Here is a 279,482-nt window from a genome sequence, read left to right as displayed (position 1 = left end):
ACAAGACATGTCACAAACTTTATGCCCCCCACTTTATAAAGGAGTATTGAGAGACACCAAGAAATTGGGCGAAAAAAAAACAAGATTCATCAATTGTTCAAGTAGCTGTGGGTTATTGGTGGCATAGAATCTTAGGATATTCAAGACTATTAATTAATATCATCATCACAATCTTAGTGGTCATAAGCATTATGATATGAAAAATATTGGGGGACCGTGTTTTTAGACTATATTTTGCAGACTACATGATATAACGGTTGATAGTTAGATAGCTTCTTTAATGATTTAACAAGGAATCTAACCAACAATTGATGCATCATGTTTTAAGTAAATAGTCACTTTAGCATCACCCGATATAGAAAATGTTGGTTTTAAGCAGTAAGCTTAATTATAAGATTGAAAGAGTAATGCTAAAGAGACTAAATTTGTAGACAAAGTTTTGAAAACTAAAAGACATGAAAGTTGATGATTGGTTTATTACTTACACGTTGATAAGCATGCTTATTCTTGTTGGTGATACATCATTTAATTTACAAATTTAGTCTTCAAATTTGATCTTTCTAACACTATCCAAGATTAAAAATATGCGTAGCACTCAACCAACTGGGTCTGTATAAAAGAAAAAGTAAGAGATTGCATCCCATGATAAGATTTAATTGTTTAGGGCATTAATTTTCTGAATAGTGGTCAATTCGCACCCAACAAATATTGTAGCAAGTACCTGTATAGAATACAGATGGCGGGCTTAGAGGATACGAAGCTTCTCATGGACCTACAAAAGTTGGTATACAACTATACATCTAAGACTCAAAAACCCTAATTTCAAAGGTTCACTATATATTGAAAGCAACTTATATTGCAGAATCGCAAAACTATTGTGGTGTTTTCTGTCATATACAATGTCACGTGTACATAATTTTTAACATAATATTGTATTACTGGAATAAAGTGGTGCTACTGTTTCCTTATCTAACTCAAAAAAGATAAAAATTATATATTATTTTATTTCAATCCGTACCCTTTGGGACTTGTCATATCTATATTATTATCTATTCTATTACGAAAACCCTTCTTGTCAACTTTTTGTCATTCTTTTTTTCAATTTTACCCTCACTTTTAATACACAATACTTACATAAGGAGGGTAAAATAGTAATTTTGTATCTTTTGAGAAAATGACAATCATATTCTCATTTTTTCCTATTTCATCCTCACTTTTGATACACAATATTTACATAAAAAGGGAAAAATGGTAATTATGTAATATTAAAAAAAATATGCCCTTATTAAGAGATCTCATCATCATTGTCTCATACTCTTTTTAAAAAATTTAAAAAGTAATCACACTCCTTAATCAAAAACAAAAAAGAAAATGAAATTATTCACACACAAAGTGCGTGCTCATCTTCTAGTTATTATTAAGAGAACCCTTTTTGTCAATTTTTGGTCCCTTTTTTCCGATTTTTCCCTCACTTTTGATACACAATACTTACATAATGAGGGTAAAATAGTAATTTTGTATCTTTTGAGAAAATGACAATCATCCCTATTTTTCCTATTTTACCCTCACTTTGATACACAATATTTACATAAGGAGGATAAAATAGTAATTATGTAATATTAAAATAAAATATGCACTTATGAAGAAAAATCATCTCACCATCATTTTTTCATATTCTTTTTAAAATTTTAAAAACTAATCACACTCCTTAATAAAAAAAACAAAAAACCAAAATGAAATTATTCACACACACAGAATGTGTGCTAATTGGCTGGTACCAAACTAAAGAAATTCTTACCCCCACCCCCTCCTCTATCTCTCTCCTCCTCTCTCTCCCTCTCTCCCCCCACGAATATATAGCTCTCCCTCTCTACCCCCACCAATATATAGCTAGCCAACAATTCCACACGTATCATCCCTCTCTACCCCCACCAATATATAGCTCTCCCTCCCTACCCCCACCAATATATAGCTAGCCAACAATTCCACACTTACCACTAAGAACACAAATATAAAGTTCAAGAACGTTTTGTTGTCAAGCAAACACCTAAAGAGAAAGAGGAAGAGAGGGCCATGCCAACTTAGATAGTTGATCAGCAGAAGAACTCGATCAACTTCATCTGTAGAATCATGTACTTCAAAGACTCATCATCTTCAGCTTCCATGAAAAGAAAGAAGGTTAGACTGAGAATTCTACCATGCTCCAGTATATCCTATATGCCTGAACTTTCAGCTGCAAAGGCGAAGCACTACTGCTCAAGCTCATCAGAGAGACATTGGCATAAAAGGCAACCAAAGTAAAGGGGATGAAGAGGGAAAAAGAAGGAAAAGATGTAACGTCCCGGCAAGTCTGGTCCTTGGCTCATAGTAATTACTTTTTATTTAATTAATTTCTTTGCTGTGCTCTTCCATATCTCCCCAACACATGGGGATCCAGACTCCAACTTTATATTCTCATCAGTTCATGTCTTTTTATCCTTTCTGAATTATGAATTAACCATTACTTTCCAGTCACTGTAATTTCTTTGTTCTTTTGAAAAGGATAACCTAATTATAATATTTGAATGTTTAGCTTCTATCAGAACCTAGATTAGTGCCATAATCATTTATTGTTATACAACAATATAGGGGTAGGGGCATAGGATGTATAAGCCATCAAATGAACTCGCAATAATTTAATTTAAACTCATTATTTATAAAAGTCGAACTTAATGTGTTTTTCACTTACAAGTGGAGATTAATCGGCCGTAATGCTAAACGGCGTTAGGCGCTAATCGGGCGGTGAGCAGAGGTCTAGCGCCTAGATGGTTTTTTTTAGTTTTTATTAAATTTATTATATATCAAATAAATAATTGTCTACTTATACTTAAAAATATACATAATTGTATTAGGATACATAAATTGCAAAATAGAAGGACACATAAATTATAAAGTACTATACCATATTGAAAACATTAGAAACAAGCTTATAATAAGTGTCGATGACCAACCACCTAACACGTAACCTAAGCTGCCCTAGACATAGCGATTTAGAAAATTGCTAACCATAGCCCTAATCATGTCACTTTTCTTGCTGAATATTAACATATTAATATATTAATACAATACTATATGCTGTCCAATATTTACTATTTGACGGTTTCCATATGCAGTTTCATTTTTATTAAATTTTAAAGTGTATATATTATATGTACTAGCGCACAAGGTCTTAGGACTTTGACTTCTTTCTTTTGGGACTCGGTTCCAAGGATTTAGAATGCTATTACTCGGTTCCAACAATTATATTTATGATGTTTAATACTTGTTTGCTCATCAAGCTAAATTAAGTGACATATATAACATATTTATGTTTCGTTATTCTCTATAAGCTTATGACTATGATTGATGTGTAATTCTTGTATGTTTTCCAATCCCAAATATAATTGGGGATTGCAAATGAGGAGATTCATACTTTAGCATCTCCTTATGGAGATTGATTTTGTTGTTTTCTTAACTCGACACTGTCCTAAGCAACTCAATTATCCCTAATGCTAAGCTTTATACATTTTAATATCACATGTGGCGTATGTATAAAATGACATTGAAATAATTAGGAGCTTGTATTTCCATGAATCAAGATACTAAGAAGAACCATGATTCATGGAAGTGGAATGGAGTTTATCCGGTGCATATGCATCGGTATTTAGTATGTACAATCTCATAATATTAAAATTGTCAACATTCAACCATATAAATTTAGTCATCCTTTAGGAGTTAGGGGACGCGGGGATCGTTCTATCTCGGACTTAGCCCTTTCGAATCGCTCTAAGCGAGAAAAAAGTAGCTTACTTTGTTGTTGATGGCTAATTCCAGGTCTTGGTTCTTTCTAATAGTCTTGAGTGGGTTTAGAACTAAACATAAGGTTAATATTGTAGTCCAACGATTAAACCTTATGTGCAGTTCGATTTGTCTAATCTATTATAATCTTTTTGGTAAAAAAAAATCTATCATCCAAAACACGAGTGCATCACATGTACTGGTGGATTGGAAAACTATAAAATTATAGCCTCCCGCTGTACTGATTGATCGAGTAGAGAAGTCGACAGATGACAAGTTTTGAGTTTCACTACGTTGGGCTCTGTCATCATGTTGTGACCCAGTATTGGGATAATCAGAGTAGAATTGGGCACACCACCACAGTAGAAGTCTGTTAGGTATGTTCACTTTGTTCCTGATTTTCCTTGGACCTTTTACTTCAAGCCCAAAAGTCCAGAAGCAACACCTGTCCAAACTTCTCAACCATGGTGTGAAATTGTACGTTAGCGCTTAAGTGCTAACTTGAGCACATTCCATAATTTAATTATAATATGAAATTCATAGTTAAGTATTTTTTTCAAAGATAATCTTAGCAGGTCATTTAGTACTATAATTTAGTAATATTTTTCTCCACTTGTGAGTAGGTTCGAGTCTCATAAACAATGTGTTCGCAACTAATTTATTCACCCGCCTCCTTAATGTAAATATAACTTTGTATAAAAAAATCATCTTAGCAGAAATTCACCCTAATCTCAAATAAAAAAATCATTTAGCTATTTAATTCTTGTCATGAACATTTCATTATTTCACACATCATGAAGCGATTTTAAATAAATAGTTCATACCCGTATAATTTTTTTTTTTTTAAAAAGACCAGCAAGTTGCGTTATTACGGCAGTCCATCTTTTCAAGAACCATGAAGACTTATAAAGGCATTTCAACCTTTCATGTCCACCATTGTGTGATTCACCAAAGCAAAAAATTAAACACAGAACATACCATGTCGAAGACGAACCTAAAATTCTTCATCAACCACTAAAATATCGTATCAACCTACTAACTGACGAAGAACTACTATAATTCCATATCTCGATCCATATAGTGTGATGCCCACAATTTCATTGATTCCCTCCTCCATCTTGATTTATTAATAAAATGGATGGATGAATGATTAGTGGTGGTGGCGGCGGCCGTGGCGGTGGCGCTTTAGCTTTAGTGGCTTTTGTTTTTTTGGCATATCAGCATGTGGGGGCACCTAACCTCGTAATCATGCACCCTCTCTCCCTAATCATTTTTGGACTCATATTTTCTGATTTCTGTGTCAATAATAATATGACAAATAATTTGATTGAATTAAATCCTTTTCTTTTCACATGGCCTCCAGCCTTTTCATGTTTTTATGCTTTTTCAATTATTATCTATCTTCTTCCATCCCACAATTGCAATTCAATTATTTATTTTTATTTTTTTAGATTTATGAATAAATAATTGCAATCAGCCAGATGAGTGCATGTGAAGTTATGGAAGTGACTGGAATTTGGAGGTCCCTCTCCCTCTCTCTCCTCTCTCTTTCTCTCTCTAGAGATGAAGAAAGTTCCAAGTTGTCTATCTTCTAATGTTTTTGCACCTTTTAACATGGAGAGATTCCCATATGCTCAAATTAATCATGTCCATGACCAATTAAACAACTCACTTCATTCTCTATTCCATTAATCATTTAACCCATAAATAATATTAATTCAATCCTTAATTTCATAGTCTAGTGATTTTCGCACTCCCGTTTTCCACTTCTATACTCATCTCTTTATTTTTATCAGCTGATTCTCTTTTTATTTCTTTATTTTTTCTTTTTATAAAGGGGACCAACTGGTGGCTTTGCTGCGGCAGTCCACTCTGTAGGAGGTCGGAAGACTGACTGAGGCATTTCAGTCTCCTTTTGGAACCATTGTGTGTTGCTCCAGCCTCAAAAATCGAACTTAAGATGTGTCGTGTGGAATACGAGCCTGTAATTCATCCCTAACTATTAGCTCACGTTGTGGTGATTAGTTTATTCTCTTTTCATTCATTCAATCCAAGTGTAAAAGAGCAGAAAATAAAAGAAGAAAATAAAAGTACGAAAGTTACTTCTTTTTCACATACAGATTCGCGAAACAAAATAGGAATTAAAATACTATAGAGCAAATGAATAATGTCATGATTTGCCAAGTAATCATGAAACAAAAACGAAAGATCAAAGTACAAATTTTCGAGAAAAATTATAGTTAATAATTAACAAATAATGCATGTCGAGTTGACTAAAGACGAATTATAAGAAGAATAATGGAAGCATTATCATCTGTAAAACACATCCTCTCCATGTTTTGCTGTCTGGGAGATTTCCAATACCTCCAAACCTCGACAGTCATTCACTCATTAGCTTCCAAGAACTCCATATAATTTAGCTGCTGCAGATCCCAAGAACCCACGCATTCACAATAAGCTAATCCCCCATCTGTCATTAGTTAATCAAATCCAGAACGAATTTCTTGACACTCTCTTACTCCCTCAGAAAATGCCACCGTTCTGATAAGAAGAGGAACGGAACATATAGAAGAGTAACAAAAATGTCAACCCTCTTGGTGTTCTTCTACTGCTTCGCTGCCACCACTCTTGTTTTTGCTCAAACTGCGCAGAATGTGGAGTGGTCGACCTTACTTTCGATCAAAGCTAGTCTCGTTGATCCAACCGGCGGCCTCAATGATTGGAAAATGCCGAGCAACGCAGTTGAGGGAGGTTCGCCACATTGCAACTGGACCGGAGTTTGGTGCAACTCAAAAGGGTTCGTAGAGAAACTGGACATCTCCAACATGAACCTCAGCGGCCATGTTTCCGATCACATTCAAGGCTTGCGCAGTCTTTCGATCCTCAACATATCTTGCAACGCATTTGAAACATCGTTGCCAAGGATGATAACCAATCTTACGTCGCTGAAGAGCATTGACGTGAGCCAAAACAACTTTGTTGGCGAGTTTCCAACGGGTTTCGGAAGGGCTTCAGGACTCACATCAGTCAATGCATCAAGCAACAACTTCTCAGGATTTCTTCCGGATGATCTTGGACACGCAACATCCCTCGAAATCCTAGATTTCAGAGGGAGCTTCTTTGAAGGTTTGATCCCTACATCTTACAAGAACCTGCAGAAGCTGAAGTTTCTTGGCCTATCTGGCAACAATCTCACCGGAAACCTTCCAAGAGAACTCGGGCAGCTTTCATCACTAGAGACTATGATTCTCGGATACAACACTTTTGAAGGCGAAATCCCAGCGGAGTTTGGCAACCTCACCAATCTTCAGTATCTTGACTTGGCAGTTGGCAGTCTCAGCGGCCAAATTCCACCTGAATTGAGTAGACTGCAAAAACTCACCACAGTTTATTTGTACAAAAACAATTTCACAGGAAAAATCCCACCAGATTTCGGTAACATTACATCGCTAGCGTTCTTGGATCTCTCCGATAATCAGATTTCCGGAGAGATTCCTGCAGAGCTTGCACAATTGACGAATCTGCAGCTTCTGAACTTAATGTGCAATAAGCTCACAGGTTCAGTTCCTGCCAACCTCGGTGAGTTAACCAAGTTAGAGATACTTGAGCTGTGGAAGAACTCGTTGACAGGTCCTCTTCCAACAAACCTCGGAAGGAATTCCCCGTTGCAATGGTTAGACGTGTCATCGAACTCATTGTCGGGCGATCTCCCACCAGGTTTGTGTGATTCCGGCAATCTCACTAAACTCATCCTGTTCAACAACTCCTTCTCCGGACCAATCCCAGTAGGGCTTTCGATATGTTTGTCATTGGTTCGTGTTCGTATGCAAAACAATCTTATTTCGGGATCCATTCCAGTTGGTCTGGGAAATCTTCCAATTCTTCAGAGGCTAGAATTGGCGAAAAACAATCTTACTGGCCAAATTCCTGTTGACATTACTCTGTCTGCTTCTCTTTCCTTCTTCGATGTCTCTTGGAACCGCCTCGAATCATCTCTGCCTTCGAGTATCCTTTCGCTTCCTAATCTTCAAACCTTCATGGCTTCCAACAACAACTTGCAAGGCAAGCTACCGGACCAGTTCCAAGACTGTCCGTCACTCTCAGTCCTCGACATTTCAAACAACCACATCTCCGGAAAAATTCCACAGAGCATAGCTTCTTGCGAGAAGTTGGTGAACCTGAACCTCAGAAACAACCAGTTCAACGGGGAAATCCCTCAATCAATAGCGACAATGCCTACATTGTCAGTTCTCGACCTGTCCAACAATTCTTTGGTAGGTCAAATCCCGGAAAGTTTTGGAAGCTCACCAGCCTTGGAGATGCTTAACTTGTCTTACAACAGGCTTGAAGGTCCGGTACCTGCAAATGGTATCCTAATGACCCTAAACCCTAATGATCTCGTAGGCAATGCCGGTCTTTGCGGAGGCATACTTCCACCATGCCCTCACAGTTTAGCCGCGACAGCAGCTCCTACTCGAAACATGCACATCAAACACATCCTTACTGGATTCATCGTTGGAATCTCAGTAATTTTGACTGTGGGAATCGCGTTTCTCGCAGGGAGATGGATGTATCGGAAATGGTACTTGTATAACAGCTTCGACAGTTGGTTTAACAAGACCAATCAAGAGTGGCCTTGGAGGTTGGTGGCATTTCAGAGAATTAACTTCACAAGTGCTGACATTCTGGCTTGCATACAAGAATCGAATATCATTGGCATGGGCGGGAGCGGAGTTGTTTACAAGGCCGAAATCCATCGACCCCATTCGGTTGTAGCAGTTAAGAAGCTATGGAGACCGGGGACGGACGTTGAAAGTGGTGATGATCTGTTTGGAGAAGTGAACCTCCTCGGCAGGCTCCGGCATAGAAATATTGTTCGGTTGCTAGGGTACCTTCATAACGAAAGCGACGTTGTGATGATATACGAGTTCATGCCGAACGGGAACCTCGGGACTGTATTGCATGGAAATCAAGCCGGAAAGTTGTTGGTCGACTGGGTTTCGAGGTATAACATAGCAGTGGGTGTTGCACAAGGTCTGAACTATCTCCACCACGACTGTCAGCCGCCAGTTATTCACCGAGATATCAAATCGAACAACATTTTGCTGGATGCAAACCTTGACGCCAGAGTGGCGGATTTCGGGCTAGCAAGGATGATGATCCACAAGAACGAGACAGTTTCAATGGTGGCGGGATCTTACGGTTACATTGCACCTGGTATGTTAATTACCAGAATAAGGTTTTACTGTCAAAAACTAGTTACCATGTTAATATGAACTTTATTCTCTCTTCCATTATTAACAGAATACGGATACGCATTGAAGGTAGATGAAAAGACTGACATCTACAGCTACGGCGTAGTTCTGTTAGAGCTTATAACCGGAAAGATGCCAGTAGACCCTGCGTTCGGGGAATCTGTGGATATCGTGGAGTGGGTTCGAAGGAAGATGAGGAGCAAGAGAGCCTTAGAAGAAACACTGGATCCTAGCATAGCCGGTGAATGCAAGCATGTTCAGGAAGAAATGCTTCTTGTCCTCCGAATTGCGCTTCTCTGTACGGCAAAACTCCCGAAAGACAGGCCGTCCATGAGAGACATAATAACAATGCTCGGAGAGGCGAAACCGAGGAGGAAAAGCATTTGTGAAAGTAGAAGCCAGAAAATTGGCAAGGAGAAGCCTATATTCAGCACCTCACCAGTCATGGGTCTTCTGTAGGAACTCATTCTGCAGGGATTTTCTTTCGTGTTTTATTTTCGTTCGTGTAAATGTATTTTTTCTGTTCTTTCGACTAATTTATACCGCGCATTCATAGCAGGATACAACGATGAACATTCAACGAAAAAGAATTACATTGTTTCAAATCGAAAATTCTTTGTACCTCCAGTAATTGCAACCAAGCGGTACCTTTATGCAGTTTGCGTTAATTCAAGGGTCGAAAGAGGGGGTATACATGAGTTACATATGTTCGTTGTCCAGACGGATAAACACAAAAACAACAAACCGAAGACATGCTTTCGAAATGTATCATTCTATTAACAATTCTAACCACATACTAATGAAAAATGGTGGTTGAGAAGGAAAAATGTATGCCTCTTCTCAAGCTATAACTATTTCCTCTATAACTGGTTTACATCTCCCATACCAAAAAAAGACAGAAAACGAAGGGCATGAAACGTGAGGACAACAAAGACCACATTGCACCGCAAACAAGCAGCGAATCTCATTGTAAATAGGACGGATATTACCTTCGAGCCAAAAATGGGAATTGGTTCTACAGCTATCTATTTCTCGGAAATCTATTCTGCTGCGCTTAAAAGAGCTGTTCCTGATACACTCCCACCTTCGAGAAAGCTGCCAGACAGTGGCTGGAAAGAACGAAGACAATTACAAAATGAAAGAGAGAGACTCGTTAGGTTTTATAAGATGTTAATGTTTTTAGATTTTCAGAAAACTCTTTATTTAGGTATTATAAATGAGCAGAACTTCTAACGACGAATTTGACAGATAAAAACTTCATACAATAAGCGAAAAGGAAATTCAAAACTTTGCACCATCAGAAGCACGTAACTACTAACAGATTAGATATACCTCCCTATCATGAGATCCAGAAAGGAAAAAGGGCTCTTTTTCCCGAACACCGCCATTTTCTTCAAAAATTCTTTGCAAATCCTGCCATTACCAAGAAGAGTCTATCTCAAATTGAAGCAATAAATAGATGTCACTCGTAGTTTGCAGATATCATACAACTAAGTCAACGAACATAGATATATGGAGATTAAATTTACTGGATAAAAGGAGATTTGGCTACTAGTCGAATTAAGAGATATGCCAATTGGAAAATCAATACAGATAGTTTACCTTTCCAGTCAAGATTTCAAACTCAAGCAACTCGTCAACTATCTTTTCAAGAACTCGACGATTTATGTGAAGCATTTCTTGCGCTTTATAATATGCTAAATCGTATATCTATAAGAAGAGTATAATTCTAGTACGTTAGACCAGCCAATATATCACTAATTGATTAGTAAGAAATAAGAGTCACAGTCGTTCATGCCTTTTCAACTTTAGCTGCCATCTCATACTCATGGTTGTTCCCCATGCTTAAAGCAGTAGACTAAGCAAATGAAAACATGTAACATATCAGTAAACAAAAAGCCTATCGGACCCTTAAAGCAGATAAAAACAATTAGGGCTCGAGATTTAATGGGATTTTTAGAAGTGCGAAGAAAATATCACCACTTGCTACCTCATTCTATATCACATGACCAACTTTTAAATTTAAAGAAAGAAGAATACCGCATTAGTGCGATAATATATTGCCGGACTATCATCAGGCCCCCAACCATACTGAATGACCATCCGTGTAGCTATCTGTTGCAAAAGGGGGGAAGACAAAAAACAGAAAAGTGAGTTATGGTTGCATATCCTAGAGATAGTTTTTGCTTCGTACAGATTGAGAAGCACAAAGCAGAGAAAAAATCAACCTCCTGTGACTGCGTCAACTCTGAAGAAGAAAGAAAGTTCTCTTCCCCAAAAGGCAGTAGCATTTGTGATGCAACATGTGAACCGAAACAAAACACAAGCTTCTTTTCAAGGTATGATCTTGATTCAGAATTCGCGCTCCCGGACCCTTCATTTTTCACCTTGGTTATTTTTGTGCATCCGATTCCCTGTTAAAAGAAGCTTAAATTTCTCCACAGTTTTCCCAGGTCTAATTCTGTAAATTGAACACCTTTTTTTCCCAAGTAACTACAACTATGGCATATAAATTCACCATATACGAGGAGGCGCATTTAATAAAACATACAAAATCAAGTAGCAACACCTTCACTCAGTCCAGGTAGGCTGTAACTAATACATCAATTAACTATAGATGCAAAACATTCATTGAGAGATCTAAAAACATGATATTTAAGAGGACAAACCTGCCAAGACAATGGCTCCAGCCATATATTATCGACAACATCAAAGTTTGGCAATAGAAGGGCAATGAGACCACGACCAGCAGCCCAAACAGCATGTGGGAACTTGGTATCCCTTGTCCACTGGAAAACCAATTAACTTATATTAATTCACTCTTTTATATAAATATAAGCTTCCATCAAAGATAAAAATGAACTTATATAATTAGGTACCTCAAGAGGAGGGTTTAGAAGTTCGATTCCATTGGTTATCTGACCATATGGCTCCATCAGATCAACCACACTCTGCAGATCCTCTTTAGTCAATGCTAGCCCTAGATGATTCACCAGCATTTTGCTTAGCTTTTTGCCAATTTTGGTTTTCCTCGCCCATTCAGGAATGAAAGTGCTGAAAGTCTGCAAGAACAAGCAATAACACCATTTCATTTAGGAAACTGCATATGAAAATGACATGAATTGCCATCCGCCCCCACCACTAAAACAACTAAAACTGAAACGCATAACCGAAGGTGGCCCAGCCCAGTAGATCCCTTCTCTTATAGAAACACGAGAAAAGATCCTGAGGGGTGATGGCCCCTTGCTTTTGTACCGTGAGTAATAAGCACTCTAGGCCTTGAGTTGATACAAACAACCACAAAGCCTTGAATGATATTAAGAAAAAAATAATACTAGAAAGCCACCCTACAGACAAAAATTGAGTAGTAGTTAAACAAAGATAAATAGACAAAACAGGACAATATAAAGCATGTGGCCAATACACAGTCAACCAAATGATACATGCGTGCTTTCTGTCAAAGACAATGAGAGAACGGTATCAATTGTTTCTTACCGCAAACCAACTACAGTAGCTCAGAAGTTCATCAGTATCAAGAAACTTGCTCCTAAAAGCGCTACCTTCCAAGGATGCAGGCACCAGCTTTAATTCGATAGGTCGCAAAAGACCTGTCTTTTCAGCAACCTGAAGGCAGAGAATGTTGAAATGTAAAGTGCAAATTACTAGAAAAGAATTTAAGAATAAATATGATGGCATATAATAAGGTAACAAGTTCCCAACCCACAAAGGAAACTTATCCACCTTAACAATGGCTTTAGTGTGAGAACAAATAAGATAAGAAACTGATTCAGCAATTACCTTTCTCCAGTCTACAAAATCAATTAGTTCACTATCCATTGTTTCTTTTGCAGCCATATGTAATATCTTCTCCCTTTCTGCTTGAGTTGGCCTTTGAAGATGAAATACTCTATCCATGCGACCAGGGCGCTGTAAGGCCTCATCAATTTGCTTGAGATTACCAGTAGTAGCCATCAATACAACCCCATCTTGTTTCTCAAACCTGCAGAAAGTGTAGAATAAATTGCAGATCGTTCCTAAAATCACTATGAACACAGTTCAAGTCATGCAAAAAGGACACTCAACTTTATACAAAATACCCATAAAGAATTATATATAACCCTACAAAAGCCCATAAAAGAATGCTAATCAAGGACTGTTAGTCCAATAACCAAAATAAGAGCTGAGAGTTACCCATCAAGTTCCACAAGCAGTTGATTAATAAAAGCCTCGTGATCCTGATTTTTAGTGTGGATAAATTTTCCACGTACACCAGCAAAGAGGTCAAAATCCTCCACAAATATGATTACAGGTGCCTGAAAATGACATAAAGTGCCTCAGAAAAAGATTTAAACATAGAAAGATACAGGAAATTTACTTCATAATCCACGCAAAGTGACTCAGCTAGATAGATGGACAGCTACCAGTTCTCTCGCTGTTTGAAACAGCTCCCTAACATTTGATGCACTTTGCCCAACCCACAGTCCAGCCTCCAACTCTTGAGCTTTAATGTTAACAACAGGCACCTTAGCTTGAGCAGCTATTGCCAGTGCTAGAGATGTCTTTCCTGTTCCCCTCTCCCCTACAATCAGAACCCCCTGCAAATATAAAGAATAAACAATCTCAGGAGCTGATCAACTACTTAACTATACCCAGTACCCACAGTGTCAACAAGCAGAACTGTAATGTATGTATCTGAGATGGATCCTCTATTGAAAAATTGAAGAAAAATAAAAAGAAGAAAGATCAACAGATGCTCGTAGCACCAAGGTAACATTCAAATATCATGTACTATGGCTATGCATTCAGCAAAACTAACATGCTGAAAAATTCTAAAACAAACATGACAAAGAAAAATTCTAAAACAAAGTTTGAAAAGCTAGTTACCTATAACATCCTTTTTAATGTAAATTATATAGAATACACTACAGAACATTCTCGAAATAACCATAAATTATATAACATACCCGAGGTGCACGGGCACCCATTTCTTGAAATGCACCAGGATTTTTCAGAAATGCCACAACTTCGTTAATTTCCTCTTTCATGGATTCAATACTGGCGAAGTCCTTCAACGGTATTGGTGGATTCTTCACCCTCTGCAACCAGCCATAGATCTCACCATTTAATTTATCAAAACTCATTTAGTTATAACACACAGAAGAACTTTAAGTTCCAAGTATGAACCTTCATTTGGTCGAAAGCCCTTGTTATAGGATCAACACCAGCCTTTTTGTTACCTTTAATTGTCCTCACGCGGTAATTAAGATAATATTTCTGCAAGAGATGAGCAAAAGAGGGGATCAACTAAAGGATGCACAACTATGAAGCTAAACATTATGGTTAAAGATCTTGAAATGAATACCACTTCCATGTCAAGAAATAAGAAACCAAAAATTGCTGCTTTTCAAAAAATATTGATTATCAATGGTCACCTAAGTTGTATCCCATTTTCTTTCACAATCCAAAAATGAAAACATAGGATTCAATGATTCATAGAGACTACTCAGACCCCCAAAAGAATCTGCTGCTTTAGTTCAACAATATATTCAAGACATTAAAATATTATACAATACTAAGGTTCACAAAGTATTTGCAACACAGCTTTGCACATTAAGATTATGAAAACGTAATTGGTGGTGCTATTAAGAAATATGTATAGACTAACCTCAAATAACGCAAAATAAAATAAGATTGTAAATGACAAGAAACAATAGTACAATGCTCCAACACACAAGCAACAGTTTGATTGTCATAAGGTTCAAACGTAAAGTTGTTAACAGAAAAAGGAAGCAGGCAATACCACTCTCTGCAATTTCCGCATGTTTGGATCTCTGCGTAATGGCCCGTAACCAAGAAGTCTGGGAATTTTTCTCTTCATAAAACGAAAGAGATGAAATAAAACATATCCGTATATGGCACTTCTAACGAGAAACCAAAAATACCATTGGATGTCATCCGTTCTTCTGGATTTATGATTCATTTCTGCCTCAGATTGCCATTTCAAGTACCATGTTGAGGCAACAGCTTGATCAATTTCCTCGGGCCATGCCATCCCCAACTGTATTCTTACCTGTTATAAGAAAAAAAGATAGAAACAAAGAATCATAATCATTTTAGTAAAAAAAACAACTAAACAGGTGAGAAATGAACATACAGAGTAGGGTAGTATAATCTCCACAAGAGGAAAAACTATTGTCATCATTATGTCGTCATTTATATTTTTGAACTTCTGAAGAACCCAATCTCTTGTATACGATACTGCTCTAGTCTTCCACAACGAATTAAACAATTGATGAGAAAGCCTTATAGGCAAGAGAAATTGTTGACGGATATCCAACTCAGAAAGAGGAATCCACATCAGGTGAACAGCAGTTGGAATACCACAGGCAAGCATTTTCATGTACAGCCCATCAAACCCTCCAAAATCTTCAAATAGCATTTCAAATTCCTAGTATGAGAATTTAAAGATTAGAAACATAATTAAAATAGCAAACAGCACGAAAAATTTAACAAAGCGTTGCATTACCTTAATGTCAACATAATATTCCTTGTCGTCGCCCTTGAGTGCAATATACATGGCACCCCAATCATGCCTAATTCGGGCATGCTCCACTAGTTTCTTTGACACAGAGAAAGGAACAGCTACTGGATCCATTTCCCATCTATTCTTTTCCTCATTGTACCACGTCTTTGACACCACCCTGTCACGGTCCAGAAGAATAAGTTCCTGAAATTGACATTTGATAAACAGCATATAACTTTAGTCTATAAAACTATACCATATAACTTCACATGAAAGTTAGTCAACCTTTACGTTAACTCAGAAAAATTTACGAAAAAAATGACAATAATGAAGAGGATGCAAAAGCTACCTGTCTCTGGGCCACATACTGTTTACCAAAATCAACATCTTCTAATAGATTTCTTTTAAGGTCTGCCTTAGCATCTTCACGCCACTTCTTCCACCCATGGAACAAATGGAGGCCAGCAGCTTTCGGAACCACAACCTCCTTATCTCCAAACATCCACTTCAATTCAACTTCCGGAAATCCCTTCACCACCTCATCCTCTGGTGTTTTTACAAGAAAACGCTTTTCGCTGCCGAACTTCTTCATATTTTTCCTTATTTGAGCCTCAGTCTTTTTTTGCAGCTCCCTTGAATCTTTAAGGCCTTGTTTTATACGTTTAGCAAAATCTGTCGAATTAAAGAGAGGTCCCGGATCATCAACCTCCACAACATTTGGCAGAATCATTTGCTCCAAATTGTTTCTTTGTGCATTTTCCAAGTCTTTCTGTATATCAGATTTAGAAAGCTTGGTAACCGAGTCTTTTGGCACACTGCAACCACATAACAATTGATACTCACACAACGAAATTGATTACTAATTTTTCTTTTTCCCAAAAGATATTGCTTTCAAAGTTGAATAAAAAGCATCCAATCAAGCAAAACATTGCGAAATGAGAAAACTATGAATTAGTGTGCAATTTTATCAAATCCACCGGCAAAGTATTATGCATACAGACAGTAAGCAGTACATCAATTAAGATATCAACTAAACTTCGATTAAGTTAATCACTTTCGACATCATAATTTCACCAAGAATTACTAATTTACAGGATAAAAAATTATACAACTTCCAGTCCAATTCAAATTCATGAACATAAATATGACTGTGCAATGAATACCTCTCAACATTCTTCCTCCTCATTTGGCGGGTAAAACTCTGAACCAACTGCTCACATTCCCTCTCAATAAAACAAAGTTCCCTCACTCCATAACTCAATGCCCCTGTCTCTCGCCTCAAAATCCGATCCTCAATCTCTCCAACCTTCTCCCAAATCCCATTATACTCCTCCTCCAGACTCCCCAGCCTCTCTTCCATCCTCTCCTCCATCTCCTCCGCCTTCTCCTCACCCGCATTGCCCACCAACTTCTCCAATTCCCTCTTCACCTTCACCACCTCGGCCACAACCTCGTCGGACCGCTTCACCAGCCCCTCCTTTTCCCTCCTCAACTCCCTAAGCTCCCCATGGAGCCTACCCAATATCTCGTCCTGCAACTCATCCTTCTTCCCCCTCACTGCCTTCCATGCCGCCTCGACGAGCTTCACATCCCCATTTCCTCCTCTAACCTCATCTACACTCTTCAGCAACACACCCACCGTCTCCAACAGTCTCCTCGTATACTCCGAGTACTCATAATTCACCTCCTCCTTATCCAAAACCGCCTCCGAAACCAGCGGCGCCGCGACCGCAACACCCCGACCCACCCGAAGCTGCGCAAACCCGAAAATAAAGCAGAACAGCCCCAACACTACCTGCCTGACAATGCGTTCGGCGGAAAGAGCCGGCCTTTCTTCTTCCCCGGAGCCGACACTTCTGGAAGCTTCTAGAAGGCTAAAAAGGCGGGTATTGTGCGGAATCGAGAGTGGAATTCGGGGGGTTTTCGGGAATTTCGAAGCGAAAGTTTGGATTTTGATGCGGCGGTTTGCGGCGAAACTTGAGAAGCGGGGATTTCGGGACGGCGCGAAGCAGCTGGGAAGGGGGCGGAGGGCAAGAACGGAGTCCATGGTGACGCGGCTATCGGAAAGGAGTGAAGTTGGGGCTGGAGGTGGAAGCCATTGTTTGTTGGTGTTGGTTTTTCCGGTGGGAAATGGATTGACTAGAAAATGCAGAGGAAGCTGGAGAAGGAGTGAGGAGCGAGAACTGAAAGGGGGTTTCAAGTTTGGGTCAACGGCCCAAAAGTATTTGGGTCATCAGCCCAAATTTTGTGCTGGACAAATAAGGCCCAATATAATCAATTTTGTCATTTTTTTTAGTACCACAATAGAAATAGTGAGTCAAATAGTTAGCTGTTACGAAGAGAAGAATGAGTGAGGATCGAATCTGCACCAAGATGTATAGGCATAATTGTTTTCTGCTATTGCAATAAAGCGTTATTCACCAAATTTATCATGTTAGATTTCATAAGAATATCATTATTTGTGATAAAAACGAGAAAACTTGAGATGTTCCTAAATCTCGTAACCTTCTTTTGATATGTCCGGTCGATCTCAAGTTTGATTTTGTGCAATCCTAATCTTATAAGATGTGTGATTTTATATTTAAAAGGACAAAATTTTCACATTATATGCTCTCTTTTTTTCTTCTTAAATAAACGAAAATAATCTCAATCGACAAATTTGATGATATATTATAAATTGACCATTTTCAAAAAATACGGAGTCTCGAAACCAAATTAAAGGTTGAAGAAACAAATCAAAAGAAAATACATGAAAGCATTGCTAAAATCCTCCATTATTTGTTGGTGGTGGAATCAATATCAAACTTTTGCCGACCATGACATATTGTGTAACGTTTTTCGGCAACTTATATTACTTTTCAATATTTGATGTCCGATGTGGCCGGTCTAGACTTTTAATCAATTAAATTATTTGGTGCCAATTCCACGCCAAAGGAAATATTTTTCTCATTAACTTCTAAACTCGTTTGAAAATGTTTTTAAATGACTGAAAATAATTTTTGTGAAGTTGATTTAGCGATTTTGGTAAAATTGATTTTAGGTCCAGAAAGTACTTTATGTGTTTTTTGGAAAAATCACTAGATATATGTTTCTTGCAAGAATTACTTCAAGTGATTTTCTATGATCCAGTTGAATTTTATTAAGGGTTGGTTTCAAAACATTTTCACCAAAAACGCTTTCATTTATTTGAAAAACACTTCCAAACGAGTGATGAGTACTACCACAACTTGGAGAAAATTTTCAAGTGTGCTCGAAATAGGGGATGGTACATCACATTGTAAGAGGAGAGAAGTTTTACTTTTCAAGTGTTTTTCCAATTTATAATAATACAATGATATGTGGTGTGTCAGCCCATTTGTCAAATTGAAAAATCTTTCCACCATCAGGATTCGGAGTCGTGAGCAAAAATGAACCCACTTTGAAAAATCCTAAGACACTTGACAAGTACATATTATGACACGTGGTTTGGAATTGAAGATAGGGATGTCTTTAGATATTTGGAAGACAAATAATAATAAGAAAAACTAACAAAAAATCTAAAAAAACTTCTATTTTAATGAAAAGTTTTTTTTAAAGGTATAGTAAATAATAATAGAAAAAAAATATAAATATGGGTTTTCGTTAAAAATGAATAGTACGAGAGTGTTTTGTTAAACCTTTTATAATAATAATGCTGGTAGGCAAGAAATAATAATGCTGAACTTAAAAATGGAGCCGATTTGATGGGATAGCATGAAAGTGAAAGGGCAACTCTCAAACAAAGCCAAAAGCACCCTTCTTTGTCGCCAAAAAAAACATCTCCACGTATAAGTTAGTGCTTATCTTATCTATGGCCTTAGTTGAAATAAATGGTTGATTAAAGCAGTGTGGTTTTTTTTTCTTTAAGAAACACAAAATACGTGTGTGTTTCTTACGAGAAACACTTAAAGTGTTTTCAATGATTCATTTGAATTTTTATTAAGAATTAAATTCAAATAAAATTTCATTAAAAGCGCTTACAAACCAACCAAACAATATTTAACGTGCACATAAGTGCTCTTTGAAAAGCTTAGTTTGGTTGGTAGCATTACAAAAACCTATATGTAAAATATAATAATTGAGAGACCAAAATTTTAAACTAAATTTACAAATCAAATGATATATCATCAATTAAAAGAAGTACGTTAATTAATATTTAAATAATAATTTAATTATCAATTACCACATTATCCATAAATAAATTAGGTGTCAATCATTAGATATTGAATGCCCTTGAGTTGTTTATGATTGTGGATGAGAAATAGAACAAAAGCTTGATTATAATTAGGAGCAGACCGTGTCATAATATAAACGGAAAAGCAAATACATTTTACTGTCTTTCCATGTATATTATGACACATTATATTATGATACATAATGTACTGATTGTATTCGAAATACATTAAAAATTTATCGATAAAGCGGTGAGTCGGCGACCATTCAAGTTATGACCCATCATTCTGTATCCTCACTCTCCATTCTGTCTGAGGTTTGGTCACCTCTTGACTTTATTTTATAAAATTTTGTAATTTTTTATGCTCTAAAAAAATCTGTAAAATGCACAAAAAAAACAAAGAATATTCTGCCACCTGGAGGATATTCCTAAAAAATTTATTTTTACAAGTCATCCGAGGGTATGGTTACAATAATTTGTGCACCGAGATATGAATTGTTATGTAAAAGTTAATTGGAGTTCTCTTGGTCTCTAAACATCATAAAATGGTTAGATCATTTCCAGTCACACTCTTTAATTTAAGTAACAAATTTCAGCTAAGATTATCGAAATATTAATTTATGATATTTTTAAAAAAGTTATACTCTAATCATATTCTCAACTTTTAAGAGCAACCATCCGTCAATAATTAGATAATAAAAATTAATTATTTAAATTAAAAGCTCCTTTCTCCTCCTTCATATTGAAGAGTTACTGGATGGATTCCTATTTTAGAAGATAAATAGTGAGCATGAGCGAAGAGAGTGAGGAGAAGGACTCGTGTTGTTAAAATAAAGATATGTTAAATTTTTATTCTTATCTTTTTGTTTGATCAACACGAGATAGTATGTGACAATATACTCGTATCATATAAATTATTTTCAAAACACAGGTATCCTTATTAATAAAAGGCTTCCGAAAAATTAACGAAGAAAAAGGTAGAAGCTTGAAACCAACGCCTTCCAAGTATAAGGCTCTTACGCAAAAGCAGACAACAAAGTAAACCAAGCCAACCTCCATCAGCTCCTGCTTTTTCCCCTCTCTCTAAAGCTTCCTCTGAATTCACTCAACCTCTTTTTCTTTTCTTTTCAACTCTCTCTCTCTCTCTCTCTCTCTCTCTCTTTCTCAAGTCCCAAGTGTAGAGAGAGAAATAAAGAAAGAAAGCTATTTCCTCTCTCTCTCTAAAATATTTCGGAAACATGGATGCAGAGAGAAACTTGAGAGGGTGAGTGAAAAGCAGAAATCTTGGAAGTGCTTTTGTGGGTTTTTGAATTTGAGAGAGTGAAGATGTTGGGGTGTGAGTGTTGGTGGTGGAGCAGCAGTGAGTACCAATTGTATGATTACTCAGAGCCACAGCCCTTCTCTCTGCCTTCACCTCTTCCACACTGGCCTCAAGGTAATATTTCCCACCAAGATCCTTTCTTTCCTAAACAAAAAGCACTTTTGCAGTTAATCACTTATCTCTCGCAACTGCTTTTTTGATGGGTTTCTTTCTTTTTCTCTGTTTCTTCAAGAATTGAAGGCTTTATGTCTTGTTTTAGCTCATTTTTTTCAGCAACTTGAAGTCATGAAATTGCTAATTTGTATTTGTTGAAGAATGTAAAAATAATAGGACGGATAATAAATGGTTTCACTACTAATTGCTCCGATATCCTTTTGGACTCATGATTTCTTTGATCCCATATGCATTTCTCTCAAATTTTTTTTTTCAATGTTTGGTGGTCCAACTTTGTTTTATTTAAATAAATTAATGTTTACCTGGGAAATATTTTTACTCTTCATCCTTAATTAGCAATGGTAATCATGGTCACCGCATTTATTGTCGTTAGATGAGTCTGAATTTTTAAAATTTGTGTAGTAAATAGATCAGATCACACTCATATAACGGCAATCAATCATGTGAGAGACTACTTAAAAATACACTCAAATTAATTAACTTGGTCAATATTTGAAAGACTCTGAAAAGCCATGGAAATTGAAGTTCTTGGAGTTTGAAAGCTTCAATGTTCTTTTTACCAAAAAAAAGGTCAATGCTAGGGTTTGCTGGAAAATGCTTTTTGAAATGATTGAAAGCGCTTTTGATGAGAGTGCTTTTGGATCTAAATCTTAGTAAAAATGCAAGTAAATTTTGGAAAAGCACTTGAAGCACAGGAATCACTTCGAGTGCTTTTGGAATTCAATGCTCACTTTTACCAAAAGCGCTTTTAGTTATTTTAAAAGCACTTACAAATGAGCCCATAAACTTTTGGTGATCTCCAATGTTTGTTTTTAAAGTGTCGAATTATTAAGGTATCTCTAAAGTTCTAAATTCTTCCTTGACTGAAGGTTAATGTAAAATGTTTGAAGCTTGCCTCCAAACTGCATCATAGGAGCTTGATTTCGAGTTTCATTGATATTTGTATAGGTTGATTTTTCTGTGTATACTCAGGTCCAAGAGGAAAGTAAAGATTATAACTAATAAACCTAGAACATGAATGTCATGCTAAGATTTTACTGTCATCGGATAAATGTTAATGTGTTATTATGAGCTCATTTTCTGAACAATGTGTACTGTCATTGCTTCAGGCGAAGGATTTGCTACTGGAAGAATATGCCTCGGAGAAATTGAAGTTACCCAAATAACCAAGTTTGAGAGCATCTGGAGCTGCAATCTGTTGCGTGGAAAATCAAAGGGTGTCACATTTTATAGACCTGCAGGGATCCCTGATGGCTTCTTTTGCCTTGGTTACTACTGCCAGCCCAATGACCAGCCATTGCAAGGGTATGTTCTTGTGGCTCGTGAAACAGTTGCCAGAAGGGCGGAAGATGGTTGTACCCAGGACTCAGCATTAGAGTTACCAGCTTTAGAAAAACCGGTTAACTACTCGTTAGTCTGCAATGCAGATTTAAGTGAAAATGGTTGTGGTTATATTTGGTTGCCAAACCCACCTGTTGGTTATAAGGCCATGGGTTTTGTGGTCACTGACATGCCTGAGGAACCCAGCCCCGAAGAAGTTAGATGCGTACGAGAAGATCTTACAGAGACTTGTGAAACATGTGATCGGATACTTGCAATGGATTCAAAATTTGAGGTGTGGAATACACGACCCTGCAAACGGGGTATGTTTTGCACTGGTGTTCCGGTGGGTACATTCTTTTGCAGTACCTACTTGGATTCTAATGAAGAGCTACAAGTTTCTTGCTTGAAGAATTTTGATTCGTCCTTGCACGCAATGCCAAATCTGAACCAGATTCATTCGCTAATTGAGCACTACGGTCCCACAGTGTTCTTCCATCCTAATGAGGTTTATATGCCATCTTCGGTACAATGGTTTTTCAAAAATGGGGCACTTTTGTACCGGGAAGACACTGGGAATGGTGAACCGATTGATCACAGAGGCTCCAATTTGCCTGGTGGAGGGGAAAATGACAGTGATTTTTGGATAGATTTTCCAAATGACGATGAAGTTAAAAATCTTATCAAGGCTGGAAACATAGACAGCGCGGAGCTATACGTTCATGTAAAACCAGCACTGGGAGGAACTTTTACAGATATTGCCATGTGGGTGTTCTGCCCCTTCAACGGACCATCCGCCATTAAAATTGGTTTGGTAAGTTTTGCATTGAACAAGATAGGCGAACATGTCGGTGACTGGGAGCACTTCACTCTCCGAGTGAACAACTTCACCGGAGAACTCTGGCAAGTGTACTTCTCAGAGCACAGCGGTGGCAGATGGGTGGATGCTTTTGACTTGGAGTTCATTGAAGGCAATAAGCCAATTGTGTATTCTTCAAAACACGGTCATAGCAGCTACGCTCATCCCGGGACTTACCTCCAGGGTTCATCGAAGTTTGACATAGGGGTAAGGAATGACGCTGCTCGGAGCAAGTTTTTCATTGATTCGAGCACCAAGTATCAAATTGTCGCGGCCGAGTACCTTGGCAAAGGCGTTATATCCGAACCATGTTGGTTGCAGTATATGCGAGACTGGGGTCCGACCATTGTGTATGATGGACGAGAGGAACTAGATAAGTTGATTGATCGTCTTCCGTTCTTTGTTCGATTCTCGGTCGAGAACTTAATCGAGTTGTTTCCTACGCAACTCTACGGGGAGGAAGGACCAACTGGCCCTAAGGAGAAGGACAATTGGTTAGGAGATGAAAGATGCTAGCTCTCCAAGCAAAATTGTCATCTTAACTACTTTTGTGTGAAACAACGTTGTAAACAAATTTCTTGTGTAACAAGCAATAGCGTGAGGCGGGAAGTAACGCCGCCCTACTACGAAAGGTTTGTTCCATTAGTCGAACCATGCCGGATGTATTTATTATCATCGGAAAAAAAAAGTCCGGTAGGGACCCCGAAAATCTCTTCCGGGAGGGGTGAAGGAACTCGATCGGCTATTTACAAAGGTCGTTGTACGGAATTCCAATTTCCATGTCAAACGAGTTAAAACAAATGGCATTGAACACTGCTTAAAGTTTACATGTTAATCCGAAATGGGACAGATTCGAAAGAAACCGATATTATTATGAAACACGGTGATCAAATTGGCTAAATTTGCCATAAATTTATACGAATTAGAAAATTCATGAAGTATTTCGTTTTTCTCTTTTCTTTTTGCATCCTCAAAATTCAATTTTCTCCTCCGTACTTTCTTTTTCTCGCCTTTGCATTGAATAAAACAAAAGAGCATGGACAAATAAAGAAATGTGTACAGAATAATTACACATTAATTAATTAATTAAGGAAAAATCACGAAAAATTCATGGACAGGAAAAACTTTCAAGATTTTGACTGCTCATTTCATTGTTGTAACTTTGATTTACACAAGCCTGTTTCTTTGGTGTCAAAGGGGCAATGAACTCACAGCAAACGCGATATACAATCGGAACTTTACATCGGAAAAAACTACGAGAACAAATCGGAAGGAAATATCGTTTACCTGAGCCTGCTATCTCGACTGTGCTCCTCCCAGCTCAGCTCGCGGCCACATTCCCCACACACGGTGCTGCAACCCTGTTTCGTGCCCTGACTTCTTAGTGTCAGCAAATGCGAAAGATTAGTGCACTTCCGCTGTACAAAAGCATTCTTAACCGTGGATTCAGCAAGGATGCTCTTCGTAGGTGCAGATGAGGCAGTATTTGATACAGCGGGTTTTTGGTCGACTGCAGATTCATTGAGAGGAACTCTCTGCACTTCCTCCCATCCAAATGATTTCCGGTATACTTCCCAAGCCATGTCTTGCTCCTCCTTTGTGAGCTTTTCTTCTTCGTTCTCTTGCAAAAGGGTCTCATGTTCGTGGAAATTTGCGATCCAACTGAAAACAAGGTAGTTCATACGTAAGCGGAGGGAGGGAGGGAGGTATGAGTTGTCAATTGAGGCAGAGTAACAGGCAATTACCGTTACCGACGGATGCTAAAGAAAATAAGAACATAGAACGGGAATGTACCTTGGAGAATGCTTGCCAAGTAAACTTTCCATCAGCTTGTCAGAAAAGCAACTTCCTTGAGAAAGAGGCACTACGTGTTTCGGCAAAATTTCCACTTTACCAGTCACATTGTCGTTCAAGAATACGCTATCTTGGTCAAGCACATGATTCTCATCATCACCAAATTCAAAAAGATGCAACATCTCTTCCTTAGATATTGTCCTATGTACCTGTTGTCGATCAACAACCCTTGCAGCCAGGCCCTCCTTCGTTACCTGACGCTTATAAATTTTTTCTTCCATAGTTCCATGTGCCATCAATCTGTAAGCGAACACTGGCTTTGTTTGGCCGTACCTGAAAATGGAAATAACATATCATTTACAATGTGCCATACCGGAGAATGGAAAGTTGGCTTGGTAAAGGAGGAATATCATCAGGCTTGCAGTCTGGCACATTTGAAGTTGTATGGAAATCCTAAAACAAACCCTCGCTAATGCTATATAGCCCCTAAACTACATTATCAAGGAACATTTACTAAACAAAAACTGAGTTAAGGACTGCAATAGAAAATTGAAACTCACCTCCAAGCACGATATATAGCCTGAAGATCGTATGTTGGATTCCAAGAACCATCAACTATTATTACACGATTAGCAGCATAGAGATTTATCCCTAACGATCCAGCTCTGGTGGAGATTATAACACATTTCACCCTCTTATTCAGGGGATCATTAAATCGTTCCACCAGTCTTTGCCTTTCTGAGCCCTCTGTTCTCCCATCTAGCCTGGAGCAATAAAGAATCTAGTAAAAACGACATAACCCAAATAAAAACTTTTATACAAAAGACACTGCAGCTACATATGCAGGAAATAGAGTAAGAAAAAGGATATATGGTTTGGGGCAACACGGAAGCTGAGAAGAAAAGCTAAGCTGTCTGTCAAACTGTAAATTGTTCTCAGTAATATGTACCAACCTGTACCAATCTTTTCCTTTCTTCCAAAACTTCCCTTTGTTCCCATGTCGAGGTAGCCTTGAAAGATAAAGTTCGATGAGGTCAAGGGTTGGTATGCTCTGGCTAAATACCAATGCCTTATCCCCCACATCAGAACTCATAGCTAGAATGTCAAGCAGGAGTACCATTTTACCACTGTAATCAAGCTCTTTATAGTCATTTTCATGGAGAAGATCATTCCACCAATCCTGAAAAGTGATAAATGGTCACTAGTCAGCATTACGCCCCACGAAAACAACAATAGTAACCCAAACTACAAAGTAAAGCCTTTATTCTTATTAGTTTTCCTACTAAAATACAAAAAAATGGAGCATTTCAAATTAAGCCAAATAGACCGTAAAAGAATTAGTAAAGAAGTGAAAAATGAATACAAGGTTACAAACCAACATTATAGTTTGTTCATATCCATACCTTTCGAAAAATGTCATCTTTTTTTCCTGGCAAAATTTCATTCACATTTTTCTCTGCAAAGCACGATATGTTACCCTTGTTAGATACTTATAAGAACTGCTGCCAAACACGTGAATATACATTCACCCAAATTGACATTGTATATAATACCTCCAAAACCCAAATTATAATCAATGTTTTCGTCACTAGAGCTGTCATCTGCAAGAAAATTCTCAATGGCATCTCCACGTCTCTCATAGTCTTTGTCATCTTTTCTTAGTTGCAAGATCCCAGGATGGTTCCATATCTACTACCAACAAAAAGCTCATATATTACAACTATCACGAAAGACAGAGATAGACACACAATAGACTAGAAGACGATCCTTGTCACTAAATATAATGTCAACAAAGGTTAATGAAACGCTTAGGAGTGGATCCTTTTGTGTAGGACTAGATGCTTTTGCGATCATGCATGCGTGTGTGCGTGAGTGAGTGCATGTTACTAAAAGCCTATAATGAATAATGGAAGTTGAGAACATAACAAGTGTGCTAAGATATACCTGAGCTAAGGCTTGGTAGCCAGCAAAAAAACTTCTCTTCCCTATCTTTTCATTATAATCCTTGTCCTTGGTGAATCCGTGGGCAACAAGAAATCTCTTGTATAATTTCCTCTGTAAGGTTGAAAGTTTCACAGCTATTACAAACACGGTTTTTGGTGGTAAGTCCTTCTTCACCACATTCATGTCCATTCTCTGAACAAATCCTTTCAACTCTTCATAAAGAATATGAGACCGTTGGTTCATGATTTTCACATCATCCACAGTTGAATTAGTATGTTGACCATACTCTATGGGATTTTGAAATCTGCATGCAACAGGAGGCAATTTTAAGATATATGAAAACAACAAAAAGAAATTAGACAGAAAACGGGGTTTAAATGATGAAGTTTTACCGATTCCGAAACTCATGGCTGCTTCCAAGAAAACCTTCCCTTACAAAATCAACCATCTGTAAAAGATTAAAATTTCAAATGAATCAAGGCAGTAGGTAGGTGCGTAAGAAACAGCAAAATGAATAGCTTTCGAGTAACTCACACAGTAATATTCCATGAGATTGTTCTGAAGTGGTGATCCAGTTAATGCTATCCTTCTCTGGCATTTCACTTGTTTTAAGGCATGGGTTACATCAGCCCTGGTATTCTTAATAACATGGGCCTCATCACAAACAAGTATATCCGTTCCATCCTGACAGTTGGAAATGTAACAATAGGAAAGAAGCTTTAAAAAAATTCAATTGGATCGTGCTAAAGTATCGATGTGTGCTAATGACAATATGACATTATTTGTTTAACAGCTTACGAAGTAAGTGATTTCATAACTTACACCAGAGCACCTATGTAACAACTAGACAAGAATAAGATTAATCCTAAACGTTTGGTTTAAGTCCAACAAATTGAAGAAGAAATAATTCACATTGTAATGCATAGTTGAAAAGTATGACATTAAAGACAAATATAGAGGTTAACAATTAACGTCAACCAACCTGCAAGGCATGACAAATTTCTGTAGCTATCTGCCTATCCTTCACATTCTTTCCAAAGGATAAGTTTCTAAAAGCCGAGTAGCCAATTAAAAAAACACCACCCTTCCTTCTCCACTTTGCAAGCAATTCTGCTCTTCTATCCCTGACAAACAAGGGAGAATCATGTCAGCATCTTGGTGTCTCCATCTCCCCAATCGGAGCTATAATGAGCTACAATTAGTCTATGTAATGAATGGAAGACAGCCGTCAAAAGAACAACTTCACTTCGTAATGCCATCATCTTAGGTCATTGGCATTTCTTCAACGATCTATTAGACCAAATGTTTTATAGTGATGAAATTGGAATAAGACAATATAGAAATATTTGACCAAACCTTGACACATCTTCTAGCATGAAGATGCGAAGGGGCTTCAGTTCTGAAGGCCTCCACTTCATGAACTCTTGACGCCAATTGTGCAGCACATTCACAGGGGTGACGATAAGTGCAGTATTTAATCCCAAATCAATACTTCTCATTGCAGTGTACAGAAAAGCTATGACCTGCAAAAGCAATTTGACAAGTTATGCAAAGTATATCAATCAACTACTTAAAAGACCTGCAAAACAATATGAGAAACAGCCTTGCATTTTGCACGATTGCTATTCGACTAGGCTGCAGGGTCATTCCACATGCACTGACACCTATTTCAAAATGAATCCAGCACATCTAAATAAACACTCAAAGTTCTTGGGAAGAGTTTTCAAGAGACAGAATACTACCTGGAAAGTTTTACCAAGGCCCATCATGTGAGCTAGAATGCAACCAAGACCTTTATCCCCAGCCTTCACTTTTCTGACTGACTGTATGATATTCTCCCATATAAATCTCACACCCGTGATCTGTAATAACGAATCAGACCTTTACTTCATGTTACAAGTTGTAACAATGACAAGATAACAGCACTAAATCATTAAAAGTTAATGACACATAAAGCAATAACAGAAGATACTTAGTGCCCTCAGCGAAGGAGGTCAAATTAGATAAACATGTGAAACAACAAAAGGTTTAACAGAACATGACAATGAACTTCAAGTGAAAAAGGTGAGCCGTGGAAATCTTATCAAATGTGTCCTGACATGACTCTGGGTAAACAATATACTGCCGGTTTTTCAATAGCTGAAAATAACAGATAAGAAACTGTCATAACATCAGCTTGACAGTTCCTAATCCAAACATAGCACAAGGGAATTCGTAGAAGAAAATCCAACGAACAAATAGTTAACAGATCAAGCGAACCTGATGAGCCTTCAATTTCGCTGAGATGCTTGGAGGAATTCTAACAGCTTCTTCACCTTTTTCCCTCACAACATTCACTATATAACCAGCTGATGCATCACCCAGCACTTCCGCGCTGGCGCCTTCGGGTAATCTCCCATTACAAGTTGCAAAGCTCTTCATCTTAGATTTGGCAGAAAATTGTACTTGCAAAGACATCAAGCGTTCTTGACGTTCCTACAGAAGAAAAATTTATGAAAAAACTTGTGGTACCAGAACGTCTTGTTTAGATTACAAAATCAGCACTAGATGGTACCTTTTCAATTGCAATTTTCCTTCTGGTTTCTTCTCCTAATTCAGTATCATCAATGATCCTTCGAATTTTCTTCTTTCTCCTCCTCTTAGAACTGACACAAAGACGAAATATGTTCAGAAACACAACAACCTGAGTAAACCGAAAGTATCTAATGCTAAAGAATAAAGTTCACCATTTCCTATTCAATCGCTACATGCCTCAGCAATGAGAGAGAGAGAGAGAGAGAGAGAGAGAGAGAGAGAGAGAGAGAGAGAGAGAGAGAGAGCAGTATACTAAATATACCTTATGGCAACATCTATCTCTGAATCTGAACTATCTGAATCACTATCAGAGCTAGATACTATCAAATCCTGAGAACTTATTGCTTGCTCTAATTGTGATGTCAATGTCTTTAGAAGACTTGGGCAACAGAAACAACATTGCCAGCCAGAGGTCTGGGCATCAGATAAGCATTCCTCTCCAATATTCCTCTTTATACAAGTCGCACAAACCAATGTCTTGCAAGATTTACAATTTACTAGGTCCTTGCTTTGTCCACACCACCCACAATAACACTCGGAGCAATCAGGATCCTGCACACCTTCTTAGGTCAATAAAAGATCTAGCATTTACTTGAAATAAATTAAGTATTAGCATTAAATGATGCAGAAAAAAAATCATGTAACACTATAATTCATTAATATGATAAATAGAGACACAGAATATTTCTAACTGAAAATATCTGTTCATGGCCAATTCATTAAATTACCTGCACTATCATGAAACGTTACACAAAATATTCGAATAAAGATTACAGAAACCATAAAAGTTACTCATCGCCATACCTTCACCTGCATCTTTTTTTCCAATAAGCTTCTGCAATCCGCACAAATAATCACCTTCAGAAGTGGATGTGAGCACACTTCAACAGCATGCTTACTACAAGCAGTGCAGTAGAGCTTATCATTCAGACTCTGTGAAGGGAGACCACCGGTGGCAGCTATGCAGATATTCTCTTCCACATATGACTGGTCCTCGGATTTTATCGCATTGCAGTCTGAATTATCTTTCAGTGGAGTGTCATCATCGCTATCTATAATCACAGTTCGACTCCTCTTATTATCAATGTTTAGCTCCTCATCCTTACTCAGACGCTTAGAGCCTCTTGCTTCACTGGAACTAGTCACCGGAGAAGCACCGTTACTCGTTATGCTTTCTTGGTCAATGTTATTAGCGGTTTCCAGATCTTCATCAATTTTCCCATTTGAGATACTGATAGAAGAGTCAAGCATAGACGAAGACAGGTCCATGTTGCTTCCTATCTCCTGATCAACTACACAAAAATCTTTACTGACAGCATCCTGATTTGATAAAAAATAAAACGATATCAATGAATGTTAAATTTATGGAGAAATGCACAACATATCCATGTCCTGATTCAACTAGACAAAGTTCTTCCTGACAACATCCTAATTAGATAACAGTAAAAACACATCGATATTAATGAATGTTAAATGTATGCCTAAATGTTGGACACATTCATGAATCAAGACTTCTACAGAAAAAGGCCCTGATGAACTTAGAGCTACAAAAAGGGGGGAAAGCAAGACATAACAAATACACTGACACTTAAAACCATCAAAGAGACTGTTGCTTTTTGTTCCTTTATTTGTATTAAAGTACGTCTACTATAATATGACTGCCGGTTCTCTCTTATTAGTTCAATTCCCAACAATTACAAATTGAAATAAAATAAAGCAGGGCTCCATAAATGCAAAGCCATAGGATGTCTTAAATAGAGTTAATTACAAGCACACAAATTGTACTGGTCATGTACTAATTGTCTCAAACTGCAATAGCACAGGGATAAACTCTAAAAAGTTGTATAAACTGCAACTTGAAATTTGAGGAGCGAAATAAAGGGCGATGCAATGATACCTGTTTACGTCTCTTTCGATGTCTCCTCCGTTTCAAACGAATTTGAAGCTTCCGATCAACATTTACATCATCTTCTTCTTTGACCTTTCAATGAAAAAGTACAGAAATACTATCAACTTAAGTAAAACTCAACTGGGTGTTAAAAAGAACATGTGTCTATGTTAAATCTAATAGCAACATAGGATTAATTATCAACTGGTGAAAAAAGTAAATAAACATATTGACATATTCCTATACTAAAAAGGTGAATCAATTTGTGAGCAACATTGTACCCAATAAAAGTTTGCAAGCAACAAGAAGATCGCCATCAGATGATTAGACAGAAAGACATCTAATCAAATACCAGTAACCACAATGTTAGGTCCAATAAGTAAGACCACATAATATTCATGCAAATATTGCATGTTTATACAGAGACTGAAAAACCAACGGAGGGTTTATTAGAGGATTTCTATATGAATGTCTACAACCCCAGACAGTAGTGAAAAAGCTTTAAATATCTCCTGACTAATATGACTTACACTGTTACAGTCCTTTCCACGTTAATTTGTAGTTTTATATAAAAAAACAAATTTTATTTCATCACAAAAGTTACATGCAAACTGAAAACAAAATAAGTAAATGTAGCCAAATTCTTTAGTGTGTAATTGTAACATGAAAATATATTTAAATATGACGTTGGGACAGCACAACCATACCTTCCTATAATTTTTCTTTTGTTCTTCAGTGAGATCCAGTTCTCTTTCGTTTGCAACAGCAGCTGCAACAAATGGATCACCAGAATTGCCATCAATGTCATCAATCTCCTCTACCTCATCGACCCCAGGGAACTTAAGTCCCATCTCAGCAGCTTGCTGTGGCGTACTGGCCAAATAAACAGAAGCCCAGTGCTTACTGCCAAACGAGGCACCACCCGCAGTTGCACCATCAGAAAATAATTTGTTGAAAGAACCCCAGTAATCAACATCAGCTGTCACAGCATCCTTGCTTCCATCTATGGCTAGTTTTTTCTGCAGAAATCCACTAGCACCATCCTCCAATAGTTTACCGTGTCGCCTAAGTCCACAAAAGCAGAATCATGTACCATCAACTTCATACCTTGCAGAATCAATAATGCTAAAAGGAAAGAACTGTACCTTCTCACGGGTCTGTGGGTTTGAAGATACTGCTCCGCATCAGCCCTTGACTCGGTAAATTCTCCAGTCTCTTGAGACCCTACCCAGTGTATCCGTCTTTTCCAAGCTTCAGTGCAGCAACCATTCTGAGCCTGACTTTCAATGCACTTATAAAGGCTCGGTAGCTCAATGCCAGCCCCATCAAGTTGTTCCTATTTACAGAAGCATATAATAAAAGAGGTCAGAAAGTAAAAATACATTTCACTTGTTTATATTATACTATCAAAAAGGCAAAAGAATCACATAAAGAAGGCGGCTACAATCCCTTGGGCAACCTGATTAATTCAAAAGGTGCAATATATTTTACTTGCAACCGTATTTTAATAAACAAAAATAAACAAAGAGATTGCATGGAATGCCCACAATAACAAATGAAAGGTGTGCTAAAATCCCAATCATCTAATCATTTGGAGTTTTCGTCAGTATAAATACAGCACTCAGAACCAAATGAGGGTTGATTAGCCAAATTCGTGTCCAACTTGTATAAGTCACAAGAAGAAGCAAATCCTTCTCTCTCCTGATTTATATTTTCGGTAGAAATTTATTATATCAGATTCAAAATACATGAGAGCCGTAAACAATGCATTAGGAACCAAAGATTTACTCAGGTTGAAGAAAGAAGCAGACCAACAAATGAGCACTCTCAGTCTCAAGTTCATCAAGCTCAGCTTGCCACTCTTCTATCAAAGTATCCATTTCTTCTGCAACAGCTGCTTCCAACTATAGACAAGAAAAAAAATGCATAAGTGATTGATAAAGACAATGTAATCCAGAAGGAAGAATTTGAAGGAAGAAACTAACATCGTCCCCATGAAGAGTTTGTGCCAACTCCTTTCTAACTTCACTCTCCACTTTGGCAAGAGACTCTTTCTCAAGTGCCTCTTGAGCCTCTGCAGCCTATATTGAGCGTCAAACAAAACTAACAAATTAAGCAGCGCGTGCATAAAACATATATAAATATGTGTATCTGTGTAAAGAAAAAATAGATACCTTACTCTCAACCTCCAAAAATTCAGCAATGAGCTCCTCTATTTCTTTATCCGATAATGGTTCCTGCATAACAAAGATCAAATTGTCATACTTTTGGAAATAAAAATAAAAGGCTTCAAGCTTTCCAAATATAGATAATAGCAGTAGAGTGCGACAGCAGTATCTAATTGGTTCGTAGCTTCCTTGAGAAAATAAATTACGGCGAATAAAAAACTATCATGAGTGAGGACTTGCCTCTATATGCGATTTTTCATCTTCTCCGGATATCGCTACTTCATCAACTTCTGAATCATCTATAAAAGAATCACTATCACTGCCACTAGAAGCACTCCCAATATTTTCCACTTGCTCATGGCTTTCCTCCACTTGCTCGCCGTTTTCCTCCATTGGCTCATGGCTTTCCTCCATTTTACTGCCCAACAAGACCAACGCACATAAAACTCAAAAGCAAGCCTCAAAACAAGTACATAGGAAAGCCAAAACAGCTCACTTAATAATTCGTAATGCTGAGTTACTCTCACCCAAAACCGGCCTACTCTCCGGTAAACGAAATTAAAAACAAACCCAAACGATAACATCACCACATAACCAATTTCATAAGTTGAGAACCGGTGCAATTCTAATCCAACTCTCAAATGAAAAACACATAAATCTCCAACAGTCCAGGCAAAAATGGCATATGAGTTCATACCAAAACTTCATCCCTTACTATTTCATTAAATTGATTACCTTTATGGGATAATTGGTTAAAAAGAATCAAAGTTTTCGAGACGATTTTCGATTCAACAAAGTAAAACCCACATTCCTACTTGCATAAAAACCAAAACTTTTCATTTGGGCATACCAAAACACCATATTTCTATCTTCCCCAAATAACCAAACGATCAAAGTTTTGCGCCGTTTCCAGAAACAAGAAGAAGAAGAGGATGATGATGAAGAAGAAGAAGCAAGGAACCTGAAGCAACTTACCGGAAAGGGAAGAAAGCCCACGTAGCTACGGTGACGAGAAAATGCAGAGCCTTCGTGGTCTCTCCTCTCTCTCTCTCTCTCTTCTGTGTGTACAGAGCAGAATATGCCCCGTGTACTATGTAGTACTGTGTCTGATTTTTGAATCTGTTTGAATCGAATTGAACGGAGATGAAAGAAATGGTTGATTTCCCCAAAAAAAAAAAAACGAAAAAAAAAAATTGGAAGAAGGCGGGTGGCTAGTTGTTTTTCTCTTTTGGTCCCCCAAATTTTGTGTAATTTCAAGATCTAGGGTTTTCGATTTTGTGTTTAATGTCTACTGTTGATTCGTGCAAAAGTTTAACAAAACCATTGGAGATGTTTTTAAAGTGAGGATTATTTAATTAATTTGTAATTGTATTGGTAACTTTGAAAAATTAAAAGTCACTACCCTTGAGATTTTTATATATTTTAACTAAAAAAAACACATTAACATCGCACTTACGATAAAATAAAAATTTATGAAACTTATAAAATATGATTAGCCACAATTTTTTTCTAAACACAAAATTAGGTTGAAATAAAATCGTATCTTGATGATCCACGTCAACCTTTACTTTATTAAGCAAGAATTTTATTGTTTTCATAGTTTAAGATTCTAAGTACTTATTGTTTGCTTTAATGATTAGAGCAGACGAATTTATTTTATAACGGAACATCGATTTTTAATAAAATGACGCTCAACTGCTCTAAGATATTGATGAGTGGTGTTAAGTCTTTCAATATCCAAAAAGATTCAATAACCGTAAATTCTTCATTGCTTTTATTCTCAAATTGCCGTCATATACCAACAAACTTCTAATCTACGAGTAATTCTCTTTTTGATAATAAATGAGGTTTTAAGTTTGAGTCTTAAAGTTTACTACTTTAAAGTTTCTTGGTTTTCAATATTTAGTATATAAAGTTTTTTTATCCCAGAGTGGTACATAAAGTTATAATTTTGGAACATTTTCATACATCCTTTAAGGTTGCTGTTAAATTTACCTTTAACTGATGACATGGCATCCACATGAACAATAATTAAGCAATATTAAAAAATAAAATAATAAAAAAAAATCAATAAAAACTAAAAAATTAAAATAAACTTTTCAGCGTCTTCGACACCACCCACTCCATTTCTCTCTCTTTCTCCCTCCCACATCATCCAAGCACGGATTGACGGTGAGTTACTGGACTGAAGGGGTCCCCTCTGAAAAAAGAACTGGCTTTGGCCGAACAACGACGGCTGCTGCTGCAAAGAACCAATACTACTCTGCTGTGTTGGTAGCAGCAAGTTGAATGCAAACCCGCCTGACGACGATGATCCACCGTCGTTACCACCGCTATCTCCACCTCCGCTGTTCCAAGCCATCATTCTTTGGAATCTGTTCATCTCTCACTGCTGCTGGTTGTGGTGATGCTCTGCCCACGCGGCGGAGGACCCATCAAACCCGATCGGGTTTTGGGATCTGGAGAAAAAGGATTGCTCGTTTTGATGGGTCTGAGCGTGGTGCTGGTGCAGGAGAATTGGGTCTTGTAAGGATTAAAGAGAGAGGCGCAGATCTTGGCTCTGGCTGCTGGTTCTGGAGAGTAAATCAGGTGGGTAGAACTGATGAAACTGTATCGTCGACGACGGAGCCTCAGCTGCAGCTGCGACTGCGGAAGCACCCGTTGGGAAAAAGGACTTTATGGTGTCTGCAATGGCGTCCGGGTCGAGCGACGGTGGGAGGAAAGTCGAGTTGCTATTTGGGTTCTGAACAATTTGCTATGTGGGTCTTGCTGGAAACACGGAAAGTTGAAAACTTGGTGGTGATTCTGCTGGGTTTGTTGTTCGATTTCTTCTTCTTCTTCTTGGACAAGATGGGTAAAATTGAGAATTGGGTTTTGGTGGAGATAATGGTGGTGGTGATGAGGATCCAGAGTCAGAGAGAGATGTGGGAGGGAGAGAGAGAGAGAAGTGGAGTGGGTCGAGGCGAAGATGGAGGGGGAAGGGTGGGTGCCACATCATCATCAGTTATTGTTCACGTGCCATCTAGTTATTGTTGACGTGGATGCCACATCATCCGTTAACAATAAATTTAACAATAACCTTAACAAATATATGAAAATGTTCGAATATTATAATTTTATGTACCACTTTAGAATAAAAAAAAATTTCGTGTATCAAATATTAAAAACCAAAAAACAGCAGTAAACTGAGATAAATCTTAAAAAAAAAAAAAAACAAACGTTATATTTATATATAAGTCATACATGCACTATTTTGTGCACCAACCAAAAGCGTTTGCAATATTTTTACAATGTGTCCATCATCCAAGTGAATGGCAATATATTTTCTGTTGAAAAAAACCAAAACAAAAGCTCAAAAAAGAAACTAAATATGGTAAATGTCTGAAATCGGGTCGAAAAGAAGATCCAATTGGACCAATTTAAGCAACCCCGCCCAAATCATAAATGTCTGAAATCGGGTCGAAAAAGAAGATCCAATTGGACCAATTTTAGTCACAGTCATCTTCTTTCTTTGACCAAGACCTGACGAACAAGAGAAAAATGAAGGCAAAAGCCAAAGCAGCTGCTCCTCCCACAAGAATTGCCACCTTTTTCCCACTTCCCCCATTTCCTCCACCTTTGTTTTCTGCAAATAAAAACAATTAATTGGGAACATTAAATTAACAATTAAGTTTATAATTATATATGTATCAAGAGTTTCGTTGTAACGTCATCTCAAGCTAATCGTGCATTTCATGTGAAAAAGGTAGAAATGCATGACAATTTACGTAATTATCTAAGGGGTAATGCTATCTACACACCTACTTCTTACACACCTTCTTAATTGTTAGATGTCGGTTTGAATGAATTAAATAAGATAAATGACAAAAAATTAATGAAAGTATGCGAAAGTTAAAAATGAGTGTATAAATAGCATTATTCTGTTTAAAAATAAAACATTTCCCATCACTTAACACTATGAATGAAGAAATTTAAGATTACTAAGAAATTTTAAAATGACGGAAATTGAAATGACAAGATTTTATTTTCTATAATTTGTGAATTTTCTTGTTTGGTTAACTTAGAAGAACAAAGGAATTGAATACGAAACTTGTTATTTTTAAAATCTTAATCATAGAAATTAGGAAACGACACATATTTACATGGAATTTAAACTTAGGAATTTGAGGTCTCAAATTCCAAGTTTTTTTTTTTCCACGCAAAAATTCTAAAATTTCTATATTTATTAATCCAAACAAGAGAATTGGTGCATATGAATTATAAATTTCCAAATTTATTTTCCTTAACCAAACATAGAGTAAAGAAAATTGTGATTTCCGCACCTTTTTTTTTTTTTTTTTGTCGTTACATTTTTTATTTAATTATTTTCTAGTTTTTGGACTGAATATCAATCATAAAAAAACATTAACAAAAGAAAAACTTTAGGAGAGTATGAAAAATACTACCCAATTAAAAACTTATTAAAATATGAAAAATAATTCTCAAATTCTATCACTTGGATCATGCAAGTGTAAAGGTATTTAACGCTTGCATGATAGCGTGAGTTCAAATTCCGTCGGTGACTACTCTAACATTTAATCTAACAAAATTTATTGTTTGACAACCAAAAAAAAAAAACAAAAAAGAAAAGAAAAGAAAAACTCACTTCGATCATCTGGGTGGTCATCTGCAGGTATCCCATCTGGATGATAACTATAGCTCAAGAAGCACTCCTCCAAATAAATCTGCCCAGAAACAGCACCACCACATTCTTCTTCAGCACTTTGTACCGCCCTACTCACACACTCTCCACACACGCAACCCCCCAAGCCCCCGACACACTGAGCCATAACTTGCACCGCCTCATAACTCGTTTGGCAAAACCCACCACCATCCGCAACCCCGCTCTCCAAGGCAGCAAACGCCGCAGCTCTCATTTTCTCAAACCCTGCCGCCACCCCATTTGCCAAATCCTTCCCACAAGTCTTCTGCATTAATCTATGGCTGGAGGGCTTTGAGTCGACTCCATCGAGCTCGTAGCGCACGTAGCACCCATGCAGCTGAACACGAGCTGAAACCGACTCTTTGCACAAGGTGTTCGATAAGTTACGAAGGGTGTTCACGCAGGTGTGACACTCCTCATTGCTGATGTCCTGCCGGCACTGGAAGAGGCCGGAAATACCCGCCTCGTTGTTGTCTCCGCTGGCTTCGGTGTGCTTATGGAACTTTGATTGGGAGGAGTGTGATGTCAGTTGTTGAAAAAAAGATGAAAGGGTTTGTTGTGGGACTTGCGATTTAGTTGGGAGAGCTGTAAATGTTTGATTTGCACATTTCTTGTATACCAAACTGTTGTAGTCGGAATTAGGGTTTGCAGATGATGCGAGAGAAAGTAGAAGTAGTAGCGATGCAAAACGGAGAAAGGTTGAATCCATTAGGGTTTTAAGATCATTAATTAGGGTTTGAAGACTGTGCAATGAGATTGCATTTTTCAATCTGTTGGTTTTCTTTTTGTGCTTTGGGATATGGGAAGTTGAGATTTAGCGTTTTTTTCCGGCCCACTTCTGTCTAACTTTGGTGAAGACTTGCGACTTTCTTCACCAGAAGGGTTACAAGTTATTCAAATCAGCAGCAAAGAAAAACATATATAGTTAGGTGTCTTGTTGTTGAATTAATCATGTAAAGTTTGCGTAAGTTACATGAACAAAGATAACTTGCTTTGATCAAAGTATACGAGAGTAATTACACATTAAAAGTTCAAATAAGGCATAATGACCCTTTAAAAGTGTCAATAATAATTCTCGTATAATATGAACATGTAAAACAAGAAGTATGAAGCTCTCATACAATATTAATGTTCTTTAGGCAAGAATCACCGGATAACGGTCATACCATCAATCGTATGGTATTACTAAGCTATGTACATGGGGGGATCCATCTTGGGCAAGGTGACATGGGTCAGCTGCCCCTATCAAGCTCAGAAATTCTCTGTGAAAGAGTTAGGTGCTGCCCTTTGGAAGTATAAGATGCTCTTAAAAGCTACCTTTCAACTGCTCGACAAATTGCATTTATGGACACTGACTAGGTAGCTGCTAGCCTCATGCATTTATATGCATTGTTATGGGCATATGTCAATAAGCTCACTGCATAGGTTAGCATGTGTTGGCGTGCTCATAGGTTAGCATATGTTAGCGTGCTCTCTCAAAAACTATTGACATCAGTCGACATAGTCTCTCTGAAGCTCTTGACATATGTTGATAGGTGTACAATATGACTTGGGCAAATGACATTATGCCTACCAAATCTCGATAAAATGCTAATTTGCCTGCTATTTCGTCAAAAAAAATTGCACACTTCGCGCTCTACTTTTACTAACCCCCAAATAATATTTCCATCAATCACTAACAACATACATGTTATAACAAGATGGGATTACAATAAAATAAATACACGTATTATAAATTAATGGCATTAGTGCGATGATCGAACTGTCGTTGGTCCATCATGGTTGAGAGTGGTTGATCAGTTTCCAAATAGTTATGTACTTTCAAGCACTTGTAACTATATGTTTATATATGTAAACTAAATTAACAAAGTTAATAGAATTATTCGGTGTGAGGTCTTAGGAAGCTTCTAATTTACCTTTTAATTTGAAGGTGGTCAACGAAGAGAAATAGTAAAAAGTAAATAACAGATAAATAGTAAATATAACTATGCACATTTTATTCTTAGCAAAAATAAATAAATAATTACTATGTTTATTTCACTATTTACCTTGTTTTTATCCCGTTTGATGTGTCCAAATTTTTACAATTTTAGATTTGTTCAGAAAAATTACGGTTGTAAAAACCATTCAAGTGTAACAAACTTTCCTGGCAAAAAGCCTTCAATAAAAACCCTCAAATCTCCACAAACCATTCCTCACGGCAGCACATCCTTCTCTTCCCTAGTAGATTGCACGTCTCCGGCGGCTGTAGCGACGGTCAATCGGTTAGTTAGTCGGGTTATCGTTACGGTCCGTACGAGTATGTATATGAATTAATCCAGGAGACAAATACATAAATCCAAACCCAATTCCATTCACAAATTTACCTTATTTTCTTTTTGTTAATTAGTTGCCTGCAGCAATTACTTTATTTAATTACTGTGATTGCTGCAGCAATTAATTAATTAAGAATTTAAGAAATTAAGTATTTAAGTTTTCCGAGTTAATTACAAATCATGCCACGGCCGTTCGGCTCCTCCTTCCAGCTGCTGGAGATCAACCTGATCTCGGCGCAGGACCTGACGCCGGCGTCGAAGGCGATGCGGACGTTCGCCGTCGCGTGGGTCAACCCCAAGCGGAAGCTGACGACGCGTTTCGACCAGACCGGCCACACCAACCCGACGTGGAACGAGAAGTTCGTCTTCCGAGTTGACGACGACTTCCTCCGCGACGACACGTCGAAGATCATGATCGAGATCTACGCCTCCGCATGGCTCCGAGACGTCCTGATCGGAACCGCCGCGGTCGTGGTGAACAATTTGCAGAACAAGTCCAAGATGCGGTTCATGGCGATCCAGCTCCGCCGCCCGTCCGGCCGCCCGCAGGGGATTCTGAACATCGGGCTCGGCCTCCTCGACAGCACAATGCGGAGCATGCCGCTCTACAGCGAGCTCAGCTCCTCCGCCGTCGGGTACTGGGATCTGATGGAGGGAAAAACCGGTAACCAGAAGAGCAGCGGCCTCAATTCCAAGGATCAAGACAAATTCGTCATCTTCCAACGATCTCAGAGCGATCGGACGGGTAGCGATTCCGGATTCTCGAAATCCAGGCCCGCGTCCTCCATCTGCGATGGCGTCACAAAAATCAGGCCGTCGAACTCCACCTGCAATGCCGCCGCCTACAAGCCCAAAACTCAAGCCTCCTTCTGCAATAGCTCGATTGTGAACGGATCTGAGCTCAGCACAGAGCAAAAGAAAGGTAACGTGAACGGGTCCCTCTGCTCTGACGTCGGTCCTTCGCCCTCCGTGGTTGCGGCCGCAATCGCCAAGGGAATCTACCCGTTGCCGTACACCGGAGCCCGCGCGCCGTCGCCCGATGATGCTGGGAGCTCGTTGCTGGACGAGTGGGCGGACCAGGACAGCGTGGAAGGGTTAAAGACCAAGATCGAACGGTGGCGGACGGAGCTGCCGCCGGTGTACGACTGCGCCAAGAACAACGCAAAGGGTTCCCATATTCAGAAGCCACTCCAATCGTCCCACCGCCGTCCCAGCAGTCAGAAGATGCGGCGGAGCCGCAGCAGCGGCAAAGGATTGTTCTCCTGCTTCGCGTTGGGTTGCGAGATTTCGATCTCTTGCGGCAGCAAACCGAAGATTAACAAGAAGAGCGGGAAAGTGCACCTCAGCCCGTCCGATTTGACTTTCGACGACGACTCGTACGTACGGTAGGTCAACGTTACAAAACGCCACCGTTTTACCTTTTCCAAATTTCTTTTTGGGGGGGGGGGGGGGGGGGTTGACGAGATAAAAACGACGCTGATTTAATTGGATGTCGTTTTTAAAATGAAATTAAGATTTGTAGTTATATTGGGGTTGATGAATTGGAAGAACAATGGGTCGTTTGGATGGAGACAAATATTGTTGGTGCGTTTTAGAATTAGAGAGGATTAGAGGGTGTGATGTGAAAAACAAACAAACAACCGTCCTCCTTTTTAATTTTTTTTTTTTTTTAACCTTTTACATTTGTGATTGGGGAGATTGAATAGGATTGTTTTCAATTTCAACTATTGAATTGTAAATGTTTATTTTTATGGGATTTCAACAATGTAACTATTTTTTTTCAATTTCAACGCACATGTATCTTCTAAAAAATTAAATAAAATATGCCAATATGTATAGTATTAATTTTTTTAACAAACAATATTATTTATACTAACATGGTGGGGGAGAGCTAAAGGATGTTATCTAGTATAATTATTAGAGCTCATTTGGTAGGTGAGTGAATCATAAGGTCTTATTTGGTAGGCTAGTTAGGATGGGTTGTAACCAATTAAAATGAACTCTAATCCAATTTGTTGTTTGTTGTGCTAAAATGTGAGGCGGACAAGACTTTTATACATAGGTTACAAATCCTACCTAACCAATCCCTGCCAATTCAATTTTATCCCTAAGGTTTAATCCAATCAAGCAAACCAAACGGGCCTTAATAGCATATTTAGTAGGCTGGTTGAGATAGGTTGTGACCAATTAAAATAAACTTGAGTCCAGTTCATTGTTTGTTATGTCAAAATGTAAGATGGACATGACTAAAACATGATGGGTTATAAATCTTGTTAACGCTAGGCCTATTAGGCCCATGCAACGACGTAAGCCCAAGGAAATACCAATAATCACAAGGCCCAAAGGGTTCTAAAAGGGTCGACCCGATTACTCAGTTCGACTAAGACAAAAAACTTCCCGATAAGTGAACATGTGAACAAGCTAACAGCTTTACGGCATAAATTTCTAAGCACACAACTACTCAGCTGTACGACAACATGCAGAATAATTGAGGTTTGAACGAGACGATCGGACCACCTGAACCTTAAAAGACGCGCCATTTGATTGCTATAACATCTTCATTGATGAAGGCTTGGGCGAATAAGTAGAAAGTTGTCAGTAAGCTAGTACAAGTGGCATTTTATGAGACCTTAAGAAGGAGAGGCCTGTATAAAGGGGTAGACACCTCCATTATGGTGGTCGGGCAAATAAGAGAATATAGTGAATGTGCGGATTATCTAACCTCTTCATATACACATATTGCAAGTCATGCCTAACTAATCTCTGTCAATTAAATCTTATTCTTAAGAATCAATCTCATACAGCCCACCAAATGAGTCCTAAAAATTGTTTGAACGAGACAAGATATAATTGAGATTGAGTTTATGCTGGTCCCATAGAGTCGCATCTTTTAGAAATTATGGATTAATGGAGCCCTGTCTTGTTACTAGAAATACATCAAACATGGGCTATGACACTTATCCTAGCTAATTGGCTTGACATTACCAATGTCATGCTTAAGCTTTGGGATTTAACTCCAATTAGGGATGACAATATAACTCGTCAAATATGATCTGCAAGTAGTTGATTTGAACGGTTTGGTGGCGGGAATTAAATTTCGAGTACTTCAGGGTTATAGGAAACATGGGGTAATTTTTTTGGTTTCACATTCGGTCACGATTATTGGGGTATTTACCCCGAACCCCTACCCAAGACCGAACCGTTTTCATTTTCAATAAAAAATTATAAACATTTATTATATGGAGAAACAAACTATCAATAATCATGTATTATTAAATATGGAAGTCCGTCCTAGTAATATTTGTATTATTTTATTAATAATATTAATTATGTGCTTATCAATTACCAATAATATATATATTTTTTAAATGTAAATGTTTAAATTATATGCATTTGTATGGGTTGTATTGAACGAGGATCCTCACATTGTGTCCGTTTATCGTACATTGTGATTTCATAAACTATTTTAAATTTTTATTATTTAAAATTAAACATAAACAATATCTGACGAAAACTAACCGCACGATATACGATGAACGGACATAATATGAGGATCCTCGGAATCCTCATAAAGAGGATCAGGAGAGGATCCTCAATCAGTTGTAATAATGCATTATTTGAATATTAATAATTTCGTTTTTAATATTATTTATTATATACATTGTATCATTTGTATTAATAATGTACTATTTATTATGTGAATTATATGCATTGTATCAGTAGTCTATTTAATTTCATTTTTATCTAAAATTCACTATTTAATTAATAATATAAATAAATATAAACATATTTAAATATAATAATGGGGAAAATCGTTACTTGAAAAATTCGTTATTCAACGGATTCAATCACAGAGAAAACCCATTAGAGGGATTCTATAGTTTTGGGTTCAAGTATAAGAATGACACATCCGAATCCGATCCACCTCGTTGCCATCCTAAACTCTAGGGTACTGAATTTTTTTTTTTTTAAAAAATAGAAGGTGAAATTGTATAAAAATTAGAAGAATCAATCGATGTAGTCCTCATGTCATTTTATTTTGTAACGAATAGGTTAAGTGACTTGATCACGCAGGTCTTACTTTATGGGTAATTATTGGCGGCCCTCTAAAAGTGCATTACAGTTAATTTAAATGCCAGATTATTTTCTCTAGGTTAACCAATCATTGTAGTTTTCGTGTCAATTTGATTGTAATGCACTGTTACACTACTTTGATCGTGAAGATCTCGCTTTTTGGGTAATTACAGATACTTATTGTTATTTTTTTTCTAATGCTATTCATACCATGTTTTTGTACCACATTTTTATATTATATTAGGTGACATTTTCATACCATCTTAGATAATATTTGATGTGGACAACCGCATCATTTGAATTAAACAGATTTTTAAATTTAGTTCATTATTTAATAAACTAATAATTATGAAAAACTAGTTAATTAAATGTTGATTGTGGTATACAAGGAGTATTTCTCCTTCATTTTCTTGGGTTTTGCAAATTTTTCAAATGATGCGGCTGTCCACATCAGATGCTACCTAATGTGGTATAAAAACATGGTATGAATAACATTACTCTTTTTTTTAAAGGGTCAACTGGTAGCAAGTCACAGTTATTCATTCCATCTATACGTTAGAAAGACTCACAGAGGCATTTCAGCCTCTCCCTGACCACAAGTTCGGCTTCAACACTAGCAGCGGGTTTCAAACTCGAGACCTCCAATTTTGTATTTGAAAGAAGCCTCGCAATCCGTCATTTACTACTAGGCCACCCGCTCATGGTTGTTATGGATACTTATTGGAAGACCTCTTAGGTCTAGTTTGGTACTGAGGTGATTCTGAAAAAAGTGGTTATCAAAAAAGCTGAGAGCTTTTTTATGTTTGGTAAACATTCAGCTTCAGTTTTTTTTTTTCACAATTTTGGGTAAAAAAAAGCCAAAAACACAAAGCTACAAAACCCAACTTTGAAAAACTAGTTTTTTTTTTTTTAACATCTGTTTTACATAAAAGTTTATCAAACACTATAATACTGTTTTTTTTTTTTTTTTTCAAAAGCATTTTTATAAAAAAGTTTACCAAATACTATGTTACTTTATTTCACAATTGCTTATCCTTACAACACAGCAGAAACATTTTTTTTTTCAATGCACAACAATACCAAACTAGCCCTTAAAGTGAACTACACTTATTCTACAGGCCAGATTTGATTTTCCGTAAAACTTGCTTAAAATCTTGGTTAAACAACCAACGTAATTTTCATGTTAGTTTGATTGCAATCCGCGCATTGTGCTCCTTGATTAAGTAAATCATCTTTCCAATAATTGCTAACGACTTTCGAAAAAAGCACTACTCTTGCTTAGGGCCACACAAATACTTTGTTAATTGAAAAATTTTTCATTGTGACGGAAACACGAATGATACATTATGTGTTTTTATATAAAAGGTGAGAAATTTTGTTTTTAAAGTTATTAAGTTTTGACTCATACATCCCACTATTTATATAGAATACACTATATACCATCTCATGTGTCAGTTACATTGAAAAATCTTTCCTTTAATCTTGCAAATTCCTTCTAAACCTAAATTCAGTATTTTCTATTTATTCAGCTCCTCGACATTCGTTACTTTGTTTTCTACCTGTAACTTACGAATATGATTTACTTCTATCTGCACACTTTTCTAGATTCAATTGACCAAATTTATCAAACAAATTTTAAAGTGCGTTTTTTGTTGTTGTTGTTATACAATAATATATTTCATAATGGATTTGGATGAAGATTATTAATTTAGTATTAAATTCGTTATTTATATAAATTGAATTAAAAATTTTTCAGTTTAAAAACTAGAATAATGTAATAGAGTATAGTGCTAAGTAACATCTGTGTCGTGGTGGGCCCTTAATCATGCAAAAAGCACACATCATGCCGGAGTGCATTTTTATTCATTAAGTTATTGTAATGCCCATAGATAAAAATATTGGATATTTAAAATTTGAAAATTTTAATGAAACGGTACTGTGATTTTTAATAAAAAATTATATTTTTACTATTTACTTACTATTCATTACATTTTTATTTGTTATTTTTTATTAAAATTAAAGTTTTTTTTTAACTTTTTGTTAATTTTCCTTTAGAATTTTGAGATTTGTCTATTCAATTTCACTACAGATCTCAAAATTTAATTCTATCTAACGGTGATAAATGAGATATTGAACATCGCCACAACTTGAGAATGGTGAGCAAAAATATTCTCTCAAGCCGTCTTCAACAGAAGGACCGGTCTAAATCATAGCCCTGAACGCCGGCTCAGGAGACACTCCGACGGGGCTAGACTGGAGTGGACTGGACGGAGATCCCCCGGACTCGATTTTTTTCTTCCGTCCTTCTTTGCTCTGCACAATGGCGGCAGGTGGAGCCCTTCTCTGAAATTTGTTTGCTGTCACACCCTAAAACTATGAATTTTCAGCTTTATTTTTTTTTATTTTTTATATCTGGAAATTTGATGGTTTATTCCGTACAATGCGTTATAGTAATCAGATTTTTTTTTCTGCTTCTACTTGTTGTTTGGATGGTGGGAAAGTTTGTGGCTGAGGAGGAAGAGGAAAAGCTTCGGTTTTTCTATTTACTCCTACATTTTCTCGGCATCCAAACAGATCCTTCTGATTTTGAACTGCCTGTGATCACTATTTGGTAAGTGGGAGAAAAAAAATGAGGAAGCTTTGGGAATTCTCGCATTTTCTCGGCAGCCAAACAGAACCACTGATGCCGAAAAGCAAAAAAGATATTGAAATCCGTGCAGTATTACATTATATTATATTAGAATTGATTGTTTTCGGTACGAGTGGTTTATGGATTAATGGGATTGTAGGTTAGTAGGGGACTAAACTATCCAGTATTTGTGGGTCATGTTACTTTTGTGGGGTATGTGGGGTTTCACTTGTAATTTGCAATTTTTTGGTCCACCACTTGTATTTTGCATGTGTTGAATCCGATATGGAGTTAGCGGGTTCACGTTGTATGTTCCTTGATGGAAGCGCGAATATAATGACTCGTTAGTACAGGTGTTCAACGTTGTTTAATACAAGCACGAATATGATATGATTCATTAATGAGCTAAAAAGTGGGTCAGGTTGATATTTTGGATGTGAACAACCTAATTTTGACATAATAAACTTGTTTAACTCGAATTATATTGTATAAAAAGTGATTAATTTCTCTTCTTTTTGAAGCCTTTTGTGTTATTTCTTAATCTTTAATTTATGAGTCGTTTTTGTTAGTGATTTGACGAAGATGATTTGCCAAATTAAACTGATTGCTTGGTATAAACTTCTGCATTGCAGGTGGAACTTTGGTTCTGTGGAACTAGCACCTAAACAGCAAGAGGCCTCTGATTTGTGAGATTGCTTGTTCATCAAACTTCTGCATTGGCCATGTCTGGTAACCCGAAAGTTGTAAACGCGTTTCGTGTGACGAGGGCCTTGGGGATTCCTGATGCAGAGATCAAACCGGTGCTGAAGGATTTGCTGCGAATGTATGATAAAAAGTGGGAGCTTATAGAAGAAGACAACTACAGGACTCTTATAGATGCATATTTCGATTCTAAGGAAAACAAGGTAGGACCTATTATTTGTTCTTGTAGTTATTGACACACACACACACACACACTTGTGACAGAGTTTAAATTGGGAACAAATGGACTCAAAACGCTTAGCCTATATATTTACATCTAGGGTTAAAAGTGGTGGTGGGTTTGGGTTTTAACACTTACCAAAGTGCATAAAAGGAAAAACATTGCAGTAGAAACTCAAATTTGAGTTTAAATAATTTTGGTATGTGGAATGGAGATGGTTGACGTTACAATTCAAATCTTATCCTTCTTGTTGAATAACATATTTTCTTGTTGGAGTGAGCTTCACAAACTTGAGAGTTACATTGAAACCGGAATATAACGTTTGATTTGACTCAATAGCTATATATCAGTTTTAACATTCCGGTGTTTTGGGGAGGATAAATGATACATTTGGAGCGAAATATAACATTTGAGTCGGAACTTTCCGGTGCATTGGAGGGGACTTTGTACTAGTTCTTGTCTTTTACTTTTTCTGTTTTGGAATAGGGAAAAGAAGAGAAAAGAGAAGCTATGGAGCTTGATGGGTCTGAAAGACCAGGAAAAAGGCTGCATTTGGTCAATGGCAGAGCTGCTGTGGCCAATGACAGAGGAAAGAAACCCATTGCACCTCATCTGGTCTCTGGAGATAGAAAAATTTCAATTGATAATCACAAGAAAGACTTGGTGATTCCAAAAACAGAGGAAGGCACAGACACCATTTCATCTTCTTTCGAACGTGCAGTACCGGTGAGACGTCCAGGTACTTCTTTTCTTCCCACTGTATGATATTATTGTTATCTGTTACAAGATGGTCATAATCCGTTCCTTTAGGCCCTCGTTTTGTGTCAAGGATTGTATTGGATAACTCACTAGATTCAATGTATGTTGAATGAAGAAATAAATGCTTACTTACAAAATTGTCAATGTTAATGATAGGAGTTGAATTAGGTATTATGGAAACTTATCATGATTCTCTTCCCAATCCCCCCAAAATAGTAGGATTGAGAGCGATAATTTCTTTCATGACTAATTCATCTTCGACCTTACAAATTTTGGAAGTTGGCATATATGTTTTCCTTCAACACACATTGAGGGTTATCCAAGATTTATCCAACTCATTCCAATCCTCCATAAATATGATTACTTTCTTATCCTGACTACCCATAATTATGTTGTCTAGCTCTTCCAGATTCGTCTCGAGGTTCAACTGGGGGTAACTCTGGATCATCCTCTACTGAAGTGGGTAGAACTGCTCGTGACTTCACTTGCGGGGATAACCATGTTTCAAGACCGAAGAATCGACAATGTGGAACAGAACGTTCACAGGCTGATTTAAATGGTGTGGATTCAAGCTGTCCCATCACTTGCGAGGACAGGAAGCCAGTCAATTTTTTCCGTGACATTACGAAATCTACGGAGAAGGTGAAAATATCATTGGTAGATGAAACTGGAAATGAGTGCCTGCCAAAGTTCAATTACATACCGCACAATATAATCTACCAAAATGCCAATGTGAATATCTCACTAGCTCGGATTTCAGATGAAGATTGCTGCACTGACTGCTCTGGAGATTGTCTTTCAGTGGCAATACCATGTGCATGTGCTCGTGAAACAGGTGGGGAGTATGTGTATACACCACAAGGCCTACTAAAAGAAGATTTTTTAGCAGCTTGTGTCAAGGAACCAGAGGTGCACAACTTTGTTTATTGTCAAGACTGTCCAAATGAGAGGTCTAAGAACGAGTACTACCCTGAAAAATGCAAAGGTCACCACATCAGGAAGTTTATAAAGGAATGCTGGAGAAAATGTGGATGTGACTTGTCGTGTGGAAATCGGGTAGTGCAAAGGGGTATTTCTTGTAAGTTACAGGTTAGTTTCACTTTCTTTCATTAGGAACTACCGTTTTGGACTTTGAACTGTCATACCAAAACTACTATGAGTTTCGTTACCTCCACATTGCATCTAACTATCTAAGTTCGAAGAAGTATAGTAAAGAGACGCTTTTTAACTGTTAGGTGTCAAAACTATTACTGTCTGTATGTTCTTAAGGAATTTACTGGTTGAAGTTACATAATACTTCAGGATAACTTTTATTTCTTTATTTTTGTGCTATTCTTAATCTTGTAGTTTCTTTTGAAGCATCCATGGAAAATGATCGTTAATTCTCAACTAATCAGTAAGCATTTCTTGTTCTGATATGCTTCAGGTATTCGTGACTCCTGAAGGGAAAGGCTGGGGTGTTAGGACATTAGAGGTCTTGCAGAAGGGGACATTTGTCTGTGAATATGTTGGGGAGATACTGACCAACACGGAATTATACGAGAGAAATAACCAAAGCAGTGGAGCTAAGAGACATACCTACCCCGTATTGCTAGATGGAGATTGGGGCTCAGAGCGAATTTTGAAGGATGATGATGCCCTTTGTCTTGATGCAACATCACATGGAAATGTTGCCAGATTTATCAATCATAGGTAATACTTCAATTCGTGTGCATCTTAGTTTATGTATATTTTGGTGACTGTTCATTGCTTTATCTTTGTCTTACACTAAGCAGGTCACCTTTGCCATTTGCACGTCTTTATAAATTGTATATGTACCTGCATTTTTAATCCTTAGTACGCTTGCCATTTCGGTGCTACGACTTAGAGTTGAGGAATCTTAGCATAAGTTGTCGGAAAGTTCACCATTAATTCCTACCAAGTTAAAAAAACAAGTCGAACTTCTTGCATCTTATAAACTATTAAGAACAATTGTCATATTCATTGAACTCAACAGAGATCATCTAAATCTGAAGTTTTTAATCAATAGCTATGCTTGCGAATCGTCTGCCTGTATTGAACTTGTGTTTGTTTGAATAATCTCGTGATTCCAGATGCTATGATGCAAACTTGATTGATATCCCAGTTCAAGTGGAGACTCCTGACCGTCACTACTATCACGTATGGGTTGGGTTGCTTTCCATGTCAATGCTCACACACACATACACACTGTAATTATACACCGTGCGAAAGAGCTTCTCTGATTACCTTCTTTGTGAGTCTGCAGCTTGCCTTTTTTACTACCAGGAAAGTGAATGCATTTGAAGAGCTGTCGTGGGTGAGTGAACGTTTGCCTACTGTTATATGTTTGCTATAATTTATCTTCTATGGTCGATGTTTCTGTTTCCATATATTAATAAGTTTGTGTTCACAAAATGATGAGGAAAATCCTTTTACAGGATTATGGTATTGACTTTGATGATCATGGACACCCTATAGAGGCATTTTCGTGTAATTGTGGTAGTGTAGCTTGCCGGGGAAAGAAACAGAATGGACGGAAAGAACGCAGAGGTAAACTAATACTACACATCTTAGAAAGGCATTCATAGCTTATTTTTATATGCGGTCCACACGCCACAAACATCAAATGCTCTACTGAAATAGATTTTGCGAAAATCCAGCTATGTATCCGATATAGTTTTAACTTTTAAGTAGGGTTTTTGGTTTGTAGATGTCATGTTCTACAACGAAGATAGGGATGAGCGATATGTCACTTGGTTTTACGGTTTTTACATGGCACTGCTTGCACATTACAATATTTTCGATAGTCTATGAAGTGAAACCAAGTTTGGGATGCCTAACAAGAAGTATAGAAGATGAATGAATTTGAATGTGAAACGAAAAGGGTCAATGTTGCAGATTATGCTCCGCCCTCCAGTTACGAAAACTTTTAAGTTTATCTACTTCAAACCCTCTTCGTTGCTGGTAATTATCGCTGTTTTAATGTGCAGGGAAAAGATTTGTGTTGGGATAGCTGATGATAACTATCACTGGTACCGAGAACCTGCGGCCGATCATTCGAGTATGGCAGTGCTTCCTTCAGAGCTCCGAAACTGGAGAATTTTGTGTTGGAGGAGGAAAATGTAAGCAGAATGTTGGAGATGAACTTTTGTAGAAGCTGTAGTAGAAGCTGTGTTTTATACACAGGATGATATTATTTAGGTTTCTTACTTTTTATGGGAACTTTAACGAAAAGCTGCAGGTTCATTTTAATGAAAAACCATATTTTTACACTAAAAAGTCAATTCGGATACTATTTACTTTATCATTTATTTTGTCCTTATCGTTAAAACTCAAAGTTTTCAAGTTATTATCATTAATTTTCCTTTTACTTTTTTGTTTCTCTTATTTCATCTTCCAAAATTTGTGCCCATTTAACATTGAGAAATGACCTCATGTTTTCAGTTTTGGTAAGAAAAAGTCTTTATACAAGGGTGTTGTTCTCCCCTGTCCTAAATGAAGGGAAATTGATGCCCTACAAGGATTTGTAGGTCAATGTAATTAGAGGAACTAATTATCATTCATAAGTTTAAATATCAACTATTTTTTTTAGGTCGAAAATATCAACTAATTGATTGAAAAATAATGAAAGGTCATAGGTTAGAATTTCATAAATGACGAGTGTCTAACTAATGTATCAATCACCCCTTAATATATATAGGGAAGTGATTTTCACATGTCATTTTTAGCTTCTTACATATCCCTCTTTATTTATGATCATCAAATTGAATAAGTCAAATAAAATCAACGGTCAGAATTAAACATGGGTGTATAAAAGAATAAAAAGAATGTGCGAAAATCACATCTATAAATAAATCCGAGTATAAAATTAGTTAAAATTAGTTATTTAAGAAGATAACGATTATGCATAAATATTTAAAAGAATGTTGGTATAATGTATAATACTGTAAAATGTTAACTTAGCGTGCCCTTACTTGTTCACTCTTTTTTTTTTTTTCGGTTGACAACGGGCATAGAACTAAAGAAAAGAAAAATTATAATAGAATATTACGAAATCATGAGACTTAAGTTATATTTCTAACTAGCAACCGATGTTTCTTTTTATAAATTGAACCAGTATAAATTAGTATGCAGAAACAACTTCGGTTTTGAATGTAAAGTGTACTCAAATATTTCTAATTATTTGATTTTACCCACTTCTTTTTAATACTTTCACATTAAAAAAAAAAAAAAAAAATCTCACTTGTACTATGTTATAATTTTATTGATTTATCAAAATACATTTTAATATTTTCAATAATTATACTATATTTTTCCTCTCAATTTTTGTGTAGACGAAAAACCCTAGAACCTCACTAATATTTAGCCTCCGTCGCCCAAAACCACTGTCACACTTCTCACTCTTGAGATCTGAAGCCTCTCTGGTGCAGCTATGTCGAAACGAGGTCTCTCTCTCTCTCGTTTTAGTATTTCTGGGTCTTTCAAAGATTCAAACTTTCCTGCTTTCTGATCCAAAATTTTCTCAGCAACCAATCAGAACTTGATGGGTTTTTCTGTTCGATGTTAAAAGTTAATTAATTTGTTTAATTTTCGATTCGTTTAAATTGCAGGGCGTGGAGGGTCCGCCGGAAACAAGTTCCGGATGTCGCTGGGTCTGCCGGTGGCCGCCACCGTGAACTGCGCCGACAACACCGGTGCCAAGAACCTTTACATCATCTCCGTGAAGGGAATCAAGGGTCGCCTCAATCGCCTTCCTTCTGCTTGTGTTGGTGACATGGTGATGGCTACTGTCAAGAAGGGCAAGCCTGACCTCCGAAAGAAGGTCTTGCCGGCCGTCATTGTCCGCCAGCGCAAGCCGTGGCGCCGAAAGGACGGGGTTTTCATGTACTTTGAAGGTAGTTAATTGTGTTTGTATTGGATAAATGATGTTCCTTTGTGTTGATATGAATATATTTAGAGGAAAAAAAACCGAAAGGACGGTGTTTTCGTGTAATTTGAAGGTTGTTAATTGTGTTTTTATTGGATGCATTATGTTCCTTTGTCATGGTATTAACATGTTTAGAGGAAGCAAAAGTGTTTGATTGGTTTTGAGTCAGATTGAAACGAATGCTTATAGCAAATGTGGAAGTTTTCGGGATGTCGGGATCACCTTGTTTTTGTTTTGGTAGTTGGACTTTGTAGTTCCATGTTCTCCTGCATCACCTTGTTTTTGTTAATATTGTTTGGGGAATAGTTGTGGGAAATTGGGGATTTTGGAGTTTGAATGGTTGTTTAGGATGGTTACTCTGATTGATTATTTACTTTTTGTTAACATCCGGTGCGTTTTATTTTCATATGAATTTGACATTAAGCTGACCATTTTTGGTTCGGACAATGTGGAGAATTTAGGAAGAAGGTTGTAAATATTATGCGTTGCAGTATTAGTTTAGCGCATTTTGAAAATTGAAGTATCTCGGTGTGCTTTTAGTTTAAGATCTGCTCTTATGATGATAACATGGTTCTGCTTCTCAAGGTTTCTGACCATGACTGTTCTTGTGATGCAGATAATGCTGGTGTCATTGTCAATCCGAAGGGAGAAATGAAAGGTGCGTAGCGATTCTATAACATCTCCGCCTATTAATAACTTCAATACGATAATAAACTATTGTGTGGTTTCGGAGCTTTACAGAGCATGCATTATTGATTAAACTCATTGATTATGTAGCCTTGAAGTCCCAAGTAATGTTGTCTTAGTTTCAGCTGATTGGAAAATAATTGCGTCATCTGACGTTACTGTTGTTAACTTTTAACATTGTAGGACCATCATCGTAATAATGTTCATCATTTCACTTGCACTTATTATACTGAATACTAACTCATATTTTCTTGGTATTGTTGTAGGGTCTGCAATCACCGGACCTATTGGAAAGGAATGCGCCGATCTGTGGCCAAGAATTGCAAGTGCTGCCAATGCCATCGTTTAAGTTCTTATCTTTTCTGTCTTTAGGATGTTTTTGCTGGTTTTCTGGATGTTAAATTCATTATCACGTAGACTCTGTTATGATTATGAAATGGATCCTCTTTCGTTTAAATGTTTGCTAGTTTTCGGGATATTAAATTTTCACTGTCGTGTCTCAGTCCATTTCTTTCTCCTTTTTCTTCCCGACCCTTATTGATCTGTCATAGATCTATTTCGGTTGCGCGATTTTTGCGTGATTGCATTGCCAAATCGAACTACTGCATTAAGGTGTGGTAGACTGGTTTGAGTTGATCTCAACCCTAAACCCTACACAAGTTCTTCTCAGAGCAATATGATGACGCCACAAAAAACTTCCACGTCCTTCATTTCATTGGTTCATTTCATTGGCACGGAATGCAACTTTGGCTATGAACTCATGAGACCAGTTTAGCTGCGACTAAAGAATTTTAACGCTAACAGTTTTAAACGTAGGAAAAATCAGAGGCTTTTACTGAGTTGGAAATTGGAACAATTGAGAAGTCTAGGAGTTGTTCATCCAACTCAACTCCTTTAAGTCACATTATTTAAGCCTCTTTCTATCATCACTTATCAGTCTATCGAAGCTCAGACCAAAAGAAAGCTCTCAAAAACTAATACGAAACACAATCTGCAGCTCATTAACGAACCGTTCGATCTTCTGCTTTGCTCCTCATCATCCCATCTTACCAACAGCGCCCTTCTGCAACTTCGAACAGTACTCGAACAAGCTTCCATCGAAACAGCGTCTCACGGCTTCCTTTGCCAAGTAACCGTTTTCATCTTTTGCAAGAACATACAGAACTCCCCATTCCAGTTTACTTGCAATCCTGCAAACAGTAACGAAAATTAATGAACTGCACTTCCGCATTATGTTTTTGCGTGTGCTCGAGAGAAAGAGAGAGAGAGACCGACCAGCCAAAGAAATCAAAAGCGTCACGGTTAGCCTGAGTCATGTGCCAAAGCTCCTTGAATGAAAGCTTATCAGGCACGGTGCGGGCATACTTGCTGAACATGTTCTCCAGATTTGCAGGAATGTACCTGCAGCATACAATGCAAGGCAAAGATATATAAAGTTTGCAGTAGTTATAGTAGAACCCCGACAGTAATGATCATCCGGTCTAGCGGTCTAGTGACACGTAGTTTCCCCATTTTACTGGAGGAGGTAATGACGTCAAATCTCATGAACAGATAATTCTTCAAATAATCTATAACACAAGTTTCGAATCGAACAATCACATCTGAGAGACCCTTCCTTAGGTTTATGGGCAGGTATTCTTACCTTCCCTCTGTGTCATACGTCCCTGAGTCACTTCCATGCTTTGCCATGTGTATGTTCTTTATGTGAATTGCAAAGAAAGGCGACGGTATCCATGTCTGCAGAAGAAGAAAATGAATACAAAAATTAAGCAGTTCTAGTGACAAATAAATCAGATAATGCAGATAGTTGGCTGTTAAAAGTTAAATATTGCCGCAAATGTGCGTAAGGATAGTGTGCTTGCGTGCACCCTTGCACCCAAGTTCGAATCCCGTCTCATAAATTAGACTAGATTAGAATATCTCGCCTTGTCTGTTCAAACTTTGGTAAACTTACAGGAAGAGTAGCATAACTCATGGCTGCATGGACAAGAACCATGAAAAGGAATGAAGCAACCGGATTAAACCCGAGGGCACGAAATCCTGCAAGAACAGATTCAAGTAAGACGATCCATTTTTGTACGTGACATGACAATCGCAAACCCTAAAACTTCAAAATTGATTTACCTCTGAATGTTTCAGAAGGGTAGATTATGCCATCGTTGTCTTGGTCGAAGAAAGCTGCATGCTGTTGAAGCACAGACATGTTGGAATGCTTATGGCCCGCTGTGCCATTGATGTTCTCCATATCAGGTGCAATCATAGCCCTAGGCATGTCTGAAATTAACAAGATTTAATTAAAAAAAATAAAAATTAAGCAGTTGATTCATGCATTATTATGCATGTGATCATGTGAAACTATCGCTAATTTTCTAGAACATAAAGGTAAAACTTAAACCAATAGTTCGGCCATGGAACGAACGTATATTTTTTATATTAAAGAACATATACTGTGAATATATCATCAATAATCTATCAATATCATTGTAAAAAGCAAAATGTACGACCATAATATACACATACATGGTTTGGGGAGCTTGGTCTCCAAATCATTGCGGACCTTCCTCTCCGCGGTGATCGGAGCCTTCTCAGCCACCGTTGCCATGGACTCACTGGATGCCTGCTGCTGGCCCTGATCTGCTGCCATCTCTCTCTCTCTCCCTCTCTCTCCCTCTCTCTCCCTCTCTCTCTTTCAGCACTTCAGCTAATAATTATGTTCACAAGGAACTTAATTTTCTCTGTGATTGTAATTAATTACTCTAAATATTAATTAATATAGAACAAATCATTTTGAAAATTAAGAAGATGAAAATTAAGCACAACAAACTCCAAGCGACTCGCAGTGGTTATCGCTTCTATTTTCTACTTTTCAACACTATCGTATGGTTTTACTAATTTATGTGCAATATTATATATAAATATAGTATGATATCAACTTACGTGTTATAATATAATATTAATAATTAATCATCATGCACTCGTGTAAAAAAGTATCATAGCTGGAGTGCATGATGAGAATCTATTTGCCATGTTGGTCGCCTTTACATTGAAGATAACAAGAATCATACATTGGAAATTTAACAGATTAAGTTAAAATGTATAACGAATGTTTTCACTTGTTGAACTTAAGAGCGCTTTACTATCACAGTAATTATTTTGTAACCCCGATTCATCTTGCATGTATAATGACATCATAATATTTGGTGATAAAACCGCATGTCTATTTTTTTTTTTTTTGCTAGAAAACCTCATGTCTCTTGTGCTAGTAGGTCGTAGAATGCAAGTTAAAACAATATTAATGTGATTAGTAATGAATCGTTGATCCGTGAATTTAAATCTTCTTGAAAATATGTTTGACTACCTGTCCAGAAGATCATGAATGAGTAAATTGGCTAAATCTTGATTGCCCTGATTGCAATGATGATTCAATGATTGTTCTCAAAGCTAAAGATATATAGATAATTTCAATTTAAACTCGCTAACATACTCCCTTAATTTTTTTTTTCTTTTCCACCATAACTCCTAAATTTTCACACATGTGTTCCGGCTTCGAAATTCTCATTTTTCTAAATTATTGTAGTAGTTTGTACTCTCCTCTCAATAAAATAATTGAAAAAAAAAGGTTTCAAAGCAAGTTACACGAACATTCTGCAAGTGACTTGTAACTCAGTTGGTTAAGAATTTTTGCCCTTACACCCTAGATTTCATTTTCAAATCCCCCTTTTTGTAGTTTAATCTTATCCTTTATCAACAGAAACATATTTATGAACCTCGATTAGTTAAAAAAAAAGTCACATGAACATGAAAAATGATCCATATTATGTGGAAGGAAAGCTCAATTCATGTGATAAAGGAGCAATGAGTAATTGACCAAATTTACATAAAACCCTATGGTTGTTGTAAGACTAACTTTCAGAGTGGGTGAGAGAGAGAGGGCCAAAGACAGAGCGAACGGCTCAAGTGCACGTGAATTGCGTTTCCAAACCTTGTAACTTTATTTATACCAATTATGGTGGTCTTTTTTGCTTTATAAATAATACAAAGTTTATGACAATTGATCTCTAAATCTTCTAGAAATTCTATTTTAGGTTTACAACGTTACATTCTTGAATAAACACACTAATTATAGCGGTGGTATCTTTTTACCTTTTTGCTATAAACCATAAATTTATTAAAAAAAAGGTCACATTTTAATTTTGCAAAATTACTTTTTATTTTGTTTACTAACAAAATTACTTTCTGCCCCTTAGTACTCGATCTAGTGATATTTCTTTTCACTTGTAAAATAAAGATTTTAGGTTCAATTCTCATCAAAGACGTATTTAAACCATTATTGCTAACTCATTTTAAGGTTTTGTCTTCCCCTCATTTTAGTATAAATAATATCGTTGATTTAAGAAAAAAAATAATTTCCAAAGAAAAGAAAATTACTTTCCAAAGAAAAAAAAAATCCTTTCCAAGGAAAATAAAAATTTTGCAAGTGGACCCAAGAATAAATGGGAAATAACGTCAAAAGACAAAGAGGGACCACTTTTAAATGGGTCCCACCTTCCTTGTGTGCATGGCAGGCGGCGGCCATGTAGATCTTACCAGCTTATCATATATGGTAATGTTCAATACAATATTCTTCTAGTTGAAAAGCTGAAGGTGTACTGTAATGTATTATTCAGTTTACATAATGATGAGTGTTATTTTATTTTATTTTTTATGTGAAGAACGGGGATTATAATCCAAAGAGAACTACAAAACACCAGTGAAACGAGTCTGAGAGACTCCAGCAGCATCATCAATGAGAGCTGATCTAATCTAAACGGGAGGTTCATCAAATACAAGAACACCAATATTCATATTATAACTTCAGTTAACCAACTGATCCGTCACAATATTCTTTTCTCTATAAATGTGATTGATGAGTGTTTTTGAGTCATGCTTGTTTAGTTTTGTGGAAGCAGGTTCGAGAATCGAACAACTGCAGGTTAATATGTTTCATGCTTTCTGTAAATTAACCGGTAAAATATATTTATTCATCTCTGCATTAAATTATGAAAAATAAAATAACAGAGTTACATAAAATTATGAAAAATAAAACGGATACCTCCTCAAATATCCTCAAAATTCACCATTTTACGAAAGAAGTTGAGCATATTAACCATTTCTTCTGCTTGTGGATGATAAAGATCACCAACAAAGAATTCTTCGCCCGTGCCATTTACCTCTATCACACTGGAACCAGGTTTCTTCTTCATTCCCGCTTCATAGATCATATTTCTGACTCTTTTCGCCTCCAATTCCCAGCCAGCTTCCTTGTACAAATTATACGAAAGAACATGAATGCCACAGTCGGTTACTCCCATGAACTCTTCCAAGTTCTGTTGCCAACTTCAACATTCCCATGAACTCTACATGCAGCCAGTAATGCTCCCCACACGTTGGCATCACCCCTTCCTAGCCCTCCCATCTTGTCCTCTATAAATTTCTCAGCTTCCTCCACCATGCCTGCTCTAGCCAATAGGTCAACCGTTTTTGCATGTGTGCAAGCCGAGAGAACGGCAACAAATGTGGTCTCTGTGGGTTGTATCCTATCTAAAACCATTTTATTCAAGAGTTCAAGTGATTTCAATGCATCCCCATTAATTGCAACTCCAGCGATCATAGCGTTCCACGCTTTAGCATTTGTTAAGAATGCCCTCAAAAACCCGTAATGCTGCTTCCACATATCCGCATTTCGAGTAGTGGCCAATCTCGTGTTCAATTCAAGATTGCACCTTTTAGCATAGGAGTGCACCCATAGTCCTTGTGTGACCGCACCGAGATGAGCAGAGGCAGTCAGAACACTAACAAGAACCGACTCATTAGGCTTTGTGCCTGCTTCTTGCATTTGCCTAAATAAAGAAAGCACCTCCCTGAAGTCGTTCACCCGAGAATACGCAGCCATCATCGCACTCCAAGATATGGTGTTTCTCTCTGGCATTTCGTCAAACAAGGCTCGAGCATTCTCAACATTCCCTGTCTTCCCTTACCCGTTAATCATTGCCGTCCACACTACCACATCCCTGTTAGGACTTTTATCAAACACCATCTTTGCAGTTTCCATATCATAGATTACGGCATAAAACTCAATCAGCGAGCTAATAACAAAAGGGTCGTCACCATACCCGAACTGAATCACATGGCCATGAACTAATCGACCACTGAGCTTCAAATTCAGTGCGAGAATCGTGCATGCTTTAATCAACGGCGGAAAAGTGTAGTTATTCGGAACAAACCCATAATTCAACATGTCTAAATAGTACGAAATGGCGGGAACCGGCGAGTGCGACTGAACACATCCTCTGATCATGGTGTTGTACATGAAGATGTTGCGGTGGTTATGGTGGTGCTTGAAAATTGAGCACGCGTAGGATAAAAAGGAAGCATCTTTGGAGGTTGCTGCCGCGGAGAGGAGCAGAGCAATGGCGTACAGGTTTTCGGGTAGACGGCATGTACGGATGGGGGCGTGGATTTGCTTGAGCTGGTTTAGGCTTTTGCATTTTTGTGGGAGGGAAACAAGGCCGTTGCTTTTAACGGTTTTCTGAATCATCTGAATTGGCGGGTTACCCTTTGGGCGGTCCCAAGAAAAGTATGGAGATATGGGGTGTTTACAATTACAACTTGGTTCAAATAATTATACTCTTGCACTTCGTACTACAAAACATAGGTGTCAGGGGTAAGGCATTTATAAGGGGTAGGATTTAGTTTTAATCTCATGTGTCAGCCATGGTTCGTCGTACAAAACATAGGTGCCAGGGATAAGGCATTTATAAAGGGTGCGTTTAGTATTAATTCCATGGATCGACCGTTGTTGCCTGCATGAAGCATTGGTGTCGGAATAGGGCATTTGTAGGCTGTTATCAATAAGGGGTATGATTTCGTTTTAATCTTAAGGGTCAACCATAGTTGGCCAGACAATGCATTGTTGCCTGGGGTAGGCATATTATAAGTCACTATCAACCATTATAGGATACGCACTAAAGTCATAAGTTGTAACATAGTAACCCCTATTTAAGGGAAAAAAAAAAACATTTCTCTGCTGTGTTGTGGCGATGGAAAAAAAATTTGAATACGCTGGGCAATGAGACATGCTGAACTCAGGGTGTTATTATTAACACGCCACTAAACACTTGAACTCATGGTGTTACTATTCACATGCCCCTAAACACTAAACCTCATAGGCCTCCACTGCTTCTACTGCGCCTTGAGCTTTCTAGTGGGCCGCATAAGTTTGGGCTTGAGCGTGAGTTTGAACTGCGTCTCCTTGCGTCTAAACCATTAATTTTATTTATTTTAAGTTTTATTTTTGTTAAATTTTCGTCTTGCCCATACCACAACACGAAACTATCATCTTTATATTCTACAAAATGTATTTTTGGTGAAAATTTTCTTATAATCCATGTCAAAAAATTCGAAAATAAGGATATAAATATAAAAGGTGTTTGAATCCAAATAAAGTTACGCAAGAAGAAAAAGAAATTCAATGGAAAAAGAAAAAGAAAAAAGGAAAGGTAAAAATGTTACGATCGGTACTTTTATTCCTATTGTCTTTGAAAAAAGTTGCTAGTTACCTAGCGATCCTATAGAAGTACAATCGCTAAATAACTAACAATTATACCTGAATACAGTCGCTAATTTCATACCGATCCCCCTTTTTCAAATTTTTTTCTTTTTTTTTGTTTCTCTTACAATAACTACAAACTAATCATATTTATGTTCTTCAAAATATATTTTCCCATGCTAAAACTATTATAATTAATATTTAAACAATTAAAATTAACTATTTAAAACCTAAATTTAAAGATATTCTCATATTTTCAACTTTAAAATTCAATAAAAAATAATTTCATGAAAAGAAATTCAATGGAAAAAGAAAAAGAAAAAGAAAAAAGGAGGGGTAAAAATGTTACGATCGGTACTTTTATGTCCTTGAAGAAAGTTGCTAGTTATCTAGCGATCATATGCAAGTACAATCGCTAAGTAATTAGCAATTATACTGAATAAAGTCGCTAATTTCCAACCGATCCCCTTCTTTTCAAATTTTTTTTTATTTTTTTATTTCTCTTACCATAACTAATAATTTCATGAAAAGATATTCAATGGAAAAAGAAAAAGAAAATGAAAAATGGAGGGGTAAAAATGTTACGATCGGTACTTTTATTCCTATTGTCCCTGAAGAAAATTGCTAGTTACCTAGCGATCATATGAAAGCACACTCGCTAGGTAACTAGCAATTGTACTGAAATATAGTCGCTAATTTCATACCGATCCCCCTCTTTTCAAATTTTTTTCTTTTTTTTTTGTTTCTCTTACAATAACTACAAACTAATCATATTTATGTTCTTCAAAATATATTTTCCCATGCTAAATCTATTATAATTAATATTTAAGCAATTGAAATTAACTATTTAAAACCTAAATTTAAAGATATTCTCATATTTTCAACTTTAAAATCAATAAAAAATAGTTTCATGAAAAGAAATTCAATGGAAAAAGAAAAAGAAAAAAGGAGGGGTAAAAATGTTATGATCGGTACTTTTATTCCTATCGTTCTTGAAGAGAGTTGCTAGTAAGCTAGCGATCATATAGAAGTATGATCGCTAACTAACTAGCAATTATGACCGGATAAAGTCGCTAATGTCTGACCGATCCTCCTCTTTTCAATTTTTTTTTATTTCTCTTACCATAACTACAAACTATCATATTCATGTTCCTCAAAATATATTTTCCCATGCTAAATCTATATAATTGATATTTAAACAGTTGAAATTAACGATTTAAAACCTAAATTTAAAGATATTCTCTTATTTTCAACTTTAAAAATCAATAAAAAATAATTTCATGAAAATATATTCAATGGAAAAAGAAAAAGAAAAAGAAAAAAGGAGGGGTAAAAATGTTACGATCGGTACTTTTATTCTTATTGTACATGAAGAAAATTGCTAGTTACCTAGCGATCATATGAGAGTACAATCGCTAGGTAACTAGCAATTATACTGAAATGCAGTCGCTAATTTCATACCGATCCCCCTCTTTTCAATTTTTTTTTTTTTTTTTTTCTCTTACAAAAACTACAAACTAATCATATTTATGTTCTTCAAAATATATTTTCCCATGCTAAATCTATTATAATTAATATTTAAACAATTGAAATTAACTATTTAAAACCTAAATTTAAAGATATTCTCATATTTTCAACTTTAAAAATCAATAAAAAATAGTTTCATGAAAAGAAATTCAATGGAAAAAGAAAAAGAAAAAAGGAGGGGTAAAAATGTTATGATCGGTACTTTTATTCCTATCGTTCTTGAAGAGAGTTGCTAGTAAGCTAGCGATCATATAGAAGTATGATCGCTAACTAACTAGCAATTATGATCTGATAAAGTCACTAATGTCTGACCGATCCTCCTCTTTTCAATTATTTTTTATTTCTCTTACCATAACTACAAACTATCATATTCATGTTCCTCAAAATATATTTTCCCATGCTAAATCTATATAATTGATATTTAAACAGTTGAAATTAACGATTTAAAACCTAAATTTAAAGATATTCTCTTATTTTCAACTTTAAAAATCAATAAAAAATAATTTCATGAAAAGATATTCAATGGAAAAAGAAAAAGAAAAAGAAAAAAAGGAGGGGTAAAAATGTTACGATCGGTACTTTTATTCATATTGTCTATTAAGAAAATTGCTAGTTGCCTAGCGATCATATGAAAGCACAATCGCTAGGTAACTAGCAATTGTACTAAAATACAGTCGCTAATTTCATACCGATCCCCCTCTTTTCAAATTTTTTTCTTTTTTTTTTGTTTCTCTTACAATAACTACAAACTAATCATATTTATGTTCTTCAAAATATATTTTCCCATGCTAAATCTAATATAATTAATATTTAAACAATTGAAATTAACTATTTAAAACCTAAATTTAAAGATATTCTCATATTTTCAACTTTAAAAATCAATAAAAAATAGTTTCATAAAAAGAAATTCAATGGAAAAAGAAAAAGAAAAAAGGAGGGGTAAAAATGTTATGATCGGTACTTTTATTCCTATCGTTCTTGAAGAGAGTTGCTAGTAAGCTAGCGATCATATGGAAGTATGATCGCTAACTAACTAGCAATTATGACCGGATAAAGTCGCTAATGTCTGACCGATCCTCCTCTTTTCAATTTTTTTTTATTTCTCTTACCATAACTACAAACTATCATATTCATGTTCCTCAAAATATATTTTCCCATGCTAAATCTATATAATTGATATTTAAACAGTTGAAATTAACGATTTAAAACCTAAATTTAAAGATATTATCTTATTTTCAACTTTAAAAATCAATAAAAAATAATTTCATGAAAAGATATTCAATGGAAAAAGAAAAAGAAAAAGAAAAAAAGGAGGGGTAAAAATGTTACGATCGGTACTTTTATTCATATTGTCCATTAAGAAAATTGCTAGTTGCCTAGCGATCATATGAAAGGACAATCGCTAGGTAACTAGCAATTGTACTGAAATACAGTCGCTAATTTCATACCGATCCCCCTCTTTTCAAATTTTTTTCTTTTTTTTTTGTTTCTCTTACAATAACTACAAACTAATCATATTTATGTTCTTCAAAATATATTTTCCCATGCTAAATCTAATATAATTAATATTTAAACAATTGAAATTAACTATTTAAAACCTAAATTTAAAGATATTCTCATATTTTCAACTTTAAAAATCAATAAAAAATAGTTTCATAAAAAGAAATTCAATGGAAAAAGAAAAAGAAAAAAGGAGGGGTAAAAATGTTATGATCGGTACTTTTATTCCTATCGTTCTTGAAGAGAGTTGCTAGTAAGCTAGCGATCATATGGAAGTATGATCGCTAACTAACTAGCAATTATGACCGGATAAAGTCGCTAATGTCTGACCGATCCTCCTCTTTTCAATTTTTTTTTATTTCTCTTACCATAACTACAAACTATCATATTCATGTTCCTCAAAATATATTTTCCCATGCTAAATCTATATAATTGATATTTAAACAGTTGAAATTAACGATTTAAAACCTAAATTTAAAGATATTATCTTATTTTCAACTTTAAAAATCAATAAAAAATAATTTCATGAAAAGATATTCAATGGAAAAAGAAAAAGAAAAAGAAAAAAGGAGGGGTAAAAATGTTACGATCGGTACTTTTATTCCTATTGTCCTTGAAGAAAGTTGCTAGTTATCTAGCGATCATATGGAAGTACAACCGCTAGGTAACTAGCAATTGTACTGAAATACAGTCGCTAATTTCATACCGATCCCCCTCTTTTCAAATTTTTTTCTTTTTTTTTGTTTCTCTTACAATAACTACAAACTAATCATATTTATGTTCTTCAAAATATATTTTCCCATGCTAAATCTATTATAATTAATATTTAAACAATTGAAATTAACTATTTAAAACCTAAATTTAAAGATATTCTCATATTTTCAACTTTAAAAATCAATAAAAAATAGTTTCATGAAAAGAAATTCAATGGAAAAAGAAAAAGAAAAAAGGAGGGGTAAAAATGTTATGATCGGTACTTTTATTCATATAGTTCTTGAAGAGAGTTGCTAGTAAGCTAGCGATCATATAGAAGTATGATCGCTAACTAACTAGCAATTATGACCGGATAAAGTCGCTAATGTCTGACCGATCCTCCTCTTTTCAATTTTTTTTTATTTCTCTTACCATAACTACAAACTATCATATTCATGTTCCTCAAAATATATTTTCCCATGCTAAATCTATATAATTGATATTTAAACAGTTGAAATTAACGATTTAAAACCTAAATTTAAAGATATTCTCTTATTTTCAACTTTAAAAATCAATAAAAAATAATTTCATGAAAAGATATTCAATGGAAAAAGAAAAAGAAAAAGAAAAAAGGAGGGGTAAAAATGTTACGATCGGTACTTTTATTTCTATTGTCCTTGAAGAAAGTTGCTAGTTATCTAGCGATCATATGGAAGTACAACCGCTAGGTAACTAGCAATTGTACTGAAATACAGTCGCTAATTTCATACCGATCCCCCTCTTTTCAAATTTTTTTCTTTTTTTTTGTTTCTCTTACAATAACTACAAACTAATCATATTTATGTTCTTCAAAATATATTTTCCCATGCTAAATCTATTATAATTAATATTTAAACAATTGAAATTAACTATTTAAAACCTAAATTTAAAGATATTGTCATATTTTCAACTTTAAAAATCAATAAAAAATAGTTTCATAAAAAGAAATTCAATGGAAAAAGAAAAAGAAAAAAGGAGGGGTAAAAATGTTATGATCGGTACTTTTATTCCTATCGTTCTTGAAGAGAGTTGCTAGTAAGCTAGCGATCATATGGAAGTATGATCGCTAACTAACTAGCAATTATGACCGGATAAAGTCGCTAATGTCTGACCGATCCTCCTCTTTTCAATTTTTTTTTATTTCTCTTACCATAACTACAAACTATCATATTCATGTTCCTCAAAATATATTTTCCCATGCTAAATCTATATAATTGATATTTAAACAGTTGAAATTAACGATTTAAAACCTAAATTTAAAGATATTATCTTATTTTCAACTTTAAAAATCAATAAAAAATAATTTCATGAAAAGATATTCAATGGAAAAAGAAAAAGAAAAAGAAAAAAGGAGGGGTAAAAATGTTACGATCGGTACTTTTATTCCTATTGTCCTTGAAGAAAGTTGCTAGTTATCTAGCGATCATATGGAAGTACAACCGCTAGGTAACTAGCAATTGTACTGAAATACAGTCGCTAATTTCATACCGATCCCCCTCTTTTCAAATTTTTTTCTTTTTTTTTGTTTCTCTTACAATAACTACAAACTAATCATATTTATGTTCTTCAAAATATATTTTCCCATGCTAAATCTATTATAATTAATATTTAAACAATTGAAATTAACTATTTAAAACCTAAATTTAAAGATATTCTCATATTTTCAACTTTAAAAATCAATAAAAAATAGTTTCATGAAAAGAAATTCAATGGAAAAAGAAAAAGAAAAAAGGAGGGGTAAAAATGTTATGATCGGTACTTTTATTCATATAGTTCTTGAAGAGAGTTGCTAGTAAGCTAGCGATCATATAGAAGTATGATCGCTAACTAACTAGCAATTATGACCGGATAAAGTCGCTAATGTCTGACCGATCCTCCTCTTTTCAATTTTTTTTTATTTCTCTTACCATAACTACAAACTATCATATTCATGTTCCTCAAAATATATTTTCCCATGCTAAATCTATATAATTGATATTTAAACAGTTGAAATTAACGATTTAAAACCTAAATTTAAAGATATTCTCTTATTTTCAACTTTAAAAATCAATAAAAAATAATTTCATGAAAAGATATTCAATGGAAAAAGAAAAAGAAAAAGAAAAAAGGAGGGGTAAAAATGTTACGATCGGTACTTTTATTCCTATTGTCCTTGAAGAAAGTTGCTAGTTATCTAGCGATCATATGGAAGTACAACCGCTAGGTAACTAGCAATTGTACTGAAATACAGTCGCTAATTTCATACCGATCCCCCTCTTTTCAAATTTTTTTCTTTTTTTTTGTTTCTCTTACAATAACTACAAACTAATCATATTTATGTTCTTCAAAATATATTTTCCCATGCTAAATCTATTATAATTAATATTTAAACAATTGAAATTAACTATTTAAAACCTAAATTTAAAGATATTGTCATATTTTCAACTTTAAAAATCAATAAAAAATAGTTTCATAAAAAGAAATTCAATGGAAAAAGAAAAAGAAAAAAGGAGGGGTAAAAATGTTATGATCGGTACTTTTATTCCTATCGTTCTTGAAGAGAGTTGCTAGTAAGCTAGCGATCATATGGAAGTATGATCGCTAACTAACTAGCAATTATGACCGGATAAAGTCGCTAATGTCTGACCGATCCTCCTCTTTTCAATTTTTTTTTATTTCTCTTACCATAACTACAAACTATCATATTCATGTTCCTCAAAATATATTTTCCCATGCTAAATCTATATAATTGATATTTAAACAGTTGAAATTAACGATTTAAAACCTAAATTTAAAGATATTATCTTATTTTCAACTTTAAAAATCAATAAAAAATAATTTCATGAAAAGATATTCAATGGAAAAAGAAAAAGAAAAAGAAAAAAGGAGGGGTAAAAACGTTACGATCGGTACTTTTATTCCTATTGTCCTTGAAGAAAGTTGCTAGTTATCTAGCGATCATATGGAAGTACAACCGCTAGGTAACTAGCAATTGTACTGAAATACAGTCGCTAATTTCATACCGATCCCCCTCTTTTCAAATTTTTTTCTTTTTTTTTGTTTCTCTTACAATAACTACAAACTAATCATATTTATGTTCTTCAAAATATATTTTCCCATGCTAAATCTATTATAATTAATATTTAAACAATTGAAATTAACTATTTAAAACCTAAATTTAAAGATATTCTCATATTTTCAACTTCAAAAATCAATAAAAAATAGTTTCATGAAAAGAAATTCAATGGAAAAAGAAAAAGAAAAAAGGAGGGGTAAAAATGTTATGATCGGTACTTTTATTCATATAGTTCTTGAAGAGAGTTGCTAGTAAGCTAGCGATCATATAGAAGTATGATCGCTAACTAACTAGCAATTATGACCGGATAAAGTCGCTAATGTCTGACCGATCCTCCTGTTTTCAATTTTTTTTTATTTCTCTTACCATAACTACAAACTATCATATTCATGTTCCTCAAAATATATTTTCCCATGCTAAATCTATATAATTGATATTTAAACAGTTGAAATTAACGATTTAAAACCTAAATTTAAAGATATTCTCTTATTTTCAACTTTAAAAATCAATAAAAAATAATTTCATGAAAAGATATTCAATGGAAAAAGAAAAAGAAAAAGAAAAAAGGAGGGGTAAAAATGTTACGATCGGTACTTTTATTCCTATTGTCTTGAAGAAAGTTGCTAGTTATCTAGCGATCATATGGAAGTACAACCGCTAGGTAACTAGCAATTGTACTGAAATACAGTCGCTAATTTCATACCGATCCCCCTCTTTTCAAATTTTTTTCTTTTTTTTTGTTTCTCTTACAATAACTACAAACTAATCATATTTATGTTCTTCAAAATATATTTTCCCATGCTAAATCTATTATAATTAATATTTAAACAATTGAAATTAACTATTTAAAACCTAAATTTAAAGATATTCTCATATTTTCAACTTTAAAAATCAATAAAAAATAGTTTCATAAAAAGAAATTCAATGGAAAAAGAAAAAGAAAAAAGGAGGGGTAAAAATGTTATGATCGGTACTTTTATTCCTATCGTTCTTGAAGAGAGTTGCTAGTAAGCTAGCGATAATATAGAAGTATGATCGCTAACTAACTAGCAATTATGACCGGATAAAGTCGCTAATGTCTGACCGATCCTCCTCTTTTCAATTTTTTTTTATTTCTCTTACCATAACTACAAACTATCATATTCATGTTCCTCAAAATATATTTTCCCATGCTAAATCTATATAATTGATATTTAAACAGTTGAAATTAACGTTTTAAAACCTAAATTTAAAGATATTCTCTTATTATCAACTTTAAAAATCAATAAAAAATAATTTCATAAAAAGATATTCAATGGAAAAAGAAAAAGAAAAAGAAAAAAGGAGGGGTAAAAATGTTACGATCGGTACTTTTATTCCTATTGTCCATGAAGAAAATTGCTAGTTACCTAGCGATCATATGAAAGCACAATCGCTAGGTAACTAGCAATTGTACTGAAATACAGTCGCTAATTTCATACCGATCTCCCTCTTTTCAAATTTTTTTCTTTTTTTTTTGTTTCTCTTACAATAACTACAAACTAATCATATTTATGTTCTTCAAAATATATTTTCCCATGCTAAATCTATTATAATTAATATTTAAACAATTGAAATTAACTATTTAAAACCTAAATTTAAAGATATTCTCATATTTTCAACTTTAAAAATCAATAAAAAATAGTTTCATGAAAAGAAATTCAATGGAAAAAGAAAAAGAAAAAAGGAGGGGTAAAAATGTTATGATCGGTACTTTTATTCCTATCGTTCTTGAAGAGAGTTGCTAGTAAGCTAGCGATCATATAGAAGTATGATCGCTAACTAACTAGCAATTATGATCTGATAAAGTCGCTAATGTCTGACCGATCCTCCTCTTTTCAATTTTTTTTTATTTCTCTTACCATAACTACAAACTATCATATTCATGTAACTCAAAATATATTTTCCCATGCTAAATCTATATAATTGATATTTAAACAGTTGAAATTAACGATTTAAAACCTAAATTTAAAGATATTCTCTTATTTTCAACTTTAAAAATCAATAAAAAATAATTTCATGAAAAGATATTCAATGGAAAAACAAAAAGAAAAAGAAAAAAGGAGGGGTAAAAACGTTACGATCGGTACTTTTATTCCTATTGTCCATGAAGAAAATTGCTAGTTACCTAGCGATCATATGAAAGCACAAGCGCTAGGTAACTAGCAATTGTACTGAAATACAGTCGCTAATTTCATACCGATCCCCCTCTTTTCAAATTTTTTTCTTTTTTTTTTGTTTCTCTTACAATAACTACAAACTAATCATATTTATGTTCTTCAAAATATATTTTCCCATGCTAAATCTATTATAATTAATATTTAAACAATTGAAATTAACTATTTAAAACCTAAATTTAAAGATATTCTCATATTTTCAACTTTAAAAATCAATAAAAAATAGTTTCATGAAAAGAAATTCAATGGAAAAAGAAAAAGAAAAAAGGAGGGGTAAAAATGTTATGATCGGTACTTTTATTCCTATCGTTCTTGAAGAGAGTTGCTAGTAAGCTAGCGATCATATAGAAGTATGATCGCTAACTAACTAGCAATTATGATCTGATAAAGTCGCTAATGTCTGACCGATCCTCCTCTTTTCAATTTTTTTTTATTTCTCTTACCATAACTACAAACTATCATATTCATGTTCCTCAAAATATATTTTCCCATGCTAAATCTATATAATTGATATTTAAACAGTTGAAATTAACGATTTAAAACCTAAATTTAAAGATATTCTCTTATTTTCAACTTTAAAAATCAATAAAAAATAATTTCATGAAAAGATATTCAATGGAAAAAGAAAAAGAAAAAGAAAAAAGGAGGGGTAAAAATGTTACGATCGGTACTTTTATTCCTATTGTCCTTGAAGAAAGTTGCTAGTTATCTAGCGATCATATGGAAGTACAACCGCTAGGTAACTAGCAATTGTACTGAAATACAGTCGCTAATTTCATACCGATCCCCCTCTTTTCAAATTTTTTTCTTTTTTTTTGTTTCTCTTACAATAACTACAAACTAATCATATTTATGTTCTTCAAAATATATTTTCCCATGCTAAATCTATTATAATTAATATTTAAACAATTGAAATTAACTATTTAAAACCTAAATTTAAAGATATTCTCATATTTTCAACTTTAAAAATCAATAAAAAATAGTTTCATGAAAAGAAATTCAATGGAAAAAGAAAAAGAAAAAAGGAGGGGTAAAAATGTTATGATCGGTACTTTTATTCATATAGTTCTTGAAGAGAGTTGCTAGTAAGCTAGCGATCATATAGAAGTATGATCGCTAACTAACTAGCAATTATGACCGGATAAAGTCGCTAATGTCTGACCGATCCTCCTCTTTTCAATTTTTTTTTATTTCTCTTACCATAACTACAAACTATCATATTCATGTTCCTCAAAATATATTTTCCCATGCTAAATCTATATAATTGATATTTAAACAGTTGAAATTAACGATTTAAAACCTAAATTTAAAGATATTCTCTTATTTTCAACTTTAAAAATCAATAAAAAATAATTTCATGAAAAGATATTCAATGGAAAAAGAAAAAGAAAAAGAAAAAAGGAGGGGTAAAAATGTTACGATCGGTACTTTTATTCCTATTGTCCTTGAAGAAAGTTGCTAGTTATCTAGCGATCATATGGAAGTACAACCGCTAGGTAACTAGCAATTGTACTGAAATACAGTCGCTAATTTCATACCGATCCCCCTCTTTTCAAATTTTTTTCTTTTTTTTTGTTTCTCTTACAATAACTACAAACTAATCATATTTATGTTCTTCAAAATATATTTTCCCATGCTAAATCTATTATAATTAATATTTAAACAATTGAAATTAACTATTTAAAACCTAAATTTAAAGATATTGTCATATTTTCAACTTTAAAAATCAATAAAAAATAGTTTCATAAAAAGAAATTCAATGGAAAAAGAAAAAGAAAAAAGGAGGGGTAAAAATGTTATGATCGGTACTTTTATTCCTATCGTTCTTGAAGAGAGTTGCTAGTAAGCTAGCGATCATATGGAAGTATGATCGCTAACTAACTAGCAATTATGACCGGATAAAGTCGCTAATGTCTGACCGATCCTCCTCTTTTCAATTTTTTTTTATTTCTCTTACCATAACTACAAACTATCATATTCATGTTCCTCAAAATATATTTTCCCATGCTAAATCTATATAATTGATATTTAAACAGTTGAAATTAACGATTTAAAACCTAAATTTAAAGATATTATCTTATTTTCAACTTTAAAAATCAATAAAAAATAATTTCATGAAAAGATATTCAATGGAAAAAGAAAAAGAAAAAGAAAAAAGGAGGGGTAAAAATGTTACGATCGGTACTTTTATTCCTATTGTCCTTGAAGAAAGTTGCTAGTTATCCAGCGATCATATGGAAGTACAACCGCTAGGTAACTAGCAATTGTACTGAAATACAGTCGCTAATTTCATACCGATCCCCCTCTTTTCAAATTTTTTTCTTTTTTTTTGTTTCTCTTACAATAACTACAAACTAATCATATTTATGTTCTTCAAAATATATTTTCCCATGCTAAATCTATTATAATTAATATTTAAACAATTGAAATTAACTATTTAAAACCTAAATTTAAAGATATTCTCATATTTTCAACTTTAAAAATCAATAAAAAATAGTTTCATGAAAAGAAATTCAATGGAAAAAGAAAAAGAAAAAAGGAGGGGTAAAAATGTTATGATCGGTACTTTTATTCCTATCGTTCTTGAAGAGAGTTGCTAGTAAGCTAGCGATCATATGGAAGTATGATCGCTAACTAACTAGCAATTATGACCGGATAAAGTCGCTAATGTCTGACCGACCCTCCTCTTTTCAATTTTTTTTTATTTCTCTTACCATAACTACAAACTATCATATTCATGTTCCTCAAAATATATTTTCCCATGCTAAATCTATATAATTGATATTTAAACAGTTGAAATTAACGATTTAAAACCTAAATTTAAAGATATTATCTTATTTTCAACTTTAAAAATCAATAAAAAATAATTTCATGAAAATATATTCAATGGAAAAAGAAAAAGAAAAAGAAAAAAGGAGGGGTAAAAATGTTACGATCGGTACTTTTATTCCTATTGTCCTTGAAGAAAGTTGCTAGTTATCTAGCGATCATATGGAAGTACAACCGCTAGGTAACTAGCAATTGTACTGAAATACAGTCGCTAATTTCATACCGATCCCCCTCTTTTCAAATTTTTTTCTTTTTTTTTGTTTCTCTTACAATAACTACAAACTAATCATATTTATGTTCTTCAAAATATATTTTCCCATGCTAAATCTATTATAATTAATATTTAAACAATTGAAATTAACTATTTAAAACCTAAATCTAAAGATATTCTCATATTTTCAACTTTAAAAATCAATAAAAAATAGTTTCATGAAAAGAAATTCAATGGAAAAAGAAAAAGAAAAAAGGAGGGGTAAAAATGTTATGATCGGTACTTTTATTCCTATCGTTCTTGAAGAGAGTTGCTAGTAAGCTAGCGATTATATGGAAGTATGATCGCTAACTAACTAGCAATTATGACCGGATAAAGTCGCTAATGTCTGACCGATCCTCCTCTTTTCAATTTTTTTTTATTTCTCTTACCATAACTACAAACTATCATATTCATGTTCCTCAAAATATATTTTCCCATGCTAAATCTATATAATTGATATTTAAACAGTTGAAATTAACGATTTAAAACCTAAATTTAAAGATATTCTCATATTTTCAACTTTAAAAATCAATAAAAAATAGTTTCATGAAAAGAAATTCAATGGAAAAAGAAAAAGAAAAAAGGAGGGGTAAAAATGTTGTGATCGGTACTTTTATTCCTATCGTTCTTGAAGAGAGTTGCTAGTAAGCTAGCGATCATATGGAAGTATGATCGCTAACTAACTAGCAATTATGACCGGATAAAGTCGCTAATGTCTGACCGATCCTCCTCTTTTCAATTTTTTTTTATTTCTCTTACCATAACTACAAACTATCATATTCATGTTCCTCAAAATATATTTTCCCATGCTAAATCTATATAATTGATATTTAAACAGTTGAAATTAACGATTTAAAACCTAAATTTAAAGATATTATCTTATTTTCAACTTTAAAAATCAATAAAAAATAATTTCATGAAAAGATATTCAATGGAAAAAGAAAAAGAAAAAGAAAAAAGGAGGGGTAAAAATGTTACGATCGGTACTTTTATTCCTATTGTCCTTGAAGAAAGTTGCTAGTTATCTAGCGATCATATGGAAGTACAACCGCTAGGTAACTAGCAATTGTACTGAAATACAGTCGCTAATTTCATACCGATCCCCCTCTTTTCAAATTTTTTTTCTTTTTTTTTGTTTCTCTTACAATAACTACAAACTAATCATATTTATGTTCTTCAAAATATATTTTCCCGTGCTAAATCTATTATAATTAATATTTAAACAATTGAAATTAACTATTTAAAACCTAAATTTAAAGATATTCTCATATTTTCAACTTTAAAAATCAATAAAAAATAGTTTCATGAAAAGAAATTCAATGGAAAAAGAAAAAGAAAAAAGGAGGGGTAAAAATGTTATGATCGGTACTTTTATTCCTATCGTTCTTGAAGAGAGTTGCTAGTAAGCTATCGATCATATGGAAGTATGATCGCTAACTAACTAGCAATTATGACCGGATAAAGTCGCTAATGTCTGACCGATCCTCCTCTTTTCAATTTTTTTTTGTTTCTCTTACCATAACTACAAACTATCATATTCATGTTCCTCAAAATATATTTTCCCATGCTAAATCTATATAATTGATATTTAAACAGTTGAAATTAACGATTTAAAACCTAAATTTAAAGATATTCTCTTATTTTCAACTTTAAAAATCAATAAAAAATAATTTCATGAAAAGATATTCAATGGAAAAAGAAAAAGAAAAAGAAAAAAGGAGGGGTAAAAATGTTACGATCGGTACTTTTATTCCTATTGTCCTTGAAGAAAGTTGCTAGTTATCTAGCGATCATATGGAAGTACAACCGCTAGGTAACTAGCAATTGTACTGAAATACAGTCGCTAATTTCATACCGATCCCCCTCTTTTCAAATTTTTTTCTTTTTTTTTGTTTCTCTTACAATAACTACAAACTAATCATATTTATGTTCTTCAAAATATATTTTCCCATGCTAAATCTATTATAATTAATATTTAAACAATTGAAATTAACTATTTAAAACCTAAATTTAAAGATATTCTCATATTTTCAACTTTAAAAATCAATAAAAAATAGTTTCATGAAAAGAAATTCAATGGAAAAAGAAAAAGAAAAAAGGAGGGGTAAAAATGTTATGATCGGTACTTTTATTCCTATCGTTCTTGAAGAGAGTTGCTAGTAAGCTAGCGATGATATGGAAGTATGATCGCTAACTAACTAGCAATTATGACCGGATAAAGTCGCTAATGTCTGACCGATCCTCCTCTTTTCAATTTTTTTTTATTTCTCTTACCATAACTACAAACTATCATATTCATGTTCCTCAAAATATATTTTCCCATGCTAAATCTATATAATTGATATTTAAACAGTTGAAATTAACGATTTAAAACCTAAATTTAAAGATATTCTCTTATTTTCAACTTTAAAAATCAATAAAAAATAATTTCATGAAAAGATATTCAATGGAAAAAGAAAAAGAAAAAGAAAAAAGGAGGGGTAAAAATGTTACGATCGGTACTTTTATTCCTATTGTCCTTGAAGAAAGTTGCTAGTTATCTAGCGATCATATGGAAGTACAACCGTTAGGTAACTAGCAATTGTACTGAAATACAGTCGCTAATTTCATACCGATCCCCCTCTTTTCAAATTTTTTTTTTTTTTTTTTTTCTCTTACAATAACTACAAACTAATCATATTTATGTTCTTCAAAATATATTTTCCCATGCTAAATCTATTATAATTAATATTTAAACAATTGAAATTAACTATTTAAAACCTAAATTTAAAGATATTCTCATATTTTCAACTTTAAAAATCAATAAAAAATAGTTTCTTGAAAAGAAATTCAATGGAAAAAGAAAAAGAAAAAAGGAGGGGTAAAAATGTTATGATCGGTACTTTTATTCCTATCGTTCTTGAAGAGAGTTGCTAGTAAGCTAGCGATCATATGGAAGTATGATCGCTAACTAACTAGCAATTATGACCGGATAAAGTCGCTAATGTCTGACCGATCCTCCTCTTTTCAATTTTTTTTTATTTCTCTTACCATAACTACAAACTATCATATTCATGTTCCTCAAAATATATTTTCCCATGCTAAATCTATATAATTGATATTTAAACAGTTGAAATTAACGATTTAAAACCTAAATTTAAAGATATTCTCTTATTTTCAACTTTAAAAATCAATAAAAAATAATTTCATGAAAAGATATTCAATGGAAAAAGAAAAAGAAAAAGAAAAAAGGAGGGGTAAAAGTGTTACGATCGGTACTTTTATTCCTATTGTCCTTGAAGAAAGTTGCTAGTTATCTAGCGATCATATGGAAGTACAACCGCTAGGTAACTAGCAATTGTACTGAAATACAGTCGCTAATTTCATACCGATCCCCCTCTTTTCAAATTTTTTTCTTTTTTTTTGTTTCTCTTACAATAACTACAAACTAATCATATTTATGTTCTTCAAAATATATTTTCCCATGCTAAATCTATTATAATTAATATTTAAACAATTGAAATTAACTATTTAAAACCTAAATTTAAAGATATTCTCATATTTTCAACTTTAAAAATCAATAAAAAATAGTTTCATGAAAAGAAATTCAATGGAAAAAGAAAAAGAAAAAAGGAGGGGTAAAAATGTTATGATCGGTACTTTTATTCCTATCGTCCTTGAAAGGAGTTGCTAGTGAGCTAGTGATCATATAGAAGTATGATCGCTAGCTACCTAGCAATTGTATTGAAATAAAGTCGCTAATTTCATACGGATCCTCCTCTTTTCAATTTTTTTTTATTTCTCTTACCATAACTACAAACTATCATATTCATGTTCCTCAAAATATATTTTCCCATGCTAAATCTATATAATTGTTATTTAAACAGTTGAAATTAACAATTTAAAACCTAAATTTAAAGATATTCTCTTATTTTCAACTTTAAAAATCAATAAAAAATAATTTCATGAAAAGATATTCAATGGAAAAAGAAAAAGAAAAAGAAAAAAGGAGGGGTAAAAATGTTACGATCGGTACTTTTATTCCTATTGTCCTTGAAGAAAGTTGCTAGTTATCTAGCGATCATATGGAAGTACAACCGCTAGGTAACTAGCAATTGTACTGAAATACAGTCGCTAATTTCATACCGATCCCCCTCTTTTCAAATTTTTTTCTTTTTTTTTGTTTCTCTTACAATAACTACAAACTAATCATATTTATGTTCTTCAAAATATATTTTCCCATGCTAAATCTATTATAATTAATATTTAAACAATTGAAATTAACTATTTAAAACCTAAATTTAAAGATATTCTCATATTTTCAACTTTAAAAATCAATAAAAAATAGTTTCATGAAAAGAAATTCAATTGAAAAAGAAAAAGAAAAAAGGAGGGGTAAAAATGTTATGATCGGTACTTTTATTCCTATCGTCCGTGAAAGGAGTTGCTAGTGAGCTAGGGATCATATAGAAGTATGATCGCTAGCTACCTAGCAATTGTATTGAAATAAAGTCGCTAATTTCATACGGATCCTCCTCTTTTCAATTTTTTTTTATTTCTCTTACCATAACTACAAACTATCATATTCATGTTCCTCAAAATATATTTTCCCATGCTAAATCTATATAATTGATATTTAAACAGTTGAAATTAACGATTTAAAACCTAAATTTAAAGATATTCTCTTATTTTCAACTTTAAAAATCAATAAAAAATAATTTCATGAAAAGATATTCAATGGAAAAAGAAAAAGAAAAAGAAAAAAGGAGGGGTAAAAATGTTACGATCGGTACTTTTATTCCTATTGTCCTTGAAGAAAGTTGCTAGTTATCTAGCGATCATATGGAAGTACAACCGCTAGGTAACTAGCAATTGTACTGAAATACAGTCGCTAATTTCATACCGATCCCCCTCTTTTCAAATTTTTTTCTTTTTTTTTGTTTCTCTTACAATAACTACAAACTAATCATATTTATGTTCTTCAAAATATATTTTCCCATGCTAAATCTATTATAATTAATATTTAAACAATTGAAATTAACTATTTAAAACCTAAATTTAAAGATATTCTCATATTTTCAACTTTAAAAATCAATAAAAAATAGTTTCATGAAAAGAAATTCAATGGAAAAAGAAAAAGAAAAAAGGAGGGGTAAAAATGTTATGATCGGTACTTTTATTCCTATCGTTCTTGAAGAGAGTTGCTAGTAAGCTAGCGATCATATGGAAGTATGATCGCTAACTAACTAGCAATTATGACCGGATAAAGTCGCTAATGTCTGACCGACCCTCCTCTTTTCAATTTTTTTTTATTTCTCTTACCATAACTACAAACTATCATATTCATGTTCCTCAAAATATATTTTCCCATGCTAAATCTATATAATTGATATTTAAACAGTTGAAATTAACGATTTAAAACCTAAATTTAAAGATATTATCTTATTTTCAACTTTAAAAATCAATAAAAAATAATTTCATGAAAATATATTCAATGGAAAAAGAAAAAGAAAAAGAAAAAAGGAGGGGTAAAAATGTTACGATCGGTACTTTTATTCCTATTGTCCTTGAAGAAAGTTGCTAGTTATCTAGCGATCATATGGAAGTACAACCGCTAGGTAACTAGCAATTGTACTGAAATACAGTCGCTAATTTCATACCGATCCCCCTCTTTTCAAATTTTTTTCTTTTTTTTTGTTTCTCTTACAATAACTACAAACTAATCATATTTATGTTCTTCAAAATATATTTTCCCATGCTAAATCTATTATAATTAATATTTAAACAATTGAAATTAACTATTTAAAACCTAAATTTAAAGATATTCTCATATTTTCAACTTTAAAAATCAATAAAAAATAGTTTCATGAAAAGAAATTCAATGGAAAAAGAAAAAGAAAAAAGGAGGGGTAAAAATGTTATGATCGGTACTTTTATTCCTATCGTCCTTGAAAGGAGTTGCTAGTGAGCTAGTGATCATATAGAAGTATGATCGCTAGCTACCTAGCAATTGTATTGAAATAAAGTCGCTAATTTCATACGGATCCTCCTCTTTTCAATTTTTTTTTATTTCTCTTACCATAACTACAAACTATCATATTCATGTTCCTCAAAATATATTTTCCCATGCTAAATCTATATAATTGTTATTTAAACAGTTGAAATTAACAATTTAAAACCTAAATTTAAAGATATTCTCTTATTTTCAACTTTAAAAATCAATAAAAAATAATTTCATGAAAAGATATTCAATGGAAAAAGAAAAAGAAAAAGAAAAAAGGAGGGGTAAAAATGTTACGATCGGTACTTTTATTCCTATTGTCCTTGAAGAAAGTTGCTAGTTATCTAGCGATCATATGGAAGTACAACCGCTAGGTAACTAGCAATTGTACTGAAATACAGTCGCTAATTTCATACCGATCCCCCTCTTTTCAAATTTTTTTCTTTTTTTTTGTTTCTCTTACAATAACTACAAACTAATCATATTTATGTTCTTCAAAATATATTTTCCCATGCTAAATCTATTATAATTAATATTTAAACAATTGAAATTAACTATTTAAAACCTAAATTTAAAGATATTCTCATATTTTCAACTTTAAAAATCAATAAAAAATAGTTTCATGAAAAGAAATTCAATTGAAAAAGAAAAAGAAAAAAGGAGGGGTAAAAATGTTATGATCGGTACTTTTATTCCTATCGTCCTTGAAAGGAGTTGCTAGTGAGCTAGGGATCATATAGAAGTATGATCGCTAGCTACCTAGCAATTGTATTGAAATAAAGTCGCTAATTTCATACGGATCCTCCTCTTTTCAATTTTTTTTTATTTCTCTTACCATAACTACAAACTATCATATTCATGTTCCTCAAAATATATTTTCCCATGCTAAATCTATATAATTGATATTTAAACAGTTGAAATTAACGATTTAAAACCTAAATTTAAAGATATTCTCTTATTTTCAACTTTAAAAATCAATAAAAAATAATTTCATGAAAAGATATTCAATGGAAAAAGAAAAAGAAAAAGAAAAAAGGAGGGGTAAAAATGTTACGATCGGTACTTTTATTCCTATTGTCCTTGAAGAAAGTTGCTAGTTATCTAGCGATCATATGGAAGTACAACCGCTAGGTAACTAGCAATTGTACTGAAATACAGTCGCTAATTTCATACCGATCCCCCTCTTTTCAAATTTTTTTCTTTTTTTTTGTTTCTCTTACAATAACTACAAACTAATCATATTTATGTTCTTCAAAATATATTTTCCCATGCTAAATCTATTATAATTAATATTTAAACAATTGAAATTAACTATTTAAAACCTAAATTTAAAGATATTGTCATATTTTCAACTTTAAAAATCAATAAAAAATAGTTTCATAAAAAGAAATTCAATGGAAAAAGAAAAAGAAAAAAGGAGGGGTAAAAATGTTATGATCGGTACTTTTATTCCTATCGTTCTTGAAGAGAGTTGCTAGTAAGCTAGCGATCATATGGAAGTATGATCGCTAACTAACTAGCAATTATGACCGGATAAAGTCGCTAATGTCTGACCGATCCTCCTCTTTTCAATTTTTTTTTATTTCTCTTACCATAACTACAAACTATCATATTCATGTTCCTCAAAATATATTTTCCCATGCTAAATCTATATAATTGATATTTAAACAGTTGAAATTAACGATTTAAAACCTAAATTTAAAGATATTATCTTATTTTCAACTTTAAAAATCAATAAAAAATAATTTCATGAAAAGATATTCAATGGAAAAAGAAAAAGAAAAAGAAAAAAGGAGGGGTAAAAATGTTACGATCGGTACTTTTATTCCTATTGTCCTTGAAGAAAGTTGCTAGTTATCTAGCGATCATATGGAAGTACAACCGCTAGGTAACTAGCAATTGTACTGAAATACAGTCGCTAATTTCATACCGATCCCCCTCTTTTCAAATTTTTTTCTTTTTTTTTGTTTCTCTTACAATAACTACAAACTAATCATATTTATGTTCTTCAAAATATATTTTCCCATGCTAAATCTATTATAATTAATATTTAAACAATTGAAATTAACTATTTAAAACCTAAATTTAAAGATATTCTCATATTTTCAACTTTAAAAATCAATAAAAAATAGTTTCATGAAAAGAAATTCAATGGAAAAAGAAAAAGAAAAAAGGAGGGGTAAAAATGTTATGATCGGTACTTTTATTCCTATCGTTCTTGAAGAGAGTTGCTAGTAAGCTAGCGATCATATGGAAGTATGATCGCTAACTAACTAGCAATTATGACCGGATAAAGTCGCTAATGTCTGACCGACCCTCCTCTTTTCAATTTTTTTTTATTTCTCTTACCATAACTACAAACTATCATATTCATGTTCCTCAAAATATATTTTCCCATGCTAAATCTATATAATTGATATTTAAACAGTTGAAATTAACGATTTAAAACCTAAATTTAAAGATATTATCTTATTTTCAACTTTAAAAATCAATAAAAAATAATTTCATGAAAAGATATTCAATGGAAAAAGAAAAAGAAAAAGAAAAAAGGAGGGGTAAAAATGTTACGATCGGTACTTTTATTCCTATTGTCCTTGAAGAAAGTTGCTAGTTATCTAGCGATCATATGGAAGTACAACCGCTAGGTAACTAGCAATTGTACTGAAATACAGTCGCTAATTTCATACCGATCCCCCTCTTTTCAAATTTTTTTCTTTTTTTTTGTTTCTCTTACAATAACTACAAACTAATCATATTTATGTTCTTCAAAATATATTTTCCCATGCTAAATCTATTATAATTAATATTTAAACAATTGAAATTAACTATTTAAAACCTAAATTTAAAGATATTCTCATATTTTCAACTTTAAAAATCAATAAAAAATAGTTTCATGAAAAGAAATTCAATGGAAAAAGAAAAAGAAAAAAGGAGGGGTAAAAATGTTATGATCGGTACTTTTATTCCTATCGTTCTTGAAGAGAGTTGCTAGTAAGCTAGCGATCATATGGAAGTATGATCGCTAACTAACTAGCAATTATGACCGGATAAAGTCGCTAATGTCTGACCGACCCTCCTCTTTTCAATTTTTTTTTATTTCTCTTACCATAACTACAAACTATCATATTCATGTTCCTCAAAATATATTTTCCCATGCTAAATCTATATAATTGATATTTAAACAGTTGAAATTAACGATTTAAAACCTAAATTTAAAGATATTATCTTATTTTCAACTTTAAAAATCAATAAAAAATAATTTCATGAAAATATATTCAATGGAAAAAGAAAAAGAAAAAGAAAAAAGGAGGGGTAAAAATGTTACGATCGGTACTTTTATTCCTATTGTCCTTGAAGAAAGTTGCTAGTTATCTAGCGATCATATGGAAGTACAACCGCTAGGTAACTAGCAATTGTACTGAAATACAGTCGCTAATTTCATACCGATCCCCCTCTTTTCAAATTTTTTTCTTTTTTTTTGTTTCTCTTACAATAACTACAAACTAATCATATTTATGTTCTTCAAAATATATTTTCCCATGCTAAATCTATTATAATTAATATTTAAACAATTGAAATTAACTATTTAAAACCTAAATCTAAAGATATTCTCATATTTTCAACTTTAAAAATCAATAAAAAATAGTTTCATGAAAAGAAATTCAATGGAAAAAGAAAAAGAAAAAAGGAGGGGTAAAAATGTTATGATCGGTACTTTTATTCCTATCGTTCTTGAAGAGAGTTGCTAGTAAGCTAGCGATTATATGGAAGTATGATCGCTAACTAACTAGCAATTATGACCGGATAAAGTCGCTAATGTCTGACCGATCCTCCTCTTTTCAATTTTTTTTTATTTCTCTTACCATAACTACAAACTATCATATTCATGTTCCTCAAAATATATTTTCCCATGCTAAATCTATATAATTGATATTTAAACAGTTGAAATTAACGATTTAAAACCTAAATTTAAAGATATTCTCATATTTTCAACTTTAAAAATCAATAAAAAATAGTTTCATGAAAAGAAATTCAATGGAAAAAGAAAAAGAAAAAAGGAGGGGTAAAAATGTTGTGATCGGTACTTTTATTCCTATCGTTCTTGAAGAGAGTTGCTAGTAAGCTAGCGATCATATGGAAGTATGATCGCTAACTAACTAGCAATTATGACCGGATAAAGTCGCTAATGTCTGACCGATCCTCCTCTTTTCAATTTTTTTTTATTTCTCTTACCATAACTACAAACTATCATATTCATGTTCCTCAAAATATATTTTCCCATGCTAAATCTATATAATTGATATTTAAACAGTTGAAATTAACGATTTAAAACCTAAATTTAAAGATATTATCTTATTTTCAACTTTAAAAATCAATAAAAAATAATTTCATGAAAAGATATTCAATGGAAAAAGAAAAAGAAAAAGAAAAAAGGAGGGGTAAAAATGTTACGATCGGTACTTTTATTCCTATTGTCCTTGAAGAAAGTTGCTAGTTATCTAGCGATCATATGGAAGTACAACCGCTAGGTAACTAGCAATTGTACTGAAATACAGTCGCTAATTTCATACCGATCCCCCTCTTTTCAAATTTTTTTCTTTTTTTTTGTTTCTCTTACAATAACTACAAACTAATCATATTTATGTTCTTCAAAATATATTTTCCCATGCTAAATCTATTATAATTAATATTTAAACAATTGAAATTAACTATTTAAAACCTAAATTTAAAGATATTCTCATATTTTCAACTTTAAAAATCAATAAAAAATAGTTTCATGAAAAGAAATTCAATGGAAAAAGAAAAAGAAAAAAGGAGGGGTAAAAATGTTATGATCAGTACTTTTATTCCTATCGTTCTTGAAGAGAGTTGCTAGTAAGCTAGCGATGATATGGAAGTATGATCGCTAACTAACTAGCAATTATGACCGGATAAAGTCGCTAATGTCTTACCGATCCTCCTCTTTTCAATTTTTTTTTATTTATCTTACCATAACTACAAACTATCATATTCATGTTCCTCAAAATATATTTTCCCATGCTAAATCTATATAATTGATATTTAAACAGTTGAAATTAACGATTTAAAACCTAAATTTAAAGATATTCTCTTATTTTCAACTTTAAAAATCAATAAAAAATAATTTCATGAAAAGATATTCAATGGAAAAAGAAAAAGAAAAAGAAAAAAGGAGGGGTAAAAATGTTACGATCGGTACTTTTATTCCTATTGTCCTTGAAGAAAGTTGCTAGTTATCTAGCGATCATATGGAAGTACAACCGCTAGGTAACTAGCAATTGTACTGAAATACAGTCGCTAATTTCATACCGATCCCCCTCTTTTCAAATTTTTTTTTTTTTTTTTGTTTCTCTTACAATAACTACAAACTAATCATATTTATGTTCTTCAAAATATATTTTCCCATGCTAAATCTATTATAATTAATATTTAAACAATTGAAATTAACTATTTAAAACCTAAATTTAAAGATATTCTCATATTTTCAACTTCAAAAATCAATAAAAAATAGTTTCATGAAAAGAAATTCAATGGAAAAAGAAAAAGAAAAAAGGAGGGGTAAAAATGTTATGATCGGTACTTTTATTCATATAGTTCTTGAAGAGAGTTGCTAGTAAGCTAGCGATCATATAGAAGTATGATCGCTAACTAACTAGCAATTATGACCGGATAAAGTCGCTAATGTCTGACCGATCCTCCTGTTTTCAATTTTTTTTTATTTCTCTTACCATAACTACAAACTATCATATTCATGTTCCTCAAAATATATTTTCCCATGCTAAATCTATATAATTGATATTTAAACAGTTGAAATTAACGATTTAAAACCTAAATTTAAAGATATTCTCTTATTTTCAACTTTAAAAATCAATAAAAAATAATTTCATGAAAAGATATTCAATGGAAAAAGAAAAAGAAAAAGAAAAAAGGAGGGGTAAAAATGTTACGATCGGTACTTTTATTCCTATTGTCCTTGAAGAAAGTTGCTAGTTATCTAGCGATCATATGGAAGTACAACCGCTAGGTAACTAGCAATTGTACTGAAATACAGTCGCTAATTTCATACCGATCCCCCTCTTTTCAAATTTTTTTCTTTTTTTTTGTTTCTCTTACAATAACTACAAACTAATCATATTTATGTTCTTCAAAATATATTTTCCCATGCTAAATCTATTATAATTAATATTTAAACAATTGAAATTAACTATTTAAAACCTAAATTTAAAGATATTCTCATATTTTCAACTTTAAAAATCAATAAAAAATAGTTTCATGAAAAGAAATTCAATGGAAAAAGAAAAAGAAAAAAGGAGGGGTAAAAATGTTATGATCGGTACTTTTATTCCTATCGTTCTTGAAGAGAGTTGCTAGTAAGCTAGCGATCATATAGAAGTATGATCGCTAACTAACTAGCAATTATGATCTGATAAAGTCGCTAATGTCTGACCGATCCTCCTCTTTTCAATTTTTTTTTATTTCTCTTACCATAACTACAAACTATCATATTCATGTTCCTCAAAATATATTTTCCCATGCTAAATCTATATAATTGATATTTAAACAGTTGAAATTAACGATTTAAAACCTAAATTTAAAGATATTCTCTTATTTTCAACTTTAAAAATCAATAAAAAATAATTTCATGAAAAGATATTCAATGGAAAAAGAAAAAGAAAAAGAAAAAAGGAGGGGTAAAAATGTTACGATCGGTACTTTTATTCCTATTGTCCTTGAAGAAAGTTGCTAGTTATCTAGCGATCATATGGAAGTACAACCGCTAGGTAACTAGCAATTGTACTGAAATACAGTCGCTAATTTCATACCGATCCCCCTCTTTTCAAATTTTTTTCTTTTTTTTTGTTTCTCTTACAATAACTACAAACTAATCATATTTATGTTCTTCAAAATATATTTTCCCATGCTAAATCTATTATAATTAATATTTAAACAATTGAAATTAACTATTTAAAACCTAAATTTAAAGATATTCTCATATTTTCAACTTTAAAAATCAATAAAAAATAGTTTCATGAAAAGAAATTCAATGGAAAAAGAAAAAGAAAAAAGGAGGGGTAAAAATGTTATGATCGGTACTTTTATTCCTATCGTCCTTGAAAGGAGTTGCTAGTGAGCTAGTGATCATATAGAAGTATGATCGCTAGCTACCTAGCAATTGTATTGAAATAAAGTCGCTAATTTCATACGGATCCTCCTCTTTTCAATTTTTTTTTATTTCTCTTACCATAACTACAAACTATCATATTCATGTTCCTCAAAATATATTTTCCCATGCTAAATCTATATAATTGTTATTTAAACAGTTGAAATTAACGATTTAAAACCTAAATTTAAAGATATTCTCTTATTTTCAACTTTAAAAATCAATAAAAAATAATTTCATGAAAAGATATTCAATGGAAAAAGAAAAAGAAAAAGAAAAAAGGAGGGGTAAAAATGTTACGATCGGTACTTTTATTCCTATTGTCCTTGAAGAAAGTTGCTAGTTATCTAGCGATCATATGGAAGTACAACCGCTAGGTAACTAGCAATTGTACTGAAATACAGTCGCTAATTTCATACCGATCCCCCTCTTTTCAAATTTTTTTCTTTTTTTTTGTTTCTCTTACAATAACTACAAACTAATCATATTTATGTTCTTCAAAATATATTTTCCCATGCTAAATCTATTATAATTAATATTTAAACAATTGAAATTAACTATTTAAAACCTAAATTTAAAGATATTCTCATATTTTCAACTTTAAAAATCAATAAAAAATAGTTTCATGAAAAGAAATTCAATTGAAAAAGAAAAAGAAAAAAGGAGGGGTAAAAATGTTATGATCGGTACTTTTATTCCTATCGTCCTTGAAAGGAGTTGCTAGTGAGCTAGGGATCATATAGAAGTATGATCGCTAGCTACCTAGCAATTGTATTGAAATAAAGTCGCTAATTTCATACGGATCCTCCTCTTTTCAATTTTTTTTTATTTCTCTTACCATAACTACAAACTATCATATTCATGTTCCTCAAAATATATTTTCCCATGCTAAATCTATATAATTGATATTTAAACAGTTGAAATTAACGATTTAAAACCTAAATTTAAAGATATTCTCTTATTTTCAACTTTAAAAATCAATAAAAAATAATTTCATGAAAAGAAATTCAATGGAAAAAGAAAAAGAAAAAAGGAGGGGTAAAAATGTTATGATCGGTACTTTTATTCCTATCGTCCTTGAAAGGAGTTGCTAGTGAGCTAGTGATCATATAGAAGTATGATCGCTAGCTACCTAGCAATTGTATTGAAATAAAGTCGCTAATTTCATACGGATCCTCCTCTTTTCAATTTTTTTTTATTTCTCTTACCATAACTACAAACTATCATATTCATGTTCCTCAAAATATATTTTCCCATGCTAAATCTATATAATTGATATTTAAACAGTTGAAATTAACGATTTAAAACCTAAATTTAAAGATATTCTCTTATTTTCAACTTTAAAAATCAATAAAAAATAATTTCATGAAAAGATATTCAATGGAAAAAGAAAAAGAAAAAGAAAAAAGGAGGGGTAAAAATGTTACGATCGGTACTTTTATTCCTATTGTCCTTGAAGAAAGTTGCTAGTTATCTAGCGATCATATGGAAGTACAACCGCTAGGTAACTAGCAATTGTACTGAAATACAGTCGCTAATTTCATACCGATCCCCCTCTTTTCAAATTTTTTTCTTTTTTTTTGTTTCTCTTACAATAACTACAAACTAATCATATTTATGTTCTTCAAAATATATTTTCCCATGCTAAATCTATTATAATTAATACTTAAACAATTGAAATTAACTATTTAAAACCTAAATTTAAAGATATTCTCATATTTTCAACTTTAAAAATCAATAAAAAATAGTTTCATGAAAAGAAATTCAATGGAAAAAGAAAAAGAAAAAAGGAGGGGTAAAAATGTTATGATCGGTACTTTTATTCCTATCGTTCTTGAAGAGAGTTGCTAGTAAGCTAGCGATCATATAGAAGTATGATCGCTAACTAACTAGCAATTATGACCGGATAAAGTCGCTAATGTCTGACCGATCCTCCTCTTTTCAATTTTTTTTTATTTCTCTTACCATAATTACAAACTATCATATTCATGTTCCTCAAAATATATTTTCCCATGCTAAATCTATATAATTGATATTTAAACAGTTGAAATTAACGATTTAAAACCTAAATTTAAAGATATTATCTTATTTTCAACTTTAAAAATCAATAAAAAATAATTTCATGAAAAGATATTCAATGGAAAAAGAAAAAGAAAAAGAAAAAAGGATGGGTAAAAATGTTACGATCGGTACTTTTATTCCTATTGTCCTTGAAGAAAGTTGCTAGTTATCTAGCGATCATATGGAAGTACAACCGCTAGGTAACTAGCAATTGTACTGAAATACAGTCGCTACTTTCATACCGATCCCCCTTTTTCAAATTTTTTTCTTTTTTTTTGTTTCTCTTACAATAACTACAAACTAATCATATTTATGTTCTTCAAAATATATTTTCCCATGCTAAATCTATTATAATTAATATTTAAACAATTGAAATTAACTATTTAAAACCTAAATTTAAAGATATTCTGATATTTTCAACTTTAAAAATCAATAAAAAATAGTTTCATGAAAAGAAATTCAATGGAAAAAGAAAAAGAAAAAAGGAGGGGTAAAAATGTTATGATCGGTACTTTTATTCCTATCGTCCTTGAAAGGAGTTGCTAGTGAGCTAGTGATCATATAGAAGTATGATCGCTAGCTACCTAGCAATTGTATTGAAATAAAGTCGCTAATTTCATACGGATCCTCCTCTTTTCAATTTTTTTTTATTTCTCTTACCATAACTACAAACTATCATATTCATGTTCCTCAAAATATATTTTCCCATGCTAAATCTATATAATTGTTATTTAAACAGTTGAAATTAACGATTTAAAACCTAAATTTAAAGATATTCTCTTATTTTCAACTTTAAAAATCAATAAAAAATAATTTCATGAAAAGATATTCAATGGAAAAAGAAAAAGAAAAAGAAAAAAGGAGGGGTAAAAATGTTACGATCGGTACTTTTATTCCTATTGTCCTTGAAGAAAGTTGCTAGTTATCTAGCGATCATATGGAAGTACAACCGTTAGGTAACTAGCAATTGTACTGAAATACAGTCGCTAAATTCATACCGATCCCCCTCTTTTCAAATTTTTTTCTTTTATTTTGTTTCTCTTACAATAACTACAAACTAATCATATTTATGTTCTTCAAAATATATTTTCCCATGCTAAATCTATTATAATTAATATTTAAACAATTGAAATTAACTATTTAAAACCTAAATTTAAAGATATTCTCATATTTTCAACTTTAAAAATCAATAAAAAATAGTTTCATGAAAAGAAATTCAATGGAAAAAGAAAAAGAAAAAAGGAGGGGTAAAAATGTTATGATCGGTACTTTTATTCCTATCGTCCTTGAAAGGAGTTGCTAGTGAGCTAGTGATCATATAGAAGTATGATCGCTAGCTACCTAGCAATTGTATTGAAATAAAGTCGCTAATTTCATACGGATCCTCCTCTTTTCAATTTTTTTTTATTTCTCTTACCATAACTACAAACTATCATATTCATGTTCCTCAAAATATATTTTCCCATGCTAAATCTATATAATTGTTATTTAAACAGTTGAAATTAACGATTTAAAACCTAAATTTAAAGATATTCTCTTATTTTCAACTTTAAAAATCAATAAAAAATAATTTCATGAAAAGATATTCAATGGAAAAAGAAAAAGAAAAAGAAAAAAGGAGGGGTAAAAATGTTACGATCGGTACTTTTATTCCTATTGTCCTTGAAGAAAGTTGCTAGTTATCTAGCGATCATATGGAAGTACAACCGCTAGGTAACTAGCAATTGTACTGAAATACAGTCGCTAAATTCATACCGATCCCCCTCTTTTCAAATTTTTTTCTTTTATTTTGTTTCTCTTACAATAACTACAAACTAATCATATTTATGTTCTTCAAAATATATTTTCCCATGCTAAATCTATTATAATTAATATTTAAACAATTGAAATTAACTATTTAAAACCTAAATTTAAAGATATTCTCATATTTTCAACTTTAAAAATCAATAAAAAATAGTTTCATGAAAAGAAATTCAATGGAAAAAGAAAAAGAAAAAAGGAGGGGTAAAAATGTTATGATCGGTACTTTTATTCCTATCGTCCTTGAAAGGAGTTGCTAGTGAGCTAGTGATCATATAGAAGTATGATCGCTAGCTACCTAGCAGTTGTATTGAAATAAAGTCGCTAATTTCATACGGATCCTCCTCTTTTCAATTTTTTTTTATTTCTCTTACCATAACTACAAACTATCATATTCATGTTCCTCAAAATATATTTTCCCATGCTAAATCTATATAATTGATATTTAAACAGTTGAAATTAACGATTTAAAACCTAAATTTAAAGATATTCTCTTATTTTCAACTTTAAAAATCAATAAAAAATAATTTCATGAAAAGATATTCAATGGAAAAAGAAAAAGAAAAAGAAAAAAGGAGGGGTAAAAATGTTACGATCGGTACTTTTATTCCTATTGTCCTTGAAGAAAGTTGCTAGTTATCTAGCGATCATATGGAAGTACAACCGCTAGGTAACTAGCAATTGTACTGAAATACCGTCGCTACTTTCATACCGATCCCCCTCTTTTCAAATTTTTTTCTTTTTTTTTGTTTCTCTTACAATAACTACAAACTAATCATATTTATGTTCTTCAAAATATATTTTCCCATGCTAAATCTATTATAATTAATATTTAAACAATTGAAATTAACTATTTAAAACCTAAATTTAAAGATATTCTCATATTTTCAACTTTAAAAATCAATAAAAAATAGTTTCATGAAAAGAAATTCAATGGAAAAAGAAAAAGAAAAAAGGAGGGGTAAAAATGTTATGATCGGTACTTTTATTCCTATCGTCCTTGAAAGGAGTTGCTAGTGAGCTAGTGATCATATAGAAGTATGATCGCTAGCTACCTAGCAATTGTATTGAAATAAAGTCGCTAATTTCATACGGATCCTCCTCTTTTCAATTTTTTTTTATTTCTCTTACCATAACTACAAACTATCATATTCATGTTCCTCAAAATATATTTTCCCATGCTAAATCTATATAATTGTTATTTAAACAGTTGAAATTAACGATTTAAAACCTAAATTTAAAGATATTCTCTTATTTTCAACTTTAAAAATCAATAAAAAATAATTTCATGAAAAGATATTCAATGGAAAAAGAAAAAGAAAAAGAAAAAAGGAGGGGTAAAAATGTTACGATCGGTACTTTTATTCCTATTGTCCTTGAAGAAAGTTGCTAGTTATCTAGCGATCATATGGAAGTACAACCGCTAGGTAACTAGCAATTTTACTGAAATACAGTCGCTAAATTCATACCGATCCCCCTCTTTTCAAATTTTTTTCTTTTATTTTGTTTCTCTTACAATAACTACAAACTAATCATATTTATGTTCTTCAAAATATATTTTCCCATGCTAAATCTATTATAATTAATATTTAAACAATTGAAATTAACTATTTAAAACCTAAATTTAAAGATATTCTCATATTTTCAACTTTAAAAATCAATAAAAAATAGTTTCATGAAAAGAAATTCAATGGAAAAAGAAAAAGAAAAAAGGAGGGGTAAAAATGTTATGATCGGTACTTTTATTCCTATCGTCCTTGAAAGGAGTTGCTAGTGAGCTAGTGATCATATAGAAGTATGATCGCTAGCTACCTAGCAGTTGTATTGAAATAAAGTCGCTAATTTCATACGGATCCTCCTCTTTTCAATTTTTTTTTATTTCTCTTACCATAACTACAAACTATCATATTCATGTTCCTCAAAATATATTTTCCCATGCTAAATCTATATAATTGATATTTAAACAGTTGAAATTAACGATTTAAAACCTAAATTTAAAGATATTCTCTTATTTTCAACTTTAAAAATCAATAAAAAATAATTTCATGAAAAGATATTCAATGGAAAAAGAAAAAGAAAAAGAAAAAAGGAGGGGTAAAAATGTTACGATCGGTACTTTTATTCCTATTGTCCTTGAAGAAAGTTGCTAGTTATCTAGCGATCATATGGAAGTACAACCGCTAGGTAACTAGCAATTGTACTGAAATACAGTCGCTAATTTCATACCGATCCCCCTCTTTTCAAATTTTTTTCTTTTTTTTTGTTTCTCTTACAATAACTACAAACTAATCATATTTATGTTCTTCAAAATATATTTTCCCATGCTAAATCTATTATAATTAATATTTAAACAATTGAAATTAACTATTTAAAACCTAAATTTAAAGATATTCTCATATTTTCAACTTTAAAAATCAATAAAAAATAGTTTCATGAAAAGAAATTCAATGGAAAAAGAAAAAGAAAAAAGGAGGGGTAAAAATGTTATGATCGGTACTTTTATTCCTATCGTCCTTGAAAGGAGTTGCTAGTGAGCTAGTGATCATATAGAAGTATGATCGCTAGCTACCTAGCAATTGTATTGAAATAAAGTCGCTAATTTCATACGGATCCTCCTCTTTTCAATTTTTTTTTATTTCTCTTACCATAACTACAAACTATCATATTCATGTTCCTCAAAATATATTTTCCCATGCTAAATCTATATAATTGATATTTAAACAGTTGAAATTAACGATTTAAAACCTAAATTTAAAGATATTCTCTTATTTTCAACTTTAAAAATCAATAAAAAATAATTTCATGAAAAGATATTCAATGGAAAAAGAAAAAGAAAAAGAAAAAAGGAGGGGTAAAAATGTTACGATCGGTACTTTTATTCCTATTGTCCTTGAAGAAAGTTGCTAGTTATCTAGCGATCATATGGAAGTACAACCGCTAGGTAACTAGCAATTGTACTGAAATACCGTCGCTACTTTCATACCGATCCCCCTCTTTTCAAATTTTTTTCTTTTTTTTTGTTTCTCTTACAATAACTACAAACTAATCATATTTATGTTCTTCAAAATATATTTTCCCATGCTAAATCTATTATAATTAATATTTAAACAATTGAAATTAACTATTTAAAACCTAAATTTAAAGATATTCTCATATTTTCAACTTTAAAAATCAATAAAAAATAGTTTCATGAAAAGAAATTCAATGGAAAAAGAAAAAGAAAAAAGGAGGGGTAAAAATGTTATGATCGGTACTTTTATTCCTATCGTCCTTGAAAGGAGTTGCTAGTGAGCTAGTGATCATATAGAAGTATGATCGCTAGCTACCTAGCAATTGTATTGAAATAAAGTCGCTAATTTCATACGGATCATAAAGTCGCAATTGTATTGAAATAAAGTCGCTTTTCAAATTTTTTTTCTTTTTATTTTTTATTTTTTTATTTCTCTTACCATAACTACAAACTATCATATTAATGTTCTTCAAAATATATTTTCCCATGCTAAATCTATTATAATTAATATTTAAACAATTGAAATTAACGATTTAAAACCTAAATTTAAAGATATTCTCATATTGTCAACTTTAAAAATCAATAAAAAATAGTTTCAGGACCTAATAAATGGTATCACGTCCAAAAGTCTTCCAATATTTTCCTTTAACTCTGATGCAAATATTTCCTAAAACTAAAAATTTCAAATTTTCACAAAAACTGTGATTTATAACCCGTAGTTCTCTAATTGATGTTGAGAACTTTTATTAACACACCCCGTCCTAAGGAGGGCGTGCTGGCCGTCACGTGAGAGTGACGTAATCATGTGCACAATGCGGAAGCTAAGAAGATAAATAGAATTATGAATAAATAAAAACCGAATCACTAGCAATACTAGCTAAGAAATGATGCTAGTGCGAGTCTAAGTGTATAAATACACATGCAAAGCAATACGAACGTCTAGTTGCAGTCAAGTAGGACAATTACTAAGATATAACACCCAAAGGTGAATCCTACTTTTGTGAATTCTGTAAGAACTTCGTTGGATTCCTCGTGGCCACCAAAGCTCTACTACCTAGAATCTGGAGGGGCGAAAAACAAAACGCGTGAGTGGGCAAAAACAAATCTTTTCAAAACCTTTTCTCTTTTCAAAGGTTCTAACCCCTCGTCGTAAAACCTATATAATTTCCCAGAAAAATAGCATATATACATATATACTCATCATAAATCATATCTTAAGTCATGCTATTAATATGCCACTGAGTGTATGCCATGCTTGTACTCTGAATATGAGAGAAAGGTAATAACAGGTGATGCATCTCAAATCAAATCACATAAGCCGGATCCACCTCAGTGGCCTGTACGGTTGATTATAGCTCATCATAAATAATAACATGTCAACCGTGTGATCAACACAACTGAAACTATAGCTCATAACTAATCTCACATCATATCAATTCATATCAAATCCTGCACATGAGTCGAAGCCACCTCTAGTGGTCTGTACGACAAGCCTGAGTGTAAAATAAATATGCTCTGGTGCTACAATCACGTGAAGACTGTGCAATTAAATGTGGGTCACCTACGAGTCGGAACCACCTGTGGTAGTCTGTACGACAAGCCTGTACACTTAACTTGAATCCAAGGTGAGCATATGGTGCGGGAGGTGAACAACACGTGAAAGACTATGGCCTAACTCTGGACGGGAGCACTAACAGCGGGGTGCAGGTTTATGAGCTATTGATACATCTCAACATATTCATCATCAAACTTCCACATCTCAAACTTAGCATCTAAACTTCCCTGATACTTACTTGGGCGTCCACAGCGCTGAATCACAATTATACATATTTACCAATTCATAATTTTATGCAACTACTCATGCATAAATAAAAAGCCTATACTTTGCAAGGCATTTTATAACATACTTTCACTTAAATTGATTTTCTAGGAAAAATCTCATTTATATAGGTATATACGGAAAACAAAAGCCTACTCACCTGGAGTTCACCCTACAACTCCCTAGCACAACACATCAAGGCGTCATGATGATCGGCGCCTAGAACAACTATCAAATCATGCCTCAGAAATCATATCGATAGAATATGACTTATATAAAACACGTCACTACGTACATCAATCCAAAAGATCTGCAACTCAGATTTTTTATCCATAACTTCCAGAGGTTCACAATATAACTCTAGAACAACATCCTAAGATGTCATTACCATCCAACGGTCGGATCTCCGTCAATTGCCAAAACCAAGTGATGGTTAACATTCTATTATATGAACTTACAACTTCAATTTCGGAAGATCCATAAGTTGGATTCCTGATCCGTAAGTTCTTATAATCCTCAAATATTACGTATTACAACATATCAAAGTTTGGTGACGATCCAACGGTCGGATCGTCAATTCACATTTTCACCAAGTAACGTAACGTAAAGAATTTAGATCCAAACAATCAATCTATGTTACACAATCACCAAAACTGAAATCAAGGCAATTCATTTAGCCTAAGAATAACATTGACAGCCCCCTGGCCACGTGCCGCCACGAGTTGCGGTCGGCCGCCCCGGCTCGTCTGAAAATCCAACTATTTCAAAAAATTACTAAAATTTACAGAAATGAAGATCTTAGTGAGTAGAGTAAACTTTATACCTGTGGCCAAGGCCAAATTGGCTTGGAAGCACCTCAATTTCACCAAAACCGTGCAGAACCCTAGGTTTTGGGTGTGTTCAATCCGACCCCAAAACAACTCCGTCATCCCAACCATTGATTTAGCTTTGTTCTAGGCCTTAAGAGGATGCTATGGGTGGTGGAAATTGAAAAAAATTGCTTCGGGATTGGGTGATTCGAAGCCAAAGCTGTCGCACCCCTCATTGCGAATTTCTCTATTTTCAAGGCCAAATCTCTCCAAATTTGAGATGGAATGGATAGATGGAAGGTTGTGGAAGAGTTCTTAAGAGGTTTCTGGAAGCAATTTGTTGGAAAAATGGGAGAAAATCGTCGAAAAGGGATGTGTTTGCCGATCAGGTTGAAAACGGGTTGCGAGTCAAAGGAACCCGACTTCCCCTCCTTCTCCTTCTCCCTCATTTCCCTCCTGTTCTCTCCTCTGGTTGGTTAGTCTCCTCTTCTCTCTTCTCTTGATTCGCTAGAACTTTCTCCTCTCATCTTTCCCGATTGGGCACCTCGCCCAATCTTTTTTTTTTCTTCTGTTTTTCCTCCCCGAGTCCTCTTCTTCTTCTTTTACCAAATTTCTAACAACTCTTAAAAAAATAATAAGGTTATAATATATATATAGTAAAAAGTATAAATAGTAATTAAACTAAAAATGCTTCTCAGTTTACTGTTTCGTAAAACGTTAACCAAAATTTCAAATCCTCTTCTGCTTGCTCCTACGAGCTCGTATCGTCGAATACTTCAGCAATACGCTAAAAGAATTCCGTACTTCTTACTATACATTGATCAATGAAAGCCAAAAACCCTTTACCTCTAGGGTGTTTTCGTAAAATCACGCTTTTAAAATTTGTAAAATCATAAAAATTTGGGACGAGCTGTGACATTTATATTATTTGTTATAAGCCAAAGTTATAGTCATTTTACTCTCACCACATGTTTCCTAAAATTAATTTAGCACATTTCCAAGATTTTGGACACCTACAAATCTCTTTGGGAGGCCCCACTATTAGTTTTCAATTTTTTTTTTTCTCTTTTTCAACTTTAAAAAAATTAATGAGAAATAGTTTTGGGGCTTAATAAAGGATAAAATCACATCCAATGAACATTTTCGTTAATTCCCACGTAAAATATTTTCTAAAGCTAAAAGTTATGGTTTAGTAATTATGCTTTACTAATTAATTTTATGTAATTAATAAGTGTCAGATTTCGTGATTTTTCGATATTTATCGGAATCTAAATATTTTTAGATTAAAACTCTATAAAATTAAGTTTAGATAGTGAACATAATTTTTTTTTTTTTATAAAAAGTTACCTTAAAAAAATTAGTCAAAATTAAAATTTTTAATAATTATGAACTAAAATTTAAATTATTTGGAGCAAAAAAATTATTTCTGGATTAAAACTTAAATTAAAGTTTTTATTCAAGAATTAGAGTAGAGTAGGGGTGGGTTCGGTTCCGTTCGGTTCAGTTTTTTGCGAAAACCGGAAATCGAACCGAAATTACTGTTCGGTTCGGTTCGGTTCGGTTCAGTTCGGTTTTCTATCGGTTTGGGTTCGGTTCGGTTTGTATTCGGTTCGGTTTTCTCGGTTCGGTTTCGGCCCGGTTCGGTTTTTTTTTTCTTTTTTTCTTTCTTTCTTTCTTTCTTTTTTTCTTTCTTTCTTTCTTTCTCCAAGTAGCTTAAAAAAAGTATATGAAAACATATAATACAGAAACTGAGAAACATATAATACAAAACTTATATGTATTCAAAACTTATAGTTTACATTTGGAATTTGGAATTTCATCATTTTGTAAAATCCAAAACTTATATGTATTCAAATACAGAAACTGAGAAACATATAATACAGAAACATGTAAAATCCAGTGGACTTTGTAAAAGCCAGTGGGCAGTGGACTCGCGTCGTCAGTCTCACTCACTCTCCACAGAAACATTAATCCACTTAGTTTGTTGAAATCAAGCATATATCAAATACAGAAACATATATTCTTCAAGTAATTCAACTAAAATTGCTGTCCCAAATTCATTCTGACTTAGTTTATCCCAAATTGTTGTCCATATTGACAACAAGCACAGTTTTACAACATTCATTCTGATGTTAAAGTCTTTATCAATTATCAAATCAAAATCAACATGTATAAATAACCAATTACATTTACAATTTCTGAAAGGTTCTCAAAAGTTTTCAAAACCAACAGGCAACTGGCAACAGGTTCTCAAAACCAACAGGCTACTGGAACTGGCAACAGGTTCTCAACATGTATAACCAAACCAATTACAATTTCTTAAAGGTTCTCAAAACCAACATATCGAAATCGAATATTACAAATTACAATTTCTGAAAGGTTCTCAAAACCAACAAGGAAATAACCAACAGGTTCTCAAAATCCCAGTATAACCAACAGGTTCTCAAAATCGAATATTACGAATTCAGAAATCGAATATTACAGTATAACCAAAACCAACAGGTTCTCAAAAGTCAAAATCCCAGAAAACCATCAAAATCTTCAATCACGAATTCACGATTCACAACAAAGAATAATTAATCAAATATTACAAATTTACAATTTCTGAATTCTGATTCTGCATGCAATTTTAATGACTGGTAATTTGGTAAGCAGAAGCAGAAGCAGAAGCAAAAGCCCAGAAGGCCAAAATCGGTAAGCAGAAGCAGTCAAGCAGAAGCAGAAGCCCAGATATGAGAGTCAGTATGATAATGAGACCAACCTTTTGCAGTCTCGAGACTCAAAGTCGACACGGCAAGAAGAAGCTCATGGCGAGATCAAAGACTGGCGCTGGCGGCGAGGGCAAGGTGTGACCGTGTGAGAGATTGAGACAATTTGAGAGTGAGAAAGGTCCGCCGGTCGTGAACTCGTGGTCGCCTGGGATTCAACTATTCAAGACTGAGAGAGACAGAGAGTTTGAGAGAGACAGAGAGTGATTGAAGTTGAAGTCTTGAAGACCGAGAGAGAGAGAGACGAGGCTAACCTTTTGCTGTCGACTGTCGAGACTTGAAAACGGCAAGAAAAATCTGACGGCGAGATGAGAGAGAGAGACTGACGACGCGAGTTGCCTGAGAGACAGAGCGAGAGAGAGAGAGGAGGCTCAGGGCCTCAGGCTGCGCGAGACTACGAACGAACTCTGAACTGAAGAAGAAGAACTGAAGGCAGGGAAGGGAGGGAACGAGAGTCTAGAGAGAAGAGGCCAGGCGGAATGAAAAATAAGGAGGATGAGGGTTAGGGTTGCAAGTTTACAACAACTTACACCGGCGGCGTCACAGTTAAGGGTTTTGTTACAAAGATTAAAAAATTAAAAATAATCTCACAAATCCTGGAGGCATAAGGGTTCGAACCCATGCCTCCAGCTTGTAAAGTTTCACTGAAACCAACTTGGCAACAGGTTCTGTTTTGTTATGATTGTTTGACTAAACTATTTATAAATATTCAAAAAAATTATATATATATATATATCGATTCGGTTCGGTTCGGTTTCCGAGGCTCAAAAACCGAAACCGAACTGGTCAGATTCGGTTTGACAATTTCGGTTCGATTTTTTTGCAGTTCGGTTTTTTTCGGCCTCGGTCCGGTTCAGTTGTCGGTTTTTTGAACCCACCTATAGAGTAGAGTCGATAAATGAGCAAAAATCGAACAAAAACACGAAAAAAAAGCACAAATTAATAATAAAACTCACGGTGTCAGTCACACAGTGTCACCTCCTCTAGGGCATCCAACGGCCATAATCTAAGATCAATATTTTCTGGTGGCAGCCTATCGTTTTTCCGAGTCATCACAAAAAGAAAGGAGAGACAAAACAAGGCAAACACTTCTCTCTTTCTTGTGAGGAGGGAGGGAGAGAGAGAGAGAGAGAGAGAGAGTTGTACTTGTGTTGTGACTTGTGAGAGACCAAGTCAAGGAGAGAACACAGCCATCTTTGTGTCCACCAGAATCTTTCACAGAAGTGCTTTTTCCTTGGTGCTTTTTTCTGGAGCGGAAACCTCAAAGCTTTGGGCTTTTGATTCGAAGTTCCAGCCTTTGGGGTTCAGTTCTCAGTTTTTCTCACTCTTGGGTAAGATTGGTAAATCCCCTTTGAAGTTTCCTTCTTTTTTAAAAAAAAACATGCAAATTAAATTTATAGATAGTATTTTCTGTATAGTTTGATATCTCCATTTCAGTGTTCATATTCTTTGAAATAATCTGAAATTATTGTGCTGCTAATCTTCGGTTTGTTGTATAATCTGCTGGGTTGTCAGTAATTTTGATCATATATTTGATAATTTAATTTGTGATTAGTGATGTGTTTACGATTCTAAGTGGGAGTTTATTGTTTGGAATTTGGATTGGATGGTTGAATATATCAAAAGCTTTCTGGAAAAGTTAATTTCAGCTTGCTTTTCAAACTCTCATACAAAATCTTAGCTTTGCTTTTAATGATTTGATATGTAATTAAAAAGGAAATATGGGTTACAGATGCTCAACCTTTGTGGCTTGACTTTTGTTTTTTTTTAGAAACTGCTTGACTTTTGTTTATACCACTTTTGGCTAAGCATCTATCTCCCATCAGTTTGCTACAAGAAAATACTCACATATGGTGTCTGCATAAGAACGTTTATATAGGCGGGTGGGCGGGCGAATTAACTTTGTGCTTCCTATAATTTTCAATGCGCTTCTTATGTAAAAAAATTGCAACGGTGTTCACATTGTTGAGTCCATTTATTTCCCTAGAATGTTCACCGTCATGCACAGAGAAACGAGTGCTATTAATGTGTGTTATTGTGCTGGAATTTGTGTTGTTAATGTGTCAACGCTCCATCTGTGGTGACATATGACACTCATTGTTATATCACTATGAGTTGATCCTCAGTGCCAACTCATCTGGTTGAAAGATGTACTAATATTCCTAGTATCCTGACACTAGTACTTCAATTACAGCCTTCTCCTTTCAAGAACTTTTGGTTTTTTTTGTTCGAAACATTATAATAAGCAACTTTTGTGATACTGCAAAGTTCATGAAGTTATTGAAATCTGTAGCTAGGTGGATTTTCTTTATTTGAGAAATTGTGTTAGGCTCATCAGATTAATTGCCAAAAAAAAAATTATAAGAGTCGTTAATACTTAATAGATAAGAAAGAAAGCCAAGGTAGAAGATTTCAGAATGGTTATTGACAATCTATATGTATTCTGGATGCTCCATGAGCGTACTCTTAATTCCTCGTTGATGGTTATCTTTTACTCTTTGTTGCAAGTTCCTAGTTTTTCTTTTCTTCGGTTGTAACCAATTTCCTACTTTTTCCTAATCTCAGTTGGGTTTTTTTTTTCATCTTGCTCTGGATTAAACCCTGAAATTCTGAGATGTGCATTATTTTTTCTTCCCTTCTAATGTTTTTATCTTTTGTATGAAACTTCCTTGAATAATAACCAGACCATTTTTCTAGCTTTATAAATAGAAATACGTTGATAAAAACTAGAAAGTTTAATGTTCTTGCAATGGCGAATACTTAAATAATAAGTTCATGTGTTTTACTTTTAGGCATGAAGTTTGTGCAAGATAGTTTTTTCAGATATGTTGTGTACTTTAACCAGAATCCTTCTTTTTGTTATTTTATTCTAACAGATACCAGCTGTCAGTTCATCGAACGATAGTGAATGTGAACATTAAGCTGAATGGGCTCGAAGTTCTTCTTATGTGCACATGATGTGCACATGATGTTCCTATAATGTTGGCAATGAAGAATAAAGACACTAGTTGTGAAGAAGACACTAGCGGGAGTGGCTAAGAAGACACTAGTTGGCACACTTAATATAACGAGCATGCACCCTGCTCTATTTATTTAAAAATCAGATGCGAACCAGATGAGTGAATTTGGGGCTTCCAAAGCTATGTCTTCATCATTTCCGCGTCTCCATACCCCCCTAGACGACAAATATTCCAATTTGCCGGATTCTTTTCAGGTTTCATCACAAGGGGAGAAGAGTATATACTCTATGCAACTGCAGGCTTCTTCCCCTGGGAACTTATTTCCATCAGCTTCTAGGCCCAATGAGATTCATATTTCTTCAGTTCCCCCTTGTGAACAGCGTTCCCAAAACTCTCCTTTCATTTGTAAATCACCAGTTGACGGAAAGTCATTGTCACTGCACCGTTCTTCCCATTCTCCCCATTTAGAAGTGCAACCGACAGCTTTGATTAATTACCCTGAAGAAAATAAAGATATTTCTTGGTGCCCAGATTCACTTCAGGATTTTCTTCACTTCTCTGAAAGTGTCCCTGACCAGAATGGCCTGGTGGATAGTAGTGCCGGTGTCATAACATCTGAGGAACATGCTGGAAAGACCAATTGGTCTGATTGGGATCCATTAATTTCATTTGATGACGCTCTGGACCCAAATTGGGAGCTTCCGGTTGATGTTGATAGAATGGATCCTAAACCGAAGGTGTGTCTTTAATACTTTTAAAGTTTCTGTTGGATAATTATAGTCAATATTCCCAATAGAGCCAAGTTTTATAATTTCACGGCTCTTCTATTCTTTGGCGAATAATATGTGGTATTTCTATTTTTCGAGACTGCATTGAGAACATTTTTTTGTCCAGTCAACAGTATTTGTGACCTTAATTGACATGTATTAACCATATTCTGATATCGAAGTGCAGCAGCCCCAGATTCAACAACATCCTCCCCAGATGCAACAATATCAGCTCCAGATTCAACAACATCAGCCCCAGATTCAACAGCATCAGTCGGTGCAAGCTGTAGACTTTCGTCCTAGTCCTGAACCATTGTCCAGTGCTCCTCCAACGAAATCCAGAATGCGTTGGACTCAAGAACTTCATGAGGCCTTTGTGGAAGCTGTCAACCACCTTGGTGGTAGTGAACGTGGGTAACACTTGCTTTCATATTTTGTTCTCTTGCCATACTGTTATAGCTCTTCGTTTCTATATGTTCAGAAATGACTTATTTTCTCATTGACTAATAACTAACAAACAGGAGCCACTCCTAAGGGTATTGTAAACCTCATGAAAGTTGAAGGATTGACAATCTATCATGTAAAAAGCCATTTACAGGTATATGAATTTATTTCTATCCTCGATTAGTTCCTTATAACAAAGTGTTATTCATTTCGATGGACTTTTTTTCTTTTTTTTATTCAAATTTCAGAAATATAGAACAGCAAGATACAAACCGGAGTCATCAGAAGGTAAACATTACCTTCTTTTTTATTATTTCTCTGATGATTGGCTTGAAAACATCTTTGATACCTATTGTTTACCAGATTTCATATATAAAAATGTTTTCGTTCCTGATTGATGAACAACCATGCTGCTACATGTTTAACTTTTATTCAAACTCTTAGCAATGTTAAACTGCTTTCAAATATATTTTTTTCTTCCCCTCATATCCTATGTCTTTGTGTTATGGTATGAAATATACGTCTTATTTCTTTATAATTATCTCTTTTCGGAAAAAGAAATGCACTGTGTGTGTTATGTATGTAGACATCCATTTCTAAAAGAATTTAGCATTTGAATTGTGAGTGAATTATTCTATTTTATTTTTATGCCAGTACCATGTGAGAAAGTTTCAACTCCAGTGGAAGAAACAAATCCTCTAGACGTGAAAGGGTATGTGCTTTTCGTTCACCCAAAATATTGAAGAATATGCACTCTCTTTTGTTTTCTTCCTCTTTCATCTTCTCTAGTTTTATATGCTTTGTTATCAGGTTTCATGTATTTTCTTCATCCCCAGAAAAGTTTCATACATTAAGCAATTGAACTTTGAATGTTAAATGGTTATGAGGCGATCTGTTTACTTGTGGGACCAAATTCAGTTTTAGTTACTTGTTAGTTGATACAGTTTGCCATTTTTAAATGGTCCTTAGAGTTGAAATCAGGCTGAAAGTTCTTATGTGTACCTCTTGCAGGAGCATGGGTATTACTGAAGCATTGCGGTTGCAGGTGGAACTCCAGAAGCGGCTTCATGAACAACTTGAGGTATGCAGTTGGAAGACTTGGATTGCCTTTTGTACTTTATGTTTAGAATTTATGACAAACTTTGCTTGTTGGTAACTGGGTACTTAATTGACTCTACTACTGTCGAGATGTGGATACAGAAACATAAGCACACAGGGCGGGAGAAGAAGAGAGTTGATATTGGGTTTTCACATGTTCTGATGTTATGGTTAAATTTTGCAGAACCAAAGAAAGCTGCAGTTGAAAATTGAACAACAAGGGAAGTACCTTGAGAAGATGTTTGAGCAACAGAGAAAAATAGAAGACAACAGGGTCAAGTCCGGATCATCCACCGTGGATGACCACCCTACTCCGCTATCAGACATTGCGTGTCCTTCCACTGGAGGGGATAAACAAGAAACCTCTACACATCAGCATGATAAAACAGTGATCAGCATCCCCTTAGAAGATGGTACACAAGATGCAAGTCGGGAGGCACAAGAACCTGAATGTCCCGAGGATCCAGATGGCGTCGAGTCTGGTGCTCCGCCCACAAAACGAGCCAGGAATGGATAAAAATAGTAGTATTCTTAGGATTTGTCTCGAAGTAAGCTTCGATAAGGACCATACGAGTATATACTGTAGGGCGAACCAAGCTGACCGGAATCAAGAAATGTTTGGAGTTTGAAGGTTCTAGTTTTGGTCGCTGAAACTTTGGTTCATGGGTGACCAAAAAAATAAAACTGTAGTCTATGAGTTTCTTGATTAGCATTCTTTGACTAGGGATGGGTTCTGAAATGAGAAATGTCGCCACCTAGAATGATGAGTTTACTTTTTATGCTTATGATTCTCAGATTTAATATTGTTCATAGTTAATCATGTTTTTCTTTTCTTAACTATGTTATTAGTATCATGTGTGTGCGTAGTAACTAGAGTCCCGATCTCTTAGACCCTAGAGTTTAAAGGAAATTGTGGTCACTCACTGTTCAGTTCAATCTCAATTCATAAAACGGCGGAGATAAAGTACAACGAAAAAGTCAAATGACCATCTATGATTGGATTAAGATCTTAATTCAACAGTTAAGCTCACCGCACATGTCCAACTAACATGACATGTCACATGTCACACAACCAATGTAGTTGAAGAGACTACATTGTTCATACCACATCTGTATGACTCACGAGTTTCTCAAGTTAATTGACAGAAATAGATAAAGTGAGACAATACAGAGTGTCAAAGAGATAAAGTGGGGTTTGGGAAAAGAGAATAGGTCACAACTAAATATAAACTTCTTATAAACATATTGAACATTTTATCAAGCAGTCAAACGCTTTTTGAGAAAGTACTCGAGGGCTAACAAGTCGAGACGTAACAATGTATCTACAACATATTAACAGTATAATAATGATGATACATTATCTTTTGTTTGGGCTTACCATTTTTGGTTTAATTTTTTTCTAGTTGGTGATATTTACATGCCTCTTTTATCTTTTACACATATCTTTTATTGTTTAATTGTCGAGTTGGATAAATTAAAAAAAAATATTAAAGGACATAAATTAGCCAAAAGTGTGTCGTAAGTAAAGTAACGTCATATAGCACAAATCGAGTGGCGTTGGCATGCTTCTGTAGTTGGACAAATTTGTCCCTTCCAAACTGTCAAATTTCCACAGCGAAAGCAAAGTGTTTTACTCTAGTTTCTCCTCCTCCTCCTCTGCAGCAACATCCCAGCAAATTAAAGCTCAGAAAACACCAAGGAGAGAGAAGGAAGAAGATGTTGTTTCAGGTGGGAGGCCAAGGGACTCGCCCCACGTTCTTCGAGATGGCGGCGGCTCAGCAGCTCCCCGCCAGTCTCCGCGCCGCCCTCACCTATTCCATCGGCGTAAGTTCATTTCTTCCTTTCTCTGAAATTCGATTGGTTTTCCTTCTGTAAATTAAATTAAAGTCGAATTAATTCAACAAAACCACAGGTATTAGCTTTACGAAGACCCTTCCTCCACAGGGTTCTCGACTACGAGGACGAGTTCTTCTCCTTGCTCATGCTGGTCCTCGAAACTCACAGCTTACGAACTACAGGCACGTTTTCGGAATTCCGATTCTTCATGAATAGATCAATGGCTGTTCTGTTCTGTTGTTACTTAATTTGTTTAATAATTTGGTTTTGTTTTCTGGGTCCTGTTTGTTTTCTGCTGCAGATGCTTCGTTTTCGGAATCGTTGTACGGGTTGAGAAGGAGGGCTGTGAAGATAAAAGCTATGAGGAATGATGATGCTCGATTGAACCCAGGTGATGAAATTCAGCATTCTGGCTTAGAGAAGCGCCAGAGACTTCTTTCGGTTGTGTTTTTGGTACCGTCTCTCCTCTGCTCCTTGTTCATTCTGTTTATCAATTTGATTGAAACGTTTCGTTTTTGGTCGCGCCATTGTTTGATGAAATAGTTTTAGGAACATTTTTATTCTTGCTGGAGTGATTGGTGATTGATGGGTGTAAAAAGTTATAACTTTTAGACATGTAGGTTGCTTATCGTTTGTAGCAATGACACTCTTTCTGAGTGGCAATAGATAAACCGCTCAAAAGGAAAGAAATGTTTTAGGATGGTGGAACATGTGAGATTATTTTAAAAGTTTCCGTTTCGAACTTCATCAATCCGAAATCATCCAATTTTTTTTCAACATAGTGCTATGTCGGTTTCTTCTCTTTCAGCTCTTGCTATATGAAGGAGTAATGATTTGTGAACCAATATGTATCAGGTTGTGTTGCCTTACTTTAAGTCAAAACTGCATTCAATCTACAATAGAGAAAGGGAAGCCAGACTTCAAGCGAGTTTATGGGGACATGTAGATGAAAGATTTGATGATGCTGACATAATTGATAGAGGAGAAGATGTTGTTGTTTCACGGGGAACTTCAGATATGGTCGTATCAGTTAGGACGCGTTTGACCAAAAAGATCCAGAAGTTTATAGGTGCTTGCTACCCATTGCTGCATGCTAGTAGTGAAGGTGTGTGCATCTTTCTAGCTTTGGCTATATTTGCAAAGAATGACCATTTTACTTTTCTGGATCTGATTTTTTCTTTTTTCGCGTATATTTGTGAGGATACACGTGCCATGCATAAAACAATAGTAGAAACTGAAGCAAGTAACTTAATTTGTGTAATTATATAAATAATTATTCAGAAGATTACTACTTGCATACTTTTTCTTATACAAAGGGTCGTGTTGACATGATCGTTAATCTTTAATGTAATGGAAGATATTTATCTACAGTCCCCATGATGTATAGTGTTCTGTGTAGTGTTTCCAATGTGTGATGTTACATCTTCTTGGTGAATTTATATGGTGATGTCTGTTGAGAAGTACCGTAACTCCTTTATCTGTGTTAACTGTCACCGTACCTCTGGTTAGATAATACATTTTAACCAAGAATTGATGATGCAGGATTTTCGTTCGCTTATCAGATGTTATACTTGTTGGATGCAACTGGATTCTATTCCTTAGGATTACATGCGCTTGGGATTCATGTCTGTCGAGCTACAGGGCAAGAACTGGTATAGTGTGGCAAAGTTTTCTTTTGGATCCCTTGTATTTATCTTTTTTATATTTTTGGTGCATTTAGTTGGGGGTTTTGTGTTTCTTTATACTTTTATCAGGTGAATGTTATATTTATGTGAGTGACAAAAGGACTTTTGATAGTAGACCTGGTCATGACTCATGGCATCTTTTTTCTGTACATATAATTCAGTAGTTGAAATACAGTTTTTTGGTGTCAAGGTAGATGGATACTTCTTCTAGAATTTCAAAAACAAGAACCCGTGAACGTGAGAGACTTCGTGGCCCTCCATGGTTGAAGGTATAACTTCATCTGTTTAGTTTGATTCTTAGTCATATTGATTTGAAACATAAGATAGTAATTTGCCTTGCATATGCACGTCTGCTATATAATTTGGTTTGATTAGTGATACTCCACGAGTAAAAAAGGAATCTATATAAAACTATTTAAAAATTATGAGGAAGGAGTTATATTTGTACTGACTTGAGCTGGTTCTCTTTGTCTGACAATTTACCTACAGGCATTACAAGGAGCATTGCTCAGCGGTACATACACCGTGCTTGATTATGCACAGACTGGGTTAATTGCAGCGGTTTTCTTTTTTAAAGTAAGTGTGGCTAACCTTACTAGCTTCCACAATGGTATTTATGTTTCTGGAGCAAGCATAAATAATCTTGAATTTGAGTATGACTTCTTTTCGTAATCTTTTATAATCACATATTTTTTAATGTTAGACAGCTAGTCTAACCATAGCTAAGAACTGTAAGAAAGTTGGAGGTTGAGCAGAAATGGGACATGTCCTGGAGGAGAAAAGGATAAAAAGAGAAAGGAGATTGAGGTGGACACTTTAAACATGAATGTAGATGAACAAAGTGACAACAGGATAAAGAATATATGAGTTTTGAAGATCCTGCTTTTAATGTCAACAAGTATCGATACCTCAAAACCATTTTTTCGCTTTTCATTTCGAGCTGAATCAGACGTCTGACCTTTCATTTTTATCGTTTTTGTCATTTTCTTTTTCTCCTAGCATGGATTGCCATCATAACTTAACTTGTATTGAATTATACTGATAGATGATGGAATGGTGGTACCAATCTGCTGAAGAGAGAATGTCAGCTCCAACCATATACCCTCCACCTCCTCCACCTCCACCTCCGCAGGTAAAGTTCAAAGAAATCAGATGTAATCATGTTCTTAGACTGTAATGGCACTTCCAATCGATCAAGGTCTTGGCATGTTGCTTAAATAATCAAGTCTAATCTATCATTATAAACAGGTTGCCAAGGAGGGGATTCCACTGCCACCCGATAGAGCTCTTTGTCCTCTCTGCTCACAGAGGCGTGCAAATCCATCTGTAATTACAGTTTCCGGGTTTGTCTTCTGCTATGCCTGCATCTTCAAGTATGTTTCTCAGGTGAGGCTCTCCAGGTGCTGTTAGCTTTATAAATAGATAAACACACATCTCATATCTGTTGGCAAGTCTATAATGTGCATATCCTCGGACTTCCCACTTTTAATTGATCACGGTTAATGGCAAAAAAGAAGAGATTAAATCTCCTTTGGAGCTAAGCGTATAGGTTGATCTCAGCATCTTGCATACTGTTGAGTACATCAACATTTCTGCATATATCCCAATCAGGGGAAGAAAAAACTGTCTTGTGAATATTTTGCATCTTATGTAACCGATTATCTTTTTATGTCTCGTTGTTGACACAGTATAAGAGATGTCCGATCACATTGATGCCTACTACTGTCGACCAGATAAGGAGACTCTTTCACGACGTGTAGAAAAACCAGCTGGATACGTCAAAGGAGAAAATAATTCATTTCCCATTTCGAAGCAGGGATGCTGGATAAGCTTGCACGGTGAGGACCGGCGAAACAAATAAATGTTGTATTGTCCTGTGGGGGTTTCGTAGTAATCAGGGAAAGGAAATGAAGAATGTTGTATTTGATTATTTGTTGTTGAATAATACTATACGTACGATAATAATACAACAGATTTATGTGACGATACAATTAGAAAAATAACATAACTACGTGAATCAAAACATACACTAACATTTGTTTTCAAATTTCAAAACTTCATGTCCAGAGTTCTTCCCAAGTTTGCCTCAAATGGAGTGGACTTCCATGACACTTTCTGATCCTGCACAACCAAACAGCATTTTGTCAAAAGTTCGATTCCCCTTCTCGTCAAAGTTCAGATCTCCTTCTCGTAGTTTAGAACAGATTAGAAATTTATCGCTTGAATAAACAGAAACATCAATTCAATCTCTTACCTGTCTGTTTCCCCATACTGGTTTGGCCATTCCTCTGCAAGAAGAGCCTGCCCAGTCCGATTCCAGTAGCTCCCAACAGTTCCTATGATCGGCATTTCCTCTGGACTCGGGCTTCGTGACCTTTTTCGGAGTAGAAGAAGCCGACAGCTGCTTAAGCTCCTCAGCTGTCCAAGCTCCCAGGATTGGCCTATCTTCACGGCTTCCGGGTGCATTAAACATGTTCCCCACGGAACTATTGCTACTAGGATTTGACATTGGTGTGGTCTCAGACTCAGCCAGCCAGCTCGAAAGGCTCGTGTCGATGCAAGAAGACGACTCTGTCCTCGGCCTTGTGCCGAGTTTCGACTGCTTCAAAGCAGGCTCCGGACTAAAGGGTAATTTCAAATCTTGCTCCTCCTCCACCTCCACCTCCACCTCCATGTTTATGTTCTCCTTCTCTTTGTGCTGCTGCTTTGGAGCTTCTGTTGGAGTTGACTTTTCTTTGATCTCCTCCTTCCATTGACCAAGATTTTCAACGGGGGTCAACACTCCCTGAAAACTCTGCCTCCCGTAATCTCTTCTTCCATTTTGCTGCTTTGGCATTGGACTGTTTACCTCCTTCTCTTCTGTTCCAGAATCTTCACAAACTTCATGTTTTCGAGAATCAATCGATAGCGAAAACAAGGACTCGGAAGACTCTTCTTCAACAAAGATTTGCTTACTACTCTCAAACTCATCAGCGTTAGCACAATCATCATCTTCATCCTCACTGTTTTCGCACTTTTCGTAACGATGATTCAACGGATGAGATGATGGTGATACCACACTTGATACAATCGAATTCGGTTCGATCCCCTTTCTCGTCTCCTCTTCATTCTCCTTCCCATCACAGATTTCCACCAATACATTGGAGAGTTCTTCCTTGGTGGGTGTTTCTTCATCATTTGCCGCGACATTCAAATCAAATGTGACTGTCTTTATATCACCATTCTTTGATTGTTCTTCACTCTTCTCTCTAATCACACACATCAATGAACAAACATAAATTATAAACAACACAAAACCCGTAAATCCAACGAAGCGGATTCTCCGAAAAACGAAACAAAATCAAGATCCAAGCTTTGACAATGGATTTCTTACTCTGATTCTTTGCTGTGTTTAATGGCTTTTATAAGCTCTTCTAGCTTTGTGGGTTCAGCTTCAGCAGGTTGGATTTGAAGAGCTTCTTCAGCAACTTCAATGCTCTGTGACAAGTTAATCTCCGACGGGTAAAAATCAAAAGTAACAAAATGGAAATGGCAGTAAAAATCACAGGAAAAAAAAAAAAAAAAAACCTTTGTGGGCTTACATGGTGCTTAAAGGGAGTTACAGTGACTGAACTTTTGAGCTTTCGGCGCTTACAAGTAGAGAAGCACTTTGGAAAGCACCCCATGAATGATTGTCGACTTTTACAGCTGACTTCTTTCGGATGCCTTTTACTCTGGAAGAGAGAGAGAGAGAGAGAGAGAGAGAGCGAGAGAGGACTGAAGACACAAGGGTCAATAGGGTTCGAAGACGAAGAATCTGAAAGCTTGAAAATATGACCGTTGAGATTTTGTCTTTGGGCTTCTTTTAGTGGAAGTTGGTTTGGGTGGGATGAGAATCCACTAAAATGATAGTGACCCAGCCCAAGATCGGATCCTCTTTCTCCTCTCCATCTAGAGAAATTTTGTATGTGTAGGGAAAACAATCATTTGTTAGTGTTGATATATATATTTTTTTGGTGATCAAAAGTTCAGGGGAGGGGAGGCTACACCATCATAGGGTCAGAGTATACCACAAGTTTGTTTGAGAACTTATCGGGGGTCTTAGCTCTTTTTTGGATTTTACTACAGATAACTAATTAAGAGAGATTACTGACAGCAAAACTCAAACTTAAACCTTAGTCTGACGAAGAGAACGATCCTTATAACCTTGCGGTGGTGGCTGACCTATATCTTTCACAAAAACCAAACATTTAAAACCCACCCATCTCTCTTCCTCTATATCTTTCACCCTAATTTATCTCACATAAAATCTCAAACCATTGGTTTACAATTCATAGTCATCCTCCTTTTTATCCTTCACAAGGTATGTTCATTTTGATGTGTTAGTAGTTTATTGTCCTATTAGGATGGAGACGTTGATTTTTGTGCCTATTTTACTCTTGAAATATGTTCTTAGTTCGAGAAATATTAAAGTAACTCTTTTAAAATGAGGCTCGAATTGGTGTTTTTCAATTGAGTGAAATTTTTTTACTAAATGATCAAAATGATTAACGTTGGATAATCTCATGGACAATTTTTATCGATCTTAAATCTCAAAAATTAAAATGAATAGTTATATGAATCTTATAGATTATTTTGATTAACAAAAAACTTACAGTACTGTTCACTTTAACGAAAAATCATATTTTTACACTAAAAAGTCAATTCCAGTACCATTTATTTATTTATTTTTTTTATCTTTATCGTTAAAACTTAAAGTTTTCAAATCATGCTGATTAGTTTTTCTTATTTTGAATGAAAAGCAATTTATTTGATTAGTGGAACTTGTATAGTGTATGATAAGTGCTGTCCTCTCAAACTTCCTTATTAAATCGAACAATTAATTTAGTGGACCACGTCCATAAGCCACCAAAATTGAACCTTACCAAGCATAAATAAATAATTATTTATCTAAAAATTTCCATCACTGTGACAACGACTAGACATAGCCCTTTCGTAACTCGTGACCAATATGTTGTTTTCAGAAAACGAAATATTCACAAAATGTTGTTGTCTTGAAGCATGTGGGTCGAATACCACAAAATGTGGGTCTTCGAATGCCACAGATAACATGGTCTCTCGGTTGGTGTTTTTATAGTACCAGTTTCATACAAGGTTTTCATTTCACTGCTCATGAAGAGGGATGCAATAATTTTCGATCTTATATTGACAGTTTCTTGATCACATACGGATTATTTAATTAAAAAATTTTAACGAAAAATTTTCAAAAAATTTAGTTTTTAATAAAAATAACAAAATAAAGGTATAAGTGAATAGTACCAGAAGTGACTTTTTTAGTAAAAAATATCCTTAACGTTAAAAATGAACCTTATCAAAAATATTTCGTTAAGATTTCTTATTTAATATTCAAAGTATTCAAATTTTTTTTTTTTGCCTACACAAAATGAACAAACAATATAAGAACATTATTTGTCCCTCTCCACGAATACCGAAACAGAATCTCTAAGAAGGCACTCGCGTGTATAGATGTATCAACTACTATGACATGCAATACAATTGTTATAACCAAGGTTTTAAAAGGCTCTAGTTGGGTAGCAAACAAAACTCTAACATTTAGGTGTCTAGGCAGAGGTTAGGCGGTTTTTTTATTTATTTATTTTATTTTTTATTTTATTTTTATAATCAAATTATTGTATAACATATAATTAATATCCATTTATACTTAAAAAAAAGATATAATTATATTGAAATACATAAATTGTAAAATTGAATGATTCATAGTTTATAAAGTATTAAATCATATTGGAAACATGGAGAACAAATATATAGTGAGCGTTCATCCAAGTATTCAACAAGTCTCTTGCAATTTATTAAAAAATAAAATGCAAAATGAAAGTTATATATTTTGAGTCTAAATGAAAGTTGCGACCTAGGTGATGGTGCTTAGGTAGGTCTAGGCGCATTTTCTTAATTTTCCAACGCTTAGGATTAATCCGGACAATGACTAGCCGTTTAACGCTGCCTAGATGCGAGGTGAAATTTTTTAGAACAATGGTTGTAACATGTCTCTTTTATGACAAATGATATTATGCGGCTTTAGGTGAAAATTTTTAGAACAATGATTATACTATCTCTTTTATGATAATTCCCACTTAAGGGAGTACATTAAATTTGATTTTTCTTTACAATATTTTCATGATATTGTCACTTCTAAGCTGTAACAAGCGCACTCAACTCTCTATCATTTTTTTTTTTTTGAGATGTCCACCATTAGCCCATGTTCATAACTTCTTATATATATATATATATAAGCCCTTTACGCAAGAGGATCCTCATTTTTTTCAAAAAATGGAAATTAAGTGTGGGGCTTATTCCATCGAACTTTAATGATCCAAATCGTTTATTTTGTAAGTTTTGATTCATAGATCATCCTTGCACAAATTCAATTAAATCTGAAACCATTTGCCAATTTAATTATCAAGATAAAATTTTATTGTTTCTTATATAACAAAGTATTCATCAATTTCTTTAAACCCAATTAGATGTCTTAAACATTTCCAATTTAGCTAATATTTTGCAAGGATGATCTATGAGGTGCAACTTGAAAAATAGACGGTTCGGATCGTTAAAGTTTAATCTAGTGTGGACTCCAGAACTAATCCCCATTTTTATAAAAAAATGGAGATCCATTTCCTTAAAGATTTCCTATATATATATGGGGCAAATGCATGACACCGTTTTTTTTACACAACTTTTGACACATGTTTTTTGTGGCTCACTCTTAGTGTATTTTAACAATTCGAACTATTTATCTTTTGAAACATCATTCATAGATCATAATTGCAAAAACTTAGACAAATCCAAAATCATTAAGACATTAATTTGTAGTGAAGAAAATAGACAAATACGATTCTATAAAGAAACCTTAAACCCTTAATACAACGGTCATACATTTTCAGATCTGAGTAATTTTTTTTAGAAGAAAAACTAAAAAATTAAACTGTTCAAATTATTAAAATACATTATAACATAAAACCCCTCAAAAGCTTACATAAAAAATAGTGCGACGGATCTGCCACTTGGTACATATTATTCATGAATCGGCTTACAAAAGATTATTTTTTTCAGCTATATATTATCAAGTAGGAGGTGATAATTATATGCATGGTGGTCCTTGTATTAGCTGTAAATGTCTGCGTGGATAAAAAGAAACTACCAAGTGGCGTCCTGTCAGATTGGCATCTCATCAACTTGGGTTAATTTTGGGAATTTCATTTTATATATAAACAAATTTGCACTTGCAAACCCTAGTTAGATGACTAATTACTTTGATTAATCTTCGCCAATTTGATTAAAATAAGTTTTTACCAATCTAAGATATGCACGATTGGGAAGTTGATAGCTAAGTTACCAATTTAACCCCATCACCACCAAACTCCACTTCAACCTACTAGCATTAAACTAAAATAGTGTCATTCACATACCTATTTTTAACTCTACATCTTTGTTAACTTTTTTATCTTTTTCAATTTATTTGATCTGACAGCTGAAAATTGAGATGTGTGCATAAAGTAAAAATGAATGCGTGGATAACACTATCCTAAAATTATACCGTGTGCATATATAAGTTGAACTTCATCACTAGCACTACGTACGATTGATTTACAGTGGTTCTATTCACACACGTATTTTTACTTCTCACGCACTTCTTTTAATTTTTGACATTCGAACCAAATGAATAGAAAAAGATCAATTGATAAAAATTTACAAGAGTGTGTGAAATGTAAAAATGAGTGCGAATATCATTGCTCTTAATTTAGTGATATGTTTCTCAAATTTGACTCTCATAAATATCAGTTCGATATCTAATTACATTTAATTTATTGTGTAGCTAGCTTAGCCCAAATCCTGTTTCTTAAATATTGTTGAGATCTGTGAACGACTCTCTTTTGCTCTATTGCTCATGTGATAATGTTTATGAGGGGTTCAAAGGGTGAACCACCTATTTAATAAAAAGAGAGTTTTAATGGAAAGCTCGCGGTACTGTTTATTTAAAAAAAAAAAAATCATATTTTTACATTAAAAAATCAAATCCAGTATTATTCACTTTACCCTTTATTTTGTTTAAAACTCAAAGTTTTCAAACTATTTTCATTAGTTTTTCTTAATAAAAATTTATAATATAGTAATTTAATGACAAAAAAAGTACCTATCTTTATTTTTGAGCCAAAGATCCAATTACGTTAGCCTCATAGGACCAAAATAGTTAAAAGTAGTGAAAAGCAAGTGTGAGTGTCAAGTCTCGAACATACTATACCAATAAGCTAAATAATGGATTAATTAATCATAATTTCCAACTTTGCACTCCAAAACTCTATTTATTCAACTGAGTTCATAATTATTGAGGTTGGTCAAATCCCCTAGTTTTATTAGGGGGAGGAAGTTTAGTTTTATTTGGGGGAGGAAGTTGGTGTTTGGTCAACAAACTAGAAGTTAAGTAATGTTAGTAGACAAAATTATAGTTTAAATTTGTAAATTAAATAATGTGTCTGATAAAAAATAAATACGGTAATCAATATTTAAATGATAATTCAATTATCAATTTTTATGCTATTTAATATATAAAATTTAAAGAAAACTAATGAAAATGGTTTGAAAATTTTGAGTTTTAATGATAAGAACAAAATAAATAGTATCATGATTAATTTTTTTAGTATAAATGCATGATTTTTCGTTAAAATTAACAGTATCAAATTTTTTTTTGTTAAAATTCTGAAAAATTTAACATTTATAGCCCGTGACATTATTCCAAAAAGCTTAGCCAAGAACTAGAAAAAAGCAGCATAAAAAGTGAAGGGGTTTGGTATTTTGATGAATTGGGTTCGTGCCATGTGTCCACTCTTCCGAGAACCACCACTCTCCACTATCTTATACAAAAGGACACTCTCTGCGCCATCATCTAACTGCACAAAAATCTTAACAAGATCGAGTGGATGTCTGCGGTTGTTCAGAGAGGATGATTTGTCTGTTTGCTTCTCAACCTGGTCAGCTCCTCCCTTGCCACATACACCTCCCTCCGTCCCTCCCTCCCTCTCCCTCTGCCTCTCCCTCTCTCTCTCTTTCTCTGAAAGTTCCTGTCCTCTCTTGGTTTTGCTGAGATACCCTTTGGATAATTTCTGGTGCTAATATTTATTTCTTAATTAAAGATAAAAAAAATACACCAAATTTGCTGTTTCTGGCATCAACTTTTAGCCACGCTTATCTGTGTTCTGTCAAGCTGTTTGCTTCTTCTTTTTGTGGAATCAGTGGCATGTTTCTCTTTGCATGCGCTCTCTTTTTTGGTTTTTGACATTTTGCTGCCCACCTTTTGCTTCTTTTTCTTTTTCAAATCCAGGTGAAATATTTTTCCACATTTTTTTTTCTCTTGAAGGTAATATTTTTACTTCAAAAATGGGATCATTGGATTATGGGGTCTCTTCACTAATCTTCTGTTAACCAGAGCAATTAAAGTTTGACTACCAAAATTATTATTATTTTTTTAAATTTTCATGTAAATTTTGCAATTTATCTGGTTGACAGTAAATCATTCTTCCATGACTGTCGCATGGTTCTTGCAACAGTTCTTCTGCACTCTCTGATGGAGAATTTCATTTTTTTTTTTTTGCAGCTGGAAGGAAGATGGAGGTGGACCCCACCGAAGTTTTTGAGGTGATGGAAATAGATGGCTGAGATTTGACAATTCTTCTGCTTTTCTACTTATGAAAATCCAATACACAATACTAGAAATTTTATTTAGTTTTTTAGAAAGTAGATAATTAAAAGTTAAATTGCTTCATGTGATTGCAGTAATCAGAGTTAGTTGGCATCCCATGAATTTCTGGTGAAAAGAAAAGGCTTCAGATTTTCTGTTGGTTTCATTGATCCTTGGAGGTGAAGAAAATAAATAAAAAATGGAGCCATCAAATCAGAAGTCTCTGGAGAGAGCTGTTTCACAGAAGGCTTTTCAAATGGGGAGTTCATTTCCTTGTCAAATTTGTGTGGTGGGTTTTCTGTGTGGAGTTTGCCTCACTTCTCTCTTTCTTGCTGCACTCACTTCCCTTGGTACTTTTGAGTATGGAGGCCTTTCGTTTTCGTCGATTTCTCAGGGTTCTTCAGCTGGGAATTCAAGCTCAGAGTTCATCAGTGAGTCGAATTTCCTCATATACTCTTCAATTTCTTGGTCATTTTTGCTTTTCTCTTTACATTTTGAGATGTATAATTTGGACCTTTGGTGTTTTTAATTCGAGCGATATTCTAATTCAATATAAACCGCGACGATTATAATTGAACTTGTGTACAGAAGTCATTCGAGCGATATTCTAATTTAATGTAAATTACAAGCGATTATAATTGAACTTGAGTACAGAAGTCATTCGAGCGATATTCTAATTTAATGTAAATTACGAGGAGGGTATTTGAACTTGGGTGCGGTGGAGGAGCACAATGTTCTAGCCAACTTGGCTACGTCTAGGCCCGTGCGAGTTCGGGGAGTTCATATACTTTTTAATGAGGTTTAATTAACTAAACTAGGGTGGAGAATCAGGGTGAGAAGGCAGGATGGGGAATAATTAAAAGGTGTATTCAAAGCTACTTAAAGTTAGAATAATAACTTCATGAACACATTTTCTTCACTTGAATACTTAACTTTGACTAGACTTGCTAGTTGAATCCTGAATATATGCTTTAATAATTCATCCATAAGCTTTTAGACAAATTCAGTCGCTTAATGCGAAATGGCAGCTCCGTGACTTCGAGGTTCAGTCGAGGCGGGTGTGCGTGTGTCTAGATAAAAATAACAGTTATTTTAATCAATGGCATTCGTCAAGTAGTTTACCGAAGAATTAGAAGGATTTGCAAGAGACTAACTTTATGGTTTTGAATTTGAAGATGTGGTTGCAGGCACAAACTGCAGTTCAAAACGGCAAATCAGAACAGAGAAAAAAGTTGATTCACTGAGAAGTGAAGAAATGATCAATGATGAGAGAGTCACATTACTGTATTCAGCTTGGAGTGCTGTACTAAATGAATCAGGTTCTGGAGAGAGTGACCTCTTGCAGAGACTTGGAGTAAGCAGATCCAGTATTCCAAATGCCCCACATTTGGAAAACTGCATGTTGAAAGCACAAGTAAACGAGCGCCTTGATAAGCATGCGGAAAACGAGAAGTATCCTCCTTGGACAAGTTGGAAGGGATTGTTGGACAGGTACCCTGCAGCTGCAACTAATGAGCAGTCGAGATACTTTAGGCATCAAGATATATCCGAAGGTGCCTACGCTCCCTGGGTATGTTTCTAGGTCTTGAAATCCCATAACTTTTTCTCCCTGTAGAACAAGAATTTGGAAAGATTAGCATGTATAAGTCAGTGCAATCTTGCATACATGTACATATGCATTTAATCGTTATTTATTTCGTATGATATTTTGAATTTTTATGTGGCTTAGTGAGGTAAGAAGATGATGTGTTTTGCAATCTTTTGCTAATAAGCAAAGCTTCTGCAGATTACAGGGTCCGATGAAGAAAATTTTCCCTTGACACGAAAAGTGCAACGAGACATATGGATGCATCAGCATCCTTTGAACTGCAGCGACCCTAGCGTAAAATTTCTTGTAGCTGACTGGGAAAGATTACCAGGATTTGGCATTGGAGCACAGATCGCCGGAATGTGTGGGCTTCTAGCTATTGCAATCAATGAAAACAGGGTCCTTGTCACCAACTACTACAATCGAGCTGACCATGATGGTTGTAAAGGTTAATATCACTACATCTCAGCTCAACTGTTTTGACGATTTTCATTCTTATATAACTGCATATAGGAGTTCGAAACATCAAAATAGACTTTTGTTCTTATAGTCGAGTGTGGATGATAAGATCCATGTGTTACAGGTTCGTCCCACTCCAGTTGGTCTTGCTACTTCTTTCCAGAAACATCCATACAATGTCGAAATCGTGCTTTTGAGCTTATGGGAAGTGAAGAAGCCCGGAAAAAAGGCACCATTACAGCAAAAGAAAGTTATAACTCAAAGAAAATATGGGTTGGACCTACACCCAAGTAATAATTTGCATCTCTAACCATTTGGTTTTCAGTTCACTTCTCCTAATAGTTAGCAGCTTATGTATTTCTGTTTATCTCATGTCGTTTGTCAAATATTTAATGCAGAATATGGGGCGATCCATGGAGTCATTTGCAACCTACGACAGAAATAAATGGGAGTTTGGTTGCTTATCATCGCAAAATGGACCGGAGGTGGTGGAGAGCACAGGTAGTCTATATAGATCTATAAATATATTTGCTTCCAAGTACGCTATATTCATGAAAGAAAAGCAAGCTCCATATTTGATTGGAAGTTGTTACATTATGTCAGGCGGTTCGATACTTGATGAGATTTCAAACGGAGTACACATGCGGCTTATTGAATGTTGCCCGCCATGCTGCATTCGGAAAGGAAGCTGCCCGTATGGTCATCAGAAGTTTTGACGGAAAATGGCCTAAGGTTTGTTACTTTTGTCCCTTCTGCCTTGTTTTTCTTGCAGGACAGAGGTAAACAAATAATTTCACTTGATTGTCTTCGTACAAAAATGGCTTCTGATTGTAAAGAGGTCTCGATTTGTATATATCGAGTTTGGAGCACACCGGATTAGTAGTACCATATACAGCGCGCGATATTGAGATTATGCAAATCGAATCTTCTCAAACGATTATACTTTGTAACGTCTTTCGTTGCAGGATGTTACAATCGACCCAAGGTCCGATATCGAAGAATTTGTTTGGTCTAGTCACAAGCCGTGGATGCCTCAGCCACTGCTTAGCATGCACGTGAGAATGGGAGACAAAGCGTGCGAAATGAAGGTGGTGGAATTCGAAGAATACATGGGTCTTGCTGACCGAATAAGAAGGCGCTTCCCGCAGCTTAAGAGTGTGTGGCTCTCTACTGAAATGCAGGTTTAGTTTTCTGGCATTAACATCATGTTTCTGAATAGATTTAGAAGTGATCGATCTTGCGCAAACCTAACATTAGCAATGTTCCAGGAAGTGATAGACAAATCCAAAAGTTACCGTCACTGGGACTTCTACTACACGAACGTGACCCGTCAAGTGGGGAACTCGACAATGGCCGCTTATGAAACGAGTCTCGGAAGGGAGACTAGCACGAACTATCCGATTGTTAATTTCTTGATGGCAAGTGAAGCTGACTTTTTCATTGGAGCACTGGGTTCAACTTGGTGCTTCCTTATCGATGGAATGAGAAACACCGGCGGGAAAGTTATGGCCGGATACTTAAGCGTTAACAAGGACCGGTTCTGGTAGAAAATCCGTCTAAACTACCGGCAACACGAATAGATGTGTAAATCATTAGGTCAACAATTTTGTTGTCTGTAAATCGGTATGTATCGACAGTAAAATCGTCATATCTTAAATCATGTAATCCCTGTACATGCTCAGATAAGCAAAGACGGACTGTTAACGTGCAACGTCTTTCATTTGTATTTGTGTTTGTGCCACTCGGCATCGAGAAAAAGTTCTCCGAGGGAACAACGTACCACTCCGACGATGTGAAACGCTGTGCACTTAGTAGAGGCACCGAAGAGTTTCACATCGTGCATTTTTAGTAGACACCAAAGAAACAACGCAGAACGACCACCTGAAAGATGTTTGAAGACTATTAAAGCATCACACATCTAAACTCCGTACGCTGCCAGCGGGTCTTTGTACCACTCGAACATTGAGAAAAAGGTTGTTCGAGGGAACAATGTACCACTCCTATTATGTGAAACACTGCATTTTGTGCGGACACATAAGAAAAAGGGAACTTTAACGAAAAACTTCTAGTACTGTTCATTTTAACGAAAAACTACATTTTTATACTAAAAAATCAATCTTAATACTATTCACCTTATCCTTTATTTTGTCTTTATCGTTAAAACTTAAAGTTTTCAAACTTTTTTCAGTAGTTTTCTTTAAGAAAAATCATAGAGCGACCACCTCAAAGATGTTTGAAGGCTACTAAAGCTTTCACTCATCTAAATTCCGTACCCTGCCGGCCACCAATAGCCCGCGGCGGCCCCTCCTCCGACTCACCTCTCTCTGTCTTATCTGCTGTTGTATTCATCAACTTTTGAAAGCAATTCCAAAGAGATGTATATATTTTCTATTGAATCTTGAGAAAGTTCAAGCATTTCCATACATATTTTAGCACAAAACATACAGAACCGAAACAGATGATGGTCTTGGCTACAATGACAAGCACAAGAAAATACCAACCACAAAAAAAATGAAACAACTTAGATACAAAGATTGATGTGAACTCGAAATTAGAACAAGAGAAGTCAGTTCCTCTCAGATTTCACGGCACATAACAATACAATAATTGAAGAAGATACATATATTCTTCTTCTAAATCAACAATTACGAGCCTAAAACGTATCAGGCAAGACTTTCGTGATAAAATCCAATGTGAAGAATGAAGGTCACGAACACACAAGAACTGGCTTTACCTCATTTTGTCTCCCACGAAATCCCTCTTAGAGGTAGAGCAGTAGTAAATTATGCCAAACTATTCTTCGACATCCTCGCTTGCCCGATGTCCTGCTTCGGCAGGCTTGGCTGTTGCATGTCTCCTGTGTTTCTTGCTCTTGGCTTTCTTGGCCTTCATGCGGCGTTTTTTCTCATTGGCATCAACCCAGGTATAGTCTGACGGTATGAGGAAAGGGTCAACTTCATCCTTATACCGGTGGCTTTCGCTGTCACTTGATTGCCCACCACGACTTCCTCTCACCCATGACATCCATGACGAGGATCCTTCTGAGTCCTTTGACTTTGCATCCTGAAAATGTGCAGGACTGGAGAGAGGGGTTGAAAACTCCTCCACCAGCTGAAGCTCCTCAAATTTGGTAAATGTTATAAGAACTCGTATTGTTGGGACAATAGGAATAGCAACCTGCGGTAGGGAAACGCAACTTTAGGTTGACATTCAAAAACAGAGGCTGAAGGGCTACAAAGGGTAAACCTATAAATTACATGATGCCATACTAATCGATAAAACTGAACAGTGAGAACCAAAAACACACGCATGTAAATTTTGTAAAAATAAGATTCTAAAAAGAACCCGTACAAATCACTCAGCAGACTTCACCCAGAATATTTCTAACCTTGTTACGCATCTACCAAATATTAAGAAATTATTTCGCAGCAATTCAAGGAATTGTGGCAAATAAGTTGAATTTTGTTTATGAAATATGTTTTAATCAGGTGATAGCAACTGGACAGCATGACCATACCAACCAACAAAATTGCATAAACAATCAAACTGTGGAAAAGTAGTCTATGAAGCTAGAACTTTCGTATTACCTTAACAGGAAAGGTGCCAGGGGGTAATTTAGTGGTCAAAAGCTCCCGGAGTCTCCTTATAGCCTTGACCTTGTTTGCTAAGATGTCTAGTAAAGGAAGAAGCTCATCTGTTTTCAACGGGAAATCTGGCGTCAACCACAAGACAGGCCTCAAACCCTTTTTGTACTCACTCTCATGCTTAGAATCAGTAGACCCTTTCTTCTTTTTCTTCTTACTGCTTTTATCTTTTCCCTTTTTCCCATCTGCAATGTCGTCTTTAGGGAATTCAGATGATGGTTTTTGATGATCAAGTGATTTCTGATTGCCACCTTCTGGGGCCAACTTTGAGAACTTCTTCAAAGGCTTTGGATCTTCAGAATCATCGTTTCCCCTTGAATTTTTCTTGTTCCAACCAAACCAACCCTTCTTCTCCTTAACAACACCGTTCGATTCACAGTTCTCATACGAGCCTCCTGAACCTTTTTCATGGCAGTCAGATACCCCATTGTCCTCGTCCTCACAAGCACCATCTGAGTTCCCCACACGAAGTGCAGAATCCAACTGCTTTTTTTCTTCAGCAGTCAATACATCATCGTATTCATCATTATCACCACCATTTGCCACCTTTTCTTCATCATCCCCTGCAAAGAGTTCCTCATCAGTCATAGCACCTGGAACCCGCCTTGACTTCACACTCACCATCACGTGAAGCATATCATAAACTTTGGCCTTCCAATTTCCAACCATCTCAGTCCTCTCCTGTCGCCTCCAATTTAAATGGGGGATAAGCTCGGCCTGAGTAACATCAACGCCCGGCCTAAACATATTCGTCTGGGACATCAAGGCCACTTCATGGGCAACTTCAGCTTCGGTTGGTTGGGCACCAGCTCCTTCCAAAGCATTTGAGATTTCTTTCTCCTTATGAGCAAGAACAATCAAAGAACCAGGTGCCAAATTCACATTACCGTCCTCTGAAGAGTAGCCCTCTCCAAGAAACAGAAATGTTTGATCAGACCTTTGAATGCGAAACCCATCAAAACCAGCAAGAGTCATGTCAGCTCGAAGATTAGAACCACGCTTCCAAATTCGGTAAGTATCTGATGGAGCAATTCGACCAATAAACGGGATGACTGAGCTCTCAAAATGAAAACTTATCTCCATATAAAAATCACGAATCCGGGCTGTAGAGGCAACAATACGGGGAAGTCTACGACACCATTTAGCCCAAGCAAGGGGCTGGTAGTGCCGTGCAATGATCATAGCAATTGCTTCCTCTCTAGTGCACACAGCTTCTTGGAGAGCACTCCAACCATTCTCATTTTGAAGACTCCAATCAGCACCGGCTGCCATCAAAATCTCCGCTGAGCTTGGGTCCCGGAGACGCACAGCTAGATGAAGAGGAGTCTCACGACCAGGAACGTCTCTGCGATCAATGACAGCAGATACAGCATCAGCTCGGAGCTCAGCCTCAAGAGATTCATCTTCGGTGCTTACTTCACTGGCCTTGGCAAGTCGAGGGAGGGTAGAGATAATGCGCTTGAGAGTGGCATAGTCACGGCGTGCAACTGCCAAATGAGCTGGACTGTGGGAATACTTGGAAAAATCTTCCACTGATTCTACGGATTTAACTGTTCTCTCAGTTCCTAAGCTATTGCTGCTTTCACTCTTCATTTTCGGAACTCAAATTCAAAACAATTGCCCTCAAAACTTCAAATTCACCATTCCAAGAACCACAAACCAGGCCTAGGGTTTAACACCAACAAAATCTACCAAGTTTAGATTTTTGTTTTACTGGTGTTTTAGGTCCATGAACTCCCAAGCCCGACAATTCAATACGAACCCAGTCTGAATAATTTCAAAATCAAATCAGACTATGTTATTCACTCACCATTGCTAAAGCTTTAAGCATTTTCGCAGCTTAATCTCCGAATCCAAACTACACCTGTTGATCTTGAGCTCCATCATAGCACCTAGAAGCTACCAGAAAGCCTCAAATCTGTAGAACAAACAAAAGATTTATCTTTTAGCTCAAACCATCACACAACAAGAAGCAAACCTTTGTACAAATGAAGCACAGATTTATGCACCAATACACGAAATTCGAAAACATAACTTTCGGATGGCTAACTTAATTATATCTACATTCTTACAAATACCCACCTAAAAAAGATCAAGAATTTCAATTCCATTTCTTATTTTCTTTCGCTACCCTCAACTTTCCCGGCAACCAAACGGAAAATATATTGCTTCCTCCTTTCTCTCAATAAAAGATGGAACAAGCGGCCTCAAATTTGAAACCCAAAATTCAAAATCACAACTTTCTGATTCCTAACTTAATTATCCACATTATTTCCGAAATACCCACCTAAAAAAGACCCAGAATTTCACTTCCATTCCTCCCATTTTCTTTCACTCCCCTCAACTTTCCCACCAACCAAACATAAAACAACTCTCTCTCTCTCTCTCTCTCTCTCTCAAAACAGAAACAACAAAAGAAGAAAGTACCTGAGAGAAAACACAAGAAATTGGGTTTTCAAGTCAAGCCAAGTCAAGAAATCGATTGAGCTGCAGAAGGAGAGAGAAAGATGGAAGAGAGAGAGGAAGATATGGAGGGGTTAATCGAACGGCTGGAGTGGAATTTTAGATGTGGAATCTAATACCCAGGATCTTCTTATCCCTTCTTCTTCTGGGTTCACACTGTATTATTAGCCTTGAAAGTTCAACTCGGTACAGAGAGGATGTGACCCGACTCGGTCCCTGACTCAGTCCCCCACCTCAGATCTCTGTCTCTCTCTCTCTCTCACTGTATTTCCAGGTTGAGTCTCTTCACTTTTGCTTTTTCTCTCTGTCACAGTTTTAGAGCGCCATTAAACAATTGCCTCCCTTTTTGCAGTAAATCACTTCCTTGCCATTCTTGGTGAATTTTCTTGTTTTGGGTAAATGATAAAGAGGTATTTGTCGATTTTCTTTTCCGAAGCTATTAATTTTTTCTTAAAATTTTAATTTTGGCTAATTATTCCCGAAACTTTATAATTGACCAATTTTCTCCTTAAATTTTAATTTTATCCGATTTCTCTTTAAGCTTTTATAATTGGCCAACTTTCCTCCTGACCTTAGGTTTTGGATTTCTTCATCCATCTTGATCACATTCACGACACGTGACAATTGTATGAGGAAAACTATAATTTTATACCTAATGTAGACAACATATTGTTTTTCTTCTCCGTCTCTTTTGCTAGTTCACTTTGTACATTTTTGTTTGAATTTTATTCATAATATTGACAACTATGAATCTTCTCCGTGATCTTACTTTTTCATACTAGAAACTGATCAATTATAAGCGTTCAGTGGGTAATTATAAGCATTCAGGTGGTAATCGGATAAAATTAAAAATCAAGTGGAAAATTGGTATCTCTTCACAAGATTTGGGAAGAAATCGACGATTACCTCAATATAGTAAATTAGGTATTATAATTTACCATATTATTATAAATAAATAAATATTATTGACACTCTAAAAATTTGATTGTGCTCTCTGTATAAAATTATATTTCTTTTTAAATATAAAAAATTTAGAATGTACAATTAAAATTTTAAAGTTTCAATAACAATTCCTTTATTATATTTTTAAGGTAGATTTTTAATCTAACATTAGGTTGATTGCTTTAGTGATGAAAATGATTAGCCCAAAGTAGGAGAAAAGTTCTTTCCCTTCTCTCCTATTCCTAAATAAAGAAGTAAAAAAAAGTCTAGATTTGTTTTTATACCATTTATATAACTAATTCCTTTTATTATAAAATGAGGTAAGGTACAATGTTATACTATGTTGTTTGTTTTGATACTAAAAAATCATAGATGGTTTAGAGTATAAACCAAGGATTCTCAAGATAAGAAAAAACAATTTAGACCTATCAATCATAACCAATTATCTTATATTTTAGATCAAATCATCCAATCAACACATTTTACAGTAGGTATCCCATCATACATTAATAACAGATTAATCTTTTTTCCCATGCAGTCCTGATATCACATATGGCAGCCCCAAGTCAAACGGTACGTCAAAGTAGAGTTGGTCTCAAATGGTGTGTCCTAACCCATCGGGGTTTGCAATCAACAAATTAAACAATTGTGATTATTTATTTTGCATGCAAAATTAATGAATTTTATTTATTTCAATTGATATTTTTATCAAAGAAATTAATAAGTTTTTGTTTTTATTTCTCACAAGCGATATTTTTATTTTAAACTAAATTAAAAAAGAAGAATCCAAGTTTGAAATGTAGTGTAATGTTGAAAAATCATTTCCACTAAAACAATTTACCACTTACTTAACGAGCCGTTTTGGCTGCTCATCCACCACTTGCTTAATGAGCCATTTTGGCTACAAAACTTTATACAAGAGGTTTGTAAATGAAATTCGGTCAAAATTCCAAATTAGTATACAAAAACAAATTAATAGGCCAAGAAATAAGGGACTTGTTCAAACAAAACTATTGTTTAATAGTAATTAATCTTTGTTGAGTTACATATACAATGCATCCACCACCACTTAACCCATATTTGTTGTATTATCTTCCACACACATGTAACTAAAATGTGCAAAGATATTTTTAAATTTTAAAATATTTACATAAATAATTCTTTAGTTTTTAAGTTTATGGGGTCTCAGAAGGACCACCACTTCTCGATCACCGACAGTTTGCCAAGTTATGGTTGCCATGAGAGATTGCCAACTTATTATTAATCAGGAAATTAATTAGTAGGATGATAAGGGCCTTCTAATCCAGTCCTCACGTGATATCTGATTGGCTGACTAGTTTAAAAATGGTATCCCAATGCTTTTCATTGACAACCGATAAGTAATTTTGATGGTTTTAATTACAAAATAATTTTAATTTTATTTCTCATTGGAAGAAGAATGCTTAATAAGAGAAAATAATCACATAGTACATGAGTTTATATTTTGTACTATTATAAAATAACTTAGTTAACATATGACCATTGTCACATCCCGACCCAGGCCCCCATTACATTCTGGGCTCGATTTCACCGTAGCACGATATTGTCCGCTTTAGGCCCTGACCACGCCCTCACAGTTTTGTTTCTGGGAACTCACACGAGAACTTCCCAGTAGGTCACCCATCCTGAAGCCAGTGAGCTCCCAAAAGGCCTCGTGTTAGGTAGATATGAGAATATACATGTAAGGTTTAATGGATCCACTCATCTGGGCGATGTGGGATCTTACAATCCACCCCCCTTAGGGGCCCGACGTCCTCGTCGGCACACATCGGGCCAGGGATTGGCTATGATACCAAATTGTCACATCCTGACCCTGGCCCCCACCACATCCCAGGCTCGACTCCACCGTAACACGATATTGTCCGCTTTGGGCCTCGACGACGCCCTCACGATTTTGTTTCTGAGAACTCATATGAGAACTTCCCAGTGTGTCACCTATCCTGGGATTACTCTCGCGAGCTACTTGCTTAACTTCAGAGTTCCAATGGAATCCGAAGTCAGTGAGCTCCCAAAAGGCCTCATGTTAGATAGAGATGTGAATATACATTTAAGGTTTACAAGATCCACTCCCCTGAGCGATGTGAGATCTTACAATCGTCATGTCAGAAATTTTAACGTAAATAAAGAAATATTACTACACAATTTGTATATGTAAGAATTTTCAAACACGAAAAACTTTAAATTTAATTCTACGATATTGACATGACATCCACCTTCACAACGACGACTTATAATTTGTAAGATTGAACATATGCTAAACGAATAAAGAGAATCAAACAACTTTCTTTTTTTGCTTAAGCTTCTTGGGTGTATAGACTTGATATTCTATTCATCTTTTATGTCTTCTTTTTATCACAAATGCTTTTCCTAGTCTAGTTTTGAAATTTTTTTTGGGTACTTTTTAGGGTTTTGGCCCTTGGGGACCATACATACATACATACATATATATATATATATATATATATATCCACCTGTGAGGCCAGGCCATATGATTTCATTGCTAGTGAATATATGCATGCATGTCCCTTCATGCTTCTAAACTACTTCTCTACAAACTATGTGGGTTTGTGGGGGTGTCATCCATGTTTTAAAAATCCCCGTCTAGCATTGTTTAAGTGGATTTGTATGTAAAAGCCAGGCCGTATGATTTCATTGCTAGTGAATACATGCATGCCCCTTCTTGCTTCTCAACTACTTCTCTACAAATTCTGTGAGTCTTGGAATGCGTTGCTACCCCTTCTTTTTCTTTGCACATGCATTGCCATCTCTAAACCAGCCATGCATGGTGGTGGTGTAATATATATACACGCCTTCTTTTTCTTTGCTCGTACATGCATTGCCATCTGTAAACCAGCCATGCATGGTGGTGGTGTAATATATGTGTGTGTGTGTGTATGTATATATGTGTGTATTATTTATATATATGGTCCCCGTCAGTGCATGTGGGTAACTAACTAAATCTACATCCTTTTCTTTTTTCTTTTTCAGAGTGAAAGCCCCCACACTTGGCCATGGAAACAAATTAAACTAAAGAAATTGGCACTTACCGATCTGATCTGAATAATTTGATGATCGAGGTCCCCGTCTACCTGCAACTGTAGCATATATATACTTCAATTAATATTCTCTATAACGGCACCGTCGCCATCAAATTAATCTCGATTAACCAAGAAGTGCGTGATGAAGGATAGTAGCACATACGTAAGGTGTGTATATACATCTGGTGACAAACAAAAAATTTATCCAACTCCAATGGTCATATAATATGAAGTTATACAAGCAACTGTCATTTTATTTATTTATTATTATTATTATTATTAGGGACAGAGATGAGAGTTCAAAACTATTACCATAATTTAAAGGCGAGGAGTTTTAAACTTGGAACGTATGAGTAGGAACCCAACACTCTAACTATACTGTGATTTGGATGCACCATATGCTTTGAAATAAAATAAATAATGAAATGCATTCTCATATAGGAACATGGTATGAATCCCTAATGAATGATGTTATGATGACTACCATCCTGCCTACGTTCCTTGTACGTAAGGTAACAAGTCATAATTGCTGTTCGTTAGATGGAAAAAAAAAACGATACATACATATATATATATATATATTATTGTATTGAATCAACCTTGTAATACAAGTAAAAAAAAAAATGATACAATAAATCTCCATTTCCAAATTTTGTAGTTAGAAATTTAGGGTGTCTTCAAATCTACGTAATTAACACTTAGTGTTGTAGATGCTTTAGCTGTTAGGTTTGATTTTTACAACTTTTAAGTTTCTTATTTTTAGTCTTAGCCATTCTTTTTCATATTACTCAGTGCTACGTACCATTAAAAAGAATCGTAAATGTTTTTAATTTTCTTGGTGTATGGTTGTTTTTTTATGACCAAAAGGTTGTGAATTCGAGTTGTGGAAACAATTTTTTTGCAAAATAAAGATAAGCATGCATGTGTACAATAGACACTCTCTCTCTCTCCCCTTGGACCCCCGCAAAACGAAGATTCTTAATGGTTTGAGGTCTCTCATAGTCTCATGTGTATGGTGTCTGCAGGATTGCAACCTACAAGACCATATCGTACTCTGATAATCACATATACCTAACTAATAGTGATGTGATTTTAATTGATTTCTATATATGACATTAGACGTGAAATTAAGAAGATTATTGTCATGCATTACATTGGTCAAGATTTATTAAGAACGACAAGACATTTAGCCATCACATTAGTCTGGTTTACCAAACTAAGCATGCAATTTAACACATCAATCTTCATTGTCATACATACGAGTTTGAAATAAAGCCAAAGTTGCCAACCCGAACCAAAACATTACACATCAACCCAAACCAAATAATTACACATCATCAATCAAGTATCTTAGGGTTTATGTCTAATAGACAAAGTACCAACCCCAATATTGTTTTCATGGTGATCATTATGTTATATACGATTGCTACAGTACCTTACAAGCTAAGTTACTCTTATAACAAACATAACTGCCTTCTTAATCTCATGACACTTGTTTAGTCAACAACCATTGGACCTTAACACTCCTAACGTCTCCCCCTCAAACTCAGGGGCAGAGAAACTAAGCATGAGATTGGCACAGTGAATTTGAAATAGTGGTGCAGGTAGTCCTTTGGCGAGTATATTATCAGCAAAATCCTCATTGGAAGATACAAAATGAACATGCAGTAGTTGTTTGGCCACTCTTTCTCTAACAAAATGCACATCTATCTCTATGTGTTTGGTTCTTTGATGTTGAATAGGATTGCAGGTGAGAGCTATTGTTGATAAATTTTCACAGAATAAGAGTGGTTTATCAAAAGATGGAACTTGAAGAAAGAACCAATAATTGTTTGATCCAATCAATTTCAGCTGTTGTAGTAGAAAGAGCTCTGTATTCAGCTTCAGTAGATGATCAAAAGATAGTGTTTTGCTTCTTTGATGACCAAGATATAAGATTAGAACCCATGAAAACAACCATTCCAGTGGTAGACCTCCTGTCATTAGGGCCACTACCCAATCTGCATCACTATATGCAGCTAAATCCAATGCTCCTTTGCCATAATGAATAGCACAACCTCAAGTAGCCCTTAAGTATCAAAGTGTTCTCTTTACTGCCATAAAAGTGGGACTTGATAGGACATTGCATAAACTGGCAAACCTAATGTACTGCAAGGGCAATGTCAGGTTTGGTAAATGTAAGATATTGAAGGGTGCCAACCAAGCTTTTGTATAATGCAGGATTATTATGGCAGACAAGAAATGGCACATGGTTTAGACAATAACATCTCAAACTTAGTAAGTAAATATGTGACATACTTGTCCAAAGATAAGAACAAACCATCCTTTTTTTTCTGCACAATTTGTATTTCCAAAAAGTAATGGAGTGGTCCTAGGTCTTTAATATCAAATTCCTTAGTAGGAGAATTGATAACATTAGTGATAGTTTGAGATGCACTTCGTGTGATGATAATGTCATCAACATAAAGCAGCAACATAACCACAAAATTAATCACCAACAGTTTTAACAAATAGTGAAGAGTTTGCATATGTGGAGTTGAAGCCCAAGGAAGGAAGAAAACTAGTAAACCTGTCCTTCCAAGTTCTTGGGGCTTGTTTCGATCCATATAAAGATTTGTGTAGCTTACATAAATAATCTCCATGCTTAGCATCAATAAAACTAGGTGGTTATGCCATGTATACTTCCTCTTGTAAGATGCCTTGTAAAAAGGCAATTTTCACATCTTGCTGCCCTAAAGACCAACCAACATGTGCAGCCATGTATACCTCCTCTTGGCGTACGGTGTCTGCAGGATTGCAACTTACAAATCGTTCTCTGATAATTACATTAGACATGAAACTAAGAAGATTATTGCCATGCATCACATTTGGTCAAGATTTTATTAAGAACGACAAGGCATTTAGCCAAAGTTGCCAACCGAAATCAAAACATTACACATCATCAATCAAATATCTTAGGGTTTATGTCTAATAGACAAAGTACCAACCCCACATTGTTTTCATGGTGAAGCATTATGTTATGGTCCAAACCTTAATCCTCATCAACTACATCATGGCTTTTCAAATTTTGCCGTTTAATTTTATTGAAATTAACTTCGACACACTTAGGTTGAATCTTAGGCATTGTTTCTTTTTTACGTGTTAAACTCAATAAAAAAGGATGTACACAAGAGAAAAATATGCATGGTATCATATGATTCATACCCCATTACTATTTGATCACTACAAGGAGTAAGGAGTTTAGGGTTTGCATGATTGGCAACGACGGGTCATTTTTCAACTGAGCTCACTGTTACTGTGTGGAGATGTCGGAGTGTAGAGAGAGAGAGAGAGAGAGAGAGAGAGAGAGAGAGAGAGAGAGAGTTGTGGAACAGTGCGAGTTTTTTTCAAACATGTGTGAACCACACGTGTAATGTAAAATAAGATGGTGGTGGTTGCCTCATTTGTGATTGAAATGTCCCAGTATCTAGTCCTGTAAATAACCTCTTTGCAAAGCATGCGTAAAGTTGCGTACCATAGCCATTCTCCCTTCTCCTGGAACCTTGCAACATACAAGACCATATCGTATAATTACATCTAATTAACTAATAATGATGTGATTTGAATTGATTTCTATATATAAAGACATTAGACATGGAACTAAGAAGATTATTGTCAGGCATCACAGTTGTCAAGATTTTATTAAGAACGACAAGACATTTTGCCATCACATTAGTCTGGTTTGGTCTGAGTGTTAGCAAACTAAGCATGCGCAATAATATAACACATCAATCTGCTTGACATATGTACGAGTTTGGAAATAAGCCAAAGTTGCCAACCCAAACCAAAACATTACACATCATCAATCAAATATCTTAGGGTTAGTACCAACCATAATGTTTTCAAGGTGAAGCATTATGTTTTATGCGTCCAAACCGGCAAACCCTAACCCTAGCTCATCAACTTTATCCACATAACTCTTCAAATTTATGTCTTTCAATTTTATTGAAACTAACTTCGACACGCTCCTGTTGAATCTTATCAGTGGTATTTTTTTGATGTATTAAACAACAAGGAGTGCATACCGGAGAAAAATATACGTTGTATCGTTTACTATTTTATCAGTAAGGAATTTAGGGTTTGCCTGCATGGAAACGACGGGTCATTTTCCAACTGAGCTCGCCGTTGCTGTGTGGAGATGTCGGGGGTAGACAGAGAGAGAGAGAGAGAGAGAGAGAGAGAGAGAGAGTTGTGGAGCAGTGTGACTTTTTCCAAATATACAAAATGTTGGATTAAAACCAGAGAATATTTCTTTGATACAAATGACATCGGAACAGAAATCGAACACAAAATCTCGGGTGGAGGGGGAATGCTCAGATCTACATGAGTCACCAGCCCCTTGCACCCGGTAATTTAAGCGAGCGGATAAAATTATCCGATTACAAACAGTTTAGGCATTTGCATCAAACACCATATCGGAAATCAAAGGATCTTTTCTCCTTTCACATGAAGCAATGAAACTCAGGATTTCTGAGCCAATAATTCACAGGTGATTATATCATTCATGGTTGCTGAAGAACTCCCAGCACCTAAGACCGGAAGGAGGTTGAAGACGGGTTCCTTGCCAGTCTTGATCCGACCCATTTCGGCGAGTTCATTGAATGCATTAGTCAACATCAGTGAGAGTGCATCCACAGATACTTGAAGGCTTGTTGGACAATACAACCTCAAATACTATGCAAGGAAAGACAGAGTTAGAATGATACGAACGAAAACACAGTAACAAAAGAAAGAAGAGTCATTAGACAAGAAACATACCATTGTGTCTTGCCAAGAAAAAGCGTTCTCCGTCATAATTTTATCCAGAAGATATATGCAAAATCTTGATACTCTATCCGTCTGCCTCTCTGCAAAAGAATTTTGATAATCCTCTTTATTCTTGTCTTCAAGACAGATCATCGAAGCAAGTTCACTACTCATGGACAAAACAACCGTACATAATTTTCCAGGAACAATGCAACTCTGAAAGCAAGAATCATGCCAATCCGCATGCTGAAAACCCCAGTAACCAGGGTTGCTTGAGCAGGATTGGTCTTTTGCATTCTCAGTTGGTTCTTCGATATCTTCTGCAACAAATAAAATGGGCTTAATTTCTACAAGGGCCCTGCATGCCAAAAAGAGGAGCAACTGATTATTTCAGGTAATCACGACGAAATAAAATCGAAACAAATGAGGAGCATAAATAAAAATTTTACCCCTTTGGTAGATCAGGGACGAGCACATATAGAAAAATGGGATCAAATGCTTCAGAATTGGTTCCTAGATCCAACTCGAAGCTCCTTGTTTGTTTAAGGAAAGCAAACTGCTTCTCCTGAATTTTAAATCTCTCTGACGATATATTTTTTGTTGAACAGTAAGTGATAAAAACAATAGCTGAGGCCGATATTGAATGGTTAAAGGATTTAGCCACTGCTTCACTATTTTCTAGTGCCTTTTCCAGCTCGTCAATGGGGCCTCCTTGGCATAATGTCATTGTGGGAGGATCGAGCCCCAACTGCCCAGCCATGTGAAGTATCTCCTTATGCAAAGTTGCCTGGAAGCAAACAAATTGATAGAAATTAGAAGATCACCAATTTTAAATTCATGGAACTTTCCACCTTATATGATGCAAACCTACTGTTCTCGTTAGGAAAATGAAGAAAAGTAAAAGGAAAGGTGCTGACTGGGAGCTGATGACGTATGTTTTACCTGGCTATAAGGTCCAATACAACTGGGTGCCCAGCAAGATATACTCTGTACATGTAGAACCTTTTTGGAATGGTCATTTGCCACCAAAACTTCCATGTATGCCTTACCTAAACCCGCTTGCGACAAAGGCAGTTCAATTGTACTGCGGGATGGAACACCAAAAGGGCACTTACCTTGAGTTATATACCTCACATATGTATCATTTGCTGCAGCAAACTCTTTCATGTCGGCAATATAAAGATGAATATAGAGAACATATTCCCAACCAAAACCATATTCTACAAGTAGTGATTCAATTTTCTTCAGGACAGCCTCCAGATCTCCTTGCAATCCTGTCAATTAGATCATTTAACAGTATTAAATTGTTATAATACTATCTGAAAAACGATACACTGGCGAGGAATAAAAATTACAACCGGAGAAGTATACTTCATCTACTGTTCACCTGTGGAAGTCGTACGAGAATCTTGTAACCAGCAACAAATAGAAAATGTATCACCCTTTTGTGTTTTTGAAATGTGAAGTTTATAATCAGCAAGTTCAACTGCATTCTCAACTTCGGCATCAGCTTTGCGTGCAGCATCATATCCTTGTGAATGGTCTCCTTGCACTTCAAATAGAAAACTCTTCTTCTCCTGACACTTCTGATTGGTATGATCACTGCTCCCCAAAGTACAGGACTCTGCCTTATTTTCCAAATGAAAAGCCAAGGGATGAAGCACCCCAACCGGAGCTATGGAATCTGAAGAGTGCAGTATTATTTGAAACTCATCCAGCACAATTCTAGCATTCTGTAAATTAAAAAAAATCATGTAGAACGTAAATGCAACAAGTGACATAAATGTTGACTTAAAAATGTGATAAGAAAAATGAATTGGGACAACTGCTCACTCCCGCTTATTCACAGCAGACCATGGCCAGAGGATGAGAAACGATATAAACTTACAACAAAGAGAGGGCAGTCCAGTGTCAAGGTTTCATATTCCCCTCCTTCGCCGCATACATTAATACCATACAAACTGACAACGAATGGTAGATTAACCAACAGATTTTATGGATTATGCTCGTATACAATCAAGAATGGTAATATCAATGTACTGCAGAAACTTTGGTTTAAGGGGGTTGAGCAGAAAAAAAAAAACATACTCTTTCAACTTATGCAGATAGGGTTGTAAGAATGCTATTCCTTTGCCCAAGTGCTTTGAGGGATCCAACCCCATAGCAGCAACCTACGATATTCAAACAATATTAGGCTTCCATCCACAAAACCATCCAAATACACATGCAAGTGATTTCAAGCAACCAAAATAGCAAGTTAAACAATGAATTTTACCTTAACTGTAATTGCTAGAATCTCATTAGTTATCTGGTTGGCAAAAAGGGTATGTGAGTTAAAATAATGCATTACTAATAAACTGCATTTATATTGTTAAAAATGAAATTACCATTTCTTGAAGGAGAAACGACTGATCTTGTTTCCACAAGTATGCTAGAGAAACAAGCCCCAACCTAGAACACACACTTTCCACCCGCAGCCTTTGATAATCTGATGCAATAGCACCAGAGGATACTGCTGTGACAGAAGGAATCTGTCTTTTCACTTCATTTAACAAAATAAACATATCTTCGACTTCATCGCCAGGTGTCATTCTATAGCTAAGCTTCTGATGCCTATATGATCCACAAAAGCGATTCGAGAATAAAAATATGCTTTACACGTGAGAATTTCTCAACAATAATAACAAAGATTGCAGCTTCTAAATCTAGGATAAAATGTTCTTATCAAAATTTCCTTCTTAAAATCTTGCCTTGTGGATCCTTGTATTCGCCTTCTGAACAATGGGACTCCCATGCATTCTGCATAGCTGACGACTATCTGGTGCCCAACCTAAGGAACGTAAATGGACTCAACAATCACATCACTGGATTTCCTTAACTTTAATTCGAATATGTAATTGTAGGGAGGAAGGAAAGAGAGACTTACAGTTTGATACATGTAGCTATCAAGCTCGTCCACAGAATCATCAGCTGGCATCAAATTTGCCACTGCAACAATCTGCGTAATAATAAGCACTTATCAATTATCAAACTTTGAATATGACATTTATAAAGAATCTTTAAACTCTTTGAACATGGCAACCAAAAGCGCTTCTGACTGCGTTTCAAGTGCTTCTGGGTGAATAGAACCGCTTTCTAGAGAATCACTTGCTAGATGCTTTTTCATAAACCACTTGGATTTCAATAAAAACTTAACGTGTTTCTAATGTAAGCACTATGAGCAGAACTGCTTTTACAGAAGCAGTCTCAAACGAGCCCAATTATTTATTTAACCAGCAATCACTCAAGAGCGAAAACTGAACCCAGGATATAAGCAATTTAGAAACCAGTTATAAAAAGGCATAAAAGGAACGAAATTTTCTTTTTTCTTTAACAATGTGGATTTTCTCAGCCACCAAACACTCAGTCATCAATCCCAATGCCATTAGCAATCTAAACCCAAAGTTAAGCTGAACTTTCAGTGAAAACCCAAATACACAACAGGTGAAAACAACATGAAAAATCAGGAAAAAATCAATCTTTGCTATGAATTTCCTGCATTTTCTAGGGAACCAAACAGAAAGTAACGAACCTGGTGGCCGTATTGGATGCACTTCATCATGGCATAGCAGCTGTCCTTGCCGCCGCTTACTAAAGCAACCACCTTCATCTCCGCCTGCTGCTCTAACAGTCTAACCGCACCCGCCGCTGCGCTAAAGTTTACCCAAAACCTGCTTTCAACTTCTCTGAGTTTCTGGGAAAGGCAGGGTTTTGGGATTGTGTAATTGGGAGAGGTGCTCTTCCTCGGCTTATGTGAGAGTTGTGGAGGATGGACACGAAGAAACTTTTTGTTTTTGAAAAATACTTTCAAAATAACTGAAAATATTTTTGATGAAATTAATTTCGGGTTCAAAATCATTTTAAATGCCTTTTGAGAAGCACTAGACATGTCGAATCACTTTAAGTAATTTTTTTAAGAAATTACTTGAATTTTAACTAAAGATTAGTTTAAAAAATATTTTCATTCAAATCGCTTTTAGTTATTTTAAGAAAACTTTCAAACAAACTTTCATATTATTTTAAACCGAAGATGATCTTCTCCGGATCCATTTTATGGGGATCTAGAGATCCTCACATTCTAATCGTTCATCGTACATCAAGCAGTCAGTTTTTGTCAAATAATATTTTTGTTTAATTTTAAATAAAAAAAAAGTAAAATGATTTTTAAACGCACGATACACGATGAATGACTAAGATGTGAGGATCCTTACAAAGTGAATCCGGATAGGATCTAATTCTGTTTTAAACTATGGGACGGGCCAGGATAAGGATTTGAACACGAGACACAGTAAATTAAATAAGAACGCTCTCAGCACTTACCTGTGTTATTTTTTTTTTTAAATTACTTTATTAAGAAAACCTTCTCTCTTAGGGTTACAGGTCGTTAGTGGCAGAAAATTGTTTCGTGCTTTGGGGAATTTATAGGCGTTACCGAAGTTATATCCCACATTATCATCTCTTGTATCGTATGTGATACAAGGAGGAAATTATGCGGCGTGACTGAATGTGTGTTCCTTGTAAGCATCTCTTCTCACGTGACAATAAAATAGAAATATACGACGAGTCACATTAATGTAGAAATATACGACGAGTCACATTAGAAGCCACAGTTGAGGCAAAAGTTGTCCAATTCCATACCATAAGCTCTTTCAGGCCAAGCATTCACAGGGTTGCTCGGGTTTTCGCTCGGTTTTGCAAGAAATGGTCTTGCAAATCCGAGCAAAATGCCGCTTCTCTTGATAGGGAAGAAATCGATTGGCATACACTCGAATGTCAGGTCATTATCTTACTCAGTTCGTGTACAATAAGATGAACAAACACGAAAAGATTATAAACCATGAATATCAATTGATAGGAACCAAAATTGCTTGACAAAGAAGTCCGGCACGACCTAAAGAACTTTACAAATGAAAGTGTTCAAACAACCAATCACTATGACATAAATTATAACCTTAAATAAGTGATATCTTACAACTTGAGGCAACAAATTGAACCAGAAGGAGAGAAAGACGTGTTACGGATGTTATTATCTTTCAACTGGCCGTCGTTAATCGTGAGCAGACAGCTATTCTGAATGCTATGATTTGAGGCTTTGGGGCTTCCATTCTGACCCGTCGTTTGTTCAATTCATGAACATGTAGACCAGTATTCTTTCAGTTTTGCTGCTGGAAAAAAAGGTACATTGACACCACCGAGTTCAGAATTTACCCTCAACAACAGTGCAGGTATCTGCACTACAACAGCTCGTTCGATATACTGATTCTACGAGTCGTCAGTTCTGTCTGATTGCCAGTTTAAAGAAGAAACTGAAATTACCTATCCTATTCCTGCAAAGACAAATGCAAAGGTGGAATTTCCATAGGCAATGGAGACAAGATAGAAATTATGCATAACAATTGATTCATCATTCACAAGTTCATGTCGTTGATATTTGTGATCATACAAAATTCATAATGTTTCCGATGAGAATCTACGGACATAAATAAACATCTTTACTGCATGTTGAGTGAAACATTCAGAGTTTTGTGATACTTGTGTTTACACAAAGTAGATCAAAAGTATTGACTAGATTTATTGTAATTTTCATCTGTTTCCACTACATGATATGCAGAGTCTAAGAAACCGAGGTTAATAACATGTTTTGGATACCCATTTGCCCATCATAGGAATGAAACAAAATAAAAAGGAAAGGGTAATATAATTAAAATAAAGCAGCGCCATATTTTATTGACTTCAAACTAAGGTAGATTACCTGAGTTGAACTCAAAAGGGAGCCTCTAGTGATTCGTCCCAAACTTCGGCACTTCCATTTGAGGCATCTTCAACATCTTCTTCCATTGAAAGTCTGATGTATTCTCTATGTGCAAATCGATCCCACTCTGTCAAGGTTGGATTCTCACGTTCCTGTAAACATCACAATATCAGCAACAGCAAGTCTGTTACCAACAATAGAAATGCAGTCCACTACATGTTTATCCGGAATCTTCCAACATCAAATGATGAAAAGAAAAATTGTTTTGAATACCTGACGAATGAGAAATGGATCACGAGTTTCAAAGGCCATGAACTTGTTAAGGTTGAAAAGGATATTGAAAACACTTCCTGAAAGCTTACAGCCTTTCAGATCATGGAGTGTGATATAGCTCTCATTCTGCAAGAACAAAGCTTCATGTCAACCACAATAAAACTATATCTAACAAGCTGCACAGTATTCCATTCTTTTAAACAATTTTCTTGAGGCAATAAAGCTCGGCGGATGCTTATTTCCAGGATGTTACATGCCAGCAACACAATGATCAATTAAGGAGGAGGGGTTACAATTATTCCGATAAGGACCACTTGCCCTCAACCTTGTACTTTAAGATTTTGTTTAAACAATGTTCAGTTAATTCCAAAAAAAGATAAGATAAGAGTAAAAAGGCACAGTCAGAAAAGGCAAACCTCTGGTCCAATCATGTCAATTATCTGGCACAAAATATCCTCAAAGAGAACAGGTTCTTGGGCCATGCACTCCATTCTATGCAATTGCTCCTCATAAAAGAAATTCAGTTCATTCCGTGTCAAAACTCCATTTCCATCCAAATCTATGCACTTGAACCTAACATGAACAATGTTGCGTCACGACTACTACAGAATTGATAGAATAATTAACTGTAAAGTTGAATCAAGTGGATCCCTCCATCCATCACTTGGCAAACTGAGACCGCACATTCAATTACACTTAATTGAAGGCTCAAATATCGGTCTCTGTCCCATCCCAAAGTCAAATCTGATCAAAACCTAACAAGAACAATGAATCTTCCGAACCGCCTCTGAAAGCAGGACATAGTAATGGTTTTACTTAAAATGTTTTCAGGGAAAAAGTTTCCAGTACTGCTACTTGAAGTATAGAGAATAAAGTTTCCACCTAATAATACTTCTATACGATTATTAGGCAACTGAATTCACCCATCCAATGATTGATTTAATCTTTATTCTTTTTAGAAATAAATCACAATTCGTTCCTGACTAGCCTAATTCTTTTTGGTGCATGGCTGACTTTAAATGAATGTTGAATCAACAAGGCTGATTAAGAAAATTAATACAACAATGGTGGAAACCCATTTTTACGTATTTTGTAATCTTTCCACTTTTTCCATCAAACTACCCAGCACATATGTTCCACTTGGACTTCCATCTTATATTGCTGCATTACCCATGATTACACTTGACTGCTAAGTCTTGTGAAGCAAGTTACTGACTAAAAGAGATAAGAGGTAAAGATATACCAGAACTCAAGGCTAGGCTCAGAAGTCTTATCCTCCTCCGAGAGAATGAAGTAGACAAAATCTTGATACCCCATCTTTCCTTCAACCTTGCTCGTAAACTTTCTTGCGACCTGAGAAACAAAAAAATAAACTCATTAATTACATAAATCAGACTGCATGCCTCAGAGAGAGAGAGAGAGAGAGAGAGAGGTAATAGATCAAGGTTTAAGCTTTTATTGATTGAGAACCTTTTCTTAAAGTTGGTAAACAAAAGCTTCATGACAAACCTGAGAAAATATTCTGTCAACAATCCGGTAGGTAAGTGCATGGTTACCATATCTGATCAGGTTCTCTTTGTCGATCAGGAAATCATGATCTGTATCCAGCTCCCAAAACTTGCAGTATATCACATAAAAGTGCTCATACGAGAAGTACCTGTTACAGATCATATAAGAAACAAGGAGTTTCGAAGACCAAAAATCACTGATATCACATAAAACACACCAACATACAGTGAGGAACACTCCCGCAAACTATTCCAGATTGTGTGAAAGAAAACAGGCATGATGGTTCCTAATTCTACCGGCCACACCCTATAGCCTATAGTAACACAGACTAAGTCTGTATCCAGAATCTTTACCTCAAAACCTTGTTGATGTCCTCTTCTTCATCTGCATGTTGCATTGCATCAATCAAGTTTCCACGCTTCAACTCCCTGAGTGTGAGCTGACGGTTCCCAGATCTATTTATGTAGTAAAATATTCTGTATATTACAGTTTCAGCTGGACCATTTGCAAGAATATCTCAAGTTAACGTGTGCATCATGCGAAAGGAATTGCATCAATCATAACCACAGTGAAAATGCAATACTAAAACAGCCTAAGTGGGAGGAAGGGAGAAAACAAAGGAGGAGGAGAGAGGGGAATGGAAAACTCGACAAACATATGGTATCAAGAAAAGGCTGATTGTAGGTGGAGAACAAACCATATCTTTCCTGAAACTCTTGTGTGCTCTGCAAGAACTCCAACCCTGGATGAGTTGCCAAAAGTTCTTGAAGGACAGGTTTAAAGTCATCCTGTTATCAAACAGGAACAGGATTTAGATGCTAGGTAGTGCACCAAACATAATAATTTTAATGATCAACACTGCATTTAATCGTATAATGATTAATTATACATATTTGTAGAGACATCAGGTTGAGCACAGATTTGCAATAAAACATAAACGAGGGAAACAAATAAAGCAAGACAAAAACCTGAGTGAGGTAATTGAGATCTGGTTGCTTTAAGATGGAATATATCTGAGTAGCTATATCCATTGTCAACATGTTTCCAGTGACCCAATAATCAATAAATGTGTCCCTACAAACAAATTAGTAGAAAAAAGTAAGAGTATGGTTTGCAAAGGAAACAGCCAAGCTTTAATAACAAGAGAATTAACGAAGTCCAGAGAGAAGAACTAAAGAAACATGACCAGATAGGGGTCACCCGGAACTTTTAGTCAGATGAGGTAACCATATTAGTTTATACCAGGAGATGGCTACAAGTCAGCTCAGAAAAAAAAAGCCTCCGGGAAAGCCACTTGAACCCCTTCTCCCCAATCAACCCTTATAAAGGGCATTGTTTATCCACTTCAGGCTGAAAGATTTATGCTCCTTAAAGTGGGGGTAAAAGGGTTGGTGAACAAGAACTAAGACATTTTAATAGTAGAGGATAATAGTTGTGGCACATAAGATAAACCACAGTAAAGGGGTGGGGATAGCAACTTCGAAACTACATCCTTTCATAAGCAATGACAAAAGTGAATATTACCTTGTTACAAATCCAGTGCTATTAGCGTCAATCTTTTTGAAGAGAGATGTAGAGAAGAATGAAGGCAGCTTGCAGATATCCTTAGCAACTGATTTAAATTCTGATACACCAAAGAGACTGGTTAAAATCTTATTCCAGTCGTACACCATAAACTCATATCTTAAGTATATCTTACCATGAATCTGCAGTCCGTCTGAGTTGCCAGAGAAAAACTGATTGATTCTAAACAAGCATTGATCTTTCAGTTCATTTGGAGGTGGGCGACCATGTAGAAAGTAAAACTACAAGTGGTACAAAATCCAAGTTAGAAATAATAATCTACCTTTCCCTCTAAAAGGAAAACCATTGCAGCTAGATAGTTCAAATGATGAATGACATGCATTGCAAAAGAAACAGAAAAACAGTGCCACGAGATTGCCGAAAAAGATTAGGATTGGTCAAACCTGAGGTATCACTTCTTTAACTGGCTCGCTAACTACCTTCAGCGGAGAACCTAAATGAGAAGGACCAATCCTCTGTTTCATAATGCGAGGGGATCCAGATGAACTTCTTGGTGACAGTGGTGGTGCACTGCCGGCTGGAAACATGGAAGGCAACGTACTGCCTCCAGTGGCATGTGGACTAGAAGAGTTTCCCTGCACATTCAGGGGACCACCTGCCTTTGCTTCAGTTAGCAGTTGTGTCACCTGCAATCATAAGTTCAGGAGAATGAAAAAACCGCCATGCATCAGAAAAGCAAGAAACAATACGTAAAAACGTGCAGCATATGTATCCCAATTGAAAAATAAAACTTGTTGTCAGTAGCATTTCCAACAACTAATTACAAATACTTCAAGAACTACTTTAAGGTACTCGGAATTGTAAACACCAGGTGCTTATAATTTACAAATTTCATCCCTTTTTTCATACTAACATGTGCCCTTTAATGCTTCTTTAATCACAATTTCATCGTGCCGAGCAGGAAAATTACTACATGCTAAAATCAATTCAGCATCATTATTTCTTAGCTCTCATGACATTTCACACGCCAGCACAAAGGACATATACACATTCATGCAAATTCAGAAACTCTGATATAAATAGCAAAAAACCAAGCTCACCAAAATTCAAAAACCAAAAAATGTACCCATAAATTCTTCGAAACCCAATTAGATGCAGAACCAAAACAATGCGAAACCACCAAAAATTTCAAATTTTGAAGGCAAAATTCGGGTTTTAAGTACCAGGCGATTAGTATCAGGAAGCGAAAGCCACTGCTCGAACAGCGATTCGACGTAGCTCGGATTCGATTTGAGGGCCAAAGGGGACACCTCATTGAGCTGCAACAAGTCGGCGTCAAACGACGCCGCATCCACCACGATTTCCATAGTCATTGAGACGCATATACAGATCACGGAACCCTTGATTCAGAAATCCCAATCCCCGCAAAGTGCTTTCCTTTCGATTATATTTTGTTCCAACTCACTGCCTTTTTGCGCGATTGGAAAAAAAAAAAAAAAGGTGAGATTTGAAGTGGAAGAAACGCCAGATCCTTAAGGAATTGGAGTGTTTGGGTTGCGAGAAAACGGGAGAGAAAGTGAGGGGAAATGAGAGAAAATCCTTCGGCGATAGATGCACTTTTAGCCCAAAGAGGAGAGAGAGAGATTTGTAGAGAGAGAGAGAACAGCAACAGCAGCTCCAAAATTTTCTACAGAAAAGAAAGGTCGAAGAAAGATGTATACGTGTCAGTGCGGTATAGGCTCAAGCTGGGATCCACTACGGCCACGATCATTACTTTTTCCTGCAATTTATTGCACCAACAAATAGGGATCTTTCACGTAGTTACGTTGAGTTAATTTACCATTTTGTATACAACGTATATGGTTTCATTTTCCCTTGTAATTTTCTCGGGAAACAAACAGGAAATATGAACGAAGAGGAGCTGCGTCGTTCGGAAGCAACCATGGCCGATCTTCTGAATCAATTCGAACGTATCTTGGAATCCGATCCCCAAATGTGAGTAATTCGTACTTGTATCCTATCAAAGAATCATTGATTGCAGGTTTTGCTTCTCTGTTTTCAGTAAAGATGCAGACTTTATGTTTGACGAAATGCCCCAAAGAGTTTTGTGTAAGTAGTTTTTATTCTTTGCTTGGATGGTGAACCTCGACAAACTGTAATTTCCGTCTCGAAAAGTTCGGATATTTGATCCCGAATGAGTTGTTTACATGTAAAAGTATCAGCTTGATTTTACTTGGATTTCAAATTTTTTGAAAAAGGTCAATTCTGTTTTAGTTCAATTCAAGATGTTGATTCAGTGCTAGTTCATTACTGTTAGTGAGACCAGGATTTCGATAGCGGTCCAAGTATGCCTTGTTCTTTTGCTGAAAGTTTTTGAATTGTTTGGGCGTGTGTGTGTACTTGTGGGTGCGTTAGAGGTTTTCTCTTTTTAGAGGGCTCTCATTAATGTCTTTGGAAAAACTAGTAATGCGACCGTCGTATGTATAATGTATTGTGTTCACTTGATGACCCAGAGATGAGGTGGGATTTCTTCACCCGTCCCAGTTTTCCGAGCTGAATAAAGAGGTAGGCCATTCACCCTCATTTGATGACAGTACTGTGCTGCGCTCGGCAGATGGAAACTCAGTTTTTTGGAATAGGGATCATAAGTTGGGGATTTCAACGCAAATTCTTCTTCCATTATGTAAGGCAGCTAAGCATGCGTTTATGGCAGCAAGTAGACAATATAAGGCACTTAACAGAAAATCTGATGTATCCGGGGATGAGAACTCTTTGTGTGCGTCATTATCTTTGGATAGCAGTTTTGAAAGTGATGTCATGAAGCATAGCAGGGCGCTTTTGTTGCTAAGTTGTGATTTCGGCACTGCATGGCATTCCAGGTTTTTCCCCCTTTTCATTTTTGGTTCAGTAGTGCTTGTTTTCTCTCTCTTATATATCAACAATTTTGGAGCTGCTTGATCTTGTCTGCTTTTCAATTTATGTCATGACACCTAATTGATCTTGTATATTTGACCCAGGAAACTTGTTGTGTCGCAGAAGCATAAGCTCTCGGATTTTTTGGATGAACTTCTCTTGTCGGCACTTGTTCTTTCATATTCACCTAAGTCTGAGTATGCTTGGAGCCATAGGTAACATCTTTAAAAAAATGGTTTTCGTTATATGTTTAACAACTGGCATGATTCTATAGTTTCTTATTTGTAAGTACTCAGCAGGGTGTGGTTTAATTGAGCCCCTCATTATCGTTTCCCTATTAATGGCTTTAAAAACACGAATTTTATGAACATATCGATCGTTACAGGCAGTGGGTCATCAAGTCAATTGCTGGAAAGTGTTCAACTCTGTCAGAGATTGTGACCAAAGACTCTGAGCTGGTGGAGAAAATAGCTGAGGTTTAAATTCAGTTCAGGAACTGCATGCTTTTAATTTTCAAGGTTTATTTAAACTTTAAATCAATTATCCTATGTGTTGTTTTTGGTCAGTCTCGTTGTTGCTTTCATAAAGAAAACAACATAACTCACGCCACTTTAAAGACTTGAGAAATGCCTTCCGTCGCTCCTACTGAGCTGACAAATTTTTCTGTACCAAACCAGAGCCAATAATAGTTGTATCTTTGCCAGACATAATGTACAGTGTCCATGGTTTGAGAATTTTCCTTTTCATTGTTCGCTTTTGTGTAATTAAAATCTTTTTTTACAGAGGTCAAAAATGAATTACCGTGCTTGGAATCATCGTTGCTGGTTGGTTACCTACATGACAAGAGAACAGGTTAGATATAATCCTGCCATTCCTTTTGCGGGAATAATTCAGGTTCCCTTCTAGAATTTTCATATTTTAGATGTTATAATGTTTTGCGAACAATTTTAAGCCAAATTGCACTCCTTTAAATTTGGACAGGGTAAGTGGAGGATTGTATTTAAGCCTTTCATTCTCAAAAGACGTCATTAAGATTTCCTCTGTTAAAAAGTTGTGACACATCTACAAGTTAACTGTTGCTTTCGTTCAGTTCTTAGTCCAACAACATACTTATATTACATATCTATTTTTCGTATGGTTAGCATTATTAATTATATGCACTCTAAATGTGTGCTTGCAGTTGTTATATGAATTAAAAAGATCCAGAAACTGGGCCTCCTTGCATGTTGCTGATCATAGTTGCTTCCATTATCGCAGTGTGAGACCTTGTCTTCTTTTTGTTGTGAATCTGAGATATGAAGTTTTTGACGTGCTGGACTTTAATTCCTTCACAATCAATGTTTCTATCATTTTTCAGCAGCTGATGCTTAAGATTTTAGAAGAGCAATGCTATAAACAAGAAATTTCATCTTCTGGTTACAACGTTGAAACATATCAATTGTGGAAGGTACAGTCTCTTTTCAGTAATTATGAAATCATCGGTTCCTACGGGCGAGCGCTTTGTACAGTTAATACTTGTGTCAAATTTTTGTCTTTTCGTTGTATGTGAAATTAAGTTTAAATTCACTGCTTAAAAATATGGGCATATCAGGAGGAGCTTGACTGGGATGAAATGCTGATAAAGCGCTACATAGGAAGAGAGGTACATGGGGTTGTTTTCGTATATTTGACTGATCATCTGAGAACCCCACAGGTTTTAATTTCTATGGTATTCGCTGTAAACAGGCTCTATGGCTTCATCGTCGCTTCCTTTCCTTATTTTGGATAAAGCATTTCATAACAGATCATAGTGGTGTGTCCAGCCACGGGAAGCAGAATAACAGCATGAATAACGACTTCAGAATATTTATGGATAACGAGTTACATCTCCTCGACTCCTGCTCAATCATTCCAGATAATAGCTTTGACGATTACCAAGCACAGGCTAAACATTCTGCCACTTATATATTATGGTTGATTAAGGTAAAAGTAGTTTCCCTCCGTTTTAATTTTGTTGCAACTCTACACAATCCTGTTCTATCAAGTTTTCTGGATGCTTATGTTGCTCTTACCTGCCTCAGCAAATCCCTGATTCCCGACGGATTGAATTTCAAGAGAAGCTGAAAACCGAAAACCTAAAAGCTCTGTTGAATAAGGCGTGCCCGGAGAGATCCTCAACTTGGGATTCTTTAGTGAGCTATGTAGAAGCATCTGGACATTAGTTGAGCGAGAGTTAGCCCCCGGAAAATATATGTGTAGCACATTTTGTGTTGTAAACTTGTAACTTCTTCCTCTTTTCGTTTGAATCGTTCAAATTATAATGTACCAATGTCTTACATCATGATTAATACATATCATGTTATTGAAGGATGTTTTCTTATCTGGATTTTTGGAGTATCAAAGCAGCCTTGTAAAAGGAACTGTGTTAACATGAACCTAGCTAAAATATCTTCGGAGTTAGGTCTGGCTAGTGGATTATATCACCCGTCTGGCCATGCACATAAAGAGTAACACACGCAAATACCACTCAACCTGATGCTCGACCCACCCCATTGTAAGGGGTATCGCTACGTTGTGCGGCGGGTGAGCTTTCGTAGGGTAAATGCCCCCACATTGGCACTACCTTGCTCACAAATCCGCCCTTGTGTTTGGAGTTCTTCACCGGATGCCCATGTTACATGGATGTTGGGCCAAAGACCCAACGGATGCACCACGAACGATGGGGCCAGAATACAAGAGAGGTGGCCCTGGGTGAGATGTTTTTGTGTCTTGGGTGGATGGTTGAGGTGGCACAACCACCCGCACCCAAAAATTTCTTCTGTAATTGGGTTCATGCCGCCCCGCTAGTGGCAGCTTCTTATTGGATGGTCGCACATGCCCGATCTCTTATCGGGTGAACTACGACGGACCCAAAAATTTCTCCAATTGCTGGACCCAACCCAACCCAAGACCAGATTCGTTATCCTATCCAAAACACCAAAAACATCTGCAAGTTACAACGCGCGACCAGATTCCTTATCCTATCCAAAACACGTCCTGAAATCCAACCGGAATCATTGTCTATGATATCCATCTCCCAACATGTTTCCAATTTTCTCCATGCAAATCTCCAAACTTTCTGCAAAAACAATTTCTCCATGAGAGCTGAAAAAACACCTCAACAAATCCTCCACCAATGACAACAGTTGCCGCCAAGCTGTTGCCTCAGAGCCTCCACGTCACCACCCACCCGAACCCCTCCTCCCACCAGACCAGTGCCGTGAGCTGCAGGGTTTGCATTTCGTCAAACGGCGGAAACCGCCGCAGAAACCCGCCAAAGGCGGCGGCTTTCGCCAAAGCAAGATCGACCCAGTTGCAGAACAATAATGTCAAGGAAACCCATTTGGTGGAACCCTCTTCCCGCCAAACCAGTGCCTTGAGATGCAGGGTTTGCATTTCGTCCAACGCCGGAAACCGCCGCAGAAATCCGTCAAAGGCGGCGGCTTCCGCCGAAGCAAGACCGACCCAGTTGCAGAACAATGATGTCAAAGAAACCCATTTGGTGAAAGTCCTCAACAGGTCCTGCAAAGCAGGGCAGTACAATGAAGCACTCTATTTTCTTGAGCTGATTGTGAACAAGGGCTACAAGCCTGATGTGATTCTCTGCACAAAGCTCGTCAAAGGGTTCTTCAATTCGAGAAATGTCGAGAAGGCCGTTCGGGTTATGCAGATTTTGGAGAAGTATGGTGAGCCTGATTTGTTTTCATACAATGCGTTGATCAGCGGTTTCTGTAAGGCAAATCGGATTGATGCAGCAAACAAAGTGCTTGATAGGATGAGGAGCCAGGGGTTCTCACCTGATGTTGTTACTTACAATATAATGATTGGGAGTCTTTGTGGGAGGGGGAAGCTAGGATTAGCTTTGAAGGTTTTGGATCAGTTGGTGAAGGATAATTGCAGGCCAACTGTGATTACTTACACGATTTTGATCGAAGCAACGATTCCTGAAGGCGGAATTGATGAAGCAATGAAGCTTTTGGATGAGATGTTGTCAAGAGGGCTTAAACCTGACATGCATACTTACAATGCAGTTGTTAGGGGAATGTGCAGAGAAGGGATGCTGGATAGGGCTTTCGAGTTTGTTAGGAGCTTAGATTTGAAGGGATGTTCGCCTAATGTCGTCTCGTACAACATTTTGTTACGAGCGCTATTGAATCGAGGTAAATGGGAAGAAGGGGAGAAGCTGGTGAGCAATATGTGCTCGAGAGGCTGTGAGCTGAACGTGGTGACTTACAGCATTTTGATTAGCACGCTGTGTCGCGATGGCAAAGTCGAGGATGCAGTGAATGTGTTAAAGATCATGAAGGACAAGGGGTTGACTCCGGATGCGTACAGTTATGATCCGTTGGTTTCTGCTTTCTGCAAAGAGGGGAGATTGGATTTGGCAATAGAGTTTTTGGATTACATGATATCGGATGGCTGCTTGCCGGATATTGTGAACTACAACACGATATTGGCTGCTTTGTGTAAGAGTGGAAAGGCTGATCAGGCTTTGCAAATCTTCGAGAACCTCGGTGAAGTGGGATGTCCTCCGAATGTGAGCTCATACAACACCATGTTCAGTGCACTGTGGAACTGTGGAGACAGAGTTCGAGCTTTGCAAATGGTATCAGAAATGGTAAGCAAAGGAATTGATCCCGATGGGATTACTTACAATTCGCTTATATCGTGTTTGTGCAGAGATGGGATGGTGAATGAGGCTATAGGGTTGTTGGTAGACATGGAAACTGGTGGCTTTCAGCCAACAGTTATCAGTTACAACATCGTTCTTCTCGGGTTGTGCAAAACGCGTAGGATTGTCGATGCCATTGAAGTGCTCGCGGCAATGGTTGAAAAGGGGTGCCGGCCAAATGAAACTACCTACACTTTGTTGATTGAAGGAATTGGTTTCGCAGGATGGCGAGCTGAAGCGATGCAACTTGCCCACTCAGTTTTTAGTTTAAGGGCGATTTCCGAAGATTCGTTCAGACGTTTGAATAGGACCTTTCCCATGCTTGATGTGTACAAAGAGCTTACTCTGTCTGAGATTAAGAACTAGCTTTTGGTTTGTAGCTACAAAGAGGATTAGTTGGATTAAAAGACTATTTTAGGCTCAGCAGAAGCCTATATTCACTTACTAATGAGAGAACTGCCTTGCAGGGCAGATTTGGCATTTTATATCACAGTGTTGATCTTTCTTTTGGAACACAGAAAAAGGAGATTTAGCAAAATTTATTGTGAACTTTTGCTCTACAGACATGTTTTCTCCTATTTTATCTCCGTTTTTCGTATCTATTTTCCGACAGATAATTCGCTTCAGCAGCGAAGAATGTCTGAAACTCTAAATATCTCCTATCTAGCAAAAACATGAACAGCATCAAGTCCACGTAAATGAGTTTACTTTGACAAACTTGTGTTCTTAGTTAACGTAGATAAGCAGATCTTTTACAACAGAACTTTCACCAAGAAAAAGAACAGATATTCAGTACTGAAAAAATAAAATCTACGAACGAAAAGGTAAGATATCAAGAAAAATGGCCATATTTAAAGATGAATTCAGTGTAGAATATCGTTCGTATCAAAGGGAAAAAAAAGATACAGAAATTATCAAGCAGAAAAGATTTCTGGCAAAACATTATCAGAGAAAAGCAGTTGAGAAATGGCAATCTAGATGCCCAGAAGAAGTAACAAAGTCAAAATTTTGCCTAAACCTGATCTAGTTTACCATGATCTCTTCACTTAAAACCTTCCACTCGATCAGCTTTTGATGCAACTCATTGGCCTCTTTTGTCATACCAGCAGCGGCTACACCTTCAATTATAGTTGAATAAATTGCCTCGTCTGGCATGCTTCGATTTGATATCATTATTTCTAGGACTTGTATTGCAATATCAACTCTCTTCTTTCTACATAATCCATGGATCACAAATTTGTAAGACATATTACGGACCGGATGGCCTCTCTTATGCATCTCCTTCAGTATCAGAACAGCTTCCTCAACTAGATTTGCCCGGCAAAACCCACCTACCAAAGAACGATGAGTAATTTCATCAGGAATGATTCCATTTTCTACCATTTGGCCATACAATCCCATTGCTTTCTCCATACAACCTGTCTTGGCCAATCCGTCAATCACAGTATTGTAAGTTATCAAACCAGGCGATCGACTGGTGCCACTTAGAAGATTAAGTAATTCGAGGGCCTGATCAATCATTCCCGCCCTACAAAGAGCGCCCAAGAGTGTGTTATATGTAATGATGTCGGGATAACAATTCTTAGAAACCATTTGAGTAAAGAAGTTGACGGCACGATCTAAAAGCCCAAATTTACACAAACCATTGATCAAAATATTGTAAGTAACAACTGTAGGGGGTTCGGAAGTTTCATTCATGATTGTGAGGATTTCATCGGCTTCCTCCCAACACCCACGGCTGCAAAGAGAATGGAGAATCGTGTTGTAAGTAATGGTGTTGGGCTTCAACCCCAGAGATAGAAGACTGTGTATAACCAAAGCAGTATCTTCAAGCTTATTCTGTCTGGAAGTGAAGTTAATCAGAGAATTGAAGGTAACAATATCAGGATAACATCCCTCTGCCACCATATCACCCAAAACTTCCACAGCCTGCATCGTTCCACAGTGTCTGCAGACTAGCTCAATGAGAATTGTGTAGGTGACTATATAAGGAGGGCATCCCTTTCTCAGTTGGTCCTTCCAAAACGCAATCGCCTGATCATAATTCCCAAAAGTAAACATGCAACGAATTATAGTATTGTAAGTAATCACATCAGGAGGGCAACCACTCACGCTCATGTCTTCCACGAGATCGATTGCAGAGCCTAACTGTCCACTCTTACATAGACCTCCAACCATCATGTTATATGTGATAATATCTGGAACCCCACCAGACATGATCATGATCTTTAGAACTTTTTCAGCTTTATCTAATCGATCTATTTTGATAAGGCCCCGTATTAAGTTTGTGCAAGAAGGGAAGTACGGAACTTGGTTTTGACGTGCCATGACCTCAACCAACCTCGATGCATGAATTAACTTCCCACGGGTGCAAAGGTTCCTAAGAATATCATTATTGGTCTCCTCAGCATTTCCCACAAAGCGCCCTTCGACATTCGATACAAAAGCATTATGTGATTTCTTGTTATTCGTTTCCTCTCCAGATTTTTTCTCAATGCCCATCTCATCACTATCAAAGCTCCATTCATCTAGGGGAACTTCATGGACTCTATCAATACAAACACTTCGCTGAAAACTCCTACGCTGTGAAACACCCGCATTTCTTTTGGAACTAACATCTCCTCTCCATTGTAAAGAATAATGAGCTTCACGATTATACTTCCTTAAAACTGTTGATATTGAGAGATGGCCAATGCCACAACCGGGGCTAACTTGCTTTGCACACCCATACAAACAACCAACATCAACTGCACTACTCTGTTGGGTAATCGTACACGCCATTTATCTCCTTCAGCTTGAACAAATGAAGTCAAACAAAGATAGGAAGACCAACAAGAAGCAAATCTTGTAATCCAGTTATCCCTCTTCACTATGATCCAAAGCAATGAACATCTTCCAGATTATAACAAATGCGAAATAAGCGAAAAAGTAATTCGGCTATCTATACTCTTATCCTTCAGATTGAGAGCCACAACTGTGAGAAGGTTCAATGAAAAAATATCAATACCAACAAATTTCATGAAACGAAAAGGAGGCAAAGGAATTAACCAAACACAATTACGAAAACAATACGAACAAAAAAAAAACTTTCAGCTCACCATATATATATGTATGTATTTCATTCCTAGATGAAGGATAACAAGTTCAAAGTCCCAACTGTGAAATGGGTTATCAATACAGTAGATAATTCAAAATAAAGTTCCATTCTTTACCAAAATTCAAACACCCCAATTTCTCTTTTCTTATTTTCAATAGTTATAAGTGCTTCTACGTCAAGCACGTGTCAGATGCTTCTCCAAACAGCACTTTTCCAAGCGCTTTGCCTTTTCAGGAAGCACTTTGGTTTTCAGTGAAAATTTCAACACTTCCAGCAGAAGTGCTTCAATAGCAATCAGAAACGAGCCCTTAGGCCAATCCACTAACCCACATCAGAATTCAGACCCATTTCAGCTTCAGCTTTTACAGTTTCATTACACTGCAACGCATCTAATATAAAACCAAATAAACGTATACAAATACGTATAAAAACATACATACATATATACATATATATATAGAGAGAGAGAGAGAGAGAAAGATGCGTACTTTGACGGTGGGTTTTAGGTCGGTGCTTCTGTGTAGCAGTGAGAGATGAAAGAAAGCTCTGTTTTTTTTTTTTAAGGGTAATGGAAGGAAAAGCTCGTTGATGCTGATAAAGTCGAGAAGGCGGACGTTACTAGGGACTAGGGTTTTGTCAAATTAGCAATCAGAGGTCAAATTATATGTTTAATGAATTGCACTAACCCCCACTGAACTTGATAAAATTAGACATTCCTCCACTCAAAATGGTAAATTTACCTTATTATGCCCAAACAAATAAACAATCTCAATCAAATAGAGAGATGAGCACAATTCGGTTCAGACCGCTTTTATTTCAAAAGCCGAAGATAGATTAATAAAATTGGTTTTTTTTTTTTTTTTTTTTGTTTGGGGAAGAGAGAGAGAGAGTGAGAGATAAGAGACGGATAATGAAAAAGATGAAAAACGAAAAATAAAAAGTCGTAACGAGAAAATCAAGAAGTGAAAAAATATAAACATTTTATCGATTTTACTATTAAGATAAACGTATTATTGACTATATGATTTCCATAACGCCACTCACTTATTCTTGCGTGAGATCTTCGGAAAAAACAGACATATAAACAACCATAAAGCCAAAACTGAACCAATGAACTCGGTTCGGTTCGGTTCGGTTCACAAGTTAATAGGTTCAAATGTCCACCCAAAACAGCCACCTTTAAAAGAAAAGCCCTGTGAAATATCACATTATTTACTCCCTCTCAGTCTCTCTCTCTCTCTCTCTCGCTTTCTCTCCTCTCACGTTTGCTCTCTGAAACAACTCCTCTTGCAGACAAATACTAATCCTCCATCTCTCTCTCTCTCTGGTGATCTAATCTTTTCCTCTTAGGTACTTATCACCAAGATTAATTCTTTATCTCATTTCATTAATCACCAAGTTCAATCCGTTCTTGCAATGTTCCTGTAGCCACTCAAGAACAATCAATAAGCATTGGATTGAATCCAAGGCATATCTGTATGAATATTCAGTGACTTGTGTACTTTTTTTATTTGTTTTGAACAGCGGGATTTTGGGTGAGGAAAAAGATGCATGGATTTCCAGAGGGAGTAGGAAAAGCGGCGGAATTGGGGCAGCTGCAGTCCACCATGCACACCATCGAGCTCGCCTGCACTTCCATTCAGGTTCAATTTTTTTCTCACTCTTTTTTTTTGGGTTTTTAATTCATGGTTTTTTATGAGAAAACGAACAAGAACTAGACTTGGTCGAAAACACGAAAAACCCACATTCCCAGTTGCTGGAAAGTTGGGCATGAAAGCAGAAATGGTGGAAAATTTATCCAAGAACGCAACCTTTGATGTCTCGTTTAGCTTTTTGTTAATGTGTTTAGTGAGTTTGAGGAATTTGGATTATACTAGAGACTGCAAAAGTTGAAATTTTGGATGCCAAATGACGTGATAATACTGAAAGAATTTTGTAATGTATGAGTACAATATGTGAATGGTTGTTAGTTTTGCAATCCTGTTTTCAGTTTTAGCGGCCTTTTGCTTGTGTATTTTACTGTGGAAAAGTGTGAACTTGAATAAATATTTTTGGTCATTTCTGGCAACATTGCATAATGGTTTGAATGTTAGCTTCATTTTGCACTTCCATTTTATATTTTTGTTCCTTTTTTGGCTGGTCGGGTGCTGTTTTGTCGTTTATATATACCTGTATACATGTATCTGTGCTTTTAAAGGCATGCACATTTGTGCACAAACACCCTCCCTCTTACATATGGTTTAACCTTGAGCAGATGCATATGAATTCGGCTGCAGCTGAGGCAACTATTTTGTCGCTGTCCCAGACCCCCCAACCATACCAGGCATGTAAATTCATTCTTGGTAAGTTAAAGTAGACACAAATTTTGGTTTTTTTTATTCCATAATTAGCTATGTATTTGCCTCATGACATGATCTGATAATAATGAAAGTAGGATTGCTGTATTTGATGGTTCAATACCAACAATACGGAGTTTGGAGAACTTATATTGTCATTTTGAAGATGTCCCATCTAGTTATTATGCTAACAGTGATTTTATAAATTCAGAGAACTCTCAAGTGGCAAATGCAAGGTTTGAGGCTGCAGCTGCAATTCGAAATGCAGCAATTAGAGAATGGAGTTCTCTTAGCTCTGATGACAAGAAAAGCATGATCAGGTTTCATAGCTTCTTTCTTCATTTCCAAGCAATATTGATAAACGATTCCTCAACTATTAAAGTTTAATTACTTCAGAAAAAAGAGAAGTAATAATATTAGTTCACAATTAGAGTTTTTCACGAAATAGCTTATTTGGTATAGTTCTTATCATATATAATGTCGTATCTTAGCCTATACATTTGTCCATCATTCCTTGAATATATTTATATATATTTTTCTTGCAGTTTTTGTCTTTGTTTTGTTATGCAACATGCTAATTCACCTGAGGGCTATGTCCAAGCAAAGGTATCTTCTGTGGCTGCTCAATTGTTGAAAAGGGGCTGGTAAGTGGTGCATGATTTTCAACGTAAACGCACATGTTATGTATTTGTATGTTATTACTTCTTCTGATTCGTATCTTGCAATTATGAACATGAGCCTATCTTGGACACAGTATTCAACCTGAATTACCACACATTGTAATTCTTCGCTTTCATATTTCATGTTTCTAAGGGAAGTAAAGCAGTCCAGTTCTTAAAAAACATAGACCTGAGTCGAGGAATATTCTATTTCCAGAGAGGCGAACGTAGAAATTAAGTGAATTCTGAAACAAGCTTGGGATGAGTAAGATGGTGTGTTGGAAATTTGGAATACAATGTGGTCATTTCCTTTGAAAAGCTGACAAGGTGAAAGCCAAACTGAGTTAAGAAATAGTTTCATAATTAGAGGATGACTTTCTTCACTTCTGCTTGAGTTGATGATTTTGAGGGAAATGCTTAGTGTTCTCTGTAACAGTTTCCCTCCGTTAATGTTCAGGAGCTGCTGTTGTTGCACTTCTGCATAAATTCTTGGTTTGGTTATGAAGAAAATGAAACTTTGGAAATATAATTATTTTGCCAACTATGATGTGCAGGCTTGAATTTTCAGCTAGTGATAAGGAGGCATTTTTCTATCAGGTACGAAATTTCTACACTGGACCTCTTTTTTCTTCCGAGGTATCCAGGGTTTTTAGAGCAGCCAATTATCACTACAGGTAAACCAGGCTGCTTATGGCATTCATGGTGTAGATGTGCAGTTTGCTGGAATTAATTTCATTGAATCTCTGGTATAAGCTTACTTCACCTTTTAGATCATTTAGTTTCTGATTGGTTTTGCTTCAGCATTTAAGACAAATTCAGGACTATGGATTTCTTTTGTTTTAGGTTTCTGAATTTTCCCCGTCTACTTCAAGTCCGATGGGTCTTCCTAGAGAGTTTCATGAGCATTGCCGGAAGTCATTAGAGCAAGACCATTTGAAGGTTCACTACTGCTGTTTGCATCATGTCATTTGATACATTCGGTTTCTTTTGTATGACTAGAAATTTTCCATTGAGATAATGAATGTAGGCATGTTTTTGTATTTCCTGATTTCATTTCTTTCTTCTTATACATTGCTGTTTTGGTTATTTCAATAATAGACATTCTATTGCTGGGCAAGAGATGCTGCTTTAAGTGTGACAAATAGAATAGTTGAGTCTGACTCTGCGGTACCTGAGGTTAAAGTCTGTACTGCTGCGCTGCGTCTCATGCTTCAAATTCTGAATTGGGAATTCAGTACAAGTACATTTGCCGCTGGAGTCAAGCAAGGCAGTGATTCACCTAAGAGGTCCGAGTGTAACTTGGTGCAGGTAATTGCTTCCTTAAAGTAGCATTAAGATTTGTGTTAAAAAGAAAGGTTGTCGGTATGCTACAAAGCACAAGTGTGTGGATGCGTCATCTTGATAGATATACCAACTCATTCCTGCTTACCACCTTTCTTTTGATTGTTCCTGGTTTCTGAAATAACATATTAGTTGACCAAATATCAGCTAATGTTATAAATGTTTTGTATGAAGAAAATAAGATAATATAATCATGATACTAATAATCTTATTCCTATTACTGCTGTTTTTGGCAGAAATGCATTTGCACTTTCTTAAAATCCTCTAACCGCGTAATGTTCAACCATACTGAAATATGGCATGGTCTTGGTGTGGTTTAGATTGACGAGTTTTCTGTCCATCTATCCTACTTGTAGCCTGGTCCAGCTTGGCGTGATGTTTTGGTTTCTAGTGGCCATATAGGGTGGCTCTTGAGCTTATATGGCGCTCTAAGGCAGAAGTTTCTGTGTGAAGGTTATTGGCTTGATTGCCCCATAGCTGTTACTGCCCGAAAGTTAATTGTACAGTTTTGCTCCCTGACAGGAACCATATTTCCATCTGGTACAGTTGTTTCCTGTTCTACCTGTTCTATAACTGTAGCATGTTTTTCGTTTTTTCCTATATGAATAATGATGAAATTAATATGATGGAGTGTGCCAGATGCTTGTCTATTTTAGTCAAAACTATGAATGCCTGTGTAGTACATTTTTCTAGGATTCTATTACTGTAAATGCCAATATGGGACGTAAGTTGATGGGCAATGATGTTTTTCCTTGTGAACCTATCATTCACCTTCAAGTTCTGAAAGGAATTCGGCTTTTATTCTTTTCAACGTTTGGCTGGAAAGAATGAATACATGTTGGGGGTAGTAGAAGTTCTGTAGACACTAGACATTGAGGGGGAGTTTTGAATAAGATAGTTTTAGTAACCTAAATGGAGTTTTTGGATTTGAATGTTTAGTTGATGACTATTGACGGTTAACAAGGCCTAGAAGTTAACTTCTCATGTGATATTAGTTATATAGTTTCCATATCTGTCTTTCATCTGGCAAGATAATAACTTGTTCAATGATCTAGACAATGTACAAATGCAAGAACACCACCTTCTCAAACTGCTTTGTGGAATAATACCATGGCTTGATCCTCCTGATGCTGTTTCTAAAGCGATTGAATGTGGGAAGAGCGAAAGGTTATATCCCTGAAAATTACTTTTCCCTCCTGCCAAATTATCATGCTTCTTTGCTATTACAATTTCTCATCTTCATTTTGGATTTCTTCAGCGAGATGCTTGACGGTTGTCGTGCTTTGTTGTCCATTGCAACTGTTACAACTCCCTCTGTGTTTGACCAACTGTTAAAATCAACAAGGTCAGTGGTTTGGTTTCTGATTATGAGTTTTCATCATTTATCATAAGGTACTTCTTCTATGCTGTCGCATGTTATTTAGTTTGAATTGGGTCAACCTTTTGCTTTGGAACTCAGGCCCTATGGCACTCTTACCTTCTTGTGCGTACTGATGTCTGATGTTATTAAGAACCTCATGACTAATAACTCTGAGGAAGAGACATGGAGCTGGGAGGCACGTGACATTTTGCTAGATACCTGGACTGCCCTTCTTGTGGTAAATGTTGTTTTTTATGCACAATTATGCATTATTTACTTTGGAGACAATTGTATTTTCTCCCCATCTTTGTGAGACAGTCTGAACTTATTGTTCTCTTAATCAGTTTTTGATACCAAATTTGAAATATTATATTTGTATTTTATTCTAGTTGTGTTTAATTGTCGTTCTGGGTTACTGGAACTATAGTTTTGAATGAAAATGTTAGTTATAGTTTCTTTGTAATGGAGTTTGATCAGTATGAGGAATGTGTAATTTGCTCAAATTATGTTAAAGTTGAAGGGAGTTGTTGAGGCTTTTTTTCTCTCTGTCTTCATTTTTCTTTTGGCATTTCTTCAGCCAGTTAATAGAAGTGGTGGGCATGCATTGCTTCCAGCCGAAGGGAAAAATGACACTGCTAATTTATTTGCCTTGATTGTACAGGCTGAACTAAAAGGTAATCTGACATATTACTTTGTTCTTCTTGTTGCACTGGTTCTACCACCATTTTTCCTGCTTTTCTTTTCAACTATCAGTACATAATGGTGAATGTTTTGTGATATAGCTGCTTCTGCATCAGCATTTAAAGATGATGACTCCGACTACCTTCAGGCTTCCATTGTAGGTATGGGAGAAAGCTCTGAGAATTGCATATAAGACTCCTCCTTTCGTTATAATACATTGGTTGACTTTTTAAAACATTTTCAAAACAAGAACACGGATAGTGGCATGGTTTTTAGTTTTAAGATAACAATCATCATCATCATCGTAGCTTAAATTTTATTCACGTTTCTACTGTATAAATGCAGCCCTGGATGAGAGGTTAAGCTCATATGCTCTTATTGCTAGAGCAGCAATTGATGTCACCATTCCTTTTCTCACAAGCCTTTTTACTGAGCTCTTTGAACGGCTTAATCAGGTGCTCTTTACCTCTCTATTTGTGAAAAATTATCTCTGTCGAACCAAATATTGGTGCTGAAGAACATTTGTTACATATATTGGCCTTCGATAAATTCTATTCTATTAAGCTTCTTGGCTTGAATCCTATAAAACTTTACTAAGAAAAGTGGCAAAAAATTTATTGTAGTTGCTACTAATTTTTTTTGTCAAATGCCAACTCATTTTCTTAAGCACGTTGAAAAGCTCGTGAGTTAATGAAAGCTACTGAATTTCTAATAAAACTTGGAACTTCAAATTTACCACATTAGTTTCCTTCTTTTCAATATGAACTCATTTCTCTACTATAAAAAAATGATCTGATTTTCTTCTTTTATATTTTCAATTCTCTTCTCCTTTTTATTTTATTTCAAGGCCTTGTCCGTTTGCATCCTGTTACTGAAAAAGCTATGTACTTGTTTACAGGGCAGGGGCATTATTGATCCAACTGAAACTTTGGAGGAGCTTTACTCGTTGTTACTCATCACTGGGCACGTGATCGCTGATGAAGGGGAGGGAGAAACACCACTGGTAATGATTCAATTAATTCTGCTTATTCGCTTACTTGATTTTAGTGATTGTTTCTTGTATGTTCGAGCGTGCTGAACTGTCTTCTAGTTTGTTGACACTCAACAGACACCAAAAGGTTGGTTATTGTATTGTGTAATTTCTTAGTTTCCAGAGGGTTCCCATTAATTTATATCTTTAATTAAACTCTTAAATATCACATCTACTGTCTGTACCTTCATTTTGAATAAATCCCATTGTTACTTTTTTGGACATGGTGCAGGCCGATCTATGACTTTGAATTCTGATTATTGGTTCCATTGTTTTCAGATTCCAAATGCTATACAAATTCATTTTCCAGACAATCTGGAAGCAAACAATCATCCTGTGGTCATCCTCTGTAGGTAGAGTCTTCACTTTCTCTCAACTACTATAGTAGGATATCAGTTTATCAAAAGATGAAATTAGATTTTTTTGAACTTTATTTTCCAAGATTATGATGAGATAAATGGAAATATTGAGCGTGTGGATGCTTCAAGTGAAGACTTAGGATCTATATCAATCCATAAAAGTACAAATTGATGATCTTGCTTTTATTATTTGTGCAGCTCAATTATAAGGTTTGCTGAGCAAAGTTTACAACCAGAAATGAGAGCATCAGTTTTCAGTCCTCGACTAATGGAGGTAGCACTAAATTCATTTGGGTTGTCCATATTACCCCTGCTATTTGCCTTTCTACCTTACTTTGCATTGGATTTCATTATTATGGATGTCAAATGCATATCTGGTGTAACTATAAATGAACCAAATGTCCTCAGAACCAACAGAATGTTAGGGTTTCTGGTGTATAAAGAACTTGGCTTTTTCACCAGCTGCCTTGAGATTCCTTTTCGCTGTTATCAATCCATCCTACCAGTTCAGTTATTTGAGCTGATGTTTCATGCAGGCTGTTATATGGTTCCTTGCAAGATGGTCTTGTACGTACCTAATGTCTCCCGAAGGAAATAGAGAAAGCAACTCTAAAAACGTCTTGCTTGGGTTTTTTGGACAACATAATCAGGGAAAATTTGTGCTTGACATTATTGTTCGCATATCCTTGACGACCTTGGCGTCATATCCTGGGGAAAAGGATCTGCAGGTGTGTGCTACAAAACCATTTTCATGGTGGCTGTTTTTGATGTTGTACGTTTTTCTTTCAGACATTACTTCCATTGTTTACATACATACTGAGAGAAGTTAACAGGGCAATCTGATTCAACACTTGTCCAGATTAAAACAGTGGTGGTTGACGCTTTTCAGTTTTTGTTTAACAGGCAATCACTTGTTTCCAGCTACTTCATTCCCTTGTGCAGCAAAAACATATTTGTGTTCACCTTGTTGCATTGGTGAGTTAGATAAGTGCATCTGCTTTTATTCTTCGAAATGGATAAAATACACTATTCTTCTTATTATTGTTATTGTTGTTGTTGCATTTGTGAGTTAGATAAGTATATCCCATTAATTACAAAAACTTTTGGTGCATTACCTCTCTTGCTAAGAATTACAAAAACTATCTATAATTAAGTTTGACGTGAAGTATTTGTTATCTCATTATATCGAAGACATAATACTTGATTTTCTAACTATGTTCTCAGGACTCATGGCGTGACCTAGCAAAAGCTTTTGCTAATGAAAAGACTTTGTTCTTGTTAAATACAGCTCACCAGGTGAGAATTTGATATGCTTTGACTTGGATTTATTTGTTATTTTGGATTGTGTTTAGCTAATATGTTCGTTCTTTTGCTCCAGCGTTCACTTGCTCAGACACTTGTTCGTTCAGCTTCTGGCATGAGCAACTCAGAGGCATCCAACCTGTAGGTCTTCCAATTTTAAGTTTCCTTTGTTGTGTATCCTTTATTTTGAAATTTATGACGTCTTACTGATTTTTTGTGTAACACTTTTATTAAGGTATGTGAGGGATCTCATGAGTCATATGGCAACGTATCTTGTAGAAATGACAAGCAAATCTGACTTTAAAAACATTGCTCAACAACCAGATATTATCCTGACGGTGAGTACAGAAATTCTAAGGAAAAAATCTATTAATTCTTTTACAAGAGCCATATAACATCACAGCTTCTTGTAGGTCAGTTGCTTTCTGGAGAGGCTACGGGGGGCCGCGAGTGCCTCAGAACCTCGTACACAAAAAGCGATTTATGAGCTCGGATTCTCTGTTATGAATCCTGTTCTAGTTCTTCTGGAGGTCTACAAACACGAGGTATTCTTCGTATTTGAGGCATTGATTTTGAAGCCCAAAAACTCTTAAATATTTATATTCCCTTACGATGTAACCTGTAACCTATTGCTCAGTCTGCAGTTGTGTATCTGATACTTAAGTTTGTAGTCGCCTGGGTGGATGGACAAATAAGCTATCTAGAGCCTCAGGAGACCGCTACTGTTGTTAACTTCTGCATGAGTTTGCTTCAGCTTTACTCATCAAACAATATTGGCAAGGTATTTACTTAAATCATGATCGTTGCAGCCATACCCCCGCTTAGGTTGTGATAAACAGTTAACTTCCTGTGACACTCTACTTCTTCGTGGTGCTTCCAGATATCAATAAGTCTGTCAAGCAGCTTACTTACTGAAGCAAAGACTGAGAAGTACAAGGATCTACGTGCTCTTCTCCAGCTCCTTTCAAGCCTTTGTTCCAAAGATCTGGTATGATTTTTAAACTCTATCTTTGCACTGCGGTTGTTTGTTTAGTCATTACTATTGATCTTTGGATGAACCTATTGATGAATACATTATTACAGGTTGATTTTTCATCAGATTCTACAGAGACACAGGGCACAAACATATCTCAGGTAACTTTGCATCTCATTCTTGTGACAAAATTAGAGACAGTATCTGATACGTTACTCTTGCAGGTCGTTTACTTTGGTCTTCATATAGTTACTCCTCTACTATCTTTGGACCTGCTTAAATACCCCAAGTTCTGCTATGATGTGAGATATTCTATCCTTCATGAAGGAAAAAGACCCCTGATTTTCATTTTCTGTTTTTTTAATACTTATCATGAAGCTAATATGTGGTGTTATTTTTGTGCAGTACTTCTCGTTGCTGTCACATTTATTGGAGGTCTATCCTGAAACCGTTGCACAATTGAACAGCGACGCGTTTTCTCATGTACTAGGAACTCTTGAGTTTGGCCTTCATCATCAGGTAGTTTATGTTTTAAATAATAGTTTCCAATGTTAACAGTGCACAACAATTGTTTCTTTATACAAGAAAATCGGTTGCCAAGCCACTGCCTCTAATGACGCGACCTGTATGTTTTATTGTTTGGTTAGGACATGGAAATAGTTGATATGTGTTTGAGAGCGTTGAGAGCTCTTGCTTCGTACCACTATAAGGAAACAAGTGCTGGCAAAGTAGGCTTGGGCTCACATGCTGCAGGTCTAAAGGATTCTGGTGGAAATTTTCAAGAAGGCATTTTGAGCCGGTTCCTTCGCTCGGTGCTGCAGTTGCTCCTTTTTGAGGATTATAGGTAAATGTAGAAGTTCCATTTACTGGTGAATAAGAGTTTTTGCTTGTGTCCTTGAAGCAACCAATGTTCACATGCATCGATATGAATCTGTATGATGCATGAGGCACGCCTTATGGTTATGAGAGTCGATCACGTTGCTTTTGTTGCTATCTTAATTAAACACTTTCGTGTTCATGATTTCAGTCCTGACCTGGTCAGCGGTGCAGCAGATGCTCTTCTTCCGCTAATACTTTGCGAACAAAGCCTATACCAGGTTCGTTCTCTTGAAGCTCTATCTATAATGTTAGACCGGTTCTTTCAAGTGGAAGTCAGTTCGTTAAATATACTTTTTCTCGTTGTTTTCCGTCTTAAAATGAACGTTTTACTGAAGAGCCGGTGTTGTGCAGAGATTAGGCAGTGAATTGATTGAGAGGCAGGCGAATGCAAGCTTGAAATCGCGGTTGACAAATGCATTGCAGCGTCTTACAAGCGCTAATCAGCTTTCATCTACCCTTGATCGTAAGAACCATCAAGTATTCAGGAAAAATCTCAACAGTTTCCTGATTGAAGTCCGAGGGTTCTTGCGGACAGTGTGATGTGTATCGCATGTTCTCCGTCGTGTAAATATGAGAGCGGGGAAAAGCCGGAAAGGGTGGTGGTGGTATTCATTTTTTCGAACAATTGCACACGAAAAAACAACACAATTTTGGTTGGAAAAGGAAGAAGATACATGAGTGTATTGTGAGCATTTTGATTATCTTGCGGACTTAAGGGTTTATTTTCTCCAAATTAATTTATGCGTCTATGCTTTGGAAATACGCGTGCAAGTCCATGCGTTTCCATTCGAATTTAATAAAATTCTTACCTTTGGAAAAGAAAAAAAAAAAAAAAAACATCCCTGCGGTGCAGCCGGGAAAAGATGTCAATGAGTAGCTCCGGTGGGATGTTTGACATTGACATGGTAGAAATCTGTTGCTCCGGTTGGATGTTTGACATTGACATGGTAGAACCTATCGTGCAAATTAACGAGAGATTTTTTAATATGTTCGAAATACAGAGTGGTACATTATGTGTTCTTATGCAAGTGGTGAGGTTATTGTGTTAAAAAAGTAATAACATAAAAAATAAAAAATTTCACCAGTTAGATTATAACACGTGGTGTATCACTTATGTTACGGGCACAAAGAAAAAAATTTCCAAATTAAGAGGATGATGTAGGAGCAAGAAAACTAAAGGATATATAGGGAATTCGAGGGTCGAGGAGAGTTTAGAAAGAACGGTTAATTAGGTCGAGAAAGAGAATTCAAGACGCGTTTATTTGCCTTTATTAGGTTTCACTAGATTGATTTGAACTAAGAGTTAATGTAATTCCATGTTTATTACCTTCGTGGACTAACTTTTAATGCGATTAAATTTCACTTGCCTCAACTAAAGGTCTCGTTAGACGGTCTTAGCAAAAGCTAGAGTACTATACTATTGAATTACAAATTAAGTGTATTTATTTACAAATAGTAATATAATTGCGAACTGTTTGTTTATTTTTTTTAACAATTTATGTTTCAAACAGCTGCTGTTGGAAGTCCTCCTTCTCCAACCCCGGACATCGCTCGCTATCAGCAGAATTACAGTCTCTCCGTTTCCAATGAGAAAAGCAGAGTACTTCAGCAAGGACTTCGAGTGGGAAGACCTCCGAGCTCAGGTGGAAAACGACCCGTCGTTCAGCTACCACTTGCTGCCTTTCGAACCCACCTCCTTCTCACTGAATTCTGTCGCAACAGATCAATCCCATTCCTCCGCCGCCGACGGCTCTCACGCGTGGAACAGATTTCACCACCGTCATTCCTCCGGCAAATTCTTCAAGGTCCCCATTGCTTTCCCTCTCTTAATTTACCTTTTTTTGTCAATTAATAAAATATGCCATTTTATTTATTTGGGTTATTGAGTTTGTTGATATTTTTTCGGAAATTATCCATATTTCTGTGTAATTATAGATTGTTAATCTTTAAAGCCTCCATCTTTCAATGTTATTCTAGATTTTCTGAATTGGGTTAGGAAGCTTTTTTGCTAGAAGTGCTTTTATTACAAAGAGTAAATTGTAGCAATGTTCCTCAACTAAAAATCCATTACCATTGGTCCCTTAACTTATCAAAATATGTAGCTATATTCCTTTTCATCAATTTCATCAAAATTTTGTCAAAATAAGTTACGTTGGAATAACCATTTATATAATAAGGGTCCCTTAACTCATCAAAGTGTGTAATTATGGTCATTTTTGTCAACTACGTCAAAAATTTTGTCAAAACAAGTTATGTTGGGAGGATCATTGCTACAATTGGGTTAAAGTTAAGGGACCATTTCTCCAGTTGAATTAAAGTTGAGGGACCAATGATAATGGATTTTTAGTTGAGGGACCATAGCTGCACGTTTTGATGAGTTGAGGGACCAATGCTAATTGATTTTTAGTTGAGACCATTGCTCCAATTGAGTTAAAGTTAAGGGACCATAGCTATAATTTACTCTATTATAAATATATCAAAAAAATTTATTAAATGTTCAAGTGTTTCATGGAAAAGTACTTGGAGTGCAGGTGCTTCTCCAGGATGGGCTTAGGACCCAGAGCTTTTGCGTTTCTCTACCAAATGTAATTAGAAGCACTTTTGGTTGTCAAAAAGCACTTTTAGCCCTTTCCAGAAGCAATCTTTACTCTGAATCACTTCTGTTTGATTTTTTTTTTCCCTTTATTTCAACTTTTTGTCTTTATGACACTTAACTTTCATTTCCCCATTCTCTGTTTTATTCCGTAAACGTGATTCAATGCAGGAAAGGAGATATTTGTTAGAAGAATTCCCTGAACTCGTTAATTGGAAAAAGAATTCTAAGGTTTTGGAGGTGGGGTGCGGTAATGGCAGCACCATTCTTCCAATATTACGGTATTACACTCTAAACCTGTCTCCTTTCAGAATTTACTGAATGCATGGATGTGATTGCTGGTGTTCTATTTGTTATCCTTACAAATCATTATTTCCCGTGCAGTGGCAATGAGAACATCATTGTTTATGCTTGTGATTGTAGCACTGAGGCCCTTGACAGGGTTAAGGAGACTATAGATGCCTCTAACATTGCAGCTGTTGAACATCGTTTCCATCCATTTTGTCATGATTTTTCTGTAACTGCGTTTCCAACATGGTTGGCCTGCAATCCTTGTCGAGAAAACTTCACACAAACATCGCAGCAGCACTTGACAGGTTAGTTGCTTCATCTGTGTATATTATTATGTATGAAGTACAAGCAGGCCCCCTGATATAAAACTCAAAGCTCTGTTTGTTTCTCCAGATGGTAGAGGCAAAAGTGAAACGGATCCAAATTATAAATATGCATCGAAAGAAAGTAAATGTTGTGTTGGTGGGGTTGATTTTGTTACCTTGGTGAGCATTCTTTCAACAAACCGGCCAATGAACCTTTGAAATATTACATTTTGCTTATACGACTGTTTGGTTCAGAAGTTTTTTGTCTGGACTCTTGCTAATTGTGAATGATAAAGCTTCAGGGTTAAAACTGGTCTCTGTTGTGTGAAACTTTTTTTCTGTCAATTGGCGCTCTTCGTTTTGATATCTTGTGATTTGAACTGTGATACTATAATACTTTCTATCCATTTTCTTCACTTGAAACAATAACTTGGTGATATGAGCTTATTTCTTTACTGTGAAATCTGTCAGATATTCACACTGTCAGCATTACCACTCAAAAGGATGCCAGCGTCCATCATGGAGTGTTTTTCTCTTTTAAAACCCGGAGGCCTGCTGTTCTTTAGGGATTATGGTAATGATTTAATCTAATTTTGGCTTGGACTTGGAGTTTTAAATCTCTTTTTGAGCTCTAGCTTTAAAGTTTTTGGAAATATTTCTAGTATTTTTCGTGCTGACAGAATTTTGATGAACATCAGGCCTCTATGACATGACCATGCTTCGATTTGAGGAGGACAAAAGAGTGCAATTCAGGGAGTATATGCGATCAGATGGAACCCGTTCTTATTTCTTCTGTCTAGATACTGTGAGGGATCTATTTGTGCGTGCCGGCTTCAAACAGGTACTAATTTTGCTCATAAACGAGTAAAAATAATTGTTTGGAGTTTTTCGCTATTTGAACTTATGCTAATTTTGCGTGTATGTGTGTTTTTCTAGTACTGTCTAATGCTCTATCACTCGGTTTTGTCAGCTTGAGCTCGAATACTGCTGTGTTAAGTCAGTGAATCGTCGGAAGGGTAAGAGCATGCGAAGGGTGTGGGTTCATGGAAAGTTCCAGAAGCCGGTATGAAATCATTTGACGCAGTCACTCTGGTTTTAATGTCGCACTTTGAAGGGATAGTTTTGCTTTCTCTGTAATGTAGCTTCTTGGGAAGAAGATACTAGTTATCTGTAAACGAGACCGAGAAGCCGAGTTGAGTTTTATTTTTTCTACAAGTAATAGTGAGGGTAAATTTTGTTACTTTTTTCTACAAGTAATGTAGCTTCTTGGGAAGAAGATACTAGTTATCTGTAAACGAGACCGAGAAGCTTTTTTCTGTCGTTAAGGTGGAGAACTGAGCGAAGGATTCTCTTTCTTTATCATCAATTGAATCACTCACTGGTCAAGACCCAGGAATCTATTTTATCATCAATCCAATCACCATTCATGTTTTTTCTTTTTCTTATCAATGAATGGATCTCTTTACCTTTATGACTTAGATGTTTCGTATTTCTCGAAAAAGCGGTTCGATTGATGGGATTTGGTACAATACTTATGAAATCGATGATATCAATGAGATTGATATTCAAATATTTCTTCTTATAACATATTGATTTGACCCTATAAGCGGAACCATCATCCCATAGCATGTTGCCACTAGAAGCCCGTATTTCTTCTAGTCGAGTTGAGTTTTACCTTTCTACAAGTAATAGTGAGGGTAAATTTTGTTACATATGCTTTATTGATGGATGGGTTAACTTATGTGAGGTAGCCAACTGCCTGATATCTATATCCCGAACGTGGTTTTAGATTCGAGTGATTTTTTGCAAATCCTTCGAAGACGATCTAAGGAGTGGTTCGGGTCATTGAAATACAAGGTGGCGTGGCCCTTACAAAGGTGTTCCTCAATTGAAACTCCATCCACACACACACACACATGAAGTAACACAAAAACAGTAGTAAAACCTTGCACATTTAACAACTAACTTTCAATATACTTGATATAACTTGTTTAATTAGTACATCAAAAGAAGTTTAAAGGTGCATTTAAAAGGATCCACCACTAATCCCTGTATTACACACAAAATAAATGCCCGTTGCATAGTATCATTCGTTCAATTACCATCATTAAGCTTCACCACATCCCTACATCGATTTGATTAACACCAGGAGCCGAGTTTGATTTGAGGAATAAAATGATCAATTACTTCGCTGCGCCAATTATCATATTCACCACGTTGTCTACAAGTCTCTGGCTCACTTGTGCAATATACTCTTCTTCGAAGGCTTTGGTTTCTTGTGAGTGTGGTTCTGCCACAAATGAAATAAAGCAGGAACACTTGGTAAGCATAGACTACCGTTCGGAAAGCCAGAAATTCGAAACTACGCTAAACAAGTGGAAACGGTACCTTTTGTCTTTCTAGTGCATCATAATCTATCCTCTCCCTCCAGTTACTTTTCCGTAGTTTGATTGGCCGATTGCCCACGTACTTACCTGGAATTATTGCAAATTATATAAGACAATTATCATATAAGTCAAAACGTATCAACAATCCCGACGATTCTAATCACCATACAAGTAAATATTTTTATCACCATTCATTTCCTTTAGTGCTCCGGCCAGGTCAGAAGGGTTGGCAAAGCTAACAAATCCAAAGCCCTTGGTTTTTCCAGTCCTCTTATCTCTGACAACCTAGAGATGGTGATAAAGCAGACGTACATAAGTTTTTACATTTCAATCAGAGTCAAAAATCACAAATTCTATGAGAAAAAAGTAGATGAATAAAAAACGTAGTGAGAAACAGAATAATCCACAGAAGATTATAAGCACTACAATCCAGGCACATTCAAAATAAGGAAAACAATTGGATTCTAAGACAATTACAGCTCACTTTTACCAACCATATATCACACACGTATGAGAACATCAAGCAAAGCATCTACATACTAAATGAAGAAACAAAACAAAGTACACTCTACAGTTTTTTACAGTGTTTTAGCTAGGATGCCCCCCATTGACCCAAATCCCACACTACCGTCACCCCCACACACGTTACACCACCACAGCAGTGTTTTAGCTAGGAAATTTACATCAAACAGTTTTCAACTCAAGTCATAAATTCCTTTTATGGTCATAGGTAGAAGGAAAATTTCAAATTTCTGACACAGAATTTCATTAACCAAACAAAAAAAAATTGTTACCATTTTCCCAAGCCCAAAAGCAGGGCTGCACACCCACCCCTAAGGTTCACTTATATTGAGAACCATGGAAGCTCAATCGGTTCACTAACCTGACTCCAAATTCGTTCAAATCGACCCAACAAGCAATAATTCAAGGTAGCCTGTGAGTCAGGTCAAATTCAACCAACTCAACCTCCAAATGTTGATTCCAAGCTGTCCAACCTATATTTAATGGTCAAAACTGATTTTAACTAAATTTGAGATCTCAAAATTAGTCAGCAAGTGCTTGAAAAATCACATAAGTTGTGATGTAGGTTGTCAATAGGTGTCTTACAATCAAATGTTGTTAGAAGTGCATGAATTTAAAAAAAAAAGAAAAACGCATCATAACAACTTTGACCATTCCAATTTGCAACTTGGGAGCTACTAGTACAATTACACATCCAACAAAAATGTAAACAGCAGATGAGACCTACCTTAGAATGAATAAAACAAAGTGCTCTGAATTCTTCATATAACAATCCGAACGTAAAATTTAAGAAGTTCACACCACGCAAACAATTTCTAATAATAAAAGAACTTTAACGGAAAAAAAAAAAAAAAAAAAAAGGAGATGAGGCAGAAACTTACTCTTGCCATGTTAAAGGAAGGAAATCGTGAAAATGCTTTAGAAAGAACATCATCATTCACCTCATTACCAAGATCACCACAAAAAAGTCGATAATCATCTGCAAAATCCAAAACACAACAGAATTATAAGGCATAAGTACGCATTTAACAGAAGAAAAGTAAGGTAAATTTAAAATGCTAATCGTGTGAGAACAACTTGCTCAGAAACCAAAAAACTAAAGTGAAAACTGAATCGTATTGCATGAACCAAGTAGCCTAAACTCTAAAGGGAAAAATTCAAAGAAGATAAACTGAAAGGGGACACAATCATGGAATTGGATCATAACAAAAATTAATTTGAAAGAGCATTTAATTATGAAATCACACATACTTTCTGGCCATTCTGCAAGAGTTGGGTCCTCCCAGGCCTGCCCGGCAGCTTTACGAGGGATAGCTTTCTTCTTAGCTTCCGCTTTGTGCTCAATTTCGCTGTTTGCAAGAGCAGCTTTCACACTCTCGAGAGCTTCAGGTGTAATCGTCTGCGCATCCCTTTGAAACAACTGCTGAGCCTGTTTATTTACACTACAAAAAATTATACACATGAAACTAAAACACCAAACAATTTCCCCTAAAACAGCAAAAACTGATAAGTAGCTCCTTTACTTATTTCAAAACTGAAAATCTCGAAAACTATAAGTAGCTTTCCTCATTATTTTCAAATTGAAATAGTTCCTCAAACAAGAATCCCAAAAATTATAGCTCTTTAAAGGCAAAAATAACATGAATTCGTTTCCACAAAGATCATACTTTTCACGAAAGCATACGAATTTCCGAAACAAAGAAAAGACCCATTCTCTTTATTCTCAACTATTCAAGAAATCAAAGGCATTAATTATCAAACCCTAAACATATGAATATGCATACAAGAGTAAATGTATACAAAAAAAGGCGTCCCGGGAAACATACCTGCTGATACTGCTGAGGGAGAGAGTAGACACCAGCGACCGGAGCCGGGGCCGGGTAGACGGATGGGGCGGGTGGCGCTGCGACGGCGTAAGGCGCGGGGTACTGGGGTTGCTGGAGGTGGAATGGCATGGGGAAGTAGGACGACGACGACGAGGCGTTGGCGTATGTGAATTGGGAAGAAGTCGACGGAGGAGCTGTGGAAGAAGACGGTTGGTTCGCCATGGCTGATATCGGAGTGAAGGTAAAGATAGGGTTTTGGGTGGTACGAATTGGGGGCAATCGGGATCGTAATTTCAGATATTTCTAGAGCTTTCCGGTTTGCTTTCGTTTGTTTAACGGTATTTCTCCTTCTCCCGTTTTTATGGACTTCAAAACTTGTGACTTTTTAACGATAAAAATAAAATAAAGGGTAAAATTAAGGGTAGGCAAACGGGTATAGGAATCATGGGTCGGGGTGAGTAATCAAGGTTCGGGGCGGGTACGAGCAAGTTCTTAATTTTAAAAAAGAGAAACGGGCGGGGCCTTTGTAATTTTCGATTCGGGGCAGTTCCTGAAGTATAGGTTTCCTTGTCTTAACCGTTAGTTTTAGGTTTCCTCGTCCTCGACCTCAACTCTGTCACTCGACTCGAGTCCTCGAATTCGATTTCGTCTTTCTCCAAAGTTAGTGCCTTGTCGTCAACCCAATCGATCGACGATTGCTGGTGCTGCGAGGACTAGAGCAACAACCCAATCTCATCAGTCACCTCTCTCAAGTCTCACCATCACCAACCATGTCGTCGTCGTCGAAGAAGATCACCCTCAAGAGCTCAAACGGCGAGTCGTTCGAGGTCGAGTCGCAGACCACAGCATGTCGACGCCGCCAAACATAACGAGAAGATCTCTGAGGACGATCTCAAGGCCTGGGATCAAAATTTGGTTTGATTCTAGGGGTTCATAATTTGGGATTTGGTTGGGTTAAGGTTTTTTTGATTTGGGATTGGGGTCAATTGTGTTGTTTTAGCGCCTAGGGTTATTGAATTAGGGGTTTGATCGATGGGTTAGGGTTTTTCATTTTTCTTTTGCAATTTTATATCTTTAGCAATTCAATTTTTTTTCAATTTGGGTATTCATTGGATTTTATCGATGTAAAGCTAATGTAAGGTGAATGATTATTGATTTGGAGAGTTGGCAATGGAGATGGGCAGTTGCAGGCCTCTTCGTGTTCAATTTCGAGCGGCACAGCCACGAGTGATGGTGGGAGCGCTCTTCTAGTTTAGGACACAGTTTGGACTCAGCATTAGGGACTAGTGCTGTAACATTCGTCGCCACTGCATGAAGCGGCTGCTCAAAACCACGACGAGGAAGCTCGGCAAGAAGATGACTGCGACGAGGATGTTTGGGAAGAAAGTGGTGGTCCGATTCCCAACGATCCAAAGAGTTAAAGAAGAAAAGAAGAAGAAAAAAACACCAATGACCTATGGACCTGGCCCGAACCGGCCCGTTTCAACTGGGCCAGGTAAGGTCCGGTGCTTATATTAGAAAATGTAATCCCCGACCTGGCCTGGCCTGTCTCCATTGAACCCGGGTCTGATTCGGTCCCTTCAAAATTGGGACCGGCCTAGCCCGTGCTCATCCCTAGGTAAAATAAATATTATCAGGATTGACTTTTTAGTGTAAAAATATGATTTTTTGTTAAAGTAAACAGTAACGGGAGCTTTTCGTTAAAGATAAGGTTTTGGGTGGTATGAATTGGGGGCAATTAGGATCGTAATTTCAGATATTTCTATAGCTTTCCGGTTTGCTTTCATTTGTTTAATGGTATTTCTCCTTCTCCCGTTTTTATGGACTTGAAAACTTTGACTTTTAACGATAAAGATAAAATAAAGGGTAAAAGAAATCGTATCAGGATTGACTTTTTAGTGTAAAAATGTGGTTTTTCGTTAAAGTAAACAATAACGGGAGCTTTTCGTTAAAGTTCCCAATTATGAATTATAAAACTACTTATAAAGACCAAAATGCCTAATAGGTAGCCCAGAAGGCCCACTAATACTTACGGGACCCGTAATCAAATAATATTCACAGTTTTTCTATATATTCAAAGGGTTATGCTATTCACACTTCATTTTTTTACTTCTCACGTGCTCTTGTTAATTTTTATCTATTGATATTCTTCAATTTATTCAATTCGACGGCAGAAAATTGAAAGATGTGTGTGAGAAGTAACAATGGGTGTGTAAATAGCACTACCCTATCCAAAAAGTACTCTAACTTTCATCCGCAAATCTTCTCATTTGGATGGTTATTCACTTATAATGAGTTTAACCGATAGTAATTATCATCCCTACGCACTAAGCGACTCCAACGTAGATGCGAGTGTGATACCTAATTGGCCTATTGAGTGACACAACGCGAATCTCCTCTTTCAAAAGTGTTTCCAAACATATTTTGGATCCCACAGTTCATTTAGTCCTCAAGCTTGGATAGCTTATAAATTTTAAAATTGTTAAATGTGTATGCCATTGATTTTGTGAATATTAGAAAGGTTATTAATTCATCATTTGGACTTCTTCCTTCAACGTACTTAAATTTGATAAATTATTCATTCTAATTTGAAAGAAATAATACCTATACACTCTGGTGCAGATCGAACCCCCACCGATTCTCTTTCTCCTAACATTTAACCATCTAACCCACTAATGTTATCGTTTATTAAAAAAAAAATTATGCACACTAAACCAGCCTCGAAGTCTTTGTACCATTACTATCTTTTATTTTAAATAAAAATAAATGTTCCTTTATTTTTATCATATCCTCCATCCAAAATAGCCTAGGTTGATGTCATGACTTGTGAATGTAAGGCCATCTCCAATCGAAGGGTCCAGAGGGTCAGAAGGTTGAAAATAGCTCGAAAATCATCTCTAACAGAGGGCCAGGCCAAGGGCTCGTGGGCCCCACTACACAAAAAAGGGCCAAAGTGCCAACCGGCTGGCCCAAACCAGCCAGCCCAGGCGGGGCCACATGCGAACGTCATAATGACATCATATTTATTTTATTTTATTTTTTTTTTTTAAAAAAAAATTTTGGGGCCGAAATTTTCTAAAAAATATTAAAGGTGATTTGGTCAAAGTTGGGGTGTTCATTTTATAAGCTTCCTTGCTCATTCATCTCCCACGGCCGATGTGGAACAATTATAATGGGTGTAGTTATAGTTGTAGTTCCTTTCATAAGCATTTTTCTTTCACAATTTATTTTAAATATTTAATTATATTACATTTAATTTGTTTGGCCCTATGACCCTTTGGCCCTCGGTTGGAGATGGTAAGAAATATGGCCCTGCACTGTTTATTAACATATTAATTTCTTGGAGGGCCAGATGGCTAAAATGAGCCATTTGGCCAACTTTCGGTTGGAGATGACCTAAGAGAAGACAGTTGGAAATCGCTTTGGGTTGCCGGTTTTCATGGTGGCTATGGCTGCAACAACACTCGTCCATTAGTAAGGGATTTTCACTTTTGTCTTTTTTGGCTTTAGGGTTTAGAAAATTTTATATGAACTCATGTGATGTCATTCTATGCCCAATTTAAAATTTAAATGTGAATTGTTTTTTTTTTCGCCTTATTGTATAATTACCTTAAAGCATAAGATGGAATTAAAGAATACCAAAATTTACCCATAAATCCACATTCAATAATCAAACATTTACCATTCATGCAATTTTTATACTACGTTCTATTATGGTTAAAATTCTAAAACGTTGTGATACAGAAAAACGTTTAAATAGATGGATATTGATTTTGAAGTTTTAATCCTCCAAATAAAGTATGAGAATCAATTTATACTTAAAAAAAAAATGATCTCAATTATTTTTGTTTAGGGTTTAGAGCAGTTGTATACTGCCTGCAAAAATTGTGGTAAGGAAAAGAACAATCACATGATCAACTCTTACCTACATTCAAGGGTGAGAAACACAGTAATCAAGGCAAATCATCTAAAAACTTACCACTCTAGATGAAGCACTCTTTATTATTTTTGAACCAATACATTTCGAGATAGAGAGACCGTTGTTTATAAGATTTTACAACAAAATTTCTCTTCGACGATGGTTTGCCCTACATAAAAGAGAACTTCTCATTTAAAATCCTCTAAACACTAATCATTGATTTGATAGACGGTAGTATTATCATGTATAGTTGTATTTTCATAATTAGCTAATCTTCTAGTTGATTTAAATCACCACTGTTCTCATTAATTATCTCACCATGTACAAAAACTTATATATATATATATATATATATATATATATATATATATATATATATATATGGATAGGTCTGAAAGACTTATGTATGTGTGTGTGTGTGTGTGTGTATCCTCCTTAATCAGCTTGAGCATCGTTTTGGCTCACCTTTGCCAAGGTCATCACGGAAACAAGATCATGGTAAACTTCAAATCTGTTTCAACATTTTATTTATCCTTTTTCTTATTTTCAATCATGTGATTCAAAGTTGTGTGCTATATATTGTGGATGTAAATTTCTTTCTCCTTATTATTGGATAAAATTACACCTACAAAACAATTAACACCTTAGGTCAAGGTCAATAGTCTCACGCGCCCACGACTACAAAACAAATAACACCTTAGGTCAAGGCCAATAGCCTCACGCGCCCATGATGAAGGGGGGCTTTGGCCGAAGAACCTCCGATGCTAAAGTTAGAATTTTGAGGGAAAAGTGTTTGGAGAATTTTAAGTATTTAGCAAGACTGTAGACCTAGGTTTTTAGAGAAAATGGAGTAGTATATATAGGGCATGTCGGGCCTCCTTGGGGAGAAGGTGGCCGGCCCTTTGTGGTGTTTTTGAGTGTATTTTGTAGTTAATTGGTAGTTTAATTAGCCATTAATAGATTAATTAGGTAACAAATCTATTAATTAGCTAATTAACATAATTTAAAAGGAATGTTTTGAGGGTTACCTTGTGGAGAAGATGGATGAAATAGGTTTTGAATAAATACCTATTTTGGGCACTTTTGACTTGATTATGGAATGATTGTCAATTGCTCGCGTAGGAATTCTAGTGCTCCTCAAGGATAATTTTGTCATTTTCACCTAAAAATTCATGTATCGTCTCTTGATTATTTTTAGCTCCACATATACGGTTTTTTTAGAATACTTTTCAACTTTTTATTTATGCTTTTCCTAAACCCAATTGTTTCTGACCGTAGCTAATTTTGAATTCTTGAAAAGGTTTAAGAAAACTGTTCTAAAATAAAACATATATAGCACACCACTTTGAATCACGGGATTGAAAATAAGAAAAAGCATAAATAAAAAGTTGAAAAAGATTTGAAGTTTACCATGATTTAGTTTCCATGATAACCATGACAATGGTGAGCCAATTAAGAAAGCGATGCTCAAGATGATTATATATATATAAAGTTTGTGTACATGGTGAGATAATCAAGAAACAATGATTTACATCTACTAGAAGACTAGATAATCATGAATACAACAATACATGATAATCTTAACATCTATCAAATTAATGTAGGATAAAGATTATGTGATAGTAGGATTTGATTATTGGGGGTTTATGAAGAGGTTACGAAAGTTCAAATAAAATTTTCATTAGGGTTTTGTATGGCATTTGGGTGTCTCTTTTTGATGTTGTTTTGTTGTGATAGTTTTGTTGTTGGGTTTTTTGAGTTGAGTTTTATCTAATGGAACTATACTTATGAAAAAAATGTACTTTAGAGTATCGAATATTTTGAAAATTTTAACTATTAGATTATGGTCAAAAGTACAAAAATCAAGATCTAATGATTAAAAGGTTTAGAGTAGCGTATAATCAGGAGCATCGTAGAACTTTTCTTATGAAAATTGTGTTAACAACAACCAAGGTTCTAAAAAATGTTAAGCGCTAATCGGGCAACGGCAGGGCCTAGCACTTAGGCGACTTTGGGTGCCAAGGTGGTCTAGGGCAATTTATGTAAATTTATTATATATGTTATAAATAAGTGCCTATTTACACGAAAAAAAAAAAAAACTATACTTTGTATGAACAATACAAGAATGATAAAGTGAAAAAATAGAAGTAGAAGAATACACAAAGTACATCCATCCAACAAGTTCAATATTTAAAAAACAGTAAACATATAATTATAATGAGGAGTATTCTTGGATGATAGACTAAATTTTTCTTGTTCATGATCCTTGCATTGGATTGGATATGGACTAAATTATTTAACGTTGTTGTATCTAGTTCATTTCTTCTTCTTTTTTTGGTATGTATCCCCTCAAAAGTTCTCCAAATTCATTTCACAATTGGATAAACTTGTAGTCAATCCATCCTTTGCAAATTAGGTACACCAATTCCATAATTATACCACCATAAAACTAAAAAATAAAAAAGCACACAATTAATTAAAAAGTAAAAATAAAATAAAATCCACCTATGACCGCCTAGGAGCTGCCTAGGTGCTGCCTAACCCGCCGCCTAGGACCACTTAACCCGCCTAGGAGGCTACCTAGCTCCAGAGTCCAGACCAATTTTTCGAAACGATTTACCCTAAATTGTAGTGAGTCTTCACCGCCTAGGTCGATTTTTAGAACACTAATAACAACCAAATGGGTCACATCTTCATAGTGGCTAAAATGAGCATTTCATGTTCCTAGTCGTATGTTATTCACATCATAACAAAAGCGAGCCATTCATTTTATACAACGAGTGCTTGAAAGTCATTCGACTCATTTTATGTGGTCAACCAATCACCGTCACACACTCTTATTAATTATTGTTTTTTGATCATCTTCAATTCATTTGATCTAACGACCGAAAATTGTGAGAAGTGTGTAAAAAGTAAAAAAGAGTGTGTAGATAGCATTACTCATGGATAAATAGTACCCAAAAGAAAATATGAAAATGAATTATTTGGTTCTTGGCTTTTGGTTATTGTCTTACTTGAAGGGGCACAAGGTCATAGGGTTGTTATTGGTCATTCCAAAGGCCTTTTCCTACCAAACCATTGAACTTATATATGTTTTAAATATATAGTCCCCTTGCACTCATGAGTCATGAGTCATGAGTTCTTTGTGTGTGGACCGTATCAAACGTTGAAGATGGCTAACTATTTATCTCGTTTTAATTAATTCGGCTAATTAAGGTGATTAATTAAAGGGATCAATCCTTAAGGCCAATCAAATTAAGCCATATTTTCTGTGAGAAAACAAATCGAAGAAGGACCACCAAGGCCACCACCTCAATTAGCTCAATAATTGAGTCAAATGAATTGACATGTTTTACGTTCAACTCTCATGTATTAGCATTATGTTGATGCTTAGTTGTTTTGATATCTTTTCTTAGGTAATTTTGAGTTTTTAGAGTCATTAGAAGCTTCATTTTAACAATATTAATTAACAGACGAGAAAGACTCGAAAGTTATAGAAGAAACTCTCTATATAATTTACAATGAAATTATGCTTTTAAGTTTATAGTCATTCTCTTACATAAAGAAAACAAGAATCGATCAAAAAGTATAAAATCACCATGAAAATTATTTGTTTGATTAATATTTTATGCATGCGTTAGAAGTTAAAAGCATATAAAAAATAAGTAAACGTGTAAAGAGGATGACTGATTAAAAAAGAAAACGAGAATCAATCAAAAATTATAAATCCACCGTACTACCTACTACCTATTAATATTAAATTTATTAAACGCTAAAGAGAATACACGATAACACAAATAATGTTGATCATATTAGACGAATAAAAATATATAAATATTTATTTACTAAACGCATAGTAATTAAACATACAAATAAGTCACGTGTTAAAGTCAATTGTCTCGACAAATAAGATTTTTTTTATAGAACGAGTAATTCATCATATACCCCAACAACCAAATATAACAAAATAAGATGCATAGGATATATTTATCCCAAACCCAATACTTATACGCTGTAATATTTAGGGTTTGTTTAAAATCGCTCTTAAAATGATTGGAGAAAATGTTTTTGTTCCAAATACAGGTAAAGTTCTTCCTACAATAACTACTAATTACGTGCTTTTTACACAAAGCACTAAAGTTTTTTTTTATAATATTCACTTGCACTTTTATTAAGTATTTTGAATCCAAAAATATTTTCGTAAAAGACACTTTAATCATTTTAAAGGTACTCCTGAATGAGTCATTCGATGAAACAAAGACCAACCGAAGCAATTAACTAGGGTTGGAATTTTTTTTCTTCTGAAAATCCCAAACCAAACAAAAAAAAATCCCGATCCCATACTGAAAAATTCCAAAACCGATAATACCAAATTTTTTGGGATCCATATAGAACCGATCCCGAACCTTTCGGTACGGGAATCGGGATTACATATTCAATAGTTCGGGAATCCCAAACCGAAAATATATATGTATATTTATTTTGGTTACATGCATGTTGAATTTAAGTAATTTGAGAGTAGACTATATTAGAAATAAAAGTATGAAATTAACTAGTTTCAAACTTTGAAATGTCAATTTGATTTGGTAAGAATGGTTTGGTTTTTTAATTGGTACGAAATTTCAAATTGGTAAAGATTAAAAGTCTAAATTTCAAATGATATGAAATTAGGCAACAAAATTTTAAGTCAAAGACCCAAATTTTGGCCCACAACTCAAAAATCTCAAATTTTTGCCCAAAAGTCAAATACTGAAAATGCAATCCCAATTCATCCCAAAATACCGAAAACATTTCGGAATTCTATTTTCGATTTGAGATTATATACCGAACACCCCTACAATTAACAAGGGCGCCCATGGAATTAACATATTTTTGTTCGATAAAATCTCGCTGGTTTACACGCGCAATCTCAAAGAAACCGACCAACCAACCAAAAGTCAGGTAAAAAAATTAAAATAAAAATATACACCCACTTTTTTAAATCACATATTTATCCAAAAAATTCATCACGAAAACAATAGGATCCCCAAACTCCCCATTTCCCCCAAAAAAATTAAAAACCCTAGATCTTAATTTCCAATTGATTTTTCGGAATCCAAAAGGGGAACATTATTATCCCAAGTCCCAACTGTTATTATATCATCTGTTATTTGTCAGCTTTAATAAAAATTAAATTGCACTGAATCAATCTCCAAGCTTATTAGGGTTAGGGTTTCCTCCAGCCTTGGTATTTTAGCCCCAAATTTTGGTTCCACAATTTTTGTCCATCTTTTTCCAGATTTACCCTTGCCCCATGGTTTCTGGATTTTGCTTGTATACGAGTCTCAGATGAAATTCAAGGCTGTTTGAGAGGCTGTCCTTGATTGTCATTTTCGGTTTTGTTGCTGGTGGGTACCCATCCCTGACCAATTCTTCTGTAGCAAAAGTGCTTTCCATTTTTCCCTGCTTTTTGTCTAACTGGTCCGTCTTGGTTAGGATTAGGGTTAGGGTTTTTAGATCTGTTCAATCAAATCCGTGTGCTTAATTTCTCACGGATTTGAAATTTTTGTTGAATTTAGTTTATTTTTTGAGTCAGTTTTTGGAATCAATTTTTTGTTGAATTGATCTGGTTTCTGCAAATTCTGGGTGTAGTGAATGGAAGTTTGAGCTGGATTAGCTCAGTGGGGATTGTAGAATCTTGGATCATCACGATGTAAGCCCTAATTTTATTGAAATTTAATTAATTTTCGTCTAATTTGACTTTTTGGGCAAATCTCATCTCTCTCTGTAGTTTTGTCTGAAGCTACAAAATTATCGTTAATTACAAAGGCCTGGTATTTTTAACCATTGATTTGATATATTTAGTAATATTTTAATTCAATTAAGAAAATTTCAAGTTAAATGTGATGAAATTATCATAATGTCTGTTCACTTGGTTAATTTATGTTTGTTTTCATGAATTTTTTGTGTATTGTGCATGAATGATTTGTGATGATGGTTGAGTCTGAGATCGTGTAGGTTCGGATCAAATAATATAATGGAGTTGATCTATATGATATTTAGAGTTACCTGCTCGTTTCTCTTCTTTGTTTTGTTTTGTCAGTCTCTTTTTTGTTTCGTTTTGACAGATTATTTAGTTGAACTTTTTCCTAAAATATCTTGAATATGTAAATGTTCTTGTTCAGAATTTGATGTAAATGTGAGTCGCAACATTTCTGAAAAACTAGAAAATATATTATTGTTACGAACATATGTGCTGAATTTGGTGTCCCCGAAGTCTGTTAATGCTAATGAAGCCAAATGAATTTGGTTTGCTGAAGCATGCTTTCAAAACCCTAAGATGTCTGTTTTTTTATTTTGCAGACAAAACCTTTGATTTTCTGCTAAGTTGCCTGAAGTGATTTAGTAGTCAGATAAAAACAGCGTATTTCATTATGTTGAAGTTCGTAAGCCAGAAGATAAGCGATCATCCTACTTCTGTTTTACATTAATTGATTCTTTCCACGTGACGAACAGTTTGGAGAATTCTAAATGGGGACAGAACTCATGAGAGTTTGCATACAAGAGGATAACGATGAGTTTCCTTCAGTTCCACCCGGATTTGAGTCATTTGCATCTTTCAGCTTAAAAAGGGCAAATGAAAGTGAGAAACAAGATAGTGAAAACACAATTAGTTCCTCAGCAACTGCTAGTCCCTCTATATCACAATCAGTTCAGATGGAGACTGACATTGACACTGGCGAGGTTGCAAGGAGGTCTGTTCGACACAGACAATGCATAAACCATGGGCGAAATAACAAGTCAGAGGATGAATCTGATTGGGAGCAACTTCAACAAGTAAATTTTTCAGTGCTCCTCTGATTTTATGTGTTTTAATCATTTATATGCATTTCCCTGCTTTAATTCTATACTTGCAAATGGTGTCTCATATACTACTTTTATTACAGAATTGTCCCCCAAGATCTGTTCTTCCCAAGGGGGTTATACGCGGGTGTCCACAATGTAGTAATTGCCAAAAGGTTACTCTTCAAACTTCGTGCCCTCTATTCTCACCCTTCTATTTGCTTGGTTCTTATGTAATCCTTTGTTCCTATGTTATCCTTTATCATAAGTATCTTGTTCCCACTTTACTCTTGTGAATCAGCAAACTGCCTGGGATTTTGGTATTTTGTCCTATGTCTTATAAGTTACAGAATTGATGATTAAGTCTTTGAACAGGTCTCTGCCAGATGGCATCCACTGGAGGGTCAAAGGCCCGACCTTCAGGACGCTCCTGTCTTCAGGCCTACTGAAGAGGTGCATTTTGTTACTTGTGGAATTTGAGTTATTACAGTTTTGAAGTTTGTTGGTGTATTCTTACTGGTGTTACTTGTTAATAAAAAGTTGGAGAATTCAGATTTCTGACTTGGTTTGCTACCTAATTTCAGGAGTTCAAAGACACATTGAATTATATAGCGAGCATACGCTCAAAAGCTGAACCATATGGTATTTGTCGCATTGTTCCTCCCTCTTCTTGGAAACCTCCCTGTCTACTCAAGGAAAAGCCTATTTGGGGGACCTCTAAATTTTTTACTCGAGTCCAGAGAGTCGATAAACTGCAAAATCGAGATTCAATGAGAAAGGTTCCTAAAAGCCATAGTCATATGAGGAAGAAAAGAAGAAGATGCACACGGATGGGGACTGATCATCAAAGTGGTGGCAGAGGATCTGGGGATGATGGGGGTTGTGAGGCTGAACGGTTTGGGTTTGAACCTGGTCCAGAGTTTACTCTAGAAACGTTTGAAAGATATGCTGACGACTTCAAGGCTCAATACTTCAGCAAGAACGAACATATTCCTAGTATAGGAGGTAACTTTGCTAAACTTAAAGAGTGCTGGGAGCCATCAGTAGGAAGTATTGAGGGCGAATATTGGCGGATGGTAGAGAGACCTACTGAAGAAATTGAGGTATAACCTGAGAAATTTAGGCAAATACCAGCTTCTCTCTCTCTCTCTCTCTCTCTCTCTCTCCCTCTCTCACTCTCTCTCTCTCTCTCTCTCTCTCACACACACACACATTACCCTAACCACAGTGCTTGTAATCTGCTCTAGGTTCTATATGGTGCTGATCTGGAAACTGGAGTTTTTGGCAGTGGTTTTCCCAAGATGTCCGGTAAAGAGGCCTTTCCTTCAGAAGAGCAGTACATAAATTCAGGCTGGAACTTGAACAACTTCCCAAGACTTCCTGGATCTGTTCTTTCTTATGAAAGCAGTGATATATCTGGTGTTCTGGTGCCATGGTTATACATAGGGATGTGCTTTTCTTCCTTTTGCTGGGTAAGACAATCTTTCTTCCTTACAACAGATTAATCATCCAAGGATAGCTGCACTGTCACCACCACTCATCGTATGGTCAACCCCATGCTTGCGTATTGCATGTGCTAGCACGAGCCTCTCATGGATCTTGTGATAGCAACAGCTTTTTTCTCTCTCTCTCTCTCTCTTGACAAACTTGTTACCTGAAAGCAATGCCGGCATTTATTTTTCATGCAGCCAACTTATTTCAAATTTTTGCTTGAGGCCATAGCTTATATATGTGAGACATATTATTGACGGCTGATTCTTTTTTTTTTTTTTCTATTTTTTTTTTTTTCCGAGAACAGCATGTTGAAGATCACCACTTGTACTCTTTAAATTATATGCATTGGGGTGCTCCAAAGTTGTGGTACGGTATCCCTGGTAGTGATGCCTGTAAATTTGAAGAAGTAATGAGAAAGCACCTCCCTGGCCTATTTGAAGAGCAACCTGACTTGCTTCATAAGCTGGTGAGTAACAGCTCCTGGCCTGTGCTAATGTGCTGTTTGAGATTTAGTGATTGTGGCTGGCTGCATTTACTCATTACCTCCAGTATGCGGCAAATATCTATGTTATATGCTCCTGGTCTGTGCTGATGTGCTGTATGGGATTTATTGAATGTAGTCTGTTTGTTTTTTCAACTTTTAACGTCACTCAAGGTTCCCTGGAAGTAATATCACCTAGCATTCTGTTGGAAAGACGGATTGAAGGGTCAATTATGACAGGACCTGTATGTAATCAGGATGTGGCCTTCGTTAGCTCTTTTTCATAGCTAAATAGATTCTTTAATATTGAAGACTTGGTGAATATTTTTTACTTAAGAGATGGATAACTTGAGTTATCTTACATCTGTTTTTTGCCATATTAGACGGACTTCTGTTATGTATCTTCTGTATCCTCTACATTTTTGCAGGGTTTCAAATATAACATCTGCATTTTCATTTAGTAGTTGTCATCTTTTACAAGTTTACAACTGCAGGGTTTCAACCATAATATCTGTTCTATGAAATTGTCTGTATCAAGATCGTTTTCTTTGATCATGCAGATCACACAGCTTTCACCCTCCATTCTGAAGTCTGAAGGGGTACCTGTGTATAGATGTTGTCAGAATGCTGGAGAGTTTGTTTTGACCTTTCCTCGAGCATACCATTCAGGGTTCAACTGTGGTTTTAATTGTGCCGAGGCTGTGAATGTTGCTCCTGTGGATTGGTTGCCCCATGGGCAGATTGCTATAGAGCTATACCAGGAGCAGGGACGAAAGACATCCATTTCCCATGATAAATTGTTGCTTGGGGCAGCAAGGGAAGCAGTGAAAGCACATTGGGAACTCAATTTACTCAAGAAGAATACTCCTGATAACTTACGATTGAAGGATGCATGCGGAAAGGATGGGATATTAGCAAAAACACTCAAGGTAAAACCTACTTTCTAGTTTACTACCCTGCTTACTTATTGGGAAAAGGATTTCTTTTGGTTGCCCTCTTTCAACTCTAATAAGGCCATGAGTATTGATTTCATTTTATGATACTTTGGGTAATCTGGTTGTTGCGCTGGCTATTTCACAAACAAATACTCACTAATTATATAACTGAAATGTCAACATGTTTTCCCCTGACATTCTATAATTTTTTTGCCTAGGCACGTGTTGAGATGGAGCGTGTGAGGAGAGAATTTCTCACTAGTTCTTCACAGGCATTGAAGATGGATAACAATTTCGATGCCATCAATGAGAGGGAATGCAGCATATGCTTTTTTGATCTTCATCTGTCAGCAGCTGGTTGTCATCATTGTTCCCCGGATAGATATGCATGCTTAAATCATGCAAAGAAATTCTGCTCGTGTGCTTGGAGCGCCAAGTTTTTCCTCTTTCGTTATGATATGGATGAACTAAACATCCTTCTTGAGGCATTGGAAGGAAAGTTGAGTGCAGTATACAGATGGGCTAGACTCGATCTTGGGCTGGCTTTGAGTTCTTATATTTCCAAAGACAATAAAGTTGCTAAGATATCTTATTCCTCTAGAAGTGATATACTTCAAGAGGTTAGCTCACAGCTGCAAAGCAAACACTTCAAAGATCCTCTAGGAACAGAAATCTCTAAAGAGAGTCCTATGAGTTCAGCCGGGATCATTGGTGAGACTTCCTCGCAGCAGAAGATGAAAACATTAGAAACTTTTCCTCAAGTTAAAAGAGAAGAATCAGCTGTCAACAGTTCCAAGTCAAGAATGCAGGTTTGCCAGTTGTCTCAAGAGGACATGTCATATGCTGTGGCCTCAGATGCAAAGGTATCTGGTACGAATATGGCTTCAGTTGAGGATGTTATACTTCTTAGTGATGATGAAGGAGACGATGACCCAAAGAAGCCACTTTCAGATAGTTCGAAAGAAATTTCTTCTGCTGGCCAGTTGGAACTTTCTAAGAGATTGATCAGTTTGGATGGAACTGTGAGTGCTCCTAATTCTGAGAAAGAACCAATCTTGAATATACCAGGGACTGATGCAGCAGTTATGGGTGAAAAAGGTTTCAGTCCATTACCTGGTGGAGAAAAAATGGATTCTTCGTCTCATCCTGTACACATGAAAGTTGAACAGGATCATGGTGAACAATTAGGATCTAATCCACCAAATCTCTATTTCAAATTAGTTTCTACTAAAGCAGAATGTGGCCCAAACGCTAGTGCCATCATTGAACACAAAGTTGCTAATTCAAGGAGTGACCCTCAGCCTCCACAGCCATGTGCCAGTATAAAACTTGAGAATGAGGAGAAACATGAAAAGATAAGAATTGCTGATACAACTTCAGCAGACAATGTACAAACGACAACTGGAACCTCATCGTCCAGCCAAAACAATTTGGACCGATATTACCGCCAGAAGGGTCCCCGAATAGCAAAGGTGGTGCGGAGAATCTCCTGCGTTGTTGAGCCTCTGGAAATTGGAGTTGTGATATCTGGAAAGTCATGGTGTAACAGCCAAGCCATTTTTCCAAAAGGTAAGCTGCATTTGCATTCCCTGTAAGTTGCGACTAATGCATTTGAGATACTGTCCCAACCGAGAAGATCCACATTCATGTAATTCATGTTTGTTCTGCTTGATGCAGGATTTAGAAGCCGGGTTAGGCACATGAGTGTTCTGGATCCAACTGTTAGGTGTCACTATGTCTCAGAAGTACTGGATGCTGGACAGGGTGGACCACTGTTCAAGGTACTGGGATTTTTCATTGTTTAGTGACATATTTGTATTCCTTTTCTGTTGATATCCAATCTCGAGTTGTCTGTAAAGGAATTTATATGCATATGGGAAAGCACCGTAGTTAGCATGAACAATTTCGATGAACTCCAAGAAAACCAGTATTTAAGTAGCGATGATCCAAGAAAAGTTGTCCATATTCCTACTGTGATTAAAAGTGCTAGTGATTTACCTGATCGATTATGTTATTTTTCTCTCCCTTTAGGTTTCTTTGGAGCACTGTCCAAGTGAGGTTTTCATACATAATTCAGCTGGAAGATGCTGGGAAATGGTGAGAGAGAGAGTCAATCAAGAAATCACTAGGCAACATAAATTGGGAAAAATGAACCTTCCTCCTTTGCAGCCACCGGGGAGTCTTGATGGCTTTGAAATGTTTGGGTTTACTTCACCAGCTATTGTACAGGTAAATTTGTTTGAGAACTCGTAGTTAATTCTCCTTTATGATGGGACTCGTGGAATCAGGACTTATAAGAGTTTCCGATTTATTGAACAGGCCATAGAGGCAATGGACCGAAATCATGTCTGTTCTGAGTATTGGGACTCTCGCCCCTATTCCCGACCTCAAGTACAGATTCCACAAAAACCTCAATCCAAAGAAAGTAGTGAGAACTACAATACAATGTCAAAGGAAAAAAGTGATCAAGAGGCCTCCGACAATAATCTCGTCCCTGCTGGAGTCGATACAACACTCCGAAGCCTATTCAAGAAGGCTAACTTAGACGAATTAAACTCACTGTACAGCATTTTAAGTGAGAATCGGCAACCTGCTGGTCGAGGCCTAGTGACACGACTTCTTAATGAAGAGATTCATAGTCGTCCCACATCATGATGCATTCGTTTGTCTCACAAGGATCAGAGACCAAACTTGCTCGGCCCGATTTTGACTGTAAATTCTACGTACCGATTCCAGGTTGTATTGTACATCTTTTACTCAACCTGCTCATTCTTTATGCTATAAAAATGAGGGGAAAGGGAAGAAAAGGCTTATTCTTATGTCGACATTGCAGAGTTTTGTTTTTGTCGGAACGCCTGTTTGTAGCTCGGAAGAAGTTAAAGATTGTTGGTCGATGACTCCAAATTTGACGATTTGGCATCTGCGAGCTTTATTTCTTGTAGGGTTGCCGGAAATTGTACCATCCCCGCCGGTGGTTTTGGTTGTTACTTAAAGATACTCGTGCAAAGAAAATGCTATGAGTTGATAGTGGAATGGAACATAGTGGTTCCATCAAGACTATCACAAAGAAAATGAAATTCCTTGTATCCCACTTTTGCTAGTTTAGAGTTTGAGTTGAGAGTAAGAAAAGTATAAAACGTGAGAGGGTAATTTATAGTTTTAGTTGTAGCATTTTTCATGGCAAATTCCTTAGCTATTGTATGGTTATTGGTTTAAACCTTGGCCTCCTCATTGTGTGGGAAATGCAAATTGCACCTCAAATCTCAAAGACATTCATTCCACATTAGTATATATTACATATTACATACCTCCACATGTCCTATAAGTAAATTGCAATTTAACTATTAAAATGCATGACTGTTAAGGAGAATGTCTAAATGGGGAGAAAGAAGTGGGATCAGTCGGACCACGTCATTTGGACTATATCTCTTGCAAAAGCATAAGAATCATTACGTTTTGGTGTTTCTCAAGCCATATTCATCTCATCTAGCGTGAAAGTCATCATAGTGAAATAATGCTACGATCGCTACTATTCTTGTCCAATAAAATGAGGGAGGATTCTCGCCGAATCCTCTTTGTGAGGATCTCAGGGATCCTCAAATCACATCCATTCATTATACATTGTGCGATAAAAAATTAATGTAAATTTTTTTAATTTAAAATTGAATATAAACCGCACGATATACGATAAATGAATGTGATTGGAGGATGTCTGGGATCCTCACAAATAGGATCCGACGAGGATCCTCTCTTCGTTAAAATAGACAAGAGACCAAAGAAGGAAGCCAATGGTCCCCACAAACGCAAGCGACACAGGTGAATCAAATTTGCAAACCCCAAAAGACATGAATAGTCATAAATAGTAAACCAATTGGACAACCAAAGAAGGAAATATATCACCTCACCCACCTCGTACGGACGCACAGTAATCTAATCCAACCGTCCTAAATCCTCCACGTGGCCCTCTCTCCTTCCCTCCCGAAACGAACAGAGGACAGAGGATTTAGGAAGGACGACGATAAGCGCGCTCTTGCGGACACGCAGCACGAGTGTCCACGTGGAGGAATCCCCTTGGTTGGCTTGGGACCCCGCGTCTAGGGCGGACGTGTCGCCCACCTGAGTCCGTAGATTGCGGGATCCTTTTTTTTATTCTTTCATTTTCCCTCCCATCCGATGGTACGCTTGCTTCGATTATTGTGGCAGCTGGCGTACCATGAGAGGCCCCACCCGTCACCGCCTTCTGTGTGCGCGTGACAAGCACGCTAGATGCAACGGTTCTTTCCTTCCTGTATCCTGACATTGTCTAATCACGCCTATTATTTGCTAATTAATCTAACTCAACGTACATATTTAGTTGCGTTTAGCACTATTCGTTTTCGCTTTGTTGGAGTAGGTCCGGTTTACTTTGCAGTGAATTCGTACTAATTTGTAATACATTTTGGTTAGTTAACAACTCGTTCGACTCAGACCTATACGACATGATTATGCGAAACTTCATTATATATTACCGGTTCGAATAACGGAATTTTGGTCTATATCAATATCATAAACATGCCTGTGCAAATATCTTATCGTATTTGTGATTAGAGAGTGTATTATAAAGAAACTCAGATTATATATGGTCCAATTTCAAGTGTTCTTTGGAAAGCTTATTATCCTTGTGATGCTCATGCATGTTGAAATGTTGATATTGGTATTATTAATTGTTCCTTAGGCTAATTAAGGATTACGGCTTAATCTTGGGTCTAGCCTGAAATTTTTTAAGCATTAATATTGCATGCATTGTGTTGTGGGGGTACTTTTGACTGTTTGGTATGATAGGCGTTAATGTATAGTAGAAAAACTTGTCTTGGAGAGCTATAAATTCGATTACATTGTAGAATCTTTTTAAGTTTAGGCACGACCGATAAAATAAATTTCTTGTTAACAATGAGATGCATGATATGTAAATGTAATAGATCTTTATACGCCGGCAAAAATGTATCTTTTTTTTATTATTGATCCATCAGGAGAAATGGATAATTTTTTAGGAGATGCTTCAGAACTGGACGATTTTGATATGTTTATCAAAATTCAAGCATCAAAATAATTGGGAAAGATAAGGGATAATACACCACAAAGCGCAGGTATAGACATGTTAACTACTTTTCGAACAAAATTCATGACCGCACCAACTAATTAGATTTATCATAATCCATTTGGTTGGAACAAAATACAGATAAACCTTCAATACAATTAAATATAGATATATAAATCGTTACAAGGTTACAACTTACAAGAGATGGAAAACAAGGATTTGAACTTTGTAGTTCAATTGGTTAAGAATATTAATTATTGCATTCAAAGTTTTGAATTCAACTCTCCCTCTCCTATTCTTGCGTGTATATAAAATAAAAATAAACTATATAAATGATATGTGAGAGAATTGTAACTCAAGTAATTAATAGCATTTGCCCTGCACTTAAAGTCTTAGGTTATATCCCCCCCCTCCCCACGATTGCTTGTGAAAAAAATGGTCATTTAGATTGAGGTGCTTCATTACCCCATTTATTAGACTAAACATCTCTATTGTTTCGTATTTTGGTGCAACATAGATTTTAACTAAGAAAAATGCTACCGAGATCATATTTTTGTGTGATACTGGTGTACCATCTGATGTGATAAGTGATGTGTATACATCACGTCAATTAATGAACCTATTTAATTGAATGTTATATAATTGTATGCATCACTTGCCACATAAAATGATACACTAATCTAGTTTAAAAATATTATCTCCCTAGCATTACTCTTTAACTAAAACAACAATTGTCATTGGGTTTAAGGGAATCTTTATGAAACACTCTCAGTACTGTTCACTTTCAAAGAAAATAACATTTTTACCTTGAGAGGTCACTCATGATACTATTCACTTATACCTTTATTTTATCATTTTATTTAAAACTAAATTTTTTTTAAAACTTTTCGTTAATTTTCTTTATGTTGATTTAACGCACAGAATAATAATTTTGGGAGAAAGAAATTTCCTACCATGTAGCATTTTGAAATCCCCAAATTCAATTACACGAAAATAAATTAATTGCGTTTTGGAGGGGTTTTGGCTCCTTGACGTGGCAAAAGAGAATAGGTGGAAGTACTCTAAACACCAACAGGATCCTTTTCAGATTTTTGGTGAAGATCATGGAAATCTGTGAATCTTATTCGTTTATCATCCATCGTACGATCAATTTTTGTTAGATATTGTTTGTGTTTAATTTTAAATAAAAATATTTAAAATAACTTATGACTGCACGATGTATAATGAACGGACACAATTCACGAATTCCCAAAATTCTCACAAAAAAGGATCCGGATTCCTCTAAACAAAGCACCAATATGAAAACATAAGGTCATTTCCAACCGAGGGCTGGCCAGATGGCTCGTTTTAGCCCTTTGGCCCTCTAAGATTCTCCAAGATATTAATATTTTAACGAACAGTACAAGGCCATATTTGCCTCTGTCTCCAACCGAGGGCCAGAGAGCTCGTTTTAGCCCTGCCACAAAAAACCATCTTCAACCAAGGGCCAAAGGGCCAAACATAATTTATTATTTAAATTTAAAAACTACAACTTATATTTAAAATTATTTTTAAAAATTCCTGTCGGTTATAACCGACATGAATACATTTGTATTAAATAATATAAACAAAATCATGTCGGTTATAACCGAAAACTATATTTTCGACCCTCTGGCCCTCTGAACCCTTCGGTTGGAGATGGCCTAACTAAATCTCTTGCTAACTCATAACTTTTTAAACACACCATAGCCATAAATAGTCATACCTATCAATGATATGATCATAATCTTTATATATTGTGGCCAATAATTGTGTGGCAATGCATATGGATTGTTCAAGTTCAGCAGTACAGCTCTAAAACTAAATTATAGATGACAATCTAGGGCATCGTTTTTTTTGGGGGGGGGGGGTGGGGGGTGGGTGTTGGTGTTTCACATGTTCTCGCCAAACAAATTTCATTTTTTAATCTGATTAAACTACACTGTATTCATATCTTAAACCAAAGAGTTCAATTAGGTCTTTTAATCAATGCATGCTAGGCTTGTTTGTTGCCCCATAAAAATCAATTAATCAAGAAACAAAAGAAAGATTCTCAGTGCATAAGTAGGTTTTGCACACGCACACGATACCCAGACGCCCACAGAAAGAGAGACATAAAGATGTCGATTTCTGGTTTCTAGAGCTTGCGTCTTTAGAGATTGAAAATATAATATTAATCTAATAAAACCCTTGAAAGGTGACATTTTAAGCAGATCAGATACTCGTAAAACCAAAGGGGGTTTGCCCAACATCGGCCTTACCATACCAGATATGCAAAGAAATTGATTAATTTAAAGACTTGTTTGTCCAGGTGGATTAGAAATACATAAGAGTACAGAGTTCCAAATCTCCAAATTTCTCATTATTATTGCCTAGAGATTTGTCTTTCGGCTGGCATCACCAACAGCAAATAATCTAGGCTGTCTTTATGCCTAATTATAGATCTAATAAGATTATCTTTAAACTAATACCTAATCAGATTTGACTGCATTTAGGCTCGTGAACTTTCCACTTCTATAATTACCAGTCATTCATGAATCATCCAGAATAATTTCTTTTCATAAATATATATATATATAGAGAGAGAGAGAGCCTAACAGCAATACTGTCAATACATAAACCAAAATGGAATTGAAATCACATTTGATATGTGGTGGTTAATATTAATTATATGAATATAGTCACCCACTAGAGAGGCAAATTGGGGTTTAATTTGATTGATAATGGGAGGGAGTAGGATTATTTTCCCACATCTTTCCATCTCTCCTCTTACATTTTCTATTTCGTTTTTCTTTTTCTATAAAAAAAATTAATACAAAATGTTAACGTGGTTTACCGTGACCGTTCAAATAGGAGGGAAAAACAGAGAATCCTACTCCTAATGGGAGAAATCCACTTAAAATTTTGCATTAAAGCTTTAGATATTATATTATAAAAGAAAAGAGAGATAAATGATTCAGAAAAATTAACTAAAATCATTAATTAAATCTATCAAAATCAATATTGATAAGTATCGACGACACTTTAAAAACCAATCTTTCAAAATTTAAATTTGAAAAATGATTATTTTAATAAGCAGAAACAAATAACTGATATGGAAATCTACTATTAATTCATCGACGATCTGATATTGTGCTTCAAGTACAATAATGCATCATATATATCTACCACTAGCCTCCTACCTACTTAGCTTGTAATTACATTGGCACCCACTACTGATCATTTCTGATCCCATTTTACCCTAGAGACTTGACACCTAGAAAATTCTGATCACTAAAAAGGCCGAGCCCCAAACCCCAAAAGTATGCATTTCCCTTTCTTTTTCGGACACAGAAAAAAGCACTTACAATATTTCAAGAACATATTACAAAAGAGTTCATTAGACCATTTCCTTTTTTGTGCACAAAAAGGGAACAATCTAACTAGCTAGAATATTATATTTATCGATATAGATATATAGAATAATATAAGACAAAGAGGAATATTATACCCCAAATGACTGCTACTGCATTTTTGATTAATTTTACTTTAATTTCTTCCCTCTGGACTAACTTGTAGTTGTAGAAGCAGCAGAACTTGTGATCATGGCCGTACTCATGCTTGACTTTGGATTGTTATTGTTGGGCCTCTTCCTCTTCTTCTCATAACTAACCCCTCTTGCCTTTGCCTGGAAATCACGAACTTCACGCAAGTAGAGCCTCACAACTCTGGCTCCAAAGGGATTGCCCTCAGGCTTCCCCCCGTGCTCATCATAGGCAGCTCGAAGGCGGCCAATGAGGGCATCCAGGCTGCCCCACGCCTGCCTCAGCGGACAGGGGCAGGGAGCAGGTGGGTTTGGGAGGCCAAAGAACGGGCAGTTGTGGATGTGGATCTTGGTTTTGCCAAACTGGTCGAGGTACCGGAGGAACTCCAGTACGTGGGCTCCGCTGCACATCGGGAGCGACAGAGGCGGCCTGTGGTTCCGGAGGTACTGGCAGAAGGTGTTCCAGTCCCGCCGCTTTTGGTTTTCATAGCGACTGGGAGTGGTGGGAGGAGTGGTGGGGGTTGTGGATATTGCTGAGGACGGTGGTGGAGAGATCATGGCCCTGGTATTGGTGATTATAGGGCTTTCAAAGGTGATGCTGGGGCTGTTGGAAATAGGGTTTGAAACTAAATCCATTGGTGAATGAAAGGTGAGATTTGTAGGGTTTCTCTCTGGATCTTGATCTTTCTCACTCTAGGGTTTCTCTCTCTCTACCTCTCTCTCTCTCTCTCTCTCTCTCTCTCTCTCTCTCTCTCTCTTTCTCTCTCTCTTTAGTATTGTCTAGCTAGATCCTTGTGAATGAGGTTATGAGTGAGAGTATGAGTAGGTAGTGCTTCTAGAGAGAGAAAGAGGTTTTGCTTCTTTGGATGAGTAGAGAGAGAGTGACTTCAGCTGAGGTATGAAATTAGTGCAAATGAGGAAGATATATACCCCAAAAAAAATGCTAGATTTTGCTTGGATTCCTTAAATATAATTTGTCAGACTGAGAGAGATGGGAAATAATCTTGGAAGAAAAGATGGTTGGGGGAGATGTTTGGAACTTAATTAAACTTAGATTTTGGGGATCAATAGAGAAGAATCTACTTCATCATGACTACTATCTTTTTGGGGAAAACTTAGTTTGAATAACAGTCAGAGTACTGCTGCAAGAAGATGAATGATTTCAACAAGGAACAACTTCAGAGATCGTCACCTCCCTTAATTTCCATAAAATATTTTGCGAGAAAGCGAAAAACCAGCTGAGAGTACTCACCCATTAATGGAGTTAGAGAGAGAGAGAGAGAGAGATTTGAAGTACTAACCAAGATTTCAAGATCTCAAGACTTGAAGAGTGATGAATGATGAAGTGAACTAAGGGAAGAGAGGAGAGGGGTTGCAGAGTCTGTGTTCTTGAGGAATAAGAGTTGAAATAAAGTTAGCAGGAACAAGTAAAGTTAACAGGAAGTGTCTTCCCTTAATAGGACAAGTTAGGCAGTGGGCAGTAACTTGATGGTGACCATTGGCTTACGGACATTTATACGAACACCAACACCCCCTCCCTTAAGCGCGTACATGCAATCACACAGCCATCCCACTAATTTTTTTTATTTAAATCAACATGGTCAGGAGAATTCTTTTCAGATTTTTTTTGTGAAGATTTTGAAAATTCCTAAATAATATTTGTTTATCAAATATTATGTGATTAAAATTTATTTTAAATATTTTTAGTTAAAATTAAATATAAATAATACTTGATGAAAATTAATTGTACGATATACGATGAACCAACATGATTTGAAAATCTCCAGAATTTTCACAAAATTAATCTTGAGAGGATCCTCATTCGGACTAATGAAGGTTGCTTTTCTGTTTGTACGGATTGAATGAGGAAATGCTTGATAGCAAAGTTACATAGCTACAGATTGATCAGTCACGGACCATATATAATACATGCAGGAAACTTCTAAGCAATTACATTTTTACAATCTCAAGTTAATTAAAACAGTGTCTTTTTCTTTTGCACAAGTTTGAAATTGAATAACCCTTTTCATAGTGTAATTATGTTATTTTTTATCGCTAGAATTGAAGGGAAGAAAAAACCTCCCCGAAGTATGGTGCATTACAATTACTATTATTAGGTTTAGTAAGTTCTAAAATAGAGATTCTTGTTATTTTAATCCAGTGTTTTATCTTCTCACTCATTTTTTAATAAAATTTTAATTAAAAGTTTACTCATCTGTAAAACAACCAATAAAAACTTTAAAAGATATATAATATAATAATAACAAGTTGGACGCGAAAATGTAATAGGTCTCCTAGACTTGCAATGGTTGTGAGAGGAATTGACAATATGTAAGCTGAATTTGCCAAAAAAAAAAAAAAAAAGGATAAGGATAGAAGGATATTTGAAACGAAAAAATACAAATGCCGTGTCAAATTAAAGGGTAAGAAGCTAGCAACTGATGATGATTGAATATTGATGGTAGTTATTAGAGTACATAATCACACAGCAACAGAGCATTTGGAGGGTCATTCATTTGCTGATTGATGTTATATGAGACTTCGTTGTTAAGAAAATAGCATTTCAACTTTTTTGGAATACAGATATTAGAAGTTATTTTAGGAACAATAGTGGATGAGAAAATAATCATTTCAATTTTTTAATTTTTATAGTGGATGAATTTATAATGTGAGTAAAAAAATAGAACATTGGAGATGGATCTAGCAGCTTTCTTATAGATCAAATGTGCAAAGTTCAACTGAATTTATTTTTCCTTGCCATCTAACTTTTTCAATGATTTATCCACATTGAAGACACAAAAAAAAAAAAAAAATATTACTTAGCCTAAATCTTTTCCATCCAAAGGTAATCATAATTAATCTTACGCAAAAGGGCAAAGTGGCAAAAAGTCGTCAAGAAAATTGTGGCACTGGAAAAGATGGAGAGCAAGTGCTGCATACAAATTCCCACTGTAATCAAACGATCAAGAAAGCAACAAATCAACGAGGAACCTTCATAGCAAATTCCTCGTATAGCCTCATCCAAAATCTCATGGTTCATGTCCCTTTAGAATTGACTCTTTAGCTGTCGCATGCATGCAAATTAGCAGAAAGCAACGAATGCTTATGCTTTTAGCAAGCAAACAAACAAAATTGTTTTGTTAATCCTTTTCTAGCGCATAATGTGTGTCAAGATTAGTATGCTTTAAGACTTGTTTGGAATTGGTTTTAAAATGATTGGTGCTTCTTGCATGAAGTAATAAAGTGTTTTTCTAAAATTCATTTGTCATTTTACTAAAGTTTGGTTTCAAGAATATTTTCATTAAAAACACTTTCAACTATTTTAAAAATACTTTCAAACAAACTCACTGACATGTCCAAAGCAACAATATAGCTAGTTCATTACTTTCTTTTCTTTAGGGTAATAATTATTCCATGGCATTTATGGCTTGAAGCTTGCTTCTTGACAGTAGACTTGTTTTTCTTTACTACGGTACTTAATTAGTGATGTTATATACTGATTACAAATTTACAATAACAGTTTTCTACCAAGTAATTGCATCATATACAAGTTGGTGGTAACGCGAAAAACCAGAAGAGATAGATAGACGAGCAAGACAGTGGGCTACACCGTTGGTTTGGCGGCGAACGTAGGTGCATGTATTCTTCAGAAAAGATTTGACAAGTAGGTTCCCACGGACTGGAATTGAAAGAGACGCAACTTGAAGAACATGGCAAAGAGCTTGAGTTGAAACAAAAGCAATCTGGTTTAAGGGTTGAATAACACAAAAAAAACATTTGGATTCACAAGAGAAGTTACAAGACTGTTTCCATGGACTTCAAATGAAAGGATGGCAACTTGAAGAACAGGCCAAAGAGCTCGAGTTGAAACAAAAATAATTTTGATTCAATGGTTCAAGAAAGCCAGAAGCATTTGATTTCGCAACAGACGTCGTTACATGAATGCTTCCATGGACTTGAAGTGAAACAGAGGCAACTTAAAGAACAGGTCAAAGAGTTTGAGTCAAATCAAAATGTTTTTGTTTCGATAATGCAACTACACCAACGACATTTGGATTCCAAAATGAAAATGGTTGCAAGAACATTCCCATGGACTCCAAATCAAAGGGAGGCAATTTGAAGAACAATGCAATTAGTTTTGTTTATGTTATATATGCTTCTCTATCACTGTCAGTGAGGACTGTGGAGTCTATTGTTTTTATGATTTGAGTGTCTGTTGTGTGATATTTCAAGGAGGTTCGAGGACCAATGAGATTTGGATAGACACATGAAGGTGCACAAAGGAAAAGGGAAAAAAATTCAAAGGAGAAAAAGTTTGCAAAAGCAGACAATTAGGGTATGTAATTGTCATATAATCTGATCGTTTTTATTGTCTTTTTAATGTATAATTTCTATTTTAATTGAGGACCAATATGATAGTGGTATCAATTTTTTCTTAACGTACATGCCTTCTTGTTTCTTCTTCCTTACCTTAAATATTAGTACAACATAAAAGCAATTTATCCTAAAATCATAAATGAAAGCACTTCAATTTATTATCGCTCCTTCACTCCTTGTTGCCCCAAACTTCGGTGTTCAAATCCACTTCCAACGTGAACCACGAGCTAGTAGTTCAGTGGTAAATAGCGAATTACAAGATTTTCTTAAAACTAAAAATTGGAGGTCTTGAGTTCGAAACCCACTGCTGGTATGGAAGCCAGACTTGTGGCCACGGAAGGCTAAAATGCTTATGTAAGTCTTACCGGCCCCTGGAAATGGTGAATAACTGTGACTTGTCATCATTTGTCTTCCCTTAAAAATTAAAAAATAAAAATAAATAAATAAATCCACTTCCAACATGTAGAAACATGCAGCCCTTGGATAAGATCCACTTATGAAATGTGTTGCACTTCTTGTGCACCTTAGAGCAATTTCGCCCATAAAAAAATGCGTCAGCACCCAGTCTATTTAATCCACTTAGTGAACAGTGATAGACCCTAATAAACAGTAATAGCCAAAAACATTTCCACCTCTAACAAAAAATAGCCTAGTCCATTTTATTAAAATATTATTATTATTTATTATAACAAAAAATAATTTTACTTTTAATTTATGACTTTATAAAAAATAAAATATTATTATTATTATTAAAATATTTTTATTTTCTCATTCCCACCGCCCCTGCACTTCCCTTCTCGTCCACCTGCACTTCCCTTCCATTCCCACGCCAAATCCACACCCCTTTCGTTCTCATCTTCCACACCTCTTCCTCATCCCCACCACCGTCCACCCCTGCACTTCCCTTCCACTTCTTTCTCAACTTCACCGCCTCTCTCCCTCATTGACACGCCACTTCCTTCTTTTGCCATGCATGCACTCTCAACTACCACCGCTTCCTCCTTCTTCCTCTAACTCTAAAAGAGCAATGAAACCCCAAACTCACCGCCTATCCACATGTCACCATCACCCTACCAAACCCATCACCGGATTCTACGCCCCTGCCTAAGCGAACACCTCGCCGACCTCGACTCCGCCATCATCGCCAATCACCATGAACCCCCGACCCAAAACCCCTATTCCAGATAAGCAAGTCATGTTCTGGAATGAGACAGGAATTCGTCAAGCAACGCCCTTGACCGGACCTGGCACGGAAAAAAAAAAAAAAAAGATGGCTGATGTCACGCTGGGGTCAGATGGGCTGGTCCCAATGTCTGTCAATTCTAGGCTGGCCTGGAGACCAGCTTGGGCTGGGTGCCTGCTAATCTGCTGGGCTGGAGAGGCTTCCCTAGGTGATGGGCCATTTTTTTGGCTGGGTGCCGGCCTATCCTACCCCCGGTGGAACTGCTCTTAGTGACTTAAATGCCGGAGATAAAATAAAGAAAATTGTGGTCGACGACGAGTTGATAGATGAATGGGTGGTTGGGAGTGACGCCTGAGAGGAGAAAGGAAATGGAGATGGTCGAGAAGGAGTGAGTCAAAGATGCGTGCCTCCAAGTCATGATGACGCTAGAGAGGTTCAAGAGGGAGGAGTGTGGCGGTGAATGGTGATGTCGGAGAGAGCTTCGAAGGTCCAGAGTCTAAGGTACTAAAGTCATCTCCAACCGATCCGACCAAAGGGCCGAAACTAGCCCGAAATGACACGAAAATCGTCTTTAACCAAAGGCTAGACCAAAGGGGCCCTACCAGGCCAAAAATACCAAATCAGGCCAACTGGTTGGCCCAATCCAACCAACCAGCCCCGGGCGGGCCCAATGTTTGAACTACAACAACTAGCTAACGTCAATGTGACGCCAGCTAGCTAACGTCAGCGTGACGCCAGGTAGTAGTTGGATTTGATTTTATTATTATTATTTTTTTTTTGACGAATTTTTTTAAAATAAAAAATAAAAAATTCTATTTTTTTTCTTATAACTACCTAAGCCATTAAATAACCTCAAACTTAAACAACATTAAACAATATTAAACAACATGAGACTTAAACAACATTTAACAACATTAAAAAAAATATTTAACAATATAAAACTTAAACGCCTACTCCATGCTTCTTTTGGCCCAAAGATGTGCAACAAGATCCTGTTGTAGGTACTTGTTTGTGGCCTACGAATGTATCATCCTATGATGTCTCATGTACTCATTTAAAGAGATATTACCGGTTCTTGGATTTAAAGGTAAATTAGGCTCATCATATATTTTTGCACGAGCCCTCCTTGACCTATTTAGATCTTCTTGGTCGTCATCAGATTGTCCATCAATATAGCCATCTTGCTCATCCTCCACAATCATGTTGTGTAATATGATGCACGACATCATGATGGAGTTCAATTTTTCTTGACTAAAATTCCCACAACCAAATACAACTCGACACGTGGTACTCGAAATCCTATCCGAAAAATTATTGAGATTTCTTATCGACATGAAATCTGCAAATTTACTCACATATCGACACGTGACACTCAAAATCGGAGATGTAAAATTATTGAGATTCTATATTGACAAGAAATCTACAAAGTTATTCACATATCTACACATGGCACTCGAAATTCGAGATGTAAAATTATTGAGATTCCATCTCGAAAAATTATTAGGTAGTTTAATTTAAGTAACCATATTAATTCAATTAAAATAATAAATTATGTTTGGCTTATGGCCCTTTGGCCCTCTCGGTTGGAGATGATTTTTTGTCACAGGGCTATGTCTGGCCTATGGCCCTTTGGCCTCTCGGTTGGAGATGGTAAGAAATATGGACTGACACTATTTATTAAAATATTAATTTCTTGGAGGGCTATAGGGCTAAAAGGAGCTCTCTAGCCCTCCTTTGGTTGGAGATAGCCTAAGGTATCCATGAGGAAGTGAGGTGAGAGAGAGAACCGAGTTTTAAACGAATGGTTGAGATTTGAATCTCAACTAAATTCAATGGCTATTATTAATTCAACTATATATAAAATTTAATCAAAATATTTATCAGTTTGGTATGGGATTACCGGGATATGGTACTGATTCCCATACCAAATTTTTAGTGTTTTTCGGTTTACCAAACTTCAGTATAGTTTGGTTTCGAAATTTATCAGTTCAGGTTCGGGTTTTTGGGTTTTTTTTCCAGCCCTAAATCTGATTAGGAATAATTTTTCAGGCGAGAAAATATTTTTTGGGTGTTAACTTCTAATGCTTTGCAAAGAGCAAGATCATTTTTTTTTTTTTAATGACAACTGATGGCAAGCCACAATTATTCACTTCTTTCGAGGGTCAGGAAGACTCGTAGAGGCATTTCTCCTTTTGGTGACAAGTCTGGCTCCCACACTAACAGTATGTTTCGAATATGAGACCTCTAGTTTTTAATTTTAAGAAAATTTCGTAATCCGTCTTTTATCACTAAACCACTAGCTCGTGGTTGCAAAGAGTAGGATTTTGAAAGGCCACTTTTTGCAAGGTTGGGGATCTGATGAAACTTGGGGTTTGGGAGGGTGTGGCACGAAGGCAGCCATGTGGCAAGACGACCTCACGTAGGGCATGATTTTTACTTACTCTATTCCCCAGAACTGCTCATTCCAAAGTGTATGATCATCCACTTTTGTGGTTGTCGTAATCGTCTTCGGAAAAGGATCCTCCTCGTATACTTTTCTTAGGAATTTTAGGAATTTCGTGATCGTGATCTTTTATTGTATATTATGCAGTTAAAAATTATTTTAAAATTTAAAATTTAAAATTTAAATATAAATAATACTTAACAAAAACTGACCGTAAGATGTATAATAAACGATCACGATCACATAATCTTTAAGATCATTAAAAACAAAGATCTGACGAACATCTTTTCCATCGTCTTCCTCGTCGATGTCCGTTTGAGTGGTGGAGGCCATACTGGCATAGTGTATCGCAAAAAATAAAGAATCAATTGACAAATTGTGGGATAAGGCTAGCTAGTTGCATAGTGGGAGACTAATTATCATCAAACAGAAACAAATTGACCAATATTGCTTTGCTTGAAATCCAAACAAGCCCTAAAGTTAGTATCTAGTGTATAACTAAAAAGCAACACACATACGACATCACACCTTCCCTTGAACACTGATCGTATGAGAGGGGAAGAGGGAAAGGGGATAAGCTAGGGTTTCACATTTGGTGGTGAGAATCTGAGGGAGAGTGTTTCAAATCGGGTAGTGAGGGAGAGCGATGTGAAATAAATAGAGATCTCGTTTTTATGGTGAAAAGATAAAAAAGCAATTTTATGAACGAGATTGGGATAAGAAAATCAATTCCAATAGTTGCAAAGAGTTGCAATCTTATCTCGATCAGAAATAATCGATCAGGACATAAACTAATAATGAAGTTATTCTATTGGAGGCAATATTCCTTTTGAAACATTAATATTCCCTTAAACTTCTAAATGAGTGCTCAAAAGCGATGGTGGAAAACCCCGAAAATAGGGTCTCCCATGCTTTTAGGTCTACCAAATTTGCTTGTTTAATGAGATAATTACTACAAGACTGAGATTATCCACCACTTGATCGACGAATTTAACCGAAATTGAGACTTGAGACTTTAGATTGAGAGCAAGTGGATCATCAGAGTCCAAGAGACCATAGATACTTCAAAACGAAGAGATTCCAAGTTCTTCAGTCTCTCTTTTTTCAGTCAACAAGTATATAGTTCCTCAATCTGATAAACAATTACATCGTAATAAGACCAGAAAACGATCTTAATTGTTCTTTCAGGTGAATCATATGGTCCAGAGTTCTGAAATCGAAAACGACATCCCGAATTCATGAACCACGATGCAGTTTCCGACAGACTAGCACATCTGTAATCTGCTCGCACCTGGTAATCCGATCCAACATTTTGATTCGCTAAAGCTCATCACCCAAGCCAGGCTGAGTCCGCCACGGAACGAGTTTAGATTTGTGCTGCTGCAGTTTCAGCTGAATTTACCTCTCCTTCAACAGAAACAGTGGTGGCAGTCTCTTTAGCAAAACCATCGTCCACCGCTGCCTGGACAGTGCCTTCAATTTCTGTCACGTTCTGCGGCATCTCAACTTTTTGATCCTTAGATACTTCAGGATCATTTACCTTCAGGTTTTCAGATGCATCCACATTGTCGGAAACATTATCTCCCTCAACAGTAGAAAGCATGTTATCAGGTAAGTTTATATCCTCCGCTAGCTTCGCATGAACCTTTTCGGCATCAATGTCCATATCACCTTCTGGGGCTCTTGAAGCCTTTTCTTGCACACCATCCATTTGCTGATTTGTTGCTTCACCATCAGATGCACCACCGAGAAAAGCATTTCCAAGCTCATCTGAGGCAGTTACAGGATCAGGATTTGCAGTTGTCTGCAGAACAGTCACATCTGCTGCAGCCTCAGGCAACTCCAGATCAGAATTCCTCACTGCAATTTCTTGTTTTTCTGCTTCTGCTCTGAGTTCATCCATGCGGTGCTGTACCCTTTCCACCTCGACTACAAGATCCCCATACTGCTTCTGTAGTTGCCGCTCAAGCTCCTTTTGGTTCTGAACTTCCTCCCAGATATTATTTATCCTGTGTGTTGCCGCTAATCTTTCTTGCTTCTGTAAAGCTTTAAAGCACTCAAGTTCTTTTGCAGCAGTGTCAATCTGCTTAAACGTTTCCTCAATTTTTGGCCAGAGACCCTCTTTAGCCCGCATCTGGAAAATAAAAAAAAAGTGCAATTAATTAACAATCTATAAATTTGGCCTAAAAAAAAAAATGAAATGCAGCCATAGATTATTTTTGCCTCTTCTTTTTTGGGAAGTGACTGCAATTTTTCTCTTCTTGCACTCACCTTATATTTCTGGCCTTTGAATTGAATGAATCAGAGGAGAACCGATGGACAGAAATAAAGGGTGTGTGCACATGGAGAAAAAAGGTGTGCGGATATCATTTCCCTTTTCTTTTTAGGAATTCTAGATGGCGATGAATCTTATTCAATGCCAAAGGTTAAATATATGGAGTCCAATGTCCAGCATTATTTCTTTGAATAATTGTTTAAAGTACGAGTCTTTCGTAGATTAGGAGAGGTTATAATTTTATAATACAAGACTAATGCCTATGAACTTGCACAGTGCTGCAAAAATTTCTGTTAATTTATGGTTCTAAAATTTAGTAATATAAAGTCCCACTTTCACTCTCAAGGGGAACTAATGATGTTAGCTCAAGCTGGAATAAAAACCCAAGAAATCAGCATAACATGTTTGAAAAAAAGATGCGTCCAAAGCCCTTGCTCTAACATCACAAAATAAACGTTTCTATAACCACAAAATTCAGTAAGCATACCTCATAACCATATGTGCGGACTTTAACCTTGTTCTCAATGCTGGCTGCCTTCTGGATGTCATCATCCATCTTCCTCTTCACATTCTCAAACTCATTCTGTAAAGCTGCAAGCTTCTCCATATTTCCAGCAACACTTGATAGACCATAAGCGCCACGAGTAGGGAAGTACATGAGATCGTTCAGGCAAGTTTTGTGTGCTTCAACAAATTCATCAAGGGATTCGTTTTCATGCCCCATTGCAACACGAAGAATTTCTGCATCTTCCTTTATCAATGAATCAGCCTGCATATAACATGGCAATCATAAAAAACATGGAGCTATATAATCATTAGTCATGCTCAAAGGTAGCCAATAAATCAAAATACATCAGTTCATACTGTATAGACAAACAGTGGGCAAATGAATTGAATTGGGAAGAAAAATCAGACATTAGTCATGCTCTCTCCCTCTCTCATAACACATCAGATATTTCTGCATAGAACAGGGAAGAAAAATCTTTTATCATAAATATGAATTCATGTATTTTAACATATCAAAATATATCATCCTACCCATTGAAAACGTATTGCTTAAAAATGATGAGATGTTTGCCAACACAGATACACGAAAATGAAAAAACCATTCTCTATACTATATCATAAAAAATAAATTGAAGAAACAAAGGCAGTGCCACCGCACCAAGCATCTGTGTCCAGAATATAAAGGTGGATGCATATGAAAACAAGAAGACAAAAATGACCTAACGAAATCAGCAATTATAGAAAAGGAATAACACATAAGAGGAACTAAAAACATACATCTTTCAGTTCATCTTCTTCAAAATCTTCTATCGCAGGGACAGTACTAGGTCCATTGGCACTGCGCTTGGAACCTTTCTTTTTCCGTTTGTCTACTTTCTCAGTAAGCGGATACTTGGCATTATCATGCTCTAGTAGGCTAAGAAGTTCTGCTTTAACCATTTCATCAGCCTGCTCAATAGGAGTAGGAGGAACAAATGAACTCCTATCTCCATCTGCTTTTATCAAGGAATTTCTGATGAGTTCCAAAGAGGCAGCAGGCGGTCTAGGGAGCTCCCTCTGCAATACTTTTGATCTCTTCCTAAGTAATGCTTGCTGGCGCGCTTCTTCCTCAGCCCTTTCTCTAGCTAGCCTGTCAGACATGTCCTCTTCAATCTTCTCCTCAGGTTCTTCATTATCCTCTGGAGCTGGTTGTACGACAATTTGGTACTCATTCTTAGGCTGTGGTAAGCTTCCAAAACCAAACTGCAAGTTTCTTCGCTGCTCCAGTTTTGCACTATTAGGTGTATCTATTTCTTCATTGATACGAAGCTCATCCCTAATGGGAGTCCCCTTTGGGGTCATGCCAAAAGAATCCCTTGATGGCGTCATGCCAATTCTAGGTGTAAGACCCGTTCTTGGAGTAAGGCCAGCACCTCCAGGAGTTGCAGAAGGAGTAAGCATCATATTTGGCGTTTGAATTTCCTTTTTTCTAGGTGTCACCCCAGAAAAATCTGATGGGTGCAACTCTGGATTATCTCCTCCTAATAATGGTGTCTGAGACTCTCTCAACCTGGCCAAATTTTCTGCTTCCATCATTATAGCATCACCCTTACCAGTAGGTGTTCTTTGAGGCGTTCGTGAAGGTGTCATTCCCAGCCTTGGTGTCTGGGAATAATTTGCAAGAAGAGCTCGAGTTGCACCACTACCTTCAGTGAATTCTTCAGCTGCAAGATCATTAGCATAACCCATCTTTGCAATTTCCTCCAATTCATTGTCCGAAATTTGGGGTGCAGGAAGCATCAGTTTTGATCTCTTCCTTACTGTTTCCGGATCATTCATCTTGTTGGCTTGTAGTATAGCTGATGGAGCATCCTGTCTTTGAGCAATTTTGTTCTTAGCAATATCTTGCTTTCTCAACTGCGCTTCCACATCAATCCTTCTCTTCCCCTCGAGTTCCTCAATAGTCGTAGGGAAGTTAGGCTGCTCCACTGGTCTATCTTCATCAACAACATCATAAAAGCCTGGAGGAGGCTTTTTCTCAAAGGGAATTTCCGCATTGTAGTCTATTCCCTTCCTTTTCCTCTTTCGCTGCCTAGTATCAATGCCAGCCGCCTTTAATTCTCTCCTTTTCTGTAGCGAAGCAAGCCTTCTGGCCTCTTCAAGCTGTTTCTCCCTGGCTTTCCTTTTAGCCTTCTTTCCCCTAGTGTTTGCTAACCGAGCTCGCGCCTCTGAAAGCATCTCCTTCTCATCCTCGTCCATATCAACAGGATCAGGACGAGCGGGCTTCGACTCGGGATTTGGGTCAATCTCTCCAGGCCGCAACTTCCGTGGATCATCACCCGGTTCATAATTCTCATCCTTAACACAGGCTGCATCAAGCAGTTTCTCATACCGCTCGAGGCACTGCGACGGAGTACGACCAACAATCGGGGCAATGGTTCTCCATTGTGTAGGCATGAGCTTAGCAAGATGTAGAAGCTTCTCATCCTCTTCTCTAGTCCACTCAGTCTGCAAGAATTGGGATTATTGAATCAGCATTACAAATTCACCTAACTAAAATCCCAGCTAAAAACTTCCTAGAACATCAAAATTTCATAACTTTCTCCCACCTCAGTGCAAATCAAATATTTGAACCACCGAGACGAATGCGAGTATAACCAAACATTATAAACCCTAATCCAAATCGGTTTCCACAATCAACACACAAAACCTAAAACCTCAAGTTGCAATCTTTCACCATCTAACATCCAAAACAGAACATAAATCACAATAATGCATAAAAATTATCAGAAAATAAAGCAAAAGATTACCTTTTTGATGGAGGGGTCGAGCCACTCGTACCATCTCGCCTTACACTGCTTAGCCGATTTGCGAACCAAGAGCGACGAGATTCGAGCCCACTGGTTCTTCCCATACTTCATGACCGCCGCCTTGAGGATCTCATCCTCCGTGTTCTTCCACACGCCTCCTTTGATCATAATCCTCATCTTGCCCTACTTTTCTTCGATTCAAACCCTAATAATTGACGATTGGTACCAAAACCCTAGGGTTTTTCGACTGGGACGCAACGGAGAAGATAATCGGAGAATCCCCCGGGGGTTTAAGAATCGATGACTTCTCGATTTGATAAAACCCTATCGCGCCGGCACATCTCTCTCTCTCTCTCTCTCCCCCTCCCTCCTCCCTCTCAGTGTGATATTTCAGCTCTCTATAATTTGAGGAGAGTGGATAAAAACGGGAGATCTGCAAAAAAATAAAAAATAAAAAAATAGCAATCGTTTTGGAGGAGGAAGGGGAATTACAATTAAGAAATAGCAAGTGGAGGAAATAGGAATTTAAGGGCTTGATATATGGACCAGCCCAAACTATTTGATCTTGGATGGTAGTACATTTTGAGAAGAAAAAAACTTACAAGCAAGAGTTTCCGTTCTCATTCAATAACAACTTGACAAATGTCTAAGTTGTTAGTTTAAGTTTTGATTTTTCAATTATTTTTGCACACTTGTCAAGTTGTTGTTGGATGAGAGCAGAAACTCATACTTGTTTTTAAGCAGCCAAACTTTGTTCTTTTGAGAATGTTATTAATTAAACGGTTAAAAGATTTATGATTTGATAGATTTCTTAAGAATGAACATGAAAGTAAAAATTTTTAATCATCGCGTAACATTGTAGTATGAGAAGATTAGTTGAAAATGTAATCGAAAAAACCCAACTAAGAAAGCTGATAGCATCTCTCGACCGTATAAAAGAGACATGATGATTATTTTAGGATGATGTTATATACACACTTTTTTTTATCTTCCATACACTCCTCTCAATTTGTAGTTTTCAAATCGAATGAATTGAAGATGATCAAATGACATAAATTAACACAGAACATGTGAAAAGTAAAGTAAGATATCTGGATAGCACCACCCATCATTTTATACCTTCTTTGCCCATTCCAAGAAGGTTTTTCTTTAGTTATAGATGTAAACATGGAGAAATTTTTAGGGGTACGGGCACTTGTACTAGGTGGTGTTCCTACCACTGAGAATTTGATACTTAGATATTCTTTTTTTTTTTTTTAATTAATTAAATTTAGGTGTTAAATTATTACAAGTGGGGAACACCACCTCACACAAGTGTCAGGAACACTTAAAATTTTCTCATAAACATGGAAGCTAGAGAATAGACAATGAACAGCATAACAAGGCTCAAACTGAAAATCCTAAACAATATGAGATATAAAACGAATTAATCCAAGTAGATAGGCAATCACATTATCACGACAACATAAATTATTAACACCACCACGTAGCAGTGATAGTAAAGGACCTCTCTGTCCATTGCACTGAAGGAGAGGTTATCTTCTTGGTCCCTGTGATCTTTATTGTATATTGAATTCTCGTTCACATATTTGTCACAATGCTAACCATTTAACTCAAACCTTTCAATCTCCATCATGCAGTACTAAATTTTCAAGGCTCTCCTGCTTTCATAAAGAGGTCGTACCAGAAATCCGTGTCTTCAATATTGGTCTTGCAACCATCATCTTACGGGATCGGGTATGCGGGGTTGGAAGAAAAAGGAGGCTGCATTAACCCTGAAAAGTACTTTTTGGCAACAAGTGCTTCTGTTGATCATGATTATCATCAAGTCTAAAAAAGGTTCTTGATTCTTATTGCGGTGGGAAAATTGCAGCATATTGGCTGGGACATTGACGTTCGAATCTCTTCTTTTCAACCGAGAGTTCCAGTAATTCTTTATAACATAATCTGTCCGGCCTGGAAATCTTGACGCGATGGCAGACCAGACAGTAATTAACAACATTAGTTAATTAATTTATTAATTGATTTATTGACACTTAATCATAAAGCATTCTCAGCAAATATATATATATATATATACACATATATACATACATATATACATACATATATATATATATATATGAGCTCATCCATCTCAAAGTATGTAGCAAGCAAATTAAGTATACGTAATATTAAATGAATTCTGGTATGGTGATCAGTTAACTAGTCCATGCATGCACAAAGTGATTTGTGCGAGTGTAAGAGAGAGTAAAGAATTTGAAGCTTTAGAAAGGCCAATTAAAATGAAATGTGTGAGGCAGTTCTGTCCTAATTAGGTAGAGCTTGAATTCATGAGCAGTGGCCTGAGACTGGGTTAACTTTTGTCTCTTGATTATTATCGTGGCATCCTAAATTACAAATACGAGGTCATGTATAAGCAAAGATGAAGCGCTTTGAGGGTAGGCTTGGTCTGTAGCCCAAGTGAGATTTAGAAAATGAAATAATTAGTAGTAGTTGTAATGATTTAACCCAACTCAGCCCACCCGAGTAAGTGCTGAGAAGCTTCATTGCTTTGCGTGATTCACCTTTGGGATATGTGATTCAGGATTCTACTAGGTTGTTTATGTTGAAGTTCTCGTGATTCACTTAACATGTAAAGACTTCTCCGCCTAAAGGAAAGATTTTCTTGATCTCTTCTTTATTGTATATTAAAGTTTCTGTTCATGAGAAATTTTTCACTGAAACACGAGTGGTATACCATGTATTTTTATATAAGTGGTGATAAATTTTATTTTTTAAGTTATTAACTTTTTAATACACATATCCCACCATTTGTATAATGACACGTGATGTACTATCCCGTGTTCCGATTACACTGAAAAATCTCTCATGTTCATATATGTTACAATGTTAACCAATTAACGCAACCTCTCAAAATTGAAAACAAGAATTCAAACTCTTCTGTATGCCCTACTCTAATTGTGCTACATCTCCATCATGCAGTACTACTCTGGAGCCTCTCCTGCTTTCATAAAAAGGTTGTACCAAAAATCTATGTCCTCAATACTGGTCTTGGAACCATCATTGTTCGGGATTGGTACGGCATGGTTGGAAGAGGAAGGAGGCTCATGAATTAACCCTGGAACTGGAAAAGTACTTTTTGACGAGAAGTGCTTCTGCTGATCATAATCATCAAGTCTAAAATACGTTCTTGATCTCTTCTTCAAGTGTGAGTGCCAGAAGTTCTTTATTTCGTTGTCTGTCCGGCCTGGCAAGCTCGACGCAATGGCAGACCATCTGGAGACAGTAATATAACAACATCAATCGATTAATTTTTTGGTCATATTTAAGCATATAAATCAATCATTTTCGTTCAGCAAAGTATATATTTACATTTATAGGAGACTTAGGAGTTCTTCCATCTCAGTACATATAGCCAGCAAATTAATCATACGTCCTATTTTGTGAATCCTAGTACGATGATCAGTTAACTAGTCCATGCATACACAAAGAAATTTGTGTGTGTGTGAGAGAGAGAGAGAGAGAGAGAGAGAGAATGATGAGGATGAGGAGCTGAGAGCTAAAGTAGCCTTGATTTTTAAGTTAACTTCCCAACTTAGCCTAATACACTGAATTTGGAGAAGACTTATATGGAACGAGTTCACTATCATCATGGCATCCCGGCCCACACTATTTATAAGTATTCTAAAATAAGGCAAGGTAGTGATGAACCCGTTCCATAGAAGTCTCTCTCCTAAACTGAAGTAGGTAGGCTAGCTACAGGAAAATAAATTGGACAAAATATAATATATAGGGCTTTGATGAATAGGTTGTGATGAGTAATTAGTTGACTTGAAGTAGGAAACAGAAAATAGTAAACCAGAGAAGATCAGTTCCTATTTCCAAGAAGTTTATGCAGGTTGAGTATAGTTTCTTCTTCTTCCCTGCTAAAGTTCCCCCGTTTAATGCCCGGCCGCAAGTAGTTAAACCACCGAAGCCTGCAACTCTTTCCACACCTCAATAGACCTATAAAGCAAATAATTAATTAGATACTACAATATATGCATAACAAAGTTCATAGTCTATATGTACGATCCCCAATTCTTAGCAGGGATATGATCTCGTTTCGCTGTATTTGACTCACCAGCTTGTTTTGGAAGCGCTCTCCAATTCGCATGTCCATATTGTTGGATGTAAGAAATCAATATCTCATCTTCTTCATGCGTCCACGGTCCCTTCTTCATTCCCATCTTCTCACAACAAGGTGAAGGAGCTGGAGCCCTCACCATTTTTCTCCCCAAGTTAACTAGGTAACTAACTCGGACATGCACTACCCTCCCTCTCTCTCTCTCTATTTATCTCTCTCTCTCTCTTTCTCTCTCTCTCTCTCTCTCTCTAGATGCGCATGGACAATGGATCGTTGATCACTAAGGGATGCACTATTGGGGAGTACTTCAAACCCTAACTTTTATGGTTGAACAAAAGCAGATAAAGAATCCATTTCAGACGTGCTTTTGTTCGGCTCAGAAGAACACTTTTGGTGCCGAATGGTCAAATATAACATGCGCCACTAGAGAAATAGAGAGCTACCAAATTGATATCAAATACATATTATTCCAAGCCGCCCTGCTATAAAAAACTATGTCTAATTGTCTGTTGGAGAGAAAAACATGCATGTTTTTTATGCAATATGCATTGTACATTTCATACATAATTATAGTAAAACCTAAGTACTCTAATTAGATTCATTACTCTATTATCTAGTGAGTATTAATACATAAGAACTATTGCCAATGTCTTTATATTAACCGCATGCATTTTGTATATATGCCACTAAAGTTCAAGGAAATTTTTTATAGGATGGCAATAAGGCCTGTGATGTTTTATGACACGAAATGTTGGGAGGTCAAGCATCAATATGTGCAAAAAATGAGTATAAAGAAGATGAGAATACTTTGTTGGATGTCTGGGCACACAAGAAATGACATAATTAAGACGAGGATATCCGAGTTAAAGTAGGAGTAGTCACAATTGAAAGATAAGATAAAAGAAAATCAGTTAAGGTGGTTTAGACATACGAACGAAAAACTTATAGATGCTACGGTTAGAAGATATAATTATGAGACAGACTTAGAAAGAGACTTTAAGAAAAGACATAGAGTTCTTAGAGCTAATGGAAGACTTGGTGTAAAACCAAATGAAATAGCATTCTAGAATTCATATAACCAATCCCACTTTGTGAAATAAGACTTTCTTGTTATTGTATGCATTTTGTATATACTTATATTGTTCATCTGTGAATTTAGATTTAACACTTTAAATTCTAATCAATAATCCAAGTTTAGGATTGGTTCGTAACCATTTTGTGCTGATGGAATCATGCACTGTCCTCACTTTTTGCGGAGAATTGAAGTCAACAATCGCGCACGCACCATTGAGTTGAACATAATCAATTAATCTCTAAAAGAAGCTTAAATTAATTCTTCAAAGTTAATCCATCAGTCTTCAGTCTTCAGATGAAGTGCGCATTTTTATCACACCTGCTTAAGTCAAGTAATCATAACACAGATCTTGACTATATTTGGTGCAAGATCTCTCTAATTGCACTTTGTTAAGAAAGTCTAGCTACCTAAGTGAGACTGACTTTTCATACATACATGTCAGATTAGCAATTCTATTTCCATGTCCAATCCCGCATGCGTGATCGACTTTGGAAAAAAAAAATAAATAAATAAACCATCCAAATTTCATAAATCAGAAAAACAAGTCTTCAATGTTCGAGGGAAACTTATATAAAGATGTCACTATAGGTGTATCCGAGTGAGTTATAAACTGCTATGCATTTGAATTTTTCTCACAACATGTATAATTGATTTAAGATAATCATGTGAATGTCTTAAAACGTAAGTCATTTGTTTACTGTGAAAGTTTGAATAACATAAACTAGACCAGTTTTGAACAATAGGGTAGCTCATGTGCTACAGTAATTGCCAAATTGGACATCGACAGACCCACATAAGTAAAAGGCCCAAAGGAAGCCGACGAATCCCATTTTTCACATAAAGAAAACTTTCTAATATTATGAAGTCCACAAGTAAAATTTGGTTTAGCAGCACCATTTAGTGCTATTTAAAGGCAGATCCATTAGAAAAGCAGTTGGGTCCCGAACCCCTATAGAATAGAAGAGAAGAAAATGGCTTGGAAGGTTCTATGGGGGACCTTGTGGCAGTCTAGTTCGAGACCCGATAGTGACCACAAAGTATTCGATGTAATGTTTGTTCGGAAGATGTCGGTAGGGCTCGATATGTGATCCTCGACAACATGGCTCGGCAGGTGCTGACAAGTATCGGCAACGTGGTTCATCATATGTCGAAAGGGCCACCGACTGCTCAACAAAACCCTTCATTGACATAATTCGGCATAAATCAACTGAACTTGACAAAAATTGTGCATACAAAAAATATAAACTTTTACTCAAGAACCCCAGGAGGTATGATTCTTGAGTTAGCAACGGCTGAAAATTTTCATTTTCGATTCACATGAATAGCATGTTGGGTTACCAACTCAACTGTTATGTTCAACTCTCGTTCAATATCATCATGTGACCACCTTTTAAAGCTTATTTGTGTCAAACCGATATTGACATATATTTCACGAAATAACCAAAATGATTAATAATGAACAAACTAAGAGACCATTTCGATCGATTTTACGGACTAAAATGAGGAATAATACCAATCTCAAAGAAAGAAAGAAAAAAAAAACCTTTTCTAAAAGCATATTATTTCACATATGCTAGTGATGATAATTGATGTCAACTTCGTATGGATTCCACATACATATCACCTAACAATTTCAATTACTAAAGGAACAATAATTAATCGACTAATTCATTATTTTAAGATGTCATTTATCAATGCAGTTTTCCCCAAAAGGAATAACAAACCCTAAACTTATTTAGTTTATGAGCCAAATTGCATGCCTGTATCTTGTTTGTGCTTATAACCCAACTCACCAAGCAGAGTTTTTTAGTGTGCATGGAACACGGGCAGACGCCATATGTCATTATACAAGTAAACGAATATGTAAAAAAACTTTCTTCCACTTATATAATAACATATGACGTACCATCCTATGTTACGAACACATTAAAAAATCTCTCCTCACCAACTTCATCCAACTGTCAGGATAGACAGTTGATGAAAGTATAAATCCATCATTAACAATAAACCTAATTGCTTATAATAATAAGAAGTTGAACCAAATCATGTAAAAGAAGCATGCTGTGCTTACACCAGAATCTAAATAATTGATCTAGCTAAATTAATCAGTAGGTAACGTGAAGCATTTTTCAAAGATTAAAATAATGATAACCTCGGATTAGTGATTAACATAAAATAATGACATGTTTAACGTGATGCATGACGACAAGATATTCAATTTTGCATGCTATGCTTATTTATAGGTATCCCAAGAAATGAAGGAACAATGGCCAGGAAAAACAATAACGGCATCATCCAAATTGAAATGATAATAAGTAGATGTGAACAGTGTGTACGTCTCTTTACACTCAATGAAATTCTACAAAATTTATAACATTTTGAATACAGTTAGATTTGCATGCGCTTGCTTCACGTTCATTAAAATTCTAATGGACTACACGTGGATTTACATGGTCTCTTAGAATGTCTTATAAAACCCTAATTGCTATAACATAATTTTAAAATATTTTAAAATCTTAATTTGACCACGCTCATAAGTAGAGGTGGCAAATTAACTCACTGGATTGTTAATGGATACCTATTAAGACTCATTTAGTTTAATTTCATCCCACACCATCATCATCACCACTACCAATCTCACCTCTATGTTATGATGATATCAAATTAAACATGTATTAAAATGTACTCATTTTAATAAGTTAATTTGTCACATCTATCTGTAAGTAGCTCTAAGAATCATATATCAAAAGTTTTGTTCTTTATATTTTCCCTTAAACATATCTCCAGTATGCTGCTCAACATCTTTAATGATACACTTTTTTTGTTGTAAAAAGTAAAAATAAAACATCAATAACTTTGGGTGATAAATATTGGGAGCAATATTAAGAGAAAATAGAACAAAAGAAGATTAGGGTTTTGGAAAAGTTGACATAGTGGAGGCTTCTCCAATAATTATAAAGTGCATATTCCTCCCACTTGACACCTTTGCTAGCATATCCATTAACCTCACTTCACTCAACTCAATTCACTCGTTGTCACAAGAAGAATTAAAGAGGTAAAATTTCACAAATTTATGTATTAAGTATGATAAGGAGGATTGTCACATCCCGGCTTTGGGCAGATCGCTTCCCAGGCCCGCTCCACCACCGTAGCACGATATTGTCCTCTTTGGGCTTACCATTCCCTCACGGTTTTGTTTTTGGGAACTCACGAGCAACTTCCCAGTGGGTCACCCATCATGGGATTGCTCTAGCCCCCTTCTCGTTTAACTTCGGAGTTCCTACGGAACCCGAAGCCAGTGAGCTCCCAAAAGGCCTCGTGCTAAGTAGGGATGAGAATATACATATAAGGATCACTCCCCTGGGCGATGTGGGATGTCACAATCCACCCCCCTTAAGGGCCCGACGTCCTCGTCGGCACACCACGACCAAGGTTAGGCTCTGATACCAATTGTTACATCTTGGCACGTGCGGGATCATTTCTCGGGCCCGACTCCACTATCGTAGTACGATATTGTCCGCTTTGGGCTTACCATTCCTTCACGGTTTAGTTTTTGGGAACTCACGAGCAACTTCCTAGTGGGTCACCCATCATGGAATTGCTCTAGCCCCCTTCTCGCTTAACTTCGGAGTTCCCATGAAACCCGAAGCCAGTGAGCTCCCAAAAGGCCTCGTGCTAGGTAGGGATGAGAATATACATATAAGGATCGCTCCCCTGGGCAATGTGGAATGTCACAAGGATCCTCGCCAATTTCTCTTTATGAGGATCTTGGAGATTTTCTAATCATATCTGTTAATTATACATTATGCGTCAGAAATCATTGAAAATTTATTCATTTAAAATTGAATATAAACAGTATCTGACAAAAACTAGCCGCACGATGTACAATGAACGGATGTGATTAGAGGATCCCCGGGATCGTCTCTCTTAAGTATGAAGTGTATTTTGATGTTTTGAAACAAAGTGATGTTCTATTATCATTACGAAGTGACTCAGTGGTTAGGGATAAATTTCAGGCCTATATTTCGCATCGCACATTCTAGGTTCGATTTCTGGCGCTCATGAATAACAAGATAGTGGCCAGGGGAAGTTCAAACGCTTCTGTAAATCTTTCCAACCCCCAAAAGAGTGTAGTGAAGTGGTGAAGTCACCAACTGATCCCTTTTAAAATAAAAAAAAATTAAAAATTAAAAAAAAAAAAAAAAAAAACCAAGTGATTCTATATTAAAGGGCCGAAAAAAAAACCTTCTCGCATTGTCATAATTAAAAGGGTAAAATGTCACAGATTTATGCATTAAGTAGTGAACCGTATTTTGGTGATTTTATACAAGTAATGCTTTATATTAAGTCCACCTAAGTTATAAGAAGAAAAATTCGAACTTAACTCTAGAAAAGAAAACACATTGCTATAGCTAACTCGATTAGGCCTAGATTTGCGAGCGCATTTTGGCGTTATATAAACAGAATACAACAATGATCATGCCTAAATGGTTTGTTTAATTATGAGATATAAAAATATAGGAATGGACATTATCCTTATCTTTTAGACACCTATGGGAAATGGTACGACAACGGCAGCCTGCACCTTCATGGAGAAAGTGACATCCGATCAACTTCCATTTTCATGCATTGAGAGTAAAATGCATGCAATGCTGGACCAATTGCTATTGTTTGTTTCTTCATACGATCGACAGGAGAAATCGATGATGATGATTAGTGGCGGATTCAAGATTTGAATTTTGGGAACCCAGTATTAAATATAAGTTTTTTAGATAGGAATAGATTGCAACGGGAGCAAAAAAAAAAAAAAAAAAAAAAAAAAAAATCAGTTTATTCATTGAGACATTTCGTCGAATACTTGGCAGGCTTGTTGACATCAATCAAACCATGTTGCGCTTCCCACTAGGTGTCAGTATATGTCGAAACAATCTGATGAGTGAAATAACAAGAGTTGTTGATTGATGTCATGCAATATGTCGATACATGTTTAGCTTGCATTACATCAAACATTTAGTAGACCCAAAAGAAACCTGTACCAAACACACAGAGGATCTTTGAAAGACCTTCACATGTAGATTTTCGGAATATAAGTGATGCTAGGACCACCTTGATCCTTATTTCCATCCGCCCTGTGGATGAGATTGCAAAGTGTACGGAATATCTTCCTCCCCTTTTTTCTTTTTATTTTTGTTTTGTTTTGTTTTGTTTTGAGCAACTTTTTTTCCAGTTTCAGTTTCGTCAAAGGTGGAGAGGATGGGGAAGTGAAAGGAGACTAATAGAGCTCTTGTTCTTGTTTTGTTTATACAAATTTGGCAGAAAAGTGCAACAGCTACTGAATGCTACCGTGGAGCCTAAAGTCTCCTTGGAGAAGGCATTTGGTGGGTAGGTATCATCGATTGAAAGCTTGTGCATGACTAGACTTTTGAGAGCGATTTTTTGGGTGTATCTGTAAAATCATCATGTCTTATTACTGTTTTACTTAAATTATAACACATTTTTTATTTTTTAATTAAGAATTAGATGTCCTAATGATTCTACAAAATTCAAGTGCTTAACTAATGCATTGAAAAAAATGATGGGTCTATAACTGTGATATGAAAGGTTTATATAAGGCCATCTGTTTGGTTAGTTTGACAATCCAAATTTATATCATCGGTTGAAAGCTTGTGCATGACTGGACTTTTGAGAGCGATTTTTTGGGTGTATCTGTAAAATCATCATGTCTTATTACAAGAATCCAAATTTAGTTTGACAATCCAAATTTAGTTTTTCATCATTTATCCTCTTTTTACAAGAATTTTCTACACCAATTTGAATCACAATAGTCGACTATGACATTCAGTATCATACTTATGTTCTAATATCTATATTATAATATGGGTAATGCTAGGGAGATCAAAACTTTTAAACTAAGAAGGGTGTATTCAAAGAAAACGTTGAAGACCTAATTAATTTTTTTGACTTCAATCTTTGGCACGTATGATTAAATGATATCTATAGTTAACAAAAAAAAAAAAACAAATAGACCTTAAAGGAGGAAATAAGAAAAATAAAAAACCTAAAATATAAACTTAAATCTTTTTTGTTCAGGAATAAACTGATCAATATTATAAAATCCTCTAACAGTGGAAAGTTTGACAAATATGCTAACGAGAGTTGATTGAGTTGGTAAAGATCGTTCTCTTTGCTAGATCAAGTCCTATGTTCAAGTTTCGCTGCTGGCAATTGGTTTTAAAAGACGCTAAGCGCTAGTTGGGCGGCGGGCTTGGGCCTAACGCCTAGGCGGATTAGGCAGATTTAAGTAAATCTATCATATTTTGTGTAAATAAGTGTTTGCTTATACTTAAAATATATATAATTTCATCATAAACTACAAAATAGCATGACATATATATATATATATATTATGAAGTATTGGAATATAATGAAAACATGGGGAACAATGATATAATGTGTGTTCATTTAAGTATGCAACAAGTCTTTTACAATTTATTAAAAAAATCAAATGCAAAATGAAAGTTATTTATTTTCTGTCTAAGTGAGTCGTAACCTAGGTGGGTGTCTAGGCGAGTCTGGGCAGGCTAGACGGGTGCCTAGGCAATTTAGGCGGGCGCCTCAATAGTTCTAGAGGCCTTTTTTTCAAACGCCTAGACATTAATCGGGGCATTAGCCAACCGCTAGGCATGGATTTTTAGAATAGTCAACAAGGGTTGATTTAGTTGGTTTTCTAAGAATTTTTTACTAAGATTAATTTAAAAAATATTTTTTCTAAAAACGCTTTCAGTTATTTAAAAACATTTTCCAAACCAGCCCTTAATCTAGTATGCACAAAAAGAACCACACTTCAATAAAATCCAAACCCAACGAAAAAACTTTTCTTCGACCAAAAAATTAAAAAAAAAAACTTTTCTTAAGAAAAAGAAATCCCCGTACATGAAAGCAATTTAATGGATTATAATTTGTATTTTTCTAAAAGAGAAAATTGACAACCAAATGAGTCATATTCCAACTCCAAAAGAAAACAATAGGTTTCAAATAAAAACAAACTCAACCAACTTGTATATTTCACAAAGATGTAAATAATATTGTTTTTATACCAAACAAGCAGTAATTATTAACTATATCGTATTTTCCGTCTTAATAAACCATTTATAGTCGCTCACATGCTCCAATTTAATACTTAAAAAAATAGTAAAAGAAGTAGAAAATCAATGAGCAGTACACACACTATGTGTGTGATTTAAAATTTTAAAAAGAATTAAATTGTTACTAAAATTTAATTTGTGCAGTACAAACTTACAGTACGTGTTTTTTGAGTACAAACTTACAGTAAGTGTCACATCCCGGTCCGGGACGGATCACTTCCTGGGCCCGTTCCACCACTGTAGCACTATATTGTCCGTTTTGGACCCCGACCACGCCCTCACGGTTTTGTTTCTGAGAACTTCCCGATGGGTCACCCATCCTGGGAATGCTCTCACACGCTACTCGCTTAACTTCGGAGTTCCCATTGAACCCGAAGCCAGTGAGCTCCCAAAAGGCCTCGTGCTAGGTAGAGATTGGAATATACATTTAAGGATCACTCCCCTGGGCAATGTGGGATGTCACAATTCACCCCCCCTTAGGGGCCCGAAGTCCTCGTCGGCATACCACGACCAGGGTTAGGCTCTGATACCAAATTGTCACATCCCGGCCCGGGACGGATCACTTCCCGGGCCCACTCCACCATCGTAGCACGATATTGTCCGTTTTGGGCCCCGACCACGCCCACACGGTTTTGTTTCTGAGAACTCACACGAGAACTTCCCCATGGTCACCCATCCTAGGATTGCTCAAGCCCTATTCTCGCTTAACTTCGGAGTTCCTACGGAACCCAAAGCCAGTGAGCTCCCAAAAGGCCTCGTGCTAGGTAGGGATTGGAATATACATTTAAGGATCACTCCCCTGGGCAATGTGGGATGTCACAGTAAGTGTTAATTGTTACTAAAATAATAAAATTTATTTTGTGTTAATGGAATATTATTTTTTTTATTTATAACTATATGGAGTACACACGTTATGTATGCGATTTAAGATTTTAAAAAGAATTAAATTTAATTAATGTCAAATTATATAAAAGAACTAGTGGATCGGGGAAGTTTGAAAAGTGGAAGAAACGTGCAAATGTGAGAGAGAGAGAAAGACTGAGAGTGAGTTTCCCGTATTGATAGGGTGATATGGAATTTAAAAAATAAACTTGTTTGTGCGAATTATTTTAATGTTCACATTTTCCAAAAAAAAAAGTTTCCAATTATGTATAAAAGGATAAAAATGTTTATGTTGCAGGGTGATACATCCTGACCAAAATCAAGGCGTGTTGGCCGTCATGTGAGGGTGACATAACCATGTGCACAATGCGGAAATGATATTGATAAAAAGAAATGTGAGTAACTAAGAACCAAGCTAACTAATTTACACTAAGCAAATATAAGTGCAAATCCTGATATTTAAGTGTGATACACCATAATCAGAGTACAAGTAGCCCAAGTGCAGTCTAGTAGGACAGTACTAATTATACAATACCAAAGATGGTCCTACATTAGTGATAATCTATCAGAACCGCGGTCAATTCCTCCTAAGCCACCAACAAGCATTCCTACCTAAAACCTGGAGGGGCGCAAAATAGAAAATGTGAGTAGGCAAAAACAAAGCTTTTTAAAACCATTTCAATTATCAAAGGTAGTAACCCCTCGCCGTAAAACCTGTATAATTTCCCAGAAATTAAAATACATATCTATATCACAATCATGCTCAGAATAGCAAAATCCACAGGTATACCATGCCAAAAATCTCGGTATAACGAATTTGGTAAACTAGTTGAAGTAAGTCAATGACAAGTAACAAATCAGCCGGAATCACCTAACATGACTTGTATGGCTGAGTCTATAGCTCATCCATCCAGCTGGAGTCATCTAATGCTACCTGTATGGCTCAACCAATAGCTCAACAAGTATGCATGCATACGAGTTGGAAACACCTAAAATGGTTTGTACGACAGGACTGGGTGTAAATAAATACGCTCAAGTGCTATGATTACATGAAAACTGTGCAAATGATTGCGGGTCACCTACGAGTCGAAACCACCTATAGTGGTCTGTACGACAAGACTATGCACCTAACTTGGATCCAAGGTAAGCGTATGGTGCAGGAAGTGAACATCACGTGAAAGATTGTGCCCTGACCACGGGCGGGAGCACTAACACTGGGGTGTAGGTTATGAGCTATAGGTACATCTCAGCATAATCATGCAACTCACATCCACAATTTATAAGCTCACCTGGAACTTACCTGAGCGACTGCAGCGTCAAACATAAATATGTGCAACTACTAAATGCATATTCTAAATATAAAACATTTGGCATGGCATGTTAAAACACAAGTCCATTTAAACACGTTTTTTGGGAAAATATATATATATACCAAATGGGGGCGGAAGCTTACTATCTATTGACGATGATAGAAATTATGGGGACAGCACTCAAGACTACAATCATTAACATGAGGAGGAGTACATTTATCATGCCAAAGGCTATAGATGCAAAGGAAGAACAAAACAAATGATTGATCGGTATTTACCTTGAATTTGATAAACTCAATGAATTGTCTAGGAGTATAAGAATCAAAATTAGTAATTATGAAAATATTCTTCATAATGAAATTAATGAATTTAAATTAATGATGCAGAGATATAATTTGAAAAAAATATTTTATTTTAGATTTGGAAACCAACTTACAAAATCGTGTACTGACGATTGATGAGAAAACAGATGGTGCTCGCATGCATCCTTTATGGTAAATTAAATACAAGTGTTTGATATTTGATATTGGGATGGAGCTAAACCACTTCTGTTCTTTGCGAACTCGCAGAAGCTCTAGCTCTTGTTCGACTAAAGTCCGTTCTTTTGCTCTGAAAATGAGCTCTTCTTTTATTCCCCTCATATGAATGATTGAGACTGAGATGATGGAGCCAGGATTCCCGCTTGCATATGCCAAAGCTGGCTAATGATGATGCTTTCACTGTGTATTCACGTGTTCCGACTTCGAATTTATGGATGAATAGTAAAAAGTGATTTTACTATTCATGGAATAGTGTCTTGTCTATTGCTTCTGCTGATGAATAGTTCTTTGTCGGAATGATTGTTGCTATTGCTGATCACATGGCTGGAACTGTGCAATTTACACAGGTAAAACCCTTGAAATGATTACAATCTATTACATTTTGAAAAATTCAAATTTCAAATAGATCTTGAGAATCTTGGTAGTAATTAGCTTGATTTGCCCACTTGGTAGGAATTTGTGATGAAGCATCGGATGAGTCTAAATCAGGTTCTTCTTCTTCTTTTCGTAGCAAGGCTGTTTCTACCATAAGCTTATATGCTAAATAAGTTGAGAGGATTTTTCTATTCTCTTCGAACTTGTAGACTTGGATGATTTGGATGACTTTGTTTTTCCCTTGAAGGGGGATGAATGACTAATGTCCGATAAAGACTGAATGTCTTCTGGAACTTCTGGCAATGCCTTCTGAACTGGTGGAGACACCATTGGAATAGGAACTAAAAAGAACTCAGATGAGACCAGACTGATAATTTTCTGGCAATCAAATTTGCCCCACTATTTGACCCACTGGGACTTGTAGATTTGGCCTGTTTCGACTTCGTAGTTCCATCTGGAGATCCAGGGGACCTTGTATTTAGCCATGAACAATGATAGAAGGGTGATTATGCCATCGAACCAGCTTCTGTCGAATCTTTGCTGGAAACCAGATGATAAAACCTGCATGAGTTCTTCGGGTAGTAAGCTGGCTGTTGGGCCGTGAACTGACCACCAATTGGGAAACCATGCTGGAAAACTTAGCCTAAAATTTCTGTCAAAGGTTACAAACCATGAGTGGTTAAAATCAACCGTTTGATGAAGAAATATATTAGTCCAAGCTTGAATGTAATCAAAGTAATTATAATGGTTGTTCGGAAGGAGAACATGTTGGGTGTAAAGTTGCTTGGTTTGATAAGGGGGATTCCCCATTCTTGTTTTGTAAGAAATCTACCAATATGAAGGGAATGGTGGAGTATTTTGCGTTCATGGGTGGTACTGAAAATGGGCTTAATAGCAATGTTTTATGTTTCAGAGAGGATGGCTTGATAGTATTTGAGGGTTTTATAAGATACTTCTGGTAAATGATGGGAATTTGGAGGAAAAATAGTTTTGGCTATTTATCCTGGTGGTTTTTTTTGTCAATATGATGGGGGATGTAAAATAGGTATTCCATTGGGTTTTTCTTGACATATGGGGATGTTTTAGCAAAGCTAAGTGTTTTTGGTTTGGATGATGATAGGGTTGGCATGGATGAATATGGATCGTATGAATTGGTTAATGTCGTTTGGTAGTTGGGTCGGATATTTCCTATTGTGGATCCTAAGGGAGTGAACCTGTTGGTAATGGCTAGGGCTGGAAAAAAATCCCAAAAATCCCAAACCAAACCGAAAAAATCCCGATCCCAAACCAAAAAAATCCCAAACCAAAATTCCCGAAATTTTCGGTACTTCATCCCGAACCAAATCGAAATTTTCGGTATGGGATTCGGTATTGCATCTCCATTTTTTCGGTATTCCCATACCGAATCGAAATAAATATTATATATATATATTATTTTTTAATTATAAGAGAATTATTTCAACCGTTCATTGTTTTAGATTTAATCTGTGCCGTTCATTTGTTTTTAGGTTAGATCCCCTTCCCTCATTTCAGTTTTCACTTCCGTTTCCATACTTCCATCAAGAGCGCAGCCGCTGTGCCACTGCCAGTGCTGTGCCACCAGCCTTCCTTCACCAGAATCACCACCCAGCTTGCCTTCCTTCGAATCGTCTCTGACTCTCCAGCGGCTCAGCCTTCCTTCACAAATCAACACCCATCCACCGCCACGCCAAAGCATCAAGGACAGAACTCTCCAGCCTTCCTTCACGATTCCTCCGACACTTGCGAGTTGCGATCTCTCTCTCTCGGGCAATTTTCCCTCACAGACAGAACTCTCAATCTAGCACTGAGTCCGAGTCTCACTCTTCATCCAAGATCTCTCACAAAATATTACATGTTGCCTTAGTTGTCCATATCTGGTTTAAATCATTTGATTTGTGAACTGTGAATGGGATTTTCAATCTTAATGTCTCATTTTTGGACATTTTCAATTAATTGGATAATTCCGTTCATCAAAGAAAATTGATAAGCAGAAGGTAGAATGACATAATGCACTCTGTTGCTGTCCTGCAGGTGAAAGTCCTTTTCCTCATCCTTATGGATCTTTGCCGGCGAACAGCAAGCCTGGCACATTCATTGCCAGTTTCTCAGGTGGGAAGCAGCAACATTCAGGTTCGGCTGCATTATATCGATGGCAATTATACTGTACTTCCGGAGGTTGTTGAAGCATCCCTTGGCCCTCATATGCAGGTATAGTTGTATTTCCTAAAATACCACTCATGATGATGGGAGTTGCACGGATTCTGCTCTTGTTAATAATGCTGCTAAACTCAATGCCTGCAACTTTATTCTGTCAGAGGATTAACTTTCTTGTTTACTGGTTGTTTAAAATTCTGTACAGTAATTTTAGCTAATTTTTTTAGTGTCAATTACAATCTAAAATCTCACAGTTACAATCTTTTTAACTGATTGGCTATACAGAATATGCCCCGGCCTAGAGGTGCAGATGCTGCTGGTCTATTACTCCGAGAGTTAGAACTCCACCCTCCAGCCGAAGAGTGGCATAGGCGCAATATGTATGGTGGGCCTTGGTCTGATTCAGATGATATGGATCCTCAAGATGATACCCCCAAGCTATGTAATTCTTCAGACCCACCTGATTCCGGATCTTTGGAAAGTTGTGATGTTTATTATGGAGCCCATGGCCTGTGGCCAAGGAAGCGCAGGATGTCTGAAAGAGATGCAGCTTTTGGCCTAAACACTTCAGTGGGTCTGGGGGCATATCTTGGTATAATGGGATCACGGAGAGATGTTGTTACTGCCGTATGGAAGACTGGTCTAGAAGGGGTTTGGTACAAGGTTTGATATGAAAAGTCCATGCTTTTTGTTTCCCCATCTTAATAGTGTGATTCTTTGAATCTTATTTTCTACTCGTGTGCATGCAGTGCATAAGATGTTTGCGGCAGACTTCAGCTTTTGCTTCCTCAGGTGCTACTACTCCAGCGAATCAAACTGGGCGGGAGACTTGGTGGATCAGCCGCTGGGCTTATTGCTGTCCTATGTGTGGCGGAACATGGGTTCGAGTTGTATAGATGACTGAACTGACTGTACTATTTATTAGGTGAGTTCCTAATCCTTTTACACATGCATAAACCGTTGCTGATCATTGACACAGTGGTATTGCTGATAGTTGACGACTGAGTCATATGCTGTGCATATTGGTTAAACTTTTTGTCTTGTTTTCAAAAATGCTTCGGAAAGCTCTCCATATCTCTGCATCTGCTGCCGAGTTTTCATTCTTATAGGGTTTCTATTTTGCAGGTTGTAAATTCTTGCCCTGATCACCTTGATGGATCCATTTGACCTGTAGTGAGAACATAACTTATGACACGCATGTACACTGCCGCTGGGGAACGTTGTTGAGACGGTAGCCTCGGCAAAATCCTATCGTGAATTTTCGTTCCTACGGGACTGAAAGGCTCGTTTGATTTATTAGGTTGCTAGTTTTGTAGTTTTAACAGTAGAGTACTAATAACATGAACTTTGCCGTTCTTCCGGGCGTGGGGGGTGTCAAGTCAGGTGGGTTGGTAGGGTTTCTGTATTGTCTGTTGTAAATTTTTTGAAGCAGATCAACATATTACTCTCTCTTTTCCTAGTCATAATTAATAAAGCATCATATTTCAAGTCATTACAAAATCTAACCATATGAATAATTTGATGCAATTTTAGTTAGTTAAAATGACAAATGCCTTTCCACTCCTAATAGCATCGAGACATTTGATACGATTTTGTGTAATTCTTATTAGTTGGTGTTAGGGTGTGTAGAAAGGTTTTTGTTACGTGGAAAATTAAGTGACATAAATAAGTAGGGCTGGAAAAAAATATTACATGTTGCCTTTATTTATTACTTTATAATATGTCAAATTTTAGCCCAAAAACATAATATGTCAAATTTTAGTCCAAAAGCCCAAAAGCATTTCGGGATTCCCGATTTGTCCCGAAATCCCGAAATTATTTTGGGATTCCCGAAAATTGGGATTCCCGAAAATTTGGTTTGGGATTGGGATTGAATTTGGGATTCCCAAAAATTTCGGTTTGGGAATCGGGACAATGGTTTCGGTATGGGATCCCATACCGAACCACCCCTAGTAATGGCTAAGGCCGATGAGGAATCGGGAATAGATTCCTGTTTTACTGGTGGTAGAGGTGGAAGAGTGGCTGGAAGCCTTCTCTGGCTACTGATGTTTCTTGTCATTCTTCCTCTGCATAAATTCTCTTGTTAAAAAATCTGGAATGCAATTGTGGCTGCCTTTAATGTATTCAATATCAAAATAAAAAATGCTTAATATGGCTTGCCACCGTGCAAAAATCTGTTTGGATGCAATGTTTTGAACATCTTTTTGTAAAACATATTTTGCAGATTTGTAATCAACACGGATTAAAATTTTTTGATTTAATAAATCGTCTTGAAATTTGTTAATGCATAATTCAATAGATAATATCTTTTTCTTAATAGTACTATAATTACATTGTGCAAAGTTCTATACTCCTGAATGGAAACGAACAATTTGTTTAGGAGATCCGGAAGAAGTTTGTTGCTTGAGGATACCTCCATAACCAATGCCAGATGCATCGGTTTCAACTATCTTAAAAGAGCTGGGAGTTGGAATGCCAAGACAAGGCAAAGTCTTAACATGAGTTTTTATCTGTTTGACAATGGAAGTATGAATGGTAGACCATGCTGGAGGATTCTCTTTGAGACGATCAAACAATGGTTTACACTGCTGACGAAGATGAGGATAAAATTCAGATACATAGTTCAAAGAACCTAAAAAACGTTGTAATTGAGTTTTATCAGTAATTTGATCTGCAAATTTATTAGCAAATTGAATGACTCTATCAATAGGCTGGATGGTAGACTTATGGATGTTATATCCTAAAAATCTAATGTTGGTCTGAAACAGTTTAATCTTTGATGCAGAGACAACTAATCCATTGGACTTAATTATTCTAGCAAACAAATGCAAATGTTTCCAATGTTCGTCTATAGACTTTGAATAAATAAGCACATCATCAATATAAACAATGGAAAATGGCTATATTAGTTGAAAATTTCATTCATAATATTTTGAAATTCATTGGGTGCATTCTTTAAACCGAAAGGCATTACATTCCATTCATAATGTCCGAAAGAAGTTACAAAAGCTGTTTTATATTTATCATATTCACGATTTTGAATTTGCAAAAACCCTGATTTCATATCAAATTTTGAAAAAATAACTACTTGTGAAAGCCTTTTTATCAAATCTCTTTTGTTGGGGATTTGATACCTAATCCATTTCAAAACTTCATTAAAAGGTTTATAGTTAATAACTAATCAGGGAGTACCTCTTTCTAATTCGGCGTTCTTCTAAACATAAAATGCAGGGCATGACCAAGGTGACTTACTTTTACGGATAATTCCTTTATTAAGAAGTTCTTGTATTTCTGTTTACATATATATATATATATATATATATATATATATATATATATATTGAAAACCAAAAGCCCACTCACTTATATGTGGAAGGGTCGTAGCCCTCGAGTCTTGCTTGACTGTGCTCGTCCTCTGGAAAAGTCTCACCTATATGCGAAACAACTATTTTAACATTATTTTTAAGCACATATACAAAACTAGGTAATAACTTCTCATACGTTGCTTAATTGGGGCATTTGAATATACCATCGTGGCCTACTCAACCCCATGAACATCTCCATATTTTTAGAAAAAATTTCTAAGTTCCCACGCACCCTAACGCGCCGGCCAAGGCATGGCCACACGCGCAGGCACGTGCCTTGCATATTGGACGGAATCCCTAACGGCGTTAGGGAATATTCCATTAAATAACATCATATTCCGTCTAAAAATTAACGGTGTTACCTTACGCTGTTAGCATATTCCGTCAAAGTTGACGGAATATTCTCATTCGTCTCTAATGGTTCGCCGGATTCTGGCACCTGCCGCCGCTGCACTCACCGGTTTCTGGAAAAACTTCAAACTTCAATAACTTACTCAATTCTCAACCAAAATTCATAAAATTGGTACCAATGTGAAGCTCGGGACAAAAAGAACATATCCTTACCACTTTTAGGTCCTAAAACCAACGGAATTTGGCTGGAAAAATCTCGATAGTCTGGCCACCCCTGCAACTCGACGAACTCGAGTGTCCCGACGTCTAAAACCTTCCAAAATTATTCTATGAGCTTTGCAAAGAACTATAAAGACTCCCTAGGACCCTAAAACTCAACGAAACATCCGCGATCACGACGGAGTAACAGCGCACCTCGTCGGAGCTCTTTGGTTCTCGAGTTTTCGAAGTCCTCACGTCCAACCAAAGCTATAGTTTGACTCTTAAGCTTGAAAGGAGCACGAAGATAAGATCCACAACCTTGATATATGAGTGATGAAGTGGTTTGAGAGAGTGACCGTACGATTGTACAAAAAATGGAAGAAAATCCGAGAGGGAGAGGGAAAAAGGTCAACGGGTGTGTGTGTGGGGTCCAGGTTGGCCAACCAAACAAAATAAACAACAAACAAAAAAAATCTTAAGTTTTAATTGGGTCCAACTACTTAGGAAGAAAAATGAATTGGTCCAAATCCTAAGCTCATTCACACAACACACTCAACGTTCAAGGGCATAAAAGTCATTTCTACGCTATCGAGGACAAAATATATTATAATTCGGGACAGGTTGTCACACAGTGACAATAAATAGTTGTAAAATAAAGTTGTTAAATGTTTGATAATTTTTTTTTTTGTAAAAGTGCTTTTAACAAAAAATAATAATAATTGTGTCTGAGTGTTTGGTAAATTTTTATATAAAATTACTACGAATATGTTAAATGACTAAAAATACATATGGTATTTTATGTGATATAATTATTGCAAGAGAATAATGTAAAGACAAATATTGTAATTTTGTAAAATATTTGGGCACTGTTCACAAAAATGTGAGCATTGTTCATTATGCTTTGAAAAAAGTTAGGAAGACTAAATTCGTAGATAAAATTTTAGAAACTAAAGGACATAAAAGTTGATGATTGGTTTATTATTTAAGCGTTGATAAACATACTCATTTCTATTAGTGACACATCAAATTTAGTATTTCTAGCATTATTGTTTTAGAAATATGGTCTACCATGCTTTTATTTTTCTACTATCAACAATTTTTTAAAAAGAAAACTAAAGAAAAGAGTTTGAAAATTTTGAGTTTTAATGATAAGGACAAAATAAAGGGAAAGTGAATAGTATCATGATTGACTTTTTAATGTAAAAATGTGATTTTTCGTTAAAGTAAACAGTATTAGAATCTTTTCGTTAAAATTTTCTTTTTTAAAAGCATTTTTTATTTTACTAAAACATATTTGAAGTTCTAAATTTTTTACTAATAGCCTTTTTTAAAAAGCACTATAAACCCAAACCAACTTTTAATATACAGTTTAGATTCGTACTGTTTCTTGAAGGTCCTTCTAGAACCGAAACCAAAACCAATTTTCCCAATTTAGGTTTTGCCTCCTCAGCACACTCACAAAACCGAGCACTCCACTCAACCACTAACAACCAGGGCAGTTCCGTCATTTCAAACAAACCACTCCGTACATCTCAGCCATCCACTTTCAAGCGTAAATTCAACAAATTTACGCTTTTACCCACCAAAGCGAATATCCTTCGGAGTATTCCACTTCGTCTTCCTTCTATAAATTCCAAAACACAATTCTTCAGAACCCCAAAGAACCTGCAACAAAAAAAAAAAAAAAAACCCAAAAATCCCAACAACAAACAACCAAACACGGCCTTAACCGAAAAAACCCCCCAAATGTATGACACATTGAAGAACTCCTACCAACTCTTCGAAGAAATCGGCCGCGGCCGGTTCGGCACCATCGTCCGAGCCTTCTCGCCCGACTCGGCCGAGTTCGTCGCCTGCAAGATCATCGACAAATCGGCCCTTACCGACGAAACCGACCGCGCCTGCCTCGAGAACGAGCCCAAGATAATGACCCTTTTGTCCCCGCACCCCAACATTCTCAAGCTCTTCAACGTCTTCGAGACCGAGGACTCGCTCGCCATGGTGCTCGAGCTCTGCGAGCCCGCCACGCTCTACGACCGCATCGTGCAGCGCACGCTCTCGGAGCCCGAGGCCGCAGCGATCATGAAGCAGCTGCTCGAGGCCGTCTCGCATTGCCACCGCCTCGGGGTGGTTCATAGGGATTTGAAGCCGGAGAATGTTTTGTTCGACTCGAGAAACAATTTGAAGCTTGCGGATTTCGGGTCGGCGGAGTGGACCGGCGACGGAGGCGCCATGGAGGGCGTTGTCGGGACGCCGTACTACGTCGCGCCGGAGGTGCTGATGGGCAGGGAGTATAATGAAAAGATCGACGTCTGGAGCGCCGGCGTGATGATGTACATAATGCTCGGCGGGATTCCTCCGTTTTACGGAGAGTCGGCGACGGAGATCTTCGAGGCGGTTTTGAGAGGGAATTTGAGATTTCCGCCGAAGGCTTTCCGATCTGTGTCGCCTGCGGCGAAGGATCTGTTGAGGAAGATGATCTGCAGAGACGCTTCCAGAAGACTCTCTGCTGACCAGGCACTTAGTAAGATTACTAACAAAAGTTGATTTTTGGTTTATCAAGTTAATTGTTTTAGTGTTTGATTTCTACTACTACAACAATCAAGTCTTACCGCACTAAGATGGGTCGGTTTTTTTAATTCTAGAATGTCACTGAGCTCGGTTTAGCGTCAAGTTTTCCGTCAGTTCCAATTAGTGTTCGATTACTAACAAAGTCGATTTCTTTTGTGAAAATTTTCAGGGCACCCATGGATCTTAAGTGGTGGAGAAGCAAATCCAATTGACCAAATCTGACTTTTGGGTCAGCTGACTCAGATCAATCAACCAAATCCAAGTACATAAATCGCCAAACCCCAGTCATCCAATCTATGTGAATAAGAAGCAGTCCCACTTTCCTCTCTAAAAAAACAGAAATCCTGCCCTCAATGGATCCCAAAAACCCCTAATCCTCTCAAGAGATATTAGCTAGGAAGCAGAAGCGGAAGCAGAAACACTTGCATGGAACGGGTTCACCGTTAAGCAGAAGATGAGATGATCAATTAGTCTACGTAACGAGTTTTACCGAAGTAAGAAAAAGCCTGCACATGATGCTCTGCAGGCAGTTTTTTTTTTTTTTTTTTTCATTTTTTAGGGAAAAAAAAGGAAGAACAAAAAAAAGTGGAAAGAGAATCTTGAGAATGTAGATAGAAGTGGGGTTTATGGGGATCCTTTGTCTTTCCCCGCCTTCTCTTGTTTGTTTTAGGAGAGAGAGATTCGGAAGTGAGAAAGCAAACTAGTCCCATATCCTTTGTGTACGAATCTGCGATATCTGAGTGTTCAACTCGGAAGCTGAGTACTTTTTCCCGATGGTGGAATAAGTTCGTGTGTGTTGTGTTTGACTTTGTAAGTGTGTTGCCGTATACAGCCGGCCGGATGTAAGAATTTTCTCTTATAGTATATGCCCTTAAATATTTATGTGCATTTTTTTGTTATGTGGTGCCTTGGGATCAAAATGTTCTATATTTTCTGCAGGCATATTACAGCATATGCTTGCGTTGAATCAAATATATACTCAAACGCTCCCATTAATTCAAATGAAAAGTTGAAAAGTGAGCTCCTCCACCACGTTTACAACTTACTTGCCAAGAAATCCAACGGGATACTCTTCGGATCATTTTTGTGAGGATCTTGGAAATTTATGAATCGTATATGTTCATTGTACATTATACGATCAGTTTTTATCAAATACTGTTTATATTTATTTTTAAATAAAAATATTTAAACTGATTTTTTATTGTACAATGTACAATAAACAAATACGATTTACAAAATTTTAAGATTTTCACAAAAAAATAATCTGACGAGATTCGGATCCATAAGAAATGGATACACAGTTGGAAGTTCATATGCAAATTATGCCACAAAAAAATAAAATATACCCACCAGGGACCACAATCAACTGATATTTTAACTTTTTAATTATATTTCAGACGCATGCCAGGCAATTGATTTGGCCAGAATACTGTGCCGACTCTTTTGTACTTGTTCTTTACGCCTATATTTTCTTAGTCGTGTTAGCTTACGATTATTTGCACTTAAGTTTGATTTCTGTTTGTTGACAAAAATATACGCAAACTCCTCCCTTATCAAACATGAAGATCGAGAGAAAAACTTACATGACTGGTCATACATCTTTACGCGACTACTCCCGTATCAAAGCTGGAGATCAAAAAATAAACTTTCATGAAACGAATACGCTACACCTTTATCAAAATTACAAATTCGAAAAAGAAACTTTTACGACACGATTACACTGATGTTTCGTCAACGTTCTTGCAGGTCAAGGCTGAAAATTTTCATAAATGCCATTAAGGAATCTAGTATAAAGTGATGAATAGGATGTAGGGGTCCAAGTGTCTTTACGAGAAGGAACCAGCACAAGTGAGCTGTCCAACATATATTGAACAAAATATATCTGAAGCAGGACCAAAATATAATTTAAGATTTATTTAATGGTCAGAACCATAATTTTTTATAAACAAAATATAATTTACAGTAGCGAGTCTGGCGCCGGACACGCTAGTCACGTGAATTTGCTCTTATTCGATTAAATTGCTACTAGCCATCCGATGAGCACACATTCTGTATGTGTGAATAATTTCATTTTATTTTATTTTTTTTGTTAAGAAGTGTGATTATTTTAAAATTTTAAAAAGAGTAAAAAAATGATGATGAAACAATTTCTCTTAATAAGTGTATATTTTATCTTAATATTATATAATTACTATTTTTTGTCCTCCTTATGTAAATATTGTGTATCAAAAGTGAGGGTAAAATAGGAAAAATAAGGATGTGATTGTCATTTTTTTTTTTTAAAAAAAAGGTAAAATAGGAAAAATAAGGATATGATTGTCATTTTGTCAAAATATACAAAATTACTAGAGTGCTACTAGACCCACCCAAATGTTCTATTTTCCCACCCACTATAGACAATTAAAAAAGTAAAATGTTATTTCCCCACCCACCATTATTCCCAAAATAACCATAATAATTTTTTTTTTAAATAACTCTGATATATCCTTAAATAATATTATAAATAAATAAATATAGAAAAAATGAAAGAAAATGCAAGACCTAAGACCTAGACATTCAACATCTCCTTCACACCTAACGCCGCCTCGTAGAGACCCCGGATCCTCAAACCACTATTCTTCCTCCTTTCTTTTGTCAAAACCGCAAATCTCACACCCAATTCTCTTTTTTCTCCTTTGAAGTTTCTCGCCATCATCTAGCACACGTCCATTTCTTCCTCCAACCTTTCGGTCGATTCTAACCCAAATCTTTCACAACCTCTTTCCACCAAAGATATCACACCCCACCCACCATTATTTATTTATTATTTTAGTACTGAATTAAATAGAGGTTTAAGAGTCTTTTTTTAAAAGGATAAATATGTTATTAACATTTTCATTAAATGGTGGGTGAGGAAATAAGACACCGGGGTGGGAATATCACCACTCAATTACTATTGTCAAAATGTACAAAATTACTATTTTACCCTTTTCATATCAATTTTGTGTATTCAAAAGTAAGGGCAAAATTGAAAAAAAAAAGAAAAAAAAAGTTGACAATGACTCTTCTCTTAATATAATAGATAGTAGAAAGAAACGTGGCTAACATGTTTAGTTTGCCTAGCCACGGGTACAATAGCGAGTTTCGGTGCAATCTCGTATTTTTGATTTTATATTTTATATTATTGATACGAAAACGATGTTAAAAATACAAAACAGCACAGAATTAATACAAAATTATATTTTTAAGAAAGTATCTTTAACATTCTCTTTCAATAAATATTAGAGGGCAAAGATTAAATGGTTAATTAATCCAAATCCTGACAACGGTGTCACTGTAGACGAACCTTGGATGGGGTGGCAAAACCACAAGTGTTAAAACTAGGGCCACAAAATTATTTAATTACTTAATTAATTGCTTAATTATTAATTAGTTAAATAATTAATCCAACAAGTTGGAATCACGAGGAAGACAATCCCGGTCATCTCGGTTAGTGCGTAGTCAACGGCAGCGCTCCCCATGCGGTTGGACTTTGGAGGCACACCATAAACTACGGTGTGTGATATGATAAGTTGACTAGGATATCTCCTTTTTTCTTTAGTGCGCTTCCGTAATTGCCACGTACCAACTTTTTTTTTTTTTTTCTTCTTTTTTTGGCCTTTTCGATCTTTATTTCAAGCCTAGTAAGCACAAAAACAAAAATTATACTACAAATTAGTGTATAAAACGCTTTTGGAAAATGCTTTAAAAATCAATAGTTAGTAAAAATAAAAATGAATCATAAAAAAGTACGTTTTCTATTAGAAGTACATAACTGATACTTCTTGCAAGTTTGAAATCCAAAAATATTTTTATCAAAAACTTTTTCAATTATTTTAAAAGCATTTCCAAACAAATCTTAGGGTCGTGGTGGATTGAATATGTGGTTAACAAATTAACGATCAATAAGCCATTGGTTGTAACTTGTATATACTATATTCTAGTGCATACTAAAAAAGGTTAAGTAAAATCGTGATTTGTAAAACCGTGAATGGATTGAGGAGTCATGCTAAGTGCTACAAAAACAGAAATCTGCTGTGACCTTAGGTGGAAAATGGGATTCATGGAAAATGGAATTAAGTGCCTATCTCTTTTCTTCCATTTTCCTTCTCTCTAGTTCCCTCCTATTGACGCTTCTGATTAAATCATGCTACATCTTGCGCCAACTTCTTTATAGAGGTCACTTATTACGGTCTAATAGTATTCTTATTCACTTATAATTAATATGTCTTAGGTTTAATTCTCGCCAAAGGCAAATTTGAACCACATTATTGCTATGAGGGAAAGATAAGGGATTTAGAGAAGAGAGTGTTTGTTCACTCTTCCACCCCTTTGTGTAGATAAGATCGTTTGTTCACAAACAAAAAAAAAAAAAAAAAAAAAACCTTCTTTATAGAGAGAGACAAAAAAGAAGGTAAAAAAGGGAATTTCCCCTTTGTGTAGATAAGATCGTTTGTTCACAAACAAAAAAAAAAAAAAAACCTTCTTTATAGAGAGAGACAAAAAAGAAGGTAAAAAAGGGAATTTAGAGAAAAGAGAATTCTACTCTGCTACAAAATTGGGCATCCTACTCATTGACACTAGATTCGGGTAGATCTCAAATACAACGGTTTCAATTTCATATGAGTATATAGTGGCATAGAACAATTTTATTAACGCTTATTACATGACTGTAACATTTTGTGCATAAACATAACTATACCACTCATCACTTACAATTATAAACCAACACACCTATGGAGCGACACAGTAGCTTTTCTCCTAAGTTAGTAAAGAAGTAGGATTCTCTCTCATTCAATTCCTCTTCCCTTCCCTCTCCTATCACATTTTCGACTTTGTGTTTCTTTCATTATAAAAACATTAATATAAAATATTGATGTGATTTAATTGTGACCGTACAAATATGAAATAAAGAAAGAGAAGGGACAAAAATATGAGAGATACTCCAACTCCGTTAGGAAAACAAGAAACGTTGGCCATCCAGTTCCATTTGTTCGTGGAAAGAAAACACAAACTGGGTCATCCCTTACGTATGTATTGGTTCTTGTTGCGTGGGGCCACCAACAATGTTTGTCACGACTGTGTAACGTGTCATTTTTGTTTTTATAATTTCTCTAAATCAAAACTTTTTATTTTGTTTTTAAGAGAAATTGTCAAGAATTTTTCATGAACTCTCCGTCACCTTATAATTTAATATCAAATTTTATACTAATATTATAAATAAGTTAAATTAAGGACAAACCAATGAACGTTAATTTATCTTGATTTTTGATCTTGAATTTATAGTCAAAGTACTGGAATTTGGCTCAGAACCTTTGCCAAATTTGCTTAAAAAGTACTCTTACTTAACTTTCACGTAGAGAACAAGTATTGTCTCCATCATTAGCGCAATCAATTTTGTTCGAATGAGGCTTCCGAGATAATCTCTTATTAGTATCGGAAACACAAAGTGCATAATATATCATTTCACGTATTATAGAGGGATCACATGTTATGATCCGTACCTAGTTATGTTGTCTTTTATTTTCTCGAGGTTGTGAAATTATGAAAATTCTCTTAGAAAAGCTAAGTGGAAATCCTATGTGGACATTTAAGCTCTTTTCATATTTTATCTCATGTATTGCCATATTTAAGTAGTATCGTTGTTACAAACACTTGAGAGCAAGCAAACATAATTTGGAATTACAAGGAAGATTTTACGAACTCATAAGCGCAAGCAGAAGATATTCTTATGTTTAAGTTTATGTGGAATAGTAAAGTGGTATTGGCTTGTTCCAAGACACCATATATCAATTATTCAAGAAAAATCGGTTAACATATTCTGCATGTGCGCCGATAAATGAATGCGTTTTGGAAAAAAAAGAAGAAGAAAGAAACGAGATGTGGATAGATAATTAAGGTGCATACATGTTAACAAGAACTGCTTTTATAATTTGAATATTAGTCTATGTGAATATGAAGCAATCAGAGTATGATTATCTTCCCTCTTAATCTTTCTCCTCTTTCTATTTAAACGCTTACGATTAAGCTATGTTCTTCTTTTAATTTTTTTTTTTAAAGATATAAAGACAAAATGAAAGTGTGAGAGGAGGGGAGGGAAGGGTAGGAGAGAGAAAGATGAGGGAAGAGAATCCTATTCAATTCCGCTTTTCTCTCTAAAAAACAGAAAATCTTGCCATCAGTGGATCTTGAAAACCCCTCTTCCTCTCAAGAGCTATTAGCTAAGAAGCAGAACTAGAAAGATAAAAACTTGCATGAAATGAGTTCATTAGATAAAAGATGAGATGATCAATACATATTTCATGGAAGAGTTCATCGTCAGAAAAATCTATGTAGCTTTACAAGCGTTTTTCTTTTCCTTTTCTGTGGAGAGAGAATCTTGAGAATGTAGATAGAAATGGCGTTTATGAGGATCCTTTGTCTTTCCCGCCTTCTCTTGTTTGTTTTAGGAGAGAGAGAGAGAGAGAGATTCGAAAGTGAGAAAGCAGACTACTCCCATAGCAAATGTGTTATTTTTTATCTAAAATTCCACGTATATTGTACTAAAAACGTTAGACGAATCTGCGATATGTGAGTGTCCAACTCAGAATCTAAATCTTTTTTCGATGGGGGAATAAGTTCGTGTATTGTGTTTTTTGTGTTGCCGTACACGGCCGCTGGATGTAAGAATTTTCTCTTATAGTATATATGCCCTTAAATATCCATGTGCATTTTTGGTTACGTGTTGCTTTGGGATCAAAATGTTCTATATTTTATGCAGGCATATTACAGCATATGCTTGCGTTGAATCGAATATCTACTAAACGCTCCCATTAAATCACATGAAAAGTTGAAAGTGAGCCCCTCCACCATGTTTACAACTGTCTTTCGAAGAAATGGGTACACGGTCGGAAGTTCATATGCAAATTATGCCACAAAAAAAAAAAAAAAAAAAAAAAAAAAATATATATATATATACACACCCACTAGGGACCACAATTAACTGATATTTTAACTTTTTAATTGACGCATGACAAGTAGTTGATTCTTGCCAGATCAGTGTGCTCATTCTTTTGGGATTTGAATTCTCTCCTGAGCTAATGAAGAGGATCCTCATGACCAATCATCGTAGACCATTGAATTTTTATCTAACGGTTACAAATAAAGGATCCCTTTAAAGTTATAATAATTGTAGCCGTTAGATAAAAATCTAACGGTTCATTATAATTGATCAGGAGGATCCTCTCCATTAGCTCAGGAGAGGATCCAAATCCATTCTTTTGTACTCATCTGCGTGCAAAGTCATAAGCTTTCTTAGTTGTGTTAGCATACGTTTATTTGCAGCTAAGTTTGATTGTTATAAAAAACGATGTGATTAGACATTTTTACAGGGTTATTCCGTTTTCAAAGATGTCGTTGAAATGACGTGATCAAACACATGTATGCGACAACTCTCTTATCAAAAGATGCAGACCAAGAAAACTTTCATGATATGAACACACTAACGTTTCATCAATGTTCTCGCGGGCCATGGCGGCAAATTTTCATAAGTGCCATTAAGGAATCTAGTAAAAGTGATGAATAGGATGCAGGGGACCCAAGTGTCCTCACTAGAAGGAACCAGCACAAGTGAGCTGTCCAACATATCCTGAATCCACCTACTGTTTAGGCATCCTCCGGTCTCCATCTGGAGGGAGGACCAAAATATAATTTAAAATTTATTCAGGGTCTGAAACAAAATTTTTGATAAACAAATATTAGAAGGCAAAGATAAATTATTCATTATTCATATCTCGGCACTTAGTATTACGATCTAATAATATTTTTTTTACTGATAAGTAAAAGATCTTACGTTTGATTCACGCCAAAAGTGAATTTGAACCATCTTATTACTAGTTTATTATGAGACATAACACACTTTCTCACCCCTTAATGTAGATAATGTCATTTGTTGATTTTTTTTATCCATATCCCAACAACAGTGTCACTGTAGACGAACCTTGGATGGGGTGGCGCAACCTCAATAGTCTTAAAACTAGGGCCACATAATTATTTAATTACTTAATTAATTGTCTGGTTAACTAATTAATTAATCAAAGTATCAATTAGTATTACGATCAAGTCGTATTCCTCTTCAGTTGTCATTGAGAGATCTTAGGTTCATTTTTCACTAAAATCGAATTTAAACCACATTATTATTCGCTCATTATAAAACTAAGTTCATTCCTTCCTCTAAATGTAAATATTGTTAGTTAAAATAAAAAAGTAAAAAAAAGTGTGTCCATAGGTTTCAGGTAAATTGAATCGCGAGGAGGACACTGGACAAGTATGATCTGATCAGTAGAGCTCCATATCAAATTAATCCGGTCATCTGGATTATGGTCCAGTCAACCGTGGTGCTCCCCATGTGGTTGGACTTTGGTGGCACACCTTAAACTACGGTGCATCTGTGTGATATGATACGATGGCTTGGATATCTCCTTTTTCTGTAGTGCGAATCGCTTCGTGCCATATTTTTTTTTTTTACTTTTCTTTTTCTTTTTCGTCCTTTGCTAAGTAAAATCCTTGTAGAATTTTAAAAAGAAAAATATTAAGAACACTTTTTCAAAAGTAGGATTCTCTATAAATTTTTTGTTACCTTATACATTTAGCATAATATTTTATAAGGTCGGTGCAAAAATTGGTAAAGAGATTCTCTCAAAGTGTGACTCTCTATGAACTCTTCGTCACCTAATGTTTTTGGCCCATTGTTTCATAAGATTGGCACGAAATATACCAAAAAATGAGGTTGCAGAGAATCCATAAAGAATCGTACTTTTGAATCTCCTTAGCTTTTCTCATTCTAAAATATCACTGCGCTCGGTTATTAAAACAAAGTTAAGAATACTTAATTTTGTTAACATGTGCCGCCAACTAATAAAAAAACACAAAAAAACCGCACACTAAATAAGTGCAAAAATTTTAAACTAACAATATTCTGCTCTTGTTTATAAATATTTTATACATAACTACAACACTTATCATGTGACAGCCTTAAACAAAGGGGTGTGCTATTCACACATCCTATTTTACTTTTTATACACCCCTTGATAATTTCTATCCGTTGATCTTCTTCAATTCATCTGATCCGATGACCGAAGATTAAAAACGTGTGTAAGAAGTAAAATGGGATGTGTAGATATCACATCCCTAAACAAATATACTTGGTAAATCACTTAGTGGCTTCTCCCGTAAGTTAGTAAAACAATATTGTCTCTTGATCCCTTAATTTTTGTGGAGCTGAAAGAAACGTTGGTCATCCAATTCAATTTGTTTTGGAAAGAAAACACAAATTTGGTCATCCCTTACGTACGAATTCGTTCTTGTTGCGTGGGCCACCAACAATGTTCGTCACTGCTGACCTGTGCATGCACGTTCGACAATTTTTTTTTAATGATTTCTCTAAATCAAAACTTTTATTTTGTTTTATGTCAAACCTTCTTGCGCTCTTGGTGAAAACCAGCCTGTTATTCTTAAACTAATCTTTATCCGTATAGCGACGGTCTTTTCATTCGACACCACTAGATGCTAAGTCAACTTTCGCCTGCTCTTGACGGGTAAATCTTGCAGTCAAGCTCACTTACATTTTGTTTTAAAAGAAAATAAAATAGTCGTTTTCGTATAGGTCACGTATAAATCCGAAGTTTAATTCTGTAGTACCACCCCAAAACCCTCCCAAATAAAAGAAATGACATCATACATCTGAAGAAAAATAAAAGTCAAGTTACGGACGAACTAATGAACGTTAGTTTATTACGCGTTTTTTTTTTTTTTTTTTTTAAACAATTGAATTTTGCTCGGGAATTTATAGTCAAATCACTAGAATTTGGCACAAAACCTTAGCCAAAAGATTTGCTTAAAATTTAAGCGTGCTTAACTTTGACGTAGAGAATAAGTATTGTCTCCATCATTAGCGCGACCAATTTTGGTCGAATGAGGCTTTCAGAAGAGAAATTTTTATTATTATCAAAAACACAAATTACGTAATGTATCATTTTACATATTGTCACATTCCGACCTTGGGTCCATCCTGGGATTGCTCTTGCGCGCTACTCGCTTAACTTCAGAGTTCCGATGAACTCCAAAGCTAGTGAGCTCTCAAAAGGCCTCGTGCTAGGTAGAGATGAGAATATACATATAAGGCTTACAGGATCCACTCATCTGGACGATGTGGGATCTTACATATATTATAGAGAGAGATCATTTGTCATATTATATCTTATTTCTTGTCATATTTGAGTAGTATTATCGTTACGTACCTGTGAGCAGAAGCAAAACATAATTTAGACTTAAAACGTAGATTTTATGAACTCGTAAGCGCAAATAGAACATATTCTTTATGTGTGAAAACCAAGGCACCATAAATTATTCAAGAAAATAGGTACATATTTAGTATGTGCGCGCGCATAAATAAGTTGCACATGTTAATTAGTACTGCTTATATAATTTGAATATTAGTTGACAAGCGGGCTATAGGTCAATGTTCGGGCTTGTTCTTGGTAATGCTAGTGTCAATTCAACATAAAATGGTTCAAAAGGGCCTTTATCGAGAATAAATCTCACATTAATGAGACGGAAGATCTTGCATGGGCTTATAAGTAAGTTGGGCTACTCCTCATATTGCCATTTGGTTTTATGGTAAAACCTTAAATTTTTTCATGGTATTAGAGCAAGTTATCCCATGTGTAAAGCCAAACGGCCACACGCACTCCATGTCACACCGTTTATGTTGTCCACATGTTAGACTTGAAAATTCGTCACACGTGAGGGGGCGTGTTGAGAATGAATTCTACATTGATGAGGCAAGAGACCTTGCATGGGTTTATAAGTAAGTTAGGCTACTCTCTATATTGTCAATTTTATGGTAAAACCTCAACTTTCTTCAGCAATGCACTAGCATATGTTGAATGTAAGTTCGTGCGGCGATCATGAAGAAGGTCGTTCCTCGTTTGAAATGTCTTGACGTGACTTAAGAGCTCTATTTTAGAGTCCATTTTTGACATTCAGTCATCGTCTAAAAGTTCACGAACAATAACAATGGGGAGTTTATTGAAGTTTTCTCAGCATATAATTGGTTTCGAATATATATAAGCATCTTTTTATAGGGCCGCTCACGTAATATCATGGTCCATGACTTATAAGTTATACCCAATAATTTGATTAATTCAAGCAGTATAATATAGCAATTTGATATTATCAATACTATTATATCGCTCAAATCATGTGAAGTTCAATGTTGGTTTTGAAACTATTAAAAGGCAATGCATATTAGGAGTAGTAGATCCATGATTTGAACTTTGGGAATCTTAGTGTTAATGCAAGTTTTTAGATGGAAATAGAGCATGAATAGCGCAAAAAAATTTAGTTTGTTCACAAAGGTATTTTCTTGAACACTTAGTTGACTTGTTGTCGTTAGCCAAACTATGTTGCGCACATATCAACAGATATCAACATATTTTGAATCAATCTGATGAGTGACACAAAGAGAAGTTCTGAATCGATGAAATATGTTGTGATATACCTAACATGCATTATATCAAACACTTGGTAAATATAAAATAATCTTGTAGTAAACATTCAAAGGATACTTGAAAGTTCTTCACATGTATATTTCTTAAACTCACATGTATATTTCTTAAACTCCGAGCGATTCTGAGATCGCGTTGGTCACATTGTCCATCTACCCCTGCATATTTGGACCATTTAGTTATAATAAATAGACTTCAACAAAAGAAAGTGATTATAAAAAGATCCAGAATATTCTTTTAAAGTAGCATGCATGTGCTTTGGTTCATGCTTTCTCTGACTACTGACTTGGCTTGTTTCTTTCTGCAAGTATTGCTTTAATATATAAATAAAATGCGCATGCACCATGCAGCTTAATTACTTTGCAAATCTCAATTTGTATTCATAAACCATATAAAACAAGAATTATTGATTAAAAAAAAAAAAAAAAACAGAAAGAACCAACAAAACAAAACTCCCCAAAAACCAGAAGAACAGCATGGATCGAAGAAGAAGAACAAAAAACGATAGCACGAATTAGGGTTAGGGTTACACGTGGTAGCACGTGATAGTGAATTGGGTGAGCCGACCATAATGATCTGTCGACGGGCAGATCAATACGTACGTCGGTGGTGCAGACTCTTTGTTAGGTCCGTGATTAACGTTGATAAGTACTTGCACTTGCCTTATCATGAGGCAATGTCAGAAGCACTCATAATTCAGGACCCTTGTAGTTATTTTTTGCTATAAAAAATTAGTGTCTGGTCCATTTGGACTTTAAATCGTTGCAGTAAGTACTCGCAGTTGCTTGCAAGCACGCATGCCTGTGAGGTTGGTGGCTTCCAACGACCAGCCTGACATGTCTTTTGATGAATGAATCGAAAAATCTAACAAAAATATGCATCGGTACATACTAGAAAGTTCTCAAATATTATCGCATTTTAGGTCCTTCTATTTGATTTTGCGGGTCTCATCTTTGATTTATATATAAGTATACTACACTTGAGTTTTTGGCTATTAAATCTTTAGACGAGAATACAATAACAAAGATATAACGTTCAATAATTCTAGAGTATAGAATACTCCAGAGATAATAATTTTTGCTGGCCTAGTTCTAGACTAGTATAATAATTGCTTGCATTAATTTTGTGAATGTCGCGTTCATATATTTGTGGTAAGAACAATATATGAGTGGTGGAATGTACATTAGGACTAAAGTGGTCCAAAGACCTCCTGAAGTCAGGAAAATATATATATGATGGCTTTTCGAGGACCTTTCGGGATTTTGTTATGGGTTTGTTTGGTGTTCAATAAGTGTTTGGTGTAATGCTTTATATACATATCTCGGGAGCACTCGTCAGGTTGCGTCGAGAGTGTTCGACAAATTTTCTCGATAACCCTTATCAGGTTGCTTTTGCATATGTTGATATGTGTTAACATGTGCGAACATGGTTCGACTAACAACAACAAGCCCACCAAATGTTCAACAAAATATCTCGGTGAATACACTAAAAGTTTTTTGCGCACTTCGTGCTCTGTTTCTATCTAAAAAATTTAAACCTTTAACACTAGAACTCCCAAAATTGGAATCCTGGATCGGTCACTGGGTAAAGTTAACGCATTATAATGACCTAATTTTATTGTGTGAGCAGGTTGTAACATATCTTCCTACTTGGCTTTCTACAGTCCTATCTGGCTTAACTTCTACTCCATGTGAGTGCTACCTGTGCAATGCCAATTAGGTATGAAATTCAAATTTCAATTTCCCAACTTTCCCTAACTAATCCTTCTTCTACTTGTTTTTAAAAGGAACTAATCTAACTGCTAGTATAATTATTAATGAATAAGCATATAGATATACAGATCAGATATCTCTTTTTTTTTTTTTTTTTTTTTTTTTTTCTGTCAGGATAATGTACGACTCCTGCTTGTTTAGGTGCAAATATATACTTGAAGAATAAAAAAAAATATCAAACGTTGGGCGCCAATGGTTTTGGTTTGGCCCCATGCCAAGTACAAACGGAAGCCACAGTATAATTAAGTAGCAATTTTGATCTTATTATATATATGATGATATGATATATAAATTCTAATGACAGAATTATTAGGGTTCCTTTAGAAATGGTTTTTTTAAAAATTCATTTTTTTTGACAAACGATAAATTTTGTTAGAATAGATGTTAAATTAGTCAACGACAGAATTTGAACTCACACCGTCATGCAATGACTTAATACATTTCCACCGCACTTCTAGTACTTCTTTAAAGAAACATATAGTAGGTACGTCTTTCAGGGCTTTTCATAACTCAAAAATACTTTTAATTTTCGGGCAAACATATAAGTGTTTTTGATAACTTGAAAACCATTTAATTAGATACCGTTTGATAATCATTTTGTTTTAAAAACTGAAAATTACTTCCTTAAGTTTTCAATAGTTAACAAACAAGATTTCAATTTTTATAAAAGTAAAAAAAAAAGAAAAAGGAAATAGGTATCAAACGGCACTTGAATTATTTAAAAATACTTAACTATTATTCTCATCTCAAAGTATGATTTAAGAAACTTTTGCAGATATAATATACAGAAACTTCATTTAGTATACTAAACATTGTTGGATGTGTGTCCTACTTCTACATACACTGTCCACGTGTTCCACTGTGTTCTAGTCATGCGACACCAATTATTTTTCCCTTCGTATTATTTAAGATCACCATTTGCATATCAGACAAGAGCTTCATTGTTGCACACAAATTCCTTTTATTTCTGTTGGAATGCACATCCAAGTTAGAATCCACCTTTGATTTAAATATACTCACTTTGATGTAATATCATATTTCTTCAGACTTATTCTTGCTAATCTGTTTGTTCCATATAATGCTTGAAGGGCAGGTAATGACCTAACTAAAAAAAAAAAAAAAAAAAAAAAAATCGATCATGGGAATCGGAAGAGGATCCTCTCCTGAGCATAGGATGAGGATTCTCTTGACTACGAAATCCGGGCCGTTCAATTTTAATCCAACGGTTCTAAAACAGTGGGTCCTCTAAAAGTTATAATAATTGCAACCGTTGGATTAAAATTGAACGGCCTTAATTTCGTAGTCAAAAGGATCCCCATCCTATGCTCAGGAGAGGATCCTCTTCCATGGGAATCAAACAATTAGGCACATGAAGTTATATTTTGTTATTTTTTTATGGCACCAAGAAACGAATCGAGCACCTTTGATCTTTTTAAATTTACTCTATCCTCAAACATATAACTATACTAAAAATCTCCGCCTGTAGTCTGGGCCTCGCCTAAGCGCTAGACGGATGACCGCCATCCGGATTAATGTCTAGGTTATGATGAAATTATATATATTTTAAGTATAAATATACACTTATTTACACGAAATACAATAGATTTATTTAAATTTGCCTAGTGCACCTAGGTGCTAGACCTTAGCCCGTTGTCCGACTAGCGCCTAACATCTTTTAAAACCTTGAACATATCGAATTACATATTTCACATTGTAAACAAAATCTTTGCACTGGTGAGTTAAATAATCGTGATCTTTTCTATCTGTTGTCAATTGATTTCGAAAATATACGACGATTTGAGTTCATAGTTCCTTCTATAAATTCTGAACCCTAATCTGCATGCAGCGTCGTTATTACGTATTCATCGTGGACCTCCATAACAACTTGGTCTTCGTTTTGTAGCGCTATGTGGTTGCATTTGTGTCGCATTAGTACTCCTTTTAGTGTGACTTGCAAGTATGATGATGTAAAATCAATTGACATGAAAATATCTTTTTACCTACCATTTTAGAAAGTTATCTTCAGATGACTCAAACATTTAAAGGTGTGTGTAATTTGTCCAATTTTACTGTTTTCTACTTGACATCCGCTCACGTGATTGAAGCCAGTGTTGTCTTTTAGAAAAAAAAAAAAAAAAATTCCTGCATCCGTTGCATGAAACAAGTCGCTCACAACATGTGAGTAGAAAATGACCTGAACCACACAATGTGGATCCCTGTCTCACTTTAAATTAAGAGCACCCACCAAAACCAACAGATTTGTGTACCAGTTAAGCTGTATATCATGTACATTTCAATATTCGTGGTGCTTAATCGTCAATATTTGTGGTGCTTAATCGTCAAGTTTGTGGTGCGCTTAATCATCAAGTAATGTACTAATAGATGAGGTCTGTCTGAAGAGAGAGGACTTTTGAAAATGGTTTCGACACACAATTTTTTTCCTTGTGCAAACTCATGTATATACCTCTTGATTTTCTTTTAGTTTAATCAATTTAAATACCATTGATAAACAGAAGCGCATAGACAGAAAATGGGTTAGCAAGTTGAGGTTAGCTTTTGGAGAATTTTGCAGTGTGCTGGAAGCTTGGAACACAGTCAGTACACCAAGGGTAACAATACAATTGATTGAAAACGTAAAAAGAAAAATTTCCAACCAATTGTATTATATGACACTTGATGTACAAGACCAGGTTCTCAACAAAATGATTTTTTTTTTCCAACTTTTGCTGGCCTTGCTTACACAATACCTAGCATTTGTAGGAACAATTTGGAAAATGAATTCTGCATATTCTCTTTTGGAACACCTATTTTATTTATGTCCTTTGATTTATTCTCCAAAACAAAACACAAACAAAGGTGTTAACGGAGAGAAAATGAGCGTTCGGAAATATCTTCGGTGTTTGTAATCACTAGAGCTACAAGTCACAATGTCCAAGAAAAATTAAAGGATGAAAAATGGTTACGAGTACATGCAAGAGAGAGATTTTGTTAACAAGAAGACTTGGAAAATTTTCCCCGATATTTTCATTACAGGCATCTGGCTGTTCTGAGATTTTCCATGGTCTCAGAGAGACTAATAATTCATAGCAGCCATTAGTGTACAAGGACGAAGAGAAGAAGGTACACAGCCTTCTACCTTCAAACCCAACTTTATATCATTCTCCATTAGTTTCTAGTGACTTTTCCTTTCAAATTTTACAATTTAAACAGATTACAGCGAAGTTAAATTGGCTCTCGTGCTTCCAGATGGAAACCTTGGCTCGATCATGATACAAATTGGGCTTCGGCTCCTTCCCTCTCCGCCAGATCAAACATCTTACCTGTGCATCAAAGACTGCAAGGAAAACAAAAATGTACATTTTTATCAAATACGTAAATGCATCGTTGACATACAGATTCGAAATGTATTTGATTGAATGAAATGCATCAAGAATTAACCACTGGGAAATAGATGTTTTGTGGGTATACGATTCTGAAAAAGAAAACATTTGCTTGCCAGAAACGTTTTGTTATAATGGAAGAAGTAATTCACTCTCCAGATTCAAGGACAACCAGAATGATGGTCCTAAAGCTGAAGCAGGGGAAACCAATCAGAACTCTTGGAAACGAATTACAACAGCATATAATTCGTAGGAGCAAGATGAGAATGAAGGTGAACGCATCCAAAAGAACAAATATATTGTAGAAGGTGAACGCATTTGCTTACATGTTATCTGCGAAATCCGAAAAGAGAAATGCAGTTCTTATACACATCATCTTTCTTATACACATCATCTTTTCTTTGTTACAATGCTAAAGTATTCACAGTAAATCATCTTGAAATATTGGAATAAAAGAAGCAAGCACAGTAATGGCTTTTTTGCAAGCCAAAACCAGACACCGACATGATGTGACGCAAACAAACTAGTGGAAAATTCAAGTTCTCTAACATGCTATCTAAAGCTTCCTGCATAAAACATAGTTTTGTTTCTCTTGAATAAAAGGTTGCAATTACCTTGATTCCTGTAACAGTGTTCCCAGGCTTAGCTGCTGCTATGCTCGCAAAAGCGCCAACTCCAGATGAAGTATTTCCAGGTTTAGCTGCAGTCATGCTCCCAAAGTTAAATTTCGGCTTTTTCTCTGCAGGTTTTAATATTTGAAAAGAGCACATTAATGTCTCATCCACACTCATCATGGCACCAGCATTATCAAATTCCCCACAATAATTAGGTGCTGAAAATATCGTCACAAGTTGTCGGTTGGCAAATAACTCGTAGCCATCCTCCACAACCTGCCAATGATAAAAAGAAAAACATAACTAATTGTCCTGGTGCACGGAAATAAATTAAAATTTCATATCCTCAATAGTCAGTGCACGTCTGTATAGAAGAAAGCAACATTTGCCAATGCCACTATACCAGCAGGGGAGGTCTGGGAATGCCAAAGGCTTCATTCTTATACCAAAGAAATGAGAATTTATCTGGATTAAAAAATACGTAAAAAAGAAATTATAACCACACAAAACCCCCGACCATAGAATCCCAGATAGGAAGTAATGTTTGGCTCCCACAGGTATATTCCCTACAGTCCTACAAGTGTAAAGAGGATATGAACTGAACCAAAAAAACGCCAATCAATAAAACCTGGTGAGCACGACAAATGAGATCCAAATCATGCTTCTGAAGAAACTCCGTCACCGTGTCAGGACCAAATGTAAACGAAACTCCCCGCTCGTTCCCTCCCCAACCTTGAACATCTTTACTGGGATCAGACCAGAGAAGGTCACAAAGTAAACCTGTGTCTGGTACATCTGTTGGCCTCTGTAAATTTCTGATTTGATCTAAATTATGCAGGTCGGGAGAAAGACCGCCATGCATGCAGAGAATCTTTTCATCAATCAGAGCTGCCACTGGAAGGCAGTTAAAACACTCTGTGAATGTCTTCCATAACCTCACATTGAATCTTCTCTTACACTCATCATAAAATCCGTATATACGGTTTATAGATGCGCATTCATGGTTTCCCCTCAAGAGGAAAAAATTCTCAGGATATTTTATTTTATATGCAAGGAGAAGACATATTGTTTCTAAACTTTGCTTTCCCCGATCCACATAATCCCCCAAGAACAAGTAATTGGCATTAGGAGGTAGTCCACCGTACTCGAAAAGCCTTAAAAGATCCGAGTACTGACCATGTATATCACCTGCAAACGATAAGCAGTTCACTTTTAAGAATTCATGAGATTAAATCGTTGAAAACTAAAGTCATATGAAAAAGTAGGCAAGAAAAGAATATCAGCAAAAGCATCTGAACTAAGCAATCATGCTGAAATTTTCTACACTAGTTGATCTGTTCAAATTTCCAAGACACAAAATGGTGAAATGAGCACAAAACGTGAGCTTTCACAAAGAAGTGATGTACCTCATTGCTAGAATATAATCACCCATAACATTCCCCTAAGCAATTATTTAGATTCGGTTTTCCAGTTACAATATTAATTTTTTATTATTATTCAGAGTACCCATAAACCTTAGCTTCCCATCATCCCCCAACAAATTAATTTGCAATGCCACGATGCCCGCATGTCACATCCCTCAAAATAATTCAGAAAAGATCACATATCTCCATAATTTACGTAGTCTACAAAACTAGAATTACCAACTAACATTTTACAAAATAAGTTCCTTTATCATCAGTTGATTAACAATCAATTACTTCGTTCTTTCTTTTGGTCAATACCAAACTTTGAACGAGCGATGAAAGAAGAATAAGAAAATAAGAGTAACTGACTATACATATGAAACTCAAAACTTCTGTAAGAAGGATTGATTTACAACCCTCCATGTTTCATGTTATCGACCTTGTGTGCAGGTATCATAATTATATGCAACACCCCTCCAATATCATAAAGAAAGAAGGTCACCTTTCATCTAAAAACAAATCCAAACTTTAGCATACTTACAGGCAAAAAACTACATGGGTTTAGAAAATAAAGCCCACTTAGCTCTCGTGCACAAAACATATAAACACGGCCACACACAATGATTACAAATCTAATCTTCTTTGCATTTGCACAAGAACATAAGTGTTACATTACCTGTCATGAGTATAAAGCAGACACTGCAGTAAAGCTCACTGCTTGAACGTCTATGATACGATATTTTGTACAAATACAATTCTAGGATTCATACAGGCGAGCGCAGTGGCGTTCTATGATTCATTCAGCCGACCTCACTTGGTGGGATAAGGTTTTGTTGTGGATGTTGCAATTCTACAAACAATTAACACGCCCGGACATTCCCAATTCTTGAAATGTTAAAAGGTTTAGCAAATTGTAAACGCGCCATTACCGGATCATCTGAAATTGTTCCAATCAAGCTATTCATGCCCGAATTCAGTAACCAAACTATACTCACTATACAATGCCAAACTACACGACAACCTTCGCGGTTATCAAAGAACAAAATGTTCGACTGACCCAATCCTAAACGAAACACTTCCATAATTTGTGTAGTCAATGAATGTTTTGCCATACAACATACCGATTTTCACGGATTATTCCACAAAAACAAACATTGGTCAGAAACAAAAACAACTAAAATTTCCCCAAATAATGAGTACACACAACCTAATCAAATCAAAGAACAGAACTTTCCAATAAATTCCAACTAATTCAAAGCCACAGGACAAAACCCATCACGAAAATTCAAAACTAAACGGAAAAATTAAGGTTGTTTTGCAAAGAAAAGTACCACAAATCTTGATGGGTGCTTCGAGCTCTAACAAATTAGGCTGCTGCAAGAAGATTTCTTTAGAGACCAAACAAAGCTGCCGGATCTCCGACTCCGACAGCTGGACCTGCTTCCCGGGTCGGCCTCGGACTTCGAGGAGTCGGTTGATTATGTCATCCAGAACCGATTGGTCCATTTCCCAGGAGTTGGTTGCCGTCTAGAAAGTCAACGGTCCGATTGAAAACTGGAAGACTGAAACTTGAAGAGAGGAAGAAGAAGAAGAAGAGAGGGAGGGCAAGAAAAGAGTGGGACTTTTGGGTGGGGGGGATTCGATGGGTTGGGTTCTTCTGGCTGTCGTTTTCTGTGAAAGGGATGTCGTCTCAGTGTTGGACAGAGTGGTGTTTGTGACTTTCTTGTGTGATTTCAGAGAGAGAGAGAGAGAGAGAGAGAGAATACTTTAAATTCGAAATTCTTGCACAAAATAATATTTATTCTTTTGTCAACTGCTTGAAGGGTGAACAATTTAAGGTTCTTGTTCTTGTTTTTGGGTTTTGATTTCTGCTACAAGATGAAAGTGTTGTTTTCAGTGTTTGGTGGGAGTTTGATGGTACACAAATTTGATGGAAATGAAATGCTCTCCATTTTTTTGGTAAAAAATATAATTCTTTAGAACTTAAGTTTAATCGCTTTTAGGTACGTAAGACTTTTTAAACAAACTTCACAATTTAGTTTTCTTAAAGTTATTTTTACTGCTCATTTTTCAAACTACTCAGTAGTATTAGATTATTGAAGAATTATTAAAAAATCAAGATAACCATTCATTTTAGTGTATATAGTTATGTTTTTAAGTGAGAGGGGGATGATTGAAATTGTTTAAGGGTTCTCCTCCCCCCAAAACACTAAAGTTCAAATCACTTTTAGTAGAAAATAGAAATAATAATTATGGGACTTCAAAAAGTGTATCTTTGATATTTATTCATGAACATAAACTTTATAAGGTGATTTCTTGAATGTTGAGAACACAACCTAAGACATAATCTTGACTTTGAATACAAATGTCATTTTTTTTTTTTTTTTTTGTTTGTGTTTGGTCCGTTGCATGTGTTTGTGTTTTTAAGGCTTATCCGGCAACCCAACATCAATACAAAATTGAGTTTCTCATCTGGTGAATCTAAAAGTTAAATCCGACTAATTAACCGTAATTTGAAGGTAAAACAAAGAAAATGAAAAATAAAAACTTCTACCCTGACTATAGTTCGAACTGTAAGCAAGATTTGACCAAAATTTTTAATCATTTAAATCACATATTTCTTATTTTCCTATGTAACAGTTAGCAATCTTTGTCTCTACTCTCGAGTACAAAAAAGTTTAATCGCTTTTAGGTACGTAAGGTTTTGTCTTCTTTAGTTCAATTTACTAAGTAGTCTGACTTTTTAAACAATCTTCACAGTTTAGTTTTCTTAAAGTTACTTTTACTGCTCATTTTTCAAACTACTCAGTAGTATCAGATTATTGAAGAATTATTAAAAAATCAAGATAACCATTCATTTTAGTGTATATAGTTATGTTTTTAAGTGAGAGGGGGATGATTGAAATTGTTTAAGGGTTCTCCTCCCTCCAAAACACTAAAGTTCAAATCACTTTCAGTAGAAAATAGAAATAATAATTATGCGACTTCAAAAAAGTGTATCTTTGATATTTATTCATGAACGGAAACTTTATAAGGTGATTTCTTGAATGTTGAGGACACAACCTAAGACATAATCTTGACTTTGAATACAAATGTCATTTTCTTTTTTTCTTTTTTTATTTTTTTTTTTGTTTGTGTTTGGTCCGTTTCGTGTGTTTGTGTTTTTAAGGCTTATCTGGCAACCCAACATCAATACAAAATTGAGTTTCTCATCTGGTGAATCTAAAAGTTAAATTCGACTAATTAACCGTAATTTGAAGGTAAAACAAAGAAAATGAAAAATAAAAACTTCTACTATGACTATAGTTCGAACTGTAAGCATGATTTGACCAAGATTTTTAATCATTTAAATCACAGATTTCTTATTTTCCTATGTAACAGTTAGCAATCTTTGTCTCTACTCTCGAGTACAAAAAAGTTTAATCGCTTTTAGGTACGTAAGGGTTTGTCTTCTTTAGTTCAACTTACTAAGTAGTCTGACTTTTTAAATAATCTTCACAATTTAGTTTTCTTAAAGTTACTTTTATTGCTCATTTTTCAAACCACTCAGTAGTATCAGATTATTGAAGAATTATTAAAAAAATCAAGATAACCATTCATTTTAGTGTATATAGTTATGTTTTTAAGTGAGAGGGGGATGATTGAAATTGTTTAAGGGTTCTCCTCCCTCCAAAACACTAAAGTTCAAATCACTTTCAGTAGAAAATAGAAATAATAATTATGCGACTTCAAAAAGTGTATCTTTGATATTTATTCATGAACGAAAATTTTATAAGGTGATTTCTTGAATGTTGAGAACACAACCTAAGACATAATCTTGACTTTGAATACAAAGGTCATTTTCATTTTTTTTTTTTGTTTGTGTTTGGTCCGTTGCGTGTAAGGCTTATCCGACAACCCAATATCGATACAAAATTGAGTTTCTCATCTGGTGAATCTAAAAGTTAAATCCGACTAATTAACCGTAATTTGAAGGTAAAACAAAGAAATGAAAAATAAAAACTTCTACTCTAACTATAGTTCAAACTGTAAGCAAGATTTGACCAAGATTTTTAATCATCTAAATCACAGATTTCTTATTTTCCTATGTAACAGTTAGCAATCTTTGTCTCTATTCTGGAGTACAAAAAGTGATTTTTCAATTAATGTTACCCCCGTCTGGTCGGTAACAAAAAGGTTCCTATTAAAAGTAAGAAAACATTAAGACATAGGATAAAACTCATCAATGCAGAACCTTTTTCCAGTCAACTGAAAAAAACGGCGCGACAATCAGATCAGACGGCCGAAATCGCATCTGAAGAATCTCAAGATGAGAAGAGGAGGACGACATTCTTCTTCTGGGAATTACAGAAACCCATGTCTGACTATGCACCAACCATGGGCTTCTTTGCTGGTTTATGGTATCAAGCGCGTCGAGGGCAGGTCCTGGCCTTCTCCTATCCGAGGTTTCAACCTTAAATTCTTAGAATTCAGTTCAAAATTCTGATACCCTTCTGGTTTAATCTTATGTTTTTTGATGTTGGTGTGTAAAGTTTTGAGCTTTGGAGAATGTGGTATGTTATTTGCTAGCTAGTTCGTAAAGTGGGAGTGTTAGGAATTTACCTTAAAATCTCCGAATTCAATTCAAAATTCTGATACCCTCGTGTCTTTTTCTTTTTTTTTTTTTTAATGTTTGGGAGTGAAGTTTTGAACTTTTGAGAATGTTGTCTGTTATATGCTATTGCTAGCTAGTTCGTTAAGTGGGAGGAAAAACTTTAAGTAAGCTGCAAAGTTTTGATCTTAATTTTTTAGAGAAGCAATTTTTTTTTTAATTTACAAGAGTTTAATTTCTTCGAAAAAATTTGATTCGTCAAGTGTTGTTGCTTTTTTCTTCAATTTAGATATTGTTTTGTTGTGATAGTTGTTATTGGATTCTTGTTGTTATGATTATTGGATTCTTGTTGACGGAGATGAGCGTCTTTGTGAAGTCTTGAATTTGTCTTTCAAAGGCCGTCTCTGGATTCATGCCGCTGGTAAGGTTCCTGATGAAGCTACAATCAAGGCAATGGAGGAATTTTACAGAGAAATTTATGCAGTTGATGGAATCACTGATCTTAAATTTCGGGAACATTATCCCGTTTCCAGACTTTTAGGTATTCTAAGTTTCGTACTTTGTTTCATGGATGTTCCTCGTTTCATAAGTGTGTGTGTGTGTGTGTCTGCATAAATACATCAAGAGTATCTTCCTTGTGGATTTATCTCCAGTGGAATGCTCTTTTTTATCAATCTTCGTTCAAATTTGGAGAAAGAAACTGTTGCATTTTGTTTTTATTCCTCGTTTAGGCGGTCTAGACATCACACGTGCACACAACACAAATTTGACAAATTACGGTTTCATCTTTGAAATAGGGTTTGTCGAAGTGGCTGGATGTGTTAGACGTGAAGAACTTGTGTCCTGGGAGTTGGTACCTGAAGGGGTGGACTACTGTTTTACTGATGACCTTTTAGTTCATTATATAGCAAGGTGATGATTGTTCCAAGGCCGTGTTGATTAAGCTCTGACCGATTTATTTCATATGCAGGTGAGGCTGGAACCACAAACTGATATGTGTTGGCTTTGTGAGCAGCCACAGGTGTGTGTTATTTTCGCACTGCTCCATTTCTGGCATTTCTGTGATTTTGAGTGGTTCATATCATATATGATTAAGCTTTTATTTCTTCGATTATTGCAGAAACTGTTAGTTCCATTTGAGATGCGTGGCTACCAAGGTGTCTACAACCTCGTGTGCTATTTTGCTGTTCTACTGCATCACGAGTGTCCCTTGACACTCTACAGCGAGCTGGTTATTCTTTCTTCCCTTTGCATTACTAACATATTTTTAATCTTAATTCAATTTCTTGTAAAGCGCAAATATGTATTCTGTTCGATGCCATTCTCTTCCCCTGCTTTCGGCAGTTAAAAAAGATAGATTTATCTGTAGATATGGTTCTGTTTTTTGTGTAGTTGGATGTAGTATTTGATTTGAGGTTGGGTCGTTTTAATCAAAGGCATTACTACGAGACTACATGGAATTTCTGGTTGTGGACTGAACATGGAATGAAACTGTAACAGATTGTTCTTACTTAGTTTATAAAACAATGCAACGGTAGGGCAACGCAGAACTTAGAGGGGAGCACACAAAGCGGAGGTGAGACTTTGGGCTTGAGTAATGTAAACACAGGTGAGAATCGCTGACCCAAAAACTTGTTGGTTTCAAGAACAAAAGGCTCCTGAGAGGAAAAAAAAGGCCATTTTAATTGATATTTGTTAGATGTGGGTTTATTAAGCATAGTCTCGCTCTAGTTACCTAATTTGGATCCGATTTTATGTCTAATAATGATGGTCAGGATGCATTAAACATGGTAATATTTGGCGCCTGTGATGCCATTTTTTTCGATTCTACAACTTTGCCGATGTTGAAACACTTGATATACTGATGTCGATTGCTGGAGGTTAATAATAACCATTTTGAATAGCCAGACCTGAAGACTTTGTCAATGATGTTTGCATTTTTGCTGCAGCGCTGGGTGAGAGTGATGGAGCCATGAAGACTTTTCATTTATTCTTGGAACGTGGAACACTGTGGCAAATATCGCGCATTGCTCGCAGCAAAGCTTGATGTTAGTTTACAGGGTGGTGAGATAAGTACGGGGTTGTTTGGTATCCTTCTTAGATCAATTTTTTTTGCTTTTGAAACAAGTACTAAGTAATTTAGCTGCGTTCATCATTTTTAAAAACTATAAATGTAGTTTAGTGAGTTCAATTGTGATAAAGTTCTGAAATTGGTGGAAAATTTAACAAAAAAATTGCATTTGGGTATGGCATTGTGCAAGTTTTACAGAAATACATTTATAGTTTTGTGTGGAAATTATTGTTGTCTAATCGATCAGTTAATAAGGAGGACTTCCATAACTTGGGAAGGTGTCCCGTACCATGTAAGTTGCTCCAGTTAGATAGGGCTTTCTAGCCATAGGTTTGATGAGTGGTCCTTTGGTTATAAGAAGTGTGAGTTGGCTTCTCTACTTGGCATGGAAAATATCTTTGTATTTCAGCAAAGCTTAGTTCAAATGGGTGTTTCATATTTTTTGTTGTTGATGAGTTTATTAGTGTTGATGAATGCGGCTCCTGATTCTGAAGCAGCTTCTTCTGTATTACCCTATCGCATTCCTAGTCGATCTCCGCCGCCGCCGCCTCTATTCAATCGTCGTAACCATTTCCGTTATGTCTTACCATCTCCTCCTCCTCCTCCGCAGACGCAGCCACCAATGTTGCCACGGCTGCCGTCTCCATCAGATTCATTAGCCCCACCACCGCCACCTCCACCTTCACCATCATTTGCATCGCCACCACCACCATCCTCACTGCCACTGCCATCAACACCACCGACATCACCACAGCCACCACCACCATCATGGGCATCACCACCACCACCATCGTCATAGAAAAGATTCATAACAAAGGATCGATGCGGTTAAGGTGCGCCTTCCTAAGTTATGGTTTTAAATTCAATGTTTGCATTACGAGTGGAGATTTACATTATCCAAAAACTTATCATAATCCTTGCTGAAGAAAGTATGTAGTTTCAGTTCAGCACCTTAGTTCAAATGTTGGGTCCTATCTCCTATGGTGTCGTTCACATTTATTATGATTGATGTAGATATGAGGCTGAGGCATATCAGCATATGTCGGCTTCATCTCTGTATTAAAGTTATGCACCTAATTATGTGCTGTTGTTAGCTAGCACTTACTCCATTTCCCCCATCTATATTTGACTACAAACAGTTCTAAATATATGTTTGGTAAAAAAACTTAAAAGTGCTTTTAGTTTATATGAGCGTTTTCAGAAAGCACTTTCAATTACTTTTTCTTGTCCAAGAAGCGTACTTATAGAAGAAACCTAGACGACACATGACATGATGTATAAATTAGTATTTGCAAAAGAGTACAGCCATAACAAAGATACAAAGAGGTGACAAATTTTGAAGTTTCAGCCATGTTTCGTTACTTCTCACTTTCAGTTTGCAATTGAAAGAATATACAAGATTGTCCGTGTAACATACATAATAAGGTGGTGTGCAGTGCATACTAGCAAATTAAGTAGGGTGGTGCAATACAGCCATTCACACACCATTTTTAACCTTTCACACAGACATTTCAATTTTCGGCGTGTTAGATCAAATGAATTGAAAATGATCAAATGACAGAAAGTACCAGAGAATGTGTAAGAGATAAAAAGTAGTGTGTGGATAGCACCACCCTTATAGTTTACAATTAGATAAAGAGTTTGCAAACCACAAAAGAATAAGAGTTTGCGAACCGTAAACCTTTTACAGATGTATATAGATATATTATATATACATATAGATGGCCAACAGAGCCTATATATTGAAGCTGGAAAATGAATCAGGCAAGCTCGCAGAAGAATTAAAGATAATTTCTTTCTTTGGTCATGCCAACTTAGAAGCATGATGATTATCATCTCCCGTAGTATTTATACTGCATTCTCACTTCTATTTTTCTCCTATTGCACTTTTGTTTATAAATTTTCGATTGAATAAAACAAATGAGAACTAAGGGAATATAAATAGTCCTTGTTGTGACAGCCTGTTCTGAATTATTTGTAACGTTAGTGTGAAAAGACGATTTTACCCCTAGACCTTAATTAGTGTTGTAGGGTGTTTGGTTTGTTTTGTTCTTTTTGGTTGTGAACTCATTTGGACCACACACTCACACACACCCATCTTTCCCGTGACTCCCTCTCTTTTCTCTCTCTCGGACTTCTTCCATTTTCTTCCTCATCGTACGGACAACTTCCATCCAACCATTTCTGGCACGGATCGTGTTTATTGTTGGTGTTTTTGGACTCCTTTCGAGCTCAGGAGTCGACTGGTGGTGTTGGTTGGACTTGAAACCCTCGAAAACCCGAGAACCAAGGAACCCAGATTTGGTGCATTGTTCATGCACACGTGATTGTGTGGTTTTTAGAAGTTTCTAAGGTTATAGGGAGCTTTAGGATGTCTTCACGAAGCTTGGGGAGTAATTTTGAAGTGTTTTGGACGTCGGGAAGCTCGAGTTCATCGAGTTGCAGGTTTGGCCGGATTATCGAGGTTCTTCCGACGAGATTCCGTTGGTTTTAGGTCTCCAAAGTGGTAAGGTTTTGTTCTACTCGTTGTAAGCTTTATTTTGGTGCAAATTTCATGGAATTTGGTTGAGAAATGAAGAAGATATTAAGGTTTGAAGTTTTTCCAGAAACCGGCGAAAATTCGAGTTGCAGACGGCAACAGACGGCTGCGACCGGCGAGGCTCACCGGAGAAGGAGGCGAATATTCCGTCAGAGTTAACGGAATATTCTAACAGCGTCAGGTAACGGCCGTTAACTTTTGTTAGGGTTTTAACGGAATATTCCTTAACGGCGTTAGGGTTTCCACACGAGTGCTAGGCACGTGCCAGCGCGTGGGAGGTCGGAAAATTATTTTAAAAATATGGGGGTGTTCGTGAGGTTGAGTATATCACATTGATATATTCAAACACCCTAATTGAGCAATGTATGAGAAGTTATTACCTAAGATTGGTTATGTGCGTTAAATTGATGGTTTTATAGTTGTTTCGCATATAGGTGAGGACTATCTGGAGGACGAGCGCAACCACGCGAGGTTCGGGGCTTACGACCCTTTTACGTATCAGTGAGTGGGCTTTTGTTTTTTTGTGTATATATATATATTATGATTGGTATCTTTCCAGAAATTACGCTTTAATGGTTTTATAATTGAAATGCCATGTCGAATATCGTCGATATTAATATTATTGTGATTGTGTTGGTTATGCTTTGGTGCCACGGACGCTCAGGTAAGTTAGGTGAGTATATTGTTAGTGATAGATATGGTGTTGATGAGATTGAGTTATAGGTTACATTCCTGCACCTCGGTGATGGTGCTCCGCCAGAGTAGGGCCTAGCCTTCACGTGATCGTTCACCTCCCGTACCGTACGCTCACCTTGGATCCAAGGTAGGTGCCAGCCTGTCGTACAGACCACTTTAGTTGATTCCGACTCGTAGGTGACTTGCGATATATCGCACAGCCTTTACGTGATCGTAGCACTGAGCGTAATTAGATACACCAGCCTTTCGTACAGACCACTATAGGTGGTTCCGACTCGTGTGCAGGATAGTGGTTGAGGAGCTATAGATTCAGCCGTACAGGTCACTTTAGGTGACTTCGGCTGACGTACTGATATTACTGGCATATTATGATTTGTTTTATCTCACCTGCGTGATGCTTATACTAATTGTTTGGATATTCTGACATGGCATATTTAAGTTTTATCGTTTTTAGCATGATTTGTTATACAAGTACGTATAATATTTTCTGGAAAGTATATGGGTTTTACAGAGAGGGGTTATTATTTTATATTGAAATGGTTTGAAAAACAACTTTGTTTTTGCCCACTCACGTTTTCTGTTTTGCCCCCGTCCAGGTTTTAGGTAGTGAGGACGTGGGTGACGAAAGAGGCATCGAGGCAGTTCTGACAAAGCACCCTCCATGTAGGATTTTCTAGTTATCTTGTGTAGAGTTTGTTTGTTCTGGACTGCACCTAGGATACTTGAATTTCTACTGTACATTTCTCCTTCCATGTTTGTCACTATCACTCACTGATCTTTTTATTGTAAATTATCTCGTTGACTTTATTTTTCACTCTTTTGCTTCCGCATTGTGCATTTGGCTACGTCACCCTCACGTGACGGCCAGCAATCCCCAATTTTTGATCTGGGTGTGTCAGTCCTTAGATCAAATAAAGCGAAAGAAAATCAAGAAAATAAAAGTGTCCAAAACAAGAAATAATGTGTAAAAATAATTTCTCATGTTGTAAACCTATTTTATAGAGAGAAGATAGCAGAGCGGCAAGCAGAGGAGAAAATGGCTTGAGGAATTCTGTGATGATTCTCTATGCATCGAGCCGTTTCTTGCCTCAACCCTCTAAATAGGAATAGGGGTATTTTACAAAGAGAAGGTAATTGCTTTGCATTGTGTCTTTATTTTATACTAAACATGATTGGTTTTGTTACTTATCATACAAGCAATATAAAATCCAATGGTAAAGATCTACAATATCTCATAAGATTCCTAAACATAAAATACTTAGAATTTATACAATGAGATTCCTAATTAATAAAAACTGCAACATCTCATCAATTATTTATTACGCCGCTCAAATTTAAAACAAAAAAAAGTTAACAAAATCGATCCTAAAATTTTAATATTGTAAAGAAAAATTCTCTAGCAAGCATGTGGGTCTCCCCTTGTATGTGATATAGTCAATGGAACAATATTTCATAAGTTTCTCTAATTCACTTGACTTTCAATCCCAGCGGATTCTCTCTTCTCCTTTGTTTTCTTTCATTGATTTTGTGGGGGGTTGGTTAGAAAATCCAGAAGGATATGCCATGAGTTACAACACAAACAGCCTATCTAGTGGTCAAGCCATGACTCTACTACACCTAATAAAGGTCAGGTTCTCAATATATTAAATATACAGTACCAATCAAATTACAAATTCACCTATCTCGTGATCTATATACATATTTCAAGCATTATATAAGCTCGATCAGCTCAAGAGTTGGGAGTGTAGAATTAATATGGCTCCTAATTCTTACTTAAGTGAACAGTTCCACGCCGATTTAATTTCTCGTCGCAGTCTGTGCAGTGTGCGTTCTGGTTCTGAATCAAACTGTGTAATCTAGGCAGTTCCTGATCTGGTTTGGACCATGTACTGTGCAGATTCTCCAGTCAAAACGAAAATAATAAAATAAATTGAATTAAAATATTTTTTTATTTTTTATTTTTTTAACGAAAAATAAGAAATTATAAAAAGTCTAAACAAAAATTATCTAAAATAATCTTCAGCTGCGGCGCCTATTTCTTGATATGATTTTTACTACCTATAAAAGTAGGGATAAAAATACATGAAATACTTGCAAGAATACAATGATGTTGTAGTATAGATGCTCATGCAAAGTCGTTCTCCTCAATGACTATTTTAATAATTCATGTAGAAACAATTTCTAATTAAATATTTAGAATTAAAAATTGAGAAAAGAGATTTTGAAATTGAGTAATATTAAAAACGAATTTTAATTAAAAACTAATATGACAAAAGAAGAGTTTTAAATATCAATTTATAAAGGACTAGGGTTTCACCATCACCTAGCAATCTTATGAATTTATACCAATTTCTTATGATCTACACATGCCGCTTGAACGTTAGGTTTTCCTAATTTATATTCTACTTGGAACCTCCAACACAGAATATATATTTAGCATACAACTCGTCCGGATGTTCGGATCAAATCTAAATATGAAAGATTCATTATGTTTTATGAAAACCCTTTGAAAAACCATGCAACTGCTAAGATGTGGTGTTCATTTTAAGTGTAATTGTAATTATTAATCACAAGAAGCCATCGTCAATTTCAAGGAACCTTTCAACCAAAATTGCATCAAATTACTTTTCTAAAGATCTTAATGGTGATCAGGCATTAAAACAATTAGATAGTTTTAATCATGGTGATCAATAATTCAAAGTATGCATGCAATCAATTATAAGCAATTAAATAAAAATTACATATTCATGCTAAGGCTCAAGGCTTCATCTTAGCAAAAGGAATTAGTTATGCATATTCATAATTGAAATCATAGAAAATATTATTAAGAGTAAAAAGAATGAAAACACCTTAGAGTAGAAAATCTCTAAGAACCCTAGTAATTACTCTCTGTCTCTAAAGTTGCATAAAAGAAAGCGTCCCCCGACTAAACCTTTAAAATCCCTCTAAAAGCCAGCGGCACAAACCCTCAAATTGTAGTCTCTTGTTCCAATTAGGAAACTAAATAATCTTGACATAATCTTGACCTTGAATACAAAGGTCATTTTCTTGTTTTTTCGTTTGTGTTTGGTCCGTTGTGTGTGTTTGTGTTTTTAAGGCTTATCCGACAACCCAACATCAATACAAAATTGAGTTTCTTATCTTGTGAATCTAAAGGTTGACTAATTAACCGTAATTTGAAGGTAAAACAAAGAAAATGAGAAATAAAAACTTCTACTCTGACTATAGTTCGATCTATAAGTAAGATTTGACCAAAATCATTTAAATCACAAATTTCTTATTTTCATATGTTGTTAGCAATCTTTGTCTCTACTCTCGAGTACAAAAAGTGATTTTTCAATTACTGTTACCCCCTCCTGGTCGGTAACAAAAAGGTTCCTATTAAAAGAAAACATAGGATAAAACTCATCAATGCAGAACTTTTTTCCAGTCAACTGAAAAAAACGGCGCGACAATCAGATCAGACGGCCGAAATCGCATCTGAAGAATCTCAGGATGAGAAGAGGAGGAGGAGGAGGAGGAGGACATTCTTCTTTTGGGAATTACAGAAACCCATGTCTGACTATGCACCAACCATGGGCTTCTTTGCTGGTTTATGGCATCAAGCGCGTCGAGGGCAGGTCCTGGCCTTCTCCTATCCGAGGTTTCAACCTTAAATTCTTAGAATTCAGTTCAAAATTCTGATACCCTTTTGGTTTAATCTTATGTTTTTTTATGTTGGTGTGTAAAGTTTTGAGCTTTTGAGAATGTGGTATGTGATTTGCTAGCTAGTTCGTAAAGTGGGGAGTGTTAGAAATTTACCTTAAAGTCTCCGAATTCAATTCAAAATTCTGATACTCTCATATCTTTTTTTATTTTTATTTTATTTATTTATTTATTTTTTAATGTTTGGGAGTGAAGTTTTGAACTTTTGAGAATGTTGTCTGTTATATGCTATAGCTAGCTAGTTCGTTAAGTGGGAGTAGAAACTTTAAATAAGCTGCAAAGTTTTGATCTTATTTTTGTAGAGAAGCAATTTTTATTATTTGTAAGAGTTTGATTTCTTCGAAAAAATTTGATTCATCAAGTGTTATTGCTTTTTTCTTCAATTTAGATATTGTTTTGTTGTGATAGTTGTTATTGGACTCTTGTTGTTATGGTTATTGTAATTGTTGACGGAGACAATCGTCTTTGTAATGCCTTGAATTTGTCTTTCGAAGGCCGTCTCTGGATTCATGCCACTGCTAAGGTTCCTGATGAAGCTACAATCAAGGCAATGGAGGAATTCTACCGAGAAATTTATCCAGTTGAAGGAATCACTGATCTTAAATTTCCGGAACATTACCCCGTTTCCCTGACTTTTAGGTATTCTAAGTTTGGTACTTTGTTTCATGGATGTTCCTCGTTTCATAAGTGTGTGTGTGTGTGTGTCTGCATAAATACATCAAGAGTATCTTCCTTGTGGATTTATCTCCAGTGGAATGCTCTTTTTTATCAATCTTCGTTCAAATTTGGAGAAAGAAACTGTTGCATTTTGTTTTTATTCCTCGCTTAAGCGGTCTAGACATCACACGTGCACACAACACAAATTTGACAAATTACGGTTTCATCTTTGAAATAGGGTGTGTCGAAGTGGCTGGATGCGTTAGAAGTGAAGAACTTGTGTCCTGGGAGTTGGTACCTGAAGGGGTGGGCTACCGTTTTACTGATGACCTTTTAGTTCATTATATAGCAAGGTGATGGTTGTTCCAAGGCCGTGTTGATTAAGCTCTGACCGATTTATTTCATATGCAGGTGAGGCTGGAAGCACAAACTGATATGTGTTGGCTTTGTGAGCAGCCACAGGTGTGTTTTATTTTCGCACTGCTCCATTTCTGGCAATTCCTGTGATTTTGAGTAGTTCATATCATATATGATTAAGCTTTTATTTCTTCGATTATTGCACGAACTGTTAGTTCCATTTGAGATGCGTGGCTACCAAGGTGTCTACAACCTCGTGTGCTATTTTGCTGTTCTACTGCATCACGAGTGTCCCTTGACACTCTACAGTGAGCTGGTTATTCTTTCTTCCCTTTGCATTACTAACATATTTTTAATCTTACATAATTCAATTTCTTGTAAAGCGCAAATACGTATTCTGCTCGATGCCATTCTCTTCCCCTGCTTTCAATATAAAAAAAAAGAAAGATTTATCTGTAGATATGGTTCTGTTTTTTTTTGTAGTTGGATGTAGTATTTGATTTGAGGTTGGGTCATTTTAATCAAAGGCATTACTACAAGACTACATGGAATTTCTGGTTGTGGACTGAACATGGAATGAAACTGTAACAGATTGTTCTTACTTGGTTTATAAAACAATGCAGCGGTAGGGCAACGCAGAATTTAGAGGGGAGCAAAACTTCTTGGTTTCAAGAACAAAAGGCTCCTGAGAGGAAAAAAAGGCCATTTTAATTGATATTTGTTAGATGTGGGTTTATTTATCTCGCTCTAGTTACCTAATTTGGATCCGATTTTATGTCTAATAATGATGGTCAGGATGCATTAAACATGGTAGTATTTGGCGCTTGTGATGCCATTTTTTTCGATTCTACATGTTTGCCGATGTTGAAACACTTGATATACTGATGTCGAATGCTTGAGGTTAACAATAACCATTTTGAATGGCCAGACCTGAAGACTTTGTCAATGATGTTTACACTTTTTCTGCAGCGCTGGGTGAGAGTGATGAAGCCATGAAGACTTTTCATTTATTCTTGGAACGTGGAACTCTGTCGCAAATATCGCGCATCGCTCGCAGCAGCAAATTGTTCTGGCGTAGTGGATCTTCAACTTGGAATATGCTTTTCTACATCCTTGCATTGTATTGTATCTGTAACCTGTAATCTGTAATCTGTAACTAGGAATGATTTGTGTAAAGCTTGATGTTAGTGTTTGGGTTAACATTTGAACTTTGGGCCGAAAGGAAGGAGGGCCCAAAAAGACTAAAGAAAGCAGGCTTGCTCAAAGCCCAGCACCAAGCCCAGATCGTCCATCTCAAGACCAATTGGCGCTCCCCCATTAATGCAAAGGTTAGGTGCTTACAAGAGAAGTGACAACTGATAGAAATCAACCTACTCTCAGCCCAAAAGTACTTTTCAGTGGCACTACAAGTAAAATATTGATGAGTCATTACCCTTCAATTGCTTTCGGGCAAGAACAAAGCTACGAGCAATCGGGCTAATTCGTCTATAAATGGAGGAAGATGGCCCAGAGACAAGGACACTCAACCAATCAAACAAACAAATATACAACTTGCTTCTCAGTCAAGCAAATACCCAGAAAGCTGCGTTTTGTTCAGACTTTGCACTCTTTTAGCCATATATTTTCCTTAGAAAGACATCTTTTGTCTAGTGTAAAAGCTCTACTACTTTTCCCAAATGATGTGGTATCGATTCTCTCATATAAACTTGTTCATCTTTCATCCCGTTTTAGTACTCGATCCCCTGTAACCACAAGGAGAAGAGACCGTAAGACATTTAGACCTTACCCGACAAGGTGAAATCTTGCCCGATTCTCTTGTTTTGTCTTTAAATCAATAGATCTGGTGTTACAATGTATTTCCCAGTATATATTTAAGTCGTTTCTAGTCTTTTGATGATCCAAAGTCCCATAAGTGCTCAGATCTGGCTTACTTAGTGGTTTACCATCATTAAAAAGGCTAAATGGGAACCAAACTGGTGACTTAATCAGATTTGGACCTTCACCCTTTAAGCATACAAGATAACAAACTAAAAGTCCTTGGTCTCAAGGCATAGAAAAGAACTTAATGTGGACTTAACCCATCCACGAAAATCCTTTGATAACAAAAGGTTAGAATAACTTGGGGCCCAAGTAATCGGCTTAAATACACTTGTTCTACATCTGTCACACAGAGATGGCAGTGGCATGCCTTCACACTCAGTTAGTTTTGATTGTGAGCCTCAAAGCCTACACCTAAGGCCCCACAAATGCACCTTTCAGAACTAACTGTGTCCTCCTCTTGCAGCATCTCGACAAGTAAGAGCCTGACAAACAACCAAAGTGCCAACTCCTCGGGGAGCTGTGTGCTCAAGCCAGGGACCCTTCCCAGCGAAATTCATGCCCGAACAGTTGGTTTATAGGGTGGTGGGATAAATACGGGGTTGTTTGGTATCCTTCTTAGATCAAAATTTTTTGCTTTTGAAACAAGTACTAAGTAGTTTAGTTGCGTTCATCATTTTTAAAAACTATAAATGTAGTTTCTGAAATTGGGGGAAAATTTAACAAAAAAATTGCACTTGGGTATGGCATTGTGCGAATTTACATTTACAGTTTTGTGTTGAAATTATTATTGTCTACTCGATTGGTTAGTAAGGACAACTTCTATAACATGGGAAGGCGTCCCGTGTCATGTAAGTTGCTCCAGTTAGATAGAGCTTTCCAGCCATAGGTTTGATGAGCGGTCCTTTGGTTATAAGAAGTGTGAGTTGGCTTCTCTACTTGGCATGGAAAATATCTTTGTATTTCAGCAAAGCTTAGTTCAAATGGGTGTTGCATATTTTTTGTTGTTGATGAGTTTATTAGTGTTGATGAATGTGGCTACTGATTCGGAAGCAGCTTCTTCTGTATTACCCTACTGCATTCCTAGTCAATCGTCGTCGTAACCATTTCCGTTATGTCTTACCATCTCCTCCTTCTCCTCCGCAGACGCAGCCACCAATGTTGCCACGGCTGCCGTCTCCATCAGATTCATTAGCCCCACCACCGCCACCTCCACCTTCACCATCATTTGCATCGCCACCACCACCATCCTCACAGCCATTGCCATCAACACCACCGACATTACCACAGCCACCACCACCATCATGGGCATCACCACCACCACCATCGTCATAGAAAAGATTCATAACAAAGGATCGATGCGGTTAAGGTGCGCCTTCCTAAGTTATGGTTTCAAATTCAATGTTTGCATTACGAGTGGAGATTTACAGTATCCAAAAACTTATCATAATCCTTGCTGAAGAAAGAATGTAGTTTCAGTTCAGCAGTTAGTTCAAATGTTGGGTCCTATCACCTATGGTGTCGTTCACATTTATTATGATTAATGTAGATATGAGGCTGAGGCATATCAGCATGTGTCGGCTTCATCTTTGTATTAAAGTTATGCACCAAATTATGTGCTGTTGTTAGCTAGCACTTACTCCATTTCCCCCATCTATATTTGACTACAAACAGTTCTGAATATATGTTTGGTAAAAAAACTTAAAAGTGCTTTTAGTTTATATGAGCGTTTTCAGAAAGCACTTTCAATTACTTTTTCTTGTCCAAGAAACGTACTTATAGAAGAAACCTAAACGACACACGACTAGATGTATAAATTAGTATTTGCAAAAGAATACAGCCATAACAAATATCCAAAGAGGTGACAAATTTTGAAGTTTCATTCATGTTTTCGTTACTTCTCACTTTTCAGTTTGCAATTGAAAGAATATACAAGATTGTCCGTGTAACATACATAATAAGGTGGTGTGCAGTGCATACTAGCAAATTAAGTAGGGTGGTGCAATACTGCCATTCACACACCATTTTTAACCTTTCACACAGACATTTCAATTTTCGGCATGTTGGATCAAATGAATTGAAGATGATCAAACGACAGAAAGTAATAGGGAATGTGTAAGAGATAAAGAGTAGTGTGTGGATAGCACCGCCCATATAATTTACAATTAGATAAAGAGTTTGCAAACTACAAAAGAATAAGAGTTTGCGAACCCTAAACCCTTTACAGATGTATATAGATATATTATATATACATATAGATGGCCAACATAGCCCATATATTGAAGCTGGAAAATGAATCAGGCAAGCTCGCAGAAGAATTGAAGATCATTTTTTCTTTGGTCATGCCAACTTAGAAGCATGATGATTATCATCTCCCGTATTATTTATACTTCATTCTCACTTCTATTTTTCTCCTATTGCACTCTTTTGTTTATAAAATTTCGATTGAATAAAACAAATGAGAATTAAGGGAATATAAATAGTCTTTAGATCAAGTAAAGTGAAAGAAAATCAAGAAAATAATAGTGTCCAAAACAAGAAATGATGTGTAAAAATAATTTCTCATGTTGTAAACTTATTTTATAGAGAGAAGATAGCGGAGCGGCAAGCAGAGGAGAAAATGGCTTGAGGAATTCTGTGATGATTCTCCATGCATCAAGTGTTTCTTGCCTCAACCCTCTAAATAGGAAGAGGGGTACTTTACAAAGAGACAGTAATTGCTTTGCATTGTGTCTTTATTTTATACTAAACATGATTGGTTTTGTTACTTATCCTACAAGCAATATAAAGTCCAATAGTAAAGATCTACAATATCCCATAAGATTCCTAAACATAAAATACTTAGAATTTATACAATGATATTCCTAATTAATAAAAAATGCAACATCACATCAATTATTTATTACCCCGCTCAAATTTTTTAAAAAAAAAAAAAAAAGTTAACAAAATCAATCCTAAAATTTTAATATTGTAAGGAAAAATTCTCTAGCAAGCATGCGGGTCTCCCCTTGTATGTGACATAGTCAATGGAACAATTAGTTTCCCTAATTCATTTGACTTTCAATCCAAGCGGATTCTCTCTCCTTTTTTGTTTTCTTTCATTAATTTTGTGGGGGGTTGGTTAGAAAATCCAAAAGTATATGCCACGAGTTACAACACAAACAGCCTATCTAGCGGTCAAGCCATAACTCTACTACACCTAATAAATGTAAGATTCTCAATATATTATATATACAGTACCACACAAATTACAAATTCACCTATCTCGTGATCTATGTACATATTTCAAGCATTATATAAGCTCGATCAGCTCAAGAGTTGGGAGTGTAGAATTAATATGGCTCCTAATTCTTGCTTGTATCTGATGATATTGCTACTTGTTGGCTTACCGTGTCTGTCACAAAACAGTCATCAAATGGGTAAAAGCCATGTTGCAATCTTACAAGGTTTACATGATATACATGATGCAAGTACGGTGCTTGAAGTTGCAAGTGTGGTTGGTGGTTTCTCTGGAGCTGGTCACAATATGCAACACGTGAAGTTAGGCCGGAGAACTGGAGCTAGAACGCCTCCTTCTCCGACACGCAACAGACTGGCCCAAATGGTTTCCCCAACCACGCCCACCACTACCACGACGACGCATGTCCTCAACTTCTTCAACACCATGATCTTTTTATCTAGCCAATTATCAATGTTTCTTTTTTGTTTGGTTAACTTTGTACCTAGAAGTTGATTCTTTGAAAGTTAGTTCGATGGTTCCAATTTTGTGGTTGATATTCTTGAAATGACACTAATTGACTCTTTATCAAAAAGGCCAATAACGTAATATAGAGTGCCCAACCCCAAGAAAGTCAAATTAGCCTAATGCACTGCTTGTAACATGATGGAGATTTTCATGGAACGAGTTCATTGCAATTGTAGTGTTCCGAACCAATAATACAAAGTCATATGTAAGACTTTTCTTATGACCTTATATTATTATTGAATCTATTTCATATAAGCCAATCTCTTCTAACATATGCTAACATGGTAAACATAAAGCCCAAGAAACCAGATCAAAAGAAAGAGAAGCATAATAAGAAAGCAGAACTGCATGACGAGTGAGCACCAACCAAAGCCGGAGAAAGAATCCGAGACAAAATTGCATGGCCTACTTGCTTTTTAAACTTCTTGTTTCCCTTATATCAGAACCATCCGATGAGAAATATGAGGAGATTTAAATAAGAAAAATCAGAAAAATAAAGAAGAGGGTTGCTATTATCTCTTGAATGCCATGAATGGTGTTGCTTGATTTGATTAGTTGCTTTGCCCACTTGTTGCTTGCCGACAATATAGCAAGGCTTTGGTCCCAAGTACCAAGTACAAATACAACAGCTTTGCCTCGAGCGGATGCAAGTCATTGTTTTCTTCTTATTCATTCCCAGCTTCATCGATCGAACACCTTGAAATGGCCATAAGGGGGGCCAAAATGAATTAGTATCTCACATTACATAGTTAATTAGTATGGCTTTAGCAATTGAGAAATAATTTCACATACGTCTTTCTTCCATGCATACTCATTTTATTTGTAACACTTGAGTGAAATAAAGCAAAGAAAATTAACGAATAGTTTTAAACAAAAATGTGAAAGAAAAAAAAATAGTATTGCCCTAAACGTATCCAAATCCTGATCAAAATAACAGTATTTTCTTTATCGTTTGTCAATATTTAAGAGAAATAAAGGATCAAAGGTGGTTCTTTCTTTGGTTAATCAGAAAGGATCAAAAGTTTCTCATGCATGATGCATCCAATTTAGTGACTCGGTCAACTTAATTAGTACTCTTTGTAAGTTTTGACCATATATTATTATGAGTCGATACAGGGTGATCTGGCAAAATTTAGCTTCTATTTTGAATCTTAAACATGAGAAAGGTAGAGAAGATGATAGGGTAGTGCTATTCATAAGCTTCTTTTTACTTTTTACATATTTTTGTGTCTATTGGTCTTTTTCAATTCATTTTATTCGACGGTTAAAATTTTAAAAGTGTGTGTGACAAGTAAAAATAAATGTGCGAATAGCACTGACCCAAATGAAAAGGTTGTAACGAGCTAATTTGTTTTGGCTTCTCTACCCCACAAATTCAATACAATTATACTAAAGTCAACAAAACATGCATTATGAGTCTTTTACAAAACAAAAATATATAATAAAAAAATGCGTCAAGAGTACTCACATGTACAGTATATAATATTTTTTTGAGTAATTTGGGAGATTAACTGGTGATCTAGCTATAATTGGTTGTGACATCACCCTTTTCAAATGTAATTAAACTAATTAATGATTTAACTGTTGGAACGGTCATAATCAAGGTCCAACACCAACAAGAATCTTATCTTCTTTGTACCTAAGTTACTTACTCTAATCAATTTTTATGGACTAAAATTATTAGCAAACAGCTATACGTACACTAGTACTATGATTATGGAAAAGCTTAGATCATGTTATCCACACACCCTTTTTTCTCTTTCACACACATTGTTAATTTGTGTCATTTGATCATTTTCAAGTCATTCAATCCAACAGTTGGAAATTGAGAAAAATGTGAGGAAAAAAAAATGTGTATGGATACTACTACCCAAATGCTTTCTATTGATCACCCATTATGAAAATTTACAAGGCAATTATGAAAAGTGAATAAGAAAGGCAATATCTAAGAAGAAAGGAAATATCTAAGAAGAAAGGAATAGTTGGCTATGGTGACCACTGACCGTCATCTTCTCCACTCCACATACTTTCCCAAAAATAGTAACAAAAATACAAGGTCCAAAAATGGTATGGTTAACACTTGACACAGATGGACCAATGTGATTAAGGACAGCTGGCTCGACTAACTTGAGAAGGTTTTATTCATTATCAAGCGACGTGATGTACCATTCCACCTTAGTTAGCTCTCAGATATACCGAGTAGCTCCTCCAAATAGTCTGCGCCTAAATCCTCAAACACCACAACTTTTTCCAACTGATCTTCACCTTCTTCATCATTCTTTTGATGCTGATTATGATGCAATGATTTCTTCTTTTTGTTCATCGATGACTTTCTCTTCATGGAGTGCCTTGTCTTTAAGGCCAAAACCGGAGACGAACCCTCCTCAAAGCCATACTTCATCTCCACAAGTGACTGATGAACCACGTCAGCTGGAAAGTTGAGGACCGCCGAAGACCCCCGCATTGAAAGTGCTGCTTGGTCGTAAGCCAGAGCCGCCGCCTCTGCCGTGTCAAAAGTTCCCAACCAAACCCTAACACCGTTTCGCGTCGAATCTCTTATCTCAGCCGCAAACTTTCCCCATGGCCGCCGCCGAACGCCTCTATAAGCAACCACTTGATCTTCGTTAGCTGTGGCACTAGAAGAATTCACCTCTTCATGGTCTTTCGAGTGAGTGGAGGATACTATTGAATCCGACGAGTTCTGATCTCCTGCTGGCGCCTCAGCAAGAACTCCATAGAGAAGCATTTCTTCTGAGTCGTTCTCATTAAATGGTAGCTGGGGAAAGGCTGATTGGTTGTGATAATCTTTAAAGTCGAACATGTTCCATGAGAGATGATCATCGTGAGAATAATATTCTAGAGAGTTGAAGGAAGAAGAAGATTCAAACGAGAATTCAGAATTACGGTTTTGGAAGAACGACAAGTCCATCTTGCTTTATGGAAGAATGAACAATTTGCAGAATTTCCTTTGAATAAATATTGGAATGGATATTTCAGTGAGTGGTGTACGTTTTGCGTTTATAAAAAATATTTTGAACGCAGTAGGACTTTATATAGGAAGAAAAGAAGGGAATTTGGGTCCCATTAGGACCCATGTTTAAAATATATTAGTGAACAAATAAAAATAATGGTGAGAAGGAAAGAGATAGGGATGAATAACTTTGAAGGTGGTCGTGACCGGAAACAAGTAGTCAAAGAGACAAGTCAGATGAGAGATTTTTCAATGTCATCGGTATATGAAGTACGTATTATTATATAAATAGTGAGATATATGTGTTAAAAGGTTAATAATTTAAAAAATAAAATTTCTCACTACTTTCGTAAAAACATGTGGTGTACCATCCGTGTTCATGTTCCAATAAAAAAGGAAGATGGACATGTCGGCCAGGTCAGTTAAAGATTTATTTTCAATATTTTATTGTATTTCGTGACGTCAACTCGATGATTTCATTGTGCGATGTTACTTATTGTGGGTTTGATGGTATTCATACCTCCACTTGCAAGTTATATGTTTGCAACTTTGCGGATCGGTCATGGACATTTTTGTGTCGTCCTTGTCACATAATTAACTCCATACAATGGGATGATCAAGCTACAGTACAGCTTCAAGGAGAGGGGTATACATGAGCCAAACTACACGCCATCACTTAGTCATTAAACTAGTCAAACAGTCTACGTACCCTCGTCCCTCTCAAAATTATAAGAAGAAACCAATTCCCCGAACGAACGCCGCTCATAAATCCAAGCCAAAACCATAAATTAAACCACGCATTATAATCCTAAAATAACATCCTTATTTTTTTTTTTAACAAACGATATTATCAACATTAAAAATGAAATATTCCATCAGAATATTCACTTGGATATAATAATAAGATATTTTCCATTTATAATTGTTATGCAATTTATAGAATAAATTTCTTCTCAGTGATAGAATAAGTTGACACCAATAGGGTAATTGTTATGCAGTTTATTTGTTTGATCACTAGCTAGAAAAATAATATTTCAAATATGAAACATTTTTTAACGTCAAAAGAGAATATCACTAGATCTAATAGTTAGGTGATGAATTAATTTATGCTTGCAATGTGAAGTTTTGGATGGGTTACAATTTTGACAAAATATATCACGTGTTCTTAAGAGTCAATATAATGTTGAGAAAGAGATATAGATGACATTTATATAATTTAAATTTGTTTTCCCTCATTTATTACAAAACCATATTCTCAACAATGTTGGGAGACAAGTGGTCACGAAGAAAAAGGATTGTCCTTATGATTAGACTGTATAGTCGTTTTCTAAGTTTCAAACCTCTCTTTGTTCACCGGAGGTGCCTAGTTGGGGTTAGAGTTTAATTTCACATACAAATAATTTTTTTAAAAAGAAAGAATAATATTTGCATTCTTCACCGTGGGATAAACACATATAATATTTGCATTCTTCTCGGTGAGATAAACATATTATGTCGCTTGCAAATAACGTATATTTGTCTTACAAATTTTAAAATTAGAACTATTGAATATCTTAATTTTTTATTTGAAGATTATTCCTACAAAAATAATTCAAACTGGAGATCAATTAGTCTTCCAAATGTATCAAATAATCAACTGTATAAGTACCAAGTAACATATCAATTATAAATCGTCCATTTATTTGAAAATTTTGGAGGACTAAATGATTTCCAATTCAAATGATTTTTTTTTTTATAAGAATGATCTACAAATGAAGATGAAGAAATTATTTGTTTTGATTATGAAATTTCTACAAAGAATATGCGTTATCTGCAAATAGGAGAATGACGTCATCTACAAGTTGGGGAATGGACTCCTCCCCTAAAAGAGAATCAAGTATTATCCAAAAAGAATCATGCTGAAACATTTGAGATGTTAATTACACATAAAACATTAAGCTACTTTTCCTTAAATTAATGTGTATAATAATAATGCACGAGTGTTTGATTTGGATTGTAATGGAGGAAGTCCTAATTCTTTTGCAAAAAATTCATGCACTCAGTCAAAAGTGGCTTTAAGAAGATCAAGGCCTGCTTTCGCGCGCGCACACAAAATATAAAACAAGAGGAAAAGCGGTTCTCCAAAAAAAATAAAAAATAAAAAAATAACAAGAGGAAAAGCATTACACCTTTTTAGTGATTCAAGAAATGAATTGAAACCAGCTACTTCAATTTGCAAAAGGGTAGAAAGATTATGTTTTTAGGTCATATTTTGTAAATATCATAATGTGATAGTTGATGGTTGAATTCTTTTTTTTTTTTTTTTAATGAGTCCAACTATATCGATCGTCACATTATGTGATTTACAAAATATGGTTCAAGTAGATGGTCGTTCAATTTTTTTCCTTCAAAACTTAACTTGTTACCACTTTTTATACCACTTGCATTTCTGGTGTTATTTACCCAGCCTATATATATACACACATGTAACATGTAGTACCCTTCGTAAATTACAGAAAATCTTGCATGTCAGATTTATACCTCCTAGAATATATGATCTAGACATGACAGGTTATGTTTGTATCCATATGAATTAGAATGTATAAATTGACCATGGAATACTAACTGAGGAGAGGGATAAAATTAGAATAGATTGACCTGGCTAGATTACATAAGTTAGACATGACATATTATGCCTTCATACAAATCACAATGAATAAATCAACCATTCATATAGTGATAGAAGAGGAGGGTACATGAAAAAATTGCATATCACCCTCATGATTGTATGACCTAAACATGATACATTACGCCTATATTCGTAAAAATCAAAATGAGTACGTAATTTGAGCATGGAATTTTAAACGAGGATGGTGAAAAAAAAAGTGGTATGTGAAATTGGTACAGTTAAGTGTCCGGTTGATAACCATTTTTTTATTACTACAACTATATTCATAAACGAGAGAGAGAGAGAGCTCCTTAATCTTTTTAATGGGTCAGTCGACTGAAGTTTTATAAAGTTAATATCGGAGCAAACTCTAAAATCTTGCACTTCGAAGTCGACAAACCGAAAAACCTGGACCACTTATTTTAAATCCTAGTACCCCTATTAGCCCATTCACTTACCTACCTTACCACAAACCAAAGGTCCGGATCTGTTTCTTCTTCTTTTAAACAGTGCGAATTTCTTAATCCATCAATTTTGAACGGTGAGATCGGAAGAGGATTTAAATTCGTAATAAGTTCCGTCAAGCATCGTCTTACAAAACTAGGGAGCTCTCCTTAACTGATGACAGCCATACGAAAGGAAAACGTTGTATGGCCCATCTATTTTCGACTAGGAACCAAGAACCACTACTGTATATACTCGCCCGTCACTATCGAATTCAACATGTAGATGTAACTCAATCAAACCAGTTTTCTTTCCTTTTAAAACGGGAAATAGGATAGGCCAGAAAAAAGAAAAAAAGGGAAAAAAATTACATGAAAAGGAAAAGCACGTACACGGGAAAACAAATTGGCTATGGCCATTTGAGCCCTATTGGGATTTAGACAGTGCATGAACCTGTACAAATCATGCATTCAACT

At 35.8% G+C, this 279,482-nt stretch overlaps 31 protein-coding genes, 2 long non-coding RNA genes and 3 pseudogenes across 77 annotated transcripts; 19 read left to right on the top strand and 17 right to left on the bottom strand.

Moving 5' to 3' along the window:
* The first annotated feature begins 6,102 nt into the window (after window positions 1-6,102).
* Window positions 6,103-9,683, top strand: LOC137722953 (uncharacterized). The gene is made up of 2 exons (XM_068462086.2): window positions 6,103-9,033; window positions 9,121-9,683. Exons 1-2 carry the CDS (start codon window positions 6,399-6,401, stop codon window positions 9,528-9,530), a joined length of 3,045 nt encoding a protein of 1,014 aa, XP_068318187.2. The 5' UTR covers window positions 6,103-6,398; the 3' UTR covers window positions 9,531-9,683.
* Window positions 9,684-9,702: 19 nt separating this feature from the next.
* On the bottom strand, window positions 9,703-17,769 carry EMB2458 (FtsH extracellular protease family). Its single transcript, XM_068462085.2, has 19 exons — window positions 16,758-17,769; window positions 15,944-16,409; window positions 15,598-15,798; window positions 15,226-15,519; window positions 14,872-15,141; window positions 14,256-14,345; window positions 14,036-14,167; window positions 13,493-13,666; window positions 13,263-13,384; window positions 12,870-13,071; window positions 12,567-12,695; window positions 11,951-12,133; window positions 11,741-11,860; window positions 11,300-11,485; window positions 11,112-11,186; window positions 10,870-10,929; window positions 10,674-10,781; window positions 10,404-10,484; window positions 9,703-10,180 (listed from the first exon to the last, which is right to left on the bottom strand). The coding sequence occupies exons 1-19, from the start codon at window positions 17,639-17,641 to the stop codon at window positions 10,112-10,114; spliced, it is 3,846 nt and encodes a 1,281-aa protein (XP_068318186.2). The 5' UTR covers window positions 17,642-17,769; the 3' UTR covers window positions 9,703-10,111.
* A 2,984-nt stretch (window positions 17,770-20,753) lies between these two features.
* LOC137721897 (hypothetical protein At1g04090) lies at window positions 20,754-24,261 on the top strand. Its single transcript, XM_068460920.2, has 2 exons — window positions 20,754-21,221; window positions 22,391-24,261. The coding sequence occupies exons 1-2, from the start codon at window positions 21,113-21,115 to the stop codon at window positions 23,974-23,976; spliced, it is 1,695 nt and encodes a 564-aa protein (XP_068317021.2). The 5' UTR covers window positions 20,754-21,112; the 3' UTR covers window positions 23,977-24,261.
* A 321-nt stretch (window positions 24,262-24,582) lies between these two features.
* On the bottom strand, window positions 24,583-35,114 carry LOC137721896 (protein CHROMATIN REMODELING 20). Its single transcript, XM_068460919.2, has 24 exons — window positions 34,804-35,114; window positions 34,069-34,246; window positions 33,835-33,897; window positions 33,646-33,741; window positions 33,472-33,564; window positions 32,806-32,996; window positions 32,368-32,725; window positions 31,670-31,753; window positions 30,577-31,092; window positions 30,035-30,324; window positions 29,753-29,843; window positions 29,458-29,673; window positions 28,941-29,060; window positions 28,555-28,721; window positions 28,181-28,322; window positions 27,733-27,882; window positions 27,591-27,646; window positions 27,199-27,502; window positions 26,808-26,943; window positions 26,658-26,710; window positions 26,208-26,434; window positions 25,815-26,018; window positions 25,255-25,587; window positions 24,583-25,122 (listed from the first exon to the last, which is right to left on the bottom strand). The coding sequence occupies exons 2-24, from the start codon at window positions 34,240-34,242 to the stop codon at window positions 24,744-24,746; spliced, it is 4,443 nt and encodes a 1,480-aa protein (XP_068317020.2). The 5' UTR covers window positions 34,243-34,246; window positions 34,804-35,114; the 3' UTR covers window positions 24,583-24,743.
* A 683-nt stretch (window positions 35,115-35,797) lies between these two features.
* Window positions 35,798-37,270, bottom strand: LOC137722217 (transcription factor TCP4-like; annotated as a pseudogene).
* LOC137721846 (plasmodesmata-located protein 4) lies at window positions 37,033-39,315 on the bottom strand. Its single transcript, XM_068460872.2, has 2 exons — window positions 38,474-39,315; window positions 37,033-37,453 (listed from the first exon to the last, which is right to left on the bottom strand). Exons 1-2 carry the CDS (start codon window positions 39,237-39,239, stop codon window positions 37,317-37,319), a joined length of 903 nt encoding a protein of 300 aa, XP_068316973.1. The 5' UTR covers window positions 39,240-39,315; the 3' UTR covers window positions 37,033-37,316.
* Window positions 39,316-40,698: 1,383 nt separating this feature from the next.
* Window positions 40,699-42,706, top strand: LOC137723801 (uncharacterized). The gene has a single exon (XM_068462993.2). It carries the CDS (start codon window positions 41,026-41,028, stop codon window positions 42,232-42,234), a length of 1,209 nt encoding a protein of 402 aa, XP_068319094.2. The 5' UTR covers window positions 40,699-41,025; the 3' UTR covers window positions 42,235-42,706.
* A 4,108-nt stretch (window positions 42,707-46,814) lies between these two features.
* SUVR4 (SET-domain containing protein lysine methyltransferase family protein) lies at window positions 46,815-52,508 on the top strand. Of its 4 annotated transcripts, none has more exons than XM_068460699.2 (9): window positions 46,815-47,249; window positions 48,181-48,453; window positions 48,957-49,209; window positions 49,630-50,318; window positions 50,656-50,921; window positions 51,323-51,389; window positions 51,496-51,546; window positions 51,668-51,779; window positions 52,220-52,508. In XM_068460699.2, the coding sequence occupies exons 2-9, from the start codon at window positions 48,271-48,273 to the stop codon at window positions 52,240-52,242; spliced, it is 1,644 nt and encodes a 547-aa protein (XP_068316800.2). In that variant the 5' UTR covers window positions 46,815-47,249; window positions 48,181-48,270; the 3' UTR covers window positions 52,243-52,508. The 4 variants fall into 4 exon arrangements, with proteins under 4 accessions (XP_068316800.2, XP_088549267.1, XP_088549268.1 ...); XM_088693141.1 differs by having other exon boundaries at window positions 47,046-47,249; window positions 49,639-50,318; XM_088693142.1 differs by having other exon boundaries at window positions 47,069-47,530; window positions 49,639-50,318.
* Window positions 52,509-53,515: 1,007 nt separating this feature from the next.
* Window positions 53,516-55,300, top strand: EMB2171 (Ribosomal protein L14p/L23e family protein). Its single transcript, XM_068460678.2, has 4 exons — window positions 53,516-53,674; window positions 53,840-54,124; window positions 54,773-54,814; window positions 55,110-55,300. Exons 1-4 carry the CDS (start codon window positions 53,662-53,664, stop codon window positions 55,190-55,192), a joined length of 423 nt encoding a protein of 140 aa, XP_068316779.1. The 5' UTR covers window positions 53,516-53,661; the 3' UTR covers window positions 55,193-55,300.
* A 356-nt stretch (window positions 55,301-55,656) lies between these two features.
* LOC137721664 (peroxygenase-like) lies at window positions 55,657-57,582 on the bottom strand. The gene is made up of 6 exons (XM_068460685.2): window positions 57,364-57,582; window positions 56,968-57,117; window positions 56,798-56,883; window positions 56,486-56,580; window positions 56,119-56,244; window positions 55,657-56,033 (listed from the first exon to the last, which is right to left on the bottom strand). The coding sequence occupies exons 1-6, from the start codon at window positions 57,485-57,487 to the stop codon at window positions 55,880-55,882; spliced, it is 735 nt and encodes a 244-aa protein (XP_068316786.1). The 5' UTR covers window positions 57,488-57,582; the 3' UTR covers window positions 55,657-55,879.
* Window positions 57,583-59,842: 2,260 nt separating this feature from the next.
* LOC137721809 (pentatricopeptide repeat-containing protein At5g66520-like) lies at window positions 59,843-61,489 on the bottom strand (annotated as a pseudogene).
* Window positions 61,490-100,984: 39,495 nt separating this feature from the next.
* LOC137722744 (protein PHR1-LIKE 1) lies at window positions 100,985-106,026 on the top strand. 3 transcript variants are annotated; one of them, XM_068461823.2, is made up of 8 exons: window positions 100,985-101,280; window positions 102,826-103,646; window positions 103,864-104,086; window positions 104,198-104,274; window positions 104,369-104,408; window positions 104,775-104,832; window positions 105,132-105,201; window positions 105,403-106,026. In XM_068461823.2, the coding sequence occupies exons 2-8, from the start codon at window positions 103,065-103,067 to the stop codon at window positions 105,733-105,735; spliced, it is 1,383 nt and encodes a 460-aa protein (XP_068317924.1). In that variant the 5' UTR covers window positions 100,985-101,280; window positions 102,826-103,064; the 3' UTR covers window positions 105,736-106,026. The 3 variants fall into 3 exon arrangements, with proteins under 3 accessions (XP_068317924.1, XP_088549265.1, XP_088549264.1); XM_088693139.1 differs by having other exon boundaries at window positions 101,001-101,289; XM_088693138.1 differs by having other exon boundaries at window positions 101,052-101,280; window positions 103,864-104,090; window positions 104,199-104,274.
* A 773-nt stretch (window positions 106,027-106,799) lies between these two features.
* Window positions 106,800-110,722, top strand: PEX12 (peroxin-12). Its single transcript, XM_068461942.2, has 10 exons — window positions 106,800-107,042; window positions 107,131-107,236; window positions 107,356-107,507; window positions 107,910-108,159; window positions 108,597-108,706; window positions 108,934-109,008; window positions 109,229-109,315; window positions 109,785-109,871; window positions 109,988-110,125; window positions 110,428-110,722. Exons 1-10 carry the CDS (start codon window positions 106,935-106,937, stop codon window positions 110,497-110,499), a joined length of 1,185 nt encoding a protein of 394 aa, XP_068318043.1. The 5' UTR covers window positions 106,800-106,934; the 3' UTR covers window positions 110,500-110,722.
* Window positions 110,648-112,680, bottom strand: LOC137722216 (uncharacterized). The gene is made up of 4 exons (XM_068461178.2): window positions 112,321-112,680; window positions 112,113-112,216; window positions 110,994-111,987; window positions 110,648-110,860 (listed from the first exon to the last, which is right to left on the bottom strand). Exons 1-4 carry the CDS (start codon window positions 112,402-112,404, stop codon window positions 110,789-110,791), a joined length of 1,254 nt encoding a protein of 417 aa, XP_068317279.2. The 5' UTR covers window positions 112,405-112,680; the 3' UTR covers window positions 110,648-110,788.
* A 4,860-nt stretch (window positions 112,681-117,540) lies between these two features.
* Window positions 117,541-122,227, top strand: LOC137722999 (uncharacterized). 6 transcript variants are annotated; one of them, XM_088693135.1, is made up of 11 exons: window positions 117,592-117,762; window positions 118,113-118,148; window positions 118,386-118,426; window positions 118,565-118,900; window positions 119,645-120,039; window positions 120,256-120,505; window positions 120,641-120,806; window positions 120,915-121,017; window positions 121,120-121,248; window positions 121,482-121,697; window positions 121,785-122,227. In XM_088693135.1, the coding sequence occupies exons 4-11, from the start codon at window positions 118,669-118,671 to the stop codon at window positions 122,061-122,063; spliced, it is 1,770 nt and encodes a 589-aa protein (XP_088549261.1). In that variant the 5' UTR covers window positions 117,592-117,762; window positions 118,113-118,148; window positions 118,386-118,426; window positions 118,565-118,668; the 3' UTR covers window positions 122,064-122,227. The 6 variants fall into 6 exon arrangements, with proteins under 6 accessions (XP_068318250.1, XP_068318252.1, XP_088549261.1 ...); XM_068462149.2 differs by lacking the exon at window positions 118,113-118,148 and having other exon boundaries at window positions 117,541-117,762; XM_068462151.2 differs by lacking the exon at window positions 118,113-118,148 and having other exon boundaries at window positions 117,581-118,112.
* A 654-nt stretch (window positions 122,228-122,881) lies between these two features.
* On the bottom strand, window positions 122,882-127,052 carry LOC137722998 (Ankyrin repeat family protein). 6 transcript variants are annotated; one of them, XM_068462147.2, is made up of 4 exons: window positions 126,588-126,966; window positions 125,971-126,078; window positions 124,104-125,825; window positions 122,882-123,693 (listed from the first exon to the last, which is right to left on the bottom strand). In XM_068462147.2, exons 3-4 carry the CDS (start codon window positions 125,751-125,753, stop codon window positions 123,310-123,312), a joined length of 2,034 nt encoding a protein of 677 aa, XP_068318248.1. In that variant the 5' UTR covers window positions 125,754-125,825; window positions 125,971-126,078; window positions 126,588-126,966; the 3' UTR covers window positions 122,882-123,309. The 6 variants fall into 6 exon arrangements, with proteins under 6 accessions (XP_068318248.1, XP_088549259.1, XP_088549260.1 ...); XM_088693133.1 differs by having other exon boundaries at window positions 126,243-126,910; XM_088693134.1 differs by having other exon boundaries at window positions 126,448-126,910.
* LOC148697670 (uncharacterized) lies at window positions 126,896-128,302 on the top strand. Its single transcript, XR_015961907.1, has 2 exons — window positions 126,896-127,033; window positions 128,104-128,302. It is a non-coding gene; the product is annotated as an uncharacterized LOC148697670 (long non-coding RNA).
* A 1,822-nt stretch (window positions 128,303-130,124) lies between these two features.
* On the top strand, window positions 130,125-130,789 carry LOC148697669 (uncharacterized). The gene is made up of 2 exons (XR_015961285.1): window positions 130,125-130,314; window positions 130,593-130,789. It is a non-coding gene; the product is annotated as an uncharacterized LOC148697669 (long non-coding RNA).
* A 4,098-nt stretch (window positions 130,790-134,887) lies between these two features.
* On the bottom strand, window positions 134,888-139,264 carry LOC137722842 (endoribonuclease). 2 transcript variants are annotated; one of them, XR_011066800.2, is made up of 13 exons: window positions 138,999-139,263; window positions 138,354-138,425; window positions 138,178-138,257; window positions 137,815-138,040; window positions 137,703-137,735; window positions 137,516-137,598; window positions 137,316-137,388; window positions 136,815-137,160; window positions 136,370-136,701; window positions 135,877-136,214; window positions 135,619-135,785; window positions 135,440-135,528; window positions 134,888-135,355 (listed from the first exon to the last, which is right to left on the bottom strand). XR_011066800.2 is itself a non-coding variant. In XM_068461944.2 (12 exons), the coding sequence occupies exons 1-12, from the start codon at window positions 139,074-139,076 to the stop codon at window positions 135,143-135,145; spliced, it is 2,220 nt and encodes a 739-aa protein (XP_068318045.2). In that variant the 5' UTR covers window positions 139,077-139,264; the 3' UTR covers window positions 134,888-135,142. The 2 variants fall into 2 exon arrangements, 1 of the variants encoding a protein (XP_068318045.2); XM_068461944.2 differs by having other exon boundaries at window positions 135,440-135,785; window positions 138,999-139,264.
* A 1,030-nt stretch (window positions 139,265-140,294) lies between these two features.
* Window positions 140,295-146,352, bottom strand: LOC137722457 (serine/threonine protein phosphatase 2A regulatory subunit B''beta). Its single transcript, XM_068461462.2, has 13 exons — window positions 145,748-146,352; window positions 144,968-145,210; window positions 144,700-144,805; window positions 144,525-144,624; window positions 143,969-144,074; window positions 143,698-143,788; window positions 143,354-143,495; window positions 143,001-143,148; window positions 142,735-142,844; window positions 141,908-142,064; window positions 141,492-141,617; window positions 141,219-141,370; window positions 140,295-140,793 (listed from the first exon to the last, which is right to left on the bottom strand). The coding sequence occupies exons 1-12, from the start codon at window positions 145,895-145,897 to the stop codon at window positions 141,230-141,232; spliced, it is 1,620 nt and encodes a 539-aa protein (XP_068317563.1). The 5' UTR covers window positions 145,898-146,352; the 3' UTR covers window positions 140,295-140,793; window positions 141,219-141,229.
* LOC137723321 (Protein prenylyltransferase superfamily protein) lies at window positions 146,347-149,783 on the top strand. 2 transcript variants are annotated; one of them, XM_068462485.2, is made up of 11 exons: window positions 146,351-146,519; window positions 147,038-147,089; window positions 147,213-147,403; window positions 147,542-147,652; window positions 147,823-147,913; window positions 148,221-148,289; window positions 148,618-148,695; window positions 148,795-148,884; window positions 149,029-149,079; window positions 149,163-149,399; window positions 149,498-149,783. In XM_068462485.2, the coding sequence occupies exons 1-11, from the start codon at window positions 146,431-146,433 to the stop codon at window positions 149,636-149,638; spliced, it is 1,200 nt and encodes a 399-aa protein (XP_068318586.1). In that variant the 5' UTR covers window positions 146,351-146,430; the 3' UTR covers window positions 149,639-149,783. The 2 variants fall into 2 exon arrangements, with proteins under 2 accessions (XP_068318585.1, XP_068318586.1); XM_068462484.2 differs by having other exon boundaries at window positions 146,347-146,519; window positions 147,038-147,403.
* A 190-nt stretch (window positions 149,784-149,973) lies between these two features.
* LOC137722674 (uncharacterized) lies at window positions 149,974-152,665 on the top strand. Its single transcript, XM_068461732.2, has one exon. The coding sequence runs from the start codon at window positions 150,592-150,594 to the stop codon at window positions 152,491-152,493; it is 1,902 nt and encodes a 633-aa protein (XP_068317833.2). The 5' UTR covers window positions 149,974-150,591; the 3' UTR covers window positions 152,494-152,665.
* A 290-nt stretch (window positions 152,666-152,955) lies between these two features.
* On the bottom strand, window positions 152,956-155,866 carry LOC137722675 (Pentatricopeptide repeat (PPR) superfamily protein). The gene is made up of 2 exons (XM_068461734.2): window positions 155,713-155,866; window positions 152,956-155,101 (listed from the first exon to the last, which is right to left on the bottom strand). The coding sequence occupies exon 2, from the start codon at window positions 154,906-154,908 to the stop codon at window positions 153,151-153,153; it is 1,758 nt and encodes a 585-aa protein (XP_068317835.2). The 5' UTR covers window positions 154,909-155,101; window positions 155,713-155,866; the 3' UTR covers window positions 152,956-153,150.
* Window positions 155,867-156,405: 539 nt separating this feature from the next.
* On the top strand, window positions 156,406-166,881 carry LOC137721749 (exportin-4 protein). The gene is made up of 33 exons (XM_068460770.2): window positions 156,406-156,574; window positions 156,749-156,867; window positions 157,479-157,566; window positions 157,772-157,880; window positions 158,106-158,204; window positions 158,774-158,816; window positions 158,894-158,965; window positions 159,063-159,158; window positions 159,318-159,527; window positions 159,917-160,100; window positions 160,616-160,727; window positions 160,819-160,905; window positions 161,020-161,158; window positions 161,498-161,594; window positions 161,703-161,762; window positions 161,947-162,056; window positions 162,500-162,604; window positions 162,911-162,984; window positions 163,189-163,264; window positions 163,527-163,718; window positions 163,894-163,965; window positions 164,215-164,286; window positions 164,369-164,433; window positions 164,528-164,630; window positions 164,706-164,837; window positions 164,930-165,073; window positions 165,173-165,280; window positions 165,376-165,426; window positions 165,490-165,567; window positions 165,671-165,784; window positions 165,913-166,109; window positions 166,293-166,362; window positions 166,496-166,881. The coding sequence occupies exons 2-33, from the start codon at window positions 156,772-156,774 to the stop codon at window positions 166,682-166,684; spliced, it is 3,444 nt and encodes a 1,147-aa protein (XP_068316871.2). The 5' UTR covers window positions 156,406-156,574; window positions 156,749-156,771; the 3' UTR covers window positions 166,685-166,881.
* Window positions 166,882-167,613: 732 nt separating this feature from the next.
* On the top strand, window positions 167,614-170,765 carry LOC137721747 (Methyltransferase family protein). Its single transcript, XM_068460768.2, has 7 exons — window positions 167,614-167,949; window positions 168,909-169,018; window positions 169,122-169,333; window positions 169,422-169,513; window positions 169,805-169,907; window positions 170,032-170,174; window positions 170,304-170,765. Exons 1-7 carry the CDS (start codon window positions 167,731-167,733, stop codon window positions 170,400-170,402), a joined length of 978 nt encoding a protein of 325 aa, XP_068316869.1. The 5' UTR covers window positions 167,614-167,730; the 3' UTR covers window positions 170,403-170,765.
* Window positions 170,766-171,286: 521 nt separating this feature from the next.
* On the bottom strand, window positions 171,287-174,420 carry LOC137721748 (uncharacterized). The gene is made up of 6 exons (XM_068460769.2): window positions 174,069-174,420; window positions 173,494-173,671; window positions 173,124-173,221; window positions 171,909-172,005; window positions 171,722-171,807; window positions 171,287-171,623 (listed from the first exon to the last, which is right to left on the bottom strand). The coding sequence occupies exons 1-6, from the start codon at window positions 174,288-174,290 to the stop codon at window positions 171,570-171,572; spliced, it is 735 nt and encodes a 244-aa protein (XP_068316870.1). The 5' UTR covers window positions 174,291-174,420; the 3' UTR covers window positions 171,287-171,569.
* Window positions 174,421-182,858: 8,438 nt separating this feature from the next.
* Window positions 182,859-190,987, top strand: LOC137722669 (putative lysine-specific demethylase JMJ16). Of its 6 annotated transcripts, none has more exons than XM_088693130.1 (13): window positions 182,859-182,928; window positions 183,619-183,679; window positions 184,330-184,803; window positions 184,914-184,985; window positions 185,185-185,262; window positions 185,394-185,912; window positions 186,057-186,281; window positions 186,608-186,769; window positions 187,345-187,713; window positions 187,938-189,288; window positions 189,397-189,500; window positions 189,751-189,948; window positions 190,039-190,987. In XM_088693130.1, the coding sequence occupies exons 3-13, from the start codon at window positions 184,498-184,500 to the stop codon at window positions 190,372-190,374; spliced, it is 3,720 nt and encodes a 1,239-aa protein (XP_088549256.1). In that variant the 5' UTR covers window positions 182,859-182,928; window positions 183,619-183,679; window positions 184,330-184,497; the 3' UTR covers window positions 190,375-190,987. The 6 variants fall into 6 exon arrangements, with proteins under 6 accessions (XP_088549256.1, XP_088549257.1, XP_068317828.2 ...); XM_088693131.1 differs by having other exon boundaries at window positions 182,867-182,928; window positions 184,483-184,803; XM_068461727.2 differs by lacking the exon at window positions 182,859-182,928 and adding an exon at window positions 182,972-183,374 and having other exon boundaries at window positions 184,483-184,803.
* A 4,917-nt stretch (window positions 190,988-195,904) lies between these two features.
* Window positions 195,905-197,778, bottom strand: LOC137723377 (protein LIGHT-DEPENDENT SHORT HYPOCOTYLS 1 pseudogene; annotated as a pseudogene). The gene has a single exon (XR_015961904.1). The product of XR_015961904.1 is annotated as a protein LIGHT-DEPENDENT SHORT HYPOCOTYLS 1 pseudogene (transcript).
* A 7,582-nt stretch (window positions 197,779-205,360) lies between these two features.
* On the bottom strand, window positions 205,361-210,543 carry LOC137722447 (cell division cycle 5-like protein). The gene is made up of 4 exons (XM_068461452.2): window positions 209,912-210,543; window positions 207,900-209,609; window positions 207,103-207,384; window positions 205,361-206,474 (listed from the first exon to the last, which is right to left on the bottom strand). The coding sequence occupies exons 1-4, from the start codon at window positions 210,086-210,088 to the stop codon at window positions 205,707-205,709; spliced, it is 2,937 nt and encodes a 978-aa protein (XP_068317553.2). The 5' UTR covers window positions 210,089-210,543; the 3' UTR covers window positions 205,361-205,706.
* A 2,154-nt stretch (window positions 210,544-212,697) lies between these two features.
* Window positions 212,698-214,390, bottom strand: LOC137722215 (transcription factor MYB4-like). The gene is made up of 3 exons (XM_088692029.1): window positions 214,038-214,390; window positions 213,792-213,919; window positions 212,698-213,192 (listed from the first exon to the last, which is right to left on the bottom strand). The coding sequence occupies exons 1-3, from the start codon at window positions 214,180-214,182 to the stop codon at window positions 212,899-212,901; spliced, it is 567 nt and encodes a 188-aa protein (XP_088548155.1). The 5' UTR covers window positions 214,183-214,390; the 3' UTR covers window positions 212,698-212,898.
* Window positions 214,391-227,379: 12,989 nt separating this feature from the next.
* On the top strand, window positions 227,380-229,033 carry LOC137723792 (mediator of RNA polymerase II transcription subunit 16-like). The gene is made up of 4 exons (XM_068462980.2): window positions 227,380-227,595; window positions 227,827-228,204; window positions 228,291-228,466; window positions 228,667-229,033. Exons 1-3 carry the CDS (start codon window positions 227,395-227,397, stop codon window positions 228,435-228,437), a joined length of 726 nt encoding a protein of 241 aa, XP_068319081.1. The 5' UTR covers window positions 227,380-227,394; the 3' UTR covers window positions 228,438-228,466; window positions 228,667-229,033.
* Window positions 229,034-233,104: 4,071 nt separating this feature from the next.
* PPCK1 (phosphoenolpyruvate carboxylase kinase 1) lies at window positions 233,105-234,926 on the top strand. The gene is made up of 2 exons (XM_068462785.2): window positions 233,105-233,982; window positions 234,199-234,926. Exons 1-2 carry the CDS (start codon window positions 233,205-233,207, stop codon window positions 234,249-234,251), a joined length of 831 nt encoding a protein of 276 aa, XP_068318886.1. The 5' UTR covers window positions 233,105-233,204; the 3' UTR covers window positions 234,252-234,926.
* A 15,422-nt stretch (window positions 234,927-250,348) lies between these two features.
* Window positions 250,349-254,715, bottom strand: LOC137722650 (serine/threonine-protein phosphatase PP1). The gene is made up of 4 exons (XM_068461701.2): window positions 254,097-254,715; window positions 251,988-252,547; window positions 251,360-251,635; window positions 250,349-250,699 (listed from the first exon to the last, which is right to left on the bottom strand). The coding sequence occupies exons 1-4, from the start codon at window positions 254,269-254,271 to the stop codon at window positions 250,682-250,684; spliced, it is 1,029 nt and encodes a 342-aa protein (XP_068317802.2). The 5' UTR covers window positions 254,272-254,715; the 3' UTR covers window positions 250,349-250,681.
* A 2,268-nt stretch (window positions 254,716-256,983) lies between these two features.
* Window positions 256,984-263,488, top strand: LOC137722214 (uncharacterized). 12 transcript variants are annotated; one of them, XM_088693120.1, is made up of 10 exons: window positions 256,984-257,210; window positions 257,754-257,897; window positions 258,154-258,221; window positions 258,327-258,377; window positions 258,477-258,587; window positions 258,857-258,965; window positions 259,306-261,933; window positions 262,034-262,147; window positions 262,401-262,467; window positions 263,259-263,488. In XM_088693120.1, exons 1-6 carry the CDS (start codon window positions 257,075-257,077, stop codon window positions 258,869-258,871), a joined length of 525 nt encoding a protein of 174 aa, XP_088549246.1. In that variant the 5' UTR covers window positions 256,984-257,074; the 3' UTR covers window positions 258,872-258,965; window positions 259,306-261,933; window positions 262,034-262,147; window positions 262,401-262,467; window positions 263,259-263,488. The 12 variants fall into 12 exon arrangements, with proteins under 12 accessions (XP_088549246.1, XP_088549242.1, XP_088549245.1 ...); XM_088693116.1 differs by having other exon boundaries at window positions 257,733-257,897; window positions 258,895-258,965; XM_088693119.1 differs by having other exon boundaries at window positions 257,733-257,897.
* Window positions 263,489-263,664: 176 nt separating this feature from the next.
* Window positions 263,665-270,880, top strand: LOC137721714 (uncharacterized). Of its 11 annotated transcripts, none has more exons than XM_088693122.1 (5): window positions 263,665-263,792; window positions 266,093-266,305; window positions 267,263-267,330; window positions 267,436-267,486; window positions 270,346-270,880. In XM_088693122.1, the coding sequence occupies exons 2-5, from the start codon at window positions 266,158-266,160 to the stop codon at window positions 270,532-270,534; spliced, it is 456 nt and encodes a 151-aa protein (XP_088549248.1). In that variant the 5' UTR covers window positions 263,665-263,792; window positions 266,093-266,157; the 3' UTR covers window positions 270,535-270,880. The 11 variants fall into 11 exon arrangements, 7 of the variants coding, with proteins under 7 accessions (XP_088549248.1, XP_088549254.1, XP_088549251.1 ...); XM_088693125.1 differs by lacking the exons at window positions 263,665-263,792; window positions 270,346-270,880 and adding exons at window positions 267,597-267,689; window positions 268,351-269,110 and having other exon boundaries at window positions 266,054-266,305; XR_015961900.1 differs by lacking the exons at window positions 263,665-263,792; window positions 270,346-270,880 and adding exons at window positions 266,862-267,006; window positions 267,597-268,308 and having other exon boundaries at window positions 266,057-266,305.
* A 3,901-nt stretch (window positions 270,881-274,781) lies between these two features.
* On the bottom strand, window positions 274,782-275,967 carry LOC137723724 (ethylene-response factor C3). Its single transcript, XM_068462917.2, has one exon. The coding sequence runs from the start codon at window positions 275,871-275,873 to the stop codon at window positions 275,124-275,126; it is 750 nt and encodes a 249-aa protein (XP_068319018.1). The 5' UTR covers window positions 275,874-275,967; the 3' UTR covers window positions 274,782-275,123.
* Between the last annotated feature and the right edge of the window lie 3,515 nt (window positions 275,968-279,482).

This window comes from Pyrus communis, chromosome 4 (genome assembly GCF_041283825.1).
Source record: "Pyrus communis isolate YQ-2024b chromosome 4, ASM4128382v1, whole genome shotgun sequence".
Lineage (NCBI taxonomy): Eukaryota > Viridiplantae > Streptophyta > Magnoliopsida > Rosales > Rosaceae > Pyrus > Pyrus communis.
The sequence above is the reverse complement of the archived record's forward strand: the minus strand, read 5'-3'. Positions and strand labels throughout refer to the sequence as shown.

Bases quoted from the DNA above. Each gene is read 5' to 3' on its own strand.
- LOC137723792 (XM_068462980.2), top strand. From the start codon at position 227,395: ATGCACTCTGTTGCTGTCCTGCAGGTGAAAGTCCTTTTCCTCATCCTT. The intron at 227,596-227,826 runs GTATAGTTGTAT...TTGGCTATACAG, and splicing joins CCCTTGGCCCTCATATGCAG to AATATGCCCCGGCCTAGAGG. The intron at 228,205-228,290 runs GTTTGATATGAA...GTGTGCATGCAG, and splicing joins TAGAAGGGGTTTGGTACAAG to TGCATAAGATGTTTGCGGCA.
- LOC137722675 (XM_068461734.2), bottom strand. From the start codon at position 154,908: ATGGCGTGTACGATTACCCAACAGAGTAGTGCAGTTGATGTTGGTTGT.
- LOC137722457 (XM_068461462.2), bottom strand. From the start codon at position 145,897: ATGACTATGGAAATCGTGGTGGATGCGGCGTCGTTTGACGCCGACTTG. The intron at 144,625-144,699 runs GTAAGATATACT...TTGGTGTATCAG, and splicing joins AGACGGACTGCAGATTCATG to AATTTAAATCAGTTGCTAAG. The intron at 143,496-143,697 runs GTTTGTTCTCCA...CAAATGGTCCAG, and splicing joins AGAGTTTCAGGAAAGATATG to CTGAAACTGTAATATACAGA.
- SUVR4 (XM_068460699.2), top strand. From the start codon at position 48,271: ATGTCTGGTAACCCGAAAGTTGTAAACGCGTTTCGTGTGACGAGGGCC. The intron at 48,454-48,956 runs GTAGGACCTATT...GTTTTGGAATAG, and splicing joins TCGATTCTAAGGAAAACAAG to GGAAAAGAAGAGAAAAGAGA. The intron at 50,319-50,655 runs GTTAGTTTCACT...GATATGCTTCAG, and splicing joins GTATTTCTTGTAAGTTACAG to GTATTCGTGACTCCTGAAGG.
- LOC137721664 (XM_068460685.2), bottom strand. From the start codon at position 57,487: ATGGCAGCAGATCAGGGCCAGCAGCAGGCATCCAGTGAGTCCATGGCA. The intron at 56,581-56,797 runs GTAAGTTTACCA...CTTCTTCTGCAG, and splicing joins TGAGTTATGCTACTCTTCCT to ACATGGATACCGTCGCCTTT. The intron at 56,034-56,118 runs GTCGGTCTCTCT...TACTGTTTGCAG, and splicing joins GCTTTTGATTTCTTTGGCTG to GATTGCAAGTAAACTGGAAT.
- LOC137722215 (XM_088692029.1), bottom strand. From the start codon at position 214,182: ATGGTGAGGGCTCCAGCTCCTTCACCTTGTTGTGAGAAGATGGGAATG. The intron at 213,920-214,037 runs GTGAGTCAAATA...TTTGCTTTATAG, and splicing joins AGCGCTTCCAAAACAAGCTG to GTCTATTGAGGTGTGGAAAG. The intron at 213,193-213,791 runs AGGAACTGATCT...ATTACTGTCTCC, and splicing joins TGCATAAACTTCTTGGAAAT to AGATGGTCTGCCATTGCGTC.
- LOC137722953 (XM_068462086.2), top strand. From the start codon at position 6,399: ATGTCAACCCTCTTGGTGTTCTTCTACTGCTTCGCTGCCACCACTCTT. The intron at 9,034-9,120 runs GTATGTTAATTA...CATTATTAACAG, and splicing joins TTACGGTTACATTGCACCTG to AATACGGATACGCATTGAAG.
- PPCK1 (XM_068462785.2), top strand. From the start codon at position 233,205: ATGTATGACACATTGAAGAACTCCTACCAACTCTTCGAAGAAATCGGC. The intron at 233,983-234,198 runs GTAAGATTACTA...GAAAATTTTCAG, and splicing joins CTCTGCTGACCAGGCACTTA to GGCACCCATGGATCTTAAGT.
- LOC137722999 (XM_068462149.2), top strand. From the start codon at position 118,669: ATGGAGCCATCAAATCAGAAGTCTCTGGAGAGAGCTGTTTCACAGAAG. The intron at 120,040-120,255 runs GTATGTTTCTAG...AAGCTTCTGCAG, and splicing joins AAGGTGCCTACGCTCCCTGG to ATTACAGGGTCCGATGAAGA. The intron at 120,506-120,640 runs GTTAATATCACT...CATGTGTTACAG, and splicing joins TGACCATGATGGTTGTAAAG to GTTCGTCCCACTCCAGTTGG.
- LOC137722674 (XM_068461732.2), top strand. From the start codon at position 150,592: ATGACAACAGTTGCCGCCAAGCTGTTGCCTCAGAGCCTCCACGTCACC.
- LOC137721846 (XM_068460872.2), bottom strand. From the start codon at position 39,239: ATGGATTCAACCTTTCTCCGTTTTGCATCGCTACTACTTCTACTTTCT. The intron at 37,454-38,473 runs GTGAGTTTTTCT...TTTTATTTGCAG, and splicing joins TGACCACCCAGATGATCGAA to AAAACAAAGGTGGAGGAAAT.
- LOC137721714 (XM_088693122.1), top strand. From the start codon at position 266,158: ATGAGAAGAGGAGGAGGAGGAGGAGGAGGACATTCTTCTTTTGGGAAT. The intron at 267,331-267,435 runs GTGGGCTACCGT...TTTCATATGCAG, and splicing joins GGGAGTTGGTACCTGAAGGG to GTGAGGCTGGAAGCACAAAC. The intron at 267,487-270,345 runs GTGTGTTTTATT...TCTCCTCCGCAG, and splicing joins GGCTTTGTGAGCAGCCACAG to ACGCAGCCACCAATGTTGCC.
- PEX12 (XM_068461942.2), top strand. From the start codon at position 106,935: ATGTTGTTTCAGGTGGGAGGCCAAGGGACTCGCCCCACGTTCTTCGAG. The intron at 108,160-108,596 runs GTGTGTGCATCT...TTGATGATGCAG, and splicing joins GCTGCATGCTAGTAGTGAAG to GATTTTCGTTCGCTTATCAG. The intron at 109,872-109,987 runs GTAAAGTTCAAA...CATTATAAACAG, and splicing joins CTCCACCTCCACCTCCGCAG to GTTGCCAAGGAGGGGATTCC.
- LOC137723321 (XM_068462484.2), top strand. From the start codon at position 146,431: ATGAACGAAGAGGAGCTGCGTCGTTCGGAAGCAACCATGGCCGATCTT. The intron at 146,520-147,037 runs GTGAGTAATTCG...TTGATGACCCAG, and splicing joins TTGGAATCCGATCCCCAAAT to AGATGAGGTGGGATTTCTTC. The intron at 147,653-147,822 runs GTAACATCTTTA...CGATCGTTACAG, and splicing joins GAGTATGCTTGGAGCCATAG to GCAGTGGGTCATCAAGTCAA.
- LOC137723801 (XM_068462993.2), top strand. From the start codon at position 41,026: ATGCCACGGCCGTTCGGCTCCTCCTTCCAGCTGCTGGAGATCAACCTG.
- LOC137722842 (XM_068461944.2), bottom strand. From the start codon at position 139,076: ATGAAGGTGGTTGCTTTAGTAAGCGGCGGCAAGGACAGCTGCTATGCC. The intron at 137,161-137,315 runs GTAAGTTTATAT...TTTAATTTACAG, and splicing joins TGGACTGCCCTCTCTTTGTT to AATGCTAGAATTGTGCTGGA. The intron at 135,356-135,439 runs GTATGTTTCTTG...TTCCTTGCATAG, and splicing joins TTTCTTGGCAAGACACAATG to TATTTGAGGTTGTATTGTCC.
- LOC137721897 (XM_068460920.2), top strand. From the start codon at position 21,113: ATGTTGGGGTGTGAGTGTTGGTGGTGGAGCAGCAGTGAGTACCAATTG. The intron at 21,222-22,390 runs GTAATATTTCCC...TCATTGCTTCAG, and splicing joins TCTTCCACACTGGCCTCAAG to GCGAAGGATTTGCTACTGGA.
- LOC137721896 (XM_068460919.2), bottom strand. From the start codon at position 34,242: ATGGAGGAAAGCCATGAGCCAATGGAGGAAAACGGCGAGCAAGTGGAG. The intron at 29,674-29,752 runs GTACCATCTAGT...TTTCTTCTGTAG, and splicing joins GGAAAATTGCAATTGAAAAG to GAACGTCAAGAACGCTTGAT. The intron at 26,019-26,207 runs GTTGGTACATAT...TTATTGCTCCAG, and splicing joins AAAGGAAAAGATTGGTACAG to GCTAGATGGGAGAACAGAGG.
- LOC137722447 (XM_068461452.2), bottom strand. From the start codon at position 210,088: ATGAGGATTATGATCAAAGGAGGCGTGTGGAAGAACACGGAGGATGAG. The intron at 209,610-209,911 runs GTAATCTTTTGC...CAATTCTTGCAG, and splicing joins TCGACCCCTCCATCAAAAAG to ACTGAGTGGACTAGAGAAGA. The intron at 207,385-207,899 runs GTATGTTTTTAG...TGTTATATGCAG, and splicing joins AAGAAGATGAACTGAAAGAT to GCTGATTCATTGATAAAGGA.
- LOC137722216 (XM_068461178.2), bottom strand. From the start codon at position 112,404: ATGGGGTGCTTTCCAAAGTGCTTCTCTACTTGTAAGCGCCGAAAGCTC. The intron at 112,217-112,320 runs GTAAGCCCACAA...AACTTGTCACAG, and splicing joins TAACTCCCTTTAAGCACCAT to AGCATTGAAGTTGCTGAAGA. The intron at 110,861-110,993 runs GTAAGAGATTGA...TTGGTTGTGCAG, and splicing joins CAGTATGGGGAAACAGACAG to GATCAGAAAGTGTCATGGAA.
- LOC137722669 (XM_088693130.1), top strand. From the start codon at position 184,498: ATGGGGACAGAACTCATGAGAGTTTGCATACAAGAGGATAACGATGAG. The intron at 186,770-187,344 runs GTGAGTAACAGC...TTGATCATGCAG, and splicing joins CTGACTTGCTTCATAAGCTG to ATCACACAGCTTTCACCCTC. The intron at 189,949-190,038 runs GTAAATTTGTTT...TTTATTGAACAG, and splicing joins CTTCACCAGCTATTGTACAG to GCCATAGAGGCAATGGACCG.
- LOC137722998 (XM_068462145.2), bottom strand. From the start codon at position 125,753: ATGAAGAGTGAAAGCAGCAATAGCTTAGGAACTGAGAGAACAGTTAAA. The intron at 123,694-124,103 runs GTAATACGAAAG...TCCCTACCGCAG, and splicing joins CTGGCACCTTTCCTGTTAAG to GTTGCTATTCCTATTGTCCC.
- LOC137721747 (XM_068460768.2), top strand. From the start codon at position 167,731: ATGAGAAAAGCAGAGTACTTCAGCAAGGACTTCGAGTGGGAAGACCTC. The intron at 169,514-169,804 runs GTGAGCATTCTT...GAAATCTGTCAG, and splicing joins GGGTTGATTTTGTTACCTTG to ATATTCACACTGTCAGCATT. The intron at 169,908-170,031 runs GTAATGATTTAA...GATGAACATCAG, and splicing joins GCTGTTCTTTAGGGATTATG to GCCTCTATGACATGACCATG.
- LOC137723724 (XM_068462917.2), bottom strand. From the start codon at position 275,873: ATGGACTTGTCGTTCTTCCAAAACCGTAATTCTGAATTCTCGTTTGAA.
- EMB2458 (XM_068462085.2), bottom strand. From the start codon at position 17,641: ATGGACTCCGTTCTTGCCCTCCGCCCCCTTCCCAGCTGCTTCGCGCCG. The intron at 11,187-11,299 runs GTTGATTTTTTC...CTTTTGCAACAG, and splicing joins AGTTGACGCAGTCACAGGAG to ATAGCTACACGGATGGTCAT. The intron at 10,485-10,673 runs GTAAACTATCTG...TGGTAATGGCAG, and splicing joins TTGAAATCTTGACTGGAAAG to GATTTGCAAAGAATTTTTGA.
- LOC137722214 (XM_088693111.1), top strand. From the start codon at position 257,075: ATGAGAAGAGGAGGACGACATTCTTCTTCTGGGAATTACAGAAACCCA. The intron at 257,211-257,732 runs GTTTCAACCTTA...GTCTTTGTGAAG, and splicing joins CTGGCCTTCTCCTATCCGAG to TCTTGAATTTGTCTTTCAAA. The intron at 258,378-258,476 runs GTGTGTGTTATT...CGATTATTGCAG, and splicing joins GGCTTTGTGAGCAGCCACAG to AAACTGTTAGTTCCATTTGA.
- LOC137721748 (XM_068460769.2), bottom strand. From the start codon at position 174,290: ATGGCGAACCAACCGTCTTCTTCCACAGCTCCTCCGTCGACTTCTTCC. The intron at 173,672-174,068 runs GTATGTTTCCCG...GTAAATAAACAG, and splicing joins TCCCTCAGCAGTATCAGCAG to GCTCAGCAGTTGTTTCAAAG. The intron at 172,006-173,123 runs GTAAGTTTCTGC...CACCATCTCTAG, and splicing joins CTTCCTTTAACATGGCAAGA to GTTGTCAGAGATAAGAGGAC.
- LOC137721749 (XM_068460770.2), top strand. From the start codon at position 156,772: ATGCATGGATTTCCAGAGGGAGTAGGAAAAGCGGCGGAATTGGGGCAG. The intron at 156,868-157,478 runs GTTCAATTTTTT...AACCTTGAGCAG, and splicing joins TCGCCTGCACTTCCATTCAG to ATGCATATGAATTCGGCTGC. The intron at 157,881-158,105 runs GTTTCATAGCTT...TTTTTCTTGCAG, and splicing joins GACAAGAAAAGCATGATCAG to TTTTTGTCTTTGTTTTGTTA.
- LOC137722744 (XM_088693138.1), top strand. From the start codon at position 103,065: ATGAGTGAATTTGGGGCTTCCAAAGCTATGTCTTCATCATTTCCGCGT. The intron at 104,409-104,774 runs GTAAACATTACC...TTTTTATGCCAG, and splicing joins CAAACCGGAGTCATCAGAAG to TACCATGTGAGAAAGTTTCA. The intron at 105,202-105,402 runs GTATGCAGTTGG...TAAATTTTGCAG, and splicing joins GGCTTCATGAACAACTTGAG to AACCAAAGAAAGCTGCAGTT.
- EMB2171 (XM_068460678.2), top strand. The intron at 54,125-54,772 runs GTAGTTAATTGT...CTTGTGATGCAG, and splicing joins GGTTTTCATGTACTTTGAAG to ATAATGCTGGTGTCATTGTC. The intron at 54,815-55,109 runs GTGCGTAGCGAT...GTATTGTTGTAG, and splicing joins TCCGAAGGGAGAAATGAAAG to GGTCTGCAATCACCGGACCT.
- LOC137722650 (XM_068461701.2), bottom strand. From the start codon at position 254,271: ATGGACCAATCGGTTCTGGATGACATAATCAACCGACTCCTCGAAGTC. The intron at 252,548-254,096 runs GTACTTTTCTTT...TATCGTTTGCAG, and splicing joins AGCACCCATCAAGATTTGTG to GTGATATACATGGTCAGTAC. The intron at 251,636-251,987 runs GTTTTATTGATT...TATCATTGGCAG, and splicing joins TCATTTGTCGTGCTCACCAG to GTTGTGGAGGATGGCTACGA.